This window comes from Xenopus laevis, chromosome 2L (genome assembly GCF_017654675.1).
Source record: "Xenopus laevis strain J_2021 chromosome 2L, Xenopus_laevis_v10.1, whole genome shotgun sequence".
Taxonomy (NCBI): Eukaryota; Metazoa; Chordata; class Amphibia; order Anura; family Pipidae; genus Xenopus; species Xenopus laevis.
In genome coordinates this window covers 102,156,593-102,372,861 of record NC_054373.1, presented here as the reverse complement: position 1 = coordinate 102,372,861, position 216,269 = coordinate 102,156,593, and the positions used below count along the sequence as shown (strand labels likewise).

General features: G+C 37.0%; 1 protein-coding gene across 1 annotated transcript; it reads right to left on the bottom strand.

Moving 5' to 3' along the window:
- Nucleotides 1–21,505: 21,505 nt before the first annotated feature.
- Nucleotides 21,506–208,035, bottom strand: caln1.L (calneuron 1 L homeolog). The gene is made up of 7 exons (XM_041582260.1): nucleotides 207,789–208,035; nucleotides 207,353–207,682; nucleotides 157,977–158,104; nucleotides 144,148–144,291; nucleotides 116,622–116,734; nucleotides 33,908–34,064; nucleotides 21,506–23,795 (listed from the first exon to the last, which is right to left on the bottom strand). The coding sequence occupies exons 3-7, from the start codon at nucleotides 158,095–158,097 to the stop codon at nucleotides 23,668–23,670; spliced, it is 663 nt and encodes a 220-aa protein (XP_041438194.1). The 5' UTR covers nucleotides 158,098–158,104; nucleotides 207,353–207,682; nucleotides 207,789–208,035; the 3' UTR covers nucleotides 21,506–23,667.
- Between the last annotated feature and the right edge of the window lie 8,234 nt (nucleotides 208,036–216,269).

The following is a 216,269-nucleotide window of genomic DNA, read 5'->3' as shown; positions in this document are numbered from 1 at the left end:
TGCTGCAAGCTGCCGAGCCTGATTTGACTCTTTGATTTGTGTGTACACTGGAGGCAGTTATTTCAAGAACGTTTTTTTAAATCTCACCATGCTTATTCCTTTAAATAGAAGCAATTAGCATGTCACATAGTGCTTTTGATAGCCCATTGTGTTTACCTGCTGAACCATTATAACACTGAAAAAGCACAACTAGGGGCCTTATGTTTTTCTCAGATCTGATGGAAATATAGGAATTAAGTCATTTTGCCTCCCTATACTTCAAAAAAAGAAAGATTTTGAAGGAAACCCCACTATCATTCCGTGCTACGCCAGACAATTTATTGATATTGAGAAGCCACATTACTAATTGTTGTCATTTTCAGAACAGTATTGTTATTTTTATCACTGATTATTCTATTCAAATTGACAAATATATATGGTCGGTAGTAGTCCATACCTCCTAACTAGGGATGTAGCGAACTGCCGAGTATGTGTTCGCGAACGCCGTTCGCGAACACCGGCAAAAAATGCGAACAGTTCGCGAACTTCGAACATCCGAAAATCGTTCGATTCGAACGATCGAAGGATTTTAATCGTTCGAATCGAACGATCGAAGCCATTCGATCGAATGATTTCATTCAATCCAATGGCTTCGATCGTTCGATTCGAACGAAAATCGTTCGATTTTAGCGATCGAATGGTCGAATGGTCGAACGATTTCGACGCGAACGCCTATTGGCGAACGTCGCGCGACGTTCGCGAACTTGCGGCGGACGCGAACAGTCGAAGTTCGCGCGAACTAGTTCGCCGGCGAACAGTTCGCTACATCCCTACTCCTAACTGTCCAGTTTTCAGTGGAACAGTCCAGATATTGATAGCAGTCCCAGGTTTCATACTGAAATGTCCCGATTTTCCCTTTGATCTCCTGCACTGACGCCAGAAAAAGATACAACGTTTCTGAAACATAAAAATTGTCACAGGAGTTTCCCATCTGGATTTTGTTAGCTGCTGTTGAGAAGTTAAGCGTAGGACTTGTCAAATGATCGAGCAAAAATATGAGGTTTGCCTGTCATGTAAGAAGATGCTAAAGGCTGATTATTAAATTCTGCAGCTAACTGTACTGGTTTGGCTGATTATTAAACTCTGCAGCTAACTGTACTGGTTTCAGCACTACCACATACCAATAATTATTTATGAATCAGCCTAATATTAGGACATTTATAATATATATACTGTATATATTCAGTATTTTGTGCTTCAGTCCCTAAGCTTAGGAAGTGGCAGCAGCACAGAGCATGTGCAGTGAATCAGCAGAAAAGAAGATGGGGAGCTACTGGGGCATCTTTGGAGACACAGATCTTCACTGCTAAATGGCTGTGGTTCCCTTGAGCTGTAAAGAAGCTCAGAACTTAATGTACAATATTTCTGTCCTGATTCTATATTAACTTTGTTTTCCTTTAATGTTTTACAGTGGTAAAGTTATATTCAAACACATGAGTTTAAAGGAAAACTATACCCCCAAAATGAATACTTAAGCAACAGATAGTTTATATCAAATTGAATGACATATTAAAGAATCTTACCAAACTGGAATATATATTTATATAAATCTTGCCCTTTTACATCTCTTGCCTTGAGCCACCATTTCGTGACTCTATCTGTGCTGCCTCAGAGATCACCTGACCAGAAATACTACAACACTAACTGTTACAGGAAGAAGAAAGGAAGCAAAAGGCAGAACTCTGTCTGTTAATTGGCTAATGTGACCTTATATGTGGTTTGTATGTGTGTACAGTGAATCTTACGATCTCAGGGGGCGGCCCTTATTTTTTAAAATGGCAATTTTCTATTTATGATTACCCAATGGCACATACTATTAAAAAAGTATATTATTATGATAATGGATCATTTACATGAAGCAGGGTTTTACACATGAGCTGTTTTACTCAGTATCTTTTAATAGAGACCTACATTGTTTGGGGGGTATAGTTTTCCTTTAATTAGCAAGTGATGGTGTTGAACCTTATGTTTATCATTTACCCCATTTACTGTCATGGGTGTGTTTGCTGTTCTGATTTATTGGCTCTATTTCAGCCAGTTCAACCGCAGCTCTTTTAGTGACTTCCTAGTCTAGACTGAACCTTTTTGCTTTCTGAGCAATCTATCTTTCTCCAAATACAAAGACCTCAAATAGGTGCCTACTGCGCATGCCTGTTTGATTTCCATTTGAGCATGCCCAGTAGGCACCTGTTTGAAGTCTTCATATTTTGAAAGCAAAGTGAGGCGGAGCTGCACAAAACAAAATGAATCTGAATGCAGTGAGGTAGGTATGTTATTCTGAGGGCTGTTTATAGTACTTTTATGTGATTTTAAAATAACAGGCTTGTGTATCCTTTAAGAAGGGATATGATAATTACAGTGTGTGTATAATGAAGGCACCATAAAATTACATTTTTAATGATTTATTCACCAGTAAGAGATGTAAAGTTGTCTCTCCCTGAAGTGGTTGTACCGGTAGATATATTAGATAACTGGAGAGGGCTGGATGGCATTTTAAAAAGATAGAAATAAAACTCTTAATACAAAGTTGATTCAGGAACTGGTCTGATCTAATTACCCTCTGGATAGTGATGAGTGAATTTTTTTCACCAGGCATGGATTTGCGCCGACATTCTGCATTCCGCCATCTACAAATTTGTTCACGAAACTGCTGCAATAATTTGATTCAGTAAAAAATTGCCCCAACAAAGAATTCGCTGAGACAAAAAAGTTTCTGTTAGAAAAAACACCCGTTGACTTGAATGCATTTTGAGTGAAAAAATGGCTACTGACTTTTTTTTAAAAATTTTGCACAGCAAAAAAAAAAATGTGTCTCCTATTGACTTCAATAAGTTTTTTGGCCGAAAAACGGGACAGATCGTCACTACTTCTGGAGTCGAGAAAGAAATATTCTCTCCTTCTGCAGAAAATGATGGCTCGATTTTTTTTTTTTTAATGCTTCCTCTGAATTAACTAGCGGCTAGGCATGATTAATTTACACAAGAAGGTTGAAGTGTGTCTTTTTTTCAATCTAAATTGCTATGTCATGGAGCACTTTATGGAGATTGTTCATCGTCAACGGACCCAGGGGGCTTAAATTTCCCACATGCAATAGAGGTATTTCTGTCATGACACAATTAGCTTGTCTGTATGTTTTTGGAGTGGGCCAGTGAGCTTACATAAAAAGAAAATGAGGAGTAAGATTCTAAATGTATTTTTACATAAAATGTAAATCTACAGAGCATGTCCTTTGCATTATGGTAACAATATAGCCACCCCTACCTACCCCTCAACCAGCAAATACAGCCGGCATTCACTGGAGGGCAGCATCTCATCAAGGTCTTGAAAGCAACAAACTTTTTTTCTGTACTAAACAGGATTTAGGAATAAGGCTGCAGAGCATTAAGATTAAGAGAAGAAAATGGCCACTAAAGGGCTACAAATTTTCACGTTAAGGTAATGAGATATTGAAGATTATTAAAGAAAGGTAAACTTCCCCTTTAATTTGAACTTTTATCGATCTATTTTAATCAGAACTCTGCAAAGAGCCATCAATAATGCCTGTTCTTTTTTTATCTGTTCTGTTTATCACCTCTCTTCTATTATTTTTTTTATTCCTTTCTCATTCTGTCTTGTTATCTAGTGTTATCTTCACTTTCCCCCTGTGCACTTCTCTTCTGTGATGTGCTGATTCTTTCACTATTAGTGATGGGTGAATAAATTCGCCAGGCGTGAATCTCAAGCGTTTCGCGTCGGCAAATAAAATCGCGAAAATCCGGCGAATGGGCATGCTTCAGAATAGTCACGTGCATAAACATTCGCATGCTCATTGACTTTTTAATGCATTTGGCTAAAATCGGTACACGTATAACAATGGGCATCGAAATTGATGCGTGTCAAAATAATTTTGGCACCCATTGACTTTGCAAATTTTTCACAGTTTCACGAATTTCGCAGGAAATTCACAAATTTTTTTGCGAAGTGTAATGAGCCAAATTCGCCCATCACTACTCACTATCAATATATCTTTCCTCTGGTTCCTTTGCACTGAACTTCTGACTTTACACACACATTTCATTTGACGTTCTTCATGTACTGTATGTTTATACTTTGCCTTTCTAGTTTATACTTGCATGCATTTCCCTGCTTCCGTTGCACTCTTCCAAGAACATATAGGAACATTTAATTGGTTCCAGATAAAATAGACCATAAACTGGGTCAGGGACTGATGTGAATCTCTATGAAGCACTGCAAAATGTTAACGTTTATAAGAAAACATTTCTAAACAATAATAGTAATACTAATAAAAATATTCTCTGGTATTCTGGTTTTCCTTATTTTCCTCTGATATTATACCTTCCATTATTTTTGTACTTTATTACACTATTCTTCTCCCTTAGTTATTTGGTTATTTCTGTATATTTTTCCCCTGCTACTTTTTTCCCCTACTTTTCTTTCTTCTTTTTTGTTCTTCCCCAAGTCTCTTAGCTACTGATTTTTAAAAACAGGGGCCCCCAATGCAAATAGTGCACAATGCAAATACTCACTAATATTTCCTAGCGAGAGAGCATATTGTCAGGAATCTTCAGGCAGTGATAAGATAAGGTAGATGGAGTTTTCCTTACAACCCCTACTTACTCATCCAATGCATGCTTGTTCACAGAATTATAACTGTATGATCTTTTACAAGGAAATAGTAAGGGAGCAAACATGGTTTACTGCAGGGGTGTCCAAACTTTTAACAACGAGGGCCAGATTTGATGAGGTGAAAATGTGTGGGGGCCGGCCAGTTTAGCCTGACATTCTTTGACTCGAACCATTAAGTTTATTTTCATGAAGCTGCTGGATCCAGGCAAAATTAAATGTGAAGCTACTATGATATGTTAGTGCCCTACTGCACTGATCTCCTTCTTTCCCCATAGCCAGCAGGCCCGGACTGGCAATCTATGGGTTCTGCAAATACCAGAGGGGCTGCTATATGGTTCCATAGAAAGTTACCAAATAGTGGGCTGGTAGGGGGCTATTTGGGCTGGTAGGGGGATGTTTGGGCCTCTGTGTACTTGGAATGGCAGGGCCTATTTTGACTCCCAGTCCAGGCCTGATAGCCAGCCCCACCCACTCTCTGTAATCTTGTAATTTTTTATTCAACTGTTCATTCTCTCTCTGTTACACACTCACCTTCTGTAACTCCCCCTCCCTCTCAGAAACCAGGCATGAAAAAAAAGCTACACTACTAAAAAACCCTTTCTATCCCCTGACTCAAACCCCCCCCCCCTCGATAGTTTTACAACTCTAGTCTCCGTTACACACAAGCTCCTCTCCTTCTGGAGCTGCCAGCTCCCCCCTCCCTCTCAGAAACTAAAGGTGGACTCCTTGACTGTGACTTACTTCCCTGCTGCCGCACATTCATTTCTATGTGATCAGAGATAAGCAGGATCAAGCTGCAGCAGCACATTTTCAACACTTCTCACGTGTCTCAGTGATCACATAGAAATGAATGTGCGGCAGCAGGGAAGTAAGTCACAATCAAGGAGTCCACCTTTAGTTTCTGAGAGGGAGGGGGAGTGACAGAAGTTTAGTGTGTAACGGAGAGAGAACGGAGAGCTTTAAAAACTCACGGAGGCTGGCTGCTGCAGTGGGAATGGGGAGGAGGTCGAATCCCAGTCGGCAGCAAGTATTCTCAAGTGCAGCAGGTGCGCGTGTGACCTGCTGCGACGTTCTGCTCCTCTTCCGGCTCCCTCTCTGGTACTGCAGCTGACTTCCTCTTCACCGCTGGCCACTTCCACTGCACCGACTGGGGAGGGGGGTGGTGTGAAATGCTGCGGCCTGCGGGCCAATTAAAAACGAGTCGCGGGCCGCAGTTGGCCCGCGGGCCGTAGTTTGGACACCCCTGGTTTACTGCATCCAATGTTAGAAACAAAGCAGCCCAAAGTGGTAACAGTGTACAATCTTACAATAAATATTAGGAAACTGAATTTGTTCTAAATGTTTGTGTGACTTACTTTAGGTCAATGCCACAAAAATACCTGAAAACACTATTAATCTGGTGAATTAATGCCATTTCCATTAAACACAAGGGGTGGGTGATTTCCTGCATGTTTATGCTGCATTTATAGCAGTAAAAAAACCACAAACCCTAGCTAGGGGCATACCAATAGAAACCGGAATATTAAAGGCCTTCTAGAATTATGTGTAATTTCAGCACTGGATTAATGGATACAAGACCTTAAAGGTTATTCCTGTTATTCCCAGAATTTATATCTTTAGATGGGTTGTACTTGCACTAGTGAGAAGGCTAGTCCTTTAAGACATGGTTTCCAAGAGGTTTACTCTACAAGGTTTTCTCCTCTCCTGGGTGCTGAAGGATGACTGTTTGTGAATGCAGGCATTTGTTCCACCCTAAAAGCCTATATATTGCATTAAACAGTAATCATTCTTATAATAAAAATACATTCTCTGATGTTGATTGTTTTTTTTATTGTTTATTACAATATCCACCCATCTAAATGTAAGAATAAGTGGAACATTTAATTCCCTTTCAATTCCCAGTAAATTAGTTTATGAAAAGGAAAGGGTAATAGGTGGCCCAATAAGATTTTCAATGGCTGGTAAGCAACTCAGCAGAACCTTACCTATGGAAGATGGAATATTTGTTTTTTTTAATGCATGTAAAGGGTTGTAATTCTGTAGAAATTGCTGACTGAAAACATACATGCATAATTGTACCAACTTTACTGTTTTATTATTAAGGCTTCTTCTTATTTTAATCAAAAACAAATCCAAAAAGTTAAGAATGAGATGGTTTATTGATAGTCTAACTGTCCAATGACCTGCCCAACTCATATCCAATTGAAAATAGTCCAAAAATCTATTGACTTTAGGTGGCCATCTGCCCAGTTTCGACCTGGACAGTCGGTTTTTGAACAGTTATCCAGGTCAAAGCTGCCTGCCTGGTCTTTCAAATTAGTAAATAAGGATTCCCTGAGATTGATGCAGCAGCTGGCCAATTGCTGATCGCCACATAATAGCCCAGCCCCCAATGTCATTGGCTGCCCCAGTATGTAATTTATTTGTCCCCGTTGCGTCATCAACCCTGCTCGGAGTTACGCAAGGGGAAATGTAGCAACCCTAATTGGCCTAATAGAAAATAGTGTGAGGTTTGTATTACCCATTTCCATAGAAAAGAAGAAGAGGCCAACCCTTTAGAATTAAGGACCTGAATTTTCATTTGAAGCAGTTAAGGTGGTTATGCTTCTCGATAGTGTCAGTATTGTTCTGAAATGCCCTACGGTGTGATGTTGTGATGACAGATTCTATTAATGCCTTTAAGAATCGCTTGGATGATTTCCTGAACAAGAATAATATAATAGACTAATGGGACCTTGAGGCTACAGCTAGTGAGTATCTGGGTATCTGTATTTATAGTTTATAAATGTGAGTGTATAGATAGGTTGGTATGAGTGTGTGTGATATCTGTGCACTGGGGTTCTTTTGGAATGGTTAAACTTAATCAACCTTTGTCTTTTTTCACCCAGATAAACTACTTAACTATTGTCATGCTTTAATTCATGCTTTTTTGAGTCTTTTAAGCATGCATATTTCTTTTGCTTTGCTGTCACAATAATTGAGATTTACCAGAACTGAGACAACATTAACTGAACAATTTTGCAGTAAAGTATGCCATTTATTATGTTTCATGGAAAACTGAAGTGAGAGATGATTTATGGTCTTTTCTTTTGTAGCTTCAGAGATTCATTTTAATATGTCATCTTTGAAGCTCATGTTATAGTCAAGGTCAGGGAATTATATATGTTGTAGATAGATAGATAGATAGATAGATAGATAGATAGATAGACAGATGGGATATAGATTAGATAGAGATAGATAGACGGACGGACAGATAGATAGATTAAAGATCAAATTAAGAATTCTATTACTGCATCATACATTTTACATGGGGACAAAGTTCAAACTCCTAAACATGGTTGACAAAATTGCAGGTAAAACTAAGTCCCTGTGTAAAATGTATAATGAAGCAATTGAATTCTTAATGAATCAGATGAAAATTAAGTGTAGGACTGGCCAGATATGGGATGACTTTGACGTAGTTGGCCAGCTTAAATATATTGCAATATATGGACAAACAAACCCTGTTTTGTTTAAATGGTAAGGCGTTTTTTAATAGCTCAAGGCCCAAAATTGTCCTTAACATATTGGTAATGGGTTGAGTGCAGAGGACTCTTGTATTTGTATATGTGAATTTTGTGGTCACATCGTCATTGCACCCCCGCCTAATGGTTTTAAAAATTAGTGGTGAGCACAACTTTCCTTTGCTTCTCTCGATTAACCGGCATTTTCATACCTTGTATCATTTTGATACAACATGCATCCAGTAATACCTACTACTACTACTTGACATTTTTCGGACACAAAGTTAAAATAAACAGCACAGACTTGATTCTTTAATGTAGGTCTTCATTTTCCAAGCATTCTGTTATTGCTGATTTACTGGTTCGTGACTTCTATCCTGTTCCTGAACAACCTGATTGCTGCCTGTCCTCACTTTTGCCTGAACTTGATTATGCTCCTGCTTAACCCTTCAGATACAAAATCACCGTTTCTTCCTGCATATACCTGGTCAGCTTCTTCCAATGCCCCACCTTTCTTATCAGACAATGCCAAGGGATATCATCAAAAATAATTTTGTAGTATCCTCATTTTACATACGCTGATTTAAGTTTACCCTCATTTTACATTGTTTTTTACGGTCCCACCTATATATTATATAATAATTCATTTCCATGATTTTACACCATTTTTTCTGGTCCCCTGAAAAATGTAAAATGGGGGTTCTACTGTACATTATTCTTAAATTGCTAAAAAGTCCCCTTATCCAGCAAAATCATTTTTGGGCAGATGCCCATGGGTTCCTAGAAATGCCAGGAAGAAGAAGACCAAACCTGCATCACCAGACCTGCAAAGGAGCTTTATAATTTTATTTTGGTATCAGCTGATAATTTATTTTGCCTCAACTTGAACAACTTCATTTTGCATGTAGGACGCTAACTGCAACAACATTTATGATCTTGTGAGATTAGAGTCATTGCTTTTAGCTAGCTTTAACAGGAACAGTAAATAATTGCAAGCCACTACATGCTTCATTTATATAATAAAGCTTGTACAGAATGAGATGAAAGATGCTGTTGAGGTATTCTGACTTGGCAATAGGTTTTCAGACTTAGTGACTGGCACCCTAGATCACACACTTAACCCGCATAATCCTTTCCTCAATATATGAAGAGAGTGCTATTTAATATTCAGTTCACATACCTTTCAACATATGCAAATGTGCTGAATTATATTTAATCAGGCTTGTCAAGTTGCAATCAGTTGATAGCCATTCTCTGCCAACATACACTGATTAGCCTCGCTGCATGTAACTTCATTTTCTGCTTGCTCACTAATGCAGTCTTATTGTGAGAGGAGAAAGAAACAGAATGAATTTATTAAAAGATATATATTTTAGCCTTGTTTCTTTCTCTGATAAATTACACTATAAATGCAATTCAGTATTAATCTGTTAAAATGCAAAAAGCTATTAAAACAGCACCTCTAAAGGACCACGAAATGGGCGATTTATCAAACGCTGAAATGGCGATTCCAGAACATTTCAAGATGTTTTCCATTTTCCCAGCAGCTCGAATTTTATGTCATTTTTCAACTCATTCCTGATTTTAATTTTCTGTGTGGTCCATTGTTTTCTAAAGGAAAAAATATTGTTACACTGTATAGATACAAAGGGGATCAGGGAGCCTGTTTGTAAATTGGCAAAAAAAAAAAACAAGCATCAAATTAATTTGAATGGAATGAGTTTATGGAATGGTAACATTTTCTCTGCTTTATTTTGAAAGCTGCAGTAATCTGGCAAAAATTTCGAAAGGAAAGGTGAAATCACTAGGGATTGCCAAATGTTAGGCACCCCAGTTGATTTTAATTGCTGACCTTATACCCCGGCTGGTGCTCTTGTTAGCAGAAATCTGCTCCAGCTCAAAGTACTTCTGTAGGAGCACCATGGAGCAATCTATTTTGTTAGGCTTCTTCATTCTTTAACTGCCTGGGTAGCGTTTATGCAGTAGGGTGAAAAGGGTGCTTAAAGTTTGGTTTTTCACTCTACTGCACATGAACACTCATCTAGAAACAGCAAGAATATTGCTCTGTGGTGCTGGCTCAGTAATACCTTAGGCTGGTGCAGTTTTCTGCTAAAAGGAGCACCGACAACAAGTATCAGGTAAATCAGGGCCTGCGACCCCCCCTTGCGTAGCCCCCCACATCAAAGACTGTCTGCTATGACTGACTAACTTGTGTAAATTTAAAAGGTTTCAGAACTGAGATTAACTGGTCCCTGCATTGCTAAAACCCCAGATTCAGACTGCTTTGTTCACACTTGTAATCCCCGTCTATTGTTCATACCTGTAATTTCCCCTGTACTGTTCACACCTCAAACCCAGACTGAAATTACCCATATAGTTCACCCTCATATAGACTGTAGATGGGGCACAGGCCTTGTGTCACTGTACATAATTCAGTACATACTGTTCTTAGAGTGGTCCTGATTGGTTAGTTGCAAGGTTTTCCTATATCCTGCCCTGCTCTGCCTGTGTGTACCATACTCTACCTGTCCTATGTTCACTGTGTGTACGCCATACTCTGACTACCCATGCCATACACTGCCTGCCCTATGCTGCCGATGTGAAATACATTGCCTCTCCTTGCGTGTGCCATACTCTCCCCGCCATATGCTCCGTATGTGCCATACTCTACTTACCTGTGTATGGTACAATCTGCCTGCCCTGTGCTGCCTGTGGCAAAGAACTTTTTCCACATATGAATGATGGGTGATACCCCAGCAGTGAGCACCAATCATTTGTTGTTTTTTTTTGGTGCTACCACCATTAATGTAGATATGAAATTAAACATTCTTGTGGCAACATGGGTGTGGTTTAGAGTGGGTGTGGTTTAAAACACACCCACTCTACAGCCCTCCACCACACAGGCCAGAAGAATTCTGGCCCTCTGTACCACAGAAGTTGGACAACACAGAGGTAAGTGATTATTTTCACTGAGAAGGGCCTATCATTTGGCACCCCCAAAGTTTAACCTTTTGGGTTTTCTTTAAATATTTTAAAGAGACTTTTTAAAATATTATTTTCTTCTCAAAGAAAAATTTGTAAATCTTCAGAAAAATTGATTAGATAATAAGCAACGAATCACTGCTACTAATTAACTTTTCCCTGTTGTCCCAAAGCAGCCATGCTCAAGTTCTTTTTTCAGGCAAATCAATAATTATTAGATAACTTCTCATGTAACTTATTTTAAACAGCAACACTTATAGATAATCATCGGTACCTTCTGTCTTCTCCAGTGAGTGTCAGGGCTTTAGGTGGGAGCAAGATGTGCAAACCATGCCTGTAAAAATATATTGAGAACCAACCTTGAACACAAAATGGGCATGGTCAAAAAATTGGTAACATTTTTTGTGGCAGATCTTTTTGTCTCTATTTTCGAAATGTTGGGAGGTATGGTCTTATAAAGTCCACACATTTGGGGGCACATTTACTAAGCTCGAGTGAAGGATTAGAATGAAAAAAACGTTGAATTTCAAAGTTTTTTTTTGGCTACTTCGACCTTCGACTACGACTTTGAATTGAACGATTCGAACTAAAAATCGTTCTACTATTCGACCATTAGAAAGTCGAAGTACTGTCTCTTTAAAAAAAACTACCTACTTCTCCACCTACAACCAAACCGAGCACCAATGTTAGCCTATGGGGACCATGCCCATAAGCTTTCTAAGCAATTTCTGATCGAAGGAAAATTGTTTGATCGATGGATTAAAATCCTTCGAATAATTTAAATCTATTTAATCATTTGATCGAAGATTTTTCCTTTGATGGTTAGATCAAAGTAAATGCGGTAAATCCTTCGACTTCGATATTCGAAGTCAAAGGATTTTACTTTGAGGGTCAAATATCGAGGGTTAATTAATTAATTAGTAATTAGTAAATGTGCCCCTGAGTGTTGAGTAGTTGTTTTGATAAAGTGTGCTGTGCATAAATATTTAAAAACTGAACATCAGTTTTGTAGCAGGAAAAAAATGTTAAAGTAAGGATTTTATGGTTTTTACTGGAGCATTGCTCATAAAAATCTGATGTGGTGATAAATAGTGAATTTCTTTCTCTTAAACTAGTAAGCTTGGTTGTAGAAAAGCTTCTGCAGCCTAGTTCACCTTATTGTCTTTTAATGGGGGTTATTCATTAAGCTCCGAATACCCGAAATAAAAAAAATTCCGATTAATCGGACCTTACAACAAAAAAATCGGAATTTTTCGGGATTGTTGAAGTCCGATGGTATGAAAACTCTGAATCCGAAAATCCGACATCTCAAAACTCTCGGAGTACTGTATTAGTCAATGGGGAAGGTCCCAGTGTCTGCACTGCTGTCAGTACCGATTTTCAATGATTTCAGGGACAAAGTTTTTTTTGTTGTTGTTTGTTGTTTACATGACTCAAAATCTACTGGCATTTGTTTTTTGGAAAAAGAACTTTAAACACAAAAAAAACCACAATTTTCAAAAGAAAAAACTTTATTCTATTTCATAAATAATGACAAAAATTATATTTTACATATTCTATATTTATATAGTGTTTGGTTATATTAAATTTCTAGTACATATGGCAGTCATTTTTCCTTTATATGCTGAGATATTTAAATATATTATATTTGTTAAATGAGTTGCATGCCAAGTTTTTTAGCATTATTATTTACAAAGTATTTATTCATATTTTACATACAGGTTCTTATCCCGTAAGAGCCACTATCTCAACACGATGTACTATATGCCAAATTGCCAATGTACACATTTCATGCTAACATGGCATATATTAAATCTTGCCATTTCACTTCCATATTATGCCTTGTTTTGGCTTATAGGAAGTCATTCATGGCTACAATGAAAATAAGGCTCAGAGAGACTTTTGTAAGAAAGGGGTTACTATTTTGTGCTGCTGGCAATTTATTGAAAATTCATATATTTGTATCGGAAGCAGCAACATTTATTGGAAAACAAAGATTTACTTGTGTAAAAGTGAAATAATAAGTAACAGAATGTACATCATGTGTCACATTTGCAGTGGATTTGGTAAAACAGGAGTTCCTAATTATTATAATCAAAGCACTTTTAATGGTTCTAGAAAATTATAACTGAAAAACACAGCAAATGCCAGCACAGTAATCATCCAAGAAATGGCTTGTCAAGAAAATGCTAGGAATCCACTTGTTCATGCCACCACAATTGTGTATAGCCAGCAACAGTTTTATGTTATTACAAATATAAATAAGCAGTGGCACCCTTTTGCAACTGTTGTGCCATTTATAGCAGCAATTTAGACCAACTATAATGAATCCAACCATTGACATGAACAATGACATTGACATTACTGTCAAATTCAACAGAGTAATTGATTAGGTAAAATAGCTAAAATATATTCCACATATCAAAATGAAAATATAACTTGCTAAATGTGCCTAGTTATTTTTTTAAATTGCTATACTGATATTTTGCAACCTAATATGCACAATCAGTAAAAAAACAATTTGTGAATCAGTGACAAAGTATTCAGGAGTATGTTTTTATACCAATTCTATTTAAATATAACCGTACCACTTATTATTCGTAAGGTATAAACATACAGATAGGCTACAGCTTGGCTTTTATGGGGTTACTAAGGACCAGAGACTGTGACCTACAACTATAGTCATAGAGAATGGATTCTTGAGCATTTATTGTAACCTTGTACACATGTATGCAATGGGGACAATCTTTCTATAGGCAACCAAGGAAGACTATTGTGTTCTGTAATGGCAAGTCATAACTTTATACATATCTGTAAGGTTGGTTTTATACTCCTTTACAATTGCATTTCTAAGATCCACAAGAAATATTTGACCATTGCTTCATCCTACAGTCATATGAAATTTGGGAACCCTTGTCAGCCTGCATAATAATTTACTCCACTTTAAATAAAAAAGATAACAGTGGTATGTTTTTCATTTCCCAGGAACATCTGAGTACTGGGGTGTTTTCTGAACAAAGATTTTTAGTGAAGATTCAGTTGTATGTAATTAAATCAAATTTGTAATTTTTCTAATTTAAATGCTTGTAACTGCTAAATACTGATTACTGTCAACACCAAATTAGTTGGATTAACTCGTTAAGCCTTGAACTTCATAGGCACGTATGTCCAATCATGAGAAAAGGTATTAAAGGTGGCCAATTGCAAGTTGTGTTTCTGTTTGACTCTCCTCTGAAGAGTGACAGAATGGGATCCTCAAAGCAAGTCTCAAAAGATCTGAAAACAAAGATTGTTCAGTATCATGGTTTAGGGGAAGGCTACAAAAAGCTATCTCAGAGATTTCAGAGTCATTCTCATAGTCATTTCAACTGTAAGGAATGTAATCAGGAAATGGAAGGCCACAGGTGCAGTTGCTGTAAAACCCAGGTCTGGCAGGCCAAGAAAAATACAGGAGTGGCATATGCAGAGGATTGTGAGTGGTTACAGACAACCCAAAGATCACCTCCAAAGACCCGCAAGAACATCTTGCTGCAGATGGTGTATCTGTACATCATTCTACAATTCAGCACAATTTGCACAAAGAACATCTGTATGGCAGGGTGATGAGAAAGAAGCCCTTTCTGCACTCACGCCACAGAGTCGCTTGTTGTATGCAAAAGCTCATTTAGACAAGCCACAGTCATTTTGGAAGAAAGTGCTTTGGACTGATGAGACAAGAATTGAGTAATTTGGTCATAATAAACAGCTTTGCATGGCGGAAAAAGAACACTGCATTCCAAGAAAAACACCTGCTACCAACTGTCAAATTTGGTGGAAGTTCCATCATGCTGTGGGGCTGTGTGAAATATACAAAGGCATTTATGCAGAGTGAAAAGTACAATATTCTGAATTGGCCGTCACAGTCCCCCGACTTGGATATCATTGAAAATCTATGGGATAATTTGAAGCAGGCTGTCCATGCTCGGCAGCCATCAAATTTAACTGAACTGGAGAGATTTTGTATAGAGAAATGGTCAAAAATATCACCATCCAGAATCCAGACACTCATCAAAGGCTATAGGAAGCATCTAGAGGCTGTTACCTAGATTAAATTTTGTTTAATTGTGCTAAAACTCATGAAATAGGGTTTCCAAAACATGAATGTTGCTTTTTATTAAAAAAAACTAAACTAAAATGAAAAACTTCTGCACCTAAAAGCTTGCAAGTTCATGTAGAAGTCAAAGAGAGTTGCTACAGTTGTATTCAAGGATTTTTTACATTGAAATGTTTTAATAAATAATCAGACATTCACTTTTCATAAAATTTCGAGGTGAAGCATGTTCAAAGTTAAAAAAAAATCTAAAATTTACAAATTTGAATTGTGATAAATAGGGACGTTTTAAAAAAAATTACGTATTTTAATTATAATCAATATAACCGCTTATTTACTCTAATTAAAATATATTAATAGGTATTGTACAAAAACATACGATAATTTTCATTATGTATGTAAAGGAAATATTTGCAAAATTTAAAGTTAAAGCTTTAGCCTATTCTTTATTTTAGCTTAATTATTCCCTATATATTTTACTGTTATCTTGAGAGGAGAGATACATTTTTAGTTCTATTTTGTTTGTCATAAACTGTATTATTTTCTCAACAATATGTCATATGGAGTCACATCAATAGCTATGTTGATGTTTTGTTATACAATTGGCTTGTTTATTTATTTGTTTTTGGAAAATTTAAAAAACACAATTAAAGAACAGGAAAAAAAATCTTTATCTTAGGGCTATAATCTATTTAGAAAGTAGCAACAAATTCTATCTACACAACTATATTATAGTGCTCCTGACCTTGAAACATAAAAGCGTAGACAGAGATAAAAGTTTTAATAGGATTCTGTATTAGTATTATTCTCTCACTATAAATTATTCAGTAACTAATGCATATATGCATTCACATTTTAAGTAAGTTTTCATTATGTAGTCCTTATTATAAATAATTCCTACCTAAGGAGTTTGACAATAACTACCATTAATCAGTTCAAATCTGTAGAACAACTTTCATGCAAGCAACATAAGTAATTAATGAATAAACGTGATTCAGGATGAAAATTTCAGAGCACTGTTATTAGGCATTTTACTCATCTTAACAAAATAGGAAGTACACGCACTTATCCAGATTGGGGAAAAAAACTTTAGCTGAAGTCTTCATTATTGTAAGAGTAATATCAAATAGGGGATTTTCATTGCAGCCACCTATAACAGGGGTTAAAAGGCCCACTGAATTCAATAGGATGGACCATGAGTCACCCTGGACCCACAATTAAGGTGAGATTAACACTGTTAACACAGTGCTTTGTGCTGTGCTTATTGACACAAGGCCATTGCTGGGGTGAGTATATATGTGTGTATATATATATATATGTGTGTATGTGTGTATATATAGATATATATATATATATATATATATATATATATAGATATATATATATATATATATATATATATATATATATATATATAGATATATATATATATATATATATAGATATATATATATATATAGATATATATATATATATAGATATATATATATATATAGATATATAGATATATATATATATATAGATATATATATATATATAGATATATAGATATATAGATATAGATATAGATATAGATATATATATATATAATTACGGAAACACCATCTCCCATAGACTCCATTATAATCAAATAATCCAAACTTTTAAAAATGATTTCCTTTTTCTCTGTTATAATAAAACAGTACATTGTACTTGATCCTAACTAAGATATAATTAATTCCTATTGGAAGCAGAACCAGCCTATTGGGTTTCTTTAATGTTTACATGATTTTCTATTAGTCTTAAAGTGTGGAGATCCAAAGTACAGAAAGACCCATTATCCGGAAAGCCCCAGGTCCCGAGCATTCTGGATAATAGGTCCCATACCTGTGTATATATTTATATATATATATATATATATATATATATATATATATATATATATATATATATATATATATATATATATATGTATAAAGTGATGGCACTCAAAATAAAGAACCTTATTTTCTTTTGTACTTTTTTTTGTCTGTTCTTGTACAAATCCTGTGAGTTCCATCATTTTATACATTGTATTTACTATTTATGCATGAGCACCCAGTTCTCGACTGCCTCCAGGGTGTGCAGCCCATACATGCCTAAATTCTGCCTAAATACTGTAGGAAGAAATTTGTCTTTGAGAGAATTTAGATTTATCTGCCTACTATAAAATGGTGAGCTCTGTGATTTATTGGTTCCTGAGAATCTTACCTGTCTGAGATTATAACTAGCTATCCCAAATCTAAATACCAATAGAGCAATGCGCTGATGTTCATTATAGGTTGTTACGTGTTTAGAACAGCAAGTTTGTGCTTTAAAAAGATCTGGGATATTTAACAGATGTACACATTTGTGCTTTGTAGTCTTTAGGAACACAAGTAATTGCTTTGCAGGAAACATACAATTGTCAGATATATAGGAACAAATGTACCCTCTGTTGTTAAATACAAGAATATTATAGGTCAACATTTATGTTCATGGCTCGTGTATAAGATATTTTAATTAACCCTCGATAGTCGACCCTTAGTGAATCAGCCCCGTAATGTAATGTATAAAGGCTGGAGTGATTTGATGTATAACATGTCAGTCAGAACACTTCCTGCTTTTCAGCTCTCTTGGTTTACATTACCCTGGTTTCCAGGCAGTAACCAATCAGAGACTTGAGGGGGGCACATGGGTCATATCTGTTGCTTTTGAATCTGAGCTGAATGCTGAGGGTCAATTGCAAACTCACTGAACTGATATGTACCATGTGGCATAGAGAAAAAGAAGAAAAATTGATCAATGCACGTTCCCTGGTCCCCTGTCACATAAGTAATCTATGAAGATGTATGTATTTACAAAGACAGGGGTTTTTCAGTTTCAAAATTATGATCATAAGATTGATAAGCCACCATACCACGTCAAGGTAAAACCCATATGGCGGTCCCTAACTATTTAACTCTGGTCATAATACTCAAATGCTAAAGCCTCCCGGCATAAGAGCATTACCTGAAATAAAGGTCTCCTGACCTGGGCATTGGTTTCAATCATGGGGCTTAGTTCTCCCCCGCCATTAGATAGATAACCTAGACCCCAGGGAACCAATGCTGGGGTCTAGGTTATCTCTTTGATAGCTAATGGTGAGGGAGGACTAAGCCCTATGATTAGTGATGGGCAATCTGTGGCATTTCGCTTCACAGAATAAAATTTGCAGTGAAATTTGCGAAACGCGAAACAATTCACTAAAATGGCGCAGGCATCTTGTTTTTCATGCCGGAGTCCATTTTTTTTGGACGCTAGCAAATTTTTGCGTCGCTTTCACAAATTTATCGCCAGCAGCGAATTGCGGGAATTCGCCGCAAATTCGCCCATCACTACCTATGATTTAAACCAATGCCCAGGTCGGGAGACCTTTATTTCAGGTAATGCTCTTATGCTGGGAGGCTTTAGCATTTGAGTATTATGACCAGAGTTAAATAGTTAGGGACCGCCATATGGGTTTTACCTTGATGTGGTATGGTGGCTTAAAAATATTATGATCATAATTTTGTAACTAAAAAACCCCTGTCTTTGTAAATACATGCATCTGCAGATTACTTATGTGACAGGACCAGGGAATGTGCATTGATCAATGTTTCTTCTTTTTCTCTATGTCTGTAGTTAATTTGGCCAGATTAGTAGCACTTCCATTGTATTTTAGTACGTTTTTATTTAGCCATGTAGTGCTCCCACAACCTTTCTGACTAACTTCCTGAAAAGCAGGAAGTAGTGTTTTGGCTATTATGTTACACATCCAGTCACTCCAGCTTTTACACATTACATTTTTGACTAACTAACTATATTAGAAACATTTTTAATTTTGCACATCTATTTGCACAGTTTTTATTTTCACACTAAACTGTTCCTTTAAAGGGCAAAAGAAGGCTAGATAATTTTAGCCGAATCCTATTTTACCACAAAAAAGAGGGGGTCTTAGTTTACATGTTACAATGCAACTTACATTAATGTATTATCGCCATTAATACTGCAACAAATAATTTTATATAATTTATACAGTGTGATGAATACAAATTGACTGCTGCTTTTAACTAAATTCTAAAAATATCTTTAAACATTTTAACTGCTATTAGGGTGAATTTATTGATATTTTTATTTTTTAATGTAAAATCCTCAAACTGACAAGAGCTTGAGTAGTTTTAATAACTATTTACAGTAAAAACTTTGCAAGGGGTTTAAGTGTAATTGTTAGGTCTATTTGCCAATTGATAGTAGCACATGAGCATGCAGCATAGAATACCAAGTACAGCTTTGTTCAAAAGGGAAGACAACTTTTGCTGGACAGTCAGTCTGCACATACACAAGAAGAACTATATGAATAAATACTTTTTTTTTGGTATTTAAAACGTAATGGCCCTTAGAGCTACTTCTTGTGCTGAAGTGCCTTGTTTTTAAGAACCCCAAAAATAGTACATGGCATGGTAAGCTTTAGTTTAGAATTGTTATATGCTCTACATCAAATAAGCATCTTCATTAAGCCCTAACACTTCAACCTACCAAAGACCTCTCGATCTAAAAGTACAGAGAGAAGCATTCATTAAAAGCCACAAAAATGCTTAAATAGTGTGACACAATACAATACAGTAAAAAAGGCTGAACCCTGATTTATTTATACATTTATAAATTATATCTGTGTGCCAACTGCAATAATTAAAAGCATCTTATGTTGTAAAAGCATAGTGTTTAGCCCATACAATTTATTTTAATATCATTAAACATATTGTCCCAGCCTGCAGGATTTGTCATCCCAGCCCAGTAAACAGGACAAATTCCATAGATGTCCATGATTAAGGATATATGTGTTTTTTAAATATAAATACTTCCTGGAAGTATGAATCAAATTTTCAGGTTGATCATTACAATTTGATCAATTCTATCAGAATCAATGATAATAATTTAAATTCCCAATGAGTATAAAATTGTTCCATGCCAATAATAATAGTACATTACATTCAAACATATATTGAACCCCAGTCTTTTTGTGGTTTGCTACTTGACCTTTAATAATTTTTGTATTGTGCTGGTTAATAGGCACACATTTGGCTTTTTTTAGGTGTTCAGTAATGGTTTATATTGCAGTGCTTTGGCATTTTGAATCTATAATTTACTTTCTGCTGTATTTGGACAAATCAAACAATCAGTGTTGCCCTATATTTTATGTAATACTTGTTTGCAACTAAAGCACATACTGTAGGTGCCATGTCAAGCATGTCTTAAAATTTCATGTTAAAAAGAAGCATGGTTTTTTTAAGAGTTTGACATATAGTGAACACCAACTGCGCCCACATTTTATAAGAGAGAGAGAAAGAAAGAAAGAAAGAAAGAAAGAAAAGAATAAATTAACACAAAGGATACAACACAGAAGAAGATTAATATTTCCCAACAAAATAGTTTGTAGAAAGTAATTTGGTTTTAAAATAAATTTAGCTTTATCTCCTGCAGTTCTTTTCTACACCAGGATCCATTAGCATTTAGCACCCTGCCAATTCTCTGCAAACATAATTAAAACCAATTGATTTGTTTCTTGTCTTCACAATAAGAAAGAAAAATCGATAACATATTAATAGTATTATTTTTGTAAATTCCATTTTTATTTTGTTTTTAAAAGTATGCAACCATTGTGAACAACAAAAAAAGTCCAATATTTTGGGTACAAAATAAAAAGTCTTTTCCTTTATAGTAAAACTGATATAAATTATGTGAGAGAGAAGATTTCTGACATAATCAGATCTAGGGTATATGACAATTATTATTGTCAGCTCTCCCTAGTGAATGTAATAGAATTCGTTCGAAAAAATATGCACAATGGGAGTAATTTTCCTTTGTGGAAAAAAATATCATTCAGCGTATTAGTGTTGATTCATTATAGATTTAGCAAACGGAAATAAAAGGCATTTATCGTGTCATCTGAAAGCAAAGAAAAAAAATTGCTCAGTTTGCACCAGTAAGAAGTTCTTCTTCACAAACATCGTACCAGAAGAAAGCATCAATTACTTCTTGACTATGGAACAAAATTAGATTGAGATACAAACTGTTATTCTAAATTTTGAAAATTATATTTCATTATCAAACTTTATTAAGAAGAGGTAATAGATAAGGCTTAGGGAAAATCCAATTAATAAAACAAAAATTATCCAGTCTGTTCCCCCACTCTTCTGGAAAAAATATATATATCTGTGTGTGTGTATATATATATATATATATATATATATATATATATATATATATATATATAGAGCAAGAGAGAGAGAGAGAGAGAGAGCATAAACATGAGGCCACATGTTGAGTTCTTTTACTGACTAGGTCACTGACTTAAATAGTCTTTTACATTTTAGTAGGTGGTACATTATGCTTATTATAATCTGGTCGATTTACTTATATGTGCAAATCCCAGCACAAACATCATCTTTTGTTTATACAAAGATTGTATCGATTTGCTTCCCCTGGGAGCATGCCAGCACCTTACTCTGAGCTCTCATATACAACTCTCAACACTTCCTTTTGTTTTTCCAAAAGCTGAAATGCTTGTGCTGCTGTCCCAATGCATAACACCCTGGATAACCAGCCAGTTACAACCAGTTACCCTGCTAGCATTTATCACTCTTGTTGTCAAGCGCAACTCTCCCAACCAGAATTCCGTGGTTGTTTTATTGCTTGCACTACCAGCTCACAATCATCCATGCTTGATATCTGACAGACTCTGGCAAATTTGTAAGTGTTACATACAAATCTCTGTACTTTTTTTATCGTGTGTAACTTGCACATGTATATGTAAGTATGGAAATGTGTCTCCTTAATTGGTATGAAATGTTGGACTTCCAGCTTCATATGCTCGATAGTCCCCAAGTCTAAAAAAATAAACAAAGTTTAAGTTCTGCTGGAGGGCCACAGATTGGCTGGTATGCTCAGTTGATAAGCTGCATATAGATTTCGTTTTTGGGTTAAATCTGTTTTGTAGGGAAATACTTTATTCATATAACACAATAATTGATTCAGACTTTTATATTATATAATGAAATTATACACTAGTACTAAATATGGAAAACCTTGGATTTTGTCAACTTTTTAAAATGTTTTATACTTGTGTGGCAAAACTTCCCTGGATCTTAAAAAGTTATAATATTGATGAAATATCTATCAGGAGACATAAAAGCAATACCACAGTGAACCATTGACAGACAAATATTCCTTGGTTGCCATTAAAAGGGATGTCCAACCAAAAATGTGCATAATAAAATAATCCAATATATATATATATAGAAATGAACAAATGTCAATGATTTTAAATTAAATGATAACAACTGAAAAACATTTTCTGTTTGCCCTCTGTTATTGCATTCTCAGTTTTCCAGACTACAGAAACAATGTATCAGAAATCAACTGTTTTCCAGCCGAGACTACAGTTTCCACAATGTCTTGCATGCTTCTTTTATTTCCCATTTTTGCAGTTTTACAATTCACAGGATATTCAAGGCACTGTGAGAATTGTCACTTTGGCAGGAGGAAAGCCAAGTATTGATACAATGAACAAAGGTGTAAGTAGTAAGGAAAAGGAGAGGAGGGAATGTTAAGACAGAATGTACTCAATTGCAATTACAATTAGTTTAAAAACAATTGATAATTTCTAACGAATATCTACTGTCTATTCTTAAAAACATTTCAACACTAATTTGATCTGCGTCTTCAGCTCATCTTTGGAAATTGCCCATAAGTACTGAAGAAGCTGCTCGGATAAGGGTTCAAACGTTTTCAAGAAAGTCAGAAAGTCCAGTTGCTTTAGACTTATCACTATTAGATACTGTATAGCATGACATGGATGGATCAAAACTTTCTTTGACAATTTCAATTGCTTAGAATTATATATATATATATATATATATATATATATATATATATATATATATATATATATATATATATATATATATTTTTTTTTTTTTTTTTTCATTATTTGAAAAACTATTTTGGGGAACATCACCTTTAATGAATTCTTAACTGACAAATTGATATCCCGCTTATGTAACAATTGGTGTGGTTAATCGACACTATCCCAAAAGCAAAATATTGCACTCATGGGCTTATGCACATAAAAATGGTAATACTATCACCATCATACTTTGAAAATAAGATTCAGAACTCCTGTTTGTTTATTGCATTAGGAAACAAAACCATTAAAGCATTAAAGACAGCCCTTTTGTGTCCCTGTCAAGAAGGTTTAATTGCTCTGCAAGTCACATCACTGCTGGCCTTGTGTTGCTTGCAGAATGATTCTTCTTGCAGCTAGTTCCCTTTAGTTATTCAATAAGAAAAGAGTTCACCTAGGCATGCGCATGCATGTATATTCCTGTTCACAGTGTTGTGGTGAAAGGCTTACTCCATACCATTTCGAAGAATCTGATTGGCTGCAATCAACATCACACTTATAATAAATGCCATTGCAAACGCACATATAAGGCTTTTCCGTACACATGTCTGCCGATTTTGCTTCTGAGAATGCACTGAAACATAAAAAAAATGCAGGAATTATGAATTACAGTATTACTTGTATTTATATTATATACACCAAATAAAATATAGAGGAATCTTGCCTTAAGAGATTGACAGTAAACATATAAGCATTATATTGTGCTTTTGGTGCCCAGTTAATAATTAGTGCAAAGCCCACCGAATTCCATACAAGTCAAAGTTGCAAACATAACTTTTTTACATAGGGTCGAATATTGAGGGTTTATTAACTCTCGATATTCGACTTTCGAAGTTAAATCCTTCGACTTCGAATATCAAAGTCGAAGGATTTAGCGCAAATAGTTAGATCGAACGAAAAATTAAATCCTTCAAATCTTCAATTCGAAGGATTTTAATCCATTGATCGAACGATTTTTCTTCGACCAAAAAATACTTCGAAAGCCTTTGGGTACCTTCCCCATAGGCTAACATTGACTTCGGTAGCTTATAGGTGGCGAACTAGAGGATCGAAGTTCTTTCTTAAAGAGACAGTACTTCGACTATTGAATGGGCGAATAGTCAAACGTTTTTTAGTTGATTCGAAGTCGAGGGTTGAAGTAGCCCATTCGATGGTCGAAGTAGCCAAAAAAAACATTCGAAATTTGAAGTTTTTTTCCTCTATTCCTTCACTCGAGCTAAGTAAATGGGCCCCTAAATGTCTAGATCAAAGACAAATAAATTAATATTTTTTAAAAAAAATCAAAATTCCTACTTTTTTAAAACACATTTTGATAAAGGATAATTTCTTTTATTCAGTTTACAATCAACTTGTGCCAGCAATATATTCAGCGATCTCCCAAATGATCCTCCAAAAGGCTCATCAACAGGTTAGTAGAGTATCTACAGCAGTATCATATACGAAGAAGAAATCTAGAGAGCCTTCCAGTGAGAATAAATGTAGTTATTTATTGAAGCATTTCAATTTTTAAGACCTCAAGGGTCCTCCCTCTGATGCAAGTTACTTGCACCAGAGGAAGGACCCTTGAGGTCGTATATGATACAACTTGTGCCAGCCTTTGACCAGCCTGCACTGAAACAGTGACTGCACCCAGTGCCGGAACTAGGGGTAGGCAGAAGAGGAGGTGCCAAGCACGTACCTCCTCTGTCGCTGCCACGGGGAGGAGGCAAAGTGGCCCGGGCCCACCTTTACAGTATCTTTGGAGAAATCAACCAAATGAAAAAAAGAAATCATCCTATATGTATATATTCATTAGACAAAACTATTGGGACATCTATAGGGAAAATTTTAAAGTGAATGTAATCTGCTCTTTAACTTGACATGGATAAAACATACAATAAATTCTATAAATACTAAAAAAAAGAATGTGTAGATTATATACCACATGCCCTGTGATTGGCTGCAAGTTTTTACAGTGGCTTCATGTGGTTTTAAAAACAATAGATTGCTTATTAAAACACTTTCACATTGCTTTACTGTGATTTAACATAACACTTGGAGACGTATCATAAATGCACAATGCAAAGTCAGGCAAAATTAAGTTCAGACACTGATAAATGTCTCTGTTTATTGTTAAGTTGTGCAGTTGAATCCTGAGGAATCTGTTTTGGTTATCTCTTACTATGTGAATACAAAGTGGGAAAATACATTGTTGCTATCCATCAATGTACAGATGATTTAGGAGAGAACATGTACAATGCCAGAAATTATATGCATTGTTTAGCATTACAAATAATGATAGTTACATAGTACATAGTTACATAGTTAAATTGGGTTGAAAAAAGACAAAGTCCATCAAGTTCAACCCCTCCAAATGAAAACCCAGCATCCATACACACACCCCTCCCTACTTTTAATTAAAATTCTATATACCCATACCTATACTAACTATAGAGTTTAGTATCACAATAGCCTTTGATATTATGTCTGTCCAAAAAATCATCCAAGCCATTCTTAAAGGCATTAACTGAATCAGCCATCACAATACTGGCATTTGCACAGTATGAAGGCTGTAACATAAAACTAGAAGCTCAAACGATCATTTGGAATGTTACTCACATTTCTTGTTTCAAATGGTTAGGGCCCAGAAGAACAGCAAGAAATGAAGTTACATGAATGTGAATATACCAATATTTTCTACTCTTCTTAATGGCTCACATCACATCCATAACTTTTGATGTTGCCTCTACAGGCAAGTAGAGTTAAGACAGCCCTACTCAATAAATATCAATATTAAGGCTTGTGTTCAATTGACCAGAAAGATAATTCAACATTCAACATGCTTATTTACTATGCATTTATAGACTTTGGGTTATGTGGGGAAAAAATCAACAAAATAGGGGTGGCACAAGATATAAAGAATGAAATATTTTTTTTATCAAGCACAGTGAAACAAATCAGTGGGTCTAAAGGTCTCCATAGATGCAGAGATCTTTTGTCGGTGAACGATCGATTTCAGTGCAATCCGACCAATTCGTCAAATTATCGTGAAGTTAGTGAGAATCGAACGATCATACATTTTATCATTTTACGTCCAGCATCTGTCATAAAATTGATCGGGCAGGTTAAAAAAAATTTATCGGTCCCAGTGCAATCTACCTATGTTTGCAGGGCCAAGCAGTCAGCTACCCTCAGTTTTGCTGGCAATATCGCCTGAAATGGTCTTTTTAGTTGATGGACAAATCGTACATTTAAACGATTGTTTTGAGATAATTGTGGTCTCACGATAACGAAAAGATCTTTTAAAGATCTTTATATCTATGGCCAGCTTAACTAAGCCCATGGTTGACTTGGGACTACTTTTGATTTTACAGACATGGTTTCTATTTTCTGAAATGCTTTGGATTTGAAATGTTCCAGGCAAGGTCTCTCCATAAAATTTACACTATACCTTAATGGTAACCAAAATATATAAGAATAAAATAATCAATAGTATTGTTTAGCAGCCAACATGTATTTGCACTAACTTGTTGACAACATGATACTAAAAACAATAGCACTGCTGTATTTCATAGCTTTTAGGATAATGGATTTCTCAATAATGGGTCTCATAGCTGCATCTTGAAGTAGTTTCTTTCAGTTATTCAGAGATAGGTTTCTCGTGATTCTTTAGTCCCAAGATCCGTTTCTGAGATTACTACCACTGCTGATACTAATTCTCCATATATTTTACAGAATTCTGAAAAACGTGAATTAAAGGGGGCCATTGGCATATACACCCTTGAGTAATCAGATTGTATATAACATGTATAATGTACTTATATTTTATAACACCCTACACAAATATATCCCTACAAAACAGACATACCTTCATAGGGTGGAATACCTGGAGTTATGTGTTCAAAAGCTTTGTAATGTGATTCTATTAAAAAGGGGAAGCATCTAGTATATATTCAAATGCAATGTTACACAAGGGATAACAAATATCTAGAAAAATTACAAGAATATATTTTAAATGTTAAACACAAGAAACTTCACAAGGATTGCAGATGATCACTAATACAGTTGCTCCACAGTATGATTTTCCGGAATAGTTTTTTATTGTTTACTTCACTGATGAAGTTAAGCAGAGGGCTTGATGCCAAGGGCTACCAAGTAATGAATCAAACATTTAGCAGCTAATGATTAAGGGATAAACAAGGGTTTCCTAACTGCTTGAAAAGTTAACATCTTGGCAAACAATAATATCACCTATGTAACACTTTTATGTTCTATCCCAAGAGTGTAATCTATTTTTACCATTACTGCTGGATTCAGTGCAACACCTCAAAGCTCAAAGTTGAGAAAGCTGGGAAGTTCAAATGCAACCAGAGCTGTAGTGTTGGCTTTGATTTTGCGAATACCATCATAGACTACAAGAAAAGCATTTTCTCTCCCAGGACAAGAGAACATACATTATTAGTAAGCAATTATTGGGACATTCTTGCTGCAGATGGGAAAACCCTGAAAGGTAAGTGAGGTCAAGACAACTTATAATAAATCTATCACCATGAACATTTCTTGAGTATACAGGTACATCTGAGCACATGGGTTTATTTTTTTTTTAACACATACAGAATGAGCCATAGCATAGATATTTTGGTCTCATGAAAATCATGAGAACTATTCATTGAAAAACTGGAGATAACATGTACTGACCCTTTCACTCCAAAAGACATTTCTCTGAAAATTGTACATTAAAAATTCAATGAAAAGGTGACCTTTAGGGGAGTTTTTCTGAAGTCAAACACAATGGCATACTGGAACATCACAACTCTAAGATTACAAACATCACTAAGAATGAGCTCTAATTAACCCTTTAAGTGCCAGCAGAATTTCCCATTTCATTTGCACTCAGTGCCAGCCAAATAAAATTGCTATTTTTCATGATTTCATAGGGATTTGTACCTGAAAAATATTTTATTTTATACACAAAAAGTCAACTGATGCGCAATACCAGATATGTATAGTTTTATGGAGATGTCTAGGACTTGTATAGATCAAAAACTCCCGCCAATAAATTACAGAATTTTCAAAGCACTACAGCAGAATACAGCATATAAAGCCAAAAATCCTGAAACAGTAGGTTTACCCCAGGAAACCATATACACAAGTACAAGTATACATTCTGCCGAATCCAAAATGGTAAACATGTCTTTTTTACTCCTAATTACAAAACATCAAAGCTATTCTGAATGTAGCCGTTTTCATAAAAATTTTGAAAATTCTAAAAGAATCACATCAAAAGGTTAATTTTGCAAGTTTGTATCTCCTACAAAGCATAAGGTACCAAGAAAAAAATATTCTAAGTATGAAAGCCTGAGGTCTACTGAATAGTTTGATGCCCATTGTGCAAGGAATTACCAAAGTATCTGGAGCATAGGAGACCCTAAAAGTTAGGTCATAGAAATTGTCACAGAGGTCACTTCAGCTACTGAAAACAAATTTCCTGCATTTGGGGGGGGGGGGTAAAAAAACACAAAAAAATATGTTGACCCCCAAAACCATATATTTTTGTACACATTCAGAAAAATCCAAAATGGGTAACCATGGCTTACTCCAAACTACTAAGTTACAATGCTTCCCCAAAATTGGCAGTTTTGATAAAGAACCTGAACAATGCCTTAAAGCTTCCAGTTCATAGCATCATATCTCCCACATAGCATAAGGAACAAAGAAAAATCATCCTTAATATGAATGCCAAGAGTCCACTGAACAGTTTGATGCCCATTGTGCATAGGATTACCAAAGTATCTGGAGCTTAGACACCCCAAAATGAAGTACATACAGATTTCATAGCATATATTTCTACTACCAAAATAAATACTGCCTGATTTATGTGGGGTAAAAGCGGCAAATTAGTAACCCCAAAAAAAACATATATTTTCCAAAAGTACACATTGTTAAAAATGGATAAAGATGCTTTTCTACAGCAAACTAGCAAACTGCAAGGCCATTCTGTTTTTATGAAATTTCTGAAAATTGTCACAAAGCTTGCAATTTACCTCATTATATACCCCAGATTTCATAATATACCAATATAAAACATACTAAATAAGCATACCAGGGGTCTACTGAACACTTTGATGCCCAATATGCATAGATTTACCAGACTATATGGCGTACAGTGACCCCCAAATGGTGCATATGAATTTTCACGTCTGAAACTCTGGCTACTGCAATATACTATAAGCACCAGGTATGTGTATTATGTGCCATAAGATCCCTAACAGTACACAGACCCTTTAAAACCTAAAAAAAAATACACAATCTGGTGAATCCAAAATGGCAAACTAACAAACTGCAAGGCCATGCTAATGGGCCAATTTACTAAAACTCTAATTAATCTAATTTTTTCCTGAAGACAAATCTGACCAAACTCCCTTCTACAAGGGACATTTATCAATAATTTTTCTTGAAAAAAAAAGCGACAAAACGTCTCTACAAAATCAAGCGTCAATTCTCGTATTACTGTTGATGTTCAGAAAACTTGATTTTTCCTTGTTTTCACTCCAAAAACCCCCATTTTTTTAGATTATCCAGTGCAGATAGCGATATCAAGAAACAACTTCAGGGGCATCTGTCATTGACTTCTACATGACCTCGGCAAGTTTGAGATGCCGTATTTTCAAATAATAATTAGATAAATCTCTAAAAATTATAGCTGGCCGGCTGGAGGTACAGGAGGACCACTGCAGCACAGGTAACTGTGCCCACTGGGGGGTGATCCTGGAGAAAGAGGAAGCGTTGCCTGCAGCAGATTAGTGATGGACGAATTCGCAAAACAGCGTTTTTTTGACGCCAACAATTTGGCGAAATTCTTTTTTTGACGGCGGTAAATTTTTTTGGGCGAATCGTGCAAATTTGCCGCGAATTCGTGCCTGGCGAATAAATTCGCCCATCACTACAGCAGATACGTAGTTGGCATGTGTCTGCTGATCTCTAGTAATACCTGGGCCCGAAGGGCCCACTCATTCCCCACTTACTCTCATTGCCTAGGGCAGGAGAATGAGCAGGCAGTGGAGGAGTGGTATTACAAGCCAATTCTCTGCTCCCAAACCAGGAAGTGCTGTGCCACCAAGAACATTTTTTTTTATCCTATTTTTTCATACAAACAAGGTAGAAATTTAGCTGACAGACTAGTCTGACCTGAGATGCAAACAGAAAACCACAATATTTCTAGGTACTCCCAAGGTAGGCACCTTTCCATGCCTTAACTGTGGATGCTGCAACTACATCATTAAGAGTGAACACATAACCCATCCATTACGGGGTAACAAAATAAAAATGAAGCAATATGTGACATGTAATACAGATTGTCATATATGGTCTTAAATGCCCACGTGGCAAGATTTATGTGGGTCAAACATCCAGAAAAGCACGAATAAGGATAAATGAGCGTAAAAGGTCTATAACTAATTACAATCCGAACGAAATAAAAACACACACACCCGTGGGAAAACATTTTTTTGAACACAAACATAATAGTGCTAGCTTTAGACGGCAAATGTTGAAAGAGGTCCCTTCTCCAAATAGGGGTGGGGATATGAAGAGACTGTTACTCCAACAGGAAGCGGAATGGATTGATGCCCTGAATACACTTGAGCCATTAGGATTAAATGATGCACAAAGCTTTAAGTGCTTTTTGTAAATTGTAATACAATTTTTTGTCTTTTCAGTATGTTTAATATACATCTTGGACTTTTTACTTGGAAGGTAGGAGACTACCAACAGTTGTAACTTAAACTGTATAATGAATACTGAATGTAAAACATTTTACACTCGAATTTTCATTCAGACCTTTAGGTGTAACTGTGTCCAATTTTTTAATCCAAAACATCTCTCTTTGCTGGATCTTTTGGAGTAGATTTCCACCTCTTGTGGCGCTTTTACTACTTCCAATACTAGCCACTTTAGTTGGATTACATTGTGCTTCATTTCAAAGAAGTGTCTACATACATATGTATCTGTGTATGTATCTTTTTTATAGTTACGAATGTTACCATGGTGTTCTTTTATTCTGGATTTAACTTATCTTGTCAATATAGGCCTTTCCACGTGGACATTTCAGGAGATACACAACATTACGTGTTTCACAAGTGGCATAGTTATTAAGCTGTAATGGGACACCTTGTGCGGGGTGATTCATTTTATCTCCCTTAATGACTGATGGGCAACACAGGCAGTTTAAAGGGATACTGTCATGGGAAAAAATGTTTTTTTCAAAATGAATCAGTTAATAGTGCTGCTCCAGCAGAATTCTGCACTGAATCCATTTCTCAAAAGAGCAAACAGATTTTTTTATATTCAATTTTGAAATCTGACATGGGGCTAGACATATTGTCAATTTCCCAGCTGCCCCAAGTCATGTGACTTGTGCTCTGATAAACTTCAATCACTCTTTATTGGTGTACTGCAAGTTGGAGTGATATCACCCCCTCCCTTTCCACCCCCCCCCCAGCAGCCAAACAAAAGAACAATGGGAAGGTAACCAGATAACAGCTCCCTAACACAAGATAACAGCTGCCCGGTAGATCTAAGAACAACACTCAATAGTAAAAACCCATGTCCCACTGAGACACATTCAGTTACATTGAAAAGGAAAAACAGCAGCCTGCCAGAAAGCATTTCTCTCCTAAAGTGCAGGCACAAGTCACATGACCAGGGGCAGCTGGGAAATTGACAAAATGTCTAGCCCCATGTCAGATTTCAAAATTGAATATAAAAAAATCTGTTTGCTCTTTTGAGAAATGGATTTCAGTGCAGAATTCTGCTGGAGCAGCACTATTAACTGATTCATTTTGAAAAAAAACATTTTTTCCCATGACAGTATCCCTTTAAGCAAACACTTTTTTGAAATGAAGCACAATTTAACCCAACTAAAGTGGCTGGTATTGGAAGTAGTAAAAGCGCCACAAGAGGTGGAAATCTACTCCAAAAGATCCAGCAAAGAGAGATGTTTTAGATTAAAAAATTGGACACAGTTACACCTGAAGTGTGTAAAAATAATTTTATGAATATAATAATCATACATTTGTTTTGTACCTCTACAGATCTTGAACCCTTGCCCTAGTCCCTTTGTGAAATATTGAATACGGCTAATGGTAAAGTATGGGCATTGATATATTATGTTATCCGCTATAGTTGTAAAATTTTACTTTGTACAAGTAATTTGTCAGTAACGAGTAAGTGGAAGGTCAAAAAGTTTATGTGACAGTACCTAGAAAATGTTACTTAACCAGAATGGTGTTTTATGGTGTGATTTTAATTAACTTGTTTTATTACAGCACTTTCAATACCCAAAGGGACCTTATCACCTTGGATATATGGCTTTCTATTTTGGATTATTTTGGACTATGGGATGAATTTTGGACTATATGCGCCTTTTTCAATTAGAGGGGGAGGGTGGCACTGAGAGTATGGGATACTGTGATGTTATATCCTGTTGTACACGTTAAAGCTTTTTTCTGCACTTAACCAGTTTACACTTGACAAAGAGTCGCAAGACACGTTGTGCAAATAAATTACTTTTGAGCAGCATACCTGCCTCATAGGCTATTCCTTGTTACTACTACAGATATTGCTTCCAGTTGAACCTGTACCTGTTGGCGGGGTACATTACAAGGGAAAAGCCAACAAATCGCTTAAAGAACACAAGGTAACAGTCACCCCTGCATAATAGTAAGAAAATAAGTTTCATTTTATAAAAATATTTGTTAAAGAACATTGAATCTGTTAGCTTAACAGCAAGGACAGAAAACAATCTGCTTTTAGAAAAAAGGGCAGAGATAATTTAGTCTATTTAATAATATTCTGTGTGGGGAAGCACCATGTTTCAAATTGTAATATGTTTAATTTATTTTAACTACACTGAGGAAAAACAGCCTATTTAAACAGCAGTCCTGTATATTCTCCTTTTAAAGGAGCTGTGACCAAAACACATGACATGATGTACCAGGGATGCCGATTTGACACCTGTATAGAATGCATACATGAACAGGCCGGTCTGTTTAATTGCAGAGAGCACAACAGGGATTGCAAGGTGCACAACACACAGCATTTTACTCTAACACAGAAAACAGAAAATTTGTTCTCTAATTTTAAACAAGATCTCACTCATTATAAACAACGCAAAACAATATGGGTGTCATTCAAATGGCACTTGGGGTTATTTTTAGTTTCAGCATGAAAAATGATCAGCAGGACCCTCCCCTGACTTGGTTTTCAGTGCAGTCCTCCTATCATAACAAGAATAGAAGGATTACTTTTAACTATAGAACCAACTACTTTAGAACCAAGTGTGACTTTATACTTAAAGGGATACTTTCATCCTTTTACAAATGGATTGTCATACCAACGCTGGAATTGATGTGTCCTGTTTTCTGCTCACACCTTTCTGATATGTTTTTGTCACCCCAAAACCACTCACCACACACAGGTGTTTTTTTTTCATTCTAATGTGAATTATTTGTACCAGACTAAAACAGGTTATCAAGTTATTCTAATTAAACTGGAATCAAAAAATGCAAGACCATGGCTGGGAACCCTTTTGAACTGAAATGGTCCAATACAAGACAATACAAGACAAATTTTACATATGATTTGTATAGGCTAAAACAGTTACACCATCTGTAAATTCCAATATACATTGGTTTAAGTAATACCTACATCCTTCAAAATCTGTTTGACAGTTGCCGGTGTTCTCATTTAAACTTTCCTCTTCAGTGATGATAATGTTTTCAATATCCTTCATTGTTAAGTGATCCCGAAATGCGTGGTACAAAATGTGCTTAAGTTCTTCTAGTGTTATTCTTTGCATATCAAACTGTAGAGAGCAAGAAAAGCATACTGTTAAGCAAAGAGATGACCATTTAAAATAGTATTTAGCTGTGATGAATGTTAAGGGAATTATTTATTAAAGGTTGAGTTGTGAAATCTCGAAAAATTCGAGTTTTTTTTTACTAGAATCAAGGGGAAAAATCGTTTTTTTTGAGATTCATTATACCCTAATGCTGCAAAATGCCAGAATCTGAAAATCCGCCATCTCAGACCAGTTGAGGTCCTGTATAGATCAAAGGAGAGTCCCCTATCTCAAAGTTTTTGTTGTCTGCACTGGGTTTACTCAAACAATTTGGGAAAAAAGACTGAACATTTTGAGCAATTCAGAAAAAAGCCCATAAAATTCAAGCAATTCAGAATTTTGCTTGATTTTATTGAGTTTTTCCATGATCCAATTAAATTGAGTTTTTTTTTCAATAATACATAAGCTTAAATCCGGCATTTAAGTTTAAGTTTGGTCATGTTTTTTTAAATAAAATATGATTTTAGTAAATAACCCCCTAGATGTACAGTTAATTTCAAGTTCAGCCACTCATTTAATACACCTTAGGTTTTGTGAGGTACTGGATGGAAAAAGGAAGTCAGTGGATTTTGTTATGCAAATCTATGAGTTCTTGATATTGGTGTTATTCAGGTATAAACACTTGAGCTTGAATTTTTGGTAATTGTTAACAACAAAGTTCTGTGAATAGGATTGTCTACACTTAAAGCAGTTTTAGCTCTATGATTTTTTCAGTCCATATAAATAATGTATTGCATGCCATAAACGCCACTGTCATTAGGCTAAAAACTGACCAGTCAGAAAATGCTTATGTTAGCAAAAAATATGTAGGAACTGAATAAATTTCCCAGCATTTATAAAAATTATATTCTCACGTTACCATACACAAAGGGGAAAATAGTAACATTAACTTGTAAATGAAACAGTAGTATGGTGAAAAAAAAGATGAAATATGCATTTTTATTTCAAAGTTAATTGCATATTTAAACATATGACCTTACCTTTAAGATGTTCAATAAAAATAGGACTATGCAGGAATAAACTAGAGAAAATCTGCTGTAATTCCAATATTTAAAAAGGGATTATGAACTCAGTCTGACAATTATAGGCCTGTAACTTTGACATCTGTATTCAATCTGGGGAATGGAAATGTAAGCAATAATCCTCTGGGCTTTATGAAGGAAAAATCATATCTTTAAAATTAACTTTTTATGATAGATTAAGTAGAATGTTGGACAGGAAAGTTTCAGTCATGTCTACTTGGATGTTGCTAAAGCTTTTGATACATTGCCACATGATGTCTGTTTTCTAAAACAGAGTCTCTTGGCCTTGGGCATGCCTTTTGTGAATGGTTACAGAATTATTTAAGAGGCCATGTACAAAGGGTAGTTGATTTATGGACTGGAGTCTTTTGGAGTCAAAAAGGAATCCCCCCCCCATGAAGCAGATTGGAAGTGGTTCCTGATCTGGATTTTTTGTCTTCTCTGGATCAACTAAAAAATAGGCAATGCTTCAAAAGTAGATAGAATGCAAAAGTGATGGCACACTTGGTTTGTTTGAACTGAAGACAACTGGTTGAGAAGTTCTTGACTAGTTGTCTCCAGTTGTGTAAACAACCCGAGTGTGCTGTCAATTTTGAATTCTTAAATTTCGGTACCACAAGTTACCGTCATCAGGATGAGTGCCGTGAGTGCTTCCTTTTATTTTTGGACTATATATATATATATATATATATATATATATATATATATATATATATATATATATATATATATATATATATATATATATATATATATATATATATATATATATATATATATATATATATACACACACTGCTATAGTCAAAGTTGTATTACAGAGAAAAAGTAAATTAAACCAATTAAACATTTGAGTTATTTCCTTAGAATGGACTCTATGAAAGATGACCTTCCCAACATTTAGAGCTTTCTACATAATAGGTTTCCAGATAAGGCTTCTCGTACCTGTATAATCTTGAAAGCAACTGCTAGTTGGCCACTACTTTTTGATTCCTTTTCTGATGTAGTCAAGTGTATAAATCAAATTATTTTGAAGACTCTTAAAATAATTATAGCTCTTAACTTCTATCTGGTCCCATTTGTTGGTGTTAACCATAAGGTCAAACAGGAAGAATTTAGCATAAATAGTTTAATATATTCATGAAATACAAACTCTCAATTCTCATACAATCAAATTAATAAGCTCTGTCCATCCAGCTGTTTTAATGACCCTTTATTGCCAAGTTAATAGCTTTTCTTGCTGGTAGAATAAAAATAGCTTCATGAGCGCTGAATAGTTTGATCAGAAATATGATAAATGCCATGTACGAGTTTTACTATTAGAGGGAATTATTTCAAGGCCAAAAGAAAAAGCAAAATACACATCTAATATTTTTTATAAACCTGCAAAGTAAAATCCAGTCATGGTTGTAATGATTTATTATTTATTCAAATAGTGAATGTTGTCTAAAAAATAACATTTGTAATAGAATATATGAAATATCCATCCAACTCAAATATCAAATAGTCTGTTACTTTAAGCATGGCAACATATTAAGCCTTTGTCATGGTACAGCTGTTCATGACTGGAGGCAGAGTAACCCTATCAGAATAGCAATATCACCCCCTGGTCCTATTCCCTAGAGCAAAGCATGAAGGTAAGAACAGAGAGCCACCAAGCACAATGCCCATCTGGCATTTCTAGACAGGAGGCTGCACCTTACATCAATATACAATTTTATCTTTAATTACTAGGTAGTACTTTGGGAAATTGAATTGTATGGTGGCTGTTGCCATTTATTTTCCGACCTGTATTTAACTGGGCTGAGTAATTAAAGCAAACAAAACATCCTGTGATTTATTGTCTTAGAGGCAATTGTTTTCATATTATTTTTTGACACCTGCTGAGTGAGATGGATGCAAATTGCTGTCATGGGGAATATTAGTCAAGCTCCATCTGGAACGAAGAACTCTCATAGTGTATACAGTTTGTAAATCTTTAACCATCTGTAAAGTTTAATTAAGTTAAACTAGAGTATATAATAAAATAGAACTTGAAATGTTCCAATTATTTCCCTTTCACAGGCGTTACATGTATGTTGTATTAAAAGAAAATTCATGGCATTGCAAGTTCTGTTCTAGCCATCGGTGCATAGCAACCTTTATTTTGGGAATTTTCCATTTGAGCTTAATTCCCGTACACTTGTACGTCTCATGCAGAAACGACAGGAGCTCAATGATAATACACTCTTCTTGCATTGTGAGTCATTGTGTTCTCCCCTGGATCTGACTGCTGAATAAATGGAAAATTGGCAAGACAATGTGTAGCAAAATGTGTAGAGCAAATCACAAAGGGCCAGCATGCGTCATTCGCGATAACTATGTTAAAGTGCAAATCCATGCAATTATTGGGATTAATCTAGTCAGCGTTAAAACAAATGTGTTTTAACCCCGACTGTTAGGGCTGGTGAGAGAGATGTAGGGGACCCATGTAGGGTTTGCAATTTTATAACAACTTGATGGATATCCCACATGTATATACTAAAAACAAACTACTTTATGCCCTATATGTATTTATCAACATGGTTCCGTTAGTTGGGTGGATTAGCTTTTGTCTTGTCTTCTCTCCTCTTAGGCTGATGTCACACAAGGCTGTTTCTCCTGCATTTCTGGAGATGTAATTTTATACATGTTTAAATATAATTTACACCTTCAGTAATAATGAGGATTGTTGGTTTTCCATCCCAGTATGAAATACTGAATATAAGATACAGAGAAAGTGTGTGTTTTAATTTTCTGCTATTAATCAGAAAATGATGACCCACAAGAATAAGCCTGAGTGCCCTTCCTGTTTGTTGTCATCATACTGATTTTATACTACATGAACCAATAATGAATGTGAGTGGATATGTGTGTTCCAGTGATGCTTATACTGTGATTTGTAAGGTATTGATTTAAACATTGATTCAGTCAGTGACCCATATAATGTTGGCATTCTAATTACGATGCATTTGCTTTCTGCCACTCACAATGGCACAGTGTAAAGATTCTTTTATTAACAAAAATAAGTTGGCCCACTATAAATCAGCATTCACATTCACGCTAGTATAAGAACCAGACCTGAGCTTCCCCAAACACCATTTTTCTCTCTCATTCACCCTCTCTCACCAAACAGCTTTGTAAAATACTTACTCCATTGGACTCAGCAGCATCTCCCTCTATATACACAGTACAGTATATACACATACAGTATGTAGCATATTTGCATTTTAATCCATTTTGTTATGTTTGGGGTCCATACATAGAATACCATACTTTTCAGAATGCTGCTGCTCTTGGCAGATTCTCTTGTGCCTCAATTAAATACTAGCCCAGCTAATGTCAGAACTGTCAGGCCTACTGGGGCATTTTCATGCAAGACCCTTTGACTCCTGTGCCTCTAGTGAGAACTCTGTCCCTTTAACATTTGGCTATATTCAACTAGTAGGTATAGGGATACATTGCATGGAAAGCTCACTAATTGCCTGACAAAATCTTTTTAGTAGAAAGGAGAACCAACTCTGACTACTTCAAACTCACTACTGCAGTAATGTATTATTTCCCTTAGGTTGCACGTATTTAATTGGTTTATAGGTACAATACATCTGTTTTTATTGTCTTAACTAAGCCAATTTATTAACATTTGAATTCGATTTATTTCACAAGTCAATTTTTTTGTGTCAACTCAAATGTTCGATATTTATTAAGTGCAAAAAAACATAGAAAATTGAATGTTAATATTTGCCATCTAAAAGCTGGCGAGTTCCTGTAGAAGTCAAAGGGGCTTGTGTTATAAAATGAAAGTAAATATTATAGACACTCCAAGGAGTAATGTAGTAAGTGTCTGTGTAAGGAGGTGAAATATATTTTATATTTTAGTGTAAATAGTTAAGCAATTTGAAGTCAGCCAGCAGGTGGCACCAGCCCCAGAGGTTGGCCTGTAGGGGAATTTCCCTTCAGGAGCTCATAAAAGGGAGTGTTCAACAGGCACTTGCAATACAGGAAAAGGGGGCTGTACTTGGCTAGGACTAGGGAGAGCAGGAGTTCAGTGTGAGGATTACCTCCCTTAGCCATTAGATATCAAGGACAGCCTTTTTTCCTCATTGAGGAGGTAGTGATTTGGGTGATGACCCCATCGATTGTGCGCCAGGTAGGTATTGAGCATTCAGGGAATAGGTTAGTGAGGCCCTCCAAGCTGCAGTGAGAGCGCCAGTTGAAGCTTGTACACTGTATGTGGACACAACAGAGGAAGAGGGGCCTATAGAGTGATGGAAAAGGGTTCCTGGAATGTCTAATGGCACTCTCCACAGGACAGGCGCACTGAAGGCTTCAGTGGTAAAATGCTATATACTAATGCTGAATCAGTTGTGCTTTAATAAAATGTAATAAAAGTCTGCTACTTCATCCCATTAAGGTGTGAGATGTTCATATTAAACTGTAAAGGCCTTCCTTTCACTTGCTGAGGAGCTACTGGTCATGGATAGCCACTTGAACTCTGTCACAGACACAAGGGCTCATTTACCAACAAAGCATAATGTGAACATACGGCGCTCAAAATTGAGAGCAGTCATTTCCAGTGAGTGGCATTAAAACAACATTAGAGTATAATTCTTTGTTGCCCTTATTTATGCAGCCACGGCTATGTTCAGTATTGCATTAACTCCAGGGTTCCCCAAAATGAATAAGTGCAATTGAACATCATTCAATCAGATAGGGCAGGATGGACACAATGGTGCTCATTATAATTACGTGGAGATGCAAGGAGTGTGTTTAAATTCAAGTACCTTTAATGAATGGCGTCAGTTCACATAACATTTGAATCCAATTTACCGTGATTGCACTTGGTTGTGTTCCTAAATTACCTATTGTATTCAGATGATGGTATCACTTTAAGTATATTGTTCTGACTGTATGTGTTTGAGACACAAGGGCATTCCTTATTGTCTGCTGGAGCTGTATTCACACCATATCAATATCATTCTCCTCACTAAGGAAGATATTGGCATTTTATTTAAGTTATTCAAGCAGTATACTCAGTGGGTTTCAGGGTGACCCAATACTTTTGTTAGCTTCCCTCTATCTATATATTGTGTCTTCAGTTTATCCCTTCAGTAACCTCTGATTATTCAGTGTTTCTTTGGGGACATGATTCATCAATCGTTGGTACAAATCGAGCAGGCTAATCTAACAGGTTACAATTTTATTTCAGAAAGAAGAGATGAGGTCAAAAGATCAAGAAGGGAGGGAAGGTAACAACACGCACGTTTATATATCATCCAATAAAAACTCAGCCCGTGATTGGGAAACTATACACAAGAGATTTCCTCCCACTGTTTCATTTCTGCATGGTCTTTCCATGGGCTAAGAGCAATAACAGCCTCAGTCACATTTTATTATCCCCTGAATTAAGGTCATCACAGTTTTCAGTATAAAAGGTATTGCATAATAGATGATCTTTTTGTGTATATACTGTATACATTGTATTGTCTGGTAGACTCATACTATAATTACTAAGATCACTAATGAAATAAACTGACTCACAAAATCATTCATCCCAGCATATTAAACTAGCAGTTAGTCAACTGCCAAAAAAGTTAGGAGTCTGTAAGGTAAGTGTGTAAAGTAATGTAGTGTTTGTCACGGCTTGTGTGTTGGCTGCTTCTGTATTTTCGTACCGGATGTTGATTCATAACAGCTAAAAACAATAGAGAACAGGGTTCCTAAAATTGTGAGCTCAGAAACAAACTTTTTCATACTTAGAACTTAGACTCACTGGTGAGACTTTTATATCACTATTTTATCTATGTCAATAGCAACCATTACTCCTTTTGCATTGAAATGTGAGTCCATAAGATGTCCTTATATTAATGATAAAACCTATTGTTCACTGTTCTTTCTATAAATTAGCAACAGTGAACAGTGGTGCTTTTTCAGATAGTCTGTAAATAATACAATATAGTATAACTTTAATATCACTACTGATCAGTCAGATGGCCACGGTATAGAGGTTAACTGTACTGAGCATGTGAAAGCTAAGAAGCAATGGTTTAAGAGGTGAATAATAAGCTGAAATGGACCTTATACTATTGTTACTCTGGCAGCTTTTGTGACAATGTTACAGCCTGATTATACAGTAAATACTGTATGCACAAACCTGCAGCTTCTGTGTTTGTGCACAATGAAAATCATCATTTATTGATAAAACAACCTATAAATTATTTATCACCCTAAAGGTTTTTGCTGGGTGGAATTAATTCTTCTATAAGCTCAGAATTATTTTACATTCTAAAGGAAATGTGTTTATCATCATTTTCTAAGGAACTTTTGTTTAAAAAACTTAAGTACACATATTTCCATACACTAAAACAAGGCAACTACTTTTTGGCAAGTTAAACACTTGTTGGTGCTCATTAGACCGTGAGTGCTGTATTATTTAAAACAATTTAGATAAGCTTGAAAAACACAGAAGGTGAATTTGATTAACTGGATTCATCAGCTTGGTCCAGATTAAAGCAGATACTTTATTAACCTTTGTTCCACTGACCATTTAACTTTAATATATTGCGTTATTGATTCTCACATAATCATTTAGTGCAGTATCTATTAGGCTCCTCAACAATGGGCAGGGCTCAGTGCTGTGTTAGTTTACTGTAATATCTTTCTGGCCCATCATGTATTCATTCCCTCAGGTGTATATTCCCAGTACAGGGTCATGGTTTTATGTGCACACGTACACTCACAAAAATAAAACACCTGCAGTGCTGGAAGCAATTACAGCAGGGGTGCCCAAAAGGTAGATCAGGATCTACCAGTAGACCTTTAGCTGGTGATCAGTAGAGCTCAAGATACTAGGGTAATTTATTAAAACTGGGTAAATTTGCACATGGGCAGTAACCCATGACAACCAATCAAATTGTTGCATTCATTGTTATACTTACAGCTGGCTTCAAAAAGCTAATCACTGATTGGTAGCTATGGGTAACTGCCCTTGGGCAAATTTGACCAGTGTTGATAAATGAGCCCCGGTGTCAGCAAACAACCCTCTTGTTTCATGCTTTTAATTCAGATATTTGTTAGTTACATAAGAAATAGTTGTTTGTTAAATATATAGTGAATAAAGTACCCCCTCTTGTAAAATATAGGGATATTATAAGTTACCGAGGAGTTTCATGACCATATAAAAACACGAGGCCGAAGGCCGAGTGTTTTTATACAGGTCATGGAACTCCGAGGTAACTTCTAATATCCTCATGTTTTACAACTGGGGGTACTTTATTTATTATAATACACACATTTTAGTGAGTCATGTAACAGAAATGACATCACTACGCACCGTTTATAACTGATGACATCACTACTCACCGTTTATAAGGATATAATTTACAAGATATTCATGGCTTTTGTGTATTATAACAAAATACATTTTCTCATAAATCAATATTTAAGTAATAGGTTTTATGGAACAGAATGCTAACAATGCTTTTATGGAAGTAGATCATATTGGGTCAACATCTCTAAAAGTAGACCCAGCATTACTAAAGTAATGGCACTCCTATATTTCAGTGACCATCACAGTGCTGAGCCCTGCACACTGTTTAGCAGCCTAAATGCTAATACCTCACAAAATGATTAGGTCAGAGGCCACTGTGCAACCAAAAAGGCATTCCAGCTCAGTTTCTATCATTTGTACTGTACCAGCTCTCACTGGGGAACTTGGCAAGGTACCAGAAGCATGATAGAAGACTTGGTGGGAAGGACACTATATGGACATCTATAATATGTAACAAAATAAAAAATACATCTTATTTGACAAAATGCCTCTAGTCTTTGCATTTTAATTTAAAAGTTTCCCTTTAAGTTTGAATAGAAATAAAACAGGGATTTCTAACTTATGGGTTAAGTAACAATGCTGTGTCCAGTGTGTTTTCGATGATACCATGAAAGAGGAACTATTGGAAAAATGTTAATTTAATACAGGCTACCTGTCGTACAAGAAACAATCTATATATAGTAATTTAAAAATTCTGTACCATGTCTCACTTAATCAAATTACTCTTCACTCTCTCCTCCTATTATTATGCCTTTCTTCATCATCTCTTCATGCAGGAGTCAGGGGTCAGATTTTGATTGACAGGTCCAATACATCCTTTCCAAGCACATGTATTATATCTAACTCACATAACCAACTACAGCACAAACAAAATCTAATAAAAAAAAAAAAATAACACTGGCACAAATCCTGCATGTACAGAGACAGTATTTCTGTCATTAACGATTATTTCGGAAAAGTGAGCTCTAACATCTCTTCTAGGCAAAGAATGTTCTAGACTTGTCAAGGTCTGACTCCAACTAAATGAGAATGAAGAGAGACAGATTGCTGAGAAGGGAACTAGTGAAGAGTGACTTAATTATTTCAGAAATGGTACATCATTTTAAATTGATTATATTTAGAAATATCTTATTTCAGTGAAATATATTAAATGATTGTTTTTGATAAAAAAAATCAAGTTTTTTTTATAAAAAAAAAAGAAATAAATATTACACTGCATTTTAGAAATGTTTAGTTTCTGGTGGTACTAGTCCTCTTGTAAGTTTGGTCTGTGCCCCATTATGAACTTTCATGAAATAGCTCATGGTGGTGTTGGAATTTGAATAGATTGTTAAGGCAGATCTCTATGTGTAGTGCTACAGTACTTAGCATATGTATCTAGCTCTAACTAGAACTCTACATGGAATAACATTCAGCTAAGTGCTGGCTAGTAATTGTACAAAAAAAGTAGAAAACACCAAGAGCCGTCTTGGCAGTTTGTGTCAGTAAGAGAATAAGAATGGTACGCATATGCAACTTTAACTTCCCATTATATTATAGAAAAGCTGTTGGGTTTTGGTTTCTGAATATTGGTACAAGTATTGCTTGTAATACTCTAACCTACTTGTCCCCTTTCTGCAGATGCCCATGCATGTCAGTTTTATCCCACATACAGAATTATGGACCTGTAGCACTAGATAGGAGAGACCTTATAGAGAGTGTTCACATGAAACTATTCCAGTTTGAGTTCAGTCTTTTACTTGCAAAAGTGGCTGAAGGAGGAGAAGACAGAGCTTGCAAGATATAACTGGCAATACAGTTAGAGCAAACAGGCTCATTTATTAATGGGTGAAAGATGCAAAGTGCCAAATACAGTGATCTGTCATATAAGGTGTGTGCGTGTAGATTTAATATTGGTATCTATCTGCACCCCTTTCTTTTTTTTTTGTCATTTATTACATGAAAATAGAAGCATTTATTAGAAATGCCACCAATAAAGTAAATTGTCATTGAAAGCATGCTGCAATACTTGTTTGTCTTAAAGCATTTGTATGTTAATGTGTCACTCATGGTCCAGATTCAGTTGAGTAAGAAAAATGTTTATCAGGTGGAAACGTATGGATGTGATTCAAGTTGAGATGCAATTCAATTCAGAAAAACTTATCTCATGGTTTATCAATTGAAGTCTATGGCAAACAACTGGAACTAGATTTGGCGAAAAATATTTTCTCCTCGAATTGAATCTTGTCCATGAGTTTTCAAGTGATAAACCATGAGATCATTTTTTTTCACTGAATTCAATCTGGCCCATTGTATAAGTAATGGAATTAGCACACAATTCACTTGCAGCAAATTAGTTGCAGCTATGGATGCAAGCTGCTAAGAATTAATTCCAGGATTCCTTTCCATGTAAGCAATTTATCAGAGCAGCCTAAGCAGGCAAACTGGTTTCTGCTAAGAAGTGCAATGTAAAATGTATGGGCACAAGCAGGCATGGACTGAAATCTGTAAATTCTGACACATGGAAGAGGGCCTGCTGTAAAATGCTATTTAATAAGTGGCCTGTGGGGAGCTGTATGAGCCTCTGTGAACTTGATATAGACGGTCTTTTTCAAATCTCAGTCCAGCCCTGGATACATAAACCTTTATGAATAGTGTCAATTTGCCCTCAAATTTGCATACAATTTAGTGCTCTGCACATGCACTTTCGCTTGTAAATTGACCCTTATAAGTGTAACTAGGAAAAGAGTTTCAATTAAACCTGCCAAAATGTATTGCTATTTAGCAGAGATTATGCAAAACACCTTTATTAGTAAGTCTATGGGGCAGATTCACTAAGGGTCGAATTTCGAAGTTAAAAATACTTCGAAATTCGACCCTCGAATTGAAATCCTTCGACTTCGAATATCGAAGTCGAAGGATTTAGCTCTAAACGTTCGTTCGATCGATCAAAGGATTTTTCGTTCGATTTTTTAATCCAACGATCGAAGGAAAATCCTTCGATCAAAAAAAGTTTAGCAAGCCTATGGGGACCTTCCCCATAGGCTAACATTGACTTCGGTAGGTTTTATCTGCCGAAGTAGCGGGTCGAAGTTTTTTTTAAAGGGAAAGTACTTCGACTATCGAATGGTCGAATAGTCGAACGATTTTTCGTTCGATTCGTTCGATTTCGTTCGTATTCGAACGAATTTAACCAATTCGATGGTCGAAGTACCCAAAAAATACTTCGAAATTCGAATTTTTTTCATTCGAATCCTTCACTCGAGCTTAGTGAATCGGCCCCTATGTGTTACAAAGCAGACAGATTAATTTACCATCAATAAAGGCTAACTAACAAAATTCTGATTTAATATCATATACAGTAAGGCTGTAAGTGGGTCTTTAAATGAATGTAATAGGAAACTAGCAGGGGCAAACATGAACAAGTAGATAATAATTTTTAAAATAAAAGCAAAAGAACAGAGTGAGAGGCATAAACAACAATTCAGCCAAGAGTTCTGTATTAATACCAAGAATTGATTGGAAGGACAGATGGGAAATGAGCCGAATTCACCACTCCTGAGTGTTTCACACACGCTCTGAATAAGCACTGGCAATCTTGCATAACGCAACAGCTACCCTGGAAAAGCATTGCTAAAGGTCTTTTTTCATTTGTAAGTTATCTACAAACCTCAGAGGAAAATATATAAAAGGATATGAATTACACTATAAATTTATAAATTATGTCTGAGTTTGTATAATGTATTAATGGGAGTGACTACATAAATATAAATTATGGTGAACAATGGAACTAGAGCATGTCTGAAGCACTAATATGATGTTTACCTATACCTGATTGCTACAGGATGGAGGTTTGGATAAAATTAAAGCCAAAGCTATTATTTCATAGGTAGTTAGATAATTACCATTGTGATTTTAAAAAGAAAAGCAGATCCATCTCTGGGTATCACAGATATATGACCTTGTGATTAGGTCTTTGCACAATATAAGAATAGAGTGCCACTCTCACCTATTATAACGGGCTTCACTGACTCGGTTATTGTACATTGTAGATCTGTTCCATTTAATGCACCTCTTAGCAATAACTAAAGGTAATAGTGTGAAAGCAGATAATGAGGATTCACTTGTAATGAGCATTCAGCTGGTCTGTTTAAAAAATAGTCAAATATCAACTTCTTACACACTCTAAGGGATGTTTAATTAAGTAACCAATCAATATAATCTGTGATTGTGGGAGGGAACCAAAGCACCTAGTGGAAACTCACACATGCATGGCATGAAAACGCAAATGGACCTCAATGTCATGGTTGGAATCAAACCCAAAACTTAATAATAGCATTAGTAATAATTAAGTTGTAAACAAGGAAGGTCCATTTGCTATATTTTTTTTCTTTTGGGGGAGCATGCCAACAAGTCATATATATTTACACACAGCCAATAAAAACAGCAGCCATTGAACAGCAAGTTTTAACCTTGAAAAATGAGTTGCAAGTAAAATTTATTCCCTACAGAAATGCCTAAAGAAATACTAGAATTTTTAATGAATCAGATGAAAGCGAGTGCAGGACTGGTCTGACCAGGAATGGTGCTTATATATTCAATTATCTTCATATGCCATCATACATAAAGACAAGACACTCTCACAAATGAGATAGTAGTCTTCCTGACTACCCTAGGGCCTCTCCCAGTTACTTACAGAGATCACTTCTTTCTATCTACTTCCTAGTCAGCTTCACTGTTCTTCTCCACTCTGTCACTCTTTGTCTCACACTCTTCTGGCTCCTTCTGTTCTCATTCAGGCCTCCTCTCACACACTGGGAATATTAATCCTATCTCCACTAGACATAGCTTTTACTGGTCACCTGTTTTAAAGTAAACATCTTATTGGTTGCTGTTAGTTACTATTCCTAGGAAAACATAGGGACAAATTTACTCAAGGGTGAAGTGGCTAACGCTAACGTCAATTCACTAGCGTTACCATCAGCAGGGACATCGCTGATTTACTAATGGGCGCAGGCGTCACTTCGCTAGCGAAAGAGATACATCGTTCATTTTACCTCTTTCGCCAGACTTGCCTTCGCCACCACAGACAAGGTGAAGTGCATAGCAGTGCATATATCTTCCTCAATCTTCTGTTACTTACATCATATTTTTTAGCGGAAAAAGCTTCTAAGTCGAAAAAACGCTGGCGTCTTTTCCTTTTTCAGAGTGATAGCCTGCAAAAGTCCTTAAAACTTTATTTGGGTAACCGGGTTCCCCCCTACATCTTCTAACATATGAAACATTAACTATACACTGGGATCATGTGTAGGGCATTATAACAACTCTAATTTCTTTATTAAGGTTCCCTGGACTTTTGAAATGTAATGTATTTGCTGCAACATATACGTCCATTCAACTTTAAATTTAACCTGAGCACAAGACTTCAAGCAAATTTGTGCTAGGCAAAAATGAATGCTAGCACATTTTCGCTTTCAATTGCTTGCATTGCAAAGTAACACTAGCAAAACATCACCAGCGTTCGGTGCCCATGACGAAACTCCGCATTCCAATGAATTAGCATTGTCTGAGCGAATTTTCGCCTGGCGAAGTGTAGCGATTAGTGATGGGCGAATTTTTTTTTCGAAAAAACGGACGCCGGCGTCAAAAACGGTCGCTGGCATCAAAAACGCGGCAAAGCGAAACGGCGCAAATTCGCCCATCACTAGTAGCGATGGGTGCGAAGCAGTCACTGGCGAATTTTTTCCCTCGAGTAAATCTGCCCCATAGTGCCTTTTATATCCTAATTATATTCATATTGATGTGTACAGAGGATTTCCTGTTTCTCTCTGTCTCAAGAGATAGAGAGCCAGAGAAAGAAAGAGATATCTGAGAGCCATATTCCTCTATTACTGGAAATCAGCTTAGAAGCTACTGTATGTTGAAGGAAAGTCCTCTGGCTGAAATATTTACGCCTTTAAAAATCCCATAGAAATAAATGTGCCCTAAGGGGCACATTTACTAACAGTCGAATTTCGAAGTTAAAAAACTCCGAAATTCGACCAAAACGGCCGTTTTCGAGCGAAGTAAAAATCGAAGGATCGTTCAAAAAAAACCTTCAACATCAAAAAATTTAGCCAAAGACTCAAAGATATTCTAGGAGATCCCCCATAGGCTAAACAGCAATTGGGCAGGTTTAAGGTGGTGAAGTGTCAAAATCGAAGTTTTTTAAAGAGACAGTACTTCGAAAGATTTTCGAATGGTCAAATTTGTGAAGTTTTTTCAATTCAAATCTAATTTTGGCCTATTCTAAGTTTTTGAAAACAAAAATTCACTTCAACCCTTAGTAAATGGGCCCCCAAGTGTTCAAAGCCATTATAAATAGAGTAACCACACATACTCACAATAAGCCATCTGTCTTTCTTTTGCTTTTGATTGGTTATTATTCTTTAAGAAATCTCTTTTCTTATCGTCCTACAGGCAGCACACAATGGGTTAAGGTCTGAACCAATCCCTGGTAGGACAGAAGAATAATCACCAATTAGCAAGGTAATATTAGCCCCCCCTTAACCCTCCTCCAATAGTGTTTTTTTCTTCTGTCCTATCTAGGGTAGGAGTGAAGGGACCGGTTGGTCTGAAGAACCGGGCCCTGAGGGGTCCGATGGCTGTATGGGTAACCACCTGAGGGTGGGTTGCTCAGGGGGGACTACAAGGCTTCCCTTTTGGCATACCTGGCAGTTTGGTGGTTCGCAGAAGGCTGGCGACGCCAGGAGCAGCGTGTGGATTTCTGCTGGGTGCCTGGATGTGTCTCCTCGGTGTGGAACGCTAAGAGAAAGGCGCGATTATGTCATCAGTGAGCGCCGCTCTGAGGCCTCGATGGAAGCTGCGGTAGGGGAGCGGTGAGTGCTGCAGGGGGTTTCTTATGCCCTCTGGAATTAAAATTATTTTCTTCAGTGGGCCTATATAGCAGCCCTTTACTTCAAGGGGGTTGCTGTTTATAGCTGCTGCAGTTCCTGCAAACACGCTGCCAGGTTGCTGGGTATGTGTTTGAGGCTGTGAAGGTACATGTTGTAGCCTTCAGTGCCTAATCATGAGTAAATATTACAATGCTTTATGATATATTTATACTCCTCCATTTTTTTCCCTTAGATATCTGACTCTGCCAGAGCATCTGGGAAAAGAAAGAGAAAATCCAGGCACTGTGTGTGTGTGGACTGTAATCAACCTTTGCCTGACAACTGTGATGTGAATTAATGTGATCGTTGCTCCAGAAACTCTTCAAAAAAAACAAGTTGGAGCAGTTTGTGGAATGGTTTAAGGAGATGTTTCAGGACTTTAAATCAGTAACTCCTAAATCACATACACCTTCAGTGGTTTTGTACCATCTTGAGTCTGAATCTAATTCTGACCATTCTGATGATTCATCATCATCCTCTGCAAAAATAAACAAGCGAAAGGAGGATTTTTTTCTTTTTCCGGTAGAGAATGTACCGAAGTTAATTAAAGAAGTGAAGAAAGATGAGTCAAGGTGGTTCACCTCCCTTGGTGACTTCACATGATAGCCAGCTGCCCTTTTTTTCTGAAAAGAAATCTTGTTACCTTTCCAGTCCATCCTTCCATTTCAAAGATTATAGAACATTAATGGAAAGATCTGGGAAAAAAGGCAGAAACCTCCAAAAGATTTAAGCTGATGTTCCCTTTTGATAGCAAGGACATTGGGAACTGGGAAGATCCTCCCAAGGTAGATATTCCAGTGGCTAGGTTGTCAAGAAGGATAACGATTTCGGTTGAGGAATCCTCAATAAAGGATGAGATGGATCGCAGGGCAGAGTGTTCATTAAGAAGAACATATATGGCAGGCTCTACATCCTGCAAGCCTGCACTTGCTTCTGTGTCAGTATTCAGGGCGCTTAAATATTGGATAAACTCCTTTGAGGAGGAGATTGAAGCAGGAACATCTAGAGATATCCTCTTAGATATGATGGGGGTCAATCAAGTTGGCATCAGATTACTTGTGTGATGTATCGATTGAAAATCTAAAGTTAGGGGCAAGAACAATGGCCTTGTCTACGGCCGGAAGGAGAGCACTCTGGCTCAAGGCTTGGTCAGCTGATATGGCTTCGAAGAATAGTTTGATTTCAATTCCATTCCATTCCAGGGAAATTGACAAACTGCTGGAAAGCCTTGTATCTGGAAAAGGAAAAACGCTACCTCAAGACAGACAAAAGGCCTCAGGGAAAAGGTCCTTTCGTTCCACATCAATAAGATCACCGATTCTTATAGGAGAACAGATAGAGATCTGGACAGATCCACAGGATTCAGATCCAGACCAAGGAATTTCAGAACAAAATGGGCAGATAAAGAATCAAAGCAAAAGAAGGAGCCCAAGGAAAGGATGGGGCATTCTGACACCAGAGTACAGGAGGAAGTGGGCGGCAGGCTGTCTTTTTTCCTCCAGACTTGGGAGTTGACAACCTCCGATTCCTGGGTTCTCAGTATAATAAGAGAAGGTTACTTTTTACATTTCAATCGTCTTCCAAAGCAAAGATTTTGTGTCAACGGAATCAGTTCCGACCAAAGAAAATGTATGGCGCTAGAACAATCCATAACAGATTTCATAGAAATGGAAGTACTAGAGCCAGTTCCTCCAGGGGAGTTGGGAAAAGGAATCTATTCTCATGCGTTCCTGGTACTGAAACAAGGAGGAAGTTTCAGACTGGTTATAGATTTGAAGTATCTAAACCAATTCATAAAAAAGGAAAAATTCCGGATGGAGACAATCAAGTCTGTGTTAGGCATTCTTCAAGAAGGAGATTTTATGATAACAATAGATCTGAAGGATGCCTACTTACACATTCCAATTCATTAGAAAAGCAGGCGATATCTGCAGATAGCAGTAGTACTGGGTTCTGTTCTTCACCACCTTCAGTTCAAGGCCTTACCCTTTGGAATTACTTCGGCCCGAGGGTTTTCACGAAAGTAATAGTAGTCTTAGCAGCAGCCCTGAGAAGACAGGGGGTGTATGTAGTCCCATACCTGGATGACTGGCTCGTGAAGGCTTCCTCTTACACAAAGTTACTGTGCCAAAGAGATATAGTAATATCAATGTTGGAGAGCCACGGCTGGATCATAAACAAGGCAAAGTCAAAGTTGGATCCAGTAACATCGATCAAGTTTCTGGAGCTCCAAATAAATATAAAGGAAACTAAGGTGTCCCTTCCCCAAGAGAAAATTGTGGCCCTACGGTCGGCAGTGAGATTTCTGAGTCAATCCCATCTTGTGACATTATGGGATGCCACGAGAGTCTTGGGGCTGATGACTGCCTCCTTGGAAGCAGTTCCTTGGGCGAGGGCTCATATCCGTCCACTCCAACGTTGAATACTTCAGAGTTGGGATCGGTCGCCTATGTCTCTGGGCAGGAAATTTCAAATGCCAGTCAGTCTCAAGGAGAATCTGGTTTGGTGGAGCAAGACTCAGATCCTGGCCGAGGGGAAGTCCTTTAAAACGCCTCAGTTTATTTCTCTAACAACAGATGCCTCTGTGTTAGGCTGGGGGCGCATCTCAGGGGGCATATGGCCCAGAGCAAGTGGTCATCCTGGGAGAGGACTTAGTCCTCGAATTTCAAAGAGTTAAGAGGTTCAAGAAGCAGGTGAAATGTCGTCAAGTGTTGATACATTCCGACAACATGGTGACAGTATCTTACTTGAACAAACAGGGGGGAACCAGAGTTCATCTCTTGCTGAAAAAATGCCAGAAGATCATGTCATGGGCAGAGAGGAATCTCCAATTTCTCAAGGCAGTCCACATAAGAGGGGTGGACAACTCTGTGGCAGACTCTCTGAGCAGAGTGTACTTGGATCAAGGGAATTGGGAACTAAATATTCAGGTGTTTTGTCAGATTGTTCTCAGGTGGGAATGTCCGGAGATAGACCTGATGCCGACTCAGAGGAACAAGAAGTTGTTCCGTTTCTGTTCCCTGTCGAGAGAGGACAATCTGACTTTTATAGACGCAATGTCAATACTATGGGATTTCAAGATGGCATACATCTTTCCTCCCTTACCCATGATTCAGAGGGTGATCCAGAAGATCAAACAGGATCAGGCATCTGTGATCTTAATAGCTCCTTTTTGGCCCAGGAGGACATGGTTCTCCGACTTGATGGTGTTCTCGGAGGGGGAATACTGAGTTCTTCTGAACAGGGAGGATCTCCTCATTCAGAAAGGCCTGAAGCACCCGAACCCATCCAAGTGGAGTCTAACGGCTTGGAGGCTGAGAAGGAGCTAGCTCTCCAAGGTCTCTCACATGAGGTAGTAGACACTCTTTAACTGGCCAGGAAGCAATCAACATCCATGGCTTATGCTAGAGTATGGAAAGTATTTTGCTCCTGGTGTAGAGATAAAAATATTTCCCCAAAGGATTGTTCCTTACCAGCGATTCTTCAATTCCTGCAAGATGGTTTTTCTAAAGGGTTAAAACCGAACACTTTGAAAGTCCAGATATCAGCACTCTCAGTCTTTCTTTCCAAGAATTTGGCGATTGAACCTTTAGTAAGAAGGTTTGTAAAAGCAGTGTCAAGGATTAGGCTGAGGTTGAGGTCTCTAGTTCCTCCATGGGATTTAAACATTGTGTTGACAGCGTTATGTGACTCTCCCTTTGAACCATTACAGGAATCCAGTCTCAGACATCTTTCATGGAAATTGGCCTTCTTAGTTGCCATTGCTTCTGCGAGAAGAATTGGGGAGATTCAGGCATTAGCAGCAGTGCCTCCTTATACTTTATTCTTTCCGGATAAGGTGATGTTGAGAACTATGCCGTACTTCACACCGAAGGTACCGACATCGACCAATATCAATTCGAAAATAATATTGCCTGCATTTTGTCAACAACCTACTAATCTGTTAGAGGAAAAGTTACAGCTTTTAGATTTACATAGATGTCTGTCGATTTATATTGAAAGATCAAAACAATTCAGAGTTTCGGATGGCTTGTTTGTTCTTTTTGCTGGAAAAAGAAGGAGGAAAGAAGGCCTCTAAAACGACTATTGCCTCATGGGTAAAGAATACTATTACCCATTCTTACTCTTCGCTGGAAATGGATCCACCTTTTCCTCTTTGGGCTCATTCTACAAGGGCAGTTGCGACCTCTTGGGCAGAAAAGGGAGCAGTGGAGGTTACAGCCTCTTGGAGTAATGTGCATACATTTGCGAAGCATTATAAGTTGGATTTAGCAGCCTCTCAAGAAGCAGTCTTTGGCAGCCCTTCATTCGGCTTGAGACAAATTTTTTGTTTTCTCCCTCCCTATTAGCTGGAAAAAGAAGGAGGAAAGAAGGCCTCTAAAACGACTATTGCCTCATGGGTAAAGAATACTATTACCCATTCTTACTCTTCGCTGGAAATGGATCCACCTTTTCCTCTTTGGGCTCATTCTACAAGGGCAGTTGCGACCTCTTGGGCAGAAAAGGGAGCAGTGGAGTTACAGCCTCTTGGAGTAATGTCCATACATTTGCGAAGCATTATAAGTTGGATTTAGCAGCCTCTCAAGAAGCAGTCTTTGGCAGCCCTTCATTCGGCTTGAGACAAATTTTTTGTTTTCTCCCTCCCTATTAGCTTGCTAAGTCCCACTGTGTGCTGCCTGTAGGACGATAAGAAAACTGAAAATTTGTCCTTACCTGAAATTTTCTTTTTCTTTAGTCCATAAGGCAGCACAAATTTTGTTTGCCCTCCCAATAAAGTATTCAGCATGAAAATTGTCTCTCTCTTCCTGATAGTTAGCTTGTCATATAACACTATTGGAGGAGGGTTAAGGGGGGGTAAATTTTACCTTGATAATTGGTGATTATTCTTTTGTCCTACCAGGGATTGGTTCAGACCTTAACCAATTGTGTGCTGCTTTACGGACTAAAGAAAAAGAAAAATTCAGAAAAGGACAAATTTTCAGTTTATACAGTGTCGACTGGGACACCTGGGGCCCACCAAAAAACCTTAGATCAGGGGCCCACCCTCAGTATTATTTTCTTCTCCTCACTAGACCTCTATTCTCCTATTCTCTTCTGTACTTACTATAATCTATTGTTCCATCTATTTAGCCCCTTTGTTCTTATAGAAATAGGGAATGGCCATGAAATATGCCAAATATTTAGAAGCATGAGAGCCCACTGACACCTGGGCCCACCGGGAGTTTTCCTGGTATCCCGGTGGGCCAGTCCGACACTGAGTTTATATTATCATTTGCAACTAGACATACAGCATCTTTTTTGCAGCCAGTGTGCTTCTATCTTAGAGCAGAGGGGCGGATTAACTAACGGGTTCAGTATCTGCAATTTAATGTGTTTGGAGAGTAACGTCCGTTCACCAGAGTGAAAAGTCGCCTAGCGATAGAGTGCGAATGACCACTAGTGACGGTCTATTTTGGTAGTGAATTAATGCCTGAGCCTGTAAATTGGCGATATCCCTGCGGGTGCTCACGCTAAAGATCTGTCGCTAGCGTTAGCCACTTCACTCCTTAGTAAATCTGCCCCAGAGTGTTTATTAGGCCTCAGAACTGTCAAACTGCCCAGCCTTTAAAATCAAACTGATATTGTTAGACTTCTTTTCAGATTGAAATTGGAATATACCATTTACCTTTAAATACATTTGTGTATTCTACCAGAGTTTCCAGAAAATAAGAAATGCTTGCCAGAATATGGTACCCGGGAACTATCTATCTAATTTAATAAATGGGATAAACCAGCAAAGGAGAATATTCCTTTCTTCCAAGTTAATGGCAATTTGTTAATTTGCCCATTTTAAATATGCCCAATATGAAGAATTACAACTCATATGATCTTAAAGTTTCGTATGGGTTTAACACAAATATTTCCCAGCTAAATTGAAAATGGGAAATGATCCAAAAGAAAGTGAATGAATTCCTAAACTGATCCATGACATCTTTAATTTAAATTTGAGCCTGCAGGCAGATTCTCCCAAGAAGAGACTTGCAAGTTTTAATTGGAAATAAAGTTTCAATTCCCATCTGCTCTCCAAAAAGGTCTCTGCAAAGCTGTTGTGGAGCAGGTGAGAGGTGCCCCTGTGAAGTCATATCTAAAATGGGAATCATCTGTCTTGTCTGCACTGGCCTCACATTTCATATGCTGAAAGAAGTGTATAAATTGAGACAGGAAACTGAAAGACACACACATTACAGTTTTAGCAGTTCTGTGAAAACCTTCTGCCCTTCAGCAGTCTAAGACATGCTCAATATATTTATAATCCACGCAAATAGAAAAATAAACAGGGATGATCTGGAATCTAATTTCCAATTAATTTGGTGTTACAATGAATGAAACAATATTGTGTCACTGTCCCAGACCTATTCTGTGCTCCTACGCATTGTACATGTACTCACTACTTGGGATAGTGGATAGTTATCTACATCTGAGCAAAAATAAAATGGTCTGATGATAGTACGTGAGATATTTTTCATGTGACAGCTTGTAATACAGATTCCAATTTATTTGACTAATTTACACAAGGTTGCCTTTCAGTTACGTACAGTGCATTTGAGCTTATTATTATTCTAGTCAAATACATTTTTTAGGATGTGACTAGAGTACATGAAATTGATATTAATGCATTTAGACAGAATCATTTGGTGGAGATTCTAACTCTGAGACATGATTTGTCCTCACCTCACCAAGGTTATTTAAAGACATTGCACCAGTTCAGCCATTCCTGCTCCTGTCTTCTGGGTAAGGTCAACATAGTCGATGGGGACTATGTTGTGTAATCCACTTAATCCACCCCTTCTATCTATACTGATTTTTTGTGGGTTCGATTAGGCTACTTTTTAGTATCTTAATGGTACAGTGTATCATAATTCAAAAAGACTCCAGAAAACCCCAAATCCAAGCATTTTTGATATAGATCTAGTATCTTGTACCTGCATACAACTACTCACACAGAGGTACAAGCAGACCTATAGACACAGTTTTAACTTGTATCTGGAACTATATGGCAAGAGATGTGGAAAGTCCGCACCGCTGAGCATAAAACATAAGAAAACCTGACTGGATAGCAAAACACATCTCTTCTTCTAGGAGAAACAGCACCTATTTGTTTACAGCAAAATGTACAAAACAAAAGAACACCATTCCTACAATCAAAGATGGATTGGATTCTGACTTGCTGATATTTTGGACTTGCTTTGCTGTCTCTGGGTGCCTTGAGTCTTTGCATGGCATTATGAAATCAGGCCATTTTTCAATGAAATTTTGAACCCACTGTCAGAAGACTAGGTCTCCTTTGCAAAGCATGGGTCTTCCATTAGGGTCATTACTGAAGCACACTTCAAATGGTTAAAAAAAGTGCTGGTATGTTCCTAAGAGTTTGTTTTAAAATCCCATTGAACTTTTATGAAGAGATCTAAAGATGCAGTTAGGAGAAGACATTCCTCATATGTATCTGCAAGAACTGGAACAGTATGCAAAAGAAGATTAATCCAGACTGTCAGTAGAGAGATGAAGAATGCACATCCATAGCTTCCAATTTCAGTTTCCAAAGAGAGTGCTACCAATAGTGATGGGCGAATTTATTCGGCAGGCGCGAATTCGCAGCGAATTTGCGCGATTCGCCGCCAGCGAATAAATGCGCAAACCGCCCGCGAAAATTCGCCTGAAAATTCGTCAAAAACGTCAAAAAGACGCCGGTGCCGTTTCGCGAATTCGCCCATCACTAGCTACCAACTATTAACTCTTGGGTGTCAATTAATTTGTCAATGTAAACTTTTGCCGTTTGCGTTAATTTTCTAATTTTATTGGTTTCTGAGCAGTTTAGACAATTTACTGCTAGCCAGGCTTTTAGATAAACAACTTTGAAGACCCAGGGTGTCAGCAACTCTACTGTCTATACACAGTCTATGCAGTTTTATGCATTATGCTAATTCTTTGCCCTGACTTAAAAATATCTCAGAAATTGCCAACAGAAATGTAATGTAAACTGCAAAAGTGCTCCAGGACAAAACTCATATTAAGTTCACATCAATGCATTCATTTTGGGTTTAAATGCTCAAATTCTGAATGGATCTTACCAGTCAAACAAGGAGTTGTGAAAACCAGGTTTTGCAGTAGATACATTTACAGTAGCCCTTGCGGCAGCCCTTGACAAAGCACTGAAAAGTCGTGCTCTGCCAAATCATGCTTAAAAGTATTTATTTATATAGTATTGACGTATATAAACAATGAATTTGTTTCTAACTGCACTTCAGCATTTTAGCACCTATTAAAGGATAAACTATACCCCTAAACATTGAGGGTCCCTGAACAAATCACATAAACAACCTGTAGGTAAAACACAGTTTCATATAAATAAAGCCTTTTCAAAAAATTTACTTTTCTAGTTACATAGTAAGCTATTTAAGTTGGGTTGAAAAAAGACCAAAGTCCATCAAGCTGAAACCCTCCAAATGAAATGCAGCGCACATACCTACACAAGCCCACTGAACTATATATATATTGTAGATTAGGTGTTAACAGAGTCAGCGCTCAACATATCATCCGGCACGGCATTCCACAACCTCACTATCCTCACTGTTAAGAGCCACCTAAACTGCTTCAAATTATTTTCCTTTAGTCTAAAGGAATGGCCTCTGGTCTGATGATCCATTTGATGGAAAAATAGATCTCCCACTAGAGGTCTATAATGCCCTCTAATATACTTATAAGGAGTAATCATGTCCCCTTTGCAAGAGTCTTTTCTCCAGGGAAAACAACCCCAACTTTGGCAGTCTACATTCAGAATTTAAGTCTTCCATCCCTTAACCAGTTTAGTTGCACGTCTCTGCACTCTCTCCAGCTCATTTATATCACTCTTAAGAACTGGAGTCCAAAACTGAACTGCATACTCCAGATGAGGCCTTACCAGGGACCTATAAAGAGGCAAAATTATTTTTTAATTCCTTGAGTTAATGTCCTTTTTTATGCAAGACAGAACTTTATTTGCTTTAGTAGCCACAGAATGACACTGCATGGAATAAGACAACGTGTTATCTACAAAGACCCCTAGATCCTTCTCAATTAAGGAAACTCCCAACACACTGCCATTTAGTGTATAACTTGCATTTATATTATTTTTGCCAAAGTGCATAAACTTGCATTTATCAACATTGAACCTCATTTTCCAGTTTGCTGCCCAGTTTTCTAAATTAGTCAAATCACTTTGGAAAAAGTGGCAACATCCTTCATGGAACTTGTAGTTCTGCACAACTCATCAGCAAAAATAGATCCGGTGCTATCAATGCCCACCTCCAGGTCATTAATAGATAAGTTGAAAAGCAAAGGGCCATGTACAGACCCCTGTGGTATTTATCCCTGCTCTTTATAATCTATCCTTCAGACAGTTCTCTATCCAATTACAAATACTATGTTCCAGACCAATATTCCTTAATTTAACCATTAAAATTCTGTGTGGTACTGTATAAAATGCATTAGCAAGTAGATTACATCCACTGTCATTGCAGAGTGGAGGTTCCTGCTCACCCCCTCATAAAAGGCAATTACATTTATTTGGTAACATAAAAACATGATGGCAAAAACTCATAGTATTATGATTTGCAATGAAATCAAGTATTTTATCCCTTAATACCCCTTCAAAAAGCTTTCCTACCACTGACGTCAGACTAATTAGTCTATAGTTTTGAGGCAGAGAACAGGATCCCTTTTTGAATAATGGAATCACATTAGTAATTCTCTAGTCTGTCGGCAATATGCCAGATCTCAATGAATCTTAAAAAATTAAAGAGGTTTGGCAATCACAGAGCTACGAGTGTTTAGCACCCTGGGATGAATACCATTGGGTTCTGGACCTTTGTTTATCTTTACATGTTCTAGTCTCTTTTTAATTTCCCCTTGCATTAACCATGCACCATTTGTTGAATTAATAGAATTGGGAATATTTAGAAAGAATCCTTTAATACTTGGTTCCTTATTTGTGTAGACAGATGAAAAATAACAGTTCAGAATCTCTTTTTTATCTCTGTTCTGAGCAATCAACTAGCCCCCTCCCCTGAGAACAATGGTCCCACCTATCCTGCTTCATTTTTTTACTATTTACATTTTTAAAAAATAATTTTAGGTTAATTTTACATCTTGTTGCAATACCCTTTCCATATCTATATTTAGCTTTTGTTGCATGATTTATTGGCCTCCTTATACCTGACAAATGTTCCAGCTGTCCCGGCTAACTTGAAAGCCTTAAAAGCATGTCTTTTCTTACCAACATCAACACCAACACCAACAATTCTGTCAAACCACAAAGGTTTTGATTTGCAAGACGTTCCTTGCTTAGAAGGGGAATATATTGACATATATTTATCATGCAGTATTTTAAAGACATCCCATTGTTTTTCTGTGTTTAACACTGTGAAAAGCCTTTCCCAGTTAATATGTTGCAGAGATGCCCTAATATTGGCAAAGTAAGTATGTCTAAAGTTTAGTGTTTTAGTTCTTGCTTTATAGAGTTGTTTCTGCAACATAATCTCAAGGGAGACCATGTTATGATCACTATTCCTTAAATGCTCACCCACGCAAATGCTAGAGATGAGTTCAGTATTATTAGTTATTACCAGGTCCAAAAGAGAGTCACTCCTAGTAGGTTTTTGAACTAGCTGAACTAAAAAGTTATCATTATGCATATTTACATACCATTAGCTTTTTCTGACCTGGCAACCCCTTTACTCCAGTCAACTATAACTAAGATTGGAAGATGTGTATAGTTAATCCCTGCACACTTCCATCAACATCAGTCTCAAGAGTGCTAGACCAAGTTGTTTGCCAACATACCAAGAAAGTTCAGTAGTACATTTTCTCTCTGACCTTCTCAGAATATGTTCTTGCATTCAGACAAAGAAAAAGTAAAAAGCTTTGTAAGTTAATAAGATTTATATAAAACCCCTATTCAGAAATATGTAATTTTACCATCTGAATAATAAACAGTTACAGAACTGGATTACTCATCATAAATAAATTGACTGTGCCAGCAAGAAGAAACAAAGCTATTACACATGGGTTTTTTATTATTTAATAACATCTAGTTATACAGTTTAAAAATCTATGGAACACTAGCCATGAAATATAATACTATACATAAATGTATTTAATTATACCCCTTTTTTTTTTCATTTCAGGAATGACACCGCTAGTTTCTTTGCGATCCCATTTCAGGTGAAAAAAGGTGTTCACCACTAGACCTCATCATTACTAAGGGGCAAATTAATCAAGGGTCAAATTGAAAATTTGAATTTTCAAGTTTTTTATGGTTTTTAGGGAGTTATTCAAATACAATTTGAGCTTTTTAAAAAATTCTAATTAGATTTTCGAGATTTATCTTACTCTGGCACTTTAAGAACTCTGATTCGACTATTTGCCACTTAAAACCTCCTGAATTGCTGTTTAAGTCAATGTGAGACATCCAGGGATCAATTTGGAGTTGTTTGCAGCCTTCCTGACATCTGAGTTTGATTCTTCGATCCTATTCACCCAAGTTTAAAAAATTAGATTTTTATAATAAATTAAGTTTTTTTCATCAGCTGGTTACCCTACCATGAATGGTCCAAGGTAATTAAATTGTCCCTTTAAGAAATGTGGGAATCTGGAGTTCCATGCAACCATGGTATGGAAAACCAATTGAAAATTATATAGTCGGGGGCCTCTATAGAAAAATAAATTATTTACAAACCACTAACATCCTTATCATTTATATTCTGATCATAATTCCAGTACAGAAAGGGCAACATGAACCACACGGTATTTGCACAACACCTAATGCTGTTCCAGTACACCGAGTAAACTTGATATTAAGACTAAGTTATAGAATTCCACTGACCATTTACCGAATTATATTACACTAAACTGATATAACATTTTTCATTAGTTCTCTCTAGAGTAGCTATAGCATTAATTTAAAATGTCTCATTTTTTATGGAATTGACATTCAATTTGATTAAAGACTTTATTTAAAAACAGCTACATTCTCAATAGACTGAGACAATGGTTTGTGATTATCATGCTGTTAATGTACAGAACTTTAGTAGGGCCAGAAGCTTATTAAGGGGCAACTTAACAGCTTTTAGGTCTCAGTGCTGGTTTGTCTCTGTCTTTCCTTTAGTATGTCTCAGGCAGTTCTGAACTAGTCATAAATGTTTCATCAGTCAAAGCAGAACAATCTGCACAGTAGGAAATTCAGTACCATGAAGCTCAAAGATCTGTTATTGCTTGTTGGTTAGAGTTAGAGTGATTATAGATTAGTAAGGACCTTTTGGAGTAAGACAGTGAAAGGATAGCAATAGCCTTAACAAATGTTACAGTTTTAATGTAGATGGGAAGAAATAGAAAATAAAAAACACTAAGAAAGAAAGCGCAATAGTAGAATGTACTTTATACATGAAGTCACAAATAAGGGGGTGAATAAAGGCTAAAAAGTGCATTGATCATGAGTTCCTTGATGGGCCTTCTTGGAATGGGTTACCTCAGGTGACAGATATAGGTGTAGTCCTGGAATGATTTGTTACATTTCTAGTTGCCTATAGCTTTATATTGTCAAGTAATAGTACACCTTTTGGGGCTCCCCTGATGGATATGGAACTACCCATTTAAATTGAGACACAGATCTATACATCTTGCAGATCTTTAAGACAAGTTAATATGACAGTGTACATGATTTCTGTTAACTTGCACCCAGGACCACTGACCTGGCCAGCTATGATTTGAAGGGCAATACAGGCAGTCCTCGGGTATGTACGAGATAGGGTCTGTAGGTTTGTTGAATTTGTATGTAAGTTGAAACATATACAGTTACTTCTAAAATGCAACTTAGACATATATCTGTCTTAACATAGTATTTATTTTTACCTTTCTGTGCTCTGCAGTAGACAACACATGCCAGAGGGTGTTGGGACAGGTGGTTTATTAAAGCTAAATGCTAATAAAAGTCAAGCAAACCATAGTATGTTACTGTAACAGCCCCCCTTTGTAAGTGTGCATTGTATGTATATTGAGGACTCCCTGTATATCCTATTTATTGTAGGGGACAGTGGGAAGGGGGGGATAGGTGGGTTTCATATGGGAATTCCCTAGGGTGGACCTAATGCTGTTCCAGTACACCGAGTAAACTTGATATTAAGACTAAGTTATAGAATTCCACTGACCATTTACCTAATTATATTACACTAAACTGATATAACATTATTCATTAGTTCTCCCTAGAGTAGCTATAGCATTTAATTTAAAATGTGTCATTTTTTATGGAATTGACATTCAATTTGATTAAAGACTTTATTTAAAAACAGCTACATACTCAGTAGACTGTGACAATGGTTTGCAATTATCATGCTGTTTACCGTATATACTCGAGTATAAGCCGACCCGAGTATAAGCCGAGGTACCTAATTTTACCTACGAAAACTGGGAAAACTTATTGACTCTAGTATAAGCCTAGACACAACTACATCCCTGTCTCCCAGCAGCGCACATTCTGCCAAAGCGACCCCCCCCAGCGATCAACCGGACTTCTATGCAAAGTTGATGGTGACAGAGAATTGCCAAACGGATTACTGTGTGCATTGTCCCACTGTCCCACTACCATGTGCAGAGGGTGCTGTTTGATATTACCATCACTGTTAATCTTTCGTATAACCAACAGAGGGCGCTGTGTGATATTGCAGTCACTGTTATTCTTTTCTTTCATATAACCAACAGAGGGCACTGTGTGATATTGCAGTCACTGTTATTCTTTCATACAACCAACAGATGGCGCTGTGTGATATTGCAGTCACTGTTATTCTTTCATACAACCAACAGATGGCGCTGTGTGATATTGCAGTCACTGTTATTCTTTCATACAATCAACAGATGGCGCTGTGTGATATTGCAGTCACTGTTATTCTTTCATACAACCAACAGATGGCGCTGTGTGATATTGCAGTCACTGTTATTCTTTCATACAATCAACAGATGGCGCTGTGTGATATTGCAGTCACTGTTATTCTTTCATACAACCAACAGATGGCGCTGTGTGATATTGCAGTCACTGTTATTCTTTCATACAACCAACAGATGGCGCTGTGTGATATTGCAGTCACTGTTATTCTTTCATACAACCAACAGATAGCGCTGTGTGATATTGCAGTGACTGTTATTCTTTCATATAACCAACAGATGGCGCACTGTTATTCTTTCATATAACCAACAGAGGGCATTGTGGGATATTGCAGTCTCTCCCCAAGTGTACTGTTGGTATAGGAATGATTAAAAGTGACTGCAATCTCAGCTACTCGGGTTGGGTACCGCTGACCCGAATATAAGCCGAGGTAGATTTTTTCAGCACATTTTGGATGCTGAAAAACTCGGCTTATACACGGGTATGTACAGAACTTTAGTAGGGCCAGAAGCTTATTAAGGGGCAGCTTAACAGCTTTTAGGTCTCAGTGCTGGTTTGTCTCTGTCTTTCCTTTAGTATGTCTCAGGCAGTTCTGAACTAGTCATAAATGTTTCATTAGTCAAAGCAGAACAATCTGCACAGTAGGAAATTCAGTACCACGAAGCTCAAAGATCTGTTATTGCTTGTAGGTTAGAGTTAGAGTGATTATAGATTAGTAAGGACCTTTTAGAGTAAGATAGTGAAAGGATAGCAATAGCCTTAACAAAGGTTACAGTTTTAATGTAGATGGCAAGAAATGGAAAATAAAAAAAAACACTAAGAAAACTATCTGTTGCTTAAGGAGTAGATTTATCAAGGGTCGAAGTGAATTCGAGGGAATTTTTGAAATAAAAAAATTCAAATTTGAAGTAATTTTTGGATACTTCGACCATCGAATAGGATACTACAACTTTGAATTTGATTCGAAGTAAAAAACTTTCGAATATTCGACCATTCGATAATCTAGGTACTTCAACTTGAATACTTTTGAAGTTTAAGTTTTTGAAGTCGAAGTAAAAATCGATCGATCGTACGATAAAATCGTTCGAATCATTTGATTCGAAGGATATAATCATTAAATCGTTCGATTTTACTTTGATTGTTCAATGGCCAAATTCGATGAAAAAAAGTTCGAATTCGATATTCAAATTCGAAGTATTTTAATTAGATGGTCGAATTTTGAAGTATTTTTAACTTCGAAATTCGACCCTTGATAAATCTGCCCCTAAGTGTTCATTTTGCGAGTATAGTTTTCCTTTAAGGCTGAGCATTTACCTAAATCATGATGATTAAATACAGAGTTGTAGAAAATACACAAAAATGTTTTATTTATGTTTCCCAAAATTCATTTTTTTACAACCCACTGTATACATTTACATACATTCCTATAGTATAAATAAAGAATTGGAAGAAAAATTAATTTCTACTTTTGCTGATCATATGCTAATTTTGCTAGCATGCAGTATACTAACCAAATGAACTTACTTCACAAGTAGTCTATTTACCATGGATACCTATTTTTTGTATTTCTGCCATTTCCAAGAGTTTACTGTTGGCCAGAAATGTTTTGACCATGGCTGGAAACTCTTCTGAGAAACTGTGACTAATGCAGAGTACAGCCTGCACCATTCATTGACATAAATACTGCATGGATGAGCCTAAGAGTGAGCCTAAGGGGTGCCCCCCTCAGTGCTCTTTCACTTGCACCAGGGGAACTGGTAAATAATGCCATTGTAGGACCCCCACATCTTTTTGACCTGCACACTACTTTAGTGCACACCTCTGGTTAAAAGACAAGGAATCTTCAGGAGCAGAAGAGAAGTATATTTCCCCAGTCTGACCCTAACCCTAACACCCAACAGTTAGCTTAACTTCAACCCAACCCCGTCCAACCAACAGTAAACTCTCAGGCCACCATGGGTTTCAAATCAACCCATACATCACTATCCTTATCACAAGTATGCAGGGCTGTGCATACATAGACAGAACAACAACTGAATTCACCATTCTTAGTAAATGAGATCTCCACACTGATTCATTTCACTGATAAGATGTGCATATTTCCACATATTTCCATTCATGTAAGAGCACTTCTATATATCCTGCTTCTGCAGTATTGAGCTTAAACATCTTCTGTTTATATTCCAGTCTCTTATTAAAAACAGTGCCTGGTTGTTAGGGTAATTTGAACCCTAGCAACCAGATTGCTGAAATTGCAAACTGGAGAGCTGCTGAATAAAAAGCTAAATAACACAAAAATAATAAAACATTAATTCCCATAGCAAATTGTGAATCTGAATTATGATGTAGAGAATAAATATCACTCTATGCATCATAATAAAAGTGAACAAACCCTTCAAGTAAAATAAATTGATGATAAACTGTTCTCTTTTCCCTTGTATATGCAAAGTGATGATTGCATTATGTATTATTCACATAAATTTGTGGATAATACTTTAGCATAGCTGACCTGCCTAATTCTTATGGATGCTGTTTGCTTAGCATTAGCACACATCTCGCTCTATACTTTAAATGATCAGTTATTTGAAATATTGCTGTCCATGAATTTTTTTTCTATACCAGGGATAAAACAACATGTGCTCTGGATACACTTATTGCTCTGACAGCTTAATGATAGCTCAATATGGATTCACAACACTGCTTGTCATGGGCAGTTGACAAGCTCTCTGGAAGGAAAGTAATGATCCAAAACTCAGTATTAAAGTCACAGTTTAATAGCAAACCCAGTCACCCACAACCCTGACTCCCCACAGACCACCAAATAGATACTATTTGCTAAAAACACACATTAAATCAAACACACATAAAACAAATCAGTAAACCTTATTGGTTAAAGAAATGTGTAGCTAGTTTGTTGATATAAAAAATGAACATATAAAAAATAAAGCAAAAAAAAAAAACCAAAGCAAATCTATCTATAAACTATGCATCACATATAATAGATTAGAGTGAGCAATACAACCATCTTGCTTAATCTGTGCTCACAATTAATGATGAGCGAATAAATTCGACAGGTGCATATTCACATCCAATTTCCGCGTTTTGCCGGCAGCAAATAAATCCACGAAACTCCCGCGAAAATTCGCTGGTGTAAAAAATATTTTGACACGTCAGAAAAGTTGCTTGCATCAAAACCGTTGCATGTCAACACTCTTCAAGTGCCCATTGACTTGCCGGCGTCAAAATTTACGCAAATTGACACGGGCCTAAAAATTACGTGGGCATCAAAATTCAAGTTTCACAAATTTTTTGGTGAATCGAAATGGGAGAAATCCGCCCATCACTACTCACAATCAAATGGTTCTCCCCCAGTCTCCCCCAGGCCAATATGTTTTTTTGAGAGAATTTGCAACTAAAAAAATATACTAGTTAAGAAGAAAATAATGCATATATAACTGCTTTATACAAAGTCAAAAGGGAAATACTATATTGATACAGAACACTGAAATGTCTAATTTTTGAGGTGAACGTACATTTGAATAAAATGTCAAAAAAGCTATTAATAAAGACATTAAAAAGCATTAATCCAGTAAACATTGGTGTTTTTTAGGCCCTGGTGACGTCCTGAGGTGACTCACCCTGACCCCTCGACGCTTAACTTTATGGCATCAGCGTGGGGGAATGGGGGGGCTATCACTAGTGTAGAGAGCTTAATTGAGTTATCTGCACTAGAAGAGTCACAATTTTGATTTAAAAATCAGAATTGAAGTTACGAGGAGTGTATTTTGCTGCCCCTGTTAACTTTCACGCTGTAGTGCCACTTCCAGTATATGGGCAGTATATAAGGGCTAACAATATTGCTGTATGTGTTCATGTGTTCGTTATAAAATGAATATTTTGGATAGTATTAAGTTGTGAATGGGGCAACGGTAATGGATGAAACAAGACTGCAGTGGGTCCACAATGTGAATCAATAAGAATTACATTGAATAGCCCCAGGCACTAAACTAATAACATAGGCAGAGTCTGACCTAGTCCAGTTGCACATAGCAAAGAGAGAGACAGCACATGCTTTCATCATTTTATGTCAAATTGTATGTCAAATCTCACTGCTCATTGGTTTTTACAGGTTACAAGTCAGAACACACTTTACTTATATCACTTCATAAACCCCTTCAATTGCAAAATGTATGGTTCATGGATTATCTGCTTTTATAGAGGATTGTTAATAATTTTAAAAGTTATTCAAAGTGGACCTGTCACCCAGACACAAAAAGCTGTATAATAAAAGTCCTTTTCAAATTAAACATGAAATCCAAATTATTTTTTTATTAAAGCATTCATAGCTGTTGTAGACTCATTTGTCAATCAAATATTGGCTCCCCCTCCTCTATGCCTTAGGCATAGAGGCGGGGCAAACAAATTACTTTCACTTTCCATTCAGCACTTTCTAGATGTCACTGCTCTCCCCACATTCCTCCAGTTCCTTTAACCATTTAATTGTGTAGCCAGGGCATGGGGATGGACATCAGGCCCCCCATTCGATGCACAAACAAGATTCTGAAATGATGCAAGGCTTGTCTTAATAACAGTGTCCACAAAATGGCTCCTGCCTACTTGCTATAATTATGAATTCCCAGACTGAAGGAAACAAGATTTAAATAATTTATACAGTGTAATTAAAGTTAATTTTGCTTGACTAACATGATGAAATAGGATTTGGAATACATTTTTTTGGGTGACGGGTCCCCTTTAAGAAATAAAATATGTAAGGGCATTAAATCATATATAGATGCATAACTTGCATCTATATAGCTATTACTAAACTAGAGCTCTCAACACTTACTTTCGATTCTTTACTACTAGGTAAATTATTTCAGCATCGCCATGTGCCAGGAGGTTGGCATCCCTACTTCAGACTGTGTTCTGCATCACCATGACACTGTTTTTTTTTGTTGCATGTATTATATTAATGCTGCCTTTAAAGAAGCAGTGCCATGGTTACAATAACTGTGACTAATAAAGCACAAAGTAGTTCATGGAGCATCTGTAAAAGAATATGGAGAATCTGTAAATGCCAAAAAATAAATTAATAATAAATATGATTTTTTAACATACTGCAGTGAATAGACTGCCCTCCAGTAATCTTTGAAGATCACACAGAAATTTCGATTAAAAGAAACTCTGCAATTTTGCCATTACTTCTATATAGTCTTAGTATAATAGTCTTTCAGCTTGAAGACATTTATGCAAGTAAAAATATGTTAAAGTTTTATTTTCCCAAAAACACTATTATTTAACTAATTGTCTCATAAAATATCCAGGCCTGGTTTGTAATAGAGGTATGGGACCTGTGGTGTTTATACAAATGGCCTGTAGGTGTTACTGTGCACAAGAGTTATACTGTGCATGCACAGTACTTTCTATACAGCTTGTGGATTAGAGTTGAAGTTACTGTTGAAGTGTAATGGCTGCATGAACCTGCTAATAAAGCACTGTTATACTCATCTCATCCTCGGCCACCAAAACATAACAGGACATGTAATGCAGGATGCTTAGGACCTGGGGCTTTTCTGGATAAGCAATCTTTCTGTAATTTGGAAAATCAAACCTTTAGTCTATTAAAAAAATAATTTAAACATTAAATAAACCCAATATGATTATTTTGCCTCCAATAAGGATTCATTATATCTTAGTTTGGATCAAGGACAAGGTACTGTTTTATTATTAAAAAGGAAAATGAAATCAATTTAAAAAAAATGTAATTGTTTGGTTAAAATGAAGTTAAAATGAAGTCTATGGGATCAAAAGGTCGTGATTTTCAAATTGAAATGTTGGGATGTATGTCAAATAGACACTGGAACATAATTTTATCACAGAATGGCAGTGGAAATATTCAGCTTTTGTCAAGAATTAATAAGTTATTCAAAAGAATAAATTACTTTGCATACAGTATGTATTTAATAGAATCAAAAGGGAATTGCATTAATAACAAAAGGCACATGGATATATTAGCATGCTCATATTATGTTTTAGCTTTTCAAAAGTAAAGTTTGTCTTCTGTTTTTATGATAGCTAAAGCACAGATAAGTCATAATGCATCTTATTTATTTTTTTTAAGTTTTTTATTTATTGGTTCCCCTTATTTATCTTTCCCCTCTACAGTCTGTATTAAACACTGCTGCAAGAATTATCCTCCTCTCATCCAAAACGGTACAGGCCCCTCCGCTGCTGAAGTCCTTATCATGGCTTCTTATAAAACAAAGAATAACTTATAAACTCCTCCTCATAACCTTCAAAGCCCTTCATTCCTCTACACCTAACTACATCTCATCTCTTGTCTCTCTATATGTTCCTGCCCGAAACCTCCGCTCCTCTCAGAGCAACCGTTTGGTTGTACCCCCCACTACTACTGCTGTTTCCCGTATCAAACCCTTCTCTCTTGCGACTTCTTATATTTGGAATGCCATTCCTGAATCTCTCAGGAGAGAATCCTCCTTCAATGTTTTTAAAACAAAACTCAAAGACTACCTCTGGGAGCACCTGGATAACACCTGAACTGGGAACTGGCACTTATATAACAGTGTAACAAACTATAACCCACAGCACCTTAATACCCCTCTGAATTGTGTCTGTATGTTACCCTCCCATTTAGACAGTAAGCCCTACAGGGTAGGGTCCTCTAGCCTTTTGTTTCCTTGACACTGAGCCCTTAATCTGCATTGTAATTATATTTTATATTTATGTGAATTGTATTCTAATAATGCACTTATTGTTACTTTTTATTCCAATGACCCCTTGTTTGTTACTACTAATTTATTGTTTTGTTGTACAGTGCTTTGCCCTCAAGGAGCGCTTTACAAATAAAAATATACATACATACATATTGGTTCCATCTTCAACATACAGAGATAAAGAATAACTTTACAATGTTGTTCAATGCATACATTGTTTTTTTTTAAACACAAACAGGGGTACAAGAGGGGGTTGTCTGGTTGGACCGTGGGGTCATGTGTTGGCATCTGTTCCCATATACAGTATGTAGATAGTTTTGCTAAGTAGTAACCTGGGTTATGTTTGAATCAATCAAATCTGCCCATGCACCCCAGACTTTCTCAAATTTATCCAGGCAGCCTCTGCTAATATATGTTAACTTGTAAAGGGGAAGTGCTTGGTTTATTATAGATTTCCATCGTTTTAGGATGGGAGGGGTAGATAGTTTCCAGGTCAAAATAATGGTTTTCCTGGCATAGTAATAGAGAAGTCACAGAAAGGTACGCCGGTATTTGTCCTGGACTATATCCTCCACTAGGCCCAGTAGACATGCTTCTGGGGACCGCACATTTGGCATGTCTAGTGTTTCCACTGCAAATGCCACTACTTAACCCCAAAATGAGTCAACCAGTGGGCAGGTCCAGAACACATGCAGGAATGTACCCGGGATTGTCCCGCATATGAAACATAAATTGTCTGACTTAAGGCCAATCGAGTGCAGTCTGGCCAGTGTGAGGTAGGATCTATGGATTGTACGGTATTGTATCATAATATTATTACTGCTAATCACTAAAGGTAGGTATGAGTGGGTAAGATCATCCCAGTCATCAGAATCTAATTGTGGGAGATCCGAGGCCCATTTAGTATAGCATTGTGCAAAGGGGTTACCTCTTTGTGTATTAAGGAGGGAGTAAATGCGGGATTTATAATTATTATTTTTGCTACTGCATTATTATTGTCATTTTTGAATTTTGGTTACCCTTGTACTGGGTTCGATGAGACCATATTGTTATTACTAATCTTTATGTTTATACTTTTTTACTCAATTTCAGGAACGGAGTTACACACCGCCATTTTCTTTATGCTATTCTAAGAACATTTGCAATGTACATTCATTATTTTGTTTTTTTTTTAATTCCAAGACATTATAGGATACATGTACTCTTAACATGAATGAATTTTGTTACAACAGCACCACCTGCTGGTCATTTTCCCACCATTCTGAGAACCAGTCAAGGAAGTTGTCAAGATAAAAATAGAGGGCTGGTCTAATGTTCTTCTGGTTAGGAAAGATTTGAGAAAGGTTTTCTATTTTTTTTCCTAACCAGAAAAACATCAGACCAGCCCTCTTTCTGGTATACTAGGGTGAAAAGCCTTAGTCCACAAAAAAGTGATGCCAACTTGTCTAAACTATATGAGAACTTATTTTTATACTAACATTACAATTCTGGAGGGGTTTACAGGACACACCCAGTAGCAAAGGAGGTCTGACAAATCTATAGTCTATTTTAAATATATGCAATCAACAATTCTGTCAGGGTATGAGCTTTTCATATAGCCTTTTTTAGTCTTCAACCTCAATGGATACATGCCTGTTCCTTAGTATAAGGAAATATATGACTTCCGCACATTTTAATTGTAATCTGAAACAAAAAAATTAATATAAAGAAACACGTTCTGCAAAGAATAGTTACAATCACAAAGATATTGAACAATTAAAAAAATTGGACATAATTTTGCAAACCCGAGAGCTGCTGAATAAAAAGCTAAATAACTCTAAAACCACAAATGAAACCCAGTTGCAAATTTTCTCAGAATATCACTCTCTACATCATACTAAAAGTTAACTCAAAGGTGAACAACCACTTTAATAAATAATTTCATATAGCATTTTTTACATATCTAAAGTTTTTAATGAACACTGATATGTTTACATATTTTTACATATTTGCAAAGTAGCAAGAAACCCAATATATTTCTAAAATATAGAATGGTAATGCAATAGTAGTGATATTTATACCACTTAACACAAAGCTCGGTATTGCTTTTGGCTAAAATATTAATAGCAAAGAAGAAGAAAGCATTTAAGAAATAAAAGTTAAAAAGTTTGGATACTTCTTTAAGGAACTATAAATACTACAACAAAGCAATCAGGAAGGCAAACACAGAAAATAAGGAACTTATTGCATCTCAAGCTAAGACTAATTCAAAAAAGGGACTCTAGGTTACCTAGAGAACTTAGCCAGACCACTTTTTCTAATTTCCTCAGACTTTCAAAAGGTATGGTCGCTATAGATTGGAGAAAAGCTGGTGTAAAGTAATTCAAATATTTCAAAAGGTATGGTGATCTAAGCCTGGTAATTAAAGAAATTTGCCATCCAATGGATCCATCGATTTTGAACGCTGCATTCTTGGATGTGGGTCTTTTTGCAACCTGATTTACTATGTCACTATTAAAAGCTAAAAGAGTGATAAGTAATGCTGGTTGTGCATTCAATTGCATATACCTCTTGTGAGCTCTATATCTGCAGAGACATTGGACAGCATTTGTCTGCACACCATTGAAATTCCCAGTAAAGTTAGTGCTGTATTCTATATCAAAATAGGATAGGCAATCTAGAATTATGGGTTAATAGAACGGTACTTCTTTTGTGTATTGTGAATATATTTTACAGGATCTGCAGACTTATTTTCAATAAAATGCCTAGTCCACAGCATGAGGCAGACAATGAGTAGCAATATATAATCGTACTACAGTATATTAAAGGGATCTCACTAACAGGAAATAACAGAACGATGAAAACAGTTACTGACCCAAAAATAATGGCTTCATTATAGTGCAACTTTTTTGTTGGGTGAGGGTACAGACAGATTTAAACTGTGATCTTTGATTGGCTTTTGGATTAAATCCCAGATAGGAAACCAAATGAAAAATCATTTGCTTGCTGAATGCCCTTGAAAGAGGACTTTTTTTCATCTGTATTACTCCCTTTTTTTATGGGCAATTTGTTGTGATTAAATAAAGATACAGGAGCATTATCTGACAGTACTAAAAGTTTCATTCAGTAAGGGAAATATTATTTTTTATTGCAGAAGGTAGAGTGACCTATAAATGATGGTAATATTTGATACACATTTTATTAATTGAATGACCTCTGCAGACAGAGGGAATAGAAGAAAGAATGCATAATATTTTAGCAGATACTTAGGGGCACATTCACTAAGGGGCAGATGTATCAAGGGTCGAATATCGAGTTTAAATTAACCCTCGATATTCAACTGCCGAATTAAAATCCTTCGACTTCGAATATCGAAGTCGAAGGATTTTGCGCAATTCGTTCGATCGAACAATCGAAGGAATAATCGTTAGATTGAACGATTCGAAGGATTTTAATCCATCGATCGAAGAATTATCCTTCGATCAGAAAATTGTTAGCAAGCCTATGGGGACTTTCCCCATAGGCTAACATTGGCCTCGGTAGGTTTTAGGTGGCGAACTAGGGGGTCGAAGAAATTTTTAAAGAGACAGTACTTCGATTATCGAATGGTGGACTAGTCGAACGATTTTTAGTTTGAATCGTTCTATTCAAAGTAGAAGGTCGAAGAAGCCAAAAAAAACATTTGAAATTCGAGCAATTTTTCCTCTATTCCTTCACTCGAATTTAGTGAATGGGCCCCTAAGGGTTGCATTTCGAAGTGGTAAAACTTCGAAATTCGACCATCGAATTGTAGAAAGTTTTTTTTTTTCGATTAAGTTTAGCAGTTTTAGATCGAATTCAAATTGTTCGATCGAACGTAGAAATCATTCGAATCTAATGATTTAATCGAACGATCGAACGATTTTAAAAAAATAAACTTAGACTTCTGAAAACTTAGCCAAATACTGGCTATAAGTTCTAGGAGGTCCCCATAGGCTAACATAGCTGTTCGGCAGGTTTAAGGTGTCGAAGTGTCGAAGTTTTTTAAAGAGACAGTACTTCGATTTTCGAATGGTTGAATATTCAAAAAATTTTTCTATTTCAATCGAACTTTGACCTATTCGATGGTCGAAGTACCCAAAAACTACTTCCAAATTCGAAGTTTTTCCATATGAAAATTCACTTTGAATTCAATTCGACCCTTAGTAAATGGGCCCCTTATAGTACATGCCATATGAAATAAATCAAACTATTATTCAAGAAATTTTACCTCCATTTAGTTGTATGTGCCAAAGCGCTTTTAAAAAAAATGAGTGCCTTGAATTGCTCTTTGCAAGAATGCAAAAACTTTTATTGCAGTGTTAACATCTCATTAGGTTTTAAGTATGTGGATATAAATGCAAACATCTAATTAAAGTTCTTTCTGCTACATATGTTCCAAGTTCATAAAGAGATATGGTATATTTATACAATACACAGCAGCTGCTTTTTTTTACTTGTAAATGATTAATCTGAAGATCGATTTTTGCAGAAAAGTATAAAACAAAATGATACAACAGTTTTGGAAGCTTATGTACAGTAGCAATAAATATCTTTCTTCTGGCCCAAATACGACATGTCTAGATGTATTTGGCTATAAGAATTCTTTATTGTTCCAGTAGAGGGGACTTTTGATCTTAGCTTTGTAATTTATCTTGATGTGGTTAGGCTTAGAGTTCAGGTAGTAGCAGAGTTTCAATATATCAGTGAGAGAAAGGGACAAGAAATACTGTACAACAGATATTGTAAAATATACAGCATAAGATCAATTCCCTAGTGCTGTATATGTATATATTGTCAGGAACACTTTTCAAAAATATTGTGAAAAAATTGTTTAAAACTTTTTACCAAGATTTTGCCAAAATATTTTCTTTTTGCATGATATTTAGCCAAAGTAAAAAAAAATTACATTGTCGTTAATTTATTAAAGCTTTCATTTACCTCACTCGTTTTTTTTTTCACCCTCTCAATTTTTTTTTCCAGTTTTGAGAAAAATAAAACCATATTCTATGAGCCAAAAAACTTGCTCCAAATTGTGTTGCTAAGTTAAAAAAAAGGTGTTTCTTCACTACAAAATTTCTTAATTCTCAATAATAGAAGTTGAAGTAGAGTCACTTTAGTTAATGTAGAGTCCTAGAAACAGCATTACAGGGTTAGGGTTCACGAGATGCAACAATATCCTTGAATATGGTCCCTGTTTTATAGGATGCATCCATAAAGTAAAGCCACATACCAGGGTGTATTCCATGTCTAGCATATGCAACATCTTTGTTTGGATATGTGCAGCCTGTAATAGTGATGTGTGGGTTGGGTTTTTTCCCACCTGCCCGCGACCCGTCCTCCCCCCACCCACACCCGCCCGAGCCCGACTTTCGAGCCCGGGTTCCTTTTACAGACCCGTGCCAACCCGCCCCACTAATGGCGTCACAAAAGGGCCGGGGCGAGCAGGTGCGTGTCTATAAAATGTCAACCCGGAAGTCGGAAGCCCCCATTTCTAAGGTCGCAGGCAGGGAAAGCAGTCAGAAGAGCTTAACCGATCCCGCCCACGACCCAAAAAGGGGGGTGCAAGGTCGGGCTGGCCCGCACATTACTAGCCTGGAAGTTCCGGCCAGCATATAGAAATACTGTAAAAAAAATTTGGTTTTGGCTTTGTTTTTTTACATATGGGGGGGGGGAATACTCCAGGGCTTCTGCAAAAGAGTTCATTATTTTATTTGAGGAACATGGCTAGTTTCCGAATATGTCAGACACATATTTATAGTGGAAAATGAAACATTAGTACTGAGAGAGGGAGAGAGAGAGAGAAAGAGAGAGAGAGAGAGAGAGAGAGAGAGAGAATTTGTGCATGCCATGAAAGTTATTAAAAGATCCAAATATAAAAGTATGTACAGAAAAAATGTTGAGTAATGCACTAAATACAATTTGTGGAAAAAAAAATGGAATTCCTAATATCAGTAAAAGCCCCTAAGAGTGTCTTATGGAAAGCAAAATGCAAAAAAAGAAAATGCACAAAGCAGAGTATTTTTTGCCAACAGTACACCTGCCCCCTACCAAGGCGTTGTGTCTCTGCTGACATTGGAAACCCTTGCGCCATAGTCACATGTGGTGTTTCCAGTGCTTCTTTCCACCTATACTGACATAGCTTTTGTCTGAGTGCAGCTACATGAAGCAGAGCGGAGATTGGGCTGAAAATACCAGCTTTCGTGTTTTTGAGCTCATCTCCGCTATGTGTAGCAAAAGCTGCAACTGTCAGTGCTGATGGAGAGAAGCACTGGATACGCCACTTCTGGCTGTGGCCTTAGCTTTCCTGGAGTGGAGTACAAACAGCTGAACTTGTGTTTGCTATGCTGTTGTATCTGACATCAAGCTCGGTCATTTAATGCAAGAGCACTAATGGGTGCCAAAGCATGTCCCTTGTCCTTAGAGCACTTGTGTGGCTGCATTCTGGACCTCATGCCAGATAATAATCCAACACACAGTGGAGTATAATTCAGTTCAACGCAGCCCTGTCCTTACAAAGTTCCATTGAGGCATGTGACAACAGTGCAAGTGAGGCACAAGTAAGTGGATGACTAGGGGATGTGAGGAGATCACCTACATGCTTCCTCTGTCCACCTTTCATAAATACAGTGCTGCCAAATACAGATAATGCTATATTCATTAGGGGAATGCAGATCTCTCTGCAATCTTTTAATGTGCAGAAAGCATTGTAGTGTGTTAGGGTTGCCACCTTTATGTCTGGCTGAGACTGGGCAGGGGGGGGGTTTCCGTGACATCAGTGGGTGTGTCTGTGACATCAGTGGGCGTGTCTGTGATGTCAGTGGGTGGGCTATGACATCAGTGGGCGGACCCGTGACTTCAGTGGAAGGGGCTATGGCGCGACGATCAGCGATTGGCCGATCGCCGTGTCAATCAAGGGAATCCCGTCCGGTTTTCCTTATTTGGAAAACCGGGCAGGAAGTATAGACCCCGGCAGCCCCTCAAAATACCGGGCTGTCCGGGTCAAAACCGGACAGGTGGCAACCCTATAGTGTGTGCCTGTTTTTTGAACTTTGCACTCTTGCCTGCATGTAATGACTCTAATGACCCCCATGCTATGAATTTAGAGCAAAAATAAAGTACCTGTATTTAAATTATACATAAATGTGTAAAATGAAGTCGTATATAATTTAGTTGGGTAAAAAGTTTGGTTTGTTTTATCATGATGAATTACACCATTGATATGCCCAAACAAAGGAGCTTGCACCACTATAATATGGAAGTTTGATAATCAAGTACAGGTATAGGGCCTGTTATCCAGAATGCTCAGGACCTGGGGTTCTCCGGATAAGGGGTCTTTCTTTAATTTGGACAACAACCCCCTACTTTTTGTAGAAAACATGGGTTCTTTTAATGGCAAAGCCAGTGGGGTAGTGTTAACCCAGGCCAAAATCCTAAATCGGGGCCTGTCCCTGAAAAATGCAGACTAATAGGAATCTTATTTTAGGCACTCTGTGGGGCAAGCAATATGTACAAGAGGTTTCTAGGAGTGAAAATAAAGTACAGGTATGGGACCTGGTATCCAGAATGCTTGGGATCTGGGGTTTTTCTGAATAACATATCTATGTAATTTGGATCTAAATACCTTAAAGGGATACTGTCATGGGAAAAAAAATTTTTTTTGCAAAATGAATCAATTTAAAGTGCTGCTCCAGCAGACTTCTGCACTGAAATCCATTTCTCAAAAGAGCAAACAGATTTTTTTATATTCAATTTTGAAATCTGACATGGGGCTAGACATATTGTCAATTTCCCAGCTGCGCCAAGTCATGTGACTTGTGCTCTGATAAACTTCAATCACTCTTTACTGCTGTACTGCAAGTTGGAGTGATATCACCCCCTCCCTTTTCCCCCCCAGCAGCCAAACAAAAGAACAATGGGAAGGTAACCAGATAGCAGCTCCCTAACACAAGATAACAGCTGCCTGCCTAAGAACAACACTCAATAGTAAAAACCCATGTCTCACTGAGACACATTCAGTTACATTGAGAAGGAAAAACAGCAGCCTGCCAGAAAGCATTTCTCTCCTAAAGTGCAGGCACAAGTCACTTGACCAGGGGCAGCTGGGAAATTGACAAGATGTCTAGCCCCATGTCAAATTTCAAAATTGAATATAAAAAAATCTGTTTGCTCTTTTGAGAAATGGATTTCAGTGCAGAATTCTGCTGGAGCAGCACTATTAACTGGTGCGTTTTGAAAAAAACATGTTTTCCCATGACAGTATCCCTTTAAGTCTACTAGAAAATGATGTAAAAATAAAATAAACCCAATAGGCTGGTTTTTCTTCAAAGGATTCATTGGTGGTCATTTATAAACACTGGGCAAATTTGCTCATAGACAGTAACCAATAGCAACCAATCAGATGATTGCTTTCAGTGTTCAGCCTGCAGCTGACTGAAAAAAGCTAATCAATAATTGGTTGCTATGGGTTACTGCCTAGGTGCAAATTTACCCAGTGTTCATAAATGACCCCCAAATATCTTAGTTTGAATTAAGTACAAGGTACTGATTTATTATTACAGAGAAAAAGAAAATCAGTTTAAAATTTTGGATTATTTGGATAAAATGGAGCCTACATCCTTTCTGTAATTTGGAGCTTTCTGGCTAATGGGTTTCTGGATAACAGATCCCATACCTCTACTGTATGTTTAAAGCAGTAGTAGACTGTCAATCCACCCAATAAATTTTAGTAACAATTATATCTACTTTGTATAGTCTACTCCTTAATTTTCATTATTACCGCTACCTTTTTAAAGAAACAAGAGATCTTTCTTTCTATCCCATCACACAGATTCGCAAATTCACCCTGTCCCACTGCAGGTATAACACTAAATCAAACTGAAAACACAGCCAGGGGGCAAAATGTCTCTGTATTTCCCAAGGGGAAGGAAAAACACAAGCTAGTAGTAAAGATTTTCTTTCTGGTTTAATTCAGTGATGTCCAGTCAGCAGCCATGAATTTGCAAAAGCAAGCTTCTGGGCAGAGAAGACACTATTTTAGAGGTTACACAAGGGTAAAGAAAAAAATAATACAAATCAGAATTTATTTGTATACACTAGACTAAAGTAATTTAGATACAATGAAAATATCCTCTCAGAAGTGATGTATTCCACTGTGGTGTTCTACTTTCCTGTAAAAATGCAGTACATGAAAGAAGGAGAAAAAAGGCAGGGATAAGCTTAAGAAAGAATGTCCAAAGAAAGAGCAATCTGAATTATCAGTAAATATCAAAGTATATATTTTGTGCTCATAGATGAAGAAATGTAAAAGAGATTGTCACAGCTCAAGATATGTGTATTGGTAGCTGCAGATATAAAAATGAGCTTTCACTACAGGAATTAATAAAATGATCCATAGAAATATCTCATAAGAACTATGGGTTACATGAAAGAACCTTATTGACACCTTATTCACTTTAAAGCATTGTGATTAACAAGGATAGATTCATTGGTTATTTAAAATAGACAAAGAGTACAGAAAGTACAAGGAAAAGAAAAACATGCTAAGGTGACAGGGGCATAAGGAGATAAAAAAAACATGATTTTACTACATATGATGTATGTATAATTCTATTTATATAAGGTAAGTACTAAACTCTAATTTTTCATGGGAAAAACCCACAAATTTTTAGAGATTTATCGCACCCCAAAGCTGCTAAAAATCCGAATCCTAAAAAACACCATCTCAAACCTGTGGAGGTCATGTAGAAGTCAATGGCAGATGTCTCTGAAGATGTTTCCTGACATTGTGATCTGCACTGGATAATCCAGAAAACTTCCTGATTTTCGGATGATAATCCGAAAAAGTAAAGTTTTTGCAGCGAAAACTCGATAAAAGTCAATGGAGCTCGATAGAGCGTCAATGCTACAATGCGAATTGACGCTTGATTTTGTTGTTACGATTTTTTATTGATAAATAAATTATTGATAAATGAGCTCAATTCATAGAAGGGTGATTGGTCGGATTTGTTTTCATAAAAAAATTAGATTAATTAGAGTTTTTAGTAAATCAGCCCCAATACGTACACATACGATGGGCACACATTGCAATAAATAAATGTAGGGGCCCCTACGGGTTAATCTGCCCTGCAGCTTTAAGGCCCCCACCTTTTTCTTGGAGTGATCTGCCTGCTACACTGCACTATAGTGTGTGTAAGGAGTGGCCTCTTCCTCTTTCGCCTCTGGATGTTGATCCAGCTGGGTGTGCTCAAAGGGGCTGAGTACAGAAGGCCCAGTAGAAGGCATGTGTCCAAGTCGGGGACCAGGCAACCCCGTGAATGAGGAATAGATATACTAGGGCAGACTTGTCATAGTCTCTCTAGTAGAGAAAGGCAGAGAGGTTAGAGAGAAAGAGCAGTTCTGAGCTCCAACATAGGAGTGATAGATTGGAGGTATCTCTCCCAGGCCATATTGCCTGTAGTATAGGGATCCCAGCAGAGAGGGAATCAGGAGAGAGTGATTGCCCTGAGGTTGATCCAGAGACTACTACTGGAATATTTGCAGAGGTGAAGTGGGACACCTGCCAAGTCTGTCCCCAGGGAGTGTCAGCCTCTGTCTGCTCTAGGTGGGCCTGCCTGCAGATCTGTGTGAACTCTCTATATGCTGTTGCCTCAACTCCTGCGTGAGTAGAAACCTGATGTCACTTGCCTAGTGCATAGTAATAAACCTTGTTCCTGTTTTATTAAGAACCTCCTGGCGCCCAAGTCTTTTTTTATTGCACAGTAGCCTGTGGGAGTTGTAGTTACACTACACCACACCTTTAATCTTCCATATAACGAAGTGTTAGAGTCACGTGTAACCCATGCTCTATTGCACTAGCTGGTGAATTAACCCCGTATGGCCCAAATAAGTGTTACATACATATACAGAAGCAAATATATCATATGCTAAGAGGCACATGAGGAAGAAGGTCAATGCCTGTAGAGCTTACAGTCTAACAGGGTGAGGCACATAGAGGTGGGCAAAAAGTGCTATGCACAGAAGTTTGGGCATTGGTCCTCGAGTGCCAAGTGTTCTAATACCCCCAAAAGTTAGGATCTGGATTTATTTTTGACGAGATTGAGAGTGCTCTATATGGCGAAATTTAAGGATTGAAAAGGTAAGTAGCAGTGCCAAACGTAGGTATGGTATGGTAGAGTGGTAAGTTAGGAGATTGATTTTAAATGCTACCCATTACTAATAAGCAAACATGGTAAATATTTTAAAGGGGTTGTCTACCTTTAAGTTAACTTTTAGTATGTTATAGAATGTCCAATTCTTTTTTAGCAGGCTTTCCAAAAATTATGAAATTTCAAGGAAGGAGCATGTGTATTCTTTGTGTCTCTGTTCAGAAAAGTTAAACTCAGCATATTTTATTGTCCTTATTATATTTCTTTAAATGCTTGGTGTGTTTTTATTGGCATTTATTATGTACGCAGAGCTAAAATATTCACTTAACTCTTTTTTTATTACAATACCTACAATACAGTGCATTATTTTTTATATTTTACTTGCTCCTTGTTTAATCATTGTGGTCTAAATATTCTCTGTACAGAAGCAACATTATGTTCTCAGTTTATTACTTCACATAATTGTGTTTGTTCTGAAAACTCTGATACATGCCTTCAAGGTCATTATAAAAATAATAACGTGACTTAATCTAGACATACTCTAGGTATGCTTTGCTGCATTCTGCAAGAAAGGCACAGATGAAAAATGTTTATCTGTAGTAATATAGGAACAAGGTAGAACTGGCCTGCCAGGGTACAAGGCAATTACCCTGTGAGTCCCACTGTAAAACCATAAAGTCTTTTGTTTCCACCACACAGCCACACCAAAATCATTTAGAAAACATTACATCTTATTGTTGCTACTGTGAGCCCAGCAAAGTCAAACAGTGTTTATAAAAATGAATCCTCAATAACTTAAAGAAGGTATACAAGAAATGTTTATACACAATGAATACAGTTTTAGGGGCAGATTTACAAAATTCGAGTGAAGAATTCGAATGAAAAAAAATTCGAATTTCGAAGTATTTTTTGGGTCAAATTCGATCGAATTCGAACGATTCGAACGATTCGAAGTAAAAATTGTTCGACTATTCGACCATTCGATAATCGAAGTACTGCCTCTTTAAAAAAAAATTCGACCACCTACTTCGGTAGATAAAACCTACCGAAGTCAATGTTAGCCTATGGGGAAGGTCCCCATAGGCTTGCCTGTGATTTTTTGATCGAAGGATTTTCCTTCGATCGTTGGATTAAAATCCTTTCGAATCGTTCGATTCGAAGGATTTAATCGTTCGATCGAACGAAAAATCCTTCGATCGATCGATCGCAGGATTTGCACAAAATCGTTCGACTTCGATATTCGAAGTCGAACGATTTTAGTTCCCAGTCGAACATCGAGGGTTAATTAACCCTCGATATTCGACCCATAGTAAATCTGCCCCCTAATGTGTGTAGGAGGGCAACAGTTTTGCTCAACTTTACTTTACTCGTGGTATTGTTATCCTTTATTTATACAGTAACAACATATTCCACAGTTGTTTACAGAGAATATGCATCATTCACATTAGTCCCTGCCCTAGTGGAGCTTACAATCTAAGGTCTCTATTTCAGTCATGTACAGCAGGTTCAATTTTATCAGGAGGCAGTTAACCTGCCTATATGTTTTTGGAGAGTGGGAAGAAACCCACACAGACATGGGGAAAACATAAGCAACTCCTTCCAGTTTCCCTGGATTGAATCAAATACAGATCCGACCATTATTTACGATATTTGTCCACAATTCTCCATATATTTATAGAAAATCACAAATGAATTAAAATTACAGTAGCATAAAGTTGCATATAAAATAACAGGAAGAGTCCCTAATTTAATGTTTCCATGTATTTCAAGCAAGTTAATAAATGGCAAATGTACAAAGTCATGGAATAAAAAAAACACAACTGTTTGCACAAAATCAAGAGTGCTTCATCCCATCCATGGTTATTGTATGCAGTGATGCTCAACATTCACACTGTCCTTCTCCACGACACTGCTGTTTTACATTTACATTATTAGTATTGCATAAGAAATTATTGGCAGATCAATGGACTCTTTGAAATTCTGATTAAACCGTCAGAATTCCAATGTTCAACCACAGTCTGATCCAAAGGTACAAAGTCATGAAAAATTATTTGGGTTTAGATCCCCTTTAATGCATTACTCATACCATTGTAAATAGGCAAGTATTAATTATAACTTAAATAAAATCACATAAGCCACAACTACATTTTTGTTTTAAAGGAAAGGTGCAAAGAGTTTTGGCTGCAAATATGTTTTATTGCATGTTTGTTCAATAAATTTTTACCATGGCCTTAAGAAACACTAATGGCCAGTACATACAGTGTTGTTCCATGTATTTATATAACTTTTTTTATGTATTTGTAACATATCGTTCATGTTCTATATTATGCTTTTGCTGCAAATGTGTTCAGCTGCTGTTTGCATTCAAATAGCTATAGCTTTAGGTGTAATGCTTTAAATCAAACAGAGAACATGGAGCATGTACTCTTATTACACTATTTACAATATCCCCATTGGATAATATATAAAGTTTTAAGTCCACATCATCTTCCCAAGAGAAATGTGCTGTTTATTATGACTCCCTGTTTACAAACCCTGAATATGAAATGTGATATACAAAGGAGAGTAGTATATAACCCTACTGCATTGCCTGACTAGTATATATATAATTTGTGCTCCTGTTTGATAAATACAGTGCCTGTGAAATATGCGCATTTAGATAAACTAGCTACATATATATCTCAAGGAAAGGGTCCTTGTGTGGAACCAACTTAAGCAAATAAACAGCACAAAAAGTGATAACTTGCAGATACTATCCGGCTCTGCTGGGGTTTGAACTCAGGACCTCCTGATTTGTGGCTGTCTCTGATCTGTCTCTGATCTAGTCCTGTCCTATTCACCCACACCTTCCTGCTCCTGTCCCGTCTCTATGCCCATTCTGCCTTGTTCATCGTCCACTCCGTTCTGCTTCACTCTTTTCCACATTTTGCCTCTTTGACCTCACTGTCCCTCTCCAGTCCTTCACCTTCTCTGTTCCAGTCCTGTTCCAGATTCTGCCACTTTGCCTGCACCATCCCTCTCTAGTCCTCCAACTGTTCCAGTCTTGTTCTCTTCGTCCACTCTATGCTTATTTAGACTAACCCTGACTCTACACCTTTGTCACCCTGATTTTTTCCTTTTATCTCCTTTGTGTGTGTTTGTGCACAGTAGCAGCTCCTCAAGTGAAGGACTCAATCCCTTTACTTTAGATAACCCTTACAGATGCATTGTACTTCAGGTGTGCTTTCCAAACTTCTTTACACACAGTAGTTAATGTATTTGCTTACACATCCCCATGGCACCTTCTCAAAGCACTCTATGTCTGTGTTCAGAAAGAACAACTGCCCAGAAAGTTCATATGTTACTCAAGAAGTTCATAAACTTATATGATGAACTATAACTGATTGTGCAAAACAATCATTTGCAGTTTGTGGGCCTGCTTGATAGGTGATAAATTGCACCAGAGCAGTTTCCCTTAGCAATTAGATCTTTGCTTTCATTTTCTAAATAGACTGATCAAAACTAATTGCACTTTGGCTATGGCCACCCTTTTTATGCAATTAAAAAAGATTTAAACCCCCCTAAAGAGAAAGCCTCAGAGGAAATATAAAATTCTGTGTATACAGATTTCCCCTGGAGCACCCCCACCAAAGATTGCACCCATAAGCTCCGATGCGCTACTTTTTATATATAGGTCAGCGTTACATCCAGGGACACTTTTTAAAATAATGGACTATGTGGGGAAGAAGCAGGGAGGGGGTCAATGGAGGGTAGTGGATGGGAAATTTCTCTTTTGGGGAGTTAGTTCTTCTTTAAGCACCTAAATCAATTAAGCACCCTGAACCTCCCTTCCTAGAAGGCTGGAACACTGCAAGTAGGACATACGTTCTTTTTCAGAATTTTGCCTACCCTGCTTTATGAGTCAAGTAGACACCTTTGTGGCCATTGCAGCTCTATATTACATGGTGCTACTGTTACATTATCTGACAGATAATAGCATGGTGTGTTGTTTTTTTGCCTTTTCTTTTTTAATGTTTGTGTTGCTATTACACATTTTCTCTTCTTTTTTTTCACTAACAAATTACTCAGGGGAAACATCAGTGTAGATTTAAAAGGTCTGTAGACAGAGAAATTCAATTTCCAACTCAATCATTTGACTGGAGTGTAATTTTCCAATGTAGGCTGATTACCATAATGTCCAATGTGTTATAAGCAAGTGTGGATATCAATGATTGATCCAGGCTTTTAACTCTCTTAATTTGGTGGCAGCCAAGCAATCAACAGTCTGATCACTACATCCCAAAGGTATAAAAGGCAGTACTTAAATCTGAAAGCCATGCCTAGGATGCCTGCTCTATAAATATACTAGCCATAGTTAACTAATCAAATTATGCAATGCATCAAAGTGCTTGTCTCCCGTCTCATCTATGCTCATCCATTTTAGTATGCAACATTTTAAGCTCCATCATCTTGAATCAAAGCCTGCATTTAAATGCTGTGCAGTTACCTGTAATATCAATTCCAAGCAATTACCATTTAAATTGGCACTTTATAAAGATTGGCAATACTAACAACAATAGTAACTAGATGAAAAGATGTAAATTTCTATATTCCCAGCTCTATGAATATGAAAACCACTTAAAAGCAGTAGAAGAGGAAAATCAATGAACGGCAAGTAATACCATAAGTGCTGGGAAACCGACCACCAGTCTCTTCAGAAGCCTCAGTTATTACATGGGTCTGTGTTATTGGTTACACGGCTGCCCATTTACAGCTGCTTCAGTTGTAGAAACTAAAAGAGAAAGAAAAGGACTCCTCCCAGTGCAGACATACAGTATATTGATGTAGGGTATGAACGAGGCGTGCAAATCGTAGCCCCTCTAAAACCTATGATATAATGGGGGTCATTTCCAGAACCCCTGGGCTCAAGAGCAAGGGGCACAAAGTCTACGTTCCTTTTCCCTGTTTGCTCCTCATAAATGCAGTGCTGTTCTTTGGAGAAAAGACGAGACCTGCGGCAGACCTGCAAACAAAAAGTGCAGTGCTGGGTATAAAGAGAATTTGAGATCGTATCCTGCCATTTGCTCCCTGCACTACACTTGATAAATCACCCCTATCTTTTAGAATTTATTTGTCTGAGTTTTTCATTGCTTAATAAGTTATAAATGTATGTACCTGAAGCAATAACAAGCTTTTGAACATTTTTTATTGGCTACTTCGACCTTCGACTACGACCTTCGACTTCGAATCGAACGATTCAAACTAAAAATCGTTCAATTATTCGACCATTCGATAATCAAAGTACTTTCTCTGTAAAAATGTCTTCGACTCCCACCTAAAACCTACCGAGGCCAATGTTAGCCTACGGGGAAGGTCCCCAAAGGCTTGCAACATTTTTCTGATCGAAGGATAATCCTTCGATCGAAGGATTTATTCGCTCTATCGAACGATTATTCCTTCGATCGTTCGAACGAATTGCGCAAAATCCTTCGGCTTCGATATTCGAAAGGTTTTAATTCGGCAGTCGATTATCGAGGGTTAATTAACCCTCAATATTCAACCCTTGATACATCTGCCCCCAGGAGTAGGAAAATGTCCTTCATCAAATGGAGCTTCTCCAAAGTCATATCTAACAGGAGCAAGACGACTTGCATTCCATATGCGTCCATCAGACAGTTCATATATGTATGGAATAAATGTACCAGCTTTATCCACACTTAATACTGTGACATTTGTAGTTGTGACTTCATGAACATCTTTAGCAGAACTATGGCAGATCTTAGCAAAATGTCCTACTTTTGTGCATTTGAGGCACCATTTAGCTTTTGCAGGACATGTAACATGATTTGCAGTGTGTTGTGTTGAACCACAGTGAAAGCAGTATTTTCTATTTGTATTTGCTGCACGGTTTTGCAGTGTAGTTGAATCCCTTTCCTTAGCACTGTATTTTGCCTGTGGCTGTGCATTATTAGGCCACAGTGCTGAATTCACAATCTGTACATTCCCAGCAGTTCCTGACTGAGAGTTTTAGCCTCTGCCACTGCTGTTTTAATTTGGCTAGCAACTGTAATAGCCTTTGCAAGGGTTAAATCCTGCTCTAGGAGCAGTCTCTCTCTAATGAGAGGTGAGTTTGTTTTTTCCACTATTTGGTCTCTTAGCATTTCATCTGTTAGAGTCCCAAACTCACAGGTAACAACCAGCTCTCTCAAAGCTGCTACAAATTATTCTGTGGATTCGCCATTACGTTGTCCACATTGACGGAATTTATAACTTTCAACAACCACATTTACTCTTGGCACAAAAAAGTTCTTTTTAGCAGTAAGAGCAGTTTCATAAGTCTCATTAGGTAATGGTAATGTATAGAATTACGCTGTCCCTCTGCTCTCAGGCAGTGAATAAGTAAAGCATGCTTTCTAGCAGCAGAAATCTCCCCTTGGTCAGCAGCAATAATGTAGTTTTCATACATACGGATCCAAGCAGTAAAAGGTATGGTAGGCTCACCAGGGTTTGGAAGAAAAGGTGTAGGCTGCTGCAGAGGTAGAAGAGGAATCCTTGTCGCCATTTGTTATGTTTTGGGTAGACGAGGATGAGTAGAGTATAACAGTGCTTTATTAGCAGACTCATGCAGCCATTACACCACAGTAACTTAAACTCTAACACTCTCAAACTGCACAGAAAGTCCTGTGCACAGTGCACCCACAGGCCATTTGTAACACCACAATATCTACTTTTTCAAACAGTACCAGCTGTAAATTCTATTCCAGCTGTTTTTGGCGACACTAATAGAACATATAAAGCAGCTCAATATAGCTTATATACATACAAATATACATTTAATAAAATATATTATTTATTATATATTTACATTATTACGTAGGTAAGGTTTGTAAATCTTCTCATTTGACACCTACAACCATTTACCTTTCCTTAGTGGTAGAGCCATTGTAAAGCCAAGACACCTTAGATATAATGATGCCTTCCTGACTCAGCTACTCATGAAATTAATTAAGATTCATGAGCAGATGCTGAAGGGCATCCACGAAACTAGGAGATACCGTATTATGCTAAACCTGCAGCTCTGAGGCATACCAAGGTTAATAACTATTTTGGAGGATGTTTAGATCTTCATAGATCTCACCCACAATACGTTGAAGAACTATCCCTGTTGATTAAATGTGGGGTCTGCCACTTATGAGAGATTTTTTTATGATGATCTCAAAGCAATGCTTTGATTTTAGCTTAATTTGAGTTTCTAAATTCCTTTAAATAGAAACAATATCTGAATGCACATGCAAGTATTTTTATAAGTATTTGTCTTAAAGTCTTTTACAGAATGTTCTGTAATGGCAACGCTCCACCTCTTGGAATGATCATATGCTTGCATCTGCAGCTATGTATTTAGCATAATAGCACACCCATGGTCTTCTAAATCAACAGTGCAGTTTAAGGCTGAAGTACATCCAATTTTCTACATTTGCCAGGAGAATCCTAATTATAATAATTCTATTATTCACTAAAGTGTATAATTACTTTGAAGCACTGTTTACAAAAGAAGTGGGGTGGAATAAATTATTGCCTACTTTAGAGTTATAGATGCACAAGCTTAAGCTATTTTTGCTTTTACAGTTTTACTTGTGTGATATAGTATGTGGCTGTGGTTGCTTTTTGAGTAAGTTTGGGTCTTCATAGAAAATGAAATATTAGACATATTCTTGTCTAATTTTGCTTTTGCAATTTCATGTATCCGATTGTGGCTGTGGTTGCTCTTTAAGTAATTTTAGATCTCCATGGAAAATTAAATATTATACATATTATTCTGTGCTGCACCTCCCCACACACATGTGCACACACTCTTATGCTATATTAAATGCCTGTGCCATGAAGCTGAATTTATGCCAGTTACAGGTCTTGGAAAGAGGTTTTGAGATTAAGTATTTTTCTCTCTATACCATGGCTGAGTACTTGACCTTGGAACTGACAGATAGGGATAGCACTTATCTGTCAAAGGATCCCAAGCATTCTGGATAACAGGTCCCATACCTGTAATTTGAGAGAGATGTAAGAGATACATATGCTATACATAGGAGCATTATTTTTTCTACCAGAGATACACTGGATACTTTTGCAATCAATAAGGGTCATCACCGACACAGCAATAAGTGTTCTCATTTTGCTAAGACCTTTATGATAACATGTTCATAAAATGTTAACAGCCATAGTTAAACAGCTGAAATGTAATGGAAAAAAGCTTATTTATAACAGCTGTTTTCAATTTTCAAATAGTAATTATCTATGGAAATTAAGTTGGGATTATAGTTCCTTTTTTATTTTTATTTAACCATCTCTGTTGAACAAAAAAACAGTTAAAGCATATAAATCCGTTGTTAGTTAATATAACTTAGTACATTCTATGAAATCCAGCCAGCAACAGACGATCACATTGCACTTATACTGCAACAAAAGTATTATTACTTTACAAAAAGTATTTCAACAAACTATTTGCTGTATACTATTCCAGACTGCTGTGGATGTGGACATTGCATGCTTATAAGGCATGTTCATGTTACTGACTCTATAAATCCACTTATTTGGATTTAATGTAATACATCTCTTTTATTAGCCAATCCTATTTTGTGTAAATTACAATGATACAAACTTTTCCCTTAAATGGACATTTTCATGGCAATCTCAAGACAAGAGAAGCAATGCTTTCCTGTAATCATGAACCCTGGAATCAGTATCTGCCAGTTCATTTAAAGAAATAATATGCCAAATGGTGCTTGCTGTGCAAAGCAGGTTATAAAAATGGAATCATACTGCAAGCTACAAGTGCCAGCACTGGAATAAGAAACATTAGCAATATTATCATATATTGTGTTAATTAACTAATAAAAACAAACATGTTACACAAATATGATTATCAATATCTTTATTGTAGGCAGCCTAAACAGGGACTGGTGTAAACAATGTATAATCTCTATAATGCACTGCAAAATATAATAAACTGTACAGGATAGTAATAATTATATTGAAATCCAACAAGCAAATGGTATTTCCATTAGTATGCATAGTTTTCATCCAGGGAATCTGAATTCCACAAATTTCAAAAAATATGCTAAAACGTTAATTGGCTCCTCATAAAAACTAAACAATGTGGGGGTTATTGATTAAAGTCCGAATGCCAAAAACTCAAAAAAAATGTGTTTTTTAACTATAAAATCTGGATTTTAGTGAAATTATTATTATACCCAGAGGATGGAAAACGTCAGAATCCGAAAATTCAACATTTCTCAGACCTGTCGAGGTTGCATTTATAAGATGAAGCCACTTGGATTTGTGTGTTGAATGCGTCATGACTTGGATTAACTAAAGAAATTGTGTTATCTAAATTCATTTTAACTCATTTAATGTTTTTAACCCTTTCATTAGCATACCAAAGCACCATTGTTAACAATGGTGAATGCTTTAGTTAGATAGGATGCTGTGACGCAGTTTTCTGTGGTAAATGGAATAAATGGGTTAAATGTGTTTAGATATTCTATAGTAAACCCACGAACCAAGCTGGCTTCATCTGTAAGTCAATAGGAGAAGTCCCAATGATTTTTTGATGTGCAATGGGTTTCGTGCAATACCCCAAAGTTTTAGGGTGAAAATTCCGCAAAAATTTTGAAAATCGTATGAAAAATATGAAAAAATCTTTTTATTACTCCTGATTCTATTCAGACCCTCTCCTATTCATATTGCATTCTCTATTCATATCATTGCATGGTTGCTAGGGTAATTTGGAACCTAGCAACCAGATTACTGAAATTGCAAACTAGAGAGCTGCTGAATAAAAAGCTAAATAACTCAAAAACTACAGATAATAAAAAATGAAAACCAATTGCAAATGGTCTTGGAATGTCCTCTATATCATACTAAAGTTAACTAAAAGGTGAACAACCCCTTTAATCTACTAAAAAATTATTTCAACGTGAAATAAACTTGTATTACCAGCAGTCAATAAGCCTGCTATCTACATTGTTGCACTGGAATGATTACAGAGCAACACTATTTGAATCAATTTTATGGACAGAATTTCAAATATTTTCTTATCATTTTAATGTAGTTTGTACTTTAGTCAAAAAAACAGTGTTATATTTTAGTTTACTTTGGCAATTGCTAAACACTGAAGCCTGAATAAATAAATTAATTAAAAAAATTTAAAAGCTTTTTGTATCCATGGCAACAACATTTTGGTCCTATGTAAAAATAGCTGGCCATTGTGCTTCAGATTACAGGGTGAGAATAAATAATACTATGTCTGTTATTATACAAGCAGCCATAAAATACAGAACAGCAATCATAAACCCATTTGTGCAAGCAATTGAAAATATTTAAAAATTTAAGTTATTCTTTTTTTTTTATAATTATAGTTTTGGTTTGTGCTTTGCTGTCATGCGCTATTATTGACATGAAAATGAACTTTTCTTCATTTCTTACCTAAAAATGTATGGTAGTAATAGTATATTCTGTAGCTTTTCATTTTTTATTTAGGAATTAGGTTTAGAATGAATTCCAGATGCTTTTGTTCATCAAAAGCTGCAAAGAGGTCAGATGACTCTTTTTTCACAAAAAATAAAACAGTAGATTTCTATTTTTATCATACTGCAATTGACCACCATAGCTGATAATGAAAATGATAAAAACACTGCTGCAGCAGCAAAAAGCTTTGCAAGTATCTCTTGACCCACGTTTATTGTGATAAAATACACTTATTTTCTTGCAAAACTATTTTGAGGCAACCCCTTTAACTTTTAATGGTTATTACCCTAACTTTTGTAATTCACTGGTGGGAAGACCTATAGAACAGAAGCCTATCTATCCCATCTTGTATTTCAAGTTACTAGAGACTTAGGACACACTCAAAAAACCCAAAACCATTGCATTGGGTAAAGTAACCCACAACAACATGTGTGATATTTATTACATTATCCAGTTTTGCTGGCAGATAATTGTGCACATATTATATACAGTATTTCTTACCTATTTGTGTTTAATAAAATAAATTGTAAGAATGTTGGTACTATGTATCATGTTATTTTATATATATATATATATATATATATATATATATATATATATATATATATATATATATATATATATATATATATATATATACCATATATTACCATATTTTTTTAAATGCAGAGAAATACTTACATGCATTTGTTTAAAATAAAATCCCTCTATATTTGACTTTAGTGTCAATTGAGATACTATTTGAGATTTTTTACAAATTTGGAAAAATGAACACATAAAATTTCCAGACCACCAGAACACATAAAATTTCTTGATTGCTACCTTATTCATAAAAAAACTCATTTGTTTAAACTGGTGCACAAAAACCTCAGTCACGCTAAAATCACCTTCTCCTATTTATTTTCAAAACGTCTGCAAAATATAGAATTTTCTATATTTTTATATCTTGAATTTTAGAATAGCTTGGAATCAGACCTCCAAATTGATTTCTTCAGAAACTTGTCAGCTTTCTGATGCTGACTTTTATGCGTACATTTACCAAAACTCAAATTAATCTAATTTTTTTGGAAAACAAATCCGACCAAACTCCCCTCCACGATATTAACTCATTTATCAATAATCTTTCTCCAAAAATTTGTGACAAAACATTACAACAAAACTCGGGTTTGTCAAGTTTTTTTTGGATGTTTTGGAAGATCCAGAAAATGCTAAACATATAAAATTAACATAAGTTTTAAAACATTCATTCACATTGTGACAAAATGTGAATGATTTTTGCTTTAGCGACCAATATTACATTTCCCCATATGAGTTACATATTGCTAGACCTGTCAGCTTAAGAGGCTTGCTTTAGTAGTGCACTATGACTACAATATTTTTAGAAATGTACTGTATGCTATAGTGCATTGATACTGGTCCAAACTAATCCTAGATTACATAGACCCTTAAATAAATACATTTCATGTGCCTACACTGCTGTATCTTGTTTATTTTGCCAGCTTTAAGTAGCCTTCATTATTATACCTGATTACAGACCTTTGTAGGCAACTGCCTGCAGTAACAAGACCATCTCTGTGGTGGTGGTGCTGGTGATGGTAGGGGAGGGTAATGGATGACTGTACAAGCAAATGGATTAGCAAGAAGAATATTCTAAACTTTTTAACACATTTATCTGAGAAGAAAAGGGGAAAATATTTATGATTTCTTTTTTTTCTTAAGTCTTGCTAAAGCTAATAAACTGTCTAAAAAGAATTTAAAATTCATTGAAATTATTTTTATTATACTGATACTAGCCAATGTTGTTATAAAACAGAGTTTTATAGTAAAAATAACCAGATATGAATTTCTTTCCCAAGATTTATTGACCATTTGCATCATCAGTTACGGAATAATTCTACATTAATATATATGCTACAAGACAGCTGCTCTGAGAACCTAATGATGAGTATAATGAAATATAATGGGTAGAGTTTAAGCAAGGCGCATGAGAGAACTGTGATTCCGGGCAGGACATGCTTACTGAGATTCTTGACTTAAAGTTTTTCCAATCAACAACAATATGAACACAATGGAGACTCCTAGAAGCTGCATATAGTTACATACTTAACCCTTGAGAGTATCTCTCAGCACATGTGCCACACATTAAGCCAAAGGTAAAAACACCACTGTTGCCTACTGTTCCTCCCTATATTCCCTGTGCTAGGCACAAGTTAAGTATTTAGTGATATGGATCCATTTATCAATAAATCGTTATGAGCAATAAAAATCTGTATCACACATTAAAGACTTAACAACTGAAAAATTTTATAACTCCTGCTTGGATTTCCAGCACTGAAAATAATAGTCCCTGACAATTACGACACTGTTCACTATGACAGGTCATTATGAACAGAGCTACTCCTCATAAGGGTATCGTCAGATGGGGCATTAAGTCGCCCACAGTAAATCTGCTCTTCATGTCTGAAGTTTCCATTCCACCAACATTAAAGGGATTCTGTCATGATTTTTATTTTGTAGTTTTTATTTCTAAATTACACTGTTTACATTGCAAATTTACATTAATGCATTATTACTCTAATAAATTATAATAAACTCACAACTCGAATGGGAGGTTATTTAAGAAAAAATTCGAACGTCTAATATTCAATCAAATAGTCCCAAATCGAATTTGAATCGAGTTTTCCCTCCGAAAAAAACGTTAGTGTCTGGAAGGAAATTAACATATTCAAATAGTTCAACGGACCTCTGCCATTGACTTGTAAATGAACTTGGCAGGTTTTAGGTGGCGAATATTCGAATTAGAACAGTTTCCATGGTCAAGATGTGATAAATTTCACATTCTAAATTACATTTGAATTGGGGGATTAAAATTTGAATATGTGAATTTTGACACAAAATTTTTTTTGAAAATTCTAATTTACTATTCGACACTTGGGGCAGATTTATCAAGGGTCAAATAATAAGTTTGAATTCATAATTCACACACTTGAATTTTAATCCCCCTATTCGAATGTAAATTCAAATGTGAGATTTATCACACCGCAACCATGGAAACAGTCCTATTTCGGATATTTGCCACCTAAAACCTGCCGAGTTCATGTACAAGTCAATGGCAGAGGTCCGTTGATCCATTTGGAGATGTTAATAGCCTTCTTGACATTCAAGGGTTTTTTTCGGGAGAAAAACTAAATTTGTATGAATCAAATACTAATCGAATATGTCAGAACCATTCGATCGAATATTAGACATCCAAATGTTTTCTTAAAGGGATACTGTCATGGGAAAAAAAATTTTTTCAAAATGAATCAGTTAATAGTGCTGCTCCAGCAGAATTCTGCACTGAAATCCATTTCTCAAAAGAGCAAACAGATTTTTTTATATTCAATTTTGAAATCTGACATGGGGCTAGACATTTTGTCAATTTCCCAGCTGCCCCTGGGCATGTGACTTGTGCCTGCACTTTAGGAGAGAAATGCTTTCTGGCAGGCTGCTGTTTTTCTTTTTCAATGTAACTGAATGTGTCTCAATGGGATATGGGTTTTTACTATTGAGTGCTGTCCTTAGATCTACCAGGCAGCTGTTATCTTGTGTTAGGGAGCTGTTATCTGGTTACCTTCCCATTGTTCTTTTGTTTGGCTGCTGGGGGGTGGAAAGGGAGGGGGTGATTTTACTCCAACTTGCAGTACAGCAGTAAAAAGTGATAGAAGTGTATCAGAGCACAAGTCACATGACTTGGGGCAGCTGGGAAATTGACAAAATGTCTAGCCCCATGTCAGATTTCAAAATTGAATATTAAAAAATCTGTTTGCTCTTTTGAGAAATGGATTTCAGTGCAGAATTCTGCTGGAGCAGCACTATATACTGATTCAGTATCCCTTTAAATAACCTCCCAGTCGAATTGTGAGTATATTAGGAATAAATGAATTCAAATGAATTTGAAATTCAACCTTTGATAATCGGGCCTCTTAATAAATCTGCCCCTTTAGGTACTGAAAGAAAAATAGTAGTATGCTTAGTGGGGAAACAAATAAGAAATTGCTTTATCAAGCATTTGCTGCTCTATTAATAATACTTTCTAAAAGTGAAAACCCACATACTGATATTATTTTGAACATGTAGCCGTAGCTCTGAGAACAACTACCAAGACATTTGGCAGATGCAGTATTAAGGGTTGCTATGCTGGTATTATTTAAATGAACTATGTTTATATCAGCAGGCTTTTGGACACAGCATGTTCTCAAGTCTCCATAGCTACCTCACTTTGTACAAAAGCTGAAAATCTTTAAACCTGGATTGCTAAGTAAAATGTACCTACACAGTAAATTGCATTCTATTAAATCATAACTCCTTGCCATAAGGCCACAGAACGATTACATTTAAATGTAGATTTATGTACATGATCTTTTTATATAAATTTTATAGTGCAGAGTAGAGTATAAATATTCAGAATAAAAAGAAAAGGTTGAAAAAAAGAAAATGCAATAAATGCATGCAGCAGAACGGAATAACAATTTAAAAGCAATGAGCATTTTTGCAGATAAGCATATCTATTTATGAGATTATCATCATGAAGAGGGTACAACTACAAAAAAAAACCACCTGGGTGCCAGGTTGTAGTTCAACATAAACTACAGGTAAAAACCAGTACTCACTGGGGCTCATTTATAAACTTGCACAGTGCAGAACGATTTGCACAGTGAAAATAACTGCTCTGCACATGGTTATATTTATAAACCTAGATAAGTGGTGCATTTAATGTGCAAACATAATTGTGATCTTTTTATTCACACTGCGAATGTCCACAAGGGCTTTTTAAATATGGTATAATCGCAAATTGTGAATATTTATGCACACACTCTGCATTTGAGTTACACCAGAACTTTGGTGGCAGGGAAAATATTTGCAAAATAGTTTTCACAATTTGCGAATTTAAATTATTGTCAACGCTTCGCGTACATAGTGAAGGGCCAACATAGTGAAGGGCCAATAATGGAAGCCAGTGTTAGCCAATCCTTGTTTTTAAACCACACCCACTTTAAACCACACCCAGCTTAACACAAGATCATGTCCACATTAATAGTGGTAGCACACCAATAAACCAAACAGTTGGTGCTCACTGCAAGGATATTACTTATCACTCATGTGAAAAAAGTTGTCATATTAAGACATACCCATAAATCCATATGCCTCCTCCTCCCCTGTGGATAACACAGCACCCCCAGCACATGTTTAAACACCTTAGGGGCCCCTAAAAAACCTTATTTTCAAATGCTAACAAACCCCCAGAACAAATAGCAGTCTTATGTTCCACAGGCAGAGCAGGGCACACACATGCCGAGTATGGCACACACAGGCAGAGCAGAACACACAGGCAGAGCAGGGCACACACAGGCAGAGCATGGCACAAACAGGCAGAGCATGGCACACGCAGGCAGAGCATGACACACACAGGCAGAGCAGGGCAGACACATGCAGAGCAGGGCACACACAGGCAGAGCATGGCACACACAGGCAGAGCAGGGCACACACAAGCAGAGCAGGGCACACACAGGCAGAGCAGAGCACACACAGGCAGAGTATGTCACACACAGGCAGAGTATGTCACACACAGGCAGAACAGGGCACACACAAGCAGAGCAGGGCACACACAGGCAGAGCATGGCACACACAGACAGAGCATGGCATAAGCAGGGAGCATATGGAAGGCAGAACAGAGCAAGAGACAGGGAAACATATCAGGGCCACTCTAATATGTACTACATACAGCGACACAGTGCTGGTGTCCCAATAGCAGTTTGTATAAGTGTGAACAGGTGAACAATATGGGCAGTTTCAGTCTGGGTCTCAGGTGTGGACAGGACAGGGCTTTAGGGTGTGAACAATAGAGTTGCCACAAGTATGAACAATGCAGGGAGATCACAGGTCTGAACAATACAGGGGATTAGTCTGAATTTGAGGTTCAAACGATGCAGGGGCCAGTTAATCTCTGTAGTGATACTATTTAAAGTTTACATATGGTAAGCAGACACAGCAGGTAGGTGGGGGGCCACACAAGGGGGGCCCGCAGGCCACCAGTTGGACAGCCCTGACCTAGGGGATGGGCCAACCTGAGAAATAAACAGTGATTAGCTATCAATGTTGACTTAGGGTGGCTATTACATTGGGGGTCATTTATCAACACTGGGCAAATTTGCCCATGGGCAGTTACCCATAGCAACCAATCAGATTGTTGAATTCATTGTTCTACCTGCAGCTGCCTGAAAAAAGCCAAGCACTGATTGGGTTGCTATGGGTTACTATCCAAGGGCAAATTTGCCCAGTGTTGATAAATGAGCCCCATTGACTGGTGTTTCTTTATCCTGCATCCTCCAACAAAAAAACAAGTGTTAGATTATGCTGGGAGTTTTAGTGCAGCAAATCCTTACAGGATCAAATGCAAAACTAATCTTGGGAACATGCTATAGAAAGAGTATATTCTATATTCAGACAAAGCACAAATTATTATTTATAATAAAATAGAATAATTCATTATTTGCATACATTATTTTAATCCAGAATAGTGAGTTGATCATAATGAGAGATTATTGCCCAAATCATTAGGGCTCAAGTCAAATGAGCTGTATGTCAATGGCAGATTCATGGCCACTACAGGTAGCACCATCATTGCCCTATAATTATCTCCACAACAATCCTTTGAGTGTGCTCTTTATTGTCCTCTTGTAGCCCTATTCTATGTCGGAGACTGGACCTTTAAATCGTCTCCCAGAGCCTTTTCAAGAGTTATTGCTATCCTTTTCTAGTGGCCTAAGGTATGGACCTATATCAATAATTATGAGGCCAGGAATGGGCAACAAAGAGGAGCATAGGCAATTAATTTCGTTTTCTCATAGCCAGTACAGAGAAAGTAGGTACATAAAAATATGTATCTACATTTACAGATCCTCCATCTCTAGTATCTAACTCTAGACCCACAAACCAGATGCGGTCCTCCAATGCATTTTAATTTGCCCAGTCTGCTTAACATAAGCATTCATACACTGCTTTGTATGGCATTATTATTTTATTATAAACTGGCCCCCAAACATGATTTATTGTATAATTAGTCCTCTACATAAGAAACTGGAAACATTTATATGATGAAAATCAACAGCTAATATAATTTATACAGTAGAATTGGTGCATGCCAGATCTTCTAAAGAAGTCAATCTGCTCTGGAAAATGTGTGTAATGCCAAAAATATAGTTTTAAAATGTAGAGCTGATATACTGTATTTGAATACATCTATAATCATAATCATTGTGTGTGAATTCCCTGAACAGAGATTTGGCAAATGCAACTGTGGTTTGATTGATCAAAAGTAAAATATGAGCCAACCATTTTGCATAGAGTCATCAGGAATTGGATGGTGCTGCACTTCCATGTAAAGAGCCAAACACATTTAATTTGGCCACCCATGCATGTAGTTAACATTTGAAAAAAAGAATACATCAGCTGGTCATATATTCAAAAGTTCTGCACTTGTAGAGTTAGAATCATTGTTCAATTGAACATTTCTACACTGTAGTGCATAGGAGCGATCATACTGCATGGATAAAAATGTTATATAATTTACAGATTGCAAATAAACATTTGCCAGAGAAATCCAATTAGAACAACAGGACCAATACCAAATTCAGTGGTGAATTTAGCATGCAGGCACCAGAGCTAATAGCAAATTGTATCATTGTTTTACACAGTCATGCACTATACTCTTATGTGTTAATATAACAGGTAAGTCAACTCAAATAAATATTTTTTTGTTTTATTGGATCTATGTACCATAAAGAGTGGCAACTAATGTACAGGGCAATGTACAAGTTGGAGAACATCTGTTTATTCATGTGTATCTGTAGTTATCCAGTATCCCCCAGGAAAAGCCCTGATTTCTGGAGAGAGAGGAGTAAATCGCTTCATATTAATTTTGATTCTTTACAAATTGTAGCAATGACTTAGGCAGCTGCTAAAGGCATAATTTGTATGCAATTTGACACAATGAAGGCTCATAAAAATGGTTGAAAACTGAACCACTGCCAATAAATTTCTCTCTGTATAAGAAAAGGCAAAGTTTAGTAGGGGCAACTATGGCACCTACCATCACTTCAGCAACACATTTCTATCAAGGATTCATCCCCTACCATGGGTCACTGTAGAAGTGTTAATTTTAGCACTCCATGTGCATGTTAGAGTCCTTCAGAATGTGTCCACCATTAAAAACCTAATTAATAATCTAGAGAAATAAGGAGCCTACGGTGTATTGAAAATAGTTTAATAAAGCATTCAGAACTTTTTGCACTAGTGCCTCTATTACTATTTTATGGCTACCTCCATCTATACTCTTTATGGAGCAACCACAGAAAATCAAAGAACTCAGAGGTCCAGACAGGAAATTACTCCATTGGAGAGGGGAATGAAAACAATAGACAGCGGTAGAAGAAAGGATGGCTTAAATCTAATGAGATGTGAACAGAAGATGTAGGATAAGGAGACAAAACAGTTGGGCAAAATAAAAGCGGCAGATAAAAGACATTAAAAGAAAGGAAGAACAGAAGAAAACGGAAGCAGGCAGCAGCGGATAAAATTAAAGAGGAGTGAAGAAAGAAAGTTGATTAAGAATGAACTTGCCCGATGAATTGGGTCCACCTCCACAATATATACTGGTTGCAGTATCAGAGAATAAAAAAGTTCAGTGTGTAACCTTAGCATGAAATGGAGTACATGCTCCTATATAATATGTTTATTAAAACTACACACAAATATATACTTCTGTAAAGTAAAATGTTGCGCTGGTTATATCTAGTGAGCAGCCAATTCCAGTTATATAATTAAAATTTTCAATGTTTATTTCTGGTTTTCTGTATTCTATTTTCTTAAAGGTACGGTATGCTGTTTTTAAATTGTGTATGTATTTTGCTGGTTGCCTTTCTAGTTATCTGTGTAACTACCAATACTTTTTTTTCAGTGTCCCTTACAACATCACTGCCAAGCTGAGCTTTTCAATGATGTATTGTTTCGATTTTTTGTGCTCTGAAAGCTACTTGTCCTACTAAGGCAATTGCTGAGGATTATCCATTGTTAGTTTACCTGAAATGGTGCCAGAGACTTAGAAACCATTGTTTAAACCAATCTGGTTAATAATGAAAATTACTCAAATATATGAAAAATATAACATAACCAACAGTAAGGGACCTATTTATTACAGCTAAATGTATTTTTAAAGGGAAAAAACTTGAATTTTTATTGATTTATTATACCCCAAAGCTGCTTAAAATCCATATCCGAAATTACTCCATCTCAAACCTGTCAAGGTCATGTAGAAGTCAGTTGCAGATGTTCTTGAAGATATTTTGTGACACTTGCTGGTTTCGTTCAATAATCCGATAAATTTGAGTTGTCGCAGCGTCAATTTGATAAAGTCAGGTTTTCAGAGCATCAATTGTACGATTCAAATTTATTTGTTTCAAGGCTTTTTTGCACCATTTATTTCAAGAAGAATTATTTAGTTAAATTCGTGGATGGGAGTTAGGTCGACTTTTGTTATTAAATACCCCCCTGGTGTGTCTTGGTGTACCCTAGCCTAATATTCCTACCCAAATAGTAATTCACATTCCCCTGTATTTCCCTATAATCAGTGCTGACAGATCTGCTTTATCCTTATCTAGGTAGCATTGGGCATATCAGTATAGCATGCTTTACCTCAAGCTGTGGTACACAAGATCTTAAAGACTTAGGGGTTCAATCCTCTGTAGACCTGTAATGCATGACATGAATAATTGTCTACAAAACATCAACAGTAGTTTATCATATTGGTTTTAAGCCTACGTAGACATGTCAGCCACGTCACAAAGCAGTATCTATAAGAACTCAAAAGTGTTATTTTATAAAGGAAGAGCTCAAAGAACCTTGAGGAAAAAAATAAGAAGGTCCTTATTCCTTAGAAAGTAGACAAGTGCAAAACCTTATATAGGCTGAACATGCCATAAGGTATGTAATTATGTCATAAACATTATGATTACTTTGGTGATTATATATATAGTATGTATAGTATATAGTGATTAGTGAATCTGTCCCATTTCGCATTTTTGTAGCAAATTACATTAGAGTCTATGCAGCGCCGGATTTCACTAAGGCGCGCCCCTAGGCCGCGCGGTCCGACCAGGCGGCCGCGCGGTCCGACCAGGTGGCCGCGCGGTCCGACCAGGCGGCCGCGCGGTCCTAGCACCCACCTCACCTCACTTTCCCAGCGCGCCGGCGAAAAAACGCCGGCGCAGCTGCTGTAAATGAATGGGGACGCACGCGTCCCCATAATGCGGCTGGGCGGCATGCCGCCCCTCTTTTTTTGCCGCCCTAGGCCCGGGCCTATGCGGCCTTGCCGCAAATCCGGGCCTGAGTCTATGGGCTCTGAAATTTTCGGATTATTGCACAAAACCCAGCTCAGATCAAAAAATCTTTGGAACTTCTCCCATTGACTTATATGCAACCTCGGCAGGTCTGAGATGCTGGCTTTTCGGACTCAGACTTTTTCCATCCTCGTAGTATAATAAATCCCGAAAAACGTGTGGTTTTTTTTCCACTAAAAATTTGGATTTCATACTACAAAAACACAATTTTTTCGGGTTTTTGAAATTCCGGGTTTAGTAAATAACTCCCTTAAACTAACAAATAATAATAAATCTGACCACCAACAGATAATATCTGGGTGCTTTGTAGCCCACATTAAAATGACTAAATAATATATTTATGTGTATTTCCTTATATAGACAGTGGGATGGCTCAGATCCCTTTGGTTGATGTGGAATGAGAGGGGAAGGGTAAAATGACGTTTGCATTTGTTGACCATCTTTTTTTGCGGTGCTTAATTTTTTGGTTTTATAGCGCAAAGCGAAACAAGCCACAGGATGATTTTTCTGCTGGCAAACTCAGAAGTTTTAAGCAAATCTGAACATGGTAAAATTTTTCACTCATCACTAGTCATATAAAGATTTGAATATAGAACTAATAAAAGAATTGTAAAATATGGCAGTATACCAAATAATGGGCATATATGGGTTTTAAGGTTTGCTGTACCAAATGTTGGTACTTAAATACAAATAGTATGTTATATAAAACTGTTCATATTAATCCATCTGTGTAATCTGTTTGCAAATGTGTAACATAGACAGTTATAAAGACGTTGTAAACACGGAATTCCCTTTATCAGACTTTTACAATTTCTGAATTCTGAATAGTCTAAATTAAAACTTTGGGTGTACAGCATATCAGGGAATTAGATATTTTAATATTGTAAGTCATGTGGAAAAAACAAGCTTGCATAATTGCTTACAACATATTTTCATACATCTGCTAATTTTTCAGCCCTGTTAAGCAAAACATTTTATAGAATTTTTGGCCGAGGCTGGAGTAATAAATATTTCTTCTTTAGTTCTCATTAGTGATGGGCGAATTTATTCGGCAGGCGCGAATTCGCGGCAAATTTGCGCGATTCGCCGCCAGCGAATTCGCGACATGCCTGCGAATAAATTCGCGAAACGCCTGCGCAAATTTGCGGCAAAATAGACGCCGGCGCTGTTTCGCAAATTTTTTGCCGTTTTGCGAATTTGCGAATTTTTTTGGGCGAAACGGCACAAATTTGCCCATCACTAGTTCTCATGAAAAGTTTAAATATTAGCAGGTTTAGTTTAACAGATTACTGTAATTAGAGTTTAAGTTATAAATTAAAGTTCAGCCATTATCTTGGCTACCACCTTACTGCCAAAGAATGTGCATTTTGCTCTACTGCAGTCAAGAAATAAGATGTAAGTGAATGAAAGTTCTCTTGTGGCAGATCTTTTCTCCAGGAGTGCTAACTGAAATGAGGTTCTCATCTTGCCTTATGCCTAGTGGAAGAACACCACTGGAAATTTACAGAATATTTCAACATTTGTTTTAGAATTTCACATAGGTATAAGAAACTTTAGTGGTGCAACTTTAATTAATTTTTTTGTGAACACTGGTGATTCAGTGATAGTAATTGTGCTGTTTATGGAGCCTGGAGCATGTGATAGTAGTCTTTTTTGCACAAAATGTCATAATGCCCTTGAACAGGGCCCTATCCTTACCACCTGCCCTATAGGAAGTGGTAAGGCAAGGGCTGGTTTAGACCTATTAGTTAGCCGGTTTTGGATCACATACAGTACCTATGTCTCCTGTCACTGTATGGTATTTCCTAGTTTCCTGTCTGAGTTTGGATCTGCACACACACATAGAGAGGATTTAGTGAATGTGCAGTGAGCATTCTGTGGTCATTTAGGGCCTCTCAATAGGCCATGGAAGGTCACTATACAGTACATACATGTGAATATATAAATGTAAATTTATACACAGGTTGTCACGAGTATCCAGTTACAGCAGACGTTCTGACACTTAAACGATAATTAACTTAGCTTGTTCTAATCTTGAAAGATAATTTTTCTTTACTAATGATAGAATGTTTACCTGTCTAACATCTTAATGTAAAATACAGATGAGGAACAGCACACTACCAAACTACCAATTTACAACATCACATAATAACCGTATCAAAGTATAAATTAACATAATCCATATGTAAACAGAGAGCATGCTTTAATTTCAGCTACAGCTACACTGGATTTCAATCAGAAATGCTTATTGTTGCACACTGTACAATTTTCCAGTTGAAAAATGTTACTACATTTGCAATGTAGTGTTCTGTATATATATATATATATATATATATATATATATATATATATATATATATATATATATATATATATATATATATATATATATTGAATAAAATACCCCCTCTTGTAAAATATAAGGATATTATAAGATACTGAGGAGTTTCATGACCATATAAAAACACGAGGCTGAAGGCCGAGTGTTTTTATACAGGTCATGCAACTCCAAGGTAACTTCTAATATCCTCATATTTTGCAACTGGGGGTACTTTATTTATTATAATACACAAGTTTCAGTGAGTCATGTGACAGAAATGACATCAGAACTCACCATTTATAACTGATGACATCAGAACTCACCGTTTATAAGGATATAATTTACAAGATATTCATGGCTTTTGTGTATTTTTTTTATATATATATATATATATATATATATATATATATATATATATATATATATATATATATATATATATATAATTAACAGAAAGTGCCACATTCACAGGTTTTAGCAACAAAACAAAAATGTTTGTATTGAAAATCCAACGTTTCGGTCACACACATACAGTATCTACAGTATATCCATTTATCTATACATGAAATCTGTTACCCAGAATGCTCGTCCCTGGGGTTTTCTGGATAATGGATCTTTCAGCAATTTGACTTTTCATACCTTATGGGGCAGATTTATCAAAATGTGACTTTAGAGCTTAATAAATAAAAACTTACTTACATTCTGTTCATTCCTATGGGATTTTTAGAATTGTAATTATTAACGGGGGTTAGAAATCTCCATTTGATAAATATGGTTCTAAAAATCCCATAGGAATGAATAAAACATGGGTGAGTTTTTATGCATTGAAGGAATTGTTCAGTGTAAAAATAAAAACTGGCTAAATAGATAGACTGTGCAAAATAAAAAATGTTTCTAATATAGTTAGTTAGCCAAAAATGTCATGTATAATGGCTGGAGTGACTGGATCTAATATAATAGCCAGAACACTACTTCCTGCTTTTCAGCTCTCTTGGTTTACACTGACTGTTTACCCTGGTTACCAGACAGTAACCAGAGACTTGAGGGGGGGGCACATGGGTCATATCTGTTGCTTTTGAATCTGAGCTTAATGCTAAGGATCAATTGCAAACTCACTGTACTGATATGTCCCATGTGGCCCCCCTTCAAGTAGCTGACTTATTTAGAGTTATAGAGCTGAATAGCAGGAAGTAGTGTTCTGGCTATTATATTAGCCACCCAGTCACTCCAGCCTTTATATATTACATATTTGGCTAAATAACTATATTAGAAATATTTTTTTATTTTGCAAAGCCTATCTATTTACCCAGTTTGTTTTGTCACACTGAACTATTCCTTTAAGCTCCAAACTCACATTTTGATAAATCTGCCGCTAAGTCTACTAAAACAATCATTTAAAAATGTAATAAATCCAACAGGCTTGTTTTACCTCCAGCAATAACTAATTATCTCTCAGTTTGGATCACTGTTTTAACACTACAGAGAGAAAAAAAGGAAATAATATGTACTGTCATATGAAAAAGTTTGGGAACCCCTCTTAATTCTTTGGAGTTTTGTTTATCATTGGCTGAGCTTTCAAAGTAGCAACTTCCTTTTCATATATTACATGCCTTATGGAAACGGTAGTATTTCAGCAGTGACAACGTTTATTGGATTAACAGAAAATATGCAATATGCATCATAACAAAATTAGACAGGTGCAAAAATGTGGGCACCCCAACAGAGATATTACATCAGTACTTAGTTGAACCTCCTTTTGTAAATATAACAGCCTCTAGACACCTCCTATAGCCTTTGATGAGTGTCTGGATTCTGGATAGCGGTATTTTTGATCATTCGTCCATACAAAATCTTTCCAGTTTAGTTAAATTTGATGGCTGCCAAGCATGAACAGCCTGTTTCAAATCATCCCATAAATTTAATGATATAAATCGGGGGACTGTGACGGCCAATCCAGAATATTGTACTTCTCCCTCTGCATAAATGCCTTTGTAGATTTCGAAGTGTGTTTAGGGTCATTGTCTTGTTGGAATATCCAACCCCTGCGTGACTTCAACTTTGTGACTGATGCTTGAACATTATCCTGAAGAATTTGTTGATATTGGGTTGAATTCATCCGACCCTCGACTTTAACAAGGGCCCCAGTCCTTGAACTAGCCACTCAGCCCCACAGCATGATGGAACCTCCACCAAATTTGACATTAGGTAGCAGGAGTTTTTATTTGAATGCAGTGCCATGCAAAGCGCTTATTGTTATGACTAAATATCTAAATTTTTGTCTCCTCAGTCCAAAGCACTTTGTTCCAAAATGACTGTGGCTTATCTAAATGAGCTTTTGCATACAAGCAGCGACTCTGTTTGAGGCGTGAGTGCAGAAAGGGCTTTTTTCTCATCACCCTGCCATACAGATGTTCTTTGTGCAAATTGCACTGAATTGTAGAACAATGTACAGATACACCATCTGCAGCAAGATGTTCTTGCAGGTCTTTGGAGGTGATCTTTGGGTTGTTTGTAACCATTCTCACAATTCTCCACATATGCTGCTTCTGTATTTTTCATGGCCTGCCAGACCTGGGTTTTACATCATCTGTGCCTGTGGCCTTCCATTTCCTGAGAACATTCCTTACAGTTGAAACTAAACCTCTGAGATAGCTTTTTGTAGCGTTCCCCTAAACCATGATACTGAACAATCTTTGTTTTCAGATCTTTTGAGAGTTGCTTTGAGGATCCCATGCAGTCACTCTTCAGAGGAGAGTCAAACAGAAGCACAACAATTGGCCACCTAAAATACATTTTCTCGTGATTGGACACACCTGCCTATGAAGTTCAAGGCTTGAGGAGCTAATCCAACCAACTTGGTGTTGCCAGTAATCAGTATTTAGCAGTTACATGCATTAAAATTATCAAAATTACCCACATTTTTGCACAGCCAGTTTTTCACATTTGATTTAATTTTATACAACTGAATACTGCTTCAATAAAAAAACTTTGTTCAGAAAACACCCCAGTACTCAGATGTTCCTAGGAAATAAAATACATAACACTGTTATCTTTTTTGTTGAAAGTGGAGTCAATTATTATGCAGGCTAAAAAGGGTTCCCAAACTTTTTTTATATGACTGTAACCCTTTCTTGGCACTAATATCCAGGGCCACACTGGAGTGCTAACAGTAAAGATCCTAAGCCTCTGTTAAGTGGGAGATTCTCAGAATTTGGATACAGTAAGTGCATCCACCCAGGGCTAGAACTCCCTGGGAACTGTAGCCTTGGTGATTACAATAACCAATATAATAGACAATAAACCACACAATAGGCATATGCTGTTATATATGCTGTTATATAGAATATTGCAAAAAGAACAGTGAACTGAACAGTTTCAACAGTAAGACATTTAATGTTAGGCAATAAAATAATAATCACTCCTTGTATGAAAATGTGGTGAGTGTGCACACTATGGTCTGCAAGGATATATTATTAATCCCAATGTAGTATGAGCAGAGTTATGTGTTGCAGCACCAGATTGATTAACCCCGGGGTGTGTAAAGTAAAAGGTCTCAACAACTTAGGGTTGTCACCAGTTTCAGAAGGGCATGCCCCGGGTCAAGAAAGTCTGCCGGTTTTCCAAATAAGAAAAAATGGAGAGTATCTCCTTTGATTGACATGGTGATCAGCCAATTGCTGATCATCACTTCATAGCCCCACCCCTGTGATGTTGCTCACTCCACCCACAACCTCACTGGCCACCCCTCTGATGTCATGGCCCCGCACCCTGCCTGGATTGTGGACCATGGATAGGTGGCAACCCTACACCAACTCCCAGTGGTAGTGGATGCTTCCTGAACCCTGAGAAGATCCACTGCTGGTGTCACAGAGGCTGATGGGTAATACAGTCCAGATCCAGTGTATAAACTGGCAAATCACTGCAGAGCTGAAGTCCTATCCATCCTACAGGGATTACTAACTTAGCAATAGCTCAGGCCTTCTGCACCTATGATGGCTGAATCACTCCCTGTGCTCTGACTATGGGGTTCCCTCTATGGGTAAATGTTCTACAGGTGAAACCCCTAGCTCTCAACTCAAATAGATCAGCTGGAATACTCACAGGAGAGAAGGAGAAAACCCAGGCTGGCTCTTAGTACTACTGTGCATAAATCCATACTTTCCTTCTTCTCTTCTTCCTGGAAAAGTTCTGCCTCACTTTCATTTTGGCTCCAAAACCTCCTTCAGAGAGGTCACAAGGTCAGAAGCAAAACCCTGATTGGCTAGCTGTAGAAAAAGCAGCCGCCATGTTTTTGGTGGCCCCAGTAACACTTCCCTAGCAAGTAACACTTCCCTACAAATATTAAATTTTTTATTATTTGGATAAAATGGAGCCTATCCCCTATATGTAATAAAAGGTACAACGTTTGCCCAGGAGCAGTATCCTGTAGCAACCAGTAAGATGTTTGCTTTTAAACAGGTAACCGGTAAATGTCCACCCAGAGACACATTTAGCTTCCTATCTCCGAGAAAATTATTCATGCAAGCATGTGTTTTAGTCTATTAGCTTCTGAAAGTAAGACTATTTTCTCTGACAAGATTATAAAAATAAATGGACAAAGCCTGATTGCAGTTTTGTGATAAATCCATTGTAAAAAGCCAGCTGCTTACCAGTCCTACTTATGAATGGAAATTAGATTGCCAATTTGTGCCCATTGTGTTCTAGCATGCTATTTTGACTTTTTTTTAAAAAAAAGTAGAAAATACAGTATTAGAAAACCAAGTATAATGATGCTGTTAACACTCAAAACCAAATAGACTTAACCCTTTATAAATTATTTTTGAGGTGCAATGTGAAATGCATGCATAACATAGATCCCAGTGAGAAATAGTTCAGCTTGTGGATAATAAGATTGTAGGCCTTGTAGGGCAGATATATTCTTCTTAGTAAAAGCTCTGTCATGTTGTGATAACGAGATTTGAGAGTTTTTACTTAAATCATAAATGCACTTTTTCCTCTTTCTAAACCTGCATGGAAAACCTTAAATGGGAAGTGGACATGAGATTTTACTTGTAAAGGTTATTTAAGGTCCGATGTCTTCGTAAACTAGAAAAACCCTTGAAAGACAAGAGATAAAGGAATAGGCACTTTATGCCTGGCCTCCTTAATTCTTGTATTTTCTGATTTATAAAATGCTAAAGAGACTGGAAAACAATGGAGGACACACATGAATAATTATGTAATCACAGAAGTGATTTATAAGTGATATATATATATATATAGATATATATATAGATATATATAGATATATATATAGATATATATAGATATATATAGATATATATATATATATATAGATATATATATATATATATATATATATATATATACTGGGTGAAGTGGGTGATGAAAATGTAATACTGGCCACACTGGATGTGGCCAGTTTATATACATCTATCCTACACCAGAATGGATTGCTAGCATGTGAGTGGATACTTAGAGAAAGGACCCAATATTCTGAACAGCAAATGAGATTTTTTTCTACAATTGTTGGAGATCATATTGAACTGTAACTATTTCACTTTTAGGGATGACTTCTATCTTCAGCTGCGTGGAACCGCGATGGGATCCAATGTTGCCCCGGCATATGCCAACGCCTTTATGGCTAAGCTTGAGGAACTGCATATATATCTAGATGTAGACTTTGCCAGGCACTGTTTGGCCTGGTGGAGATATATTGACGATGTCTTTGTAGTTTGGCGGGGTGACGTTGACTCCCTACAGCGGTTCCACGACAGAATTAATGGCGTACATCCCTCCATTTCATTTTCACTAATATTTGATCTTCACAATATTAATTTTCTTGATGTTCTGATATACAGGGACCAGGGTGGCCACCTACATACTTCTCTATTTACCAAACCTACAGACAGGAATCAGATTCTACACTATATGAGCTATCATCCACCACATATAAAAAAAATCGATCCCAATCAGCCAGTTGTCCAGGCTACAGAAGCTAGTTAGTCACACAGAAGAAAGAGATATTCAGAGACAAACTATGTGTCAAAAATTCAGGGATAGGGGTTATCCAGAAAAGACAATACAACAGGCCCAATTTAGGGTGGAATATCCTCAAACTAAGAAAAAACAGTCAAATAGGATACCATTTGTCACCCAATTTCATACAGACAGTGAAACTGTAGGTAAAGTATTACGTAGACATTGGTATTTATTACAAAATGCATATCCTACGATACAAGAGTTCAAGACAATGCCACTTATATCTTACCGTAAAGGAAAAACCATAGGAGCACAGGTGACCTCAACCCAGATGAAAATTAAATCAAAACAGTTGATAGAACATTTTTGGGATGTAGATCCAAGGGGATGTTTCCCTGTTTAGGATGCGCACAATGTCCTTTCGTTTTGAAAAATAAGGAGTTTATACATCCCCATAAGGGTTATACAGTACAATATTACAATATACAGTATTTCACATGCATTTCAAAATTTGCGATATATGTGTTGATATGTCCGTGTGGTCTCATCTATATAGGTGAGACCACACAGATGGTCAAATCATGTATCTCTCAACATCGTTCCAGCATTAATCTAGGTAATATGACCTTGCCTGTATCCAAACATTTCCTGGAAAAAGGACATACCGCAGACCAACTGAAATTTATAGTGTTGGAAACAGTACCTCCTTTGAAAAGAGGGGGTGATAGAGAATTAAAATTAAAACAGAGAGAGGTGTGGTGGATTAAAAAACTTGGATCATTATATCCCTCAGGTCTCAATAAGGACTATAATCTATTTCTATTCCTCTAAATCCACTGAATGCATATATAGGGTTAAAACGAAGTGGTGATGGATGTGGACTAATCATTATGCAAATTATGAAGTCATTTCCTGTTTGTTGCTTTTAAAGATAACTTGTATAATGTTCATTTTTATTATGGCTTGATAAAGGGCATATAGCCTGCCCGAAACGTCGCTGTACTGATGCTTGATTTGTAATATACACTTTTGCAAAGAATTGTGTGCTGCTTCATTCCTTTATCTGAATATATCTAGTGGGGACGTGACGGGGTCCCCCACAGGAGCGTGCACCGAGATCGACACTGATTACACTGCTGAGAGTGCTGGGGCGCATTTCGATACTATATATATATATATATATATATATATATATATATATATATATATATATATATATATATATATATATATATATATATATATATATATATATATATATAGAAATTCAAAAAAGAACCGCACTCTCAGGACTTGCTCCACATGTAGAAAATAATGCAAGTTTATTTCAACGTTTCGGCTCAAAACTTAAGCCGTCATCACGGCTTAAGTTTTGAGCCGAAACGTTGAAATAAACTTGCATTATTTTCTACATGTGAGCAAGTCCTGAGAGTGCGGTTCTTTTTTGAATTTCTGCATTATTTACTTAACCAGCACCAAGGCAGTAACAACATGAGGAGTTTTGAGTGCACCGGCAGTTAGCTGTATATATATATATATGCAGATGCAGCCACTTTGGTTTGCCTGTTTGACACAGAATAACTAAACACAGATATCCCACTTATCCCATTTAACACAGAAAATTGTGTCACAGCATCCCATCTAATTAAACCATTCCCCATTGTGAACAATGGTGCTTTGGTATGCTAATGAAAAGGTTAAATGCATTAAATGAGTTAAGATGACTTTAGATAACACAGTTTCTTTAATTAACCCTGAGTAATGACGCATTTAACTCACAAATCCAAGTGGCTTCATCTGTATATATATATATATATATATATATATATCTATATATATATATATATATATATATATATATATATATATATATATATATATATATATATATAGTATCGAAATGCGCCCCAGCACTCTCAGCAGTGTAATCAGTGTCGATATATATATATATATATATATATATATATATATATATATATATATATATATATATATATATATATATATATATATATATATATATATATATATACAAATACAAGATTCCTCTGCATTCAACCCATTAGTCTAATGGGTTGAGTGCAGAGGAATCTTGTATTTGTCTATATGTATTTTGTGGTCACACCCTCATTGCACCCCCGCCTAATGATTTTAAAATCTAGTGGTGAGCACAACTTTCCATTGTTGGTTTTATATATATATATATATATATATATATATATATATATATATATATATATATATATATATATATATATATATATATATGTGTGTAAAGTGATGTACAGTGGGTTATAATCACGTTGTAGTAAATAAACAAAATAACCCTTTAGAGAACACATCACTGTTAATATGTACCACAGAGAAAAGAAAAAACTAGAGATCGACGTGATCTTGGAGATGAACAGCTTTACTCAGAGTCACTAGCACAGCTTCTCCATTCTCACTTGTTCACACAACCCCAACAGTAATATGATGAAGTACAGTACAAGGATACCCATGCCCTCTCTTGCTTGCTAAATACAGAACCTTCCTGCTACTCTTACTTTAGTTCATGTTGCTCTACAGCAGGGCTGTCCAACTGGCGGGGGCCCGCGACCCCCCCTTCTTTTGCCCCCCAGATGCTGTCTGTTTACCATTTGTAAACTTTAAAAGGAATCACTGTAGAGATAAACTGCACCCTGCATTGTTTAAACCTCAAATTCAGACTCTAATCCCCTGTATCACACCTGTGATCCCCCTGTAGTGTTCACACTTGTGACACCTCTATTGTTTATATCCTGTGCACACCTGAGACCCAGACTGAAACTGCCCACATTGTTCACCTGTTCACACCTTATTCAAAATACTAATGGGGCACCAGCACTGTGTCACTGTATGTAGTACATATTAGACTGAGAGCTTTCCTTGTCTCCTGCTCTGTTCAGGGCTGGAACTAGGGGCAGGCAGAGTAGGTGCCCACCTAGGGCGCAATCATGGGCGGGGCACACTTTTAAGGGGAATTTCCTTTCTTTCTTTTTGAAACCCTGATTTGCTTGGCCTTTAATAGTTTTTCAACTTTATAAACCCCCTGTTCCAGACAGAATCACTCCCCAGCTCCCTTTTGGCAGCTGCTGGCACAGGTACATATATGTGGGCAATATCTTGGCTGCTACTTGCACAGGTAAACAGATGATATGATGGATATTTGGCAGCTGCTGGCACAGGTACATATATGTGGGCAATATCTTGGCTGCTACTTGCACAGGTAAACAGATGATATGATGGATATTTGGCTGCTGCTGGCACAAGTACATATATGGAGGCAATAGTGTGGATTTTTTGGCTGATGCTGGCACAGGTACAGATTGGGGGCAATATAAGGGATTGGCTGCTGCTGGCTCAGGTACATGGGGTAAAATGGTGGCTGCTGGCACAGGTACACACATGTTTGAGGGCAATATGATGGATTCTTTTGGTTGCCGCTGGCATAGGTACAGATTTAGGGTAAAAATATGATGGATGTTTTGGTTTATGCTGGCACAGGTACAGATTGGGGCCTGGGGGCAATCTGAGAGATTGACTGCCATTGGTATAGGTACAAATGAAGGCAATATGATAGGTGCTGCCACAGGTACAGGGGGCTATTTGACTGGTAAGGTGGGAAATGGTAATGCAGGACTGGGTGGGGGGCACTGATTGAAGCCTTTGCCTAGGGTGCAAAAATACCTTGGCCCGGCCCTGCCTCCTTGTGTGTGCCATTCTCTGCCCAGTGCTGCTTGCCCTACCCTACCTGTGGGCTGTAAGTCTGGTAGGGGTTTGTTAGCATTTGGAAATTGTTGTTAAGGGCCCCTAAGGTGTTTAATCATGTGTTGCCGGGTTGTTTTATTATCCACAGGGGAGGATGAGGCATATGGATTTAAGGGGATGTTTTTAACATGACTTCAATTTTTCACATATGAGTGATGAGGGATTTCCCTGCAGTGAGCACCAACCATTTGGTTTTTTGGTGTGCTAACACAGTTAATGTGGATACGATCTTAAAAGTTCTTGTGGTAACATGGGTGTGGTTTACAGTGGGTGTGGTTTAAAAGGGGGAGTGGCCAACACTGCCTTCCATTATCGGCCCTCCTCCACATAGGCCAGTAAAATTTTGGCCCTTGGTACCACAGAACTTGGACAGCACTGCTCTACAGTATCCCGGTTTTGGCACCTGATACGGCATGTGACTAGGAACGCCCTTGATGTTACAACAGGACCTATCTAGTCTTAGCTCCCTATACACTCATCCCCTGACCTGTAGGGTACCGACAGGTTACTGGACCCTTCTTTACTCCTATATCAGAGCCTCAGCATTCAGCTAGCTGGCCTGTCTCTATCTCTCTCCTCCTACAGTGAGTTCCACAAATCTGGCCTACCACTAGCTACCCTATCTGACTCACCTCAGAGATAACAGAGCTCAGGCTCTGTTCTGGAGTCATCCAACCTTATATTCTTTACATAAGTCAAATAGGAAGTTGCCCACTGCTCTCCCCTTTTTATAGACTCAACCTAGGAAACTCCCCTCCAAAGTGCCATTGACAAAAGCCTGCTCTAGAATCTACTCAAGGGGATTCCCTAACAGCGCCATCTAGGACTGAAATATCAACAACTATTCACATAAAATAAACATTCATTCATAGCTACTCCTTACATATTTTATTTTTGTTTGTAATTTTATTATAGTTGTAGTACACCTCCCCCTATGGTGAGGGGGATATGACCTATATTATATTGGTATGTGATATCCAGCAAAATAAACTTTTAGGGGGTTATTTACTAAACTCAATTTTTTTCTGGTCAAGGTTTTTTTTTTTTTTTGATTAATTTTCCCCTGAAGCTGCAAAAAGTCAGAATCTGAAAGTCAGCCATTTCAAACCTGTAGAGGTCATGTATATATATGTCAATGGGAGATGTACCTTTTACATTTTGAAGATATCTTGATCTGCGCTGGGTTTCGTCCGATAATCCATTTTTTCCCGACCCGAGTTTTTCGAGTTCGTTTATTAATAAATAAGATAAAGTCATGGATGGGAGTTTGGTCAAGCTTGGTTTAATAAAAATATGAGATCAATTTGAGTTTTAGTAAATAACCCCCTTAGTATAGATAGTTACTGCTTATTTTCACAAATCTGTGAAAATAATTTACTGCTTGTAGCAGTATATAGTGAATAAAAATATAATGATATAAGTCACCTCGCAGTTCCATGACCATATAAAAGCACACGGCTGAAGGCAGTCAAGTGCAACTGTCTTCTTATTGAATGGAGCAGGCAGCAATTCCCACCTCTAAGGAATTTTATCCATTCATGTATTTTGTGTTAGTGTGGTGCTCCTCATAATCAATAATATTTCTTGCAAACTGTGATGTCCATAAGTCTATAAAGTGTCCCTAAGATGTTTTATATAAAAGCATATGATCAAACACTTTTAATCTCAAATCTCTCAATGTGCTATGCAGTCTGATCCCCTAATGAAGTCCAAAAGGTCATATTAGAGGGAAAGCAAGATCAATGGTAACTTGTCACAGAAAACAATATCTTTAAGTAGAATGGCAACCAACTGGGAAATATGCCCTGTGAAAAATGGTCTTAGGGAAATGGGATAAGTGCAATTACATGTTAATTTTTTATGCATTTATGTGGAGCACATGTGCTTATTTAACAGACTTAGTTCACTGCCATAAACAAATTATATAGAAAAACAAATAAATCTGGATTATAATGATAAACCATTTTACTGCAACGATGTGATAATACAGCAATAAGCTTTCATTAGAAACAGCCATGCTTCAAGGCCCATACCTCTTTCTCGAGAGGCACATTTGCAAGAAACAGTTCATGTTAATACGTTTCTGGAAGAAGGAACATCTACAAAACTACCCAAATATATTTATTAGTATACATCAAGCAAGACAACAACAATTTCAAACTATTATCATTCTAGCACTAGCACAACAAAACAGTTTGGAAATCACATTGTGTTCCGATATGTTTTGGCTCAAGATTTCAAAGCTTGGTGCTGGTGCAGCTTTAAAACAGTAATTCCAAGTGAGTAAAATACATATCAAAACATCAACAAATGTTTTCATTTTATCTACAACACTGTATCACTATAAATGCCAAGTTTAAATGGACTAAGGTTCTTACCTGCCAAAATATACTGTCTATGGTATTTCCAAGAAATCCATCTCTGCCTTCTGTGGATACTAGTTTAGGACCAAGAATTGTCACAAACTCATCAAAATCGACCTGACCATCCCCTGAAATAAAACGAAAATAGAATAATCTCATCAAACAAATAATGGAATATTCAGTCACAACATACATTAATACACAATATCATTTAATGTTATTTATTGTCCTGAACCTCTAGGTATTCTCTATTTAACTTTGGTTTTGTGTTATGTTCATGTGTTCCTGCATACGGTGTTTGGAATAAATACTATTCCATACAACATTTACAGAATAGGACATGTTCTCTATGACAATAGGATGGCTGTAGGATTCATGAGGTAGCAACACCTATACCCCCAAAATGTTCTCTTCCCTAAAAATGCAAACAAATTATATGTCAGTGGAACAGCAGGTGAGTGATTTCCAGAGATGATGCCAGCCCATGAAATAGAACCAAAGGTAAAGGCAGTTGAAGGGAAGCCAAAAATTGCAAATGTTAAGGGGCAGATTTACTATGGTTCGAATGAATTTTCGAAGTTAAAAAGTTCGAATTTCGAAGTAATTATTTGGATACTTTGACCATCGAATAGGCTACTACGACATAGACTTCCACCTTGATTCTAAGTTAAATCGTTCGAACATTCGACCATTCGATAATTGAAGTACTGTCTCTTTAAAATAAACTTTGACTTCAATACTTCGCCAAATTAAACCTGCCGAAGTGCTATGTTAGCCTATGGGGACCTTCTAGAGCAGTTTTCTAAGTCTTTACACATCGAAGTAAAATTGTTCGATCGTAAGCTAAAATCGTTCGAACGATTTTACTTTGATCGTACTATGGCCAAATTTGTTGAAAAATACTTTTACTTCGATATTCAAAGTCGAAGTATTTAAATTCGAGGATCGAATTTCGAAGTATTTATCACAGTATTTATCACTTCGAAGTTCGACCCTTGATAAATCTGCCCCTAAGTGCTTTTACTGTACCATGCAGGGGTGCTGTAGATGTTGTTCATCTACAATTTGTTTTAACTATTTGTATAACAAGCTTCTGGAAAATGTCATTTGAATCAACGTTTTTGACACTAAGGGGGTTATTTATTAAAATCCGAACGTGTGAAAATGTGAGATTTTTTTCACTAGAAAGCTCAAATTTTTAGAGGAAACAAAAAACTTTAATTTTTCGAGATTTATTATACCCAATGCTGCAAAAAGCCTGAATCGGAAAACTCGCCATCTCAGACCTGTCGAGGTCCTGTATAAGTCAATAGGAGAGACACCTATCTTAATTTTAAGTTTTCGTGGTCTGCTCTGGGTTCAGCCTGAAAAACCCACTTTTTCAGGGCTTTTGGGCAAAAACTCAAAAAAATCTAGCAATTTGGGAAATAAGCCTGAAAAACTCCAGCAATTCAGTAAAAGCCTGAAAAATGTAAGCGATTCAGGTTTTCAGAATATTTTATAGAATTTTTCCCCAAGTCGATTAAATCAAGTTTTCTTATTAATAAATAAGCTAAAATCGGGTATGGGCATTTGGTTGAGGTTTGTTTAAATAAAATATAAATTCGGATTTTAGAAAATAACTCCCTGAGAAATACAGTAAGATACAAAAAAATTTATTTTTTTATGTTTTATCATTTGGTTTTTTTTTGGTTACATTTTATTTTAGCAACTATTAATTTCACCATTATAAGCACCTCTGGACTAGGCTAATACGCTAATGGGGTGGCGTTGTGGGAGCATAACCTCACAACATAATTCAAATTTGTCTAATGTAATTGCAAATGTTAAACTCCATAGTGTATCTGTTATAGTAAGCTCTTTCATATATATCTTGTATAGTTACATAGATTTGGGATGGTGCAATTTACCCTAAAAGCTGCCAAAGTTTTTCTTTTTTCCGAAAAGCCCATTCCGGTAAAGTCAAACAACCAGGCTTGAGTTAGGAAAGTCAAGCGGGGTTTCATTTAAGATTGCTCATGCTGAAAAGCACAAGCAATCTTAAATAGGATGCATAGGGTCAGTCTGGGACTTGGAAATTCATAGGCAGGTGTGTCCAATCATGACAAAAGGTGTGCAGGTGTGTCTAATCAATGCCACATGGTCCAGCACCCCTGGGCTGCACGGTCCTAGCACCCACACTCCACGCGAGTAGTGATGGGCGAATAAATATGCCTGGCACGAATTTGTGGCGGATTTCCATGTTTCGCCGCTGGTGAATAAATTTGCGACTCTCCCGCGATTTTCCTGATTTTTTTCGTGAAAATGTTCGTATTTCACGATTTCTTTTGTGAAACCGTTCGCATTTCACAATTTTTTTGTGAAAACGTTCAAATTTCACAAATTTTTTCAGTGAACTTTCCGATTTCACTATTTTTCGTGAATTTTTCACAGTTTCGCGAATTTTGTGGGAAATTCACATTTTTTTTGCAGAATCTAAATGGGAGAAATTTGCCCATCAATACATGCGAGCTGCATGTCCCCAGGGCTCCTCAGAAAGTGACTAGTCGGCATGCCGTCCCTCATATTTTGACACCCTAGGCCTGGGCCTCTGTGGCCTTTCCACAAATCCAGGCCTGGGTAAAAAAAATATAAAATGGAAGAAGCACCGCCCTCACACAAGCTGCTTATCAAAAATTTAATTTTTGTGTACAGAAGTTCCAACATTTCAAGTACAAACTCTGCTCTTCTTCAGGGAATGCACCCCACAAACCCCACATAAATAACACAAAATATGGTAATACATAAATAATTATATGCAGTTACATTAACAGCATTTACCGAATTATGCTTTTTACAGAAATAACAGACATATAGAGGGTTATTTGATTTTTACCTGAAAAATTCGGTTTTTCAAGAATATTTTTCAGTCAAAACTTGAATTTTTGGGTTAAAAAAAACTAAATTTTTTCAGGATTTTTTTTAAAAATATCTATTATACCCCAAACCTAGAAATAGCTAAAATTCGAAAATACTCTAGCTTAAATCTGTCGAGATCATGTAGAAATCACTGGTCTCTTTAACTATTTGAAGTAGTTTGTAGCCTTTATGATATTTTTCAGTGGGTTTCGCTCAAAAACTCAGGTTTTTCGCCCCAATTCATTCCAGTTTTTTCTCAAATCTGATAACATTCGAGTTGTGAGTTCAATTGAGGTATAAAAAAAACCACACAAACTTATAAAACTTGACCTTTGATAAATAAGCCCCATAGTTGCCAAAGAATTCAATTGCTGCTGGACTGGAATTATATAAGGATTATTCACATCAAGCAGTGTGCAGCTTGCCCACTAGAGAGGAATATGCTATTGCTTCCTGCACAATTGCATATGGGGTTGGAATTTTATTAGGGCAATAAATCACTGGTATACAGGTATGGAATCCATCATCTGGAAACCCATTATCCAGAAAGCACCGAATTACGGGAAGGCCATCTCCCTCAGCCCTTGTACTTGATCCCAACTAATATATAATTAATGCTTATTAAAGGCAAAACAATCATACTGGGTTTAATGTTTCAATGATTTGAGACTTAAGGTATGGAGATTTACAAATTACAGAAAGATCCCTTATGCAGAAAACCCTGGAAATCAGGCCCCATACCTGTATAATAAGAATTGTAATCCTGCAAATTAAAGGGAAAGATCACCTTCAGTTTAACTTGTAGTATGTTACAAGTAATTCCAAGTAATTTTTGAATTGGTATTCACTATATATTTTTTTATGGTTTTGACTTACCACTAATTCATTTTCTTCTTATTGTCAGCCTGCAAATGCAAATGCTAATTGGTGACCCTGGCAACCCCAAAATGATCGACTGTGATAGTTCAGTGTAATTTTATCCTTATTATTTATTAATTATCTTAGTTTAATTTGCCATTCTTCCTTAAAGGACAAGGAAAGGCAAAAAAATAAAATCCCATTTTTTCTTTCTTTAATGAAAAAGAAACCGATCTCCAATATACTATACTAAATGTGTACCGTTTTTATAAGAAACCTGACTGTATGCAGTGAAATGCTCCCTTCATTTACTGCTGTGGATAAGAATTGTCAGATGGTCCCTAACTGCTGAGCAGGGAAACAATCATACTTATGAACAGCAGGGGGAGCCCCCACCTTACTTACCAGCCATGCAGAATTCAAGCAGCTTTGTTTACGACGATCCCTAAGCAGCCCAGACCACACTGAGCATGTGCACAGTCTTAGTCTTGCAAAGATGTTTAACAAAGTTACAAGATGGTGACCCCCTGTGGCCAACTTTGAAAGCATAAATCATTTGTTTGATTAGGCTTTGTGGTGCAGTAAGTTCATGCTTATGTTTACAAAATACAGTAAATATATTTACAAAATACAGCATTTCTAGCCTTATTCTATTTTAGGTTTCCTTGTCCTTTAAAGGAATTGTTCAGTATAAAAATAAAAACTGGGTAAATAGATAGGTTGTGCAAAATGAATTTTTTTTTCAACATAGTTAGTTAGCCAAAATGTCATCTATAAAGGCTGGAGTGACTGGATGTCTAACATAACAGGACAGAACACTACTTCCTACTTTTCAGTAACCAATCAGTGATGTGAGGGGGGCCGCATGGGTCATAACAGTTGCTTTTGAATCTGAACTGAATGCTGAGGATCAATTGCAAACTCACTGAACAGATATGTCCCATGTGACCCCCTTCAAGTTGCTGACTAACTCATAGAGTTAGAGAGCTGCAAAGCAGGAAGTAATGTTCTGACTATTGTGTTACACATCCAGTCACTCCAGCCTTTATACATTACATTTTGGCTAACTAACTATATTAGAAACATTTTATTATTTTGCACAGCCTATCTATTTATCCAGTTTATATTTTTACACTGAACTGTTCCTTTAAAAACTAAGGTCTGGTTGCCCTGGCATAAACCTACCACTAAAATGTGAGTAGGCTTTCTGTTTATTTATTTTATTGGTTTATCTCCACACATATCTGACATGACCATTACCCTATTCTTCACTGTATGAAGGCAATTTAACAAAGAACGGCTAACAACAAATACTCTGAAGTGTTATAAAGATTAACAGAACAACCTTGGGTTGTTTTATTCAAAAAAGTCAGAAAACATTTGACTTTTGATAAATGAGATAGTAAACAAGAATAATGTCACTATATACAGTATATATATATATATATATATATATAGCGTCCATGTTGGGCCGGCACTACTCATAAGAAAAGTGTTTGGTGCCTGGGTGCTATCAGCAAAGTGAGTAAGATATCCTGGAAAAAGGCGAGCACTCACAGGTCTTAAGATGCAAAAAATCTGTTAAAATTTATTGAAAATAAATAACTATCAGTTTCAATACATTTCACAGATTTTTTGCATCTTAAGACCTGTGAGTGCTCGCCTTTTTCCAGGATATACTGTATATATATATATATATTCCAAATTCAATAAGGTCCATTCTCTCAGGACTTTGAGAGTGCAGCCCTTATTGAATTTGGAATGGATAAATACATGGGACACTGCACCCAGGCACGTGAGCATTTTGTCGTGAGTGCCGGCAATTTGGAGGTTGTATTATATATATATATCTATACTAATTGTAGATTTCAGTATCACAATAGCCTTGGATATTATGCTTGTCCAAGAAAACACCCAATCCCCTCTTAAAAGCATACAGAATCTGCCATCAATACATTATCCGGCAGTGCATTCCACAACCTCACTGTCCTCACTGTGAAGGAAATTATGGTGATTTTGTGTATTTTTCACCAATGGTAGACTGGTAAACAGTTATACTCCAGGGAAAATGTATAGTGCTGCAGCAAGTAAGGATGTGTTTGTATATTAGTAGTGATGGGCGAATTTATTCGCCAGGCGCGAATTCGCGGCGAATTTGCGCGATTCGCCGCCAGCGAATAAATTCGCGAAACTGCCGCGAAAATTCGCGGAAAAAATTCGCCGGCGTCAAAAAAATTTTTTCCGAAAAACGGACGCCGGCGTCAAAAACGGGCGCCGGCGTCGGAAAAACGGGCGCCGGCGTCAAAAACGGGCGTCGGCGTCAAAAACGAGACGCCGGCGCCGTTTCGCGAATTTTTCGCCGTTTCGCGAATTTCGCGCGAAATTCGCGAATTTTTCGGCGAAGCGAAACTGCGCAAATTCGCCCATCACTATATATTAGCTCAGGAAAAGCTGGATAAAGGGGAGTGAATGGAGGAGAGTATAGGATGGGCTCTCCATTCCTTATTCTACTTAAGGTTTTGCAGCTTCCCAACTAGAGGTAGCTATCTCATTAAGCTGCAGGTGAGATGCAGGTAAAAAGAAGTGTGTGACTACACATCGCTGCCCCCTGGAGACCTTCGTGTGCTAGAGGGAGCGTGTGTTAGCAGCTGGGAAGGAATATGTGTGTTTTCCCACTGAGCTGAAGTGTTGGTGAAAGCAAAAAGTGACTTGTGACGTCCAAGGCTGTAATTGCTGGATATGTTGTGTTTCTGTCAGTGTTGAATTGGGACCGCTAGTCCTATATAAAACTATATAAAACAAGTATGCTGAATTTGTTGATATTTGTAATAAAATCCAGACAAGCTGCATTAAACTTTTAAAGGTGATGTCAGACTGTGTCTGTGTCTCCACTAACCTGAATGTCACTATATATATATATATATATATATATATATATATATATATATATATAAAGTCCAAAATCTGGTGCACTCAAAACAAACGCAACTGCCTAGGTGCAGGTTATAATAAATCAATAGTAGAGCAAAAAAAACGCACTCACAGGACTTTCTGAAGGTGCAAATTTGTTTTTGCACCTTCAGAAAGTCCTGTGAGTGCGGTTTTTTTGCTCTACTATATATATATATATATATATATATATATATATATATATATATATATATATATATATATATATATATATATATATATAAAGCTGGAAATGGAGATCGCACTCACTTCTAAGACCTGTGAGTGCGATCTCCATTTCCAGCTTTACATTCAAACTTCAACAAGGACTGCACCCAGGCATAATTGATGACATTTTCGTGAGTGCCGGTTTTTCCCTTCACTATATATATATATATATATATATTGAAGTTATTTTAACACTCACACAAGCTATTTTCCTGGGTATCTGCGATCAATCAAACGAAGAACAATGAATAACCAAGCAAACAATGGGACACTGCCAAAAGAAATTGACTTGCGACCCAGGCATAAATTTATTATACCAAACACTACTAAATTACTAGGTCTAAAAATAACATCAGGGGTATTAGCCTGTCAGGCTGATGTTTTAGATGAGATTTGCTTTAAAAGCAGACAGAGAACAACTTCTATAATGCATGACAATTTTTGTTATTTTAGCACTTTTGTTAACTATTTGAGTGAGTTCAAACACCGAAAATCGTAAAAACCACAAAAATCCCAATGTAAAACGTATGCCATCTAAAAGCTGCAGAGGTCATGTAGAAGTCAATGGGGGCTGTCCTTATTAAATTATTTAGTTACTTCCAGGTTTTAGAATTTTTTTTTTCTCCTCTAAACACATGAAAAAATCGGAGAAAATGAGGATTTCAAGGTTTTCGCATTCTTCTTCATTCGGATTTGTTCTGTGATTTTTATTCATTCATGCTTTTTCTATTTGGATCTTTTTATAAATATGTCGACATTTGTGCTATTTTAAAATGTGAGTTTATTCATGGTTGAAGAAACATCTACAACTACGCAAACTGAATTTTGATAAATAGGCCTCCCCAAATGAAATTGCAGAAAAAGATTTGCAGGCAAACTTGAACAAAGAAGAAGATGCTGAAACTAGTGTGTTTGTCAGTAAACAGTTGACTCAAACCTGGATCTGCTTTCCTTTGTCTGCTGAATAATATCGGTATATGCACCATCATACAGGCCTGCTTACTTATGCCTATAGGACCAAATTTTTTTTACTGATTAACAATTCACTAATTCATTTACTGATTCATTTTGTATGAAATACAAATGAGCAATATCAATATTTAGTCTAATTTGCCATTATAATAATCATCAGTAGCAATAACTTTTAATAATTACAAACTACTACACAGAGAAAGAAAAAAAGGAGCTGCTCTAGTTGATTAGGGCATCTATCTTCAACAACCTTAATAAAAGAATAGACATGCATTTTAATATTATCCTAATTAGTAAATCAGCACTATGCAATTAATGTTCAGTTTTTCAATAATTAAACTCAAGTACAGTGAAAATCAACGAAAAGAGGGTCAAAGAAAGTTGGAAATTATTCAGGGATATAATTAAAAAAGGACATGTGAGGTCCTGTCAGACATAATGAGGAACATTATTTTACCGTTCAAGGGCTTGCCTCTCTTTATCAGTAGCTAATTGATTCTAAAGTTTTAGCGTAACCTGCAAGTACCATACATAGAATTTAAAAAAGAAAAGGTTAAATGGTTACTCAACAAATACTAAGCTGAAATATCTAGAAAGCCTTATAAATGTTTCAACCTAATGGTGTTTATACAAATGGCCTGCAGGTGTCACTATGCACATTAGTTATACCTTGTATACATATTACTATCAATACTGCTTAAGAGTGATAGAGTTGGAAGTTACTGTTGTATAATGGCTGCATGAGTCTGCAAATAAAGCACTGTTCTACTCTACTAATCCTCGGCTACCAAAACATAACAAATTGACAACGAGATGGCTCTTCTGCCTCTGCAGCAGCCTGCACCATTTCTTCCAAACCCTGGTGAGCATACCATACCTTTTACTGCTTGGATCCGTATGTTTGAAAATTACATTATTGCTGCTGACCAAGTGGAGATTTCTGCTGCTAGAAAGCGTGCTTTACTTATTCACTACCTGGGAACAGACGGACAGCATATATTCTATACATTACCATTACCTGATGAGACATATGAAACTGCTCTTACTGCTATAAAGAACTTTTTCATGCCAAGAGTAAATGTGGTTGCTGAAAAATATAAATTCCGCCAATGTGGACAGTGTAATGGCGAATCCACAGAACAATTTGTAGCAGCTTTAAGAGAGCTGGTTGTTACCTGTGACTTTGTGAATCTAACAGATGAAATGCTAAGAGACCAAATAGTGGAAAAAACAAACTCACCACTCATTAGAGAGAGACTGCTCCTAGAGCAGGATTTAAAGGCTATAACAGTTGCTAGCCAAATTGAAGCAGCAGTGGCAGAGGCTAAAACTCTCAGTCAGGGAACTGCTGGGAATGTACAGGTTGTGAATTCAGCACTGTGGCCTAATAATGCACAGTCACAGGCAAAATACAGTGATAAAGAAAGGGATTCACTGCAAAAATGTACAGCAAAGACAAATAAAAAATACTGCTTTCGCTGTGGTTCAACACAACACGCTGCAAATTATGTTACATGTCCTGCAAAAGCTGTACGGTGCCGCAAATGCAAAAAGATAGGACATTTTGCTAAGATCTGCCGTAGTTCTGCTAAAGATGTTCATGAAGTCACTACTACAAATGTTACAGTATTACGCCAGTACACCAGAAATTGAGGCGATTGCCCTACTCTATAAGGGAGACTGTCTCACAGGAACTAAAGAAACTGGTAGATTGTACCTCTGAATGGGTTTCACCAATTGTTGTAACAATGAAGAAAACTGGAGGTATTCTTTGTGAACCTAATAAAGCAGTTGTTATGGACAATCATCCCTTGCCACACATAGAGGAGCAAAATTCTTTTCTACTCTGGATCTTCAGAGTGCTTATCATCAAGTATTACTGCATGAGGAAAGCAGAGACCTCACTGCATTTATCACCTAAGATGGTTTGTTTCGGTTCAAGCTTGTAGCTTATGGACTGGCTTCAGCACCGAGTTGTTTTCAAAGACTGATGTCGTCTATACTCCATGGCATACCTGGTGTAGAATGCTACTTGGATGATATAATTGTCCTCACTCCAACTATGGATCTTCATGACAAGTACCTAAAAAATATTCTGAAATGCATTGATTCTACAGGACTGAAACTGAACCTTTCCAAATGCCACTTCAGACAAACTCAGCTGTCATTTCTGGGTCATATAATTTCACAAGATGGATTACTGCCTGGCCCTGACCATGTCAACACTGCTACACAAGCACCTACTCCATCTGATTTTCAGACCTTACGTGCTTTCTTAGGTCTTACTTCATGGTATTCTAAGTTTATTCCCAAATATGCTTCAGTTGTGGAGCCACTTAGAGCACTACTACATGGAACTTTAAGTCTGGTGTGGTCGCAGTCTGAAATACATCAGGCAGGAAGTGACGTCACACAGGAAGAGCCACGAGGGGGATACACACGCCGACAGGGCCCCTAGATCGAGAGTGCAACCTGTGCAAATATTTTTTCCTATGTGCGATCATTCTTCACACATAGGGGCAGATTCACTAAGGGTCGAATTTCGAAGTTAAAAATACTTCGAAATTCGACCCTCGAATTGAAATCCTTCGACTTCGAATATCGAAGTCGAAGGATTTAGCGCTAATCCTTCGATCGCACGATCCAAGGATTTTTCGTTCGATCGAACGATTAAATCGTTCGAATCGAACGATTCGAACGATTTTAATTCAACGATCGAAGGAAAATCCTTCGATCAAAAAAAGATTAGCAAACCTATGGGGACCTTCCCCATAGGCTAACATTGACTTCGGTAGGTTTTACCTGCCGAAGTAGGGGGTCGAAGTTTTTTTTAAAGGGGAAGTACTTCGACTATCGAATGGTCGAATAGTCGAACGATTTTTCGTTCGATTCGTTCGATTTCGTTCGAATTCGAACGAATTTAACCAATTCGATGGTCGAAGTACCAAAAAAATACTTCGAAATTCGAAGTATTTTTCATTCGAATCCTTCACTCGAGCTTAGTGAATCAGCCCCTAAGTGTGAGTGCAAATTTGTTTTAAACTTTTTTATACTTTTTAATAACACTATCCTGGCTTTATATCTCTCTGTGGGAACATGAGGAGCTGACAGGAGAAGGAGGGAGAGACCTGCTTAACACTACAAGCCATATATTATACCTACAGTTTGTAAGTAGGCAATCCAGCCAAACGGTGGTGGAAAAATGGGAAAAACTTTGCATGTCACCAATAAGAGTAGAAATTTAAAGGGGAAATACACCATAAAAAACCTGGACACTGGGTGTTGGTGTGATATTGAAACATATTGCGCGATTTTTTTTTTCTGTTTCTTTCTCTGTTGCCGTAGGCGCTGATCTGCATATAAATAATAACCATCAGCTTGGTAATTATAAGTGCAAGTAGAGTTCTATCTCCAATAGTGTTTCATAGGAACTATTCAAACTGCAGTCACTCTGGGTGCTGTTAATGATGCTGACTCAAATATAAAAAGAATATGTACTATGAAGACAAAAAGCGAGAAGTTGCAATTATATTATATATTAATATATTAATATAATTATGCTACTGATAAAGCAACAGTGGGATTTTTGTGTGCCATCTGACTATATTTGCAAACCAAATACAACTATTAATAATATACATAATAGTTATTGTTGTTGTTATTATTATTATTAATTTATATAAATACTGCAATTCTTGGTTTCCTCACTCTTCCTAATTCTGATCCCACAGCTTAGAACAGTACTCACAAATCACAACAAAATAATATGTTTTAGGCATGAATATGGGGGAATGTGTAAGCTGACCATAGTGTATCCGAAGTAAAGAGATGCACAAGAGATGAAATTAAAATTTAAAATTATACAGACGGTAATACCTTCCCTGTTCAAGAGGTCAAACTAAAGTAAACAGGAATAATGCAGTCTCTATAAAAAGAGCCCTTACACCCTTACATTTTCACAATTTATTGGATTTAGTATTTGGGAATATTTAGGCTGGTATAGTTTAGAGTAATATTAGTAATAGAGTAAAATTGGGGACCTGCAGCTCCTGTAGAATTACCGAGCTATCCTTTTACTTTAATGTTTAAAGGAATAATACAGTGAAAATGAACAAAGCTCGAACATAAGAATCACAAATTGTACATTTGTTACATTTTCTTTTCTAAAAAGCAGTCAGGTAAAGTTTTTATTGTTACTTTATAAGTAACTGTGCTCATTATTAAAGTATTGTAATATAATTGCTTGTATTGTGAAGATAAGGTTCGAAAGTAGTGGACTGCGATAAGCAAAATTTTAAAGCTAGCAGATACCACTTACTACAAATGCAAGGAATAAAAAACACACACTTTATAGAAATATGAGTACCATTTTCAGAAATGTTCTTTCATTGCATTTTAAAAGGGACTGTAAAAGGGAGAGTGTGGTGCTAATATGAGTGGGTGAAGGCAGATTACACAACTGAAAGGAATTCAGAATTAGCACTGGCAAAGAGATGCATTTGATGGGAACTGCCCACATAAAAGGGTAGCTTACTGTGCTAACACTAACATTCCTTGGGCTAGCATACAATAATATCCCCATGGAAGCTTGTAAACACACTATACAAATGCCTTACAACAGGAAACAGCAGAATGAGCCAATGGGAGTAGAACAGTGACAAAAAATACCCAAAGAAAAAAACCCTTAAAAATCTAAGTATTTCAAGGGTAGTCTTCAGTCAAAAACTTGAATTTTCTGGTTAAAACAAAGTCAAATTTTTGGGGTTTTTGTAAAAAGAAAAAACTCCAATTTTATGAGATGTATTATACTCTGCAGCTGGAAATAGCTTGAATCTGAAAATACTCCAGCTAAAACCTGCCAAGGTCATGTAGAAGTCAATGGCAGAGGTCCCTTCAACCGTTTGAAGATGTTAATAGCCTTCATGATGTTCGAGTTTTTTTCAGTGGGTTTCACTCGAAAACTTGATTCATTCGAGCAATTCTATTTTTTTCCCATGACACCTCTAAAACTCTACCTTTGATGAATCTGTCCCTAATACTTACAATGCTGACAATAATCTTATTGAGAAAAGCAACAGAGATATCAAAGCTTTCGTGTCAGATGAAGTATAACAGAGCACAAACCAACCTACAGTGGCAGAACTACCGGGGGTGCAGGGGGTGCGAGCGCACCAGGGTCCGCACCCCCTCAGGGCCCCCCCGGCAGCTCGCGCCACTGAAAAGCAGGCCAAAGATCGCTTACGGAGGGGGGCGGGGGCCTGGCTGCACGTCACGCACCAGGGCCCGCCCCCCTCTAGTTAGGTTACTGCCAACCTAGCTACATTTATCCAAACTGAGGCTATCATTAAGGGAAATTACCAGATAGTTCTTTGTGCAGCCTCAATGAATATACATCAGTATTTGACTGTGTAAACCATCTGAGCACACTCTCTTCAAACAACAATTGTTTCTGTTGTTTTGTAATGTATCTGTTGATTTTGCTGATTTCATTGCTCATGACATTTGTTTTCTATATTTTACTATTTTGGCTTCTACTTGTTTCAGGTACCCTCTCTTCCTCTATCATCCACTCCTCAATTGCTGAAAAATATTTTCATATTTGCTGTTATTTTATTGTTAATGTTGGCAAAATACACACAAATTACATTCAGATGCAAACACATTTTTGCAAGTTAGATATCATTGTGTCCTACAAAAGACTCATGAACCTAAATAGATTTCTAATGAACCAGGTTATTTCTCCATGTTATATATACTCAAAATCCCAAGGGATTATTTTCACAAACAAAACAAGAGGAAAAATAATGAACTGTACAGAAGTTAATATAAGGAAATATAATCTACACTGGTGGTAACTGTGTTGGTTTGTTTTGATCTCATTAAAATGTTTGTATAATGAGTGGCATCTTTCATGGTTATGAATTCAGAAATGTGTGCTGGAAATGTTTCTAATACTGTATGCACAAAATATACCAAAATTACCCTTCTAGGTCATATCTCACAAAACAGAGTTTAATTGGACCCATAATAAAGATCCTTAACAAAATATTCAATGCCACATTCTGTACCTCTATTAAAAAGCAACAGCAAAAAACCCTTCTCACTATATATGTGAATTAGTTCAAGTCATCAATGTTTTATCTGCTTTCTCAAATTGTTCATATGCCAGTTTAATAACACTGTTAATTCATCATGCTTTTAGCAACAAGATTTTATTTAATGTAATTTCCCAGCCAAAGCAGTAAATTGATTGTACTGTGTAAAGGTGTACTGTAGTTCAGATATAGTACAAGAAATATCTTTTCACTTTTACATAAATTCTTGTACAAATGGAAGTAAAGAAACTTTACTCCTTGGGGGTCTTAGCAGAAATAAGGAGTGTTATAATTCATTATAGGCCTCTTTATCAAAGGTTGTGAGAAAAAAATGTTTGATCTAAATGAAAAATCATGCTTCTCCCACAGATCAAGATTTTTTAGATATTTATCTGTTTTTCACGCATTTTCTCCACAGAGCTATTTTGCCAAAATAATTCAAGACCTGAGAGCTGCAGAGACAATTTTCAACCAATGGACTTATCAGCATGACTTGGAAATAGAAATGTTTTAAGCACTACACTTACTTAACTATTCTCCAGTTGTTTTACCTACAGTTTATGGAAATATAAGAAAAAACATACAGGGGGTATTTATTAAGGATTGAGTTGTGTTTTCCATGAAAATTTGAGTATATTTTTTGCTCAAAATTCACACAGCCATTTTTTTTAAATGATATGCTTTTTCTCTATAACAATATAGCTGGATATTGTCCGTGATGGTAACTAAGATAGCATAAATTCATCTTAGTGGAAAAACAAATCCATTTTTTATTGTTGAAATGGCTGTTAGTACTTTTAAGGTATGGTGATCCAAATTATAGATTCACCTTATCTGGAAAACCCCAGGTCCTGTGCTGTACAAATAATAGTTTGCATGCCTGTAGTAGTAAGGACTGCTGGTTCTACTTTTAGATTTACACATATTACATCAATTACCTTCTTTTAGTCTGTTCTTCTGTCACTATTCTGTTTTCTTCTTCTGACGTTTTGAGAATAGAAGCAGACTTTGTCCATTATAAATGTCTCTAGTCATGCCACAATTCTCTTATATACTCTCCACAGAAGTTTGGTGTTTCTTCAAAAACATTAAATTCCACGCACAAGCATATCACCACCTCTACTAACAAATTATGCTTTCTTCCCAAAGCCCCTTTCTTCCTTAGTTCTTTTTATCCTGTAACTGCATGTGAAGTCTCCCAACTTCTCGTTGTTCCCATTCACAACTTGCTCTCTGGGCATTACACATTCTTTCCTACTCAAGCTCATACTGTTATATCCTCACCTCTTCACTGGCTTCTGGAACTTTGCTCTCTCCATTCAAATAGCCTATTCTGAAAAATGCCTGTCCTGCCTCTCTTCTGCTATATGCCTATAAAATCCTAGAAGATATTGTGATAAAATGTTTTCAATATAATTAATTAGCCAAAAATGTAATGTATAAAGGCTGGAGTGACCAGATGTGTAACATAATATCCAGAACCCAACTTCCTGCTTTACAGCTCACTTGGTTTTCGAATGGTTGGTTACAAAGCAGTAACCAATCAGAGACTTGAGGGGGGGGCCACATGGGTCATAATTGTTGCTTTTGAATCTGACCTGCATGCTAAGGATCAATTGCAAACTCACTGAATAATTATGTTCCATGTGGCCCCCCTTAAAGGGGTGGTTCACCTTTAAGGTAACTTTTATTATGTTATAGAACTGCCAATTCTTAGCAACTTTTCAAATGGTTTTCATTATTTATTTTTAATAGTTTTTTAGTTATTTGCCCAGCTTTCAAATGAGTGTCGCTGACTCCCTTCTAAAAAAACAAACGCTCTGTAAGGCTACAAATGTATTATAATTGTTATTTTTTATTACTGATCCTTCTATTCAGGCACTCTCCTATTCATAATCCAGTCTCTTATTCAATGCATGGTTTCTTAGGGTAATTTGGACCCTAGTTACCAGATTGGTTAAAATTCTAATTGAAGAGCTGCTGAATAAAAAGCTAAATAACTAAAAAATCTTCAATAAAAACGGAAAACAAATTGCAAATTGTCTCAGAATATCACTCCTACATCATAGTAAAAGTTTTCTCAAAGGTGAACAACCCCTTTAAAGTCACTGACAATATAAGAGGTTAGAGAGAAGTAGAGTTCTGGCGTTTATCTTACACATTCAGTCACTCCAGCCTCTATAGATTACATTTTTGGCTAACTAACTATATTAGAAACATTTTTTATTTTGCACAGCCTATCTATTTACCCAGTTTTTATTTTTACACTGAACTGTTCCTTAAAAAGCCACAATGAGGGAGGATCAAGCCTATGAGACATGCAATAAAATGAAGAAAACATGAGGTAATGCAATAAAAGACAATCAATAATATAACCTTAAAGGAGTTGTTCAGTGTAAAAATAAAAACTGGGTAAATAGATAGGCTGTGCAAAATTAAATATGTTTCTAATATAGTTAGTTAGCCAAAAATGTAATGTATAAAGGCTGGAGTGATTTGATGTATAACATGTCAGTCAGAACACTACTTCCTGCTTTTCAACTCTCTTGGTTTACACTGACTGGTTACCCTGGTTACCAGGCAGTAACCAATCAGAGACTTGAGGGGGGGGCCACATGGGTCATTTCTGTTGCTTTTGAATCTGAGCTGAATGCTGAGGATCAATTACAAACTCACTGAACAGAAATGTACCATGTGGCCCCCCTTCAAGTCGCTGACTAACTCAGAGTTATAGAGCTGAAAAGCAGGAAGTTGGATTCTGGCTGTTTTATTAGACATCTGTTCACTCCAGCCTTTATACATTACATTTTTGGCTAACTATATTAGAAACATTTTTTATTTTGCACAGCCTATTTATTTACCCAGTTTTTATTTTCACACTGAACTGTTCCTTTAAGGGGCTGATTCACAAAGCGTCGAATATCGAGGGTTAATTAACCCTCATTATTCGACTGGGAATTAAAATCCTTCGACTTCGAATATCGAAGTCGAAGGATTTTAGCGCAAATAGTGCGATCGAACGATCGAAGGATTATTCCTTCGATCGAACGATAAAATCCTTCGAATAGAACGATTTGAAGGATTTTAATCCAACGGTCGAAGGAATATCCTTCGATCAAAAAAACTTAGGAAAGCCTATGGGGACCTTCCCCATAGGCTAACATTGAGTTTGGTAGCTTTAAGATGGCGAACTAGGGGGTCGAAGTTTTTTCTGAAAGAGACAGTACTTCGACTATCGAATAGTCTTATTAAAAATACATAAACTTGAATAGATACTAAATTACCAATAAAATTGGACCAAGTAATGTGTATTTTCTTTTGTACAACCAATACAGTACTTCCTTTTGCAAAGTTACAAATTATCTTCAAGTTGCTGAAGCCAAAGGTCACTTCTCTATCTGAATTGTCCTTGACCCGTCAACTGCATTTGATACAACTGACCACTCCCTTCTTACGAAAATTCTGCATTCCTTTGATATACATAATCAGGCTGCATCTTGGTCCTCATCTTCCTTTTCTAATCAATCTTTGTCTCTTATTTTAGCAAAACTTTATTTCCAGTTCCACAATGTAGGGATGCTACAAGGTTCTGTACTTGGTGTGTTATTATTCTCCCTATACCTCCTTCTCTTTGGAAGATCTCATTCACTCATTTAGCTTTAATTATAATCTGATGATTAATATATGTATCTATCTATACCACTGGAAAATATTATTAGTAATACAATTATAAAAGTATAAATATTATTAATTTGACCCTCATCCCTTTTGCCCAGTTAAACACGTTGGCACCCAGATGCCAATTAAAAAATGGTTTGAAAATAGACAATGGTAATAATTGGCTTTGTTAAAGCACCACTGGGTCTATTTATTAAAGGTCAAGTTCTGTTTTCTCTAAAAATGTTAGGTTTTTTCACATAAATTTTAGAATTTTTAGAAAAAAAACTAGAAGGGTTATTTACTAAACTTTTATTTTTTCAGTTTTTTTGGGCAAAAACTTTTTAGAATTTTTTTTTTTATCATACCCCGAATTTGCAAAAAGTCAGAATCTAAAGAATCCGGCATCTCAAACCTGTCAAGGTCATGTATACCTTATTATGCCCCACAGCAGCAAAGAATCCAAATCTGAAAATACTCCAGCTAAAACCTGTCAAATTCATGTAAAAGTCGCTGGCAGGGGTCCCTTTAAAGATTTGAAGATGTTTTTTGCCTTCACGATTGTCAGGTTAGTGAATTTGCCATATGGATGGTAGTTAGGTTGAGTTTGTTTCTGGTAAAATATGAGAAAAAAATTAGTTTTAGTAAATAACCCCCTGCATTCTCACTATTGTGTATGGCAGGGTATTTTTTGCCATTTTCTAGCCACAACAGGTAGCTGCTACTAGTAGCTCTGTGTGTCTTTACCTTAAATGGGTCTGTCTTAAATCGTATGGCCAGCATATGCATAGGTAATTTACCAATGTTACACACTTAAGTAATGGAGTGAAAAGGGTGCAAAGGTGCAGCTCACACAATCATAAGTAAGCCCTGTACTAAACACCTACCACAGCTATGGGTTGTTCCATAAGGCGGTTGTTTGCTGGCCACTCCCACCCCCTTTATTATACAATGTGGGGAAAACTTGTCTCTTACAGTGCAAGAAGTGGGGCAAGGTGCAAAGCACCAAAATATCAAGCTTTGCACCTTTATGTTTTAGTCTTCTAACCTTATCTCTCAAATAAATTACCGCATAATTTTTTAAAGGGGTTGTTCACTTTCAAAAACACTTTTTTCATTTCGGGTGATTTCAGATTGTACACCAGAAATCAAGATGTTTTTCAATTGTTTTCCATGTTTTGTTTTTTATTGTTTTTACAAAATTGATGATCAAAATTTAATATTCCTGTCTGTGGTGTTTCAGTCTGGCAGCTCAGTGATCCAGGCGCACATTTGCTACAATTATTGAAACATTTCTAAGCAGCATGGAATACTAGCAACTATTGTATCAATTATAACAGTTCTATAAAACGTGGGCATTCTGCTCAGCAGGACCAAAGTTAAGAAATGTGTATCTTGTGTAAATGTATCGATTTAGAACAGTTTACAGAATTGGCGACTGCCCGCCCTCGCTGCTTTACAAATAGGAAGAAAATAATTGAAAATAGTCTTTATTTCAGCTGAACTATCTGACACCAACTGAACTGATAAGTGTGGGAAGGTGAACAACCTCTTTAAGCACAGCCGTCTAAATGGTCTTATACCACAGCACTACACATTTCCTTGTTGTCACGTTGAGTATTATCACAGTTTTATTAAAGGGGTTGTTCACCTTCCAAACACTTTTTTCAATTTAGTTGTTTTTAGATTGTTCCCTAGAAATAATGACTTTTTCCAATTACTTTCCATTATTTATTTTTTACGTTTTTTCCAAAATCTAAGTTTAAAGTTGAATGTTCCTGTCTCTGGTGTTTGAGTCTGACAGCTCAGTAATCCAGGTGCAGATTCTGAACTGTTACAATTTTGCAACATTTAGTTGATACATTTCTCAGCAGCATCTCTGGAGTATTAGCAACAATTGTATCAAGTCTAACAGCTGCCTGTAATGAAACCCAGAGATTCTGCTCAGCAGGGACAAAGATTAGAAATGTATCAACTAAATGTATCAATTTAGAACAGTTTACAGGATCGGCGACCCCCCCTCCCAGAGCTGCTTCAGAAGGAGAGAAATGACACTTTACACTTCAATATTAGAAAAACCGTGACACATAGAAAATAGAAAGTCATTGGAAAAAGTCGTTATTTCTGGTGATCTATCTGATAACAACTAGTTGTTTGAAGGTGAACAACCCCTTTAAAGTTTTATAAATGTATTGAATAGGTGAATGTATTTTCATGCAATTCCCGTGTTAGCTGACTGCTATGAGTAAATATGAGAAGACGCATTTGCTAAATTTCATGCAGCATATTGTAATACAGTATGTAATCATTTTTTAAGAATTAAAATATTTTTACATAGTGTACAGTAATATTTGATCATGGTTTACTGGTCACATGATGTACAGAGTGAACCAGTGGCAGATTAAAATACAGCTCCTATTTTATAGAATGTTTTGTCAATCTCTACCAAATAATAGGTGTGAAGTTGCATCTTGAATGTAACCACAAGCTTTGTCTGAGTATCTACAGAAAGTGTTTTGTAAAATGTATTATTGCTTTACATTTGAAAATGTATAAGTTACCAAGAGGAAAGTGGTGCAGAGTGTGTTCATTAAACAGTATTGATGTATTATGACCCTGGACTGTAACTGTGGCTGTGTATGCCAGTTTAGAAAGGACGTCTTTAACTCCAGGGGTTCATATTGAGTGATAAGTCAATTTCACTTGTATGAACAGACAAGTGGATTATACTAAAAACCTGACTTAGAAGTACTAGCTTAAAATTCATCATTTGCTATAAATATTGTCTAAAGGATATACTTTATCTTTTATGCAAATAAAACAGCATGTGCTATCATAAAAGATAAAATAAGCATTGGCCCAAATAATACCCAGCAAATATATCCAACAAACTATTTTAGTAAGTGCTAATTTCACAAATATAGGCACAGAGGGGCATATTTATCAAACTCTGGATTTAAATTAAAAAACTTAGTACAGTATTTAAATTAAAAAAAAAGTCAGACCAAACTAGAATCCTTTTTTATTATTATAAAAACACAATTTAATCAGATTGGGACAAACTCGATAAAATCGAGCAAAAACCAGAATCATATGTTTTTTTCGGAGTTTTTTTTTCGAGTTTTTGGCATTCGGAATTAAATAAATAATTCCCTGATTATTGCCGAAACAATCCTGATCTCCAACTACTTTTCTTTTGTTTACACCAGTCAAGAACCAATCAATTAAGGCTTCCTTCGAGAGTTTAACAAAGACACGGAGGCCTATTTATCAAAGGTGGGATTTTAGAGGTTTTTGAAACCATGACTCACAAACATTTATTAAAAGATCCAAATATAAATACAAGTGGAAAATAATGTGCTAAAAAATACTAATAACTCTGAATTGATTTAAAATGGTCCAATAATATCAGTGCAGCTCCCATTAACGTCTATAGGACCTGGAAAACTTTTACCTGGTGAAGTTTTGTATTATAGGTTTTTGTGTTTTTTACACTTAGGGGCATATTTATCAAGGGTCGAAGTTCAAATTAGAAAAACTTCGAAATTCAAATTCAACAAGACCAACCGAAATTAAGTTGAAGGTTTTTTTTTTGCCCAAATAGGTCAGTTATATATCGAATAGGTCTGTATTTGGCTGAAATCGATTTGTACGAATCAAAGTAATAGCGTATTCAATTTAATTTGAATCAAAGTTTTTTGCCCATAAAAACTTTGATTTTTCAAAGTCCACCAATTGACTCCAAATAGGTTCTAGGAGGTCCTACATAGGCTTAAATGGGAATTCTGCAGGTTTTAGATGGCCAATGGTCGAAGTCGAATTTTTAAATATTTTTCAAATTCAAATCGAATTTGGACTGTTCCCTAGTCGAAGTACCAAAAAAAAATTCAAATTTTTTGAATTCAAAAATACACCTTGACCTTTGATAAATCTGCCCCTTAATAAATCTCAAATTTTTACAGCTTTTTTTAAAAAAAAAAAATAGGAAAACCACAATTTTTTTGAGATTCGTGGTATAACCCAGAATTTGATTGTAAGTAAATGGGCCCCTAAATGTATATGTATATACGATATGTATGGTGAAAAATATATCAGCATAAGCTTGCCCACAACTAGGTTACAATGTCAAGGCCAGTACCTAAGCAGATCTTGAGAGACAATCAAGGAAGCCTAAGCAGAAAGAGTATCTGTGACAAATTATAGTCATGTCTTCATGGTCACTGTGGCATACATTTCTATGAACACCATGATGTCTCCCCCATACATGGCTACTGTTCCTATGATCTGCATGGTGACTACACCTCGATGGCAACTTTATACCATGGAACATGAATGGTCTTCATAAAATAAACATCCCATAGTTGTTACAACTACAAACATTAACACTTAGAGCCTCCATGGTAATGGACTGGGGACAACAGGCGGCGTCTGCCATTTGGCTGCCAGGATTTTCACTGATGAAAGATTACAAGAAATTTAGTGCATAAAACATGTAAGGCTACTTTTGTAACTAATATGTTTTTGTAATAAATTTAACTTGTCCTAATTAGTTAACTGTCACTAATGAAACCCTTTGTGTGACTCTACACTTTGAGGAAAGTGAAAGCTGAATCTGGCCTATTTTTAACAGTTTATAAAGCAACAATACTTGAGCATTCACTAATAAGTTCTCATAAACAAACCAATTAGCACAGATGGAGATAAAATATATTAGAAAAGCAATCAAACAGAAAATTGTTTTTTAAAACATTTAACAATGAATTTAAGCGACATTAGTTATACAACGATAAGAATGGACCTCATATAATTTTGTTGCATATATCAATAATTCACTCAGCCGGCTGCTGAATTTACAGTATGTACTATATTGATCACTTTTTGAAGTCCATTGACCTTAAGCTCCCCTGATTCCTTGGGGGTACAGATGATGTACTTACTAAACTGAATACCATACAGCTTGTACAGAATTCATTTATTCTTGCTACAATACAGTCCCTTGTACCATATCACCAGTGTACCAAAGCAATAATTAATTAGATGAGCCAATAATGAACTTATTTGAGGTTAAAATTATATGGCATCACATGTTTACTGTGAGTGTATGGTTTATGCTGCCTTGGGTAAATGAACTCCTTATTTGCTGGAATGAATTTATTTATTTTTATTTATTTTTTTTATTTATTTATGCAACACTAGTCTTTGAATGGAATTATTTTTGTAACATTTAGTTAAATAAAATGTCCTCCTGGATGTCTCTTCGTCCTCCATATGGATTTCCAGGCTTCACACCCCTAGGTTAGTGTCACACACACACACACACACACACAAGACACAATCACACACTTTTTCGTCTAAAATACACTTGATTTACACTTACACATACACAAATATATTTTGGGAGGATTGGGGGGTTTTACACATTCACAGCACTCACAAATACTGGCACATGCGCAAATACGCACACAACACACATTATCATTTATCAAGTGCACAAACACTTTCACAAATTTCTGGCATTTTTTAACTGCATAATTTTTTATTTTTTTTGGCTGAAAAAACATGTTTATTGCCATTGCGAATAGCGTATTTGCTAATTCACTTGTTTCTGTCTGTAAAAATTATTATACTCAATCTGTGATTCAGACGGCATTGGTTTTAGTAGTTTTATTGTTTTAGTCATCTTATTGCATTCCGCCTTCTGCTTTGTTACTTGTTTTTGCCTATGGAAATTTTGTCTGCTATATATCTGTTTGTGAGTCTTTGTGCAGAGCTGGGCCAAATATATAGCAAATTTTGTCTGCTATATATCTGTTTGTGAGTCTTTGTGCAGAGCTGGGCCAAGCTGGCCGGGCAGCCTAGGCAACCCAGCCGGCCACCCCTCTCCCCCCCACATAATAGATGGAGGTAGTGCTCCCTGGGCATAACTAGCCTATAGGAAAGATATTGCAGTGCTGAAGGGATTCACACTCAGTATATCACTCCCTGAACAAATACATTAGAGGGTATATGGACCACTAGCTTAAAGCCTAATGGTGTATCTTAAAACCTTCCAAGCATCTCCACAGGGTGTCACATTGCTAAGCTCTATCTGTGACTGCATCTGACCATATACATATCTACCTCAACCAATACTGTAAACCATGTAGTGTCTATGACAATAAACCCTTTTGTTTTGAGTTCAAGAAGCTCTGGCATGCTATTTTGCTTTTATCACAGCAGCAGAGAGGTGTAGTAGCAGAACTCCCTCTCTCTTCCTTTTTCATTTACAGAGAGTCCATATGAGTGAAGAAACTCAGTGTGACCCATGTTCTACCATCACTAGCTGGAAAAGGTATTTTGGCTCAAGATTAGGTTACATACACCAAGAATTGGCAGCTGAGACATGGTGGCAAGTAGTGATGGGCGAATTTGTTTGCCAGGCGCAAATTTGCGGTGAATTCCCGCAATTCGCCGCCAGCGAATACATTTGCGAAACCGCTGTGAAAATGCGCTGGTGTAAAAAAAAATGGACGCCAGCATCAGTTTTTTTGGACTCCGGTGCAATTTTGCCAAAAAACAGACGCCGGCATCCAAAAAACAGACGCTGGCATCAAAAACGGACACCGGCGTCAAAAACGAGACGCCCCAAATTCGCCCATCATTAGTTGCAAGGGCTAGTTTACAAAATCATTTAAATTAAATACAAATGTATTACAGAAAAGAATGGAGTTGGGTAACAATATTATTTAGCTAAGGCTAAGCCATGCCTAAACTCAGTTTGGATTACAACAGTAAGTGCTTTAAACTGAACAAACTAGCTATTGTGTACAATAAACTATATAAAATAAACTATATCATAGTTAGAAGGCATTTCAATTTGCCAGTTGATCATATGAACAAGGGAAACAATAGTGAAAAATTGCTCTGAAATAATGGATTGTTGTATTAGCTTGTATATCATCTGCTGGCAATGTCCTTGAACTAGAACTGCCAACTATTGTCCAGTTGACAATTTATAAGAAACAATCTGTTCTATACCTTTCATTGAATAGAATAATAACAGTGACTTCGGTTGCTCTTCTAAATCTTTTTAGAAGAATTATATCTGTTCATTAAAAATATTAAACAAACGGGAATAATTGTAATTTCTCTAAAAGGTTAATTGATGTTTTAATCATTTTGTTGTAATCATTAAATAGAAAGATGTTATGGTTAAAGGATTCCTTGAATATGGTAATATCCTTTAATATAATTTTATGTTTATTTGAAAACAATTTGTTCTTGAGAAGTGGAACATTCAGTGCCAAGATTTTAAAGTTGAGTGTTTCAAAATATATGAAGTAAAATAAATAATTAGATACCATTATTCTAAACCACCTGTTGCAGTTTGCATTGTCTCTATGTTATAAAAAGCAAAAAGCGAGTGCAATATACAATAACATTTACCTGTTACCATTGTACAAATACTATAGGATTTATGAAAAAAACTTTTTTTATTGTTAGTTTTAAAAGATTTATAGACACATTATGGCACATCATGGAAGTATTTGGAAACACAATAGTGCAGTAGTATAAAATAACTAACAGAGATATAAGGTTATATGAAATTGAAAGTATTACACTACAGTTAGTACAGTTAGCCTAATATTTTGTGCACACTTATTCCATAACTTCCAGTCTGATTTACTTACTTTTTACTTTCTGAACGCATAAAGCCTTTAAGGAAGAACTAAAATACTACCACAAAAATATCTAGCAGGTAACACTGGTGAGCCGTTCGGCACGCATGCGCAACATCGGCGATCGGCGCGCATGCGTAATATATTTTTTTTGCAATTCTAAATATCTGGAGAAGGGTTCCAGTCCGACACTGGAAACAAAAGGATTTAGTCCGTCACTAGGAGCAATCCTTTACAAAATGACAGGACAACCAGGGGCGATCCTGGACCCTTTGCAGCCTGAGGCAGCTCACTGCTGCCCCCACCCTCCTGCGCTCACTTTTTTTGGAGCCGGAGGGGTCCAGGGGGTCTACACACTAGTGAAGAGAAGCGCTAGAAATTTGTCTATTAAAGTTACTAGGAGCAGTATTTTTGCCACCCCTGGTAACCAGTGGGGAACTGCTGCCTGAGGCAGATTTCTCAACTTGTATCATTGGTGCAGCACCCCTGAGGACAACCAATTACACCTTTCTAGGTATTTTTGCAGGATTCCTGCACACTGCAAACTCCTTTAGTTCTCAGCTCACTCTGTAATGGTAGCAGATCCCTATAGCTTTATCATCAATAAAAGAATATTTCAAATAAATAACCCTCTCAAGACCACAGTACTCAAGGGACTAGGAAAGAAAAAAATGATGACTGTATTAGTAATTTAGTATTATTTAAAAGCATTTGTATGTGATCAATACAAACCACAACTGTCAGTGAATGTATCAAGATATATGCATGTAAGTGTACAGGGTCGGACTGGGGGGCCCGGGGCTTTTGCCTCAGGACCCCTCCTCCAGATGCTGAGGGCTACTGCCTCACTGACTACCGTCCCGCAACCCTCCCCCCGCCGCGTGCGTGTGCACTTGTGCACTATTCGACCATCGAAGTAAAATCCTTCCACTTCGAATATCGAATCAAAGTTTTTATTAAAGAGACAGTACTTCGACTATCGAATAGTCGGACGATTTTTAGTTCGAATCGAAGTCGTAGTCGAAGGTCGAAGTAGCCTATTCGATGGTCGAAGTACCAAAAAAAAACCTTCGAAATTCAAAGTTTTTTTACTTTGAATCCTTCACTCAAAGGAGAAGGAAAGGTTAAAACTAAGTAAGCCTTATCAGAAAGGTCCATTTAAATATACCAGTAAACCCCCAAAGTAGTGCTGCTCTGAGTCTCCTGTCAAAAGAAACACTGCATTTCTTTCCTTCTATTGTGTGCACATGGGCTTCTGTATCAGACTTCCTGTCTTCATCTTAAACCTCATTGCCCTGGGCAAGAGCATGCTCAGTTTGCTCCTCTTCCCCCCTCCCTCCCTCCCTCCCTTCTCTACTGTAATCTGAGCCCAGAGCAGGGAGAGACTCAGGCAGGAAGTGATGTCACACCATGTTAATACTGCAGCTCCTATCCTAAACAAACAGAGAGTTTCTAGAGCTTTTTACTCAGATATGGTAAAACATTCTACAGAATAAATATAGCATTCTAGCTTGCACTATTGCAGCTAATCTATTGGCAATAAAATGCCTCTGTAGCTTTCCTTCTCCTTTAAGCTTAGTAAATGTGCCCCCTAGTGAAGAGTAGAGGAGAGAAAGGCTTTCAATGTTTCAGAAGGATTAGCCATAATGGAGATTTTACCAGGGGATGAATAGGTTCTCTCTTCTAGGATTAAGCAGAAGATGGTGATAAAGCTGTTTTTTGGGGACACAGGTGGATTTATCAGATGTTAAATTGTTTTTTCTAGAATGTTTTTAATTTTTCTTGCTGTCAAATAAATTTTACATTTATGAAAACTTTTTCTGGGAAAACTTAAAACTTCTGGAATTTTTCACAAAATTCCTTGAGAATCAAAAATATTATTAAAATCTGTTTCATTCATAAAAACATTTTTCCACGTCGCCCACTTTTTATTTGCTAGAAAACATGTTCTACAGCTTTGAGAAGCTGACCACTTCTATGAGCCTGTTAGATATTCCTCGGTATGCACAATTCAGAAGGAAAATCAAATGATATAACCCAAGGCATAACTTGATGTTACTGGGCCAAACAGCAAATTAATTTTAAGGCCCCAGCATATCGGGGATACAACGGCAAATTAAAACGTAAAAAATTTATGTCAAGGTGTTTTTTTAAAAAAGTATGAATTGTTGAACATGGATACCAAAACGTTAATTGTTTTTAAATTTGGTAATCTTAGCTACTTACCATCCATGTCAAGTCGTTGCATGATGATTGCCAATTCTACTTCACTGGGCATATATCCCAAGGATCGCATTGCCATGCCCAGCTCTTGTTTGGAAATAAAGCCATTACCATCTCGATCCAACACTCTGAAAGCTTCCCGTATCTCTGTTACAAAATAAACCAATGTCATTTACATATTATAAAGTTTCTTCAATTCTTACTGCAGTTACTGCTGCAGTAGACAATTCTTTTAGAGGAGAACGAAAAGGAGAACTAAGACGTAACATGTGTTTTGGACTTCTTTACTGGTGCACAGAGGCTATAGACATTTAGCAGTGACCTCTTATTTTCTAAATTATAGCACATACTATAGGTTACTGTCAGTTGCCTTAATGTTACACTGGTGCATTGCAAACATTGATACTTCACAAGCTGTGTACTGTATTTGCTAAGCAAACCTCTACACTATGAAAAAGAACCATGATCATACCTAACCTTGTTGTACTTTCCCAAATGCAGACTTCATTCATACAATTTCTCCTTCCCACAGGTAGTGATCAGATGGTGTATGTATCAGATAACCTTGAATTTTCTCAGGTGTTTTCACTGTGACTTTGTATTCTTAGTGCTTGAACAAACTTATTTCCATAAACCCAGCTGGAAACATAGTTTGCTCCTTGTTTTTTTGTGCTAGTAACAACTTTGCTATATAATGGATGAAAACTTATCTTTCAACTGCCTGTTCTTGGAAACAACTTGTCAAAAAGCCATTCCACTATTAAAGCTTACTAACGAAATAAGTGGTATCATTGGTGGGAATTAGAGGTATTTGCTAAATATATATTAAAGTTATCATGTTGGCTGCTTTTTCCCCTACTACTCTCTTACCCTTAATATTACTGAAAAATGGCTTACTCTACTGAAACTGCACCTTCTGCCCTCTTCTATGTAGGCTTCTCGTTTAGCCATACCCCTAGACAAGAAGATTGTCTTGGTGGCGGGGTTGGAATTATTTTTTCCCCCAAGTTTCAAGCTCTAACCACACCACATTGGCAGACTAAAGAGACCACGGTATGCTTGTCCTTTTCATTATATCATATGAAAATATTCATATATTGTACAAACAAAGTTGGGATTGTATTATGCTAATAAACCTTTCCATTTGAAAAAACTGGTTGCATGTAATAAAATAACAGGCTGGCTCTTTGACAACCCTAATAGACATTTACACTTGTTGCTCAGGGATATCCAGTAACTGAAAAGTAAGGCATTCATGTTGTTTATTTGCTGTATACGTCATTTAACCATTCATATTACATTGCTGTGCAATATGTGTATATATATATATATATATATATATATATATATATATATATATATTTATATATATATAAAAGACTATGAATGAATGGTATTTACTAGGTACTCTTTATGTAGTATAAACAAAACATGACTTCAACAAGGTGATTTTCCATCATACATTAGGAGATGCACGTTAAATATTGCTTTCATACAAAGCAAGGCTTTGTATAAATACACATATAAAGGACATAATGAGAATTGTTCACTGAGGAAATACTAATTAAAGCTTAATAGCTAGTGCACAAGTGAGAAACATAACAGAAATTAGCAGCCATTAGATTTTAGGTGTCAGGGTAACTGCTAAACACAAATTAAAAATTAATTTACATACAAATTAGCCAAAAGTAAAACCTTCTACTAGTTAGCTCATGGAAAATAAAAGTATAAAATAATAAAGCAAAATCCCTCTCTAAAAATAATAATCAGCCCTGTAGTATCAGCTTCTACGAAAGATGTCACTACTTTTTTGCACTGAGCATGTGCAGTTTCAGAGACTCTCAAAAGATGGCCAAACAAGACCAAAAATATGGGGACTGCTGAAACCCTGCACAGGTTAGTACTTAGCACTAGCACCCATCAAAATCATCAATACCAAGTGCAAATGTGGAGACCAATGGTTCCAACTTTTTTAAAAACCGACTTTTTTTTTCACACTAGAATGAATCATTCCAACACATATTATTAGACTGTTATATCTTACTCGATTGGTAAAAATTAGTTAATAAATCAGTCCTTTGAGATTCCCCAGTTGAAGTTTGTAAATTTTTTGTATTTGCTACTCAGTATCAATTGAAATCATGATAATGAATATTTGCCTTCTGTTTTTTGTCATAAAACCAAATACAGCTGAATATTAAAGTTTGAGCTTGCGTTTTAATTGCAAACGTCTTCTCTCACTTGTTTTTTTTTTGGCACAAATACATTTTTTACAGAATAAAACCATTTTTTGCTGCAGATTATAAATTATTAAACCTGCCTCTTTGGGCCCATTCACTAACTTTCAAATTTCAATTTTTTTTCACAAATTTAATTTTTTTCTCAAAAATGTCAGTGTTTTTTATTTCTCATTCTCAATTTGTTCGCAATTCGAATGTTCGCAAAGTCAACAATTTTACCTTTGTGGGCACTTTGCCCCTCACACGACAGTAGGATAGCGATTACGAATTTTATAGTTTGCAATAGTGTGCTGTTTATGTAATAAAACTTCATAATTAAAAAGTGGTTACATTTGCTCCAAAAGTTTATGCCACCTTCAACCAGGTGTTAAAGGTTTGCAATGTGCAATTAAGATTCGCAATGCAATAAAAGCCTAATGAAGAATATTACATGGCGACATGCACATTTTTAATCGCAAATTTGTTCTCTTTGAGGATTTTATTACATTTCCCCCTAAACCTCTAAACATTACAAATTTATGAAGTATAAAAACCACAAAAAAATCTAATACAAAGATTTGCCAGGTAAAACCTGTCGAGGTCCTATAGAAGTCACTGGGAGATGTGCTGATCCTATTGGGGTGATTTTTAGGAATCATTTATCAAAGGTCGAATTTTAGAGTTTTTTTATACTTTGAATGAACCCACAACTCAAATGGTTTCTAATTAAAAAAAAAAAAGTGGAATCAGCAGGTTCAGGGTTAAACCCCCAAAAACTCAAATTAATCGAGTTTTCGGCTGGAAAAAGGGTTCAACGGACCTCTGCAACTGACTCAACGAGTTTTAGATGGTGTCTTTTCGGATTTGAGCTATTTCCAAAGTTAGGGTATAATAAATTTGATTTGTACCAAAAAAAACCTCAAAAACTCGAATTTTCAGGAAAACATAACTCCCCCCAAATAACCCCCTTAATCAATTTGTACTTTTAGAGGTTTTCTGATTTCTTTCACTAGTAATTGCCCAGAAATCTCAAATTGTTAGAAGTTTTCAAAGTATTTATATTGTAATTTGGATCGTTCAGTGTTTTTTTTTTATGTTCATGCTTTTTACTTTTGGATCTATTAGTAAACTACATGGCATTCATAGTTTTAGAGAAATAGTTTCTCTTAAACCACTAAAATGAGAATACTGATAAATGGGCCTTCTTGTGTTAGACAGAGTTTAAACACACTGTATATATGTCTTTTCAAAGTACTACTTTTGTACAATAAATTAGCTTTGCAAACATATTTACTGTGCTGCAGTTTACAGTTCTCATTTAGCATACACATCTAAACTGACATCAATCCACATGGGTATGTCCTGTTTGCGCCTGTTTTTTATGGATGACTGTATGTGTTAGTTATGATGTTTGGGTTACTGAACAGAAAACCATAACACTTCAACATTACATACAAAGAGGTCGATTTCTTAACTTTTTTTTTTGCATTCATAAATCATATTTTTAGAGTCAGAAATCATGGATTATACTAATTACTATAAACCACAAAATTTTTTTTATTTATTTAATAAAAAAAAAACTTTAAGAACCCGCTACAAAACTTTGCCATCTAAAAGCTGTCAAAGTCATGTATATATCAAAGGGATTTGTGCTTTTACAGTTGTAAAATCTTTCTTAAATTCAAGCTTTTAGAAGTTTCTGGGGTTTTTTTCATTTGTATTTGCAGGAAAAAATGTGATAATTTCAAGGTTTTGGTAATATTTGTATTAGTTCCTCGTTTTTATGCATTCATGCTTTTAATATTAGCCTGATGTAATAAATTACTTGACATTCATGGTTTTAGAGAAAATGTGTTTTTTCATGGTTTCTGAAACCACTAAAATCAGAATGCTGATAAATGGGTCTCGAAGGGGCAGAGTTACAAACATTCGGATTTATATTTTTTTATGTGTTGTATTTTTTCTCGAAAAATTTGTTTTTTATTTCTCTAAAATATTTAAGTTTAATGAAGTGTAAAAATCACACAAAACCCTAATACAAAACGTTGCCGATCTCCTACAGAAATCAATAGGAGCTTTTCTATTTTAATTCTGATGTTTAAGCATTTTTTTCCATATGTACTTTTTAAATTCTGATCTTTTATTAACTTTCATGGCATTCGTGGTTTTAAAAAAATTGTTTAATCACAGTTTCAAAAAGCTCCAATACCACTAAAATTCAGCCTTTAATAAATGGGTGCCCCAGTGTGTGTGTGTGTGTGTGTATGGGATAGGGACCTTACATTGTAAGCTCCACTGAGGCAGGGACTTGTGAAAATTAAGTTTATTAATATAAAGTACTGTGAAATATGTAGGCACTATATTATTATTATTATCCGTATATATCCTTATATAGCACAAAGATTTTACATGATTCACATAAGACCCTTCCCCATTGGAGCTTAAATGGTTTATCTAAACTTTGGCCTTTTATTACATAATTTTGAGGAATTCTGGTACAATGTAAGGTATGAGAGTTGTTATTTTAACTAATTTTGAAACATCATTCCCAAAAAATGCAGTTGTCTCTGAGGCAAGGGAGCCCTGTACCAGTTTGTTGAACCCATGTCCAATCCAAGTTGCTATCACCTAGACATAAGTCTCTAACTGGGACAGATCTGTGAACCTCTGAAATCCTGATTGATATGTTTTGCTTGGTTATGATAGGTTTAATACACTGGAATTCTAGGGAAAAATGTAAAATTGAGGGCAATAAATATGGAAAAGCCTTTTAAACTGTTTCAGGGTACAAGCCCTATTATTTTAGTACAAAGGAACAGTAAGAGGAATGATAAACTGCATATTTAAATTATACATAATATATAAAGCTCACAATGGTAGGGATGTAGCGAACCGCCGATAATGTGTTCGCGAACGCCGTTCGCGAACACCGGCAAAAATTGCGAACAGTTCGCGAACAGTTCGCGAACTTCGAACATCCGAAAATCGTTCGATTCGAACGATCGAAGGATTTTAATCGTTCGATGGAACGATTTTCGTTCGAATCGAACGAAAATCGTTCGATTTTAGCGATCGAATGGTCGAACGATTTTGACGCGAACGCCTATTGGCGAACGTCGCGCGACGTTCGCGAACTTGCGGCGGACGCGAACAGCCGATGTTCGCGCGAACAAGTTCGCCGGCGAACAGTCCGCGACATCCCTACACAATGGATCATGTTAGGAACAGCATTGTTGGTTGCTAAGCATCTGGATAACAGATTTGCAGACAAAAGAATCCTTACTTCTATAAAATGAATATGCTTAAAGGGTAATTAATGTGTACTGGTTTAACCTTTTACATTTATGTACCTCTGAGAGATTTTGAGATGTTGTATGGACTTTGATTAATGTCAAATCCTAAGACCACTTTGCAAAGAATTCTGTATGTTGAGTCTCACAAGTGAATAGTGAATACAGAGTGAATATTGAGGATGAGGCTGCAATATTATTTCAACTTTCAAATGTGCACTGTACATTAGATATATTGCTGTATGATAGCAGCTGAATCAACTGGGGACCTATCTGTATATTATCTTATAATTATAGAAAACATACACATATACATAGAAAACGGTTGGCAACCGTAATAGGAAATTCATGTTACCAATGCTTGTTTATGTATTGTATTACCTTTTCTATAAAAGAAGAAACACTGAATGAATATATTTGATTTTAAATGACAACTGTGTATGCTACTAAAATTCTAAATCTTCTTTCCTCAGTTTACATATATTTGTAGACTGGATGCTGAAGCAAGGTACAAAAATAGCAGCATTTAACATTTGCTAATGCTTCACTTGGAAAGAATCTGAATCGGTTGTTGACCTTTTTGGTCTTCTTTGGCCTTGATTTATTCGTTCCATGCGTAACAGAAAACATCAGCAAATCTTGTTAAACCAAAACAGAGTAACTTATGTCCAGAGTATTGCTTCTTATGTTAATGATGAGTTTATTTGGATTTAAAGCTTTGAATATAAACTAAGATAGACCAGACAACTGCAATAAACCACAAAGACAAACATTAGCAAAAAGCACAGATCAGAATGCTGGTCAGGGAACATATTTTACTCAGAATCCATCCAATAACTTATTTAACTTAAATTACTGAAAAGGAGCTCAGATCCGAGCCACTATATACAATGATTGCATATTAATGGTAATTTGATGCAAAATGTTTTAACAATGACTCACATGAATGCCAAAAAGATAATTGCTCTTTTTATTCATGTATTTCTATCACGTATCAATTCAAAGCTCAAAACTGATGCAGTCTGTTCACTTGCAAATGCATTAGCTGTGTGAACCAGTGAACACAATAGAATTGCAATTTGAAGGTAAGTTTTAGCTTGCTAAAGTTAATTCTATGAAGTTTTAATTTCTAAGGGAAACATCCTTTTTCAATTTTAGGTCAGTGATTAGGGCTTGTGCAGAACATATTTTTTGCCTATTGTAATTAAGAATATTTCTTAATTACAATAGGCAAAAAATATGTTCTGCACAAGCCCTAATCACTGACCTAAAATTGTATAATGAGCAACTCCTTATCTCAGATAGTTGATACCTTTCTGCCACTTATGATTTCTTTTAAAACTCAAAGAAATTAAAGTAATAGTGTAGGGACCCATAGGCATAATGTGCCCCTATGGCTTTAATGTGCTTGTACCTTCAGCAGCTAAGAAGGGAGCGTAGCACAGTTTCTCTCCATGTTGTCACACACTACTGGGTCGCAGCTGCGCCCAGATCAACCTGTGTGGATTGCATTCCTGTTCCGCAGCTGCTGGTGCAAGAGACTTTTGTTTCAGCCACATGAGATACCATGCCCATACCCAAGATGGAGGATGCTAGTGGGATGGATGACCAGATTAGGAGGTCCCAGAGGGGACAGCTCCATATTAGTGTGCTCTGGGTACTGGAACCAACGAATGAGAGGTACCAGTGGAGCTGGAATACATGGACACTAGGGCCAAGTTTGGGTCACAGCAGTGAAGCCCCAGGAAGAGGGAACCTAGTGTGCCTGCAAGTGAAATTCAGGCACTGGAAAGTAAAGGGCTGGTCAGTTCTGGGTGAAACTTGGACTTGATCATGAAGTGCTGGAGTGGTCTTGTACAGACACTCATGAGAGTTGTAATAAAGTTTGAGTAACAGCAACTGCTTTATTATGCACTTGAAAATGTTTCTATGCAGTATTGTGTATGTTGTTTTCTTTTGCAGTTACCATTGTTCTGTGGTATACCTCAGGAGAGGGTACCAGAAGAGGATGTGATGGTACAGTGTTATTGCACTGTTGTGTTGATATTGTGTAAGGATGATTGTACCATTGTCGGGACGAAATAGATTTTCTGCCCTGGGTGTATGTAAGGCCCCATAGGGTTAATGTGCACCTATGGCTTTAAATCCCTACACTACACTATCCCTAACTTTAACTACAGAACACTATCCCTAGTTGCTGGACAGATGCCCATGTAGCTAGTTGTAATTTGCATAGTTGTGCTATTGGCCAAGAGGTGGTGTGACCACATTCTGTCACACTTTGGTATAGTGAGTGAGAAGGGGTGGATCTTCCTCTTTGGCTTCTGGTTGCTGACCCAGCTGAATGTTTCCAGGGAGCCTGGGTGCACCAAGGCCCAGTAAAGCCAGTGTACCCATGAAGGACCTAAACCTCTAGTGTGGAAGTCGGGGAGCAGGGACCCCATCAATGCGGCTAGTGAGTGGCAGGAATATATCTGTTATAGACACTCTAGGAGAGTAAGCCAGTGAGGAAAGATAGAAAGAAGAGCTTTGTGCTCCTTCAAGGATTGTAGCAGGGAGTAGCTTCCCAGGCTGTAAGATTTGCCTACAGTGAAAGGACCACATTGGATAGGGTGTCAGGCTTTAGGTTCTCCTCCCTGACCACTCCACTTAGTGAGATACAGACTACGTGTGAGGAAAATTGTAATGCCTTGACTACATCCTCAGGGAATGCACCTGCATCTACCTCTGATATACTGTCTGAGCTGTGTACCTATATATTCTACAAATGCCTCTGTACTGATATAAGTACCCTGTGGATCATTTGTCTCTATCAAATAAAGTTATTTTGTTCTGTTTGATTGGTGCCCATTTCTTTATTGGTTAAAGCACAGTAGCCTGTGGGAGTTGTAGTTGCGCTACACTGCACCTTCATTTCTTCCACTTTGCAAAGGCCCTGCCTTAAGTGTAAAAGTCCAGTGTACCCATGCTCTAGTATACTAGCTGGATGTTACAACAGTTATAGTGTAAAACCAAAAACTGGGTAAATAGATAGGTTGGGCAAAATAAAAACTGTTTCTATTATAGTTAGTTAGGCAAAATGTAATCTATAAAGGCTGGAGTGAACAGATGTCTAACATAATAGCCAGAACTCAACTTCCTGCTTTACATCTCTCTTACAGAAAAACTATACCCCCCAAACAATGTAGGTCTCTATAAAAAGATATTGCATAAAACAGCTCATATGTAAAATCCTGCTTCATGTAAATAAACCATATTCATAATAATATACTTTTCTAGTAGTATGTGCCATTGGGTAATCATAAATAGAAAATTGCCATTTTAAAAAATAAGGGCTGCCCCCTGGGATCATAGGATTCACTGTACTCACAAACATACCAACAAACCATACATGTTAGGTCACATGAGCCAATTAACAGACAGAGTTGTGTCTTTTGCTTCCACACTTCTTCCTGTTATAGTTAGAGTTGTAGTATTTCTGGTCAGGTGACCTCTGAGACAGCACAGAGACCATCACGAAATGGTGGCTCAAGGCAAGAGATGTAAAAGGGCAATATATACTTAAATATATATTCCAGTTTGGTAAGATTCTTTAATATGCCACTTAATATGATATGAACTATCTGTTGCTTAAGTGTTCATTTTGGGGGTATAGTTTTCCTTTAACTCCCAGTTAGTCAGCTACTTGAAGGGGGCCCCATAGGACATAGCTGTTCAGTGAGTTCAGTGAGTTTGCTTTTTATCCTTAGCATGCAGGTTAGACTCAAAAGCAAATGATTATGACCCATATGGCCCACCCTCAAGTCACTCATTGGTAACCAATCAGAGACCCTCAAAGCAGGAAGCTGGGTTCTGGCTAATTCTATTAGACATCCAGTCACTCGAGTGCTTATATATTACATTTTGACTATCTATATTGAAAAAAATTTTGCACAGAATATCTCTTTAACCATTTTTTATTTTTACACTGAACAAATCATTTAAGTGCATTAATATGATACACAGTCACAAGAATTCCAATGTTTATATTTTTTCTTTTAATTTAATGAAATTGCTCCTTTAATTTACATAACCATATAGAGCAGATGTTCAAAATGAGGATCAGTGAGTTCAAGATACTGTAGAAAGAAAGAACTTACACTCGCACACCCTGGCCGTCCAGATAAACACGAATCCCAGGTGCTCGGCGATAGAGGAACTTGGCAACCTCAGAAGTAACGTAGAAACAGAACACACCGGCACAACATGGGTACTGCTAGCAGGTATAACCTTGCTCGTTTATTGCGGATGCAACGTTTTGGGGCATGACCCCTTTCTCAAGATGCTTGAGATACTGTAGCCATATCTGGTTCATCAACCAATAAGGAATTCTTCCATAAAAAAAATTAAACCAAAAAGATTTTTGTATGTGGCAAGGTATAGAAGTGGACATCTATCTGTCTGAAGTTGTGGCATACATCTCTGCATAGATGCAGATTATGGCTAATCTAATGTTCCTGTTTTGAAAATTAAACAAATGTGGAATTTTAGATTTTTCCATTTTGTTAAAACGTTCAGTTCTGCAAGTTCTTTTATTTATTTAACTGAGTTTATTTAAAAATTCTGTCAGATGTTTGATTTTACATTTATTCCACATAGAATTCTTGTTACAGGTGTAAAATAATCCATGAAAAAGATCCATGACCCATCATATTCAGTAAAGGGCATGCTTATGAGGAACAACTACTGCATTTGTGGATTGTTTAGCCCCTTTACAGCATTTTTTATGTACAATAAAGTTTAATCTCATGGAAATGTCTGATACCTACTTATTAATACAGTCAAATGGAGACAACCACAATTGCAGAAAAAAAATTGCAACAAAACAACTTTTTTCATGCAAGCTGCATTTTTTTATTCTCAAGCTCTTTTTTTTAATCACACAGTTGCAGTCGCATTTCGTCATGGTAAAAAGATGCACCCACATCGTTCCATTCATTTTCAGTGAGGCCAGAAATCTTGACTGTAATAAATGTAAAAATAAAATTCCTTGCAATCTTTTGGCAATTCCCACTGACTTCTATGGAAACTTGACAGCTTTTTCCTTTTCATGTATTTTCATACAAATGTTCATGTGTTTTTGTTTGTGCACCATATGTTATATAAACTATATCAGTAATGTATTCTTTATTTTAAAATTCCTGTTTGATACTGTTCTTTTGAAAGGTAGGATCCAAGCAAAAAAGGAACCTATGTAAACTAATTAGGAGTAGTCCTGAGCACTTTCAGGGGTTGAATTTTTTGAGGAAAAAATAATAGTTTTTAGAGATTTATTATACCCCAAAGTTGCTAAAAATCCAAATCTAAAAATATTCCATCTCAAACCTGTAAAGGTCATGTAGAAGTCAATGGCAGTCCCTGAAGTTGTTTCTTGACATAGTGATCCGCGCTAGATAATCTGATAAAGGGCTTGATTCAACTCAATGCGCTTAAATATCCAATATAATAAAAATGTGTTTAACTCCAAAAATAATGCGCAATTGAATACCTAATTCAATTCCTTGCAATATGGAATTAAGTCAATGAGAGAAATGGTCAACTTTCCATTTTTTACTTCCATTTTCTGAGGAAACGGTTATCGCTCTTTTTTTCGCAAATCATGCCGCAACTCAACACGCAAAATTCTACTTCCATTTAGAATTGCATTAATACAACATATGTCAAGTTCATATCTTTTTCATTTTTTGGTGCAGAAAATAACTTCAGGTTTCCCTCGAAAGGTCAACGATGCCTAAGATTTCTATGAGCATCTATTATTGGCTCATCCCATCCAATAAAACGTTATTACTTAAACATCACACCCATACATAGCAACGTTATGTTCTGGAAAATTTGCTCCTCACCATGAGGCGGCCATAAAACCACATGAGTATCTATATTACCCAATGACCTCCTCGGAAATAAAAGTCCCTTTTGACTTTGAGCCACTCCTGTCTTGTGTTGGCAAAACTGATAAATAAATGACATCTTTTTTTGAAAGCTTGTAGAACTTGAGTCAGTGACTGAGAGAGAGTGGATTGAAACATGCCACTGACAAGCCCTTTTGATGACTAAGTAAGGAATCACTTAGGGGAACCAAGAAACCACTGTGCGGGGATAGTATATTTAAGTTTTGTGTTTGCCACTGCTGGATACTGTATTTCAAATCAAGGACACTCTATGATGCATATTCACCAATCTATATACTGAAACAACTATCCTCCATCTAAAAAATTTAAAGGGATTTTCCAGCTTTAAGGGCTTCTATAGACTATAACAGTGGAATACTCTACTGATACAGTTATTGAGCATCTCTCTAGACAGCCTATGTAAAAATTTAGGAGCATATTTATTCTGCTGTATAATACGGGATGATACACCACACATGCCAGATTTCTCCCTGTAAAAAATGATGTAAAAACTGCACAAAATGTCTATGCGTTTCTTTCTTAGATATACTTCTGCATCAGGCTTTTTCAGATTAATCTGCCTTCCAGTAATATCAGACCATGCTGCACATTGATATGAGTGTACATATGAATGTACCGAAAAGCCCCACTCAGTCTTACTCTTAATGCAACAGAAAACTCATACCCTCAGAAATATGAAACTATGGGGGCTATGCAATAAAATGCACCAAGTTTGCTCAGGAGCAATAACCCATAGCAACCAATAAGATTTTTGGTGTGCTTTTAAACAGGTGACCAGTAAATTATACCTGATTGGATGCCATGGGTTACTGCTCCTGGGCAAACTTGGTGCATTTTATTGCATAGCCCCCATAGTTTCTTATTTCTGTTGCCCATGCTCTTTTGTATATAAGGAGTTCATACAATGTATATCCCCACAGTGCCTAGAAGGGACAGTATATAGAAAAGTGTAGAGTTGGAGTAGCTAGCTATCTGCCTATACATTTTCAGTAAATTAATTACCCATATAATTCACAAAAGTGAACATAGAAAAATTGAGAGCAGAACATTCCTGCAGTGTCAGAATTGTATGGTTCAGGGATAATTACCTTACCGTAACTGCCATTCAATTCAGAAACTATGCATGATGGCACTGAACAAGTAAGAAACCAGTTATAAGGGAATACAATTTTCATAGAAGTAATTATTACTACAGTGACGGCTTTGCTATATTGAAGACCTATTAAAATTAAATGCATTTCAGAGTAGATTCTACTGTTAAAACAGATCTACATTCTTTTAAAACAGCATTGGGTCAGAGAAACACCTCACAAATATGCTCACGTACTGTAAATTGACAGTTATTTCTCAGCTTAATTGGTCCAAGTGAAGATAAATTAATGTTAGGATAGAACAGTCATACTCTGTTATTTTAATGACCTCTTGCAGATTTCAATATTTAAACATTTCGCTAGGAGGAAAAAGTGTTCATCAAAGTTCAATAATTCAAACATATTCAGTAATTTAGTATCATATCCAATCAATAACAAGTCAGAAAAGTGCACTTTCTAAAGGCACAATATGATTCCACAGTGTTTACACTACGCTACAAATAAAATAACCAAGAGTAATTTCCCTAAAACAAAAAAGAAGATGGCACATTTTGAAGAACATGGCACAGGACTAAACATGAAGGGCACACATGTAAATATAAAATTGTTGGCTAATTCAGGACCGAACAGATCTTTCCTGATTTGGTCTCCAATATGATGGATCAAAGTAGGCTGATCTGATCATTATTTTAAATTTATTCTTCATTAAGAGGCTTATTTATCATGCTGTGTAAAACAGTGGAGACAAATATCAATGTTGGTGATGTTGCCCATAGCAACCAATGAGATCTTTGCTTTTGTTTTCGAACTTGTAGGTGACTGTTGAAATTTAATTGCTCACTATTGGCCCATCACCAGTGATGTTTTCCTCCAAAGGTTGTACACAGCATGATAAACAGGCCACTAAAGCCCGTGGTCATACATGCATGAGAGGTGGCTTATTCCACATACAAATACAGGTATGGGATCTGTTATCCAGAATGCTCAGGACCTGGGGTTTCAGGATATGGATCTCTAAACTTTAAATCTCTTAAAAAATCATGTAAACATTAAATAACCCCATTATGATTGTCTTGCATCTAGTAAGGATTACGAATATCTTAGTTGCAATCAAGTACATGTTACTGTTTTATTATTACTGAGAAAAATTTGAATTATTTCATTAAAATGGAGTGTATGGGAGATGACCTTCCAGTAATTTTGGAGCTTTCTGGATAATGGGTTTCCAGATAACAGATCCCATACCTGTATTTAACAAAAACTTTACTATTTATAATACCTTACCATCTAGTTCTTCCACTGAGATGTTGGCAAGCTGTTCGCTATCACTACCAGTAGAGAGTGAACGATTCAAATAGTTATTTCCTTTATATAACAGGCCAGCCGTCACATGGTGGAATGGCATCTTCTCCCTTGACATGGAAAAAATCATATAATATGTTTTACAGATTAAGCAAAAAAAGTATGTATATATCGTATGTGTGTGTAAATCATTTACATGTGGCATCTGTTAGAAAACAAAAACATACATAAATTATTTTCTTAAATATATATATATCTATATTGTATTAGCCATCACCAGTATTCCACATAATAATAAGTGAAATTAAAGATTACTAAATGACCATCAATTCTTCTGTCAAGTCACAAACTCAACTGCCATATTCATGACATAAATGAAGTCACATTTTGACTGCTTGTTGCAACATACAGGAGCTGTTCCAACATCAAGTTCAGCACCCATACCACCACCTCTAATTGCCATGAATTTATAGCATAACTAGAAGTCCCTGCCTTAAATGAAAAGTGTAGTTAGCCAAAAAAATAATCTATAAAAGCTGAAGTGAAGAGATGTCTTATGTAATAGCCAGTACACAGCTTCCACCTTTGCAGCTCTGTAACCTCCTAGTTAGTTTGTGTCTTAAAGGTAGGGCTTCCACCTTTTGGGGGCATTTCAGTGACATCATAGTGCAGACATCATGGGGTGGGGCGTTGACATCACAGGGTGGTGCTATGATGAGGTGATCGATTATTGGCCCATTTTCTTTCATTTTGAAATTTCCGAAAACCAGGCTGTTGCTTGGTCAATAAGTTAATAAAGAAATATTAAAGAAATAAGTTGTAGAGAAATATTATGAAAGCAAGGAAAAAGTAAGATTCTACTCATACAGAAATCCAGCCTGATCAATGGATATAATATATCAATGGTCCAGCCTGATCAATGGAATAATACCACAGGCTCTATTCTTTGCAGGCATTATAATAATGTTTATGAGAAAAGGCTAACTGATTTTTAAACAGTACATATGCACACGCACACTGTATAATTGATTTACTTTGAATAGCACAGCTTTATTCACCCATAAAAATCCACATCCAACTCCAATTTGATCAATTATATTCTACACATGAAGCACAAGTAGCAATGGTAGTCAGAGCAATTAATTAAGTCAGTAGAATTTTCAAGTGAATTGGTTTCCATGTGTAATTACATTTTTTCTTAACTTCTACAGAGAACTAGGGGGCACAGTGGGACACCTTTATGATTGGGTTTAGTGTCCCTTTAAACAGTGTGGCAAAGGAAATAATGTGTGTGTTTTTAAAAAAAAATATTATAAAAGCAAATGAAAAGTGAGATATTAGAAGAATTCAGTTTGATCAATGGATATAGTACCATGTGCTTCATTTCTCTGCAGACACCCACTGTCTCTCAATCAAAGGTATAATAATGTGTATGAGAAAAGGCCAATTGATTTTTAGCAATCAACAAAATAGCGTATTTTTGTTGCCAAAGTCTTCTTCTATAAAGACAATAACGGTGCTTCATCAACAGGAGGAAAAAAATATGAAGAGAAAATAAACCCAAACAATTAAAAATGCAGGTTAGAAATGCCAAGCTAATAATTATTCTGTACAAAAATAATGTTCTATTATGTATACCTTTTATTACTTTTTTTTAGGTTTTAGTATTATTTTAGTATTGCAGATTAATATATAGCTCCACTGTGTCCAAAATGAGAACAGTTAGCATAATTTGTATTTTCTTTTACTCTGAAAAGCCAAAAATATATATGACCAGCAATAAAGTCTGTAAAGCCACCAGATATAGTGTATCAAGGATACTCTATCTGGACAAAATTGCATTTATATATATTTAAAATTATTGTGTGCTTCTCCCCATAAATATGACAAGGAAAAAAACCTTTATGGATACGTATATATGTAACAGCTCCACTCATTAAGACTGAGAAAAATATAAAAGCCACCTTGGCAATGTTATAAAGTCATTACTCAAAAGGTTAAGGTAGATGTATTGTTAACTTTTGTTCTCTTTGCTACTGGGCAAATTATGACTGGCACCAATTTCTATAAAATGTTTATGTCATGAACGTTATGAAGTCTTTCCTTTTTATTATCACACAAATCAATACAGGAATAAATCTATTGCTTTCTCATGGCCATAACTGTATTTGCTAGTTAAAATGACATTCTCTTCTACAGTTTTAAATAATGAATACATAGTAACTGCCTCAGGCATATGATGACTGATGATTTTGGGCTACATTTATGAACAAACTTTTCAGAGTACATAGTAAGTCCCTGCCCTGTAGATCTTGCTTTTTAAATCTGCCCTCCTCCATACAGAATTTCAAATCATACAATATATAGATATATTGTTCAGTTATATGTTTGTAACCCCCCCCAAATAATTGATTTAGCCAATTACCCTTTATTTGCATTTAAACTAAATCTTACTAAACAAAACTGCTGAACTACAATTAATAATGAGGTAAAAACTGCGCTTAGTCCAAATGTGACAGGGGAGATGAGCTGCACCAATATTCAGTTAATGGATCCACTTATCCACGTTTCAAAAAAAGTTCATAGGGGTGATGGAGGTGCGCTGAAGATACTCGGGGGAATCCTATAGGAACAAGAATAGACAAAGCCTCTATGGTGTATTATCCTTTGTATGCAAGGCTGCTGTTGAATGGCAGTTCTACTCACATTTAGAAAGAGATCGTATCGCAGAAAGTAAAAGTACGTCGGATCTGTTGCCGTCGTTCGTGTGCCTGGTATCGCTGTAAGATTAGCGTGTAATTCAATGTCAGTTTGGATCCGGCTGGTAGCAGATCCCTTCAAGCCGGCTGCTTTAAGGTTGGTGCTCCTACGCTGACAGGAAAGGTTCGTTTTTCTCAGGTAGCGGTCAGGCTTTGCTCCCAAATGCCAAAGTCGGCGTTCTCTCCCACGTGGTTTGATGATCCTGTTGCAGTGTGATTTGGCGATGTCTGCAAATGTCTTTAAAGGATTTGTTTGTCCAAGTGCAATACTTAGAAAATAGAATTCAGGACATGTTTTTGCCTTATTAGAAATTCAATTTATTCACATAAAATAGTTACAGGCCCAACGCGTTTCGTATCCAGTGATACTTCATCAGGGGCTAATTTCCCATACTCCCTCTTGGAAGGTTTTTTATCCCCTCTGTGGGAGGTTCCTTCAATTAAAATTCCAACCAATTAAAATTCCATTCGTTTAGTAACATTGTGCATTGGATAAAGCACACTTTGTATACTCATATATTGGCATTGTGCAATGAATAAAACACACTTTAAATAGTCACATTAAAACAATCAGTCTTTTAAAAAGCATTTTATATCTATATCGATATTCATACCATTAGGGGTCAGGGTCTTTAATTTGTGTATCCAGAAAGTTTCTTCTTGTGATATTGTTTTATTTATATCACTCCCACGCCAGTGTTTCTTTTTCAGGGATATTCCCATAAAGGTAAGTAGTGTCGGATCTGAGTTATGGTGGGTTTTAAAATGTGCTGGAACACTATGGGTGGTCATCCCTTTATGTATATTATTTACATGTTCTCGTATTCGAGTCTTTAAATTTCTAATAGTTCTCCCTACATATTGTAGTTTACAGGGACATTGTAATAAATATATGACATTTTTACTGTCACAGGTAATTGTATCTTTTATATTGAATTCTTCATTTGTCACATTGGACTTGAATTTAAAAGATTTTCTTGTGTCATTTTTACAAGTTTTGCATGCTTTGCAGTTCCCACATGAATAAAACCCGTTTTGTCCTGTATTGAGAAATGTTTTTTCTTTCATTAAAAGCTAAACAGCTTGGTACCAGCATTTGTTTTATCGTTTGTGGTCTTTTGTATATTACTTTGGGTTTTTCAGTTAAGAATCCTGATAGGTCTTTATCGTTTCTTAAAATATGCCAGTGTTTCTTTATTATTTGTTCCAGGTTTTTATTAGAGTTCTTAAATGTTGTAATAAATGAAATAGAATTATCTTGGGTGTTTTCTCTTCTTTTGTAATTATTTTTCAACATTTCGTTTCGATCTTTCATATCACACATCTTTTTGGCTTTATCTACATTTTCTTTTCTATACCCTTTTTCTTTGAATTGATTATATAGTATGTTACATTCTTTTTCATAGTCACTTGATTTGCTGCAATTTCTTTTGACTCTATTAAATTGGCTAAGAGGTATATTTTCTAACCATTTCTTATGATGACAACTCGAATTGAGGATAAAGCCATTGCAGTCAGTGGGTTTACGGTACAAGCTAGTCACAAATTTGTTGTTCTCTATTGTTATTGTCAGGTCCAGAAAATTTACACTCTGTGTACTGAATTCGCTAGTAAAATTTAAATTAAATTCATTTTGATTTATACTGGTGAGGAAAGTTTTTAGTGACTGTTCTGGACCTTTCCAGATAAAAAGGCAATCATCTATGTAGCGTTTCCACGCTATTAATCCGTTATTTGGGTTAAGTAGGGGATTAATGTTATATTTCTCCCAATATCCCATAAATAGATTAGCATAACTAGGAGCGAATCTAGTTCCCATTGCTGTCCCCTTGATTTGTAGGAAATAATTCCCTTCGAACCAGAAATAATTTTTATCCAAAATGAAACTGATGCCTTTGAGTAAAAATTCTTTTTGTTCTGTTTTGATAGTTAGATCATCATCTAAAAAATGTTGCTTCTATTCCTTGGTGGTGATCTATAACAGTATATAAGGAGGTCACATCACACGTTCCTATAATATACCCATCAGAACATGGTGTATTATTTATAAAATCGATTGTTTGTATGGTATCTTTGAGGTAGGAGGGTAGTTTAGTAACATATTTTTGTAGAAAGATATCTATATATTCAGACAAATTAGATGTTAGAGATCCAAATCCAGATATTATTGGACGGCCCGGTGGGTTGGTCTGATTTTTATGTATTTTCGGTAAGGTGTATATTACCGTAATTTTAGGGTGGAGGACATTTAGGTAAGTAAACTCGTTCTTTGATAGGATTCCTGTTATTCTGGCAGTTTCTAACAATTTGTTTCTTTAACTGCTTGTATGTGGTTGAATCAGATAATTGTCGGTTAATTTCCCCTATGTAGTTTTCTTTTGTCATGATCACTATTCCACCTCCTTTGTCTGCGGGTTTGATTACTATAGTTTTATCGCTTCTCAGTTCTTTAAGCGCTCTGCGTTCTGCGAAGGTTAGATTTTGTTTAGTGGACTTTTCTTCCAAATTATCCAAATCTTTGAGTACTAGATCTTTGAAAGTAGTGATGAAGTGGCTATTGGCAAACGTGGGGTTAAAATCTGATTTAGGTTTGAGTGTTGTATGGGTGTAATTTGGAATAGGTGGATCACAACTAGGTGAATTTTTGGCAAAAAATTTTTTTAGGCTTAACTTTCGAATAAATTTATGAGTGTCTATATAAGTTTGGAACTTATTTAGCTTATTTGTAGGTGCAAATTTAAGTCCTTTGTTCAAAACTTTTATATGTTTTGGTTCCAGTGTTTTGTTAGTTAGTTGCTACATATACCACATATACCACCTCTACATATACCACCTCTTTACTAGCAAAACAAGATTGTTGGGAATACTTATTACACTGGGACTTCACTAAAGAGGTTCCTTTTCAAAATAAAATATTACAAATACTGTAAAATACATTTGTGATACAGTTCAGTAAACCACCCAACTATTCAATGTATTGAGATCTTATAAATGTATTTCTAATTCAACATAGAGATTATGCATATAAAACCTAGAAGCTGGTGCTGTGTGGTTTCAATAATAGATGGCAAGTAATGGCAAACCCTTACAATTGAACAGCCAATAAAAAAATTGTAACAATAAATATACTGCTCTTTAAGATCATACCATATGGGGCATATTCAAGGGAACCTGCCTGTCACTGGCAACGACAGTAAGCCATAGAATGAGCATATTGAGTTCTATCCTTCTAGCCTCAGATATCCACCTGGTTATGGGAAAGTAACATCCAATCAAAAGTTTTCCTTTAGTCTTTCTCATCCAATAATGTTCTGCTATTCCCAGGAACCAAGCTAGCAATTTTAGGCACAGATTACCATGAGTAAAGCTGGCTCTGAAATCAATTATGAAGGCTAGTGTTCTTTACAATGTGCAATTACAATGTCTACAATACGCTATCAACCAGAAAAAGATAAGTAGGCATGCAAGCCACATAGAACAGGGTACATATTCAGTTAAAGTATCCATATGGCATTTAGAAAACATTACAAAAATGTTGTGAATATAAAAATGAATATAAAAAACAGTGCAGCAGTCACCAAGAAAAAAACTGAATGCCTGGTGCTCCCATTAAAACCTTATAGATCAATACCATTATTACGAATTTAATGAGTGGTAGCACGCTGAAATAGGGGTGATTTGCTTTTCCCTTGGATATCTTGATTGTATGATTCATAACTCAGAATCTGAGGTTACTTCGTATCCCTCCAACCTACAAAAATCCCCATTAGCATTTAAAGGGTTGGTTTAATATCAAGTTAACTTTTAGTAAGTTATAGAATGGCCAATTCTGAGCAATTTAAGGCATAAGTCATACTTATGGGAGAATTTTTGGGGATTTTTTGAATAAGCCTCCACATTCTCTCAAATTTCCTCTATAATATTAGGGTCCCAGATGGGTTTTTTTCTGATAAAATTTCTGCAAAAGCCCATGCTTGAATTATTTCTTAATTTTTTGGCAAATGTTTTTTTAAAATTCCACCGTATATAATTATTTATTGTATGCGTGTGTGCTTTTAAGAGCCAGCAGATAATTACTTCCTTTAATTTCAAAATTTTAGAAAGCTACTAAGGAGGTAGGAATAATGAAAGGAACAGATATTCATGTCTATTTGATTTTAATGATTTGCTCAGTTAGGCAGTAGCAGGTGTTTAATTGCATCTGCAAAGCAAGTAATCAGCAGTTACATTGCGGTTTATGTATCTCTAGCTAAGAAATGGAGAATAAAACATACAAAACATTTTTAATTTTCCTTAATAAACTGTTTGAGCAAAACCAGTAAGAAAAATGAGCTGGTGTTTGTAAGCAAATATAATAAATGCCCATTTGGAGCATACGTTTGTGGGGACCCCATATGCCCATAAGCAAATCAACTATTATTATAAGTATAAGTGCCAGTTCCCAGTTCAAGTGTTATCCAGGTTCTCCCAGAGATAGTCTTTGAGTTTCGTTTTAAAAACACTGAAGGAGGATTCTCTCCTGAGAGATTCAGGAATGGCATTCCTAATATAAGGAGTCGCAAGAGAGAAAGGTTTGATACGGGAAACAACAGTAGTAATGGGGGGTACAACCAAGCGGTTGCCCCGAGAGGAGTGGAGGTTTTGGCCAGGAACATATAGAGAAACAAGAGATGAGATGTAGTTAGGTGCAGAGCAATGAAGGGCTTTGAAGTTTATGAGGAGGAGTTTATAAGTTATTCTTTGTTTTATAGGAAGCCATAATAAGGACTTCAGCAGCGGAGGGACCTGTACCCTTTTGGATGATAGGAGGATGAGAGGAGGATAATTCTAGCAGCAGTGTTTAATACAGACTGTAGAGGGGAGAGATGGGAGTAAGGGAGGCCAGTTAGTAGAAGGTTACAGTAATCTAGTCTGGATAGGGTTAGAGCATGCATGATTGTCTTGGCCGTAGCAGGTGAAGGAAGGGACAGATTTTGGCAATATTGTGTAAGAAAAAGTGACAGGTTTTGACAGTGTTGTTAATATGATCAGTGAAGGAGAGAGAGGAGTCAAAGATTACCCCCAGACAGCTTGCTGAGTTGACAGGATTAATGAACATGCCATCAATAGAGATAGTAAATAGGGGATTAGGACCAGGCTTAAGTGGAAAGATGATTAGTTCAGTTTTTGTTAGGTTGAGTTTGAGGTGGCGCTGGTTCATCTAATTTGAGATAGCTAGGAGGCAGTTAGAGATTTGAACCTCTGTTTCAGCTGTTAATGAAGGGGTGGATAAATATTTGTGTATCATCAGCATACAGATGATAATTAGATAGAGAGAGAGAGAGAGAGAGAGAGAGAGAGAGAGAGAGAGAGAGAGAGAGAGAGAGAGAGAGAGAGAGAGAGAGAGAGAGAGAGAGAGAGAGAGAGAGAGAGAGAGATAGATAGATAGATAGATAGATAGATAGATAGATAGATAGATAGATAGATAGATAGATCGATATATAATAGATATACTGTACAGCTGAATGCAAAGGTATGGACAGCACTGGTCATATTATTTGTTTAGTTTATTTTGTAAGTGAAAAGTACTATATGACTACTGCAGGAATCATATTTGCAAATGTTAATGCACAGTTATATTTTATTTCAATATAAATTAAAACATAGAAAGGAGGACAACAGTAAATGTGGCATGTGACAACCCTTTGGACTAGATATGTTGGTCAAAAAGGCAAAGGCAACCCCCATATGACCTCAAAACCTCAGAAAGTGTGGCCGACAGGTACAGGATGCAGCATTGCTTGCACAAAAATGGAAGAGTCATCATAAGGAAGCCTCAACCTGTGATCTCACCACAATAATCAATCCCTGAGGTAAACAAGGCCTTTAGGAAAAAAATGATGGGTCACCCACAGCACACAAAAATATCACAGGTGACCCATGATTTCACATGTGTGAAACAGTCATGTGAAACAGTCAGTGAAACAGCTGAAAATGAGATGGTTCCTACAACAAGACAAATGGGGAAATGTAATATTGGTCACTATCAGAAAAATTGTTCGCAATGTGAATAAATGTTTTACCTTTAATTTTTCCATTTGCGAACACTTTGCTTCTAACATGACAGTAGGATAGTAATTATGAATCATTAATATTTGCAATGCAATAAAAGTGTAATGAAGAATATTACATTGCAACATGCTAATCTTATTCACACATTAGTTCTCTTTGCAAATGTTATTACATTTCCCCCAAAGATCCTAAATATACCTCAAAATTTTTGACACCATAAGATGAAGGTTTAAAAATGTCCCTCACAATCCCCTGATTTAAACATAATTGAAAATCTGTCAATAGAGAAGATCCAAGAAGATATTGGAATTAGAAGTGATGTGCAAGAAAGGATGGGCAAAAATTCCTAGAATAAGAATTGAAAGACTCTTAACTGTATACAAAAGGCATTTAGAAGCTGCAATCTGTGCCAAAGAGAGTGTTACCACGTCCAAATTTGTTTGTGACAGATATGTTGCTTTTTTAACTCGCTGATTGCTACAATAGTTTTTTTTACTACCTTTCACTCCACAAAATGTAATTTTGCAAGGGGAGCTTAAACTTTTGCTTTTAACGAAATATTAAATACCTGGATGCTGATAACACAAGGATGTAAAAACAAAAAGAATAGCACTCCGCAGGTTTTGAATATAGTGTTAAAATTTTAATTCAAAATGTTATTTAAAACCAACATTTTGGTCACAATTAGTGACCTTTTTGACTTTCTGTTTCATTTTCCTTGAGAAAGGACATTGATTTTGACCAAAAGGTCAGGCTTTGAATATAACTTTATTTTTTATTAGTGCCACTTAAAGAAAACATACACTATGGTTCATGCTACTATGCTTTTTAAGAAGCATAATTAAATATATTTAAAATGCCCCAAACCACCCAAAAGACATCCAACTCAACTAATGAACTTACATCTTATGGAGCCTTAATGCCTGTGCACCAAAGAATCTCATAGAGGCATATTTATCAAAAATTCACCCACTTTCTATTCATTCGTATGGGATTTTTAGAAGATTTTTTAGAAGTTTTAGAATCATATTTATCAATTGTTGAATTTTAGAGTTCACAATTTGAGAAATAGGCTTCTGAAAACCCCATAGGAATGAATTAGAAAGTGTGTGTTTTTCTGTAGTAAACTCTAATCTCACATTTTGATAAATCTATCCCTTAGAGTCCTAATGGTAAAATATTATTAAGAAGTTGTTTTTTTAATGTGTACATTCCATCGCTATGTCTAGTATGTGTATGTGGACCTACAAACCAGCCCACACTGAGATGACCATCTCAAAAGACAAATAAACATTAATGCATCTTATCACATCCATGATCATATCACAGCAGAGGCATGCATAGCATTTATGTTTTAGGGGCCAATTTACTAACATTCTGATATCAATTTTTTTTCATTAATCATATTTTTTCTCTAAATATCTTTTTTTCTAACTTCACTAAAACTCTAAAAAGTTAAGATGTATGAAGTATACAAAAACTACAAAAACCTCTAATAAAAAAAGTTGGCAAGTTAAAACAATTGAGGTGCTATAGAAGTTAATGGGAGTGGCACTGATCCTATTGGACCATTTTTTTAGTCGTTCAGACTTTTAGAGTTTTTCAGATATTTTTTCATTAGTAATTGTCGAAAAAAACTCACATTTTTAGAGGTTTTCCTATTTTCTGGCTCATAGTTCCACGTTTTTTTCCATTTGTACTTGTATTCAGATCTTTTAATTACTTTCATGGCATTCGTGATTTCAAAAAGCTCTAAATGCACTAAAATTGGACCTTTAATAAATGGGCCTCCCTTAGAATTCCAGAGAGTTCCAAAACTAGCAGTAATGTGTACTATGAGTGCACAGTAGCACCTAGCAGAGATTCTTTGATTTATCTTTCCAATAAGATAAGAACACTGATAAAAAAGTCAAGTGAATTGAAAAATAATGATTAAAACCTACAAATTCTATATAGTGCATTCATTTCAGCTTTGCTATAATTTGAAATGTTGACAGCTGCAAGATAAAACTGGTGCCATTATGTACAGCTGTCTGTGAATTCTGTTTTCGTTCTGTTTTTGTTTTTGGGAAATGATAGCACTATAATGATTAATATTTACAAATGTAGAATTTTACCCACTTTAAAATCCTCCTCAGAAGAGGTGCCCTGTTAACTCATTTAGTTCAGAAGCTAGCAACAGGAGGAGAATTGTACAGCACAAGATATTGGTACCAGCTTCTTAACCATTAACTTTCAGCACTGAACCAATAGTTGCTAATATTTAATGCAGTACAGTTTGTTTAGACATATAGTTGTTAAAATTCAACAAAAACCACGCATCCAGACTCAAACTATTCAAAGTATCAAAAAGCAACAAAGGTTGGAGGTACTGATAAACAAAAACCTCTTCTGTTTATATTTTGTGTAATCTGCCACAATGCAAACTAATATAATCCATCTAGAAGAAATTCACTTTTAGCAGATTTTTCCAACTAATTCTCACTAAGGGCCTCTGTTCCTCAGTAATTTAAACCTGACTTGATATCACCCTGGAAAAACTTTTGTGTGATATTGTTTATGACTGAAGACCTTTAGTAAAAGTGGCCATTACATGAATAACTAATACAACAAAGCACCAGGGCACATCATCGGAATGAGTTGGGCCCTGCAAACCTGCTCCCCACCAAAAATTAATTTTGCTCCGCCATAATCTCCCCCAATCATGGGTGCAATGGAGAAGCTATGAGGTGCCTTGTAAAGTCAGCTAACACCTATGGCAAGCAAAACAAAATAAATAAACAGAATAGATAGAATAAAATAGATGCAGTAATTCAGTACTTATATAGTTTATATTATTGAATATATTATTAAATTATCATATCCAAAATGAATAAATCATTTGCATGCTCTGCAAAGTGAAAATTACATTTCTAAAGAAGACTGATCTGGTTCAATATTAGTGTAAGGCTTCATTAAAGAATCCATATATTCACAAAGGTCAGTAGTGCTGTAGCTGACCACACAAAAAAATTCTTTAACTTTGGATTTGAATAAATTGAGAGCTGAATTGAGATATTAGAAGACTGCGTGATGACTTACCAGTGCATCTAGCAAAATATAGATTTGTAAAAGTGCTAAAGTTCAAAGAAGTTGGATTCCACCTTGAAAACAAGACTAATTGGACTTTAGGATACAATTGATCCTATTTGATGGCAGTCTATTAATCACAGGATGTTAAATAAAATGTTTAAGGAACTGCTTAATTTCCAGGAAAAGGCTCATTAGAAGTTTATTGCCTTGAAGTTAACATCAATCTCTGTCACTAATTACAGGTGTTTTTGAAAGTATATTGATTATCTCAATTTAATGAATACCTTAAATGTATTACTGTAAAACATGTTAAACAAATAAACACAAAGCATGCAACAATATCTCACCTCTGTACATCACTTCTTTAATTGCCAAATTAACCTAGAGACAGAATCTTCGATTTACACAATCCTCCCTCATTTCTTCTTCCCACTCTCAACTCGAGGACTTTTCACATGCTACGTGCACATTCATCCTCCGCAATTCCTTTTGCCATGCTATCATACACTGGCACGACCCATTACTTAACTTTTATCATATTTTGCAGACATTGAAAATTTATTTCCCTTTTCCCTTCAGCTGTCTCTGGCCTATTTAGCATATTGAATAACTAACAATAATAAATTGTCATGTAAAGTATTTCCTTTTTAAAACAACAACATCAGTACGTCAAAATATTTAATTGATCATTTGAACAGAGAGCAATACCCTTGACTTCCCCTTGCAATCCCCTTTTGATTTTTGCATTATGCCAGTTTGAATATGCAGTGATCCTCAAGGACCCCTTACTATCACACCATAAATGAAGTTAAAAAAAGATACACGTGGTCCAAACAGCAATACAATTCCCAGGTTGCAATGAAGTTAAGATTGGTGCTTCCACCAATTACGCCCCTTAATCTGTAAAATCCAGATCCAAAGCATTCCAGATACAAGATCCTATACCTGTACTATAAAGTTCATATCTGCATTCTAAAGGTAATTTCACCACACGTCATATACATATGTGTTTTCACATGCAAACTTCTATAGCCAAACTGGGAGAGATGCAGTTCATCATATCATGTAATGGTCATGGCATACATAGCAGCATGCACCCAGGATTAGCAGTTGCAAAACCTGCTACTGTTTTTTGGGGATGAATTGTTTATACCTCTGGGGCTGTTCCTGTTATGAATGCCTAGTTTTCCTTTTCAGCCCTTGACTTTTCTTGTTCCTGGCTTCTTGCTTTGGCACACTCTTCTGCTACTATATATCTATACCTGACACTTATTCCATTCAAGCATCTCAAGAGTCTCAAGAATAAACATTTTTTATACTATTCAATTTGCTGAATAGATCTGAAAATATCTGCATATTGGATATCATGCTTGCAGAATATTTTTACACAGTCATAGTATTCTTCAGATACTAGTAATAGCCAAACCATTTAAAGCTCTGGTGCATCTAAACATATTTATTATAGTCTGCATCTCAAAAAAACTTCACTTACCTCTAATTTTGATCTCACCACCCTTCCTTTAGTTTTGTCTTAAGTCTTAGAAGGTGCTTACATTTGTGTTAGTATACTTGATTGGGCATATCTTTAAAGTTATTTTCTTGGGTAAAGGAGAGTGCATACAGTAAAATAATCTGTTATCCTTAGAGTCCTCTAGTTTTCTTTGGAAGTGCTATACTATAGAAATAATAGACATTGCTAACATGAAAAATGATGTATCCTTAGAAGTTTAATGGTTTCTCTGGGTAAATCATATGCTAACCACAGGCCTGCTTTGGTTTGACTGCAATTTAGGTAGAATGCTTAAGTTCATTTCTTTCAGAATTATGGAAGTAATTTATCTTTTGTTGACTACCATGATTTCAGGCATTTTGATTATGTTTGTAATTAGTCTGTTGCTGTGAGGTCTGGGTAACATTGTATTGATTTTCATTGAGTAATTAATGTGATCAGGGTGGCGGACTTATCTATTTTGCCAGTAAATACGTTTCTATAATGACGAAAGCCTGGTACTGCAGGTTCTCAATTATCACTATGTTTTGTGTACCTGTATGTTGGCTACATGATGAATAATATACAGTAGCATTTTGTGTCTAAGGCAGTTCTCAAACTTAAAGCTATTCACATATTTAATATGAAAGTGTTTTTTAATCCAATTATGGTTTTGTGTCAAAAGAAACTGAAATGTGATGGCATAGAATTGTCTCTAAATGACTCACTAACCCATCAATGTATTTTATTTCTCAGAGCACTTGAAAACATCAGTATAGATGATTTATGAGTTTACTAGAAGAAATTATTTTTTTTCAATGGATGTGTGAAATGGTTGTAGAGCTGTATAAATTCTATGAATGTATGCAGTCAGTATCTACTGGCTGTTCCCGTAGGCTCCACTGTGTTCCAAAAGTGTATCAAATTCAATTCAATTGAAGCACACAAAAAAGTCAATAATTTCCATACAAGAACTATAAGAACTAGTGCAGTACTGTTCTATAACACTTTAGCTGAAAATTGTTCAAGAGGATTATTTACAAAAGCACAGGAACCATATAATTATGTTTTTATGTAATACTGTTTAAAAATTCATCAAATCCTTCAATAATGAAGTGTAATTGTTTCAAGTGTAAAAACTGAGCAATTTTTGTTTTCCTTGATATTAAATTCTTGAATTACATAATTAATAATCCTAATGCTTCCAGCCAAATAAGTTAGCCTTGGCATTAAGGAGTCTATAAGCAATACAGCAGGCATGAGACAGGCTAGGTTAGTCAGTTCTTTACAGCATTTTCAAAGACGGCAGACTCTAGATAACAATACATTTTATGACATTTTATTTAAAATATTCTTTTAAACTCTTTTAAAACTTTTTAAATCAGAATAGAAAGAATTATGTAAAAAAAATGAAAAACCCATTACTGCACCCATATAACTACTGCAACCATAATTTTCTCATTTACAATAATATGTGGCATGGAATTCAGGTTTATCTGTGTATAATAAGGATGTACCAAACTCATAATTATTTCATTCTTTCAAACAATGTTGCCTACACACACATACACAAAAACTTGTTTGGTCAAATAAGCAGCTGAAAACACTTTAAGTACATTATATCATTCATTTCATATAGCAGATATCCAGCTTAAAGGGGACCCGTCACCCAAAAAAAATATTCAAAATTCTATTTTATCACATTAGTCAAGCAAAATGAACTTTAATTACACTATATAAATTATTTTAATCTTGTTTCCTTCAGTCTGGGAATTCAAAATGATAGCAAACAGGCAGTAGCCATTTTGTGGACACTGTTTTTAAGGAAAGCCTTGCATCATCTCAGAATCTTGTATGTGCACCAGAATGGAGGACCCGATGTCCATTCCCATGCCCTAGCTACACAATTAAATGGTAAAGAGAATTTGGGAATGTGGGGAGAGCAGTGACATCTAGGAAGTGCTGAATGGAAAGTGAAAGTAATTGTCTGCCCCGCCTCTATGCAGGGCAAAGAGGAGGGGCAGACAATATTTGATTGACAGCTGAGATTTTTAAATGAACTTACAACAGCTATGAATGCTTTAATAAAAAATAGAAATTGGATTTCATATTTAATTTGAAAAGGACTTTCATTATACAGATTTTTGTGTCTGGGTGACAGGTCAACTTTAACACTGTAAAGATAATACTGAGAAAGAGCACAAGAACCATTTTGTTATAGTTTAATACTTCAATAAACACCCCTTGTAAATACAACGCTCATAATCAAAGGAGATCAGTAGCATGAACATGTATATATATATATATATATATATATATATATATATATATATATATATATATATATATATATATATATGTGTGTGTGTGTGTGTGTGTGTGTGTGTGTGTGTGTGTGTGTGTGCATGCCCTCATCTCCACATCCCCTAAAAAGTTCAGTCTCCTTATGTACATTTAGGCTGGCCAGCATCGTTTGATGTTAATACCTTTTTTTAATTGCTTTGCTGTAATACCACAAATATCAGCACTGCAGTCTATCACCAGCGTCCATCAAATTGGCTTTGCTGTTCTATGAGTAATGATATCCCTACATTTAGGCAGTCCAACATTATGGGGGTTATTTACTAAACCTCTATTTTTCTGGTCAAGGTTTATTGGGAAAAAACTCAATTTTTTAGAGGAAAAAAAAGTCAAATTCTTCGAGATGTATTTTACCCCAAATCTGCTAAAAGTCAGAATCTGAAAATCTGCCTTATCAAAACCTGCTGAAGTCATGTAGAAGTCAATGGTAGATGTTCCGTTTAGAATTTAAAGATACAGTATCTGTGCTGCCTGAGCCTTTTCATAACCTGACTTTTTTATTTATTTTATTGATAAATAAGATAAAATTGTGTGAGTTTGGTCGAGCTTGGTTTAATAAAAAGTGACATAAATTTGAGTTTTAGGGTAGAACTCCACAAGTGTTTTTCGTCAGATCAACACCCGGCGACAAAACGCACGTGACAAGTCGGATGAAGTCTCATGTGTCAAGATATAATTGGACTGAATGAAAAGTTGGAGGTAACAACTACATGGTCCGACTGAAGGATAAAGACGTTGCTTTCTGCATTTACATCCAAAAATCGTGTCACGTCGGATGTAATGTACTTTTTGCCTGCAACTTTTCATTCAGTCCAATTAGAATCTTGACGTCTGCATCTCCAGCTGACTTGTCACGTGCGTTTTTGTCACCGGGCATCAATCCGATGAAAAACGATCTTGGAGTTCTACCCTTAGGGGCAGATTTATTCAGGTTCGAGTTGTGTTTTCCATGAAAATTCAAATATTCGAGTTGTATTTTTTTTGGTCAAAACTCACATTTTTGGTTTAAAAAACTCAAATAATTAAGAGTTATTCGCGTTTTTATTTTTGCCAAAAACTCTATATATTCGAGTTTTCAGAAAATCAAACTCACAGAATCATTTTTTTCACATTAAATTTTTTTCTTAAATAAGATACCATTCGAGTTTTTAACATGCCTCAACACCTTTTGAGCCTCTAATGGTAAGACATATTAATGAAATTTATCAACATTTATCAACACTGCTCAAATTTGCACCTGGCAGCAACCCATAGCAAGTAATCAAATATTTATTTTCATTTTTTCCCTGCAAGTTGCTGAAAAAAACCTAATCACTGATTGGTTGCATTAGGTTACTGCCCAGATGCAAATTCGCCCAGTATTTATAAAGGAGTATTTTTTCCTAAACCATGTAAACACAAACAGCTCTCTCAGTCTGTCACCTGTCCCTGCTAAGAGAGAACACAGGAAAGTTATTATACATGCTGTAATATAAACTGAACTAACCCTAACTCTTTCCTTACCACTCGGTGCAGATTCAGGGCATTGTGTTCACAGGCACCATCTTCTGGCACTTCGGTAATCTTCAGGTGCTCTTCCTTCACTTCAGCAATTTCCGTGACTTTCAGTGCATGTGCAGTTGTTTTGAAATGGAAGATTGCTCCAACTACGCATGTGCCGATACACTGCTCTCATTCTGAAGATAACCGAAGAGAAGAAGATGGCGCCCATTAACTCTGATACCCTGAATCTGCACTGAGGGGTAAGTAAAGAGTTAGGGGCATTTACCAGGATTAGCAGCTAGGCTGGGATGGAGCAGGGAGGGGGTCTATGTAGGGTTGGGGGTAGGGTTTTGTTTTTAATTAAGGGTTGAATTCTCCTTTAAGGGCAATCCTAGCCACTGGACTGCCCCAACCTTTGGTGACCCCCTTCTTCCCTTCAGGTGCTCCACCAGATTAAGCCACAAGTGTCCAGTGGCAGGTGGAGGGATTTCTTTAGAGTTTTAAATACATGTATATAAGTAATTATTGTATAAATTGTGTATTATTGTGTGGCCCAACAGAAGTACTGTAGTTACTCTAATATTGCATTCTTTCATGTAAAGAAGGTTTTTTACATTGGCATTATAACATGAATATTTGTCATTCTGACTATTGATGGTGAAAAGCTGAGCAAGAACGGTAATCTCCAAATGAAAACTGGCTAATGTGTCCTTTCATAAAAGATTGCCATACTATTTGATGTTCAATTTGAATGTTCTTACAGCTTATTAAAGACTTTATATTTTACCAATTCAGACTGTATATGATGTTATAGTTATGTATAGGGTCATCACCTGTCTGGTTTTGAACTGGACAGTCCAGTTTTTAAAGGGGTTATCCCGTTCAAAGCCTACTGCCTCGTTTTAATAATTGTAAAACGGAACATGATGTCATAGCCTGTTCAGTATAAAATTGCATAACCCCTTTTGTTCAGCTTTTGCCCTAGATTTGTATCTTGATCTATAAATATACATTCTACTATCTCTGTGCTGCTCAATGCAGGAAACATGCACCATATTGGTAAATAGTTCATTATGCATTCTTACACATGCATTTATCTGATCCATGTTATGTTAATTATGAATGTTTAAACCATGCATATAATAAATATTATACAGTATTATTTGCCTGTTTTAAACACAGGGCACCCAATAAATACCCAATAAACACTCAATAGTATCAGTCATTTACACATTGGCACCATAAATCCACGTCTTTACTTGCATCAACAGAAATAATTTATAAATAATACTAACACCTTCCATGCCCCATGCATAATTCCACAGGCCGTGCTTAATTAAACCAGTAACATGCACCATACATACTTACACCGCCTGCATCATATCTTCATTTGGATGCAGAGCAGAGAGTAGAGAAAGGATCAAGTCAAAGACCTAACTGAATCTTATCATATGTACAGGGTCATAACCAGAATGGATGCCTCTCATAGAACTTTAATCAACATTGGAATATAGGGAGCAATTTTCTACTTAAAAAGGTTTGATCATTTTGTTTTGTCACAGATACAGTATAATCAGGGTTTTTTTCTTAACTGCAGACATGATGTTTTAGGGGACCAGTGTTATTCCATTTTCAACTTAAAACCTTACACACCTGTTCATGCAAATGGTCAGCCACTTTAAAGCACATCAATCTATTGCTATACAGTATATTCAGTATACAATACAGTATTATTATTTTTCAAAATTATCAGTACTTCTTTTTCACTACAAATATTTCCATTCACTACCTTAGTGGAGACCAGTGGAAGTAAGTTAATTTAGTCAGAAACAAGTGGACTACATTAATGCAAAATGTAACATTTGACTGTTTAATTCTTTGCTTGTTGCACATCAGAAATTGCCAAGCAGATATTTTCTGCGCGGCAGCAAGACCATTTATACTCAAAAATAATCTAAATAGCTATTCATTTGCTAATGTGATGTGTTTTTTTTCAGTGCTGCTATTCAATTGAAATTCATTTGCCTGGATGTAGAAAGGGCAACTGGCATCTGGTCACTTGTATTGTAAAATGCAAGTTACAACTCAGCTGTCAAACAATAAGTCCATTTAATATTGGATCTACAGATACTTCATTAAAAACTTACATAGACCATGATAACATATTTATGCTTTTTTTTAATAGCATGGATATATTGGAATGGCATGCTAGTTTTTTTGTGTTGCTACTATAAAATATAAAATGCATGCTTTTGACTATTCATTGGCTCCAATGTAAATAAAAAGATGAACTCTGTAGGGGCAATTTATAGATCCTCAGGGCGCAAGTATTAGAAAGCTATGGGGTGCAAGGGTGTGCCTCTTAGTGGTCATTTAACAAGCATTTGCCCACCAGGTATGCTGTAGTTTTGCATTGAGTACTGAATTAAAAATCGATCATCTGCTCCTTAGGGGGTTTACAGGTTGGGCTTAGGCCCCCCTTCCCCAATACAGCAATGACTAACTATACAGTCATCTGTGTATTCGTGGGACAAACGACAGGTCTCTGCACCCAAAACTGAGCAACCGCCTGTGGCAATACAGTGAAGTAAATGACCACTCGTAACTGTTTATGTTGGAGGTCTCTTTCCTTCCTTACCCATCCTTTCCAGTTGTAGGCACCCAATCAAGGACAAATGTGTTATATTATGTAAAACTGTATAGGAAATATGACTGTTAAGAAGACTTAAAGGAGTTGTTCACCTTCAAACAACTAGCTGTTTTCAGATAGTTCGCCACAAATAATGACTTTTTCTAATTACTTTCTATTTTCTATGTGTTTTTCTTATATTGAAGTGTAATTTTTCACCTTCTAAAGCAGCTCTCGGAGGGGGGGGCGGGATGCCAACCCTGTAAACTGTTATAAATGTATACATTTAGTTGATACATTTCTTATCTTTGTCCCTGCTGATCAGAATCTCTGGGTTTCATTACAGGCAGCTGTTAGAATTGATACAATAGATGCTAATACTCCAGCGATGCTGCTGAGACATGTAACATTTAAATGTTGCAAAACTGTATTTTGAATTACTGAGCTGCCAGACTCAAACACCAGAGACACGAACATTCAACTTTAAGGGTAAGGCCAGACGAGGAGATTCTGATCAGTGAGGCAACTTTGGGCGACTATTGAAAACGCCTCGCCGCGTGTGCATTAGCGCAGGCGACTTTGCGCTGTAGCCTATGGAGAAAAACGCTGAGGCAGTTCGGGGAGATAGTCGCGCAAAAGACGTGGCGATTAGTCACAAGGCGACAAAACCTCCCCGAATCTCTTCGTCTGGCCTTACCCTTAAAGTTGAATGTTCATGTCTCTGGTGTTTGAGTCTGGCAGCTCAGTAATTCAAAATACAGTTTTGCAACATTTAAATGTTACATAGCAAAAATGCTGCTCCTGGTAACTAAGAGCCAAATTTCCAGTTTTCGACCGTGAAATTCGGCTCTTCTAGTGCAGAGAGCACAATTGCACTCTCTGCACTAAGCGACGTGGACCGCCCCTGCCCTCTACGGCGCTGTAAAGGTGAGTACTGTGGGGAGGGGTGGGGGCGGCATAATGGCAAGAATCGCCCCTGCCCAGCATCCATACACACATCCCTCCATACCTTCACATAAATTATATATACCGATATCTATACTAACTATAGAGTTTAGTATCACAATAGCCTTTGATATTATGTCTGTCCAAGAAATCATCCAAACCATTCTTAAAGGAAAAGTTCAGTTTGAAAATAAGACCTATGTAAATAGATAGGCTGTGCAAAATAAAAAAATGTTTCTCATATAGTTAGTTAGCCAAAAATGTAATGTATAAAGGATGGAGTGACTGGATGTCTAACATAATAGCCAAAACACCACTTCCTGCTTTTCAGCTCTATAACTCTGAGTTAGTCAGCGACTTGAAGGGGGGCCATATGGTACATATCTGTTCAGTGAGTTTGCAATTGATCCTCAGCATTCAACTCAGACTCAAAAGCAACAGATATGACCCATGTGGCCCCCCTTAAGTCTCTGATTGGTTACTGCCTGGTAACCAGGGTAACCAGTCAACAAAGAGCTGAAAAGCAGGAAGTAGAGTTCTGGCTATTATGTTACAAAGTCAGTCCCTCCAGCCTTTATACATTACATTTTTGCCTAACTAACTATATTAGAAACATTTTTTATTTTGCACAGCCTATGTATTTACACAGTTTTTATTTCTTCAAATGAAAGTTATTTTCTTCTCGACTGAAGGGGTGGCCTCTGGTACGGTGATCCTCTTTATGTGTAAAAAGGTCCCCTGCTAATAATAATGTCCTCTAATGTACTTGTAAAGTGTAATCATGTACCCTCACAAGCGCCTTTTTTCCAGAGAAAGTAACCCCAACCTTGACAGTCTACCCGCATAATTTAAGTCTTCCATCCATCTAACCAGTTTAGTTGCACATCTCTGCACTCTCTCCAGCTCATTTGTATCCCTCTTAAGGAATGGAAAACTGCACTGCATATTCCAGATAAGGCCTTACCAGGGACCTATAAGGTTATAAAGAAAATTATGTTTTCATCCCTAGAGTTAATGCCCTTTTTATGCAAGACAGAACTTTATTTGCTTTAGTAGCCACAGAATGACGCTGCCCAGTATTAGACAATTTATAATCTACAAAAACTCGTAGATCCTTCTCATTTAAGGAAATTCCCAACACACTGCCATTTAGTGTATAACTTGCATTTATATTATTTTTGCCAAAGTGCATAACCTTGCATTTATCAACATTGAACCTCATTTTCCAGTTTGCTGCCCAGTTTTCCAACTTAGACAAATCACTCTGCAAAGTGGCAGCATCCTGCATGGAACCTATAGTTCTGCACAATTTAGTATCATCTGCAAAAATAGAAAAAGTTTTAATGCCCATCTCCAGGTCATTAATAAACAAGTTGAAAAGCAAAGGACCTAGTACAGAGCCCTGCGGTACTCCACTAACAACACTGGTCCAATTAGAGAATGTTCCATTTAACTCTTTAGTCTATCTTTTAGCCAGTTCTCTATCCAGGTACAAATACTTTGCTCCGGGCCAACATTCCTTAATTTAACTAGTAACCTTTTGTGTGGCAGTGTATCAAATGTTTTAGCAAAGTCTAAGTAAATCACATCCAGTGCCATCCCAGAATCGAGGTCCCTGCTCCCTGCTCATCAGTTTGTCCTAATGACTTATGGGTTATGCAATTTTTAGAATCTATAATAATAGCATACAAATAAACTCCTTTACTGTTATTGTGATTTACTTGTAAGAAAAACAACAAAGCTTTAATTTTCCACCTTTTTGTATATAAAATATTTTCAATACCATCATAAATATGCCCTTAACAGCAAATTTAGGAACACAGGCAGGTGTAGCATCTGATTTAGCTGGAAAGATAGACTATAAACCAGACGGTAAGAATTGTTATCTATTTAATGCTGCTAACGCAGTAACATCTTCAGCAATGGGCCAATACATCAACATGAGAGGTCAATTTTTTTACAGAGAATTGCAATGAATTTTCTGACATTTTATAAGCATATATAAATCACTGTTATGCGATGAAGGTTGCACACAAGGGATGGATTTTTTACGCTCAGTGGCTGTGGATTAGTCACTAGAGGCAAGGACTCTTCATTTGTCTGCTAAAATGAAAGCTTTGATTTTCCTCCCACAATGCTTTTATATTCTAAAGATGAAAAGAATGTGACTGTACTTAACATGCTAATTGAACTGTAGTCTCACTGTTGTCTTTTCCAATAGTGTCACCTTAAAAAAATAATGTACATACAGTGATATGAAAAAGTTTGGGAACCCCTCTTAATTTTTTGGAATTTTGTTTATCATTGGCTGAGCTTTCAAACGTCCTTTTAATATTTTTAATATATAACATGCATAATGGAAACAATAGTATTTCAGCAGTGACATAAAGTTTATTGGATAACTGAAAATATGCAACAAAATTAGACAGGTGCATAAATTTGGGCACCCCAACAGAGATATTGCATCAATACTTAGTTGAGCCTTCTTTTGCAAATATAACAGCCTCTAGACACCTCCTATAGCTGATATATGTCTGGATTCTGGATGGTGGTATTTTTGACCATTCTTCATTACAAAATCTCTCCAGTTCAGTTAAAGTTGATAGTTGCCAAGCATGGACAGCCTGCTTCTAATCATCCCATAGATTTTTGATGATATTCAAGTCGGGGGACTGATGGCTATTCCAGAATATTGTACTTCTCACTCTGCATAAATGCCTTTGTAGATTTCGAAGTGTGTTTAGGGTCATTGTCTTGTTGGAATATCCAACCCCTGCGTAACTTTAACTTTGTGACTAATGCTTGAACATTATTCTGAAGAATATGTTGATTTTGGGTTGAATTCATCCGACCCTTGATTCAAATCAATGAACTAGCCCCACAGCATGATGGCACCTCCACCAAATTTGACAGTAGGTAGCAGGTGTTTTTCTTGGAATGCAGTGTTTTTCTTCCACCGTGCAAAGTGTTTTTTATTATGACCAGATAACTACATTTTTATCTCATCAGTCCAAAGCACTTTGTTCCAAAATGTCTGTGGCTTGTCTAAATGAGCTTTGCATACAACAAGCGACTCTGTTTGTGGCTTGAGTGCAGAAAGGGCTTCTTTCTCATCACCCTGCCATACAGATGTTCTTTGTGCAAATTGTGCTGAACTGTAAAACCATGTACAGATACACCATCTGCAGCAAGATTTTCTTGCAGGTCTTTGGAGGCGATCTTTTGGTTGTCTGTAACCATCCTCCACATATGCCGCTCCTGTATTTTTCTTGACCTGCCAGACCTGGGTTTTACAGCAACTGTGCCTGTGGCCTTCCATTTACTGATTACATTCCTTACAGTTGAAACTGACAGTTTAAACTTCTGAGATAGCTTTTTGTAGCCATTCCCCTAAACCATGATACTGAACAATGCTTGTTTTCAGATCTTTTGAGAGTTGCTTTGAGGAACCCACGCTGTCACTCTTCAGAGGAGAGTCAAACAGAAGCACAACTTGCAATTGGCCACCTTAAATACCTTTTCTCATGACTGGACACATCTGCCCATGAAGTTCAAGGCTGAACGAGCTAATCCAACCAATTTGGTGTTGCCAGTAATCAGTATTGAGCAGTTACATGCATTCAAATTAGCAAAATTTTTGCACAGCCAGTTTTTCACATTTGATTTACTTGCATACAACTGAATACTGCTACACTAAAAATCTTTGTTCAGAAAACACCCCAGTACTCAGATGTTCCTGGGAAATGAAAGACATACCACTGTTGTCTTTTTCATTGAAAGTGGAGTCCATTTTTATGCAGGCTGAGAGGGGTTCTATAGACTATATACTGTATATAGTCTAAAAATATGCAAACACAATACCTTTTGAAAATCCTATGCCCTCAATTATAGCATTTACTGCCCAGTTTAGTAGAACTATAGAGGGCACTTTGCTATGCCTGCAGTAGTTGTAGAAAAATTAAAGAAGATAATAGAATTGCTTCTTGTTTCTGAAGCATTAATATTATAAACTAGGGATGCACCGAATCCATTATTTTGAATCCTATTTCAAAGATTTGGGAAGTGGAAAATATTTTTTACTTCCTTGTTTTGTGACAAAAAGTCACGCAATTACCCTCCCCATCTCTAATTTGCATATGCAAATTAGGATTTTGATTCGGTTCAGCCTGGCAGAAGGATTCAGCTGAATCGGAATCCTGCTGAAAAAGGCCGAATCCCGAACCAAATCCTGGATTTGGTGCATCCCTAATATAAACCTGAAAAATCTAATTTTGACTCAAAAATAACCTTGAAAACTCAAACCTTAATAAATCTTAATCAAAAAAAGCTTTTACTATCCTAGATTGAAAAATTATAGATTCTGGCAGCTTAAGCTTGACAGTGAATTTAATGAATTTGATTTGTGCACCTAACACTACGTAGAGAAAGTATAAATCCCATCAGCTACCATTTGGCATCAGATCTGAAAGTGAAGTGTTTCAGCAAAATAATTTGCAATCATTTGGAGATAATGAAGGTATTGTTATTATTAGTGCTGATGATATGATCATTTTAAAAAGGAACATAATGCCATCTTACAAAGAGTCATAAACAATGATGTAACTGAGCAGGGGGTGCGATTGGACCAGGGTCCGCACCCCCGCAGGGCCCCCAGCAGATTGTGCCCCGCTGCAGCCGACTGTAGTCTGTCTTGCACAGTACATTTCACATTCCACACCTCTCAAGCTCCTACTTTCAAAGATGCTGTGTAGCTGTGGAACTTAGATCAGCAGGATGCTTTTCAAAAACTAAAATAAGCACTAGTGCTTGCTCCAGTGCTCTCATGGATCTCAGCTGGATTACAGGCAAATGCCTATAAAGATGGACTGGGAGCATGCCTTCAGCAAAGTTTGAAGGCTGTCATCTTTGCTTTCAAACTTTTCTGAAAAATTTGCAAAACTGACAAAAATCTGCAACTATTTTGGCTTGTTACAATTTTTTTGTTGTGCGTCATTTTTGTAGCAAACTACATTAAAGTTTATGGCCATTTTTTTCATTGCACCTTGTTTCTACTTTGGCAGGGCAAAATCACATGCATTTTTTGCTCACTATACTGCTACACACATGCCCTGCATTGTTAGATGACCTCCTATCCACTGTGCTACAACAGTTTTTTTTAAAAACGTGATTTTTGCAGGTCACGTATTAATTAAAATACTACATGTTGCACAAGAGATGCACAGATTGAAAGTGCAAGCCAGAATGCTAATGTAGTGTGGAAGGAAACACTACTTACTAGTGATGTGCGGACCGGCCCGATACCCGTAGGTTTACCCACAGATTGCACGGGTTCGGGCCGACCTCGCACTCCTTTTTGCGGGTGGAGAGCGAGTGCGGGCTACCGGTTTTATTGCTGCGTGCCTGCTCGCCCCTTTTCTGGCATCATTGACGGGGGGGCAGGTATATAAAGGGAACTCGGAAGTCGGATGCGGGCGGGCACTTGCTGAGGGAGGGACCCACACATCACTTACATTTACATTTATGAACATTTATAGCTAATGGTGATAGATTACTTTTCCTCTTATAACAAGGTGCTCCGCCAGACAATTAAGCACTATGAGGTTTTGCAAGACATGACACATGAACTAGCTTCTGACCATGTACTATTTGCAAGTCATGACATCATTAGGACTTTTATTGATATTATTAACACTTCTGCCAATAAATGGGACCAGGGACCAGACAGTTAAAAAGACTTTTGTCAAAGTAGCTCAAACTGGGCTTGACCAACAAATAGCACTATAATATATCATGACAGGTATGAAATACAACCCAGCTGTGTTGTTAATGGGTAAGGTGTTGCAACCCAATTTAACAGTATCAGCATCCATGCTAAAACCAAAATTCCACGTTTTGTCTAAACACACTTACTAGCAAATAAAAGAAAAATTATGCAGACATGAACTCAGGCCTTATGATATACAGGTATGGGACCTGTTCTCCAAAATGGTCAGGACCTGGGCTTTTCCAGATATTGTATCTTTTGTAATTTAGGTCATGCCTTTAGTCTACTAGAAAATCATGTAGACATTAAATAAACCCAATAGGCTGGTTTTGCTTCTAATAAGGATTAATTATATCTTCGTTTTGATCAAGTACAAAGTACTGTTTTATTACAGAGAAAAGGATATAATTTTACAAAATTTGGATTATTTGGATAAAATGGAGTCTATAGGAGACAAGCTTTCCAATATTTGGAGCTTTCTGGATAACAGGTTCTCAGATAACAGATTCCTTACCTGTAGTAACACCTCAAAGAAAAGGATACATGAGGAACAGAAGAAGCATCAGGTTGGACAAAGTTCCAATGCAGGGGAATGTCTATCTAGGGAGCATTCCACATAAAGCTGGGACTGATTGAGGCTGATTTACTAAAACTTGAATTAATCTCAGTTTTTTATGAAAACAAAGTCGACCAAACTCCCTTCCACTAATTGAACTCATTTATCAATCATTTTTCTCGAAAAAATCAGAGCGACAAAACTTTGCGTCAAAATCGAGCATCAATTCATATCGTACATTAGATACTCCTAAAACTGGATTTTATCAAATATTTGCTGCAAAAACCTGACTTTTTAAATTATTGGATGAAAACGCAGACTTTTGGATTATCCAGTGCAGATCACAATGTCAAGAAACAGTTTAAGGGACATCTGCCATTGACTAATACATGACCTTGAGAGGTTTGAGATGGCGTATTTTTTGGATTTGGATTTTTAGCAGTTTTAGGGTATAATAAATCTGTTGCACTGTTGCAAATGGGTTGCACTCTGCTGGTGTGGTGTACCAGTGGTGCAGGTGTCACTTCTGCTTATGCAACGCAGCAGTTACCAATGTTTAACAAGTTGTCTAATTCTGGGCAGTGTCATTCTGTGGCTACTAAAGCAAATAAAGTTCTGTCTTGCATAAAAAAGGGCATTAACTCAAGGGATGAAAACATAATTATGCCTCTTTATAGGTCCCTGGTGAGGACTCATCTGGAGTATGCAGTGCAGTTTTGGACTCCAGTCCTTAAGAGGGATATAAATGAGCTGGAGAGAGTGCAGAGACGTGCAACTAAATTGGTTATGAGGGTAGACTGTCAAGGTTGGGGTTGTTTTCTCTGGAAAAAAGGCGATTGCGAGGGGACATGATTACACTTTACAAGTATTAGAGGACATTATAGACAAATAGCAGGGGACCGTTTTACCTATAAAGTAGATCACCGTACCAGAGGCCATCCCTTTAGACTAAAAGAAAAGAACTTTCATTTGAAGCAACGTAGGGGGTTCTTCACAGTCAGGACAGTGAGGTTGTGGAATGCACTGCCGGGTGATGTTGTGATGGCTGATTCAGTTAATGCCTTTAAGAGTGGCTTGGATGATTTTTTGGACAGACATAATATCAAAGGCTATTGTGATACTAAGCTCTATAGTTAGTATAGGTATGGGTATATAGAATTTAATTAAAAGTAGAGAGGGGTGTGTGTATGGATGCTACGTTTTCATTTGGAGGGGTTGAACTTGATGGACTTTTGGGTCTTTTTTCAACCCAATTTAACTATGCAACTATGTAACTATGTAATGACACACAAGTAGACTATACCCCAAGAAGCCACCACAACATGTCTACAGTACAAAAAAACCAGAGGAACCTTCCAAACCTAATATTTAATATATTGTACAGCCCCAACAGATTACTGTCACAAAAAATGGCCTGAATGTAAGTAAATCCAGTTGCTATAAAGAATTTGCTAAAGATTAATATATTAATATTATTTGTTATTTATTGTTTAGTGATGAATATAATCTGCTATTGTTTTCTTTAAAAGTAGTAAATATAGCGGTGTGTATATGTGTCACGATCGCCGCCCGGAGCAGGACCAGGAGCTCCGGGCGGCGCAGCTATTCCTTCCGACACCGCTCCCAAAATGGCGGCGCCCATGGCCGCCACGTGGGTAGCGGCGCCGGCGCAGAGACACCTGCGCGCAAGTGCGCAGGCGCGAAAACGTCACAACGGCGCGACGGACGCAGGCGCAGCGCGCTGGTCGCAGACGTGCTGACGCCGACGCAAGGGCGCCAAAAAACCCCTTTAAAAGGACGCCTGAGGCGCCAAGATGGCGCCCGAAAATAGGATCTTGTTCCTGATTAGATTCCTGGGTTCCCTGTTGCTGTTATCCCTGAGTATTCTATTGATTGATCTCTTGTTGTTGACCCCCTGCCTGGACTTTGGACTCTGTTTATATTCTGCCTGCCTTTTGACCTGTTGCCTGAACTTTATTACCCCTTCTGCTGAATCCCTGGATACCACGATCCTGATCCCTCCTGAGGGGCTTCCTCCTATATCCGGACAACTCCCCAGAGGGAACTCCCGGTTCCCTGACATTATTTTCGGGCCATGGATTCCTCTGAGGAAGCTCAGCCAGATTTCGGCAGGGCCTTTCGGGGCCTGCATTCCCGCATGGAGGCGTATGAAGCCCGGCAGAATTACGTGGGACACACGCTGGAGGCGATCTTGGAAAAGCTCTCCTTGTTGACACCAGCGACCCCCCTGCCGGCACCTCCTCCGCAAGCGGCTGCTGCCAAGGCTACCCAGCCCTCCACCTCTGGTCCACATATTCCTGCTCCGCCTCTCTACGATGGCGATCCTCAAGCCTGTCGAGGATTCGTGAATCAGTGCCAGATTCGATTTGCCCTACACCCCACTGAATTTGACTCTGAACGTGCCAAGGTGGGGTTTGTGATTACTCGTCTGGCAGGGAAAGCTCTCGAGTGGGCATCTCCACACTGGGAGAAGCAGTCCCCACTGATGGATGACGCGGAAGCATTCCTCAAAGAATTTCGGATCGTTTTCGATGCTCCCGGCCGGGTGACATCCGCTGCTTCCCGTCTGTTCCAAATCCGCCAAGGGAGTCGCAGTGTAGCGGAGTATGCTATTGAGTTCCGTACACTTGCTGCTGAGACTCGTTGGAACAACGACGCATACCATACTGCATTTTATAATGGTCTCTCCCTCCGCATCAAAGATGACCTGGTCTCCCGGGAATTACTCACGCAAGTTGAGGACCTTATCGCCTTGGCTGTTAAGGTGGACACTCTTCTGAGAGAGCATCAAACCCTGAGAGATTGTGTCAGGAAGTTTCAACCCTTGTTGGCACCCCACTTCCAGAGGCCTCTCCTGCAGGCTCCTGTCACTCCGCCTGCCCAAGCATCCATTTCTCTCCAGGAGGAACCCATGCAAGTGGGAAGAACTCGCCTCACTGAACAAGAAAGACTCCGCAGACGGATGTCAGGCCTGTGTCTGTATTGTGGCAGACATTCCCACTTTGCCAATGCCTGTCCTGCAAAGGCTAAGAGTTTTGTACCCCGAGGTATGTCTATGGTAACTCATGTAGGGGGCACTACTCAAAAGTCTCGAGATTGGTTTCAGGAGAAGACCCAAGAAAACTCACACAGGTTTCTCCTTCCCTTCCAGATTCGTCTGACTGATAAAACCATCTTCGGGAATGCTTTCATCGATTCCGGAGCCGGGGGTAACTTCATGGACGCTCTCTTTGCTAAGTACATGGGAATTCCCTTATTTCCTTTGCATTCTCCTATGCGGATCGTCGCCATAGATGATAAACCCCTGGAGTCTGTACTCACGATGACCACTGGCGAACTACCTGTGCAGGTTGGGGCCCTGCATAAAGAGAGACTTTCGTTCCTTATTATCTCTTGTCCCGCTGTTCCAGTTGTTTTGGGTCTCCCCTGGCTGCGCCTGCACAATCCCACCATAGACTGGTCCACAGGGCAGGTTTCTCGTTGGAGCCCATTCTGCTTATAGCATTGCCTTCCTGCTAAACCCCTCAAGAAGGTAACTATCTCCTCAACCGAGTTAAAGTCTCTTCCCTCCTGTTATAAGGAATTCTCCGATGTGTTCTGTAAGAAGTCTGCGGAATTCCTTCCTCCACATCGCTCCTACGACTGTCCTGTCGAACTCCTGCCAGGAGCCATGCCCCCCAGAGGCCGCACTTACCCTCTCTCTCCTGCTGAGACTACCGCAATGAAGGAATACATCCAAGAAAATCTCCAGCGGGGGTTTATCCGCCCTTCTACCTCTCCTGCAGGGGCTGGGTTCTTCTTCGTGGAGAAGAAGGACGGAGGTCTTCGGCCATGTATAGATTACCGGGGCCTGAATAAAATCACTGTAAAAAACAGGTACCCTCTGCCCTTGATCGTAGAGCTCTTCGACCAGCTGAAGGGGGCGAAGATATTCTCTAAGTTGGATCTCCGGGGGGCGTACAACCTCATTCGCATCCGTGAGGGTGATGAATGGAAGACGGCTTTCAACACTCGTGACGGGCACTATGAATATCTCGTTATGCCCTTGGCCTTTGCAATGCCCCTGCGGTCTTCCAGGAGTTTGTTAACGATGTGTTCCGGGATCTCCTAGGAAGGTTCGTAGTCGTGTACCTGGACGACATCCTGATCTTTTCTAAAGACCTAGAAAGCCATCGCTCCCAGGTGAAGGAGGTACTCTCTCGTCTGAGGAAGAACTCTCTCTTCGCCAAGTTGGAGAAGTGCGTCTTCGAAGTGTCCAAGATCCCCTTCCTAGGATACATTATCTCTCCTGAGGGATTTGAGATGGATCCCGTGAAAGTGTCTGCTATCCAGGAGTGGCCTATCCCGCTGAGTACCAAGGCAATCCAGAGATTTATCGGATTTGCTAACTATTATCGGCAGTTCATCCGGGGGTTCTCTTCCCGCATTGCACCTATCCTGGCCCTCATCCGGAAAGGGGGTAAAGCCAGCTTGTGGCCTCCATCTGCCATTGAAGCTTTTCAGTCCTTGAAAGAGGCCTTCACGTCCGCTTCTGTCCTCCGACACCCCAATCCTGAACTACCCTTCTGCATCGAAGTTGATGCTTCTGAAGTCGGAGCTGGAGCCATCCTGTCCCAGAGACACCCCGCTGATGGGAAGTTGCATCCCTGTGCTTATTTTTCCAAGAAGTTCTCGTCCGCAGAGCAGAACTACGATGTCGGGAACCGAGAACTCTTGGCTGTCAAACTTGCCCTTGAAGAGTGGCGTCACCTCCTGGAGGGTTCTCTGATTCCTGTTCAGATCTACACTGATCATAAGACTCTCGAGTTCATCCAGTCCCTCAAGAGGCTAAACCCCAGACAAGCAAGGTGGGCTCTCTTCTTCTCTCGATTTAATTTTATCTTGTCTTATCGCCCAGGCTCCAAGAATCAGAAGGCCGATGCCTTGTCTCGTAGCTTCACTCCGGTGGACCGCTCTCCTGAGAGACAAGAGCCAATCATTCCTCCAATCAAGATTATTGCCTCCCTGTATCCACAGTTTGCCGACCAAATCCTGGCTGGTCAGTCTTCTGCTCCTTCTGATACACCCATTGGAATGGCATTTGTTCCTCCTGAGCTGCGTCTGCCTATCCTGCAACAGACCCATTGCTCCAGGCAAGCCGGACATCCTGGCCCAGCTAAGACTCTTGAACTCTTACGACGCCTGGTTTGGTGGCCTGATATCCGCAAAGATGTGAAGGACTTTGTTGCTGCTTGTAATGTTTGTGCCACATCTAAGTCAAGCCACTCTCGCCCCAGTGGGTTACTACAGCCTTTGCTGGTTCCTTCCCGTCCCTGGACCCACCTGTCCATGGACTTCATTGTCGAACTTCCTCCCTCTTGTGGGAACACTGTGATCTGGGTTGTTATTGATCGATTCTCCAAAATGGCCCATTTCATCCCTTTGAAGAAGTTGCCCTCTGCGGTGGAGTTGTCCCAGTTATTTATCCAGTACATCTTCCGCCTGCATGGTTTCCCGGTGGAGATCGTCTCCGATAGAGGCACCCAGTTTACTGCCAAATTCTGGCGTTCCCTATGCAAGGACCTGGGAATTGTTCTTCAGTTTTCATCTGCATACCATCCGCAGACGAATGGGGCAGCTGAACGTGTCAACCAAGCCCTGGAACAGTTCCTGAGGAACCACGTATCCCTCTGCCAGGATGACTGGTCTGATCTCCTCCCATGGGCAGAATTCGCTCATAATAATGCTTGTCATTCCTCTACAGGAAGATCTCCGTTCATGTCGGTGTATGGGCAGCATCCTCAAGCTTTTCCCCAAGACTTTGTACTATCTGACGTCCCGGCTGCTGACGATTCCGCAGCCCATATGTCTGCTATTTGGGCTGCTACCAAGTTGAACCTAGAGAAGAGCGCTCTTGTTCATAAGACTTTCGCGGATCGTCGTCGAAGATCCTCTCCTCCCTACAAGGTGGGTGATAATGTCTGGCTCTCTTCCAGGAATATCCGGATGAAGATACCATCTCCCAAGTTGGGTCCAAAATTCGTGGGTCCATTTCCCATCTTGGAGATAATCAACCCTGTGGCTGTCAGACTTCAGCTTCCACCAGAGATGAGAATCCCCAATGTGTTCCACGTGTCTCTGGTGAAACCCGCCATCACCAACCGGTTCTCTGGCGGTCAATCTCCTCCTCCTGCCATCTCTGTGGAGGGTCAACTCGAGTACGAGGTGGAGAAAATCTTAGACTCCAGGATCTCCAGAGGGTCCCTTCAGTACCTCATTCAGTGGAGGGGCTTTGGTCCTGAAGAATGCTCCTGGGAAGGACACCGTGATGTTCACGCTCCTCGTCTGGTGAGGGATTTTCACGCCAAGTTTCCCCAGAAGCCTTGTCCCGGTGGTCCTGAGGCCCCCCGTGAGGGGGGGGTACTGTCACAATCGCCGCCCGGAGCAGGACCAGGAGCTCCGGGCGGCGCAGCTATTCCTTCCGACGCCGCTCCCAAAATGGCGGCGCCCATGGCCGCCACGTGGGTAGCGGCGCCGGCGCAGAAACGCCTGCTCGCAAGTGCGCAGGCGCGAAAACGTCACAACGGCGCGACGGACGCAGGCGCAGCGCGTCGGTCGCAGACGTGCTGACGCCGACGCAAGGGCGCCAAAAAACCCCTTTAAAAGGACGCCTGAGGCGCCAAGATGGCGCCCGAAAATAGGATCTTGTTCCTGATTAGATTCCTGGGTTCCCTGTTGCTGTTATCCCTGAGTATTCTATTGATTGATCTCTTGTTGTTGACCCCCTGCCTGGACTTTGGACTCTGTTTATATTCTGCCTGCCTTTTGACCTGTTGCCTGAACTTTATTACCCCTTCTGCTGAATCCCTGGATACCACGATCCTGATCCCTCCTGAGGGGCTTCCTCCTATATCCGGACAACTCCCCAGAGGGAACTCCCGGTTCCCTGACAATATGTTTGTGTATATATAATTTTTTTTAATTCACATACTGTATACAGTATGTGAAATACTTTACATTAATCTTGCTATCTTTTTTTCCATTGTGGGTTTCATTACCTTTTCCGTGAATTGTTTCTCAGTTTAACTGACCTACCAGTCATAAATGATGTCAGAATCATAGGTTAAAGCACAAATGGTTTCTGTAATCCGCAAGTGTTCTCGCTGTCCTCTCACAGTCCCTTACCAGTATCAGTGTTTTCTCCACAAAATGAGTAACAATATGTCTATAAGATTTTTATTCATCCAGGTAATGATATACAGTATCTAGCAGAAATAAGTCTAAAGCAACTGGACTTTCTGATTATTCTTGAACACATTTATCCACTCATCCAATTGGCTTTCTTAGTTTTATTGAGTGGTAGTGAATTCCTTAAGGAAAATACAGTTACCAACAACTAATCACAATAGTTTAATGGGAACATTTCCTGGTTCTAGTCTGTCTAGTCTGATTTCTCCTAGATAATAGTCAAAAGTCATATTTTCTGATGACAAAAAAAGAATGGTCTGCTTATTCCAGTAACACCTTATTAATTGATATTATTTTTTGGTGAATTCTAATGAATTGAATAAAAATAAAGTTTAAAGTGTGTTTGTTTTAGAGAAATATGAAAGATATTCAGTATGGCTGGGCATACACCATGAGATCAGCCTAATTTTGCCATTGGGATCGGATAGGGAAACCCTTTAGTAGAGGAATGCATGAACACAACAATGCTGTCCTCATTTGATGAGATTTTCTAACAAGCTAGATATCTGGACAATTTCCAGCCAGAAATTGGTCAGCATGATCCATACACTGGTCAATAGCTTGCAACTTGATCTAAAGAAACCAATAAATTGTTGACAATAAATCAGTAGGAATGGTTTAGTGTGACAAACAAACAACATAATTTCCATCAGTGTAATGGATTAGATGGGTGGTGAGTCCTTAAGGCAAGGACTAGCTATTGTGACCAGTCAGGAATAGAAAAGGTAGGAGCAGGATGGAGCAAGCGAAGGTACAAGATTAGGCTGCATAGATGCAGGAACAGGACTGGATCAAGAACAAGACTAGAGCATTTACAGGACTGGAGCAAAAACAGGACCATGAGCAAGAATTAGGGAAAAGTTACAGTGTTCAAGTTATCAGAGGCCAATGTTTAGGCTAGGCTTTAAATAGGGCTCAGCTGACGAATAATGCTGCTGGCTTTTGATGGAAGGGCAATGTGAAAACCTAAGAATAAATGAGGATAAAAAAAAATCAGACAATTCTCCTAGGCTCCTGCCATGAATCCCAGCAGATCCTAGCAATTAGGTTAGTAAATTGAAGGAAAAGGATGGGTGCTGTATAACTGAAATGTGTAAAGGCAGGCTGGGATATTTGGTAAACGATTGAAGTATATTTAAAACGAATTTATTAATTTAAAATTAAATATGAACTGAATACAGAAAAAATAGTAATTTCAATCTATCCTTGAAAATAATTAGAAAACACAAAAGAGCTGAATGCCTGCCTACTGCATATAATCCTATTTACAATCTACAAGTTCCAATAACTTTGAAATCCCTGTGTGGATATATCTGCATATGTGGAATACTATTTTGTTTTTCATTAGTTTGTTTTGTGAGCTAGTTGGGGAAATACCTAGAGTGTCCTTAATTATGTGTCACAAGGTAAAACTGTGTGAGTTGGCTGTATTGCTTTGAAGGTTTTTGTGTGATGGCCCTGTAAACTGTTAAAATGTACCTATCCATAATCCATATATTGTACCTAGTCATAATCCATACCATCCATGTTTATCCATAAACATGGGGGGAAATTTACTAACCTGCGAAAATTCGCCAGTGACGGCTTCGCACCCATTTCTACACTTCGCCAGGCGAAAAATCGCTCAGACAACGCTAATTTACTAAAGTGTAAAGTTGTGTCCAGGGAGTCGAACGCTGGCGAATTTTCGCTAGCATTATGTCAGCAATCAAAGAGAAGATGCGCTAGTATTCAATTATGCTTAGCACAACTTCCTTAGAGGTCTTCGTTCAGGCTAATTGCCATACGGCGGGAAATCATAACGTTTAATGGACGTATATGTTGCAGCAAATACATTACATTACACTACACAAGTCCAGGGAACCTTAATAAAGAAAATAAAGTTGTTATAATGCCCAACACATGAGCCCATTGTATAGTTTGTGTTCCATATGTGAGAAAATGTATGGGGGAACCCGGTTACCCAAAAAACATTTTTAAGGAAAATGCTTCCAATAAAAATTGAGGAAGTCCTACGCACTCCATTGCACTTTGCCTGGTCCGAGCTGGCGAAGGCAAGTCTGGCGAAAGAGGTAACGTTCAGTAAAATCCGCATCTTAGTGAATTTGCGGAGTTACGTCCATTTGCCAGATCCAAAATTCACCTGGCGTTATAGTGAGAAGCAATGCTAGCGTCTATCTCCTTCGCTAGCGAAGTGACGACTGCGTCCGTTAGTAAATCGGCAAAGTAACAAAATGACGTCACATTGGCGAATCATAGCCAGCGTTAGTCACTTCTCCATGGTTCCAAGCTGGGTTAGTCAATATCAACTAGAAGGTATTGTACTATTATTACAGAACAGCTACCTGTAATAGATGTAATAGATCACTGTAGTTCCAAATAATATGAATCATCCTATGACAACTGCATTCTAGCCAGGTGAACCAACTAATATTGAATCATTATTGATGGGGAAATAGCATTCTAAATAATAATGTTACACTTAATCCAGGGATATTGTGTTATGTGATGTTTTAAAATATGTTTTTTCATGCATATGCATACAAAATTTAGCAACAGTCACATAAGCTTGTTAATCAAACTGCCAGACAATGCCCTACAGCGACAATGTAATTGAACAAATGTTTTCAAGTATTGTACACACTAATGTGAAATGATGTTATGTTTAACATAAAATCACTGAGCGCAGGATCAAATGTGTTTCAAACCCAATAAATATGGTAATTGCATAAAAGTCTGCATGAGTCAACAAAAACAGACAAAAAAAGACTTTCAATTACACATATTAAGATGTTGACAGCAATTATATTGGCATATCCCAGATATGAACAGTTTCTATTTAGAATCATGGTAGCTGTATGCACTGGTTACTGGTGAATAATGCAAAACAATAATGATTGCTTCGGTCTGAGATTAAAATTGGTGCACACAAATAGAGTTCGTTTTTAGACCGCATACTTGCTGAAGGGGGCAGTCATTGAAATTGTCAGTGGCGCAAAAAATGTAGTGCCTCACCTGATGAAAACATAAGCCAAAACAATGAGAAGGTGGATTTTTTTAAGCCACAGCAAAAAAAAAAAAATGGCTGCCATAGAGGATACTGAGGCAAGCGAATGATAAGAACCTTCCATATCCAAAATCATGGAGAATTGCTTGGGGCTTTATTATTTGCTTAGAAAATAAGACATAACTTCAAACTTATGATGTTTAAGCCTATGATAGATGGTGTCCCATGCGACACCATAAACAGGTTATAAATCAGGAAGAAAATCAATAGACATTGTGCTGTATCAAAGTAGTGTATATCGAGTAAAATGTTCACACAACATAATTCTGACAACAGTCGTTTATTAAGCAGACAATGAATATTTGGTAACAGGGATGTAAGTGTTCATTTATAAATGCATGTTTAATGTGCAAAGTGAAATTTTTGCTATGTTTTTCAACCACAGTGCAACATTTTCACCATAACCCCAACCTAATTGTGGCCACGCTACAAACTGTGTCCATCACAATAGTACTTGATGCATAAAAACAGACACAACTGCATGTCAAGTACAAACACAACTTTGACACCGGCAAAATGAAAAGTTGCCTCAAATTGCTCATTACGGCGTGACATCACATGCGCGTTATGCTCATGCGAGTGAACGGACATGGCTGTTCACACTGGGAGCTCCCTCCCGGTGCAGGTAGCCTACTGTTATCCCCAACCAGAATGCGTGCTCTATTAGCAGGCACCTTTTGTTGGGGATAACATTTTTACCCAACAGGTGCCCTTTAAATAGAGATTTATATGAGAGTTGTTTAACACAAACACATACCCCTCCCCACTCAAATTTGGAAACTTACTCTATCCACAGTTAAAGGAGAATTCCCACTTTGATTTCCATCGTTCTATATATTCTTTACAGTATGAAAATATGCAGAGAAAGAGCAGTCTCCCAAACAGACATATAGAGGCCGATTTAACAAAGGTCAATTTTCAAATTCATGTGAATATTTTTAAATTCGAATATACTCACAATTCGACTGGGAGGTTATTTAAGAAAAAAAACCGAATGGCTACTATTCGATATAATGCTCCCAACCCCAAAATTCGAATCATAATCAATTAGTAAGAATGACATTTTTCTCACGAAAAAAAAACCTCAAATGTCCAAATGGCTCAGCAGACTTCTGCCATTGACTTGTACATGAACTCTGCAGGTTTGAGGTGGCAAATATTCTAATTAGAACTGTTTCCATGGTCAAGGTGTCATAAATCTCATATTTAAATTGACATTCGAACAGGGGGATTAAAATTCAAATGTGTGAATTTTTAAACTCGAAAATTCGAATTCAAATTGACTGTTCGACCCTTGATAAATCTTCCCCATAAAATCCAGTAGAAGTTTATTTAGGTACACATGAAGGCTACCTTTAATTATTTCTGGTGTTACTAATCTTTTAATATCCAGACAGAAGAGCTATGTGCCTAGTGCCCCACCATCACCACCACTGTTGCACCCTAGACACATGTCTCTTCTACCTACCCCAGTTTTTGATGCCTGCATGCTATTAATATGCTTTTGTACGTTTTTAATAGGTAAATAAGCAAAAAAGAGAATATCTCCAGCACATTACAATGTATTATTTTCACTAATTAAAATTCAGTTACATTAGTATGCCATTCTTCAAGATTTTTATGTATTTTGGAAACGTTCAGGTTTTTTTGTTATTTTAGTTTTTGGGGGGGTTATATTAGATACCCTGATCCCATAAATAGTACTATAATACACCTCCGGTGTCATTGTCATGAGATTTCATTACACGAGACTATTCTTTTTATGAAATCACTTGCTTTTCTAGCCTTAACAGATACATGTCTTATTATATAAATGGAGAAATAAAATTGAACCTACAGTAGCGCATTTTCTATGGGGTCACATGATTACTGAATGAGATGTCAGGGCAATGAATGTCAGTCAGTCGTGAGGACTTGTTCTGAAGGATTGTAAGCAGAGCTTTTAATAATTGATTAAAGATTAAAGCTGTTTAATGATTTATAAATACAAAACAGTAAAACTGTTTTGTTTTTGTCTTCAGTACTGCATAGAATCTCCTTTATTCTAATACTTTAATATTGTGCACTGAATATAAGTCAAGGGAAATCCCTGGTAGGAGAATGCAGCAGACACCTAGAATATAGAATAAGGATCCAATGGAAAAAGCAGCAAAGTAACACACAAGGATGTGACAAGGAATCAAATTACTCTACCCTGATATAGTATTCTGCACAGCTTAGATAAAAGGGGAACTATTGTGAAAATGAAAATTTAAGCATTTTAGCTTCAGCATACTGAAATAATAACATTTCTGAATACAATTCATTAAAAATTCTGTACTGTTTCTGAAATAATCAAGTTTATCCTCACTATTCCTCTCTCAGCATTTGTTTCTCCTCATTCTGTCTTCATTCAGGAATTGGGTGTGAGATGAATGATTTAATATATCTTATAGGTGGCTCCTTTTGCCTAGAAGATGTATTAGAGCTCACGCTATTAAATCACCAGACATCATGTCTCTCTTAATTCATTGTCCTTAGAATTCTTCTTATTTCAGTATGGGGGAGCTTATATTGAATTTTCATTTTCCCGATAGTTTCCCTTTAATGTCCTTTTAACGGTATAGGATATCATTTTCTTTTTTTCCTGTAGCGCCAACTTTTTCCACGGAGTATATTTAAGCGTTATTTCAGTCCCTGCCCATGGGAGCAATTTCGTGACAAGCCAAGGGAAAAAATTTCAAACACAAAGAGGCATAAAACCAAGCGATGTGCAAAGTACCAAGCCGCCATATTTTGGAAATGTGTAATTACAAACAAACTAAAGCATCTTACAATCTCAACTCATGTAAGGCACAAACAAAACACTAATGAAGACTCTTTCCTCAGTGGATTTCAAATGAACTTAATGCGCAATGTGCTGATGTTTACTAATTTCAAGTCAACAAGGGGAACAGAACTGTCCCTTAACTGTCCCTAGTGACATTTGCAACTGCCAGTCAGCTGTTCATTTGCTCAGGTTAATGGCTTAAAAACCCACCAAATGTGAGAACAAAAAAAAGTCTAACGATATGCGTTATGGTGAATTATTGTACCCACAACTGACTCACAATAATCCTTTCATGTTTATTTTTCATTTTCAGCATCAGTAACAGCACCCTGTTCATTGAATCCTTATTTTTCAGTCAACAGGTCAAGTTAAAAATTACTATCAGTGCCTTGGTTTATAATATATACCAGCATGCATTCCAGCACATAAAGGTTATAATATTATTATTGTGTACCACTACCAGCTCCTAGTTTCTAAACATATCCAGGTTAAGAACAGGAACAGAAATTCCTATGGAACATGTTTTGATTTGTGAGTTTTATATATATTTTATTCAATATGAGTTACTACTCAGTTGGTGAACATGTCCCAATTATACGCACATCTGGCGTAGGAATCAAGATTTACAATTACTTGAGTGACAGTGCAGGTACCATTGTTATTAACTTTATGCTCCATCCTCTCTAACTTGTATTTTGTACAGTAAAATTGCAGCAGACAGTTTCCCTGCTAAAATGCTGTTTGTGAGTAAAAAAAACAGAAAGTAATGAATAATGCATAACAGTTTGTTCCTTTCATCTGACTTTAAACAGAGATGGTTAAAATAATATTAATCTTATTAAGGTGTTGAATTAATTCATAAACATTTGTAGGCAAAGACATTCTCCGAGGCAGTGATAAAGTAATGCAGATGATGAACTATATATCAGTGTCTAACTCAGGAAATCATATGAGTATGTGGAAAAAGTATTTGTTTGTACTACTGAAATTACTGATCTTGTTGTACATCTGCATATATACCCCTGACAATTAATGCAGACAAAAAATGCAGAGCTAATTTGAATACTATTACATCAAAATCCTCATGCAAGTGAAAAAAAATTGACACTTTCTAAAAGCTTGAATTAAAGAAAGGTTTTGCAGTTGTAAAAGGACAAATCCCATTGACTTCTTCCAGACCTTATCAGCTTTTAGCGTTTTTAGTGTTTTTTAATAAATTACACATTTTTCGTGGTTTTTTTTTTTCGTTTAATATATTACATATTTTTCGATTTAGAGTGATTTCGAGTAATTTTAGTGCTAAAAATATGAAAAGAAATAAATATGAATATCAGTAAATTGGCCCCATAGTTTAGGCATATTAATTACCCTTGCTTCTGTCTGATCTTTAAAACATTTTGTATATATGCTATTTTTAATTCATTAACTTGTGTGGATCATGTCAAGTATACTAACTATTCTATGTAACTATAGCACAGCAATATACTCTAAATCAAAACATATAGGTATATGTTGGTTTCCATAGCTTGATGCTTATGTTTTGGAAACATTAATGAAGACTGCCTGAAAATATACACATTAATGCTCTGTCTGATTTGCTCAAGAGTTAAGGACAATCTATCTCCAATATACTTTAATTTTAAAAAAAATGTAGCGCTTTTATAAGAAACCTGACTGTACGCAGTTAAATTCTCCCTTTGTTTTACTTGCTCTGACTGCTGCGGACAGTCCCTAACTGCTCTGCAGGGAAACAATTGTACTTTCAAATGGCAGGGGGGAGGGACTTCCCAGTACTGGAGCAGCTTTGTTTTTTTCCCAGTAGAACAGCCGGCGACCATGTAGACATTTGTATCCGCAGATCCATTGTAGTCTACATATTCTGATTATTAATCAGTCTTGCTGTATCGGCTTCTATGGCAGAAATTATTTGACTTGTGCTGTTTTGATCATTTATGACAATCCCTAAGCTTCGCCACCAAACAAAAGCCCAGACCAAACTGAACATGTGCATGGTCTTGCAGAGATGTTTAACACAGTTATAAGATGATGATCTCCTGCGGCCAACTTTGAAAACATAAATCATTTGTTTTATTAGGCGTCTGGTGCAGTTCATGTTTAGTATTCAAAATACAGAATTTCTAGCATTATTCTATTTTAGACGTTAGTTCCCCTTTAATTTGGCAGTTGATGTCTTGTGATTAAACATAAGAACATGAGTTGAGCTTGGGCAGCATCTTAAATAAATTGGCACAGGAATATATAACTATTAGATCTACAGGATGCATGTTGGAACTTGGCCTCTGTCAGCACCTACTGAAAGTTATTATAATCTCCAGACAAATATTTCTTAGCTGTGTGTGTAGTTTGATTTTTAAATACTGTCTGGGACCCCCTGGTAATGAAGATTGAAAAAGATGTAAAGTGTGTCTGTTGCAAGTCTGTCAGAGAAAGTCAGACAGAGAAAATCAGTCCCCAGCTGTCTTCATCACCTTTAGCAAAACAAAGCCCATTCTCAGGGAACTCGTTTCTTCCAAACAGCACGCAACTCAAAGTAACAGGAGGGACAATTACCCATTTAGGCAATCATTTAGTTGATAAACTCCTACACAGAAAATGACAAGAAGCGCACAAATTTCTCTTTGCTTTTTTATTAATACTTCAAGCATGCCCTCCTACAGGACAGCAAGGATAAACATTTCAAGCAACTATAAACTTTCAAACATTCTAAATTATATTTGACTTTTAATTTGGTGTATGGGAATGTATGGGTGATGTTTACAGAGCCAAATATTAAACAACAGTATTGTAGATACCTAAGGGATACTGTCATGAGAAAATATGTTTTTTCCAAAACACATCAGTTAATAGTGCTGCTCCAGCAGAATTCTGCACTGAAATCCATTTTTTAAAAAAGCAAACAGATTTTTTTATATTCAATTTTGAAATCTGACATGGGGCTAGACATTTTGTCAGCTTCCCAGCTGCCCCAGTCATGTGACTTGTGCCAGCACTTTAGGAAGGAATTACTTTCTGGCAGGCTGTTTTTTCTCCTACTCAATGTAACTGAATGTGTCTCAGTGGGACTTGGCTTTTACTATTATGTGCTGTTCTGATATCTACCAGGCAGCTGTTATCTTGTGTTAGGGAGCTGCTATCTGGTTACCTTTCCATTGTTCTTTTGTTATGCTGCTGGGGGGGGGGTGATATCACTCCAACTTGCAGTACAGCAGTAAAGAGTGATTGAAATTTATCAGAGCACAAGTCGCATGACTGGAGGCAGCTGGGAAATTGACAATATGTCTTGCCCCATGTCAGATTTCAAAATTAAATATAACATAATCTGTTTGCTCTTTTGAAAAATGGATTTCAGTGCAGAATTCTGCTGGAGCAGCACTGATGCATTTTGTAAAAAACATGTTTTCCCATGACAGTATCCCTTTAAAAATACTGATGTACAAATACTACAGAGTCTTCAACATCATCCAACATGCATTAATGTCTAAAATGAGTTACAGTAGTGATAAAGATTATAACTGAAGCGGCAGTGTACCCCGTTGTTCAACATGAGTTTACTGAATAGGGCAAAAATGTATGAATTTTGTTATTTCTTGAGCTAAACAGGGGAAACTTAAGCTACTTTATGTTTGGTCCTTTCAATGTAGATAATGTGATAACCGGTGCACAGATAATATGTCTGCATAATGGACACCTGCTCACAAAACAGTAACAACAAAGGGGAAAGGGAGGAGTTGTATACAGGTAAGTTAATTATCTACCTTACAAGAACCAAATATGGAGTAGCTTCAACTGCCCTGTTTAGCTGTTGACTTGTATGTATTTTATGTTCAGCACAAGCCCTATTCATTGAACTCATGTTAAACAAGGCAGCATACCTCCCCTTTAAATAGCAAATATCTCATAGACAACTGGATATCAGTTGTACTGATCTCAAACTATGTCAGATAATATTTACTTTGTATATGGGTATAAGCTTCTGTGGCCATATGTAGTAGTAGCAAGGAAAAATCTGATGCAAGCTCATATTGATGCATGCTCTGCCTCTGCGTACATGCTTTCACAAAGCTGCTACTGTATATCCAGAACTAGCTGTAAATTATCTATAAAAAATGTCATTAAACATTAAAAAATCAAAAGACACAAACCATCAGATTTCAAACTGACACAAACCATCAGATGAGTAAACCCAGTTAGGCTGCAGCTAGTCTAGAAAATATCTGGCTTAGCCAACACAGATGAAAAACATGATGATTATTGTTATTCCCTGTTCCAAAGAAAGAAAACCATGGCCCACTCTCCAGAAAGTACAACTGGTTAATACTTTGTACACCTACCTGGTATGATTTGGAAACAGCAAGTAATAGTTTCACTTGGTTCATAGATACTCTGTAATATTTAGTTCAAGAAGACTACAGAAACATATTCATTTTTTGCGTTCCATTTGCTAGTCTGTGACATTTCCCACGACACCCGCATCAATGTCAATAAAGAAATTGATGAAGTGCCTAACAAGTCAGCAAGTGCAATAAATGGCATATTTTAGCAGAACATCATTCTTTCAATAAAGCCTGATCAGCAGGCTAGAGATCACTCCAAGTAGTTCCATTTAAGCATGTGCCAGCCAGTACAGCAGTCCCCTGTGCTTAAAGGAGAACTAAAGCCTAACTAAACAAGTAGGCTAGAAATGTTGTACATTAGGTTTTGGGCTTCTGTACCAGCCCAAGGCAACCACAGCCATTTAGCAGTAAAGATCTGTGTCTCCAAAGATGCCCCAGTAACTCCCCATCTTCTTTTCTGCTGATTCACTGCTGCTTGCAGTTACTGAGCTTACTGAATATACAATACACATAGCATACAAATGTCACAATATAAGGCTAATTAGTAGTTAATACAGATAATTACTACATGGCAGCACAGAAACCAGTGCAACTAGCATCAGAATTTAATAATCAGCCCTCTAGCATCAGCTTATATTACAGGCCAACCTCATTGTCTGCTTGATAATTTGCAACCACCCCTAAACTCAGATCCTCAACAGCTGCTCAGAGCCCACTGACTATATGAGTGTTGGAGACACTATCCAAGATGGTGACCCCTGTGACAAGTTTAAATTTCAAGAACATTGCTGCTATTGAAAAGCTGAAACTTTAGCCTGGTGCAATAAGGTCATTATATAAAACATGGCATTTTAGCCATATTCTTTTAGGGTTTAGTTCTCCTTTAAAGCTTAGTGATTGCCATATACTTTACTCTATGCCAGTTAATAATCATGTTTGTTGTGTGTAAAAATTATAACCATGTAACCATATATTCACCTTCTTCTTCCAGACATACCCTTTTATGTGCAGTGCCAGCAACCCAGGTGCAACTGACATTTTCAGCAACCAGTTGCCACCCTATATGGGTGTAGAGCAGGGGTTCCCAACCTTTTTTTTACCCATGAGCACATTCAAATGTAAAAAAATTTGGGGAGCAACACAAGAAGGAAGAAAGTCTGGGGGGTGCCAAATAAGGGCTGTGATTTGTTATTTTGTAGACCCTATGTGGACTGGCAGCCTACAGGAGGCTCTACTTGGCAGTAAACTTAGTTTTTATGCAATTAAAACTTGCCTCCAAGACAGGAATTGAAAACTAAGCATTGAGGCCACTGTGAGCAAAATCCAAGGGGTTGGAGAGCAACATGTTGCTCACGAGCCACTCAATGGGGAACACTGGTGTAGAGGCACGGTATCCTCTAACATCAAAATCACTTGAAGGTTTAGCTCCATTAGGTCTCACAGAGTAAATGCCAATAGGTTAGCTTACTAAATGTACATGTACATTGAACAGGACAAAGCCTTTAATGCTGACTGTATTTTATTCAGCATCACTAGTTTTATCTTAACATCATGGCAGGATTTCAGTAGGAAGGTGCAACTCATGGGTCTTACTTTTTCTGACCTGTTCGCATAACATTTGACCCTGCACACCACTAACCTGGTTTCATATTTCTATTAATGGTGCTACCCTTCACTCTTTTGTAATTAAAAAGCCACTCACCTAAAACTGTCACCTCCAAGAAATGATAGTGTAAACAGGACTGCTGGGTCTCCACGGGTGACAGAACACGAAAGACAGTGCAAGCATGTGGGATTTTTTCATAGCAGCTACTGCTGAGCTTGCCGTGCTGCTTCTTTCAGAGGGCTTCCAATGTCTGCAAGGCATATCGCCTTGGGAAGCATAATAATAGGGAAATAACACCCCTTTCTTTGCTTGCTCTTGGCACCCAGCCCAAGGGATCCCTTTTACCCCATTCTGAAGTTCATTAAAGACAATTCAGTATTGGTAAACCTTAACTTTCAGACATTATTGCTGTGTGAAGTGCTTCTTTATTACTGAGTGAGGACAGAGTTACAGCAGAAAACAGTAGTGGCAGGGCAGGGTCTGCGACTACATACTGCATGTGACAAATTAGGTGGAATGGAGGAAGCATGCTGCCAGTCAACAAGGGGGTGGCCTCAGAAGTCAGTAAGCCACACCCACCTGCCATTTCAGAACAGAAAAGATTTTTTAAAAGGAGCTGCAAAAATTCTTCATCGGACAAATAAAACTTTACAAAAAAGGGGGGGTTGTGGGTACACACCTAAGGCAAATTTCAAAATATTTAGAGCCCTGTCTAAGTAATTCAAGTAAATATGCAAGTGCATGTAAATTTAAAAAACAGGGTTTTTTTGTTACAAAGTTATGATCATAAAATTGATAAGCCACCATACCACGTCAAGGTAAACCCCACACGGTGGTCCCTATCTTGTTCACCTCTACCCATAAAAGGTATTTTACCGCTTTGCTTAATAGCATTACTTTGTATGAACATCTCCTGTGCCTTGGTTTCAAACTGTCGACCGCTGATGCGGCTTTTAAGAGGGAGAGACTGCCCAAACTAAAAAAAATTTTAAAAAATTTGTAGTGAGGCATTAGATATTAAACTTTAAAAAGTATGAAAATGCATTATATTACTTTTGTATGGAGTACTTAAGGCCTCAATTCCATTTTTCAGCATTTTAAAGCAGATTGGTAAATCAAATCCAATAAAAATATACTCTATTTTATAGTATTTTCTTCAGATGCCCACACACTCTACTCACCTTCTGTGGTTCATTCATTTCAGCACTTAGCTGACAGGTAGCAGGAGATCTCTCAGCCAAACAAACACAGTCAGTCTTTATTGAGAAATCCCATTTTATGGCCAGATTGTCCGTTACTTCACTGTCAAGTTCCCCCATTAGATTTATTTAAGGTTTTATTTATGCTTTCTTTATATAAAGCTAACAGAGACCATTCATCAGCCCCTGCCCCAGTGGAGCTCACAACTTTAGATATAACAATTGCACAACACACTTGAGTCAATTCCACCACTGGCCAACTAACTTGACTGTATGTTTTTGGAGTGTGGATGGAGTCCAAAGAGACCATAGAGACACAGGGAAAACATACAAGTTAATGTCCCACAGATAAATGTGGGGATGTCTTCTGGCACTCTGACAGTTGAACTACAATTACCAGTATCCCCAGACAACCTTGACTGCTGCTGCTGTGTTATTTTATGGGCAGCTGGAGGGCATGGAGGCATCTTCACTGGCGGCTTTGGAGAGGATGTTTATCCAGCAGCCCCCCAGTTATTCTATTAAAATTTACAAGAAAAATAGATGTGATGGCCAGGCAGGTAGGTGGATGGGGAGAGGGTTGGAATTTGAATGACAAAAGAGGGGTAAGCAGGATGTGTACACAGATATTTTTTTTTCAGCAGACTAAGAGGAAGCCAATATAGTTGTATGTATAAATCTTCATTTGCATAGTGCTACGGTATGGGATCTGTTATCTGGAAAGCTCAGATTTACTGAAAGGCCATCTCCCATAAACTCCATTTTATCCAAATAATCAAAGTTCTTAAAAATGATTTCCTTTTTCTCTGTAATAACAAAACAGATCCACACTAGGAAATAATCAGTCCTTATTGGAAGCAAAACCACCCTGGTGGGCTTATTTAACGTTTACATGATTTTCTAGTAGATTTAAGGGATGAAGACCCAAATTACAGAAAGATCCGTTATCCGGAAAACCCCAGGTCCCTAGCATACTGGATTACAGGTCCCATACCTGTACTTTTAAATTGCTGTTAAGATTTAATAACTAGGATTTAATAACTGTAAATTAAAATATTCTTTTATTTTTGTTTCGACACATAGTCCCCCTTGATTTAAAAAAAACAACCATGAAATATTTGGAGGGTATGGTGAACAAATCCACTTATAATGGATATCCTGGAGAAACATATACAATTGACGCCATGCTTGATTTTCTAGTAGACATAAGGGACGAAGATCCAAATTACAGAAAGATCCGTTATCTGGAAAAACCCCAGGTCCCTAGCATACTGGATAACAGGTCCCATACCTGTACTTTTAAATTGTTGTTAAGATTTAATAACTAGGATTTAATAACTGTAAATTAAAATGTTCTTTTATTTCTGTTCCGACACATAGTCCCCCTTGATTTAAAAAAACAACCATGAAATATTTGGAGGGTATAGTGAACAAATCCACTTATAATGGATATCCTGGAGAAACATATACAATTGACGCCATGCTTTATACCCATAAGTGACCATTTATAGGCTTTCCTTTCTCTCTACTATTGCAAATGTATTGAAAGCTGAATGTGTATTACTTTAGTACAGCAAAATGAAACCTTATGGACATAAAATTTGAGGTGCTGATGCCTATGGTACATCATACAACACCCTCTACATTGGTGCATTAATCAGCAGAGCTATACTTTAGTGCGCTGCCATTTATATGCTCTAATGCTAAGGCAAATCAAAATATAGCTGCAATTAAAACAGATACTGTAATCCAGCAATCAGGATGCAAAGGGTTTCCTGCTCACAATGACAACAGGTTTTAGGAGAGCATCTGGTATCCCTGCTTGCTAAAGGGAGGAATCGGCTCTCAGACTTGAGATGGATTAACCTGTTATGTGCCACTGTAGCCCTGTTGTTTGCCAAGAAAATTTTTACAAAGCCAAAAATTTAACATGAACAGAGAAAAAGGAATGGTTAAAGTGACTAACCTGTGTGTGGTTTATTTGTTTAATCCTTTTGGGTACAATTAGATTTTTCCAGATCGGCGATCTAGACCAGTTTCCAGTCCCTTTGGGTGAATCAAATTCTTCAATTGGCAGGGGGCATTCAAGCCAGACACCTTTTCCAAGCACTGTTCCTTGCCATCACCTTGGAAGACGACCTGTCCCTGTTAGCTTGCGTGTGTATCACAAGTGATCCAATCAGTCATGTGTTGTGCACCGAGCAGCAGTAGCACTCCATTTAGCCAGGAGCTTGGACGGTGAACTCTCTTTAAACTCCATTCCACAATATCACATCCCTGTATAGAGTCCTGCAGCCTGTTAAAGGAGACATAAAAGCTTGATGAAATATAGTGTATCATGCATTATTTTACTTTTATAATAAAGTATCTGGTGTTAAAACCTGAGAAAAACAAAGTTTTACCTATGAGATTAAGAGTTTTTGCAGTGCATTTTGTTATCTTCTCTGCTCTGTGTCTTTTCTGAAATGGCAGGTGGGTGTGGTTATCTTACTAACTCCTGGAACCCACCCCTTTGCTGATTGGCAGCACACTGGCTCTGACCCACCTATTCTATTATATATATATATATCCCAGAGCTTTGCACTACTGACTTGTTTTTGTTGTAAATATATATTCACTCCATAATAAAGAAGACACTATTACAATAAAAATGCATTGAATGCCTCTGATTTGGGGTTCAGGAGGACTTCACAGAGGGGTTTATATGGATCTCTCAGGCTGGGTGCTGACATCAAGTATAAAGTGGATTACAGCTGCCCACTTAAGGCAAGATGCCTTGCATTTAGAAACAGAAAAGAAATGCCATCTATAAAAGAAGCAGCAGCAATGATATTAATAATCAGTTCATGTGTGTGATGTTCCCATGCACTGGCAGCTGGTATTGCAAGCAGGTTGAACACAGGGAATGATACTGAATAGGGACTGTAAGAGAAGACAGAACCCTATATGCTCATTCTAACATTCTCCTTCCGTCACACACAGGAGCCGGCGACCCCGTGAATTAACCCTGGTGATGCTGACAGCTAAATGCTTTGTCTTGTACAATGTTCATGTCTTTACTCTGGGAGACTTAATGGAGCTCAAGCCTCAAGTGATTGTAACAGAGCAGAACGTTGTGTTATACAGCAAATAACAGCTTGGCTGCATCACGCCCCCCTTCCTTATCCCTCACAAAATTCCATAAGAGACAAAGCTGAACTGAGAAGTGGTCCCCGTGCAGACACGGACAGATGCGTCTCCTCTCCGGCTCTTCTCTCTGCTCCCTGATAGCGGTGCGCATGCGCGCAGAACTCCAGCCAACTCTGGCACTGCCTAATAGATGAGGGGGCTGACTGATTGCTAAGCACTCAGTCTCTGCAATTCAGGGTATGACTTCCTCTGGCAACGCTGGAAGAAAGGAATAAAATCACTCATGTTCGCTTCTCAGTTAAACTACTGAGCACGTATGCCTGGCAGTTATTTATATAAACAGGTGGATGATGTAAAGAGATGGCAACATCCCCATACTCACTCATTTTGCAGCCTTCCTTTCACTTTTCATGGGAACAACTTTTTTGCGGGTCTTTAGCTTAAATTATATAAAGAAATGGCAATAAAAGGTAGGGCCTCATAAAGCCATATAAGTACTGGTGTGAGGCTCCATTTCTTTGACAAGAAAATTAAAAATAATAATGAAGGTAATATATAAGGAACAAGTACAAAATCAAAACCGCAAAAATATATTTTGGTTGATGGTCTCTTACCAGGGTAACCCCCAGTTCAAGGGTTTGCCAAATTTTTGGGAAAATACAAAGCATTCAGATGGGGTTAGAGGTCATCCAGCAGTAAACAGTAGCCAAGGTATTCTTAAAAAAGTAAAAAAAAATCTTTATTAGGATATATGTAAGCCTGACGCGTTTCATGCCTAAGGTGGGCACTTACTCATAGGCTAGGGCCTGCCTTAAACAGTTAGTGCCCAATCAATTTTACTTGTAATACCCCAGAACTCATAGCATCATGACACAGGGACAATTTCATGTATAAATACCCCCAGAACTCATATCAGGATGACACAGTGATCAGTTTATATATAATACCCCAGAACTCATAGCATCATGACAAAGTGGTAATATCATGCATAAACACCCCCAGACCTCATTTTTGCCCATGTACAATTTTTTTGTGTCCTTTGAGAACTATGTTGCATGTGGGATAAGTGGTATTGCTCATTAAATATTGCTATGTTGTTTTTATTAACACTGGAGATGTAGATATTATAATTGTATGTATTTTTTACAGTTCAGTGGTTTTGTTTGCAGTGCCTCAAGCAGAACCACCATCAAGAGATATTGGGGGGGAGTTCAGTTAGGGGCCAGATGGCAGAGAGGGACAAATGAGAAATGCAAAACTACAACAGGGAATATGCCGGGTGGTTTGTACAGGTAACATTTCCATGGGGCTGCAATTAGAAATAATGTTGCTCCATTCTGCTTTGTTGGTATGGCCCACCTCTCAGGGGGCACATATAGAAAGTGGGCTAATAATCACAGGCCCATGGAGGGACGGTCCTTCTAACTAAATGGTAAAGTGCCTCATAATTCCATCTGATGACAGCCTTGCCTTGTAAGCCTTTTTATTACAGCAGAGAACACAATGACAATTTTGTTTCTGGCTAATTAATTCATAATAAATACAGTTTTGTATCATGATTTGGATTATGCATTACTAATTGGGGAATTAGTCTCTCCTTTTGTTCTTTGTTTTAAAATCTCAGTGTATTGTGAAAAAAAAAATATTCATGGATGTGTTTTATAGAGTATTAGGGGCCGATTCACTAACTTCGAGTGAAGGATTCGAAGTAAAAAAAACTTCGAATTTCGAAGGTTTTTCTGGGCTTCTTCGACCATCAAATGGGCTACTTCGACCTTCGACTACGACTTCGAATCGAAGGATTCGTAGTAAAAATCGTTCGACTATTCGACCATTCGATAGTCGAAGTACTGTCTCTTTAAAAAAAACTTCGACCCCCTAGTTCGGCATCTAAAAGCTACCGAAGTCAATGTTAGCCTACGGGGAAGGTCCCCATAGGCTTGGCTAACTTTTTTCGATCGTTGGATTTAAATTAAATTGGATTTAAATTAAATTTCAATTCCTAGTCGAATATCGAGGGTTAATTAACCCTCGATATTCGACCCTTAGTGAATCAGTCCCCTAGTGTTTTATAGTTTTAGAGTATTTTACTTTACGTTTACTGTATTAATTAAATGTGATATTATGACATGATGGGACTCAAGCAGTGGCCCACAATAAATGGTTTCATGGTAGCAAAATATCAATGATATAATTATACACAACTATTTATTTACTATAAAAAATATAATTTTTCCATCAGTTAGTGGTCTAATAACAGATTCATTTCACTAATACATTCCTGCAAACTTACCTTTGTTTCTGTGGTGCAACCAAACAGCCATTTCAGTCTCTTCTGAAGCAAAAGAAGAATTGGTGATCAAAAAAACTTTGTGTTGCAGTTGCTTATTCAAAGGGGAATTCAAAAATACAATCTCAATACAATCTTCAGCGTCAATGTTCCTGTTTTTGCAGCAATTTGGTGTAAATAAGAAAAAAATAGCAGCTCTCTCAGTATTTGTATTTTTATATACTCTTCATTTTGTGATCTGTTAGTTTTCCCTTCTCAAAGAGAAGCCTCAATACTAATAAACATTATATATTTTTTGCAGATTATATGGAGGTGACATTGCATTTTCATTGTGTTTGGTTTCATTTTGAAAGTTTGCTGATATCTTTACCAAACACTGAATATTAAAAATGATATGTGTACACAAGTGTCCTAACCAAACAAACCTGATCATTATATTGCAGTGGGGGTAGGAACTACAAATAAGCTTCCTTTATACGTAATTTCAAGTTTTATAGAGACAATAATGATCAATGAAATCCAGTTTGTTAAAATACAGGAACTGCCAGGAAAACCAATAAATGTATTTTATAGCTTGCCATGAAATAGCTGCTTGAGTAAGGTCTGGACACTTTTTGTCTTTGCTACAGGACATTCTTGGCATTAAAATGAAGCAATAAAATAGAAATACACTTCTAATTTCCTCTAATGCATATTGAAACACAATCTTCATCTATACCCCTTACCTTGCCTTGTGGTCAACATCTTTCATAGGACAAGTTTTGTGCGGTACAATATTTTTTTTTTAATTAATACTGAATGTAAATGGAATACTTTATTAAGAGCACACAGATAAAATGGCAATACGTACTCTTTGACCTTCCCAAAACTTTTTAATGTTTTTTTCCATCTGTAATATAGAACACTGATGTAGAAAAATAAGTTATATGGGTATATGTATCAATGAGGGAAATTTTGCTTCTATTGACTTCTATGGGATTTTTATCAAAATATGAACTCTAACATTTCCCCATTGGTAAATATGCTACCAAAAATCCACAAAAATAGTGGACCTAATCATATGTTTTAGATTTTTCCAACTGAGACAGGCACTGCATGCCCAACTGCAAGGTGACACTTGAACTACAGAACCTAGATGCACAGAGTTTTTTTCTCATACCACTTAACTCACAAAACCTATTTTTTTGTTATGCACAATTAATATTAACTAACTTCTCCATGGCATTAACACCTTCAGAAAATGAGTCAGTAACGTGACTGGTCTGACATCCTAGAAATACAAGCAGCATACAGTGTGAGAGATAAATTAATACAATTCAAGTGTATGCATATAATTAACCTCACCCTTTCATGGGTAAGCAAAATCTCACCTTGAAATTCAGATGAATGTCCTAGGTGCCACTAGGATCAGGCTGATTTTATACACATTTTCTGGTTGTGACCAAAGTCCCATAATAATCAGACCATTGGGCAAATTCACTAACCTCCGAAAATTCGCCAGCGACGGCTTCGCTCACATCGCAACACTTCGCCAGGCGTAGATTCGCCAAGACAACGCTAATTCACTAAAATCCGAAGTTGCTTCCAGGGCACCAACCCTGGTGAAGTCGCGCTAGCGTTACTGTGCAAAGCGAAGTGAAGTTGCACTAGCGTTGCCTAATTTGCATACGGCGGGAAGTTAAAGTTCAATGGATGTATAGGTTGCAGCAAATACATTACACTACACAAGCCCAGGAAATCTTAATAAAATAAAGTTGTTATATTGCCCTACACATGAGCCCAGTGTATAGTTTATCTGCCATATGTTAGGAAATGTAGGTGGGAAGCCGGTTACCCCAAAAAAAAAAATGACGCTCTTTTTCAGCCTATCAAAAAGGAAAAGATGCTAGTGTTTTTTCAACTATTTTTTGAGGAAGTCCTATCTACTCTATTGCACTTCGCCTGGTCTGAGTTGGCAAAGGCAAGTCTGGAGCGAGAGGTAACATTCAGTAAAATCCGCATTTTAGTGAATTTGCGTAGTTATGTTCATTCGCAAGAGTGCAAATTCGCCAGGTGTTAGGGAGCGAAGTACCGCTAGAGTTTATCTCCTTCGCTAGCGAAGTTATGCCAGCGACCGTTAGTAAATCTGCAAAGTACCAAAATGACAACACAATGGCGGATTTTCACCTACGTTAGTCACTTCACCCTTTAGTAAATTTGCCCCCATGTCTCCATCTGCTAGGTCGTTGTAGCAGGGTCTTTTTTTTTTTTTTAAAGAATTGTAACACCAATACCTAGTATTGGCCATATAAATATATAAAGAGAACTGTACAAGAGGGATACATTTTAGTCAATGTAAAAACACCATTGTATAAGCAAGGTAAAGCATGCAAAGGTTAAATATAAAATATTCTATTTCATTTTCCAGCAGACATATACAAATGAAATTAATAGCTTAATGTGTACTTAAACTTACTAAGTTACTTCACATGAAAAAAAGCTTTCATTTAAGTTTAGCGATTGCTGGGTATAATGGAGTTTTTAATGTGAATGAACAATTATTTTCATTTAAACTTCTTAATTTAAAGGGAATGGTTGTCTTTACAGTAAATTATTGTACGGTATAGTGGGACCTATTCTAAGCATTTTTAATTTCTTCTTCATTATTCATGTCACGGTTCAATTTTAGTATTATTCTCAATTGCTTTCCTTTCTATTCAATTTTATTATTTAACAATGTTAAGTTAAAGATTGAATATAATTAGAAGAGATATGTATATATACGTCTTCTCTAAATTATATTAGTACTTCCAGTTGTAGTATATACTCACCCTTTCAATTTATGAATGAATCGTGCTACAACATGGGGGATAGAGTTACATAAACTGGGGCATTTCTCATTTTTGTCATTGATTCTGTTTATGAAGTGAAATCCCATTTTCAGATATATTCAGATTGAATAGTATCTAACTACCTTATTTGCAACCTACTTTCTTTCTGTTCATTATTTTATAGCATTCAGAGGTTTGAATTTGGACTTTATATAGAAGACTGAATGCATTATATGCCTACTGACTTTTGTTAGTTATGTAAGATACAATATTATCAATTATATGGTTTATTTTTTTAGGCAGACGCAAACAATGGAAGATATATTGAGTCAAAACACAGGAACCCTTCTATTTAAGGATTCAGCCAAATACTGAACCCTAGTTTGCATATGTAAATTAGGGAAACAAGGGGGAAAGAGACTTTCTTGTTCGTGTGAAGAAAATTAGAGGGAAATTGTGGAAGCACTCAAGGCTAAATCAAAATATATTTAAATATAATGGAAGTGCTACTTACAATGCACTTCCCTGGGCCCCTGTCTCATAAATAATTCAGTATAAATGCAAGTGCATGTTTACAAAACAGGGGTTTTTAGTTACCAAAGTTATGATCATAAAATTGAAATGCCACCATACCACGTCAAGGTAAAACCCATATGGCGGTCCCTAACTTACTTATTAAAAAGAAATGTTTCTCTGCATAATAGCATTACCTGTGTTCAGTGTATGTTGAGCATTGGTTTCAATTTGAAGGCTGAATCCTCCCCCGCCAGTAAAGGCTTTTAAGAGAGAGAGATTGCCCAAACCAACGCCCACATTTAAAAGCGTAGGACCACCATTAGTTTTAAGGGGTGGGTATGGGGTGCTATTGAAAAACCACATGAAGCTATGCCACAGCTTCAGGCCAATATACTATATTAGAGGGAAATTGTGGAAGCACTCAAGGCTAAATCAAAATATATTTAAATATAATGGAAGTGCTACTTACAATGCACTTCCCTGGGCCCCTGTCTCATAAATAATTCAGTATAAATGCAAGTGCATGTTTACAAAACAGGGGTTTTTAGTTACCAAAGTTATGATCATAAAATTGAAAAGCCACCACAGATCCTTTTCACTGAAACCAAGGTTCAACAGACACTGATTACACTGAATGCTACTATGCAGTAAGACTTTTTATACTATGGCCGAAAGGCAAACAAGTTAGGGACCGCCATGTGGGGTTTACCTTGACGTGGTATGGTGGCTTTTCAACTTTATGATCATAACTTTGTAACTAAAAACCCCTGTTTTGTAAACTTACTTTTGAGACAGGGGCCCAGGGAATGTGCATTAAAACTAGCACTTCCATTATACTTAAATATACTATTACTTAGCCTTTAGAGTGCTTCCACACCCCCATTTTGTACATCGTGTGAAGAAAATTCACATGATTCAGCTGAATCCTGCTGAAAAAGGCAAAATCTTGGCTGAATACTGAACTGAATCCTCAATTTGGTGCATCCCTAATATATACAGTACATGGAATTTCAACTTGAGCTTAGACAGCTAGAACATCAGTTGTATGTATGTATGTATAGCTTCCCTAATAAGGATGATACATCTTTTGTGGATTCAGTTGTTCTGCATAGTTTTGTGTTATCAACAAAATCTGATATATCCCTTTGAGTGGTTTATATAATCTGAATGTTAAAATCTTGAAAAATATGAGTTTTTTTTCACTAGAAAACTCAAATTTTTAGAGAGAAAAAACTGGAATTTTTTTACATTTATTATACCCCAATGCTGCAAAAAGTCTGAATCCGAAAATCCGCCATCTCATATCAAGGTCCTGTATAAGTTCATGGGAGAGACACCGATCTCAGTTTGAAGTTGTCGTGGTCTGCTCCTAAGTATCTGCCTCAAAGAGATTAAATATATGGTTTAAATTATTATTTAAACACAGATACAGGGATACAGGTAGTGACGTTACTTTAGACTTAGATTAACTTAGAATTTATACCAGGGTTGGAACTAAGGGTAGAAGAGGTAATAGTGCCTAAGCCGCAAAGGTGGGGTCTGCCTCTTGTTTCTACCTACTCCTAGTCCGGTCAAGTCCTGCGGGTCCATCCACTGCCTGTTCCTTAAATCCCCCTGCCCCATTTATCAGCACAAGTGTATGCATGCAAGGGCACACATTCTCTCACAAGGGTGGGCAGGCAGTAGGAGCGGGGTGGCCTCCTGGTTTGCCAGGGGTGCATGGCCGACTTGGACCTGCCACTGATTCATATAGTGTTACTGAAAGAGAAAGGCCTAATACATTATATTAAACAACCATATATTCTGGCCTGTAAAGAGCATGGATATAGACGGGTTCTGCCTGAACGCTCCCTGTCAGTCTGTTTGTCTGACTGTTCTATCCTCAGCAGTATGGCTGTATAAACTGCATAGTCTGCACTCTTACACAGCTCATACTAGCAATAATGCAACAAACATAACACACAGGAGAGCACTGGCACCAACACCAAATTAATCCTTAATGTGTCTTTTTGTTAGCTGCCTCATTGATTGCTGTGATAGCTCTGTGTCTGAAATGTTTCCCACAGACCAAAGTGAACTGCCATCTAATGGCCTTCTTGATAATAGTCAGTTACATTTGAATAAATAATTTCCTAAAT

Excerpts from the sequence above, each read along its gene's own strand:
- caln1.L (XM_041582260.1), bottom strand. The coding sequence starts at position 158,097 with ATGCCATTCCACCATGTGACGGCTGGCCTGTTATATAAAGGAAATAAC. Across the intron at positions 116,735-144,147 it reads GCAACGACTTGACATGGATG|GGGATGGTCAGGTCGATTTT; the intron begins GTAAGTAGCTAA and ends GTTTTATTTCAG. Across the intron at positions 23,796-33,907 it reads TCAAACAGATTTTGAAGGAT|TGCATTCTCAGAAGCAAAAT; the intron begins GTAGGTATTACT and ends TTTATGTTTCAG.